The sequence below is a fragment of the Aythya fuligula genome, chromosome 10, assembly GCF_009819795.1.
Source record: "Aythya fuligula isolate bAytFul2 chromosome 10, bAytFul2.pri, whole genome shotgun sequence".
NCBI classification, from domain to species: domain Eukaryota; kingdom Metazoa; phylum Chordata; class Aves; order Anseriformes; family Anatidae; genus Aythya; species Aythya fuligula.
In genome coordinates this window covers 21,416,970-21,618,988 of record NC_045568.1, presented here as the reverse complement: position 1 = coordinate 21,618,988, position 202,019 = coordinate 21,416,970, and the positions used below count along the sequence as shown (strand labels likewise).

General features: G+C 50.3%; 2 protein-coding genes across 4 annotated transcripts; both read left to right on the top strand.

Moving 5' to 3' along the window:
- The first annotated feature begins 16,156 nt into the window (after positions 1-16,156).
- On the top strand, positions 16,157-113,523 carry SRGAP3 (SLIT-ROBO Rho GTPase activating protein 3). 3 transcript variants are annotated; one of them, XM_032193930.1, is made up of 22 exons: positions 16,157-16,241; positions 58,536-58,728; positions 62,876-63,038; positions 70,645-70,707; positions 77,227-77,412; positions 78,173-78,301; positions 87,168-87,389; positions 87,883-87,984; positions 88,218-88,415; positions 89,392-89,476; positions 90,898-90,925; positions 95,997-96,027; positions 96,711-96,771; positions 97,196-97,273; positions 98,405-98,539; positions 101,855-101,960; positions 102,218-102,445; positions 103,119-103,198; positions 106,125-106,305; positions 106,670-106,819; positions 107,196-107,523; positions 109,636-113,523. In XM_032193930.1, exons 1-22 carry the CDS (start codon positions 16,175-16,177, stop codon positions 110,050-110,052), a joined length of 3,231 nt encoding a protein of 1,076 aa, XP_032049821.1. In that variant the 5' UTR covers positions 16,157-16,174; the 3' UTR covers positions 110,053-113,523. The 3 variants fall into 3 exon arrangements, with proteins under 3 accessions (XP_032049821.1, XP_032049820.1, XP_032049822.1); XM_032193929.1 differs by lacking the exon at positions 95,997-96,027 and adding an exon at positions 94,436-94,538; XM_032193931.1 differs by lacking the exons at positions 95,997-96,027; positions 107,196-107,523 and adding an exon at positions 94,436-94,538 and having other exon boundaries at positions 109,636-109,719.
- A 17,909-nt stretch (positions 113,524-131,432) lies between these two features.
- Positions 131,433-174,967, top strand: RAD18 (RAD18 E3 ubiquitin protein ligase). Its single transcript, XM_032194483.1, has 13 exons — positions 131,433-131,486; positions 131,616-131,697; positions 133,121-133,182; positions 134,616-134,686; positions 142,060-142,415; positions 144,606-144,705; positions 145,449-145,633; positions 147,563-147,639; positions 148,395-148,455; positions 154,094-154,225; positions 157,515-157,674; positions 166,056-166,118; positions 174,071-174,967. The coding sequence occupies exons 1-13, from the start codon at positions 131,433-131,435 to the stop codon at positions 174,171-174,173; spliced, it is 1,506 nt and encodes a 501-aa protein (XP_032050374.1). The 3' UTR covers positions 174,174-174,967.
- Positions 174,968-202,019: the final 27,052 nt, after the last annotated feature.

Genomic DNA, 202,019 nt, shown 5'->3' with positions numbered 1-202,019 from the left:
TTCAGAAGAGTCTCTTCAGCAGAATTGGAAAATCTGTTTTTTAATAAAGCGTGGTTTAGGTCTGCATATGGCGGATTGCGGATTTCTTTTTTATTAGTAGATTTCCACATGGGAAAACTCTGGGTTTCTAATTCTTTGGGTTTGATTTTCTTTTTTTGAAGGTGACCTGTTAGACAGCTGGATGGGTTCTTTGAGTTTGTACCTAAGTAAGGCAACGAGGGGGACAAACCTTTAAAAAATGTTGAAGCTTTCAAAAATCTTGTTTGACTGTAGATCGTGAAGCAAGCAAACAAATGTAAAACCAAACCAAAGAGCCTTAAACCACTCAGCCAACTACTTGTCAGCAGTTCTGCTGCTGCTTTCTGGCCATTTTTATACCCCCATGCCCCTATTTTGCATCAGAGTTTTTTTCAAACAGTTCCTGAAGTGCTTTGGTGAACAGTTTTGATTTCCAGAGTAAAACTCAGGCGAATGGCTGCTCCGTTGGCTCCAGGACAGCGTGTGTAGGAGGCACTGCGTTGTGACCAGATGCACTGTCGCGAGCCCAGCCCTAGCAAAGTGTTGGATGGAGGCAGCTGTGAGCCCCCGCGATGGCCCTCCTGGTGCCTGGACGTGTCGTCAGCCATGTTCTTCATCAGCAGGAGAGAAAGGCGTTGTGCTTAGCGGTGTGTGACCTCGGCAATCCCCAGCTGAAGCACAAAGCGGTGCTAGCCTGAAACCTGGAGCTCAGCAGGGCAAACTGGCAGCTCAGTGGTTACTGCACAGGGAGAGTTGGTCGCGAGGTGTTGCAGCACTGTGAGTGCGCCCTGTGCTCTGCTCAGCAGAGAGGTGTGAAGCGAAGCTAGTAGGTGATAAGCCAAGACAAGTAGTTAACGACTTATGGTGAGAAATTGGTGTCTCTGCAGGTATTTTGGTGTTTTGGTACCCAGAGGACCGTCCTGTCTTTCCTTCCCCCTGGTGGCCTTTGCTAAAAAAAAAACACGTAAGTGATGACTGGCAGCTTCCGCAGGGGAAGCATCCGTGGTTGCGGAGCTGTGTGCTCAGGAAGGTCAGATGGGTGATAAGCTGATAACAGGAGGAGAAGCTCACACAGCTGATGGCAGGAGATGTACCGACAATGTCAGGCTGGTGCAACTGTGCAGCTGCGTACACTGCTGCCCCAGGTAACTCGTCCGTGAGGTGGGTTGTGTGCAAGCTGCTGGCAGAGCCTCGTCCAGCAGGAGATGTAACGTGCACAGAACTTGTCACCACTAACAGCTCAATGACAGCAGTGAAGGAGATCCAAAGATCTCACTTCATTTGGACCATAGTGACAAAAAATAACTGCTTGGGCTGGTTTGGTTAATTGGGTAGGGCATAAGTAAATTTAGAGAGGGCGCTGAATTTCCAATAATGAATTGCAAAGGTGTGTCTGTGCCTGCCTTGCCTGGAGAAACTGCCTGTATTGCATCGATTTCAGAGCTGGAGGATTAACTCAGCGTGAAGCAGTACCGCCTGTCCTGCAGCAGCAGGGATGTGTTGCATAAACCCCATGCAGTACGTGGGTTTGGAGGAGTTAGGATTCTCTGAGCAAAGAACTACATTTCCTTTCACATCACCACCATCACCACGCAGCTGCAAAGCCTGTGCCTCCTCAGGGGCACCTGAGGTGGAGCTGGTCTTTGGGAGGAGAAGAGCGCGGGTCGGGCTCCCTGGAGCAGCCCATTTTTGTAAGGAAACACTGAGCGCTGGGCTCCCTACATTCAAAACCATCACGGACAGGCGGGAGGATAGGAAGGTCTGATGTCCATGGTGAATCAGCCTAAGCAAGCCGCATTAAAGAAAACCTTTAAAGTGAGACAGCTGGTCTTTTCAGGGCCTGGGTTTTGGTTCAGACCATCTCAACTTTCACTTCGGACTGAGAAGCATCACCATTACCGAACCCTTTGCATCACAGCGAAGTCCCATCTCATCTGGCATTTTTCTTTCCAGATGCTTTGGTCATTCAACCAAGAGAAAACCTCTCTGCAGTAACGAGCAGCCCACACTTCTCTCATGTCTCTTGCTCAAGGATTTCCTGGGCTTTATGTCACAGCAGCAGCACGTGGTGGGTCCACGCAGTGACCTGGGGCTGCTCTGTTTCGTGGCATCCGGGCTCACCTGTCGTCGAGTCCCACCAGTCTTTGGGGGTGGAGCTGTTGGGGATGTCAGGGTCCAGCCTGGGGGCTCTACAGGCAGAGCCTGGAGTGCCTGGTGGAGAAAAGAAGCGTCCTTGGTGCTGGGCATGCCGCGCCTGCCTTCCACAGCAAGGGAACCTGCATCTCTCACTCGTTTGAGGTAGTTACTGGGCACTTGGTGAATTAAACCTCGGGGCCAACTGAGGTGATTACCTGAAACGTCCTTGAATGGAAACAAACATTTCAACCCATATAGTAATGATTCTGTGGCAGAGTGGCTGGAAAGAAACCATAGCAACGATGTCACTTAGATAGTGAGAAAGGAAAACACAAACACATTAGAAGTACTGACTTGAGTCAGGATCAGGACTCTCAAACAGCACTGTTGTCTTTCTGGAAATTACCGGGTAATTACAAGACTTTTTCTGTATGTAGAAAAGGCACGGTCATCAGCACGGCTGCGGCTGGCACCACGCTGTGTGGCTGTTACCTGCAGTCAGTACAAATTTCGGCGTTGTTTATTCCCTCCAGCTCAGTGCTGCGTGAGACCCCTTCTGTTCCCGACAGGCCACAGATGCGCTGTTTTCCAGCTGACTCGCTGCCGGAGGGCAGAGGAGAGGACCCTGGAGCTGGGACTTGCCCAGTTTCCTTGCTGGAATCACTTCTCATCTTCCCATTTGTATTCTTTCTGCTGAATCAAGCCGCAGCCTCTTTATGAGGTTTTCATCACTGGCATGGTCCCCACCCCCAAAGGGTTTTAGCTAGTTTGATTCTCATGGTAGTTGGAGTGCTCCTAGAAAGTTATGCCAGCCTCCTACACACAGACGTCTTGGTGCTCATGCTTCTACCAGGAATGGCTAGGGGTGCAGTGGTGCTTTTGGTTTTGTTTTGTTTTTTCCACTTACGTGCAGAACTGCTCACCTAGAGAGGAGACCTTGGGACCTATGCATTAGTTAACCCAGGTACGGTGATGAAAGGCCTCGTTGTTATGGCAGCATGAAGGCTCCGTAAAAAGGCCTTGCACATGGTTTTCTGACCTCTGGATCGTTTGTCTTTTTTCTCTGATTGTTGCTGTTGGAGGTATCCTGAACAACTGTCTTAGGGTTAGAGAACCGAATCCTGTCCTTACCTCCCTGTCACCGCTTCTCTCCCGGCACTGGCTGTTAACGCACATCTCTGGGGGCTGTCGGTGGCTGTGATTGCCCAGTGACCGAGTGCCTTTAGGAACAAGCTGGCTCTCTCATTTGTCGTTCCCGTTCCTGCTGCAGTAGTGCCAAACTGGTCAGGCATCTGCCTTTGGGTTTAAGCATACACACTGAGAAGTGAAATCCACTGTTTGCTCTTCCCAAAGCTTATGAGCTGTACAGAAAGTGTTTTGGTGAATAATGTGCGTGGGGGTGTTGGGCTCTTCCCTTCTGACACCTCTTGAAGAAAGCACAGCTTTCAGAGGACCGGGTGATGGTTTTACCACTTCCTCTTCAAATGCTGCTCGTGTGGCACGTTCTTCAGTACCGTTTGTAATCCCTCTCCTGCTGATCTTCACTGCTGCACAGAAAGCTCCCGCGGATTTAACACAGAAGTCAGGTTTGGGGTTGCGTTTCAGGATTTTTGTAGGCAACCTTGTAACCTACAAGCACCTGCTAACTAACCCGCAGTCAGGCTTACTTCAAGATACCTTTGTGAACGGGTGATTCTTACACGGACATACGGGAATAAAACAAGGCAGGGGTGGAGGAGGTAGTTCACGATTCCAGATTCTTTGTGGTGTGTTAACTTCAGCCCGCGCTGGTGGCGGTGCCTGAATGCAGTGCCAGGCAGCCCGTGGTGTACGCTGCCGGGCAGCCGGACGGGCCTAAAGGGCTGGAGACCTGCGTGCTGTGTCGGCAGCTGGTGCGGGGAAAAGGAGAGGTGGCGGAGCTCAGGGGCACGTGCGGCTCCAGCCCGGGGTACAGCTTCGGGGCTGGGAGCCCACGTGGACAGGCAGAAAGTCAAGATGTGTCAGAATGCCTGCTGAGCTGGAGGAGTGGCATGCACAGCCGTGGTTCTCGTGGTAGGACACCCTGTGACAGCGCCTTTGAGTAAACAGGGTCACTCATCTCCCACCTTTCGCAGCCCAAGGCAGGTTTGTGCAATGCTCAGCCCGTCTGCTGCTGAAGCTGCCTTCCCTAGAAGTGACGGCTCCCTGCCTGCGCTGAGGCAGCACGGGAGTCCCTCTGCATAAATTACCACAAAGCAAACCCTCAGTCCTGCGGGCAGAGGGGATGGCCACATCACTGCAGCGCGTTGCTGTGCCGCTCTCAGGACTTGCCTGTGTCTGTAGGATGTCTCTCGTTAGCGCTCCCCTCCTGCGGTGCCCCAGCTCATGGGGCTGCGTCCCAGCTTGGCCAATCCTGCCTGCGGCCGAGGGCTCTCATTTTGGTCAGCACCGCCAACCCAGCGGGCTGTGTCTGTGGGCCTCAATTAACGTGGCGTGATCAGGGACACCACGCGAGGGCTGCAGCATGAGACCACTGCCGTGGACTGGGGATCATTGGAAGGCAGCTGTGATAACGGAATCTGAAATGGAGACGTGCTCGCCCCAGTTAATGCTGTACCCGTTGCCCCTGGCCGTGCTGAGGAGCGCACCATCACAGGGTCTGCACCTTCCTGAAGCTGAAATCTCTGGAGATTTTTCATGAGGCAACCTTTTAAGGCCAAACATTGCCAGTTGGTCTGATTGTAGCGCTAGTGGGAGGAGAGGGGAATACACAGCTCGTGGAAACCTTTTGTTTTGAGGTGTTTCCCCCAGCTGCACCTGCTCCTGTCCTCCAGTAACAGAAATTCTGCCCGACCCACGTGCTCAGAGCCCCGTCTTCGTGCCAGCCTGCCCTCCCCAGGCGTGCCGGCCGAGTGATGGCACAGCCAGACTGCTGAGCCGGCTGGAGGAGGTTGGTGTGCAGGAGGGGGGTGAGAAGGTTTGGGGAAAAAAGCCGTTCCCTGGGCATAGCAGCAGAGGTCTTTTCACTGGTATAAATGGTTGGTGCCGGCGGTGGGTCAGCTGGAGATTCTTAAAAAAATGGGGAAGTGGTGCAAGGCAAAGACTGTTCCCCACGCTGCAAGCACCCCATGGCACATGTCGCTGGGTTTTCTGTTCGCACGCGGTGTTTGAGCAGTTCCAGCAGGGTACCGGTGCTACAGGGACACACAGCCTCTGTGTGAGACCACGAATGCCGATGAGCATCTTCATAGCTTGCACCTGTGTCTTACTAATACCTTTCATGTGAATCTTTGTTTTCTTAACAGCTCATTTATTAGCAAGTAAATTGCAGCTTGCATATTAAAAGACGTGCCAAATGTCACCTGGGGGCCAGAACAGACTCTAATAGACTTATAAAGTCTCTCTCTCTCTCTTCTTTCCTTCAGAAAAACAAAATCTTACAAAGTCTTACTAAGCCTTTTATTTATTCTCTAGGATGGACTCTTACGAGGTCCATAACACATGATAATATCAAACAATTCCTATGAACTTACCCGCTGTTAAACTCTCCGTGACCCTGCTCTGGCAGGACAGAGCGAGAAGCTGAGACGTCCTTGGCTTGGTGTAAGCACTGCTCTGCAACAATTAAAACATCGGGGTGGTATCAGCACTCTTCCCATCCTAAGCCAAAACACAGCACCCTACCAGCTGCTAGGAGGAAAATGAACTCTGTCCTAGCCAAAACCAGGACACGCCGGCTGATGGAGTCTCCAGCTCAGCCCCGCACTGCTTCTGTGTGCACGCTGCACTTTCTGCCGTTTGCTCCGAAGAGCAGTTCTGAGCTCCTGGCACACAGCGAGCTGCGGGCAGTGCATGTGCCCCATGTTTCTGTGCTGCGCTGACTTCCCTCGTCTCGGGAAAGACATGAGCCCAGACAGCATGTATGCTGGCTGCTGCACCTCTGTGCTGAATCATTTTTAAAAGATCTCAGAGCCATGGAAGCACCATGATGTTGGCTGCAAGGGGCCTCGTCCCAAACCTACAGCCACCCTGACAGGCTCAGCACCACTGCGCTGCCTGAATTCTTTACACGTCCCTGAGCTTTTCTAAGGCCAGAAACACCCCCCCTGCATGTTCTGCTCTGCATGTTGTGACGAACTCTCTTTTTAAAGAGGTGTCAGCATCGTTACTTACAAGTGCTTACGATTCTAGAGCTGTGTGTTTTCAGGAGGGCACTGGAGAGGCTTTCTGCGTTAGGTGCCGTTGGACTCGGTGAAAGTCACGGTGGGGAAGCTGGACTTGCCCCGAGCCCAGTTACTTGGCACTAAATGGTGACGGTATTTCAAGGTGAGGCTGGGAACGCTGTGCATTTCCACAGGAGCGGAGTCTAGGAGGAACCTCACAGGAGGGCACGCAGGCGTCTGTATTTCTGGTGACCTGGGTCTCCTTTTAGACCTGGGTGCTTTGTGACCCGCCGCTGTTTTGGACACAAAGTGATGGTGGAGGGAGCGAGGAGCAAAAACTCGTTCCCCATGTAGAAAACGTAACTCAGAAGCCCTGTGTGGTTGGTGCGGAGTTTGGGGAACCTTTAAAGCCCATTTGCAGTCGAGTGGCTGCAGCGTCCTGCGTGCTGCTCTATGGCCTGGCCCAAGTCTGCTGGTTATGAAACCAGTGACACTGCTGATTTTCTCAGGAAATAGCGCTCCCTCTGTTCTGGCCCGGGTCTGTGCTCATACAGCATATTCTCTATTAGGCTGCAGCAGGCTCTGATGCTGGTGTCAGCTCAATTTCCTCCTCTTAAGTGCATGCCAAGGACTAGCTGCCAAAGGCTGGCAAGGAAACAGCTCAGAAGAACCTAGACCAGGAATGAAAGAGGACATGGGAAGGATGCCAAGGCTTAAAGAAATAAGATAATGCAGCCATCGGGATGGTGACTGGGGAAGAAGTGCATCTCCCAGCACCGTTTCCCTTAGCCTTGCAGAAGAGAAAGGAACTGTTAATGCTAGGCACAACTTTTTCTGCAAGTATTCGATGGTTCCTTGACTATTTCTGGGCTATCTGCACATCTGTGTGGGGGAAAACAAACAACAACACCAAAACCACTAAAATCCCAGACGAAACCTCTGTGAAAACACCCAGTTCCACGGGTACATCAAGTGAACAAAGACCAGACTCAGGGTTGGTGATGCCGTGTGATGGCTGCAGGAGGGCAGTGGGGCTGCTCACGGGGTGGCGAGGACGCGCTAAGCACCTGCAGAGCTGGGGTCCGTGCTGCCTGCAGACAGCTTGCTCAGAGAGCAAAAGCACCAGTGCTGTGGAGCAGTTGCCCCACAGCGCGGGGCTGTGTCCTTGCTGACAGGAGGTGTGATTTTGCAGAGCTGCTGAGCCCTGCGGTGCTGCGACATCCCGGAGCAGAAGGCACCGCTCGCTCCTGAGCTCCCTGCAGTTGGCCAGGGTTGCTCCATATTTCCCAGCAGTGGAATTAATTTAAACATCCACCTGCTGCCTGTGAAGTTGAAAGCTACAACACGTAAGCTACGTTTCTGCTTCGCCTTCGGAGGCGGCTAGCTCCAGCTTTTGGCCCTGGGTGTCGGGGAGGTCAGTGCCGTGCTGTGGCCGTGCTGCCGGGGAGCCCCTGCAGACGGAGGTTCCCGAGGTGCTGCCCCTCTGCGCCTGCTGCTTCGGGCAGGGCTCGGCCACGGGCACGGGGGAGAGGTGGGAAGGTGCCACAGGCTGCCCTCACCCCTCAGCCCCCAGCGGGGATTTGCCTGTGGGCATCACCTTTCTTCTGGCAGGGAACAGGCGGTGGTGCCCTGGGGCCGGTGGTGCCCTGGGGCCGCTGCTCCTGCACCCGGCTGATCACCAGGGCAGGTCTGACTCGGCTTTTCATTCCCCAGGGACTGCTGCTCTGAGCATTGTGTTGCTTGCCTTGGAGGCTGGTCTTTTTCCTTGAGATGGATAACTACAGATACTCAAAATGCATGCTCATTTTTCCCTAGTACTGTTAAGCCAGAAGCTTTTCTCACGCTGTACATGTTTTATTGTCTTATGACAAAATATCTTTTGTCCTCCTTCTCTTTTCCTCCTCGAGGCATTGTATCAAAATAGGTTTAAGCATCTATGAATCTATATGGATTTAAATAATAGCAAATGGATACGCCACAGTCACTATAAAACAGATTTTTCTTAGTGATTAGGCGGATGGTAGGGAGGAAATATATCACAATAATTGGCACGTGGGAAGTGAGTGCCAAATTGGTGCCAACACAAGTTTGTGCAGCTTTTTCTCTGGAAAGCAGTCCTGGCTATACTTAGCACATGCTGGGACTTTCCTGATCTGGGCTAGGACGACAGCCTCGTATGAGCCTCATCGAATGGCACCACCGAGGACCGACCCCTTCTGCGCCCCGGGGCTGCAGCGTGCGCCGCTCCTGGGGGCGATGCCGCTTGCTGCAGGTGACTGCGGGGACAGGCCTGGGCTGAGAAACAGGAGCTCAGTTTCTCTGCCCACCTTCGCGTTTCACAGAACTGCAAAAGAAGCACAGTCGGTCGACACATGATGAGTTTAAAAAAAGGGAGAAAAGAAACCAAACATCAGGGTGTAACTGAGCAACAGCGGGGCTGCTATTTCTGACGGGAGGCTTTGAGCCGTCCTGACCCAGTCCCACGCACTTGCAGCATCCCCAGCAAACGCAGCGTGTCCTCTCTGCAGAGTTCAGCTCCCCAGCCAGAATAACCTGCTCAAATAAAATTGGTTTTGGGCTATAGCTAAAAGTCCTCTCCGTGTCTCAGGGCTGTGAGAGCTTCCTCAGCCTATCGATGGACTATCTGTCGGGTGACACTTGCCTTCACGCTGGAGCCCACCACACCGGGCCTGCCCCTAGCTGCAGTGGGGCAGGATGCCGGGGTTAACCGGGCTGTGTTGGAATCAGGGCACCCCGGGGAGACCTGGGCTTTGCGGTCCTGCCGCAGTGCCCTCAGCAGAGGCTGTGACCGAGTGGTGCGGGAACACCAGCAGCGCCTGCCGTAGTTTCTCCGTGTGGGGCGAGGGCCTGGCTTTTCTTCAGCCAAACCCAGTGCTTTGGGTTGTGAGAGCTTACTAGCTTCTCGAGGGCCCTCCCAGAAATGTGTCTGAAGCTGCCCCAAGGCCAGCTGGAGTCAGCGGGAGGTGATCTATGGACTTCCATGGCTTTGGATCCAGCCTCCAGCGATGCCCTGAAGCACGTTGTCTCTGCAGGACTGCCCTGCTGCCGCCAGTGAAGGCGCCGAGGCACGGCATGGTGCTGGCTGCGCGTCCAGCTGCTGCCCGAGCCTTTGCCCAGACGCTCTCCGTGTTTTCCAATCCAGTTTAGCGGCTGCTGGCTGAGGAACAGGAGCTGGAGGAGAATCAGAGGGGTTCTCCAGGGCTCACACAGATCTGCTTTGGGGATGATCAATCCGCAGCTGCCGTTGATCAAGCGATGTAATTACCACCACCCAGCCTCCGTTGCTCACCGTGTTTCCTTTGTGCTTCTCCACTGGTTCTGGGGGAGTTCCACCTCTCCCGCAGCTTGTTCCCGCTGCCTTCCCTCGTCAGAGCAGCAGCTTCAGCTCTAGGTAACAGGGAAGGGAGCCCGTGTTTGGGCAGCGCTGAGGAGGGATGGGATCACCACCAAGGGCTGCACCGGCCCTTGCCCAGCCCTCGCTCAGATGCCCCAGAGCAGCCCGCGGAGCCGGCCCAGCCCCGGGTGGCTCGGTGCTGCCTGGCGGGGCTGCGCCACCCCCGAGCAGCCACGTCCCTCGCCACGGGGCAGAGCGTGCCTGCAAGCCCCCCGGGCACCCCAAGGGTTCCAGGTTCCACTAACCTCGAGATTTCTGCAAACACCCCACAAAGGCACCTCCGGCACCGCACTGCCTGCCACGAGCACGAGAAGTGAGCACAGGCGGACACGGGCACCCCCATGGTGTGCTGCCCGGTGCCACAGGGAGCGCACCGGGAGCTGGGGCAGAGCCTCGTGGCACTGCTGGTGGCAGCACGTGCGTGTGTCCCGGCCCGGAGTGGTGCTCATCGGCGTGACGACACGGGCATTGCCCATTGTGAGCTCTTTCTTTGCTGCACTTTTCTTTCTCATGTTTTCCTCTTTGTGAAGGCTTTTCATTGTCCTAAGCAGCACAGCAAATTTTAACAGGAAGAGAGTCTCCTCTGCCAGGTGAAATTGAGCTTGGACGGATAAGCGAGATCCTCTGTGATCAACCTTTCTCCGAGAAGAGATTAAAAAAAAAAAAAAAAAAGAAAGAAAAGGGCAAAAGCCCTGACCGTTTTCCTTCCCCTCCTTTCGCACATTTGGAGCGCTGTGTGGCTGAGCCATGAAAGGGAGGAAGGGCTTCCTCCTCAGGCGTGTTGTACTGAGAAGGGGTGCTTCAAAAAAAACCCAAAGCTTTCCACTCTCATTTCAGGAAATGACACTGTCGTGCTGGAATTTACAATGAAGCTGTGAATGTAGCTGGAGCCCTGGGCTTCGCCGGGAGAAGGCCCCTTTGGCTGGCTGTATTCAGCTCTAATGAGAGCGCCGAATTCTCCCTGAAAGCCGTGCTTTCCATTTGGCCCCTTGCTCCATCAATTGCTGTCACCCTGAACAGAAGGCCCTGCGTGCCGCTTCCCCTCACCGTGCGCCTCGCGGCGCCGCGCTCCGCAGAGGACAGCCCGGCCTCCTGGGGCGCAGCTCTGGGCTCACAATAGCGCTTTGTTGGCCGAAACACTGACCCCGCAGTTTCCCAGGCTTTCCCTTTCTCCGCTCCCGCTGGAAGCCCCCGGCGATGCGGAGCAGCGTGGCCGGGCGCCGAACAAAGGGGTGAAGGCTCGGGGAGCCCCGAGCACCGGGGCCTGGCTGTGGGTGCCCGCGGGGCTGCTGTGGGGCCGTGGGGCCGCTGCCGGCCAGGCCTCCAGCCACGGCCATCCCCGCAGCGCTGCCCAGGGCGGCTGGCAAAGCTGGAGCGAGGGGTGACGGGGTGGTTAGAAAAAAAGACAATTGTGGGGCAGCCCCTGCTTCTGTGCACTGCTGGCAGTGCTGCCAAGCACAGTACTGCGCTGTGCTCCCAGCGGGTTCGGGTGCAGGGAGCAGGAGCGTGGCACCGCGCGGCCCCACCAGCTGCAGGGGGCTGCTCCCGCTGGAGGGGCTGCGGGGGGCACAGGGCTGCGGGAGGCTGTGTTGTACGCTACGGATCCCAAGGCGCTTCAAAATACAATAGTAAGTTTGCATTCCAGATGGAAAGATAGAGGTGATGTGGGACTAAATGAATTGCAGTCAATAAACAGCAGTGACCCAGCTGGCAGAAAGCAAGTCCGTGCCCCACAGCCGCTGACATGTGAGAGCATCTCTTTGGCTGCAGCAGCCGGCCTCTGAGGCAAACCATTTTGAAAGGTCTGCTGGCAGGATGAGCCCAGGAACTGCTGCCGTCTGCCTTCCATGCCTTGCTTTCATGAGCTACCATGCTGGCTGCATCAGCCAGAAAGAAAGTGGTAGGAAAAGCTGTTTCTTATTTATAGGATGCATAGTCACAGGCAGTCCTAATCTGCAAGGTGCAGAGCCAGTGGTGATGTAAATGGATCAAGGAATAGCTGCATCTTGCGTGTGCTGAAAACGGGCTCAGTGCTACAAAAGAAAATTGCTATCATACAACCTGCAGAAAGCAGCTGGAAACACGGCTCTTTGTATGATAGGCTTAATGTCTGCGGGATCTGGCCTTGTATCTGTAGTCATTGATACTGCTAAATGTGATTGATTGTTCATAAACAGTAATTCAGGGATGATAAAAAGACATTGTTAAAAGAGCAGCAAGCTCCTCCTCTCCTGCAAGTTCTTTTTTTGGTCTGTTGCTACAGCAACTCTGTACTAAGAACAAAGATGACAGCAAGATATTAAATTTTGCAGCAACTCAATTGACTCTTGATTTGCCTTCTTTTTTGCCTTCAGTAACTGAATCCTACTCCACTAATTGTGTTAGATTGCAGATAGAAATCATGCCTTCCTGTGGCAAGAATTCCTCTGTTGCCTTTTCTTCCTTCCCCTTAGAAACCAATTAAACTGAATTAACTTATTTAAATCCAGTGGGTGATTATAAATGCTCGATTTCTCGGATTTGTTTCTTTTACATGTGGCCATCACGTATTTTAAGCCACAACTCATATTCTTTACCCAAACCTCCAAAGCCTTACTGTTTGTACGGAGAGACAAGCAGCTCCTGGCACGCCTGTTTTTGTCAAAGCGCAGCTCACGCCAGTGGCACAGATCACAGCCGTATACTCAGAATCGCTGTAACGGAGCTCATCTGACTTTGTGAATGTTAAAATCGCCTTTAAAGGAATAGCGCGTTTTTGTTCCAGTCCCCTACCCCCCAGTCTCAGTTTCTTTTAGGGCAGACCCTGAGAAGGTCGTTCCCTGTGTGTTCCTGGGTTTGCTCCTGCCCGTGTGAAATCACCAAATCGTGGTACGAGGCAGTCTGCAGGGGAACTGCCGTCTGCAGAGCCCCAGCCCTCGGCTGTCCAAGGCCAAGCACCTTAAATGTAACAGATTTACTTAACTATTAATTAGGTAAATTATTAATAACCATATAGCTCTGGCATCCTCAGATTCGTCGTGCTGTGCAGAGCAGTGACTGGTGCAGGCAGAGGTCTGTGCCACTGGAACAGGTGGGGTTAGCACGAGAATAGATCTAAGGAAGCAGAGCAGCAGAATGAACCAGAAACAAGGTTCCTCTGTCTTTTCCTTGAAAGTTGGTGTGCAAAAGCACTTAGTTGTAGGGTTAAATAGTACAGGGAAAGGACTCCGACCTGTCCTATGTGCAGGACCTAAATAGCCTCGCGGATTTCAAGTGCACACCTTGGATATTAATTTGCAAATGACTGCTGGACAGACGATGCCCTTCCTAGAGAGGCTGAGGCAAGCAACGCTCTCATCTTTCACTGGGCCGCCTCTGAGCATGCCGCCAGGGAGGGGTGCTGGGCTTGTTCCCACGCGAGGGGAGCAGATCTTCGGGCACCTCTCGCTGCCGCCTGCCCCCTCTGCACTCCGTGCGCCTGCTCCCTGAGGAATAACCTCTGCCTCGCCAGCAGAATCTGCAGAGCGCAGCAGAGAAACGAGGTGCAGCTTTGACCGCACGGTCTCTGTAATCTCCCTGAGGAAATGCGAGGTAACAGATCTTCTGCAGGAAACTGTTAGCAAGAGACCTTTCACAACGGCTTAAGCAACATGCAAGGCAACTTTGGCCTTGTAGAGTTACGCCAAATTCTGTGTAATGACTCAAATACCTTTTACAGGAGAATTGTAGCTACTGGGAAGAATTGCTCTTGGCAAGTTGTTTATCATAACACCTCACGCTTTTAGTCACAAATAAATATTCTCCATTTCTTAGTGGTTTGAATTACTGAGCAGTGCAATGCGAAATTCTACTGTTACTACAAAGGCTTAAAAATGGTAACAGTGAAAAGCACAGCTACACAGAAGGGCTCATTTTGGAGCTCTGGTTTGCTTCCCTGGATATTAATGTTTTTGAAGATGCTACACTCATGTATTTGAAGATATCCTACTTCTGATGGAACTGTTGGAAGCCCAAAGGAAAAAAACAAACCAAAACAAAAACAAAAACAAGCTTCTGGGATGCTTTACTTGAAGAATATACTGGCTCCCAACTTACATCCTCCTACACAAGCTGTTTGGAAGGCACAGAAGCCCTGCGTAGGGTCCCTAGTATAAACAGGCTTGTTACCAACAGATGTTAGTGAAGGTAAAACGCAAATCATCTGGAGAAGAGATGGTGCTAGCTGCTTGCAATGCTCTGCTGCAAGAAGTTTTGCTTGGTGCTGTCCACAGAAGGGTTCCCAGTGCTGTGTAGGCTCGCGGCTGTCGCAGGGCACAGAACTCCAGCACAGGCCGGCCTCTGACGGGACCACCAGCCCTGTTAGAGTGGCTTGTGCCGAGCATTGTGCTCAGGACAGCTCGTGGGTCTGTGCTGGAACAGCTGTAAGAAAGGCCATGGATGGAAATGGCAGCAATTGGCTTCTGGTTCCTGTTTTGTTTTGTTCCCCCCTCATCTGAGCATCTCAAATGGCTGCAGAATGTCTAACGCCTTGCAGCCTCCCGGAGTTTTCAGGTGGAGAACCTAAGGCCTGTAGAAATCGGGATTTTCTGCCTTTTTTTTCTTTTGTACGCAGTTATTTTGGGTGCAAAGGCAGGATACATCCATACAGCTACGTCAGTGCCAAGCTGTGATGGCACTTTACTACACAGATAAAAAAGGGCACGGAGGGAGGACTGGTTCTCTTGTTAACACGACAAGATAACAGAACTTTGCTGGCAGAAAACAGTACATAAGATTCTCAAAACCAAAGGTGATGTCGTGTGGTGCAAACAGCTTCCATGCTGCCTGCCTCCAACTGGTTTATTTTTACACCGGGAAATTTATACGGAATTTTTTCCAGTGCTATTGCCCTGCAGATATACGCGGAGCAGAGAACCACCAGGGCTGGGTTCTGGTTCCCTACTCGACATTTTGCAGATTTTGTTCCACGGAGGATCCCACTGACACCGTGAGGGCAGCCTGGGCTGCTCTCAAGCGTAGGAGCCCAAGGACGAGCCCCAGCTCCTAACCTGGCAGAGCTGTGGCTGCTGAGCCGGGGCCCACGGCAGCCTTCCAGACGGGTCGCGAAGGGTCCTGCAGCACATGGGACGTGGGGGCCGGTCCCTGCCCAAGCTGCCCCACACCGCGGACGAGGCCGTGGCAGCGCATTCTGCCTCCCGGACACCTCAGGGGGCAGGGAGAGCAAGGAAGCCGTGGGGCCACGCGGCGCGGCCGCCACGCTCTGGGGCAGAGAGCTGGCGGCAAGGAGCAGCTGATAGTGTGTGCACAGCACCGGGAGGGCTTCACAGCCACGGTTCTGTCTGTGGCAGCGCAGGCCTGGCGTGCCCTGCCCGATCAGCCTCCTCACGGCCAGGCAGGGCCGCGTCCCGGGGACAGCCATCGCCTGCGGGCTGAGGCCGCCGTGCACGCGGGGAGCGCCTCGCCAAACACTCGCAGTCCGGAGCTGGAAACAAAGAGTGCCAGGAGCTTCTGCCTCAAGAATTTTCCTTAAATTAGGAATTGCTTTAAGCGAACATTACCTCTGCTTCCTGAGCACACACAAGGCTACTGCCCTGGAAATAATCTGCATTAGCCGTACTGGAGTGGCCACGTTGCCATAGTTACCGTTGGTTTCTCTGTACCTCCAGCCTGAAGTATTTACTGTGATTAAAGCCCATCCCATTCTTCCTCTAAAAATTGTGCTGAAAGTGTCACAAAGTGAATTATAATCTAACCCTTCCTTTCAGAAAGCCGTTGTAAGGATTCCAGGAACAGTCTCAGGCTGGTGTGTGGCAGAGATCACTGACCTCCGGCTGGACTCTCTCTCTTCAGACATTGCTGCTGCTTTATTTTTAGTGATATCTGAATGACAGAAAATCCTGACTAACCTCATTTCAGCTTTGCTTTTTTTCCTTGCACCTTTGCGTTGCAGATTACTTAGACGAAAGATGTTTAAGGTCCTCGATAGGGCCATAAGCTCGGACTAACCTGGCAGGAAAATCAGAGCCTGCCCGGTGGCATAGCTGGGTAGTAGGGAACGTTGCTGCTCACTCGCCTAGTAAGTGTGAGTGCTGCAGGGAAGAGCAACTGGCACAGGGATGGGCATTTAGAAACGGCCCAGCCTTCTCTTTTGCTGCGGGGTTGTTTTTTGGAGCGGGGAGAGGCAGCACACGGGGCCGGCCCTGCCCCGGCAGCGGCGGCGCCCCCCGCACAGCCCCCGGGGGCGGGGCCGCAGGTGTGGGAGGGGCGGGGCCAAGCGCTCTGCCCCGCCCCCTTCGGTTCCCCTCTCCGCCCTGCCGCTGAGGGCGGGGCCGGCAGGCGGAGGAGGGGCGTGTCCGCGCCCCGCCCCAGCCCCGCCCCCTCCCTCGCCCCGCCCCCTCGCCCCGCCCCTCTCCGGGCCGGCGGCGCCGCTGCGGGCAGCGGGCAGGGGCCGGGGCCGGGGCCGGGGCCGTGCGGGGGCCGCAAGATGTCCTCGCAGGGCAGGTTCAAGAAGGACAAGGAGATCATCGCCGACTACGAGGCGCAAGTCAAGGGTGAGCGGCGCCGCCACGGCCGGCTTTGTGTGCGGGGCGGGCACCGGGAACGGGAACGGCACCGGGAACGGGGCTGGGGCTGGGGGCTGGGGGCTCGGGGCTGCAGCGGGCGGCGCGCTCCCGGCCGGGCAGGGGCCGGACCCGTCCCGCCCGGTCCCGTCCCGTCCCCGGCAGGTGCCCGTGGGGGTGGCGGGGCCGCGGCTCGGTGCTCCCGGTGCTCCCGGTGCATCCCCGGCCCGCCCCGCCCCGCCCTGCTCGGGGGGATGGCGGCACCGGGGCCGCACCGCGAGGCCCCCGCGCCCCGAGCCGGGCCCCGAGCCCACCCGCGGAGCGGAGCGGAGCAGCGCGGGGCTCCCCGGGGGCTGCGGGGCTCCATCAGCAGCCAGCCCGCAGCTGCTGCCGCCGGGCAGCCCCGGAGCCCACGGCGAGCCCCGCGCTGCAGCCGGTGTGTGGCCCGGCCCAGCCCAGCCCGGCCCAGCCCCGCTGCCCGCTCGCAGCCCCCCGCTGCCCCGTGCCCCGCGGCTCCCCGCGCTGCGAGGAGGGGGCTCCCTTCGGGCCGGTCGCTCCACAAAGGCACTGCTGTGTGAAGCCTCTGCTTGAGACCGAATTAATGCCAATTAGGACGTGGCTTTTCTGAAAATCGGCCTGTGTGTGTGTGTAAGCTCAGCCCCGGTTTCTCTGGAGCTCACTGAGCATGCTGGGTCTGGAGCTGTGTTCGGCGATGCCTTGTCTGGTCTCCACACACCCCGCTCTGGGGCCGCAGCTGCGTAAATCCTGCAGCGCCGTGCCAGATGGAAGGGGTCTGGGGAAGGGGCTGGCTCTTGGTTTTGTGCCATTGTTTACTTCCTTGCGTTTCAGGCTTTTGTAGTTGGCTTTGAGGAATGATGTAACAGTCACAACACGCGCTGCTCGGTGCCAATTACCTTTCTGCTTGTGTATAATTTGGGCAAATTGATGTTATTGCACCCTGCAGTTAAGCAGATGAAATATTCCTGTAGGCTGCGGTGCCGCTCCGTGCTGTGGGAGGGGAGGGGAGGGGAGGGGAGGGGAGGGGAGGGAGGGAGGGAGGGAGGTCGCCGTCACCCCCCGCACAGCCCCGCCGGGCCCGGGGTGCTCCCCGCTGCAGCGGGACGGGGCCTGGTCTGCTCTGCGAAGTCGCTGCAGACACCGCTGATGGTTTTTGTCTCGGCGTTTATAGCTGGAATACTCATTTGCCGTGATCGTTCTTGGCCTGACATCTGTCGTGGCCTCCTGGTTTCCATATGGCAGATCACTGATGCTGTAAGCGTGGCTTATTGCACCGCGGCCATCGCATTTTGGGCCGCGTCTCTGGGCAGCCGTAACGCAGGCAGTTTGCTGGAGGGATCGTAATCGTTGTGTCGATGCTGTCTGTGACTGACTGCATCTCCAGAAACATCCACGGCTCAGGGCACCCGCTCTGCGTTTCCATCTGGGTAGCTCTGCCGGAGGCTGCGCTTCCTCCTCGAGGAGGCAGGCAGAGCTGGGCAGAAACGCAGAGCAGGGCACCTCTGTCGGGCTGCTGCAGGGCCCGAGGAGCGGGGTTCCCTGCGGGGCCGCGTGCCGTGAGCGTGGCACTGCTGCCGGCGGTGTCGGCGGGGCTGGCGCAGGGCTGCTGGGCCTCCAGCCTCACGGTGCCCCGGGTCGCTGCCCTTCTCCTGGCTCGGCCTGGGGATTCCCCGTGGGTCGCCCCGCTGTCCCGGCTGCCCTGTTTGGTTGCCCGGGGGTTTAGTCCCTTACAGTCCCTGTTCTGCTCTTACCCAAGCCCGTAGTGCCCTGGTGAAGAGTCGTGGACACCCAAATCTCCTGAGATCGTCTAAAAAGGAAAAGAAATGGGGGAGGGGGAGGAGTGAGAGTGAAGGAGGCCAGCGGAAACAAGATGTTGGCACAGAACAACTGACAGATGAAGATGATAAAAGCTGAGCACTTGAGGAAGTGGTGTCTTGTGATGGGGGTCGGGGCTGGGATCCCAGCACGGCGCTGCTCCCCATGGCGCGGCCGGGCGAAAGGCAGGGGGAAAGCTGGAAAACCCCAGCCATGAACTACGGGGAGCGTGTCTGCGTGGGTGCAGGTGAAAGCAGCTCACGGTGCTGCAGCCTTTAAAAGGTGTCAGAGAGAGAAACGGCTGCGTCCTGGCCAGCACGCCCTGCAGGGCACGCTGCAAGGTGTCACCAGTGTGCGGGGGCCTCGCGGGGCTGTAACCGCCCAGCAGTGCCTGAAGCGCCTAAAAACTGGGCTCTGCAGATAAAGACCTGACAGGCAACTGGGCATAACATGGCAAAAAATGTAGATGTTTAATGTAAATATATATATATATTGCTTAGACTGATTTTTCGGGAAGTTCTGCTGAAAGCTTTCCTGCTCGGGCTGTTGAAGAGCAGAGCAAAGGCCCCGGGCGGGCAGAGCACATCGATAAGAGCGTGGAGCTGAGCCCTGCCCCGACCTCCTGCGCTCCGGGGCGCTGTGGGGCCGGCGAAAATCGATGAGTCCACAGTTTGTGTGGGGAGCGCGATTGGCGTAAGTGGAATTTAACTGGTGAATAATCGTCGTGCGCAGGGGTGATTTATCAGCCATGATGACTCTGTATCTGCTTTCCCTCTCTGGAGAATCCTATCTGCTTTCCTCACGGCGGGAAGGAGTCATCCCGAAAGTGCTTAGGGCAGATAAGGGCGCGGGGTGTGTGTGCGTGCGCCTACACGTGCACAGGGGTCGGCCCGGTGGGGATCGCTGGGGGCTGATAGCGCGGGCACGGCTGCGCGTGGCATGGGGCGAGGCACGGCGCCCGAGCCTTTGGGCTGCTGCCTCCTTGTTTTGGGAGTGGAAATACCCAATCCGTGCTGCCCGTGGGCTGCTGCAGGCTGCCCGTCCCGTTGGCTCTCTGCAGCGGGTGCCATCTGTCCGTGCGTGGGGACCTTACTCCGCTCCCTGCCGCCAGGCACGGCCCCGCGGTGCGCTCCCTCCTGCCCCTTGGGTCCCTGCTGCTGCTGCTCGGCGTCCTGCTGCAGCTCTCAGATGAGAGGGCTGGCAGCAGGTGCTTGTGTGACGAGACAAGACAGAAGGTACTTGTATTGAGGGTACCTTTTAGGAGGGAGGTTTTCTTATTTGTCTGTCTTGGATTCGTGGACAGGAATGGTTGCATTAAAAATAAATGCTAATAAAGCTGTGGCCACATATTTACAGCCACCACCTTGAAGCTGCTTGTGGAGTATTGAGTACAGGAGATCCTCAGACGCGTGCTTTCAGACATATAATTTTAATTGGTCTATCTGGGCAGAGTGATAAACAAATGTCGTTTCTTCCTCATTACTGTCAAATGCATGATTTGTTGCTTTAAATACAGCAAAATGAACCAGTCTTAATTACGTAGATGGAACCAGCTATGGTAGAGCATAATAAATCTTGCAGAAAATGGAGCATCCTGTTGAATGTCTCTTAAATTTCATACTGCCTCCTGAAGATATTTTTTTTAACCCCAGCAGAATTCAGGTCATTGTGTGATCTGTTGGGTTATGTGGGCAGGAAGGCCGCTGTGATTCAGTAGCATCTCGTTCTGTGCGTCGGGCAGGTGCAGAGCATCCATGGTGATCCTCAAGGCTGCAGGCTTCAAATGCTGCGTCTGGCTGCAAAGTGGTGAAGAGAGTTTCTCGTACGTTAAGGACTCTCAGTTGTTTGAGTTGGGAATAGATCTAGTGTCTTGATGGATTTAGCATGCAAAAATATCAAAAAGGTTTACAGACCTGGGGCCAAAGAGAACCAAAGTGTTGTTTTTTTTTTTTTTTTTTCCCTATTTTCACAGGAGAACTGCAGGTTAGGTTAATTTATCATTGCTCGTTAGCTTCATTGTATTTTTCTATTGCAGCAGCCGCATCCTTTCTTTTTTGTCTCTTCTCATTTCCTGCCTAATGGCCTCTTTCCATCTTGCTCAGAGAATTTTGGGAAAACTTCCATACCAGGCTGTTTTCTGGGATTATGGCTTGCTTAGGTGGAAAGCTTGGCTGCGCTTGGAGGAGGCATCGAGGCTTGAAACTCGACAGCCCAGATAACACGGCAGCTCTGTGCAAAGAGGGGTGAGTTCCGCCCTCTGGACTGTCCCGTACATAACTGCTGGACATTCGTGGAGCCTCGCTTGTGGAGCCACCTGCAACAGACAGGAACGAGATCCGATTCCCTACAGCCAGCCCCTGGGCTTTAGAATACCCCTCAGCGGTGCTCCTCGTTCAGCTGGCTGCGGTGCAGGTTTGCCCCTTGTTACCGGCCATTTACCTTCGTGTTTCCTCGCTGGGGTCTGGTGGGGTGGTGCTGCCAGATGGATTTTACACGGGACCCCCACCCGCCGGGGCTGGGAAGGCCACGTCTGGAGGAGAGCAGAGGCGATCACCTGTGCAATTCGTAATAAAGATTAATTGGTGGTCTCTAAAGGAAACAAATGGGATCCATCGGAGATGTTTCCTGCCATGCTAATGTCCAGCGTGCATCGGCAGAGGCTGGGGCGGTGCAGCTGAAGGCAGGCTCCTGCCGGAGGCTGCAGCTGGCAGCGCTGTGCCTCTGCCTTGCCCAGAGGCAGGGGGCTTGGGCCTCTTCTGTGCTTAGAGGGGAGAGAGAGCCAGCGGCTCGCAGGGCCTGGTTAGGTGTGTGTGTGTGTGTGTGTGTGGATGTGGATGCCTCGTATCTGTGTGCCTGTCTGCATGAGGCCTGGTGCTGCCAGCTCAGAGCGGGGACAGTACTGGGTTAATTGGTTTTAAAGGAAAAGATTGGCATCACTAACGTGTATTTTCCTTATAGCACAGAGCTCTTCAGCACTAGCAGCTTTTGAAGCTCTTTCAGCAAATGCTGCAGAGTGCCCCTGGCAGGGTGAACCAGGGAAGCCCTGCTCTTGTGTTGAAGATGGAGGAGCTGGGGAAGGGGCAGGCCGTGGGTCCAGGGCCTGAGCTGTGCTGCGGGGCTGCGCTTCCTCTGCCCGCACCTCGTCACTCCTGCCAGGTTATCAGCCAGGTTACGTGTGCTGGGCTTCTCCTCGCCACGTCCTGAGCTGGAGGGGGAAGCTGAAGCACTAAAGCTCTGTGGTGTGGTCTGACCCCTCGCAGCAGGGCAGGAGTGGTGTTAGCAGCGGGACTGCTGGGGGCCTCCGAGGGGCTCTGGGGGCAGGTGGGGCTGTGGGGTGAGGCGGGGCGCTGCCCCCACAGCCCTGCAGGCTGCACTCCCTTCAGCCTCCTTGTCACTGACTTTCTTCTGAAGCATGGGAAAAGTGAAATCCAGCCGTGCTTGGGACCATGCTGTGGTGAAGAGAGCTCCCTTGGGCTTTATCCTGTTAGGAGGCCCGCTTCATGTCCTTGAGCCCCTGCCTCGGGCTCAGGGCCTCGTGGGGAGCCGGGGTGGGCGCACACACGCCTGGAGCACCCTCAGCAGCTCCTGTGGGGTGAGCGTGTCCTTGGGAAGGCGTCTGCGCTGTGAGCCTCTGCCCCGGCGCTGCCTCTGCTCAGAGCCGTGCTCCAGCAGAAAGCGAGGGTGTTCCGAGCTTGTCAACCCAGTCACTTTTTGTTTTAGCTGCTGATGGGTGTCTGGGTGTAGTGGGTGTCACTTATCAGCCTGCCCTTCTTGTGGTGGTAATGGAAACCTTGCTGCCCTGCCTCGTGGCCTGCAGCTAGTCCTGCTTGCAGGCGAGGAGTTTTACGGGCTGTAACTGCAGCACCGAGTGTGCTCTGGGCACTGACAGCACCTGTAAGCCTCTGCAGGGGCTGTGTTTGAATTCCTGTGTGCATGGGTTCAGCCTCTGTTGAGAGCAGGGTTTACTCCCGTTCTGCTGGCCCATTGAAAGTGGGGAAAAAAAACAACCCTTTGAGCTCTTACATTTTTGTTGCCTGGCTTTGGCCTTGTGTCAGTAGCTGTTCTGCAGCCCACCACCCGCAGCAGCATCACTCGCTCTCTGAAATGCATGCGCCGACCTCAGGGGCATTCGTGGTCCTGACGCGGTCAGCGGCCGCACTGGGGGGCAGCGGGGTGGGCACTGCTCTCCTCCAGCACATGCAGTGTCATCTCCCCTCCTCACAACCTGGATGGCAATTTGATCCTGAACGTTCATTTAATCCCAGAAGGCTTTTGCTGTGCTGCCAGCAAAGCTTCCTCTTTAACAAAGATGAGTGTTTCTTACTAACAAGCATTGTGCTGCTTGCCCCACCTCTGTGTATTTTATTGGTATGTATCATAGCAGCAAGGGAGGACATAGAAACGAATAAACAGCACGAGCCCACGCAATGACAGTGGTAATAATAGTTTATGCCTATCATTGATGACCTCCTTCGGGTTTCCAGGCTTCTCCCAGTGCGCCTGCTTTGTGCCTGCAGTTGCTGGATGCACTTTAAGCCGTTCACATCTCCAAGAGCTCGTAAGCTGTTCTCTGGAAAACTGGCCCGAGCTGACTTATTTTGATGTCCCTTTTCTCACCTCTGGAAGGCAGCTGCAGGGGTTTGGGAGAGGCAGCTCTGAGCAGCATGTTGCAACATGGTTTTAGGAGAGGAAGCGGAGCATCGAAGTCAAATTGCTGGGGCAATCACAGGGTGGTAGCACTACTCCCCAGTCTGGGATGGAGTTGGTGTGATTGGAGGAGTGTGCTTCTGGGTGCCACAGTGCTGTGAGGTTGTGTGTGATGGTGAGCGCTCAGCACCTTGGGTTTAGAGTTCGTGTGAAGAATGGCACCAACAGCACAGCATCCCTCACGTGCCTGGCCAGGGAATATACAGCCTCGTTATTTATCCCAGCATTGTCGTTACTCAGTGAGCAGGCAGCTGTTAGGATCCCGTCCATGGCAGGGAGGGAGTTTTAAATCACCCTCTTTGTTTTAAATCATGCACTTTCTGTTAAATCATCCTCTTTATTTTAAGTCTTAGCCTTTGTTTTAAAAACAAAGGTACGTAAAGAGGTGTAGTGTTATAGTTCCAGTGTGGAAATTGATGCTTCTGTGGCCGTGCTTTCTGGAGGGCTGGTCCCCAGCTTTAGCTCCGTGGGCGCCGCCTCGTTGGAGGGGAGCAGCAGCCGCAGGGCAGCTTCGCCTGTGCGTGCAGGCGCTGGTGCTGGCGGGTTTGTTGGGACGTGGCTGTGCAGTGGTGTCTGTCTGTCCTGACATGACTTCCACAGTTCGGGAGCCCCTGCTATGGGAGAGGTGAGGAGGCTCAGGGATCTGGGTGCTGGGAGAAGGGTATGGCTGTGGGACTCTTTTGCTTATGCATCTTGTGCTGCGGTGCTGGCTCAAACCAACATGCCACCCGAAATGGTGGTCGCTAGCGACAGAAGAGTTCCTGTGAACTTTACTGATGGCCTCCGAGTGCTGAAGCCGTGCTGACGTGCAGGGGAGGCGCTCCCTGACAACACCAGCGCTGCAGGCTGCTGGTCCGGGCGCCGGAAAGTTTAGGAAAATTGCACAGCCTCTGAGTCCAACAGCCCCAGGGAAGAATTTGCATTAGCGTCTGTTACTCTTCTTTCCTTTGGAGCTAAGGAATTGCTTTGAAGAGGGAGCGAAGAAAAAAAGGTTTTACTCTTTTACCTAGGCCTCTGGGAGGATCTGCCGTGTGTGCAGGGATTGCAGTCGCTGTGCACCTTGCTGCTTGAAGAGGCTCAGTAACACACTGCTCCGTCTCGTAGGCAGTCCGACTCTGCAGGGGTTCTAACAGAAAGTGTTGGAGCTTCTGTGCACTCCCCATCGCCACAGCTCCTTGTGTCCTCGTTGGACAGGCACAGAGGAGAGGGGGTTGCTCCTTAGCAGAATCTTGTTGATTTTTAGGTATGTTCCAGTGCCCCAGCCTCTGAGCATCGGGGCCTGTGTACAAAACAAATGTCAAAGAGGGGATGTGGCTGCCTGGATGGCCACAAACACTGCTACTCCTGGGACCACTCAGGGCTGCAGCTCCTTAGGATTTTATCTGGGAAGCTCTTGGTTTGGTCATAATCTAGACAGCAAAGCTGGCGGGAGTGGTGAGGTGAGAGTCAGTGTTGTTTTACTGTCTGGTAAGACTAAACGCTCGAAAAGAAAGCGGGACACAAAGCCATGTACATGCACTGGAGTCCCCGCTTTCTGCTTTTCTTTCTTCAAGGACATTTAGCTCTGGTGCTATCATTTAATCACTGACGTTCGAGAACAACTTGTAACAGGGTGAGAACCGAGGGTGAAGCTGGTGGTGCTGCGGGTTCACGCCGGGGCTGCAGCGTGGACGCGCGGTGGCTGTGGAGCGGGGTCGGGTGGGGACCCCTGCTCTGCCCTGGCCCCGGGTGCTCAGACCGCTTGGCCTCAGGGGTGGAGGACACGCTGATAGCTGGGGACACATCAGGCCCCCCAGGAAAGCATTACTGCAGGCAGCTGTTTCTGCCCCTGTGCCCTTGGGAGGCTGTGCTATCTCCTCCGGGACACAGCGTGCCCGAGGTGACAGCGTACGGGTGGGCACGTCCCGCTCTTGTGTAGGGCTGTCTGGGAGGGACTCGGCTGCTGCTGAGCACAGCTCCTGCCGGAGGGCTTGGGACGAGGCCCCCCGAAGGGCTGAGATGCCTCCGTCAGTGCTGGCACGTGCTGCTCCGTGCCCTTGGTGCTGTGCCAGCATCCTTGCCGGCAGGAGGAGGCAGGCCGTGTACACTGCGAGGCTCAGAAACAGTGGCAGTGAATCCGTCTCCTTGCTGCTTGTACCACGGCCACTGAAATGTCGGCCCCGGCCTCCACAAAGCAAGAGGGGAGGCTGGCAGGGGTCCCCTGGGTGCTCCTCCTGCTGTGGTGGAAAGCCTCGCTGGCTGCCACGGGGAGCAGTGCTCCAGGGGCAGCGTGCAGGAGTGCTGATCTCTCGCTGGGAGACTGTTGGTGTTGCTGCTCAGCAGGGTTAAAATCTGCCGAGTGTAGGCTGGAGCATTGTGATGTGGTTTTGCACCGCGGCCCAATGATTGTTTCTTTTTGGAGACGGGCACATTTTTAAAGGGCTGAGTACTTTTGCAGTCGATATTATGTACAGTTAAGCATGCTGAAGTCAGCACAATCAAACATCATGCTTCAGGGCTGAATGTGATTGCTGGAGAGATCAGGAAACAATTTCTGCTCCCGTGTAGAGCATTACACAACTGGCTGGGTACGTTATAGCTTCCCCTGCAGCATCAGAGTGCTGCTCCGAGAGAGGCTGCTGGATCAAGTAACACTGGCGTCTCTGTAAATACCCATGGAATTGTTTCCAAATACGTGAGAGCACCAAAGGCTTGGTTCCCCTGCTTTGAGAGGCAGGGGCAGTGCTGCGTTCAGCAGCTCCAGGCGGCAGCGCGGGGCGGCAGGAGCGGGAGCCGGCTCCTTGAGCCTTGTGTCCGAGGGACGGAGGCTGCTCGGGTGCCAGCGGGTTGCTTCCATCGGACGTGTCCTCTGTGGTGCCCCAGCGGCCAGGTGCTGTGTGTGCTGTGTGATCTGCCTTCAGCCTGCTGCTCGGCTGCCGGTGAGGTCCCACAGCCCCGGGCTGCTGGTGGTGGTAGGGCTCCCAGCTGCCCTCCCCGCCGAGCCGAGCGCTCCCCAGCCACTGCTTCCTGCTGCGGGGCCAGGGGCAGGGACGGGTCCTCAGCTCCGCCACCAAGGGGACCTGTCCCCAGCCGCGTGCTCCGGCTTTGCTGCAGCCTGGGCTTAGACCCGGCACGGGTGGGGAGACGTGAGTCCTGTGGGTGTTGTGCCGACACCCCGGTAACTCGGGACAGCCAGCCTCGCTCTGCTGGAAACTAGAGCGCTTCACACCTCAGGGCAGCCGGAGGGCGTTTTGTGGCTGGGGCTGTCTGTGTGCATCCGCCAGAGACACGGCGAAGGGGGTGCTCGCGTTGGCTCTCTGCAGCACGTGGCTGCCGAGTGTGCTGTGCAGGTGGCAGCACCTCCCGTGTGCCCAGGGAGGCTGGGGCTGTTGTCAACCCAGTCTCACGTCTCTGTTTGGGAACTCTGAAATGGCCGTAGCAGAGTTAAATAACTCTATATAAGAGAAACTCTGCAAGGCCAACCTTTTACTGTGCTGCATTTTCCTTAAACCACTCTTTATTTTACTTTGCACTGAATACAGCCCATGTTTTGTAGGGACTTTATATTGCCCGTTCGTTTTACTACTAGAGTGAATGGAACTTCTACTGCTGGAATAAATGGAACTGGGAATTACAACGGAGATTCTGCGTGTATTTTGGGGTAGCTGAGGATAAACCCGAGGAGGTATGGTAAAAACTGAAGAAAAATAGAATAGCAGCGTTGAAGCCTTTTTAACTTAGAGCACACCAAGTGAATTGGGAATCACGGTCTCAGCAGCAGGTTCTTACAAAGCCTTTTCGTTTCTTTTAACACTCTTTACATGATGGCATTCCAAGTGATTCATGTTTTAAAAGCAGTTTTTCCTGTGCAGCGCTTCTCTGCTCTTGACCTACTCTTGCTAAAATCTCTAAAGAGACAATAAGCAAACATGCTGTAAGTGAGAATGTCATATTTATAAACCCCTGGAAGTGAAACCATAACAAAGAAAGTATTTACGCAGCCATTGTTCTTGTGGGCTGGCAGCTCGAGGTACTCTGCTTCATCTGGTCAGATCAAAACTAAGGGCGAGGAGAAGAAAAACACCCGCACCTTGATTGCTGCTCCTATCACACGACAAGTTCCCGTCCATCTCGGGCTGTGCTGTTGATGTGGTTCCCTGCATTGCTGCAGGAAGGGGCACACAGATGTGTCACTGCCTCGTAGGCACTTCTGGATGCAGCGAGCTGACTCTGTGGCAGGCGGGAGAGGACCGTATGCAGACGGCTTGCCTCTCCCGAGGGCTGGGGGCAGGAGACAGTTTTTCAGGTCACAAAAACAGAGAAGAACTTCTTTAGGAATAAACTTTCATTGGGAATTAAAAAAAAAATGTTCAGGAGGCCTTCTGGGGGATTACTCCACACAAACTCATAGATAGGAGTGCTTGGCTGCTGTTCTGGAGCACCCGGAGAACGAGGTTAGCGATGCTGGCTCTTAGGAAGAGAGGTTTCCTGAAGGGGGTAGGTCGTGCTTTGAGGCTTTAAGGCGTTGTATTGACGATGAGGCACGCCAGCAGCACTGGTTCCTTGGGTTAAACGTGGTGAAATAGGGCTGTTTTCTCAGCCACAGCGAGCTCTTGTGGAGGTTGTCCAGTTGCTCTGACCACTGGTTTGTGCAACGCAGCGGAGATGAGCTCCGTCCGAGGGCAGCTGCCGGTCGTGGCAGTAGCCATGGGATTCCCTCGGGTCCTGCCGTGGGGTCAGAGCACCGAGGGGTGGCCCAGCTGGTTCCCGGAGCACTGAGCATGGCCAGCATGCCAGGGCCTTATCTGCAGGCTGGTCACGGCACCGGTGGGAGTGGTTGCTGCAGCGTCCTTCTGCATGGTGTAGTTTGTAATGACAATTAAAAAAAACCACAGAAGGCATTTATGGCCCCCAACCTAACCCCTAAGCCTGCAGAAACTCCTGATAGTAATATGCCTTTGAAAGAAAGAAAAATCTCCAGTGAACACTTCCTCAGCTTTTTTGGGGCTTCACCAGCCTGCATGTGTCCAGAACTCTCTGGAAGGAGCTCAGCTCCTCGCCCCCAGCCCCATCCTTGTGTTTAAGCCTGCCCCCAGGTCACTCGGTACCTGCCCCTTGGCAGGCTCTGCATGCCCAACGTCTTTGCTGTGGCCCCGTGGCGACTTGGGTGGGCGTGAGGCATCTGGGAGGGGGCAGAGGCCGTGCTCCACTCCGTGGGCACTCTGATGGCACGGCTGGCTCTTCCCAGCTCTTCCCTCCTGGATGGCTCTGTCTGGGCTGCCCTGGTGTGGAACCACGCGTGTGCCATCGGTGCTGCTCCCAGTGCCCTCCTCGGCTCTTGGCCTTGCCATAAAACCCGTTCAGACGCTGGCTGGGGGAGCTCTGCGCTCTTTAATTGTTGTTTGTCGTCGTGGGAATTGCTTGTTCTAAAACCAATTACAACCTGACAAAACTGATCTGTCTTATTTACAAATACATCCATCTGGTCGCGGGCTGCCTGCTAGCGCTGCCAGGACAGCGCGGGGTAACAGCGGGCTGCCGAGCTGCTGGAGGGGGCGCTGCCACCGCCCCGAGCCGCACCGGGGCCTGTGTGCGTGGGGGTTGTGGGGTAGGGGGAGTTAATTTCTAAACTGATAATAAATTCCGTGTGAAATGAATGTGGAGAGAACCTAGAGTGCTGGAGCTCATCGTCAGCTGGCGTGTGTGATATGGCCGGGGCTGCTGATGCTGAAGGCAGCTCCCAGCTCCTCTGGGTGCCGGTACCGGGTGCGGGGCCCCTGTGCAGAGCTGCGGGCCCCGGGGCAGCGTGTGCTGAGGGCTGGCCGGGCTTTGCTCCGTGCTGAGGGCCGCGAGCTGCTGCTGGAGCCAGGCTGCCTGCGTGGGACACGCTCCGTTTGGGCCTTGTTTTCCAGAAACCTGCTCAGTGATCGACGCAGGGCACCAGTCCTGCCTGCAGCCTCCTGACGGGCTTTGAGCAGAGCATGGGCAAGGGAAGCAGGCAGAAGTGTGAGGAGTGAGACTCCTGTGTCTGTGTGTGTGTCTGTGTGTCTGTCTGTCTGTGTGTCTCCGTGTTCCTGGAAATCAATTTTGCAAAGGCTCAAAAAAAGGAAAGAAACGGATGACTGGTGTCAGGAAGTTGGAACTTAAAAACCATCACCACTGGTAGCCAGCGCAGTTTCCGGCTATTTCATTTTTTCCATGGATGTTCAGTTACAGCTGCAGAGAGAGGCGAGGCGCTGCGAACCCCCCCGGGTCTCACCTCCGGCCAGCCCCCAGCTGGGCACGGCGAAGCTCAGAGGCGTTCCCTGAGCCGCTGCCCCTTGGTCGCTGTGCGCTGCCCACGGAGGGCAGGAAGCAGGCTGATGGATGCAAACATGTGTGGCAGGAGGGGAAGAGGGAAGAGTTGCCCCCTAAATTAAGTAATTACAATTAGCACAACGAGGTTGGAGGTTAGTTATTGTGAACAATGTAGGCCTGACAACCTCGGGCCTATTTTAGTTTGTGATGCATCTGGGGACGAACTTCAGCGCTGGTACTTACACGCCCGTTTCTGCCGAGTGGTGAATCAGTGCGAGCTGCAATCCTCAGCCCTAAATCTGCCTGTGGGAGCCCGTCTCCAGAGCTGGGTTTTTCTCCATCACCATGGCAACCCAGTGAGCTCTGCAGCAGCCGCTCCTCGCACCGCAGGGCCCTGGCGGTGGCCTGAGGCAGGGTGCTTTGGGGAAATGGGGTGCTCCAGGGAGATGGGGTGCTCTGGGGAGATGGGGTGCTCTGGGTGCCCACCTGGCACCGTCAGCCCTGGGGTGCGTCACTGCCCGGGGCCAGTGCTTGGGGTGGCACTTTGCTGCTCACCCCTTGGCAGGGGTACAGGGTGCAGCCCCCGGCCTCTCTTGGCTCCTTTGGAAATTTACGTTGGATAAGGACGTACTGCTGGGTGCAGCTAAAAGCAGGGGGATGCAGAGGAGGACACAGGGTACCATTGGGGAAGGGGAGCTTGCCAGCAGCTCTCACAAGGCCAGCTCTCAGCTCCATCAGGGCTCAGCTCTTGTGGCTGAATAGTACTGTGTTTCTGTTCCTTCTCTTCATGTGGAGCTGCGCACCCAAGGTGGCCGTGCCCCACGGGGTGGGTGACACCCCCGGCTGGTCACGATGCTTGTGGCTGCCCTGCTGTGTCTCTGCAGCGGGCGTTAGCCCCGGCTGAGTCGCTGCAGCCCTGCAGCCGAGTGCGTCTGCTTCAGCTCCTCCAAGCAGGCCAGAAGCGTGGAGGTACTCGGAATGAGAGGTTCTACACTTCAGCATTGGGGGTTAAATTTATTCACTAGTGTTAAATCTACATGGAAAACCATTTTCTTTGAAACATAATTATATCTCTGTATAATACAGCTGTTCTTCATCCAGTAGTTACTAAAATATCCTAGCTGGAGGCACCGTTTTGGACACTAACTTATGTGTAAAGGGATCTCGTGACATTTTTTGGAGGGAGCGAAAATAATCTATTAATGTTTACAGTAAAACTGTTACGGTAAAATCCAGATATTAAGAAAAAAGTGACTTTGCTTATAATTATTAATACATTCTATGGCTAAATTTGCTTATGACTTGGCTGGACAGTTTCCCTACCCTGTTTATATTCAGCTTGTGTTTGAGTCACAAGACTCGAGTCAAAGGCTTCTGAAGCTAAGGGGAGATTTTTGACTGGATTCAAGGGTTTGGAATCAATCCCTAAGAAGTTGGACACACAACATTTATACGTCTGTTATTGCAGGGAAACACTGATGCAGGACCATCCACCTCTTCACTACCGTGACAGCACTGTTATTCATAACTTACATTTTAAAAACTTTTGAGAAAAGTCTCAATCTCCGTTGTGATCTCGAAATGCCTTGAGCGGCGCTGGGCCAGCCCGGCAGCCCGCAGGGCTCTCAGCTGTTTTCTTCCCCGCACTTTGCCTCCCCCAGGTTCTGTCCCTACCCTGCCGCCTCCCCCGGCTGCAGCATATTCGGCTTAATGAGCTCCCCGAAGGCCATTATGCGCTGTTTTGCCCAAAAAGGGAAGGAGCACAAGGCCATCAAAATGATAAAGACCTTGAGGCCGCTCCGGCTGTTGTGTGGCATTACCATGTGAATGGGCGCCCGCTGCTCCCCGTGTGTGGGGCTGGCTGGGGGCTTCTCCCCACCCGGCCCCCCATCCCAGCCGCTCTGTGCCCAGCGGGTAACAGGCCAGACCAGGCAGCCTGGCTCCATGCGTTTCCCTGAGTGCTCATGAAAAGCAGTTGGCAGGCCCTCACAGAGCAGTGCTCCCTGCGCCTTACTTCTGCCCTGCCCTTCCAACGAGCACAACTTTCCTCTTGGAAGGAGGCCGTGAGCACTGGAGCTGTGTTTTTAGCACACTTTACTTTTACCAGCTAGGTAGGCCATGGATCCAAGCCAAGCATGTTTTATTCCTCCTGTAATTCAGATTGATGTGTGCTGAACAGAACAGACATCCTCTGGGAGAAGAGAAACACAGCGCACGCACACAAAAGCAGATAGCTACATGGGTTGAAATGTTGTTCCTCTGATATTCAAAGAATTAAAAGGCGGTATAAATCTCCTTTTATGCTCGTTACTGTTCTGTGACCGAGGGGGGGGAAATATGAATTGTTTTTGCTGGACCAGATGAGTTGGTTTCGCTGTGATGGATGACGGGTGATGCCTTCACAACTCATCATTCATGGAGGTGCACAAATGGCAAGGCGGGAGTGCCTTGGTTCATCAGCATGTGCATTTATCATCTAGTTTAAAGCAGCATCATTAGTTGCATTGGCTGTTGTGCGCTGTGTGCTCTGTTGACTTGGTAAGAAGTGAAACGTGGCCTGGCCTCCGTGCTGGAAACTACACGGTAATGAAACACGAGCAGCTTTTGGAGTGAGCCTGCGCTTGGAGACAAAGGGCAGCACGGGGAAGCACTGTGCCCCAAGGCGAAAACCCCTTCAGAGAGACCATTAAGCTGTTATTAGAGTCCCGTTATATCCTAGGTGAAGCGAGCAAATAGTTATGGTGATCCTCTACCTGAAATGTCCGACTGACACGTTGAAGGCTTCATGTTCCCGAGCAGGGGCAGTGATAGACCAGCCGGTGCTGCCGGCTGGTGGGGAGGAACAACCCCAGGCACCAGCACAGGCCAAAGACCTGCTGGAAGACAGCCCCTGAGAGAAGGACCCTGGGGCTGTGGCGGACGGGAGGTTGACCAGGAGCCAGCAGGTGATGGCAAAGCAGGCCGGCAGCACCCTGGGCTGCGTTAGGGAGGGCTCGTCGGGCAGGCTGAGGGAGGTGGTCGCGGTCCCTTCCCTCTGCTCAGCACGGTTTTAGATGGTGATTGAACAGCAGGGTGGCTGCCAGGAGGGGTTGTCAGGTCCCCATCCTCGGGGACTGGGCCGGAGGGTCTGCAGGGATCCTCTGGTGCTCCTGGCTGAGACCAGAACTCGTCGGTGTGCAGGTAGGCAGGAGGACACGGGGCTGAACGGCTGCTTGGCTCCCCTGCCGCCTGTTTTCTGCGGATGTGGGGCACGTTTCCCCCGGGGCCCACAGGCTCCCTGGCCGGCGCTGTGCCTCCCCACGCTGAGCTGCGGCCACGATCAGCTGCTGGGCGCTGCCTGGCACTGCTGCAGCCCTTCCCTCTGCGGTGTGCAGCCTCTGGGCAGCCCGCTCCAGCGTCGGATCGTCGTTTGGAAACAGAAAACCACCAAGCTTTGTGGTGGAGGAACTGTGGCACGCTGCTGGCTGCCATCCCCCTGCGCCCCTTCGCCTTGTCCCCCAGCACACGCTGCAGCGGGGGGCTGTCGGCAGCCTCGGGCCTGCCTCGCCGTGCTGGGGGAGATAGATAGGGCAGGATGATGTTGCTAAATACTCGTGAAGTACTGTAATGCAGCTTGGAGGACTCGTGCTTGAAAAAAAGTCATGTGCCAAGAGTACCTTTGAACAAAATAAAAACAGAAGCGTTAAATCTGAGTGAGTGTGCTCCAGAATTGGTTCAGGATGCAGGGAGGATGAGAGGTGGGTCTCCCAGTGTAGCAGGAAACTCTTTATGCCCGCCGCTGATGATCAGTTGTTCTTTCCTTAAGAAAATAACTACAGATTACAAATGTAAACAATGCGGAAATTGGTTTCCTGCTTGCTTATTTAAAGCGTGATTGAAATGGTCAGTTCCAATCAGCCCGCTCAGACCCAGACGGGAACGTGGCCGCTCGCAGCCTTGTGGCTGAGGGCGTGTTGGTAGGAGATGGTTTTGGGATTGGGCCTTGGTAGGTTGGTGCCTGTTCCAGGCAGCTGCTGGGAGCTGAGGCTTAGAGAGCGGGGTAGGCCTGGCTCTTAGCTGTTAGGTGTGGGGGAACCGTGTGGGGAACGGGGGTGGTTTTATGTGCTTAGGAACAGACAGAAAGAACAACAGCAGGGAGCATGATCCGAGGGTGCTTCAGCCTCTAATAGACTTAGTGAATAGTGTCTGATGAAAATTCACAAACTTGAGTCTCTTTCTCCATCCTGCTTCCTGACAAGCTGACTTCCTGAACTGTATTTATAATCCTCTTTGGAAGGAGATGTGCCAAGGCAGTGCAAATGTGAAGGTTGTGTGTGGCTTTGTTTTTTTCTTTTTTTCCAAAGACAGAGGCAAAAGTCCTTTCAGATTCATTATACCTTTATATGCTAAACTTTTTAACAAGTGCACTAATAAAATGGTGACGGGCTGGGTTCCATCTGCGTTTAAAATACTTCACAGAATTCACTCGTGTCTTTCCTATCGTGATGCCAGGACACGTGTCACGACTTTGGGGAGGCAGCAGCTGCAGTCTGGAGGGAGTGCCAAGCAAGAGTCCCACATCTGTGCGTTGAATGAGATCTTCACTGGTGGAGGTCCCTACCCTTGCTAAGAAGGCACTGAAGCATCTCTTCTTCTTCTTTTGTGTCATTAAATCCAACCAGTGTACTGCAGCTCCCTCTAAAATAAAATCTGACAGAGGTTGCAGACGTTCAGCTCTCGGTTGTGGCCGTGTTGTGCCGGGGCAGTGTGTGCGGGGCTTGGCCTGCGGCTCGAGCTCCTTCAGGCAGCTCCCGTGGACACTGCGCTCCGTGGGCTGGACAAGGGAAGCTCCCCAGAGACCTTCTCCCCCAGCTGCTGCAGGGCCTCTGGCTTCGTGCAGCTTCAGGCTGGCTCTTAGGAAAGGCAGGCCTGGGCCAGGAATCGCAGCCTGCAGCAGCAGGAGCTTGTCTCGCTGCTGTGCTGCTTGTGCTCCGAAGTGGTAACCCCGTGTCAGACTGCAGGGACTGGAGAATGCAACCCACACACGCCTTGTGCTGCCGCTGCTGGCGCCTGGTCACACCGGCCGCGTGCTGAGCAGCAGCCGGGGACACCGGGGGCTCGGAGAGGTGCTGACAGGTGTCTGCACCACTGCAACCTTCCCTCTTCTTCCTCTGCTTGGGAATAGCCTCTTCTTCTTGGGGATGTCTGCTTCATTTTCTCGGTAATACCTTCTTCCTCTTTTTTTGGTAATACGATGTATTTTTAACAATACGTATTCCTACAGCGTTTTGCTAAGAGAAAGCAGTATTTCGCTGGCCACTGTAAGACTGTGCTTCAGACAAGGAAGTGAGGACTGTGCTTCTGCCATCCTCTGCCGCATGGAGGAATTCTTCACACTTGCAGTAAGGACACAGCTGTCCTCCGTGTTTCTTTGCCAGTGCTCAGTAGATGCTCTTTTAGCAGAGAGGGTGTCATGAGGAGGAACTGTTAGTGGCAGTAAAACTTAGCATTTTGTCCTATTTTGCATTTATTAGCATGCACTAATTATTCATAGAGATAATTACCCTTTACCAGTTCACATTAATTTAGAGCGCTTCTGAAAAGCAATCAAGAGGAGCGGGGAATGATAATACATCAAAGTGAATAAGAATATGGCACAAAGGAAATATGGTGCATTTTAATGTAGGAGACCACGTCAAGTCACTGTCAGCCTTTTCCTTCAAACTGTAATTATTTGAGCTCAGTTTGATGGTCGGTGCTAAAGGCCACCAGTTAAAGGCATTCCCTGTTCCTGAAGTCCATCATGCTCTTCATCTCACGTGTCTCTTCAACAGGGAAAAATGTTATCTTACGGGGCCACGGTATGGGGTGGGACAAAGATGTGATGGGTCGTTCTGCCATTCAGACGCTGCTTGCCTGGCCCCGAGCAGGTAGGTTGGATTTCTGAGTTGCTTTTGTTGTCAGGAGCATCTGAAACTTGTCAGTAACTCCGAAGAAATCCCCATTTGGGAGCAGCTGTGGGTGCACTGGGTGCCCGCCTGCCCTGCCCTGCTGGGATGGCAGCCCGGCTTGTCCCACATAACGCAGCGGTGCGGGGTGGCTGTGGGACCGGGCAGTGCCTGCTGCTGCGGTTCATTAGCAGGCGGCAGCACGTCCCACCTGCATTATTGGTCTCTGAATAAGGAAGCAGCATCGGGTATTGGTTCACTGCCTCATCTCTGTGCTGTCAATGCAAATAAGGGTGCTGTCTGGAGCGCCGTGCGGTATCCGGAGATGTGCTGATCGTTCCACCAGAGGCTGGTGCTAAGGGAAAATCACAGTTATTGTGCGATTACAGTCGTCTGTTTATTCCCAGCCTTGATGGCAGGATGTAATCATAAAATTAGGAATTTGTGTGAGGAACGCTCAGGGCATGTTTTCATCTAGGTACAAAATCTTACATTAAAAAACCAAATATCTGTACACAGCATAAGGACACGAGGGACCTTGGGTGACCTTCACGTAAAGGCTTTCTCTTCAGCTCCTGCAGTGGTCTCCTCAGTCTTCCAGACTTCACCTTCCCAGCTCTGCACCGCAGCAGCCTGCAGGCCGGGGGCTCGCTGGCCACGCCGAGCTGCTCGGGGCTGCTCCGGGAGCGGACAGGAGGGGCTGCGGGGCCGGGGGCTGCGGGGCCGGGGGCTGCGGGGCTCTGCGCCGTGTGTGCCAGACGGAGACACCACGGCGGGCAGAGCGCTGCGGCGGAGGGAGGAGGGCACGCTCCTGCGCTGGGAGCTGGGGGGACGGAGAGCAGATGGTGCAGGGGCGGGGAGGAAGCGTCCCCAGCTCGTGTGCTAAAATAACTCACTGCGATGACGAGCCTGTGCTGCGTCCTGATCCCACCAGCACCCAGCCTGCTCCGTGTCCCAGTCCCACCAGCACCCAGCCCGCTCTGTGTCCCAGTCCCACTGGCACCACGCTGCCCGGGTCCAGCTCCCCGCTGCCGGAGAGGTGTCTGTACAGCAGCCGTGTGGGCCCGGGGCTTAGCCCTTAGGGCAGGCCAAGCTGTGGGGGGAAGAGATGGCACCACACAAATCTCAGTGACGCAGATTTGGGTTAGTCGATGCGTGGAAGAGCAGGAATTACACACAGAGCAAAGCAAGGAGGTGCTGGCCCAGCGAGGAGCTGGAGGATGCCTGTTCCTTGAGAGTTGGTCAGGGGTGGGGGCGATCAGGCTCTCAAGGGCAGGGGGGCACAGTGCTATGGAGCGAGCAGATGTGCCTGCTGTGAGAAGCGGGGTGAAGCCCGCTGTGATGCTGCTCGCTGGAGTAAAAGGTGGTGAAGTGATGTGCACAGAGAACTCGGGCTCCGGGAAGGAGAAGGGAGATGAGGTGGAGCCTGCCGGTGAGCTGGAGAGGGGTGCTCACAAAGGAGCTCTTGCACCGAATTGTGCAGTTTTAGGATGGGTAATGTTGTGGCTGATCCTTCAAAACAACAACCAGCTAGCGCAGGAAAGATAACGTGTTTGGAACTGGAAGTCTAATCTGAATAAATAAAAAGGAATTTGGAGTCTTTTAATTATTCCTGACAAATAGATGAGGTAAGTGGGATAGATGTCAGAGAGGCCTGTGCTGGATTCCAGCAAACGCTGTTTGCTCAGCTTGACCCGTGTGCTGGAGCAGCAGTGCTTGCAACAGAAGAGCTGGGCGTTGGGAAACCGAGGAGAAGGCAGGGGGGAGCGGGGTGCCAAACGGGGTGCTGGGGAGGGAGCTGGGAGGGCTGACCCGTGGGCTCAGCGGGGCAGAGCCAAGGACCGGGTCTGGTACTGACCCTTTGCATTGCACTGCACTAAGTGCCCTGGGGCTGCCCGTGCGAGCAAAGGTTGCGGGATGGAGCATTGCCATCGCTGGCCTCTGCTGCAGGGCTGCTGTGAGAAACACATCTCAGAGCTCGCCTCTGCTCCCCGGGCACGTGGCCAGCGCGGTGCCCTGCGGCCAGCACAGCAGTGATGGGAAACGTGCACATGGAAAGGGAGCAGAAGCCGTGAAAAATATAAAATAAAAAAAGTCCTGAAGCTGGGGAGAGGACTGGGAGATCCCTGAAAGCAATCTTCAAAGTAAAGCACGGAGCAAAACGAGGAAGTACAGCGAGCCTTAGATAAATGGGAATATTTTGACTAATCCTCAAGGCTTGGAATTTGTGCTCGCACCAAGAAGGAGCGGGGGAGAAAGGAAGAGAGCTGTCTGCTCTCCTGAAACAACTCATCAGGGAAGCTGGAGGCTGGGGATAAGGCATGGTACTGCTGTGATGTGTTTTGCAGCTGTCTCGGAGGTTGGAGCGCTGCCTTTGGGGACAGCTCAGATTTCCTGCCGTAGCTGGCTGGGGAGGCACATGAATGCCGAAATGTGGGCTTGTTTTCTGAAAGCGTTGCCTGGTCTTAAAAACAGTAACGCGTAGGGTCCCAGCAGCTACAGACGCTCTGATACTTGCCAGGATTGTGGCAGCAGTGGTTTAAGGCTAAGTGGTCTGCCGGGGAGATCGCTCTGGGGAGGGCAGTGGCGTGGTGAGCGCGGCTGATGCGTGCCTGGAGAGCGTGGTGCTCCCTTGTGTGCCCGGTGCTGGAATTTCTAAGAACTTGTCCAGGGGAAGCACTTGCCTTTTTGTTACCCCTGAGTAACTTCAGGGCTTTTCTTTGTGGTGAAAGCATCTGCATCGCTTATTCTTTCTTTGTTGAGCTTTCACTGGCCTATGTAAACGCTGACGGCAGGGCTGCCTTGTCTCGGAGCCCGGGCAGGCAGGCAGGGCACGCAGCCCAGGTGTGCCCACACCTCCTGGCCATGGCACTGCCCTGCTGAGTGCCTGAGTTCAGCGTGTGTTGGTCACCTCAGCCACGTGTACAGCCACCCTTGTGCCGCCTGCGCACGCGCCGTGTGCTCATAAGGAAGGCGTTCGGGCGGTTACCTCTGCAGTCGCTCTCGTTGAAGGAGCAGCGTGCAGGTGTGGCCACGTGTGTGTTGTGTGAGGCAGGTAACTTGGCGATGAGGGGCTTCCCGACTTCACGCGTGGGTTTCTCCTGGCCTGATGTGGTGGTAGGTTTCTGTTCGATGGGAGGATGTGGCGTTTAATGGCTGGAAACCAGCTCGGTCCTCCTGCAGGGAGGTAAATGGAGGAATTGGTGGTGTTCCTGTGTTTGGAAGCGGAGATGGCTGGCAGGGATTTTGGAGCAGTGTGCCTTCGTGCTAAGTGGTGGGTGTGCGTTGAGGTTGTCACAGTCGCAGCTGACAATTCAGGAAGATAAAGGGAAAACTGTGTTTTGATCTGCTTTTGCTATGGAAGAGTTATCTGGCGATACAGTCATGAGATGCGCTGCGTGAGGGGTTTGTTTGCAGCGAGGTTTGTGTCCATAACCACGCCTGCTGCTCGGTGTGGCCGTCTGCAGCTGCAACCTGCAGCACGAGGCTCAGCCCCGCGGCACGCTGCTCGCTTTCCCTGCGGGGCCGTGCCACCGCCGAGCCTCCCCGTGCTGCCCCAGCCTGCTCTCGGCGATGCGGGTTCCTGCACGTCCTTCTAGTTTTCACTTCCAGCACTGCTCTACCCTCCATAAAACCCGTGGCTTTGCAGAGAGCGGTGCCCGCGTGCCCCTGCAGCCTGCCAGCGTGTCGCAGGGACCAGGGGCGCTGCTTGGGGCGCGGGACGGGGCAGCAGCAGAGCTGTGGGTGCTCAGAGCCCCCCAACACCAGCTGACACAAGCCAGGGGTGTTGTGTGCCGCATGCAGGGCGCAGCCAATTTGGCATCAGCGTGGGGTTCCTCCCCGTGCTCCCTGACCTCGCTGGGTGCTCGAGGTTCCTGTGGACGCGGGGCCGCACCGCGCTGCGAGGTGTCCGTGCGGGGCTGGCCCCGGTGTGCGGCAGGAGCCGTGCCCGCGTGCTGCGCCTTGCTGGAGCTCCAGGTGGGCGGGCAGTTCATCAGTCCTCCTGCAGCATCTATGCAGATTGCAGTCTGAGCTTATTTTAGAAGAGCAGAAATCAGGAGCAATTAGCAATCTGCTTCGGGAGGAATTTATAAAAAGCAGACAGCAGCTACACCGCACACAGCGTGCGGGGCTCCTCGCTGACTGCCAGGCCCCGTGGCCTGTGGGGCTGCACGAGCCGAGGCCGAATGGCATCTGTGTGCCGGTGGCTCTGCTGACAGCCCGCAGCTCACACAAAGCAGCTGCAAATAACTAACACGGGAGCTCCTGGGCTTGCTTTTTCTCTCGTGTGTTTTAGCTGCAAGGTGCAGTTTCGCAGCCTGAGGTACAAGGAGGGAGCTCTGGCAGCAGTGCTGTCAGCTGTGTGCGGCCCGGGGTTCAAACAAGGCTGCAGGAAGCTGAAGGGCAGGGACTGCTGCGGGCTGTGCTGCGGGGCTGGCCCCGCGCTGCCCGGCACGGCTCGGGTGGGTGCCAGCTCCCGGGGGGGGTCAGGCAGTGGGAGTTCGGGCTGGCACTGGGCAGGGTGTTTGAACGAAGGTCAGATCTGCTTCCAGGTGGTTAGTGTGCAAAGAAACAAACTGAAATCTTTATTTGCTTCACCCTGCTAGGATGGCACATTCTTTTTTTTTTCCTCTTTAAAGGCAATGTTATTTGATTTGTACCTCAGTCAGCCCAAAAGCCCCGTATTTTTTGCTTTGCATGAAGGGATGTGAATTCAGAGAACCTGAGAATTCTGCACATCTGAGTGTGAGCGGAAAAGAAGGAAGGTATTTGCTGTTTTTCTGCAGTGCTTCAGCAGGAGGAATGCTTACATCCAAACCTTGTCTTCCTTGCAAGTGCGATGAAAGGACAGCATGGCAGGAGAGCCCTCCAGAGACAGCACTGCAGACCTTCTGGCTATGTGCATACCAAGTGGATGCAGTAAAATATTTGCAGGATTATTTTCTAGGGGTGGCAGACACCTGCAGAGCCAGCTGACCTTAGCCAGAGCTGTAGCTGCTGGGAGCACGCCCTGGTCCATGGTCCTTCAGGGAAAGCCATGTGTTTGGTGCACATCGCCTGCATTTGCCTGCAGCCTCTCGTCAGCTGCCCTATTACCTTTGGAGCTTTAGTGCCCTTTGGTATTTTAGTGCCCTTTGGTATTTTCTGGGTGGGAATTTAATGCTTTCCTTTCGCTGCTGGCCCAGGGAGGGGTCCACGGGAGCGTGCCCATGCCCTGCAGTAGCTCGGGGGTCTCTGCATGGTGAGGCGGTGCCAGGAGAGGGAAATGGGTGAAGGGTGAGCACAGAAGAACCAGTGTGGTCTGGGGACAAAAGTACAGTGTGCACCCGTGCCATCCCGCTGGCAAAGACAAGCACAGCACGAGGCTGACCTGGCGCTGGGGCCAGCAGGAGCTGAGCTGGGCTGGGTGTGGAGGCGCCTGCCCTGCTGCAGTCGGTGCCGGCCCCTCCTCTGCTTGCTCTCGAGGATGCATTGTCTGGGAGGAGGAAGAGCTCGGTACCGACAGGATATTTCTGTGTTTTCATTCGTATTGTTTATCCATCTCCAGCTGGTTCTGTGCCCACTAATAAATAAAGCCTGGGATGCTGGGGAAGATGGTGAGAGGAGGCAACATGCTTTATGCTGATCTTCCTGGGGGAAGGAAGTAACGGGATCGCTCCGTGCCACAGGAGCTGATGGCTCGTACAGAAACGAAGCGCTGAGGGCGATTCTCCCTCTGCTTTGTGGGCGGCAGCTGCACAAGCCAGTGATCCCAGTGCAGGGCATGTTGTTAGCCTCCAGCTGAGCTGTCTGCAGCCTGAAATGCACTCAAGGTCTGTGGTGGATGATGAACTCGTCATGGAACGGTGCAGTGTGTGTTTGGGATCCTGTCTGGCATGGAAAGCCCTTTAGAGAGGCTCTGCACCTCGTGGTTTCTCCGTGCACACTCTTTGCCTTCTGGATGTCCGCGCAGTCCTGCAGTACCGCAGTGTGTCCGATACCTCAGGGAGTTTTTCTCAGCTGTTCCATTCAGCTGAAGCTGACCGTGCAGGTGCTAGGGAAGGGCTGTGCCGGCTCCCTCCTCTCACAGAAAGGCACCAAGGATGGAATTCCTCCTTATCTTCATGCTTCCTTCCTGCAGTTTCCAAGCTGGCTGGGCCTGCGGACAGTGTTCTTTTATTGGCCATGGCATGGTTTTCTCTTACTTCTTCCAACGTGAGGTTTTTTCCTGGAAAGGAGGAGGAGTGCAGAGCAGTGTCAGCCTCGGCCTGACGTCTGGCTGAGGCAGCAGGAGGAGGAGGAGGAGGAGGAGGAGGAGGAGGAGGAGGAGGAGGAGGCACCGTAGGTTCCCCAGATGACTGCATATGGTCGCGTGTGCCGCAGGGAGGTCGAGGGGCAGATCCCAGCAGGCAGTGTGCGATGTGGGTTCTGCTGGAGTCACACGGTGGGGATAATTCACCAGGAGGACATGGAGCATTTCTAGGTGGTTAGGACATGCTCCAAGTGAGGTACCCTCAGCCCCTGGCGGTGCACAGGACGTTTCGGAGCAGGGGCACGGTCATCTGCAGGGGTCACTCCGTGCCGCCTGGCTTCCCCTCCGTGGAGTCGGTGCTCAGCAGTTGCACTGCCTGGCCATTTGCTTTAATGCTCTTCCTGAAAGATGTGCCCATTTCTTGCATTTCCAGCGCGTGTGCCTTACAAGCCTTCCTGCTCAGCGCTTCGCTCGGAGGTTTCCCGGGGAGGATGCTCTGATCCCCTTGCCCATGCAGGGCGCACAGGCAGCGGCTCTGCTCGATGGCCCGGCCGTCCCCACCTTGGCAGCTTCCCCTCGGCAGCTTCCCCGCGCCCCCAGCCTTGGGCAGTGCCGTTGTCAGACACGCCAAGTTCTTCGTGCTCCCGAACTGGAGACTGCTGTTCTGCACTTTGTTTTTACTTGTCATTTTCTGCAGCCTTCCCAGGCTGTGAGCCGTTTGGCCTTGGCGCAAAGCACGAGCGCGTTTGCACGGCAGAATGGCACAGCTGGGGGCAGGAACGGCGAAGAGTGAGGAAACAATTTATTCCTGATCTGTAAAATTGGCCTAGCAATCCCTTCCTCCTCCTCAGAGGCTGGGTGAGGTTTGCAGTGCTGCAGTTTGCAGGTTGCTTTGAGATGCTAGACGAAAAGTTCTGCAAGGAATGATTGCACCTTACTCATGTACAGACACAGAGCAGCAAGGCACCTGCCTGCACGAGGCTCCTTGCGGTGGGTTTGTGGCCGCCCAGACCCCTCGGCTGCCGCGGGGTGACCCGCACAGAGCTGGGGCTGTGCTGGGGGTGCTCTGCCGAGGGCTGGCAGTGCCCTGCCCGCAGGTACCCGCGGTGGCTGCAGCAGCCTCTGCCCCTGCAGCTGTGCAGCTTTCCCTGCCTGGAGTAAGGGGCTCGAGGTGCTGGAATGAACCACTTAATGATCTTCTTCATTCCCTTTCGGTGGCTCGGTGCGATTCACATTCTTGTACAGCTCCCTTTCTTTCTCCAAGTTTAAATAGACTCTCTTTTGCATTTTAATAGCCCAAAACAGAGAGTTCTGGTGACGTCAGCGGGGGCATTCAGCGCCTGAAAGGCTTCCTCCATCCGAGCTGGCAGGGACAATGCCCCTGGGCTGAATGCGCTGGTTTCTCAGCCGGGAAGGGGCCTCAGAGCTGCTGCACCCCCGAGCCCTGCGCAGAACGCCCTTCTCCCCAGGGAAAGGCACGCCATCTGCTTTCGTGGCACTTCCTTTTGTTCTTCTTAAATCTTGAACAAACACAACAACCGGGCTCTTTGGCTCCTTCTTTCTAACGCTTTAACAGGTTCTTATGGATGTCTTGCTTCTTTCTTGTGTTCCTACCAAGCAAAGGCAGCGGTGCAGCAGCCAGCTGCCGGCCGTTCGGCTTTCCACCTCCCCTTCACGCTCCTGTTCCTGCATCCCTCACCCGGGAAAGCGCCTGACTTCGTAACCTGGCCTGCCTCCTGTCCAGCAAACCGAGCTGCTCGTGTCCTCTGAAAGCTGACGGGTCTGGTTTTGGCTCTGTTTCTTTTGTCAGACTTGCAGAGCGGCACAGCAACCTGCGTGCTGAAAAGCTGTGGGTAGCTGCTGGATGCCCCTAGCCCAGCACAGAGCTGGGATTGTTCTTTGTGAAGGGCTTTGCAAATCTCTTCTGAACGTTTCAGCCGGACCTGCTCTGACTCCTTCTCTGCCCCTTTGTAAACTCCACCAGTTTTTCCAAGGTGGTCAGAGAAACGTTTTCCTGTAGCTTAGGCCAGATCCGAATCAAGCATTCGTGCTGCTGGATGTCTCCTCCTGGCTGTGTTTAGTGAGGGATTGGCCTAACCCAGTCTGGGCAGTGTTTGCCTCGCCTCCTCTGTTGTGTTTATTTCGTTTTGTGTGTGCAGATGTGCGTTCTGTTCAGGTGCTGTGTAGTCACTACATCAGCACGCTTACAGCTGGCTGCGGGGCGCTGCGGGACGGGGCCTCTGAGGAGAGGCAGGGGATGCTCAGGAGGGTCCACGGGATGGGGGCTCGGAGCTGGCTGCTTCCCCAGGGCTGGTGTCTGTGGGCTGGTGGCAGTTCGGCTCGTTGGAAACCAAGACAAGCCAAACCAGGAGCCACGTCTCGCATTGCTAAGTGCTTCCTTGGGCTCGTTCCATCCCCAGTCCCATAAATCGCAGCCCCCAGTACCTCAGTGCAATCAGTGCGGGGCAGCGTAGCCCAGACAACAAAGTGCACGGGGAGTAAATGAGATTTACGTCCCCTGTGTCGCTCACGGTCAGACAAAAGTGGAGGCAGATGCAGGCAGTTCAGCCTGTGGGGAACTTGGCTGTAGGTCACAGAGGTACTGGGGCTGCCCACGGTGTGCCCTGCAGCTGCTCAGCGCAGTGCCCCTCGCTGCCAGGGGATGCTGTTCTCCTTCACAGCTCTTGTGCTGTGTCCTCACTGCTGTCCCTAGGAGAAGAAGGAAAGGAAAGGTGGAGGCAATGGGTGGTTACGGGGATGGTTAAATAAAGGAAGGACGTGTCCAAGCCACGCAGGGGAGGTGAGGGGGTGCTTGGAACGGGGCAGTCTTGTGGCTGGCAGCAGCAGGGCACTTGCTCACCGTGCTGGTGTGTCGAGGTGTGACCCAGCTGTGGCAGCCTGTCCCCTGGCAGTGGGGCTTGGTCTTTGCTGTCCGTGCTCACCTGAACTCTGCTGGCCGTGTAACAGCAGACCCGTTTCCTAAACACTGCTTATCTCTGCGTTCAGGGAGATGGTATGTTCTTGCTCCTGCTTGCTTTAAAAAATAATTAAAAAACATAATCTGCAAGTCCTGTTCTTTGCCGAGCTGCCACATTCATCTCCTGGGCTTGGTGTCAGGGTCTGAGGTCCTTGTGCTCATTTTTACATTTCACATTTATGTGAGCTGTGGCTGTGCTCTGAGAGGTACCAGACTAATCCTCCTGCTGGCTGGTCTCCTTACAAAGCAGGAGAAAACTTGAAAGTATGTGCTTTGGCTGCCTAGATTTAGCCCCCAGAGCTTGTCTGGTGTCGGCAGCAGCTCGTGGTAAACCACAGCTTGGAAGTGAGGGTCAGCCGCAGCTCCAGCATCCCCCCCGGGGCCGTGGGTGACGACCTGCCGAAGGGGCTCTGCGTGTGCACATTTCTCTTCCTGCAGAGAGGAAGGGAGAAGATCCGATTCAGGTTAATTTTTCAGTTTTCTGTGGCATGCAGTGAAATAAACCAGAGCCTACTCCGAATGGGGGCAGCCTCAGGAGTTACCCAGGCTGGGTCTGAGGAGGCCGGCCCCGTGCCAATAGCGGGGTAAGGGTGATGCTCTGGTGAAGAATCGCAGCGCACACAGCTTCTCCTCTGCTGCAGATGTTTCTGGCCGCAGCCTCCCCAGCCCTGGGTCCCCTCCCACCACGATCCAGGGCTGTCGCGGTGCCTCCCGGCCATCCCGCGGCGTGAGCAGCCCGCGTGTCCTGGCGGTTCCCGGAGCTGCTGTGTGAGCGCTGGCTTTGACTCCTCGCTGGGTTCCTCTGTGCTTTTGTCTGGTCCCATTTAAACGGTTGCATTGGCACTACTGTATGTCCCGTATAGCTCAGGGGCTGCTGTAAGAAGTAGCTGTATTCTAAGATCTGTTTAAACATCCTCTTGCTGTAGTCCTTTTGGACCACCTTCAGCAATCCTGGGCTATTCCTGGAGTAATGCTGCTGCTGCCCAAAGCCTCGGCCCCTGCCAGCGGCCCCGGGGCTTGCAGTGCCCAGGTTGTGCGGGGAATGGCAGCAGGACATTGATCCCACTGGGCACAGAGGTGTTACGGGGTGTACAGAGGTGTTATGCACCGAGGTGGCACCTTTCTCTGCAAGAGTAAAGATTCATGGCTTTAAATGGATATTGCTGGCTTCATGCACTGCCGCGGGCGTTGTGTGTCTTGAACCCAGAGCACCTCTGGCACCCCTCCTCCTCTGGAGGAGGGGGCCTGGCCGCTGGCTGCTCCCTGCTGTGTCCCCCTTCGCCCTTCCCCACCATGTTCCCAACGTGCTGCCGGCTGTGCTCCCTGCGGGGCGTTGTGAGCCCTGTCCTGACCGACCCATTCAGTGCCTGTGCTTCAGCTCCGTTCTGCCCTGCGTGCTCCGCAGGGGTCGGACGTCTGCGCTTCTGGCTGCCCCCAGCTGGACGTGCACACCCGCGAGGACACGCACAGCTGCACACGCACGACTCCTCTGCTGCTGGCTGCATGACCGCCCGCTGTGGTTGGAGGTGTGCTGCGTGTGCAGGAGGCTGCTGCAAGATCCTGGGTCAGTTCTGACTGACAAGGCAATTATTGTGAAGAGAGAAGGAAAATTACTCTCCAGAAAGAATTACTGACTACAGGAGGGAGGCTGTCATACGGCTGGCTTTTCTGGACAGCTCACAGTTTAGGCCAAGGCTTGTTGGAGACTGAAATCAAAGAAAACTTCTCTATGGTGAAGGTGAACTCGATATTGTCCAGACTGAAAACTGGACCTCTGAGAGCTGGCGGCAGCTGGGCCGTGAAGCTGCTCTGCCCCGGTTTGTAGGTGGGACTGAGCTCGCCGGGATGGCGCTCTGAGGAGTGACTCCCTGCTGGGGGAGGACAGCAAAAGCCTCTCCTGAGGGACTAATGAAAACTGCAGGATGCCGCCGATGTCTCTCAAAACAGCTCTGATCCCTGAGTGCTTCTGGTGGGAAGTTTGGAGCCAGGTTTGTGGAGCTGGCTCCTCTTGGCATCAGGCCCTCCTGCCTCATCTTCCGATGGAAATGTCTGCAGTTACCTTGACACAGCATGGGTGTTTCTTCAGTTATTGGAAGAAAAGGTATAAAATGACTGAATTCTGCTTTATGTTTTTCCTCTCTTCTCTAATAATGCTGAACATCTTGCCAAGTTCTTTAGAAAACAGTGCAGTCATCAGCGCATTGAATTCATTAGGGGCTGGCATTTAGGCGCTCAGTATGTGAGAGCTGCTGACGCCCCACGAAAAAATCTGCAGTCCGTTCACTTGAGGACCAGTTTTGCTTATGGATTTATCTGGGTGTTTTTTTGTCTATGCTTGAATTCATTTGGAAATTTGAAATTCTGTTTCTGTTTTTAAATCAAACATAATTGCAACACACCATCACATTTGTTATCAGACAGTCCTGATCCGTGGAAAGTTTTGGTCCTGAGGCTATTAATATTAATACTGTTTTTTTTCCCAGTTGCTGTCCAAGGAAAGCAGGCTTTCCAAGCAGGGAGAAGTTGCGTGCATTCGGGAGCGCTGCATGCTGATGGAAGAAAACGGGCTGCTTTGCTTCACCCAAAGCTTGTCCTGCATTTCTGCTGCACGGTGCCTTTCCAGCGCGAGCAAGTCTGCTTGCAGCTGATGGTGTGCGAGGAAAGCAAGCAGTCGGTGGCTTCTGCAGGTGCAGCCTGCAGCAGCCCCTGCCAAACGCCACCTCCCCGCCGGCCGAGCAAGCGCTGCCGCGTACGTGGCTCGCAAGCAGAGCGGGCTGTGAGCAGCAGCCTGCGAGATCCGCGGCTGTGGTCCTTCTCCGTGGGAGAGGTTTGACTGGTTCAAGTGCTTGACCAGCTTAATGACTTCAAGCCTCCATTGTCACCACCTCAGCTTTGATCCGTGTTCCCGGGAGCTGTCTGGGAGCTGCCCGGCTCTGCCTTTGTTCTGCACATGGGCCGGGCGGTGCTGCACCGAGCCTCTCCCCGGCTGCGGAGGGGCTGAACGCCACCAGCCTGTGCCAGCATTGGTGGTGTTGGTAGGGGCACAGAGCCCTCCCCGCTGGGGAGGGGAGGCTGCTGGAGTCCTGTTGTACCTGAGGATTTCTTCCCTCCTGCTACGTGGGAGCGGTGTGCTGGGGCATCTCCTGGGGCTCCAACAAGGCCGCTCGGTGGGTAAAGGCCTGTCAGAACAGTGCGACCCTGGGTGTGCTGTGACTGTCCCAGCACCCTGTTTTGAGCAAAACCGTGTTTTTTTAGGACTGTTCCTACATCCCCTGTGATAGTGTTCTGGACACGTTCTGCTGTCAGTTGTCTCCTGTTAGTGCTTTAATTCATAAAATTGTGATGGTATTTAGGTCCTGACAGGGGCTTTATGGAAGGGGAAATGTAGAGCTTCAACTCTCACTTCAGCTCTGCCTTGTCAGAGACACCTGGAGTGACGAGGACTTGCCCAGCCCTGACCCCAAACTCCCCTTTTAAAAAAATTATTTTACAAAGCTTTCTTCAAGCCAGCAGTTTTTGTGTGCTCTGGTAAGAGTGCTTTGGTTTGAGGCTGCCAGTGGCTGCAGACCAAATGTGATGCTTTTTGCACGTACAAAGCAGGAAAAGGATGATTTTATTTTTTTTTCCTTCAGGATCCTCTCTTGCTGGCAGCCTTTGCAGCAAGCTCAGCCAAACCTCTCCTTCCTGAAGCAATGCCATAAATCGGGGCTGGCATTTGTCTTTCTAACACTACCGTTGCAGAACACAGACACTGCAACGCATCTGCTGCGTGCGGGGGAGTGTTCGTTAGGAGGCTGACTAACGAGGTGCATCTCTGAAGCAGGAAGGACACAGTTGTACTGGGGCACTGGTGTTAGTTGCAAGAAGGTGTTACAGGCAAGGCGGTGTTAAATATGCTTCTGAGCAGGAGGCCAGGAACAGCCCTGCGGCTCACTGCCATTCCCTTGTCACTTGAGCTTGTATGTAAAAAAATAGATTTCTCTTTGTTCATCATTTGTTGTGCGTATTTCCTTTCTGACCTATAAAGAAGGCTAGTAGACGTGCTAGTGCAAACTGCTCTGAAATTCTTTGAAGGAAGAAACAATGATGAGAAAGAGATGTTTTTCGTAAGATAAGGCGAACGTGAAGTTTCTTTTAACCAGAAAGAAACGAACGCAGTTTCCTGGAAGCTGCGTCTGCCAAAGCAGCGTGATGCCGCTTTGTCTGTAGGAACAGTGACAATCACAGGTGGCTTTTACAAAATAAATCACTTTTTGCCCCAGATCTGTTCCCACCAACTTTTCTTTGGCGTAGAGCACTCCTGTCTGGCGTCCTGCATGCCTGCAGATGGCCTTGGCTCGCGTGCAGTTAGGCGCAGAGCCCGTGGCCTGGAGGGGAGTGGGAAGTGAGGTGGCTGCAGGCAACTGCTCTGGAGCTTCCTCGGCTCCGGCTATTTCTCTGGATCGCTGTGCTGATCGCAGCTCTGGTCTCTCAGGATGCCTGGTCTAGTTTCTGCAGGCTGGAGAGGAGGGGATAGGAAGAGAAGGCTGCCATGGCTGGCAGGGCTTTCTCTGCATGTGGCATTCCCTGTTACGGTGCCGCTGCCCGCGGGCTGGAAGGTTGCTCAGGCAGACCTTGGGCTTGTGTTGCTTTGCAGAAGGCTGCTGCTTGCTGCCCCAGTGCAGAGGCATCGGCGTCTCGGTCGGGGAAGGCACAATCGTCTCCCTGCACCCTTCTGACCAGTGGTTGCGTGTGGGTGCGCAGGACCTGTCTGTACTGGGATGGAGGAGCAAACACATCTCATGAAAATAAGACTCCAAAGAGCAGGCTGTGCTACGCACGCATGTACACTGATGTCTGTGTGCATCTGTCAGCAGGGCTGCTGCTCCAGGAAGTGTGGCCGGTGGGAAAGAGCTGAGCTGGTTTATTTATCCGCTGGGTTTTCTGCGGAGGCGTTAGCTTTGCAGGGGAGTCTCATTAGAAACAAACCCAGCAGGTAACTGCGGAGAGCAGGGAGGAAGATGGCCCATGGGCAGCAGCTGGAGGGCCACAGTCGTGTTTCTTCTGCTGGGAAGCCGTGGCCCAGGGCACTCCTCGTGGTGCTCCTCGTGGCTGCGGCCTGGGCTGGGGACACGCTGCTCCCGGCCTCCCCGCGCCCTGCGGGGCCTGCAGGGCAGGGAGTTTCTTCTGAGGAGGAAACTACTCAATTTAAGATCTAGTTTCACACGTTTTCACTTCCTTTTTCAGCAGTTACAAGCCAGGAGGTTACCTCAGAGCCCAGCACATGGTGCCCTAAGAGCCCACGTGGGCAAGAAGGCCCAGCCCGGCGGTGTGGTGTGGTGTGGTGTGGTGTGATGGAGCCCCCCGGCCTGTCTCCTGCCGCACCCGCCTAAACTGGGGGTTAAAAAAATGCATGAAAAAAGTTGAATGAAAGAAAGCCAATGCTATAGGATCAGGGTTTGGACTTGAGCAGTGTTTTTCTTCCCTATTTTTTAATGATTTTCTAAAATCTGAAACTTCCAGCTTTGGATTAAAGGCTTGTCTCTGTGTTGCTAAGAGCCAAATACCTTGTCTGCTTCTGGACAGGATTGCCAATAGCAGCACGTGTGAGGAGGGAGGCATGGTTACTCGCTGTGAGCCATTTGCTCTGCTCCTTCCCCAGGTCTCTCAAGCACCCCTGCCACCAGGGGTGCTCCGCGGGCAGTGCTTTGCTCCAGGTGCTCCCATCTGCGTAGCTCCAGTGGCCCCACTGGCATTTTAATTCTGAACCAGGCCCAGCGCTGTGTTGGATGGTGTACATGTATGCAAGGGCTCTGCCGAGGGGAACGGTGCATATGGTTGAAAAACAGGATGGCAAAGTGCTAGAAAATACATAAGAGGCAGTTCTGCTGGAAGAGGGTTGGGTGTTTAGTGAAAGAAAAACGTGCTCAGTCTGGAGGAGAAAATAAAAGAAGCTTGGAGTCAAGTAGCCCATGCAGTGTATTCCATATTTGTAGAAGAACTGGATTCTCCTTTGAGTCCAACTTGCCATATTATATTTGCAATAAACTATTGGGTCTAATCCCAGTTGTGAGGAAAATAATGGGTTTTGTTGCCAAGCATATTTTCTCACTTGTCACGAATCAGTGGGGTGAAACATATGTTACAGGAACAGCTCTCCTAGACTGTCCATTTTGGAGATCAGCTGAAGACATTGTTCTCCTGGACAGAGAGTTCAGCATCTTCTCAGGCACTAGGTTTCCTTCAAAATCACCTGTGTTCTTTGTGTGTATTGTTCAGGGCAGTAAATACCGCAGCTCTTGGAGATCTCTGAGCCTTAGAGGCGATTCTATTTTATGGTGTTTAAAAATAATATTGTAGGTATCTTCTTTTTTTTTTTTAATGCATTTCTGAGTTTTTTTGCAAGCAACCTGTCTCAGCTCTGGGCTGCAAAGGTGCGGTGCAGGCCAGAGGAGGCCCAGTGCCACTGCTGCTCCGCTCCGCGGCCAGGCCCAGGCCTGCTCCTGTCACCCCATGGGCGCTGAGCCCCTCAGCTTGGTCCCACTGTGCAGAGGCAGCCGGGGCAGGAGGAGGTTCCTGGCAGCCTTCATCGCGCCCCGTTGCCAGAGAAACCCCGCTTTTGTCCGCGGCATCCGAGCAGCTGCCCGACGCCGAGCCTGGCGCTGGTGGGGCCCTGCGGCGGGGGCCTGCCGACAATGGGACCTCCTGGGGAAGGAGCGTGCTCGGCCTGGCGAGACCAACCCTGCCAGGAGGCCCCGCGGGGCGAGGACAGAGTCACACAACTGTAGGGCTTGGAAGGGCCCTCCAGAGATCCTCGGGTCCAACCCCTGAAGGATGGGCAGGTTGCGTCGGCTGCAGCACCGCTGCGTGGCGGGGACCGTGCTGCTGGCCCCAGGCTTCCCTCCTGGCTTGTGCTGCCCTGCTGTGACTCTCAGTTTCAGTTCAGGCTACCGACCCTCACGAGCTTTAACTTTCAGGCTTCTTCCACTGTAATTTTTTTACCTGCTTTTCCCTGTGTACGATTGGTTTTGCTTCATAAGCCTGTCCAAAACTTGCGATATGATGCTCATTTGTGGACTTTGTAACAGGTCTGTTTTATTTCAGATAAATTCTGAGTTACTACCTTACTCAAATTAGAAACTTTCCTCATTAGAAACTTTGCTTAGTAGATAAACAGTGAGAAATGCCTTCTTATGGCATTTCTGAGCCAGCGAGTGGTCTCCAGAACAGACAGGACTATTCAGGTATGATAACTCCTGCCGAACATAAAGCAGTTCTGGAAGGTGAGGTGACCTGCCAGCACATGCCGGTAGCAGTTCACGTCTGGGGGGATTATTGCTTTTTTTTTTTTGGTTCACTTTTCTGCAGATGAAAGTTGCTCAGCCGCTGTGGAGGAGGGAGTGGTGTTTCTCTGCTTGGTGAGTCCATCACCAAGGTTGCCTTGATTGGAATTTCCCTTGTTCTGCCCTTTGCAAATGCCCTAAGCCTTACTCAGGGGTGTTTCCTTCTGTGTTTCTTATTATCTCATCTCCCCATGAGACCAATTTTTTTTTTTAACCCTGGATTCCTAAAGAAGCCAAGCACAGGCTGTTGCTCTGCGTTCATGTGCGACACCTGCCAGTAGCTTTGGTGGCCAGAACCAGGGTTCTCGTGTCTGTCTTATGTATGGGATATTCATGAGAAAATACGGCTGGGGAGGAAAAAAATATCTCAACTTCCTCCACAAAATAGCAGCAGGAAAATCTCCCCCAGGAGCTCACTCCTTACTAGACACCAGAGAGCTTGTATGGGTCAGAACAACCTTGAGTGCCCCGGCCAGGGACAGCTCCAGCGGGCACCCTCTGGTGGGGCTGGTCCTGCTGCAGTGCCCGTGCTGCTCTCTTTGGGCAGCAGGCTCTGTCGGGATCTGCCTGAATTTGTCACACTGGGGCAAATACACAGATTGATATAAAGGTTGGCAGGTTGTGAGCTTCGTGTTACAGGTATGACGACAGAAAGTGCTGCTATTCGTTATCAGGTTGTTTGCCCTCAGATGCGATGAGGAAAGGTGCAATTACCAACAGTGATTCTGCTGTTTAGCTTGCAGTTGTTTCACTCAGACTTACTTTGATTTTTTGTTCAAGATTTTACTGTTTATGAAGAAAGTAATTGTTAGAGTAGATGTACATGGCAAAGTAGGGTGCCAATCAGCTTACAACCATAGCATCATTTAGGTTGGAAAAGACCCATAACATCATCAGGTCCACCCTGGATTTTGTGGGTGTGTGTTTGTTTCCATTGTGGTTGATGCCAGTCAAGGAGCCTGGCCTTTATCAGCATTTGAGGTAAGAAGTATTGGAGCCAGGGGTTACTGGAAGAGGGAGAGACTTGCAGTATAACTTCTGGAGAATGTGGTTGTCTCATTTACTGCATTTGCTAGGATGAAATCCTAGCTCCATTGAAGTTGGTGGGAGTTTTGCCACAGTTTCATCCATGGCCAGGATTTCAACATCGTGTTTGTGAGTTTCTGAAACTCAGAGTTTCTCTTGCCCAGGAGAATATGTGAAATATATGAGGACACAGTAAGGGAATAATAAAAACAGACACCACTGGTAAAAGTTGCATTAAACTAGCAGCATTCATCTGGGGGTTTCATTGTTAGATTAAAAAAAAAAAAAAAAAAAAAAAGAAGGAAAATAACGTTCAGTAAACTGAGGGCGGACCCGGTGGAAGTAGCAACACGTTAATAATGACCTGGAACTGAGCGTACTGTATTCATCTTGACCTCTCCACACAAGCATGTTACTTCTCATTTGAATGCTCAAATTGGCCACAGTTAGCCCCAAAGAATTTTGTTCTTTGTAAAGCACTGCATCAGCTGTGTTGTCAGAGGTATGTTATTTGAACGCGTGTAATCACACTGTCTCTGTGCATCCTGCCAATATTGTCCTCACTGGGGAAGGGATGAGATGAGCAGCCTAGGATAGGAAAAAATGAGATTTAATCTGATCTACTGGCCAGCATGTCAGCATCAACCCAAGCAGCACTGTTCCAGAGCCTTGAAAAACCTAGAGAAAGTGCCTGTTTTCATTGGCACACCTGTGGATACCAGTTTCCAGCCCGAATGCAGCGCTCCCTGAAGATGGGAGGGTTGGTCTTGCTGTGGTGTAGTCACACTGGCTCCAGGATTTCTGAAGGTCCGTGTCTGAAGTCAAACACCAGTACCTCAGGTTCAGTTGGTTGCATTGCTGGTGCGAGCTGCCCTCACCCCGGGCTGCTGCAGTAAGAGTGGGGCTCAGCCGTTGTCGTGCTGCCAGCCCCGTGTGCTGTAGCCAGAGAGAGCACTTTGGAGAAGGTCTGTGTCAAGAAAACGATGACAAAAACACTTTTCCGTGGAGATCTTTCTCCCACTTTGTGCAACCGACCTCTCTGTTGACACTGGTTGAGCTCTGCCGCTGCGCGCGGGCATCGCGGCGGCTGCTGCCTGATAGATGTCTGAGCAGCTGCAAATCCTCGTGTGGCAGCGTGGGAGCAGCGCCTGGTGTTACAAAGGCCGCATCAGAAAGGATTGCTTCCTCTCTGTAGCTCTTTGCTGTTGTCTGTATTAGCCCAGTGTTTTGTTGCGAGTCATGCACAAGATTTCAGCCGGGTTCAGTTTTGTAACTGGGTTGTAACAATCGCAATGTCAAAATACAGCTCCCCTGAGCCCCCGGCCTCCTTCCACCGGCATGTAGGGCCGCCGAGGAGCTGCCGCCCAGACATCCAGCACCGCTGGCCACGAGCAGCTCCATGTCCCCAGCACGGTGTCATCAGCTGCCATCCTCAGCGCAGCGACGTCGCGTCACACGCCTCCGGCTGCCTGGCCCAGGACACTACAGTTTTTTGATTTCTCACCTGACTTTCTTCATGGCCAGTCTGCTCATCTCATGCTAGTACTGATTTAAATCATTGCTTTCTTGGGGCTGTTTCCACTTTGGGGCTGTTTCCACTCCCCTTCCTATATTTGTACCCAACAACTGCATACCCACTCAGCTCTCAGTTTTCTGAAAGGTTTTGAATAACTCCAAGTTTCTGGGTTGTGGATTTTTTTTTTTGATTGCAATTTTTACTGTTGCCATTCATTTATAAACCCGCCGTAGCTTAGATGTCTGAGGTTTTTCTCGTAATAAGATTTTCTGGTAATCTTGGATTGACCGTGGGATCTGTCATCCAGGCTCTGCAAGGGCCGTAGGCTCCTGCCTGGGGAGATTCGAAAGTCTTGGAGGCTGAGGTTTTGCCCGGCTAATATTGGGTGTGAAGACACCAGAGCTCTGTGCTGCCTGGTGGGGTGTCCCATCCTGTCCTGCCCTGTCCCGTCCCGTCCCGCTGGCTGCCCTGCCAGCCTGTCCTCGGGGAGGGCTGCGGGGCTGCCCTGCGTCCCCCCTGACAACCCCGTCCCTGCTGGCATCTCCCCTGGCCGGATGCATGGCCTGGCAGTAACGAGCAGTCAGTGGGTGCGGGGTGGGGTAATTAATTTGAAAATAGTTAACAAAGCCAGCTCCCCAGGACTTCTGAGTGCAGCTGTTCCGTGTCTCGGCTGGATTAGCAGTCCTGCTGTTTGTCCAGAGCGTTGTTGCTGTGCCTTCGTTTGCCAAGGAATTTTGTTTTCTCCGATATCCCTGCCATTGTATTTCAGAAGAGCTGAGGAAATAATTTGTCTTGCTTTTGCTGCCTCTGATTCTGCATTTTAAGTGGCAGGACTGCTCACGCTGCAAACTGCTTTCTTACAAACAGAGCCAAACAAACTGGGGGGAAGAAGCAGCAAACGTGGAGAGCCGGTCGTTCGGCGGAGTTCAGGGAACTCGGGGGGCTTTCTAGCGCACTTGTTGGGAGAACAGCTCATTTTGGCCTTCTTACTTGGCCCTGTTTGTGGTTTCATATATTGTGTATGGAACTGTGGGATTATTTCGCACAAACGGGTGTGGAAATGTGACCAGCCACATGACTTTCTTCATGCTTTGCTTTCTGCTTTTTGGCAAATGCTTTTAGCTCGTCCTAAAGCAAACGTTCCTGCAAATTTCATGTTCAAAGACACAAACTGTGAGGCAGCTATACTCCTGGTGGACTTGTGGTGTTTGTGTTTACGTCCTAATGGTGATGGATAAAAGCCAGAGCTGGAGAGTTTTTCTAGTGAGGTTTGCTTGTCATGGCAAGGAGCCTTTTTTCGTCCTAGCAATGAAAGCCATAAGCGTGGGGTTTAAAAATAAATAAATAAGAATATCAGTTTGGAACCAAGACGGAGTCCAGGCTGGGCTTGGGCTATGTCATTGAGACATGTTTAGCACCGTTTAGACGGCCAGGCAGGGCACGGGCAGGAGGGGTGCTGTCATGGCGAGCCACGGGGTGGAGGGGACGGTCCCTGAGTGATGGTGAGCACCCGGTGGGCTGCCAGCACCTCGGCTCCTGCTTGTGGCCTTCGCTGTGCCTCCAGAGAGTGTGAGCTGTCCTGTGCCCAGCTGCCTGTGCTTTGGGCTCGTCTCACTCAGGTCTCTCCTGAGAAGCATTTCTCCGTGAGGCGAGTCGGCCGAGTCGAGCCGTGGCAGTGTGAGGCCTGCACGCTGGGCTGGCGCCCATCATGGCACCCGGGGCGCTGGTTGTGCCCTCCTCCTGTCCTCCTGCCTGAGGGAGGCCGCAGGGCACCGGGTGCTGTCGGTGGGGCTGGGCCCCGGCTCCACCTCGAGGCAGGACATACAGGTGTCCTCCGAGTGCGCCGTGTTCCCTAGGCAGCAGGCAGGAAAGGTGGAAAAAGGCTTTTCTGCCGGCCTGGATTGTTCATTATTTTCTGAAAAGGCTACTTAAGAGCAAGTGCGTTTTAATTGAAACGAGGGTGCCTCTTGCATGCAGCAGAGCAGTAACTATGGGAGCGGGGAGCAGCGAGGAAGGCTCTGTCAGGTGCTGCGCTCGTGAGTGACTGACTCACGGAGCCCTCTGGAGCTCAGAAGAACGTCGTTTTCTGTGTTATTGCTGCTGCCTGCTGCATTAATGATGCCAGTAACCCTTAATTTTGTTTTCAATTGCAACCCTTTTCCATTAAAAATGCGCCACGAGTCCTAAGGGTGAGTGGCCGTCTCCACCTGCCTGTGTGGCGGCTCGGCGCCCAGTGGCTGCGGGGTCGCGGCTAATGGGCTCTGGGTCTGCAGGGGCCGCTCGTTGCCGCGGTGTCCTCAGGTGCTGCTGGCCCCAGTGAACTTGTGCAGGGGAGCTTGGAAATGTCACAGCAGTGCCTCACAGGCAAAAATTCTGCTGAAGACAGTCAAAATGTGCCTCTCCTGGTGCCCGGCTGACCAAGAGCACCCTTGCTGCAGCCTCGCTGAGGTGCTGCTTGTCGCTGGTGGCTGAGCTGCCTTGAGTGACCACTGCCAGAGATGAGGAGACATTGTGTCAGACACGAAGATCAAATGGGCAGCAGAAGCTCAGATCTGGGAAAAAAACAGGGAGATTTTGGAAACTGAAAAGATTGGAGAAGCATTATTGATATTCTTTGTATTTCTGTGCATTGCCACAATTGTTAAGAGCTGTTCTAGAAACCACCTCAGGCTGTAATCCTCTATGACGAGGGAACTAGAGACCAAATTTGTGTTTAAAAAAAAAAATCTATATCAAACTTGCTCAGCAGAGCAGAGAGCTGTAAAGCAAGTCCTGTGTTGGCACCAGCAGGAGTGGGAATGTAAAATCCATATGGGATGTAATGAAATTTTCACTGACCTTGTGTGGGAAGGAAACTCTTGTCAGCAGGGGAATGTGAAGGTTTTAAAAATGTTTTGTTACGAAACCGGTACCTTTGTATCCTGGAGGAACGTAGCAGAGATGTTTAGGAGGCTTAATCCACAGGCAGCTCCCCTTTCTCCCCGAGCTCCGGTGAATGCCACCGCTCGCTGCCCAGGGCTTGGCGGCGCGGAGCAGCGCCGTGCAACCATCGTGCTGCCCCAGGGGAGCCGTCTCCGAGGAGCTCTGCGGATGACAGCGCCAGCTGGCCATCTCGCATCCCGTCCCTGCTCGGCTGCAAAGCTGGGGGATGCAGGAAGCCACGGCTGCGTAGGTGGCCGTGAGGTGTCACCGCTCAGAGCAGGCTTTCTGATGACAGCAGAGCTGCAGTGCTGCGTACACGAGACCTTTCTGAAAAGCCTGGGCTGTTTTTCAGCAGCAATTGCAGTCCCAGCTACCAAGGACGGGACCAGCCTTCAGGCGTGACGCCTGACTTCTGCAACGTGGAAGCTTCTCCAGGCGCTGTGGTCCATGTCTGTAGCAAAACCAGGGTTACTATTGCCCCGTGGTGTTAAAGCATCCTTGCCCCATGTAGCAGAAGCAGCGGTGAAGCGCTCCGGGTGCCCCTGTGCGGCTCCTGCAGAGGAACCCTGCAGCACCACAAGCTGCGTGTGGGCCAGGCCGTGGGGCAAATCCCAAAGAGGTCGGCGTGTCCTCAGTGCTGGCTCTGTGCAGGAGCCCAGGGGGATCCCACGGCAGGTGACTGATTAAATTTGGAGTTACCTTTTTGTTTTCAGCACACTCATTATTTCCAAGGAGCTTTTGCTTTTAGGTGACCTTCATGCAGCCTGCAGCCTCCGGTCCCGTTCCTGCCCTTGCTAAACGACCCAGTAATGAGGTTGCTGCGGGTGCCCTTGTTCCTGCAGCTCTCTGAGCTCACCTGCCAGGCTCGGAGGGGCTCGCTGTTTGGTATGTGAAGGGGTGTTAAAGAAGAACACATCCTCACCACAGCAGTTTTAACCTCCTCCATGTGGGATCCTTGCGAATTTAAAGAGCTCGGAATTGTCCATAAATGGTTTATGATTTCAGTCAGTGCTCTGCGTGACTGTTACGTAAAACCTTGCCAGTTCAGCAGCCAGCACGGAGCAATGACTGCTGATGTGCCACTGCAGCCACCAGCTCTGCAGGGCAGGGGGTGAGGAGTGCCTCTATAGCAGCGGCTTTCTGCAGTTCCTTGTCAGTTCCTCTGCAGGTGTTCAGGTGACAGGAGAGCAAACAGCGAGTTGGTTTGTAAGTGAAGAATTCAGAATTTCAGGTGGTAATAGACAAATTGAAGCATCGTTGTCTAGTTTCAAGTAGGCGGTTGAACAGCTCTGAGGGTCTGTGTCCTTATGCAGCTGTTTATGTTGACAAAGAACAAGGTTTTAATATGAGGCTGGTGAATGAAATTCTTCAGCTCTCACTTGGAAAAAAAATCTGTTGACTTTAATAAGCCTTGGATTAAATCTCAGGCGCGTGCGGGAGCCTGCTCTAGCAATGCCTGTGAGATTTCCTCTATGACAAGACAGACAACCCTCCTGTGAGTGTTTGTTGCTTACGCTGTGTTTTCTTTTCCTCTTGTGTGCATTCAGAGATCCGCACTCAGCTGGTGGAGCAGTTCAAATGCCTGGAGCAGCAGTCGGAGTCGCGCCTGCAGCTGCTGCAGGACCTGCAGGAGTTCTTCCGCAGGAAGGCTGAGATAGAGCTGGAGTACTCCCGGAGCCTGGAGAAGCTGGCTGAGCGGTTCTCCTCCAAGATACGCAGCTCCAGAGAGCACCAGTTCAAGTAAGCAGCATTTGCAGGAGCAGGGGGGTGCAAAACCAAGGGTCAGAAACTGGTTCAAGCTCTAGGTCTGAGAGCTTTTCAGGACTTCTGCTGCAGCAATACTGAGCTGTGCTGCTGGAGTTGGGCTTCCTAGGTACTTCTTTGAGCAGTAGAATAAAAAATATGGATTGGGGGCTTGGAAGGAGTCATGGCCCTTGTATTTTTTTTTAAAGGCTTGAATTTGGTCACTGATTTGACTGTGTGAATAATGGTAGGCCCATTTCATAAACCCTGGTTTCTGTGCGCAGCCCAATCTTTCAGTGTCAGAACGCTTCCCATTGCTCATAGATCTGCTTACAGGCTCAGACTTGGAAGCAGCTTCTGGAAATCTAATTTATTACAGTTTTTTTGAAAATGAAATATGTATGCTTTCCATGTAAATATTTTAAAACAAAGCTTTGAAATGGGACGTATGAGTTGGATCTGGAATAGTGTGAAACTCAAACTGATGATGAAAATTACAAAATCCCTGAATGTGTGAACGTGTGCAAGTTTTCAAAAGCAGTCTCTTCAGTGTAACCACACTTTCAAGCTTGCCTAAAACGAGAGATCCAAAAAAAGGAAGCTTGAGGCAGGATCTGAGCCCGGAGGTGAGCGGGTTTTGCAGCCGGGATCTGGAATCAGTGCTGCTGGTGGCCGGGACTCCCAGGCTCCTGGCCACGCCGCGGTCCTCTCGGAGGAGCTGCTCCCTGGTCTCCTGCACCCCGCGGGCGTGCTCCCCATGGCCTGTTGGGGACGGCAGGCTGGGGTCTGCAGGACAAGGCTCTGTGAGCACATGTGTAATTCAGCAGCCGCCGAGCTCATCATCGGAGCTGCTGGCCGCGTTCCTCACAAGGACCAGAGAGAGAGAGCCAGGACCAGCCCTCCCTGGCTCCTCTTGGGGCACAGGGCTCCTGCTGGCAGCGTGAGCGGTGCCCCCGTGCCCTGGCCGTTGGGGTCTGGGTGCTGGCACCACGCAGCAGCACTGCAGCACGGAGGCTGATGCTCCCTGTGGCTGGTTCCCCTGCAGCGCTTTGAAACTCCCGGCCTTTGTCTCCCCACTGGCAGCTGCATCCGTAAAATATTCTTTCAACAGGGAGCGTGTCCTTTGCTGGAGATGAAGCTGGTGTAATTGGCCAACAACTACAGCCACTTTCCTAGAAAACAGGTCTTTGCCTGCCGGATGCACTTAGCTTGCTAGCCCCTGGCACTTTGTGATCTCTCTGACCTCCTGTGATTATTTTTCCCCATTTCAGCCGCAGCAGCAGCAATTTCTGCTGTTTCATTACTAAATCCTATTTATTCCATATTACTAAATCCCATTTAATCTGTTTACTCGGTCTCTCCAGTGAGCAAGGATTTGCTGTTGTCTTATGCATAAGGCTGCTCAACACGAGCTGCCGTTCGGGTTCTCTCTGTCCTTTCTGCAGCTGGCTGCTGCTTGCCAGCTGTGCGCTGCTGTCTCGTACGTCAGGGATAATGATCCTGGGGAAGGAGCTGTTGGGTTTGGGCTCACAAAGTTGTTCTTGGAAAGATGGGCACCTGCGAAGGCCGCCTGTGTGTGTGCCTCCTGCCAGCTGAGAGCCGCATCAGGGCACTTCTGAGAGAGCTGGGGGCGTTGCTTATCTTATGTAAGATGCCAGGAAGGCGCTCTGTACTGTACAGTGTCCGCAGGTGACTGATTCTCTGCTTCTGTAAAACACCCAGGCCCCAGGGCCCCGTGCTTTGCAGGGTATTGGCAGCGTTCATAGGGTCAGCTGGATTTGTGCACGCTTCTGCCCAGTCCTCGGATGCCTCGCTCCATCTCAAGAGAGGGACACCAACGTTTTCTGTCCAAACCTCTTTGTCCCTGCCTGTTGGTAGGTTCATGTGCAGCGTGTTCAGCGCAGAGGAAGGCGCTCACTGGTCTCGGAGCCCAGCCCCAGCACAGCACAGCCCACAGCAGCACGGCGGTGTGACCAGAGGAAGCGGTGTAGGTGAAGTGCTGGCAATGGATCGTTTCAGCTGCCTTGTTCAGAGGGTCTCAGCGTGTGGCTGTCACACAGGGGTGTTCTGCTTTGCTTGTATCATTTTTGAAAATTTTGATTTGCTTTAATACTAAATACAATGCGTGGGAAAACAGCGCAGGCTGGTTTTCGTGTTGTTGAAACGGAATGTGTCAAGATTACTCGCTCTCATTATGTGTGAAATACTCACAGAAATTTCCCTCAGAGGAGAGTTTTTCTGACCCCCTCTGGCTTCCAGGCGGGTCGGGGGCTCGGATGCCCCTCGGCTGCTGTCCCGGCAGAGCCAGGCGTGGACGTGCTCGCTCTCGTGGTGCTCTGGCTCCGGGGCACTTCTGGGTTTCCCAACCCGCCATGTGCTGCAGTTCACGGGAGCCTTTGTTGTCTGCAGCGTGGGCTGGATTAACGCGGCGGTAAATATTCAGCATACATGAATATTTTCATGTTGTGCACAGACACTTCGTGTTAACATTGGATTTAAAACGTTTTCTCCAGCACTGTTTAGCGGACTAAATGCGATGCAACAGATTGCGTGGCAAATGGGCTCTGTTCTGAAAGGAAAGTGACAGCTGTATTAATAGCACGAAGCGGAAAGAAGCAGCAAAACTCCCCTCTCTGGCAGAGCCTCGAAGGGATTGCTGCCTCCCTGACCTCACTGCTTCATCATAGGGAAGAGGCAGGTTTCCCATCTCATCCAGACCAGTGGATGGCGAGGAAGGGCGCGCTCCTGAATTACCAACTGGCTCTGCCGGGCTGTGGTTGCCTTCCAAGAGCCCTCCCTCTCCTAGTGGCCACCAAGTGGCCATGTCTTCCCCCTGCGCAGGGCTCCAGGGCTGCCAGCCATGCAGGGCAGCTCCACGGGCTGGCAGAGGGCACGTCCCAGGCCATTTCTTCTGGAGCCCTACCAAAACTGGGGGCAGTTCCAGCTACACCCGCCTCAGCAGCTGAGTTACAAGGTGGGGGCATTGCTACAGCTCAGAGCTGACCTGGGCAGACGCAGCAGTGATGGGGAGACGTGAGGGTGAGCAGGAATTGCCCTTCAGCAAGGGCCAGCGTGAGTCACTGGCGCTGGGGCAGGGGAGGGCTGGCTGGAGCCAGTTACTCTGCAAGTCGTTATGCCAGGGTAATTAATTCACCTGTGTCTGGTGCCATATCAGCATTGTGCTTGGGACAAGTCCAGTGCTCAAAATAAAACCTGTCAAAGCACTGCAGATAAGCAGGTGGCTGTCGTCTTACTTGTCTGGGATTCCAAAGGTTGGGGAAATCGTGGAACCGCTCTAAGACTTTGCTTTCTCCCTAACAAGTAGGGCAAGATCTGGCCCCCTGGTTTAGTGGCAGAGAGCGGGGCTGCAGCCCTGCGGGGTGGGTGCTGGCAGAGAGCTGGTGCCTGCGAGGCGCTGGGCTGAGTTCTGTGGCTGGCAGCAGCGCCCTGCAGCCTGTGCCGCGGGGAGCCGAGGGGCTGGCAGGCAGCACGCGGGGCTCAGGTGGGGACACGGGGCTGCGCCTTGCCGGTGTCACCTCCGCTTTGCCGCGTGGTTTCTTTCTCTGCAGGGATGAACATGAGACTCGTGGTGCTGTTTTCTCATGAAAACTGCTTCCCTGCAACGTTTGTATCTGGGGGATGGAGCTCACAGAAGAACAAAATGTCCTGGGACATGCAGTAGGGTCGGTGGCCGGCAGCGCGGTGAGGGACAGCACACAGCAGTGTGGTGGTGTTGGAGGGGGATCAGCTCTGATCTGACCAAATCTGAATGAACACAATGAGATGAGAGTTACCACCTTTCCCCCCGGTACATATTTAGATGGTGGCTGTTACAATAATCCCCTGATACCACCAAAATACCGAGCAGTGAGCTCAGTGATCCGAGCTAGCGGTGTCTAAAGCAGAAGGGCTGGAGGAGCTGGCATTGTGGCTGCTGCAGGGTCAGGTGCTTGGCCGTGTGCTGCAGTGTTTCTGTGTGAGGAGACGAGAGCAGCTCATGCTTTTCTCTGGGGGCATGGTGAATTCTGGCAGCTCTGTGCTGTTGAAGGAGGCAATGTTAATATGCTAACAGCATTCATTTGAAAATCGTGTGCCTTCTTGACTTGTTCCCTTGACATTTTTGCTTCTTTCCAAATTTCCCTAGGAAAGATCAGCACCTGCTTTCCCCTGTGAACTGCTGGTACCTGGTTCTGACACAGACCCGCCGAGAGAGCAGAGATCATGCCACCCTGAATGACATCTTCATGAACAATGTCATCGTCCGGCTGTCGCAGATCAGTGAGGATGTCATCAGGCTCTTTAAAAAGGTAACCACCGCTGTGTTTGAGAGCTCTGCACAGGCAGAATATGTCCTTATGACTTAGTGTGTTTTGTTTTTGTTTTTGTTTTTGTTTTTTAAAGAAGTCTTTTGTGGACTTCTACACAAGTTGGAAACTTTTTTTGAAGATGGAAAACGAATTTACTTACTGGGCATTTGAATTTTTGAGACTGCTTTTTGCCCTATTTTTGGCACGGGAGTGTTTAACATTATAAAACACTTGGAGACGCCCTAGAGAAAAGCCAGACTTGAAATCAGTTGGAGAATAGCTGGTTTTTGATCGTGGTCCAGCAAGGCAGAGGGGACAGAGTCCACAGAGATGGAGTCAAAGTTGCACCCAAAGCTGCAGCCAGCAGTGCTGGTGTCTGGGCACAGCCTGTCCCCTCTGCCCAACAACGGTGTAAATGGGTGTAAGAAAGCCAGCGTTGCTGAAAAGCAGAGAAGGGTAACGAGACTTTTTAAGAAGTGTCAGTCACCTCTGGTTTTCTCACTGAGAGAGGAGCTTGAACTCTGTAATGTGACAGTGTAAAGCCATAGGACGGCAGGCCAAGTAAAATTCTCAGAGGCAACTTGCTGAAGAGATGGAGCAGGGCGAGCCCTGCGGGATGGCTGACTGCACAGGAGAGGAGCTCTGAACTCAGTGGTTATCTTGAAATTTTAGCCCAGCTGGGCACTAAATTTAATGGGATATTTTTTGTGGCTAGCTTCTTCTAGTTTATGGATCTAACCTAGAAATGAAACTGCAGGGGCAGGCTTGGACTTCCTGTTGTGATCTGGGATGTCATCCCTTTTCCTGTCCTGGTTAGTTCTATGTTGGTCTCCATCTCCCTCCCATTTGCACTTTACTCTGAACCCAGTTTTGAGATGTATATCAAGACTATCCTTCCACTTCATTAGACTGTGGTAGTATTTATTGTTTTAATCTGTAGGACAAATCCAGTCATCACTTAAACAAGGGCGTAAAATGAAGTATTTTGACTGTGGTAAGTCAATCCTCTCCCATGTGACGATGAAAGTATTTCATCCATTCAGCAGGATTATTTCTTTGGTTTTCCTCAGTCCTCTCCATTCTTCCTCTTTTTGGATTTTAACTTTTAAGACACAACACTTACATTGCATGAAGTTGTTGCTCCTTTTTCATCCCTCCCCCATCCTCTGCCAAGTGAGGTGAAGTAGCACCGACTTCATCTGCAGCCTGCACAAGCCAGCCCCTGTTTTAATCAAAGGGAGGCTTTGCAGTTGGGTTGTGGGGATCTGTGATTTCACTGGCATTTGTCCCTTCAGGCTTGAATTGTAGCAGGACTCACATGTCCCCAGGAATAATGATCAGCTAAATCACTGAAAAGGCCTATTTTGTGTCATCGTTTGCCCTTGATGTGGGTAGGAAGGTTGACGTTTTTGGGGATACTCAGGTTATTTTTTTAACCTATTGCACACTGTGCCCAAAGTGGCATCGGGCAGCACTTTGCAGCAGTGCTTGGTGAGAAACGTGTGTGGAAATCAGAGCATCCTGATAAAAGGTTGCTTTAGATACGCAGTCCAGCCTTGCAGCTGGTGTTAGACTGCTCAGAGCAGGCGTCTTTCAGTATTTTACCCACTCTGGCTTTGAGTATAATGGCCAAAGCTCCTCAAGCACTCCTCCTGGGGAGACCGTGCCGCACAGGGCTGGCAGGCAAATAAACCAACACCAGAAGGGTTAAAGGCATCCGCATCGTGGTTCAGCTGTTTGGTTTGGTCGCAGATTGCTTTTTGATGGTAAATTAGGGTAACATTTTTTTTCCAGAGATGTCACTCTGAATTCCTCCCATCTAGAATTTATTAATGGGCTGTGACATGCTGCGGGAACGTGGAGGGACGGGCAGGTTTTGTGCATTGTGCTTCCATTATGTCAATGTAAACAACGGCAGCAAAGCAGCAGCTCCGTACTCTCTGGGCTTTGAGGACGGGCATAATTGAGAAGCAATCGATCATCGCAGCGGTAATTTGCCAACAAAGGTGCTGAGCGCTGCGATGCTTCTCCCCGTGACTTCCCCCGCTCTGCTCAGTGCTGGTGTGGGCCGTTCGTTACTAAATGGGGGCTCTGTGTTTTGTGCAGCTCCACTCAAGTGTTGTGCCCTCCCCGTGACCTGCAGCGTTTGCTCCCTTCCCTTCCCCTCGTCCTGGCGTTCGCCATTCATCGGCTGGACGCGCGTTTTGTGGTGAGAGCCAGAAAGCCTTCTGGAGTGACCCAAATCCAGGAGAGGAAGAAGTATGAGGTGCTGGGGTTGGGTTTGCAGCGTGTGAGCGGGGGCTGGCGCAGCCAGGTGTCTGCAGGGCTGAGCTCACTTCAGCTCAGGTCACTGCTGGCTGTGCTGGCTGCCGCTGGCCTTGCAGAAGGTATAAGGTGATTATCAAACGCCAGAGGAGAAGGTGGTGGCTTACAGCGCTCGGATCACTGGTACATCACTGGGACATCACTGGTACATCACTGGGACATCACTGGTACATCACTGGGACATCACTGGGACATCACTGGGACATCACTGGTAAATCCGCTCTTGCAGGCTGTGGCTGTGGCTGGCCAGCCGTGCAGGTCGTGTGGCTGCAGGGCCACCCCCGAGTTGCAGCAGTAGTGGCTTTGCCCAGAAGGGAAGCTGCGTTCCCTCCAACGCTGAGAGGAGCTCGCTGCCCTGGTGCTGGATGAACCGAGGGCTGTGGGTTTCTTCTGCGGAGGTTCAGCTCGGGCTGGTGGTGCTGGCAGCAGGGAGTCTGCCCGCTGCGTCCCTGCCATGCTCTCCACTTCCTTCTTGGCTTAGTGAGGGACAACTTGGTTAGCTTTGAAAGTGAGAAGGAAGCCTTGTAGGGAAAAATGCAACCCCTCCTCTCATTGTTCGTTTCTTTTTAATATCACAGAGTGTTGTGAAATAGAGGGAAAAAAAAGAAGACTACAGCCCCTGGGGGATCAAGTTAGACTGCAAGCTGGAGAAGTCTGCGGAGGACTCAGCAAGGGCTGGTTTTTCAGGACAGTGATCAGCTTTAGGGTTTTGATGAGGTTTGGTGGGGTGGAACATGAGGGTTTGTCTGCAGCCAGAGTTTGAAAGTGCTCCTCCCTGAGCATTTTTATACAGAGTCAAAGAGAAATTATAAAACCAGATGTCATGCTGGTAAATCAGGGTTCATCGCTGAAATCAGTGGACCCACTTTGTCCATGGGCACTACAGACAGTATATATCCCGTGTTGTGGCTTTAAAGCATAGATGTGTTTAAGTTGTTAGTAAGGTGGTCCTGATATGTAGAAATAGCTTTTATTATTATTATTTTAATTTTATTTAGGTTTGGCTCATCCTTCGAGCTCACGTCATGCAGCTGAACCCCTGCAAACTGAAGCGTAGCGAGTGGCAGCTCACTTGGGCAAACGTCCTTGGAGCTTCCAGTCCGAGCTGCGCTGCTGGGGCAGGAGGGGATGATTAAGGCAAATATTAGCATAGCAATAGGCAGGCGATAAATGGAGGTGCCAAGGCACAGAACTGCAGAGATCCGACTGAGCTCCTCGCTGGGCTGCATCGTGTCCCCTCGAGGCCTTGCAGCACTCCTCCTGGCGAGCCCTGGGCACGGGATGTGCTGCGGGGCCGGGCAGGCGTCCCCCCCTCTGCCTCCCCCTGCGGCTGCTGCTTCCCGGCACAGGACAGAACTCACACTGCAGACAGCATTGCTCTGTCCGAAATAACTGTGCCGCGGTTTCCCCAGCGAGAGGTTTAATTACGTGCCGTGACAGTGGATTTAATTATGTCCCGTACTGCCGTGCCCTGGATGGGGATTTAATGAAGAAGCGGTGTCTGTCTGGAAGGGAGAGCTTTTCTTCTTCTTTAACCAAGTGTTCTTTGTTGTCCGTGCTCATGGTGCTTCTTCCTGTCCCCGTGTCTGCAGCAGCAGGGATTTTAACAGACCTGCTAACTGAAGGAGTTGCTGTTCCGCTAAGCAGCCGTGTTTTTAGTGGGAATGGCAGGCATGAAGCAAACAGCTAGGTTGGAGTTTGGGCTTGGTGAATGGTGCCAGGGGGTTTGAGTGTGCTGCAGGACGTTCTGGCTTTGTCTCATGCATATACAAACGCAATCTGCCTGTTACAAAGAGGGCGGGCAGCAAGCTAGGAGGAGAGGTGAGGCTGTCAGCTTCTAGCTGCCAGAGGTCGGGACGAGGCTGGGTGCTGCTCTGCTGGGAGGCTTCTGGCAGTGCTGCAGATCCCTGTGGTCCCCATCGGTGCCTTCAGAGGCTGGTTTGCAGTGTCTGTAAGCAAACAGACCCTTGAATGTAGTGCATGTACACACCTGTGGTCCCTCAGTGGCAACGTGACTCATGTGAACGCCAACTGAGCCAGTTTTGTTGCTCTATTTAAGAGTCCAAAATTAGGTTTGAAAATTACAGCTTCGTGGACGTCCCCCGGTCGCACAGGAAAGCTGGGGCAGAGGCAGAAGCTGCAGCTGCCTCTGGGCCCTGGCTCTGCCCACAGGCCTGTCCTCCGGCTTGGGGAAGGGCTTGGTTCAGGCCCTGGGGGCTTAGGTTTGTGCAGGGGGGTCAGCGGAAGGGTTAGATGTGACTGCTCTGATCCCTTACAGCCGTGGGGTCTTTGGGGTCCGAGAGCCCGCTCTCTACAGCCCCTGACTGAACAAGCCCCGTCCTGGAGGTGCCCCCTGCCCGGGGTGCTGCACGCCTCCTGCAGCGCTGCTGCTTGTGAGCCACCAGAGAGATCCTGGAGACGAGGCGGTGAATGCTGGCTCTGGTGGCAGGGGAGAGGGGCTGGGGTTTCCTAGCAGATGAGGTTTCCAGATGGCTGGGGGTACTTAGCACCTCCTGCTAATTGGCATCTTCTTGGCACCTCACGGGAGTGTGAATGGGAGCAGCATGCATCGGTCCTCTGACTCTTCCAAGTGCTCTGACACTAATTCACAGATAAACTATAATTACTGCATAATTCACCGAATGCAGAGCGCTTTTAATCCTTAGCTGCCTCACTTCCCTCTCTGCATTAAATGCTAACTTTTAATAGTCTAGGATTAAACTTGTACTGTGTGTGGGTTGGCCAGGCCTCTGGGCCATCACCCACCCAACAAGCCAGGCAGACCATGCACAAAGATGTTTGAGCTTAGCTGAGAGAAATCTGAAAGGAACTATTTTTTCTAACTTTGTTTGGTGTTTTGGTGGGGATCTATACTTAGTTTAAACACATCTTCCAGTTCCAATTAGCGTTTCCTAGCCAAGCAAGTTCCACGGAGAGATGTGGGGTATAATTAGGAGGGAGGGCAGGAAGGCAGTGCATGCACATCTGCAGCAGCATCCTGAGTGCTGAGGAGGAGCTGGCCTGACCCGCAGCCAAGCTTTAGCGAGACGGGGGCACCGGGGGCTGCTCCGTCCTGCAGGGAGCGAGGGGGAAGCACAGGGAGGCGAAGGGATTTCCACAGAGAAGGGGGCGGGGGGAGGAGGATGCCAACCTCGCAGTCAGCTTTATCCTGAGCCTGCTGAACTTTGGCTGTCGCAGTTGGGAAATTGGAAACTCCATTATATAACCGTGGCATGGGCATTTCGTAACCGTGTCCTGCCTGAGACAGCCTTTGGGCTGCTCTGGTCAGAGCAGTGAAAATGAGCTACTGAGGACAAATAGAAGAGGGAGGTTAGGTCATGGCTGAGGTGAAAGGAAAAGGAAATATTCAGGCTGGGAAACCCTGATAATCTTCACTCTGAAATACCAGAGGTGGTGGGAAATTGCAAGTCCAGCAGCAGGTGTCCTTAATAAACCTATCACAGCAAGCTGGATTGGCAGGTGGTGCTGGGTGGCTGGAGACTGAACTGAAGTGATTAGCGTGCCCACGGGTGTTTATGGTATGATTTATTATACAGGAGAGTCCGTCCAGTGCTAACGCAGCCAGCTCTGCCAGGAGAATGCAGCAGCCACGTAACCACGCTCAGGAGCGCAGCTTTTGTTGGGAAGTCGGCAAAGGCAGGCGGGAACACACTCCTCTGGCAGGAGACAAGGCTCTGCTTCTGTGCATGCTGCCAGTCTGCGTGAAACAGGTCACCAGAAGGGAGGAGAGGGCACGTGCTAGAGCCACACGGGGGCTGATTGTGGACTGGAGATAAATTTTGCCAATGGAAGGGAAAACCAAGATTGCTGGTAATTCCTGCTTCATCCCTGTGTGCTGGCAGGAGAAATAAATGACACCGTGTGTGAGGTTCTGCACTGGGCTCGGAAGCCCAGGCTGGGCGATGCGTGGACAAACACGGACCAGAAGTGAAAATGCAGCAATTCAAATAGCACGAGGGCTTGCTGTGCTGCGTGTATTCCTGATGGTAATTCTGCGTTTTATTTTGTAAAGGGTTTGTAGGAAATTAAAGGAAATCAAAATGCTGGTTTATTTCTAAACTTCACTGTCACAGGCAGATTGGAAGAGGAGGCCATCTGTATTTTGGTTTTAATGTTTAGAAATGGAAAAAACAGCCCAGATGTGGGTTGGCAGCCCTATTGATGCTGTCTTTTCAGCTTCTGGAGCAGGAAGGATATTAGACAGGATTTGTGAAGTGTCGTAAATAAGGCCCCTGGGGCATTTCTCATGCTGCAGGGCTGTTTCATTAAAAAAAAAAATGTCTGTAATTAAAATGTGCATAGTTTAGTTAACTCCAGTGCAGGGCAAGGAGCAGACAAGTCGTGTGTCTGGCAGGGGAGCCAGGAGAGGGCAGGTCTCGGAGGGGCAGGAGGCATTTAAGGCAGGCATTACCAGAGCCCAGCTGTGCTGCCAAGGTCCACCCACTGCATTGTAAACTGAAAGAAGGAAAGAAAAACCCTACAGGCATGAAAGCAATGTGAAAAATGCAGCTAGATAGTGGCGGCATAAATATGTTGCTGTGTTTTTGTTCTCTGTGGGATGGGTGTGAACGCATTTGCTGGGGATTACCAGGATTCTCTTGGACGCAGGAGCTGGCGGGGCTTGGAACAAACCCTGCTCGCTGCACAGGGATCGGCTTCGCCCTCGGTTTGTGAAAGTTGGGGGAAAACAATTCTCTGCTTCCTGCCGGCCAGCCTGGCAGCGTTCACGGGCTGTCTGCCTGCTGCTGGTGCCATGAGGTGCCCCGAGGTGCTATGAGGTGCCCTGAGGTGCCCCGAGGTGCCGCGGTGCCGCACCAGCGCCCTGCCAGTGCTCCGAGCCTCCCGCACGCCTCTGCCCAGCTTGTCAGGAGAAGTCTGTGACCTTGCTGCCTCCCCGCCTGAGCCGCACGTTTGTGTGGTTCCCGTTCCCCCTCTGTGTGCCTTCTGCCTGCCTCCGCAGTTTGTTCTGGTGCCCCTCACGTGAAGTCCTCTGGGCCGCGGGGTGCTGGGGCCGTGGGCTCGTCGCAGAGCGCCCGACCTGCGTGGGGCCAGGGAGCTCCTCAGCGGGGTGAGGGCCCGTGGGGTCGGGCTGGCACAGCGGGGTGGTGCTTGGGAACTGTGCTGGGGGATCGGGATGGAGAGAGGTGCACGGAATGGTTGGCAGTCCTGGAGTCTTACTGCCTGCTCCAAAAGTGTTTTCCTTCCCCAAATGCATGTTGTGAGCATAAGAGTCTCAACCTTTGCTCTTTTTGTCTTCCAGAGCAAGGAAATCGGCTTACAGATGCATGAAGAGCTCTTGAAAGTCACCAACGAGCTTTACACGGTAAGTGATGAACTCATCCTGCTCACGGCTAACCTGTGCAGCGAGGGGGGCCCAGGAGACTGGTTTGTGAGAACAAAATGTCTGTTAAGCATTAGTTACCTTAGGAGTCTCTCTCACCCTCATGCCATCACGCAGTACAACACGCTTGCCAGAAACATTTCGCTCTTGGCTGGTTTTGATGGAAGCAGGGAAAAAAATTCCCAGCTGTCCTGCAGGAAAGAGCTTCCATGTCTTCATCAGGCAGTGGATCCTGCCATCTAACTGTGCCACCTGAGCACAAACAGAGATGTCTTGGGCATGATCCAGGACGATCCCTGGTGTCTGCAGTGTTCTCACCTGCCCTGCCTTCTTCACAGAGTTGCCCCTTTCAGTTTTCGCTTGCTTGGTGCTTTCTGCCAGGTGCTAATGGCTCGTGAGTTGTGCTCTGGGTTGTCAGTGCTAATTTGTGGCTGAAACTTGACCTGCTCATGAGTCTGGTAGCCTGTGGGTGCTGGCTGAACACACCCTCTGCTGCTGAATTCACAGAACTCCTTACTAGCATGTGCTCCCCCTCATCCCCCTGCTCTGAGCGCTTTGGTGGCAACGCAGTCTGTGCCTCCAGGTGAAACCCTGCTGTTACAGGACATCGCTCTTCAAGTAGGTTTTCGTAGTAAAAATCTTTGTGTTGCTTCTGTCTCTTGCGCCGTAGGATTTTGTTTTATTTTATTTGTGCTTTAAGTTTAATGAAGCAATGTAACATCTGTCTTATACAGGAAAGTTAAGATGATACATGGCTTCCTTCAGCTGTAACTGTTACTGGTACAGAAATGACACTGTAGTAGGGTTACTCCTAAACAATGATTTTATTCCATTTTTTGAAAAATAGGCCTAAACAACAGACCATGAGTGACATTACTTGATATTTCTGCCACAAATCTTCCTCTTAATAGTTTTTTTCTGCACTGGTTGTGGGAGAACTCGGCTCTTGTGAGTCCCGCAGTGGGGGTGGACAGCCAGGTTGGATTAAAAAGCTTGCAAGAGGGTTGGGTGGTTGGTTGGTGGATGTCACAAGGTGTGTTAGTGCTAGTGACTAATCCAGATTAATTGCAGCAGCATGACAGGTGCAAAACAAACAACGAATAACAGGGGTTGGGCTGACCTTGGTGCACGTGGACCGGTGTACTCAGAACCCTCATGTGGGACAGGAGCATGACTGGAAGCACACAGTGCAGTCAGTCTGAGGATCAGCAGTGAGCTGGGGGCTCAGCTGCAGGAAAAGGGAACTGCAAGGAAAAGCAGAAAGTGTAATTTTGGTCCTCTTGGGTCTGTGGCAAAACTCATCTTCAGGGGAACTGAATTTTCGCTCCATTTACTGCTTTGCTCCCGCGTGCAGAGCAGAATGCGTTTGAATGGGTGGAAGAGCTTTGTGCTTCTTTTGAGCTGACCTTGCTGCTAAGATAACGGGGTAATTATGTCACAGAAACACAGAATGGCTGAGGTTGGAAGGGACCTCTGAGGATCATCTGGTCCAAGCCCCCTGCCAAGCAGGATCACCTGGAGCACGTTGTGCAGGGTGGCAGCCAGGCGGGTTTTGGACATCTCCAGAGAAGGAGACTGCACAGCCCCTCTGGGCAGCCTGTCCCAGTGCCCCAGCACCCTCCCACTAATGAAGAGCCCTCTCATAGTCTGGGTGCAGTACTCCAGGTGGGGCCTCCTGAGTGCAGAGCAGAGGGGGACAGTCACCTGCTGAATGGCAGCACAGCCCTCTGGTGTCTGCCATCCTGCTGGGAAAGAGTGTGGGGAGAGACAAGTGAAAACTCACAGTGAGATGTGAACAAAAGCAGGCCTTATCAGGCAACCAAGACCATCTTAAATCTCTGCAGTACAGACCAGCTCTCCTCCGGTCCATGGTTTTTTGTCCCGGAGATAGCTGGTGGAAGAGGCCTGACTGCATGCCTGGCTTGCAGGTTGGCCCACTGTGGTTGTGTCGTTTTGGGACGTCTTTGGGGCTGGACTGCTGCTGGCAGGTCCCTCACAGCATGTTGTGTTCCCAGGAGCTGCACGTTCAGTAACTGTGACTCCTGACAAAACCAGGTGCAGAATAAGGACAACTGGCTCACAGGTGCAAAGCTCATTCTTGCCAAATGTCATCCATCTGTTGGCCACACCAGGAAACCATTTCCATGTATCTCGCCTGTGGCCGAACCATGTATCCGTAGTTTGTGCCCTGGACAGGCTGCTTTCTTGGGCTTTGAGAGGGGAGCTCTGTGCAGAGTGTAGAAATAATATAATTTTTTATAGGCTTCTGAGGCATTCAGTTTCAAACTTAAACCAAAATAACTCAATTCATTTTAGTTCAGCCTCGTTGCTGTTTTGATGCAAGTCACCCTGCAGACTCTCTCTGCAGCAAGACATAAACCCCCCAAACCACCCCGATTTTAATTAAATAGGAGGTAGATGACTGTCATTCTGAAATAGGAGTACCTGTGAGCAGTTTTGTACAGAAATAAGCTCTGAATTAAAGCCGGTTTCATTAATTTGATTCTTTTTTATAGACTCCTGCAGATAGGTTGTCAGGTTAGAGTCTGCATGGTCTGATGTTGTATGCTGCTCACGGGCCGCTTTCCCTATTGTAAGCATTTGTCTTTGAAGAATTCAGGCCAAAATTAGGGCAAGGAAAAAGAATGGCCCCACAGCAACGTTCTAGTGGTGTTTCCTGTAAGCGCTGTGTAATGCTGTGCGCTCTGATGTATGGCAGTGCCGACGTGCCCTTTGATGTGTGGGGCTAGCCACAGTGCAGGCAGGCTCTGGCTGAAGGCGGCACGCTCAGGTTGGTGTCTGTGGTACGGACCGGGGTGATCCTGTGTCAGGAGGAGATACGGAAGGGGATTAATAAGTGTGAAATGAATTGTATTGCCGTGCCGCCCTGCTGAGCAGGTATTTTCTGCAAGGGTCGTGCTACAGAACTCACTGACCGGCTCACACAGCAGAAATACAGTGGTGCACCACAGAAACCCACTGAAAAGGCCTCGTTTTTCTTTCTTAGAAGAGTGGTTTGGCTGCATTGCGGGCAGGGAGGATGGCAGTGGGTGCCTGTCGGTCTGACGGATGCGCCCCTCTCGTAGAACAAAGAGGGGCCGGGCCCGGGGCTGTGCTCACCTCCGCCCTCTGGGGCCCCTTGACCTCAGCAGGGCCCGAGCCTGTGCTCAGCAGGGGTCAGGCAGCCTCCGTCTGAGCGCAGTTGTGGGTCAGGACCTAATGATGAGCTGTGTGGGAGGATGAAGCAGCCCCAGCTGCGGGCAGCACGCAGCGCCGTGTATGGCTGGTGTTTTGGCGGTGGCCTTTATTCAGAACTTGTTATTAATATTGGAAAACAACTTGTGTTGTTAAATAACTAATGAACATTGGAACACATTTTTCTCCTTCCACTGCAGCTAATTAACTTATTTGCAGAGCAGATCCCGGGGACGCAGCTGTGGCAGTTTTGCTTTATGAGACAATAGCACAGGACAGGGGCAGCGCCACTTTGTTCCAGGCGCTGGGAAGGCATCGGGGAATTGCGGATCAAAGGGCTGATTGCTGCAGTGTGGGCAGACCTCATTCAGAATCAGGGCAGATATTAAAACAATCAGAAATAGCCCCTGCATTTCCAAGCACAAGCTGCGCCACATGGCAGCAGAGGAGGAGCGTGGCTGGCAGCGAGCTGTTCCAGGAGTCGTTTCAGCCGTGTGAGCGCCGAGCTGTGAGGACAGCGGGTTAGCTGCCGGCCCTGTTCAGTCCTTCGCACCTTGTTACAGAGACCTTCAGGGAAGCTGTACCTGTGGCTCCCGTGGTGCTCCTTCAGGGGCAGGCGGGAGGAAGGAGAACCCTTTGGAGCTCCTCTGGCCATCACAAAGAGCCGGTCCCGTTGGGGCAGCCGGGGGTGGGCTGTGACAGCGCAAAGGTCGGGGCTGCGGGGGCCTGGGGTGAGCGCAGGCAGCTGGAGGAGTAATTCAGCTTTTCTTGTTAGGGAACTGGGTCGTAACCTTGAGATTTCACAGAAATTGTGCAAATTGGTCCATCACCCAACCGCTGGGCTTTGCTGTTGTGTCGCCTTCTGGGTGCTGAAGGAACCTTCCTCGTTACTGCCAGGCTGTGCTGGAGTGCAGGGCTTCTCTATTTCCTCTATTTCACTTTCCTCCGAGATTTTCACCAAAAGGCGGTGGCAGACGATAAGGAGGTCTCAGGGAAGCCCCTCGGTCCTTCTCCTTAGGAAGAACTCAGAAAGTGCCTGTTTGATGCGTGCTGTGATGTTCACTGCCAAAACTGCAGCTTGAAATCTGTGGCTCACGTTTACAGGATTTTGACACTGACCATCTCAGAAATCAGGCACAAGCCTTTGCTTGCTATCCCTCGCAGTTGCCTACAGGAGCTGGCTCGTTTGTGCAGTCCGTGGTGCAGCATGTGGAGCTCATTCGGAGCTGACGTCGGTGCTTGGTGGGAGAGGCGATCCGATGCTTCAGGCTGAACGCACCGCAGCTCACGCTGCCAGCCGCAGCCGAGGAGAACTCTGTTTTCCTCACCCAGGGTTGCGTGAAGTTGCTCTGCAGTTGTGGGATCGTGCTCCTTTTTAACTCGGGGGTCTCTGACCCTTCAAGGCTGCTCTGGCACTCGTGGTGTTGCCGCACGGTGCTGGGCTCGGTGCTGGGCCGCGCTTCTGGAGCCCAGGGAAATGTTTGCCTTGCAGTACTGACACTCAGCCGACATCTGAGGGGAGCGTTTGCTGGGCGAGGAGGGCGTCCTTTATGTCCAGCTCTGCCTTTGGCCAGCCAGCACGGGGTGTGATGTGACCACGCCGTGCCTTCGCTCCCCTCCAGCCGCTGTGCCCCCTGCCCGCGGGACAGGCACGGCCGCTTTCCTTGCGGTGTAACAGCACCTCTTCTGCAAGGGATCGGCGCTGTCCTGCTCCAGTCAGAGAAGGAGAAACGTTGAGGTGGAAAAGCTCATCAGAGGGCATGGTGCAAGGATGCTGCGTGCAGCTCTGGGGGCACAGGCAGCATCCCGGCCCCCCCGTTGGCAGCCACCGTGGGGCTTCCTGCAGCGCTTGGTTGCCTTCAGCGCTAAATCTGGGTCCTGCTGGCATCGTGGTGATCGGTAACGACAGAATGAAGGATACAGTTCTGTGGTAGTTTGAATAATTTGATGTTGTTAGAGCCTGTGTGTAATGGTGCAGAAAGGGGAAGGAATCAGGATGTTTGCCTGTGGGGTTACAATCTGTCCTCAAACCTCGTGGCAAGAGAAGTTATTTTGGTTCCAGTCCCATTTGCAGCCATCTTCCTTAAGCAGTTCTAGCAAACCCAGTTGGAGGCTTTAATTATTTTTGCATTGCTAGCTGCTTGTTTGCAGGGGTAACGTCAGTGCCCTGGGACACCGTCCGTGTCGGGGGGGTGTCTGACTGGCATTGGCTGTCCCTTGGAGAGGGGCTTTGGATCGTTCCCTAAACCTCTCAGCGGGGTGCCATCGGTTGGTAACTGCCTGGTGGTTTTGCTCCCCGCTGATGCCCTCCTCAGCATGGTGACTAACGTGTGGGGTGAAATGTTCACAAACCTCGTTGATCTGAAGTTGTGTTTAATCTTGGGCCATTTCAGGGGAATTCTGTGAGATGAAGCCAAGTGATGCTGTGGGGAGAGGGACTGGGTGCCTGCAGTGGCTCAAACCCTATCACAGTGCCATTGCTGGGTCGGACCTGCTGGCAACGGCCCCCACCCTGCTGTGCGGGCCAGCAGGGCTGTGCTAAGACCTTTATGTGCCCGATCCTGTTCTCTGCAGCAGTGCTGTACGTACCTGGCAGAGCCCTCACGGCGGCTGTGCCGCAGCTCCCCTGCGCTGGGCAGGAGGCAGAGCCGTGCCGTGCCCCAGCGAGGAAACACCAGTAACAGCTGGGGTTGTGGAAGGGCAGGGGGCTGCTGCCGTGGGCTGCCCTGCACCTCTGCTTCGTCCAGCCCTGGCATCCACACCTGTACCAGCCCCAGTCCCATGGCTGCCAGCGCCCAGGCACTCAGAATGAGACCGATCTTCAGCGAGAAGTCGGGCATCTCGGGCCTTGTCAGGGCAATGTGAACTAAGGCATCCGGATCCTGAAGGGAGATGATACAAGGGGACAATGTGACTACAGGCATAAAGGGAGAAGAGCAGATGCATTCCTCTTGCCAGCTCTAAAATGATCACTGCAGAGCACTGGAGGTGATTTCTCATTTCCCCACAGGAAGGTGAGCAGTGCTCGCTGAGTGCAGGCGTGTGCTGGAGTCCTGTTTTAGGCTGTTCCTGCAGCAGGGACTGAGCGGGGTGTGGTGGTTCTTACACCTGCTACAGAATAGCGATGAGGTGGCTCTGTGATAGTTTTCTCCTCACCTTGTTGTTCCTTAATGCCAAAGTGGCCTCGGACAGCCCTGGCAGAGCAGAGGCAGTGCTCCACGCTGCCCGTGGCTGTTGTCCTCACCTGCTGCATTGATGCATCTCCTGGTGCTGGAGGAGCTGACTCACAAAGTCTCGTTTCCTCAGGTGATGAAGACCTACCACATGTACCATGCAGAAAGCATCAGTGCTGAGAGCAAGCTGAAGGAGGCCGAGAAGCAGGAGGAAAAGCAGTTCAACAAGTCAGGGGACATCAGCGTGAATCTGCTGCGGCACGAGGACAGGCCGCAGCGGCGGAGCTCCGTCAAGAAGATTGAGAAGATGAAGGAGAAGGTGGGTGAGCAGGAGCCAGGCATGGGCTGTCTGCAGGGCTCCCTCTGCAGTGGGGGGAGTTTGGCTCCGGCCCGTTTCATTGCACAGAACAGCACTGCAGCTTCAGCAAATCCTCCTGGAGGTTGGAATCTCCAAAACTGTTTAATTCCTGTGTTAATTTCTGAGAAGGAGCAAAGCTTCCTCAGCTGGGAAGCATTCTCATGCGTGCTGACCCAGCACTGGGATTTTGTCCCCCAGCAAGCCTCCGTGAAGGGTTAATCTGTGCTAAACCTTCAGACTAGTGATCTTTCTGAACAAATGCCCCAGATCCAAGCACATCTGCTATTGTACAGAGTCTCGAATTCTGGGCCCTGTTCTAAATTCTGTAGCTTGGGCCTCTGGGCTGGATTCCACTTTGATACAGCTGCATAAATCTGGATTTAGTCCAGATGCATGTCAGCATATCTGGGAGGAAAATTTGGCCCTCTAATTTTGATTGATGCCAAAACCTCCATGACCGTACAGATAAGGCAGAACAGCTGTGCTTCGGGTGCACGGGGTATGGCTGAGCAGAATGCCCTTACTGTGCATTGGCTGGTTGTGTCCGTGCTCAGATGTGCTCTCCTCCAGCCTGGAAAGGGTGTCTGTTATCACACTGATATCAAATGTTATTAATTAACATGTCACACCCAGGCTCTGGGATGCTGTGGGGCCCTGCAGGAAGAGAAGCTGTGTAAGGAGCATCCTATTTATGCTCTAACGCTCCGTTTTGCTTTTTCAGAGACAAGCCAAATATTCTGAAAACAAGCTGAAGTGTACAAAAGCCAGGAATGACTACCTGCTGAACCTGGCAGCCACCAACGCAGCTGTCAGTAAATACTACATCCACGATGTCTCCGACCTCATCGATGTAAGTGCTTCCTCCCTCTGTGCGCATCCTACTCTTTTTTTCTCCTGACAAGTGCAGAGCTAAGTCTTAGGCACGGTTTGGTTCTTAAATGCACTCGCACTTAAACGCGCTTTCACTCGTACATGATGGTGATGAAGGGGGATTTGTTGAGGCTTTAAAATATGCTTAATTGAGGCCTGATAACGTGCTGTAAACTTGGATTTTTTCCCCTGTTTTTTTCCCTTGCAGTTACACGCATGCATTTGACTTCCCCCTCAGCTGACATAGGCATATATGGGTAGAACTGGAGCTGCCATTATATGGGTCAGCCTTCTCTGAATTTTGTGGTGGCCACATGATCACACAACAAAGTAATTGATTTTTATTTGTGCTCCGTAGAACCTTCTGTCATCAGTGTCTGGAAAAAAAAAAAGATGGAGTTTTTTTGTTATAACTGCATGGTATGAGCCAGCATACACGGCAACACCTTTGTGAGAGCATAAGCAAGGAGTCCAGGTTTGGATCCAACTCTGTGGTTCAGGCACCTATAACATACAGTTACAAACTAGAAACTGCTTGGATGTTTTCTTCATCTTTCATGTCGTATCACAAGCATGTTGCGGTCTGGTTGTCAGTGTATATTGTATTGGTTCTTGCTTTGGGACCGTGCAGAAACAGTGCTTTCCTTCACGTTAAAGTGACAGCTTCTTATCTCTGGCTCTCACTGGGTAGGATTTCCTGCAGCTGCAGCTTTTCCAAGTCCAGAGCCTTGGGAGTAGAATTTGCCATGGGGCAGGTGATCCTGAGGTTTCCACCTAGCACATTGATTAGTCTGCATTTCCAACAGATGGTCTCATGGAATTGCATACATTTTCAGTTTTGTTGTTGAAAACAGAAGAAAAAATCTTCCTGTTACACATATCTGCAGTTTTTACCAGTTTGAATAGGTGCTCAGCCCTCTTCAGCTGTGGTGGCAGCCAGGTGTGCTGGCAGTTAAGCAGGGGTGGAAGTGCTTCCTTAGCTAGGGGCAGCGCTTGCTGAGTTGAATCCAAAGTGTTCCCTGCACAACGTAGCCTCAAGGCAGCGACTCCTGGAAGCAAGTTTTGTAGTGATGGCAGGAATTGAACCTGTGTGTTTATCAGTGACTCCTACAAGCTGCCTTTAAATGATTCAAGAGCAGGCTTTTCCATCTCCTCCTTTGATAGGTGTCTTCATGGTGGTGTAGATTGCACTACGCAGTTTCTTCCTTCTGAAGTTGCTTCAGTGAGCACATAAATTACTAATCTATAAGTACCGGGTTCGCCTTCTGGCTTCATCATTACCTAAATGTATAATTTAAAAATGTGCTGGAGTGTTTATTTTTTTTCCTAACCAACTGACGTTTATTTATTCTTTCAATCATTAATTAAAATAAGTCTGAAGCAAAACCCCTGAGGAATATCAAGATTTTAAGATTTTAAATAGATTTAACAAAATCTATTCTTAGTATGTCCTTATTCTCTTTATTTAAGATGTGTTCAGCCATCTTATAAAATACACTGAACAACTCAGTCATGGAAGCAGTTGAACAGCGAGGTGTGATAACACCTTGATTTATTCATGGGGTTTCCGTTTCTTGTTGTGTATTTTCTCTCCTTCCCCACACACCCCCTTCCCTCCTTCATTTTCTTCTTTTTTTTTAATTTTGTTTTTGTGTAGTTTTTGTAACTTAGATTTCCTGGAGAATTGAAGAGTTCCAGTCTAGTTCTGGCTGTTTATATTACTCCTCCCAAATTTATTCCCTTGTGCTGACACTTCCACTGGAGCCTGCACATGGCTTTTGTTCCGTGCTCCAGGGGTCCCTTCAGGGACTCAGAGGCAGCAGAGCGGCGCTGGCAGGGCTGAGCCCTGGTGCTGGGCTCGCCTGATGGGAGGAGTGAGGCTGGAGCAGGCGAGTGCTGGTGCTGGTGCTGCAGAGGAGGAACACTGTTTTGTTTCAGCTTGCAGTCTGGCTGGCCGTGCTTTAATGGGACCCTGGCCGGGTGGGTGCGTTGCGGTTGTGCTCATTCTCCCAGCTCCTCCACGCTGTCTCGCCGAGAGGGATGATTAACGATGTAAGGGGCTGTTGTTCGGGGACACAGGGGGGTGAGGGGCTCTCGCACACCCTTCACATCAAGCACAAATTGCCATGTGCAGTTTTTTGATTTGTACGCAAATCTGAACCGTCAGAACGCTGGAGCAGCTAATTTAGCAGCGTTTTCCCCAAATCCCAGATGGCTTGGTGTCATCTATTAGGCACAGCCTTGACATTTCTTCTGCCCTCAACATCACCGCAGAATAGTGACTTTTATAACAAAGCCTTTCTGCTAATCTCCTGCTCTGGTGAAAAACGAGGTCCCAGCTGCTCCGGGAGAGCAGAGAGTCCTCCCAGGGCTTCGCTTTTAATGAGAAATGTAAAACTCGATCAGAGGAACCGTGAAGTGGCACAGGGCGTGTCTGTCTCCTTCTGTCTCCAGTGGCCTTTTTGTTTCCCCCTTTAGAAAGGAGAAAAGGAATACGGAGACAGCTCAAATGAGACTTGCACTCAAAGTGCACTGCTCGCCTCTTCCCTTGGCAGAAGTGTGTTTATATCCAAACACCCGGTTCGTCCCTCATTTCTGCCATTAACTGTGTGACCGAGGTAATCTCTGTGGTCGCGTGTGTAAAGCGGAGATAAAGCTGTTACCATCTCTCTGGAGCTCCGTGTGAAATAGCTGTAAAATATTTCGAAGTATTCGCACAAAAGATAACGCTGGGTTTAGGAGGTACAACGAGAGGATCGGTGTGAGTACGAGCTGACCACCACACTGGTTCGGGCTCTGTTAAATCTCTGTGAGACGCAGCGTGCCTCCCTGTGCGCTGGGGTGTTTGCCGTAGCTGAGGCAAACAAGCAAGTAAAGGAAAGGAATTCTTAGGAATTTAATATTACTGCCAAATCTTTTGGACACTAGGAAGGTTAGTTGATGGCATTGTCATCTCAGGTGCTCTTTAGCCCAGAGAGGAAACAGAAATGTCAGAATTGTTACGCCAGGAATCTGCAGTGAGCGTCACTTACATCACAGCAAAGCAGGGGCCAGAAAAAGGAACAGAAAATATCTGTGTGCTGAAAAGAGAGAGTCGAGGGAAATGAAGGGGACTGTGTGTCTCCAGCTACTGTTGGGGGCTGCAGGGTAGGGTTATGCTGCTGTCCCCGTGTGAGTGACGGGGTGGGAGGCAGCAGGGCTGGCGGTGGGGCACCTGGCTCCTGCTGGGGAGAAGGGGTGCTCGGGGTGCTGAGGCCAGGTGCCATTTCGTTAGGATCTAATTCTAGGCATCTCTTGCAGCTCTCCTTCTTGTCATTTCCATCACCAGCTAACTGCTGGGGCGCCTGTGCCTGCAGCCCAGCAGCCCAGCTGTGCAGTGCTCCCCTGCCTGGGGGCCGCACGCGCCTCCGCTGGCTCCAACAGCAGGAACCGGCGTGTACGGGTGGCAGGGCTCTTCTGCGGGGTGCTTGAAGCTGTATTTCCAGCATGAAGAGCCTTCCAGTTGCACAGAGGTACAGAAGTGCTGCCTGCACTGTCCTTCGAGCAGAAACAAAACGTGTTTTTAGGAAGCGCCCTCGCTAAGCGTCGTGGCAGCGAGCTGTGCCCGGGGAGGCAGTGGTGCCAGGCGGCCGCACAGCGCCAGGGCCGTGCTCCGGGAGGCTGTGGTGAGTGGCAGTGACACTCGGTGACACACGTGGGCATCCCAGGGCACGTGCCGGGGCTGCAGGGCTCGCTGGGGTGCCTGATTTCCCGTGGCGCCGTGAGTCAGTTGAGAACAAAAATCTCAGCTGTTGTGGTTGCAGAGGTGACCTGGGAGCTTTAAGGCACGCCTGGCCTCACAGACAGCCCCGGGCAGCATTGCTGGGGCGTGGGTTGCCCAGCCAGGGCGGGGGGTGTCAGTGGAAGCAGGTGAGGAAATCGGAAATAACTGGTTCGTTAAGGGCTTTACGTGTTGTGAGAGAATAAATGGGTAGGGATGTGTGATCCCTTTCAAAACAGGGCTTGTGTGGATGAAGAGGAGGGGAAGAGGTGTGCTTGCTGGATTTTCTTTCAGGAGTTTGACGTCTTTTGTTCGTACACTAGTACCCTGCTTTAGTAAACTTACAGTCTAATTCTGTACGCAGGGTATTAATAATAGCTACCAGAGCTACCCGTTTGGTGGGGAAACCGTAAATCACGGCACTCTGATAACAATGGGTTTTTTCTAAGCTGTTCTTAGAGCACTGCATTAGACTAGCAGAATCCAGCCAACACAGATCTCCTACGTTTTGTCTGTCCTGGCTTTAATAGTATGGCAAATCTGCATTTTGTGCAGACCTTTGCACCTAGCAACAACTTCTTCCTCATGCGGACACTGTGGACGTTGAAATTGGCTTGCTAAATTAATTAAGCCCTTGTGCTGATTGTTTGATGGCTTAGAAGTATCGCGCAGGCTGTAAATTTTACTGCCTGGAGGCAGTGAGCAAGGTTCGCTGGACCTTGTAGTTTATACAAAAAAGCAACAACATTCCTGTGGAAGAAAGAATTCCCTCCCCATGCTTTTTGCTGCTGCTTTTCCCAGTAGCTCGAAAGAATAGCCTCGAGGTTTTAATGTCCTTTAAAAGATTAATTTGCCAATGAGTTCATCTTGGAAAAAGAAACGAAACAACACACGCACAAAAGCCCTAAGAAAATGCACACAGAAGAGGGGTTGCTATAGAGAGATTAAGGAGCAAAATAAAATGTGGGTTAAAGATCCTTCAGAAAGAAACCCACTCCAGGGAGCAGAGAGTTAATTAACTATAGCTCGGTTCTGAAAAGGCCTACATAACGTCGGGCTCGGTAATATTTGCAGTTAAGGAACCTTTGATTAGAAGTAATCAAATCTCACGCTTCAGGGTGTGAGTTGATGACTGTGTCGGGAAGGATCCCGCGCTCCCCCTGCCCCCACCCCTACACGTACACCCTTCAGATTTGGCTGAGGATGAATGGGATGTGCAGGGGGTTCATGTCTCCGTGGCCGCCTCAGGCAAAGCGCTGAGCTCGATGCACCACGACCGCTCCTTTGGCAGATTTACAGTAACTGCTGCTGATGGCAGGCCCGGCCACGGCTTGCGCTGGGGCCACGCTCACCCGGCTCAGGACGTGGCCATGGGCTGTGGCAGAACGGCACGGGGGGTTTCTGTGCAGCCATTCATCATCACGGGCTGAGCAGGGTGCCTGCGTAATGCAGGTGGTCTCAGCGCAGTGGCTGCAGAGCTGTGGCTGTTTTTCTCTGCGTTTTTGATGCCTGGCCAGGAGCCGCTCCCCACGGAGGTGGCCGAGGACAGCAGCAGCGCTGGGTGCTCCCGGAGGGCGCTCCTAGGGCCTGGGGATGCTTTCAGGTGTGGTACCCGGTGTTATCAAGGCCAAGGGCAAATGTTACCCTGGTAAAACATGGTTTCATGCTCTGCAACAGGCAGGTTAAATATCTTTAACCGTGAGGAGGAGATGGATGAGCTGGTCACTTAGAAAGCATTTCATTTTTTCTACCACTTTGGCCTGATACCAACACCCTCACGTTTTGCCTGCCAGCAGGGATTTAGTGTCCCGCTAGCTCGAGGCCCACGTTCAGTGCCCTGCTTCTCACCAGCTCTCCTCCTGCCCTTGGGCACACCTCCCCATTTCCCTGCCCCTCAGAGGCACCGTGTGCTGTGTGCTGCAGCGGCCGTGCTGTGCCTCGCCTCGGGGCCGCGCTGGCTTTGGCCGTGTTCGGGGCACTCTGACCAGAGCCAGCCTGCTTAACCTCCTGGGTCTCACTTGGTTCTTGGTTGAACACTGTAATATTTCCAGCCCTTGCAGGGGTGTTACGAGACTTAACGAATTAATATATGAAGGGCTTTGAGCTCTCTAGATGAAAGGCACTGCAGAAGCACTAAGGATTATTATTTGTGCTTCTAATTTATTTTCCATCAAAGGGGATGAGAGGGGTGAGAAGATGCCGTTTGTTCTGGAGCTGGGAGCAGGAGTTTGAAGTCTGTCTTTTTTTTTCTTCCCTGCCCTTTGTGTGTTTCCCTGAGAGTTGTGTGAAAGTCCGTGCTCTGCCTTTCCCTCTCTGGGCACCAGCGTGTGGAGCACCAGGCTCAGCGCTAACCGCCAGACTGCAAGGGCTGCTCCGTGCGAGTGAGCTGGCTGCCCTGCCTGTCCTCTGCAGCCGAGTGCTGGCAGTGCCGATAGCTGCCAGCTTCAGCATGAGCCCTGCATTCAAAGTAAAGGAAAGATTTCACATTGCCTTTCTTTTTTTTTTTTTCCACAAGCATCTGACATTACCTTGAGCTCTGTCTCCTCAGATCCTGCGGCATTCAGTGATTTTCCTCTGTAGCAGCTCACTTTCGGAGGCCCTGGAAGCTCCCACCCCGTGCCAGTGGCAGGTATTTTCTCCTGGCATTTGTTCCCAGGCGAGCAGCAATCATTTTCCAGGGAGCAGAACGACCGGGGCAGGTTTGGAGGGGCGCTGAGAAACCTGTGCAGCCCCGTTTGGGGGGCAGGCCTGCAGTCACCTGGCCCTGCTGTTTCCTCTGCCGGGTCCTGGCCCCGTGCCCTGCTGGGGACAGCTGCCCTGGGGCTCCTCGGGGCAGGGCTGAGCTGGGCAGGCTGCATCGCCTCGGCTCTGTCCCTTTCTGTGCGCTGCCCCAGGGCAGTCAAGCAGGAGTTTGTGCTAAAACTGCCCTGTGGGAGACACTCCCGGGGCTATGGCTAGGTTTTGCCCTGGGTTCACCCCACTTCCCCAGGAGCTAGCTTTCTGTGTAGCTTGCTGGCCTATGGAGGCAGAGCTGTACCAGTCCTTAACCACCCACATTTTCAACTGATCAAATGAGGAGTTAAGCAGGCAGGGTAACTAGTGGGTTGTGAGCATTCGATCATTCCTGCAGGAACCCCGTTGCTCCATACGCGGTTTCAGCTGCTTTAGAAGACTGGATGAGGACAGGCAGACCGTGTTCGTGCATCTGCAAGCAGTTGTTGTCCTGTTTTGCTGTTACTGCTTGTTTTAGCACAGGCTGAACCAAGTACAACTCTGTGACATGATCCGAGCTGAGGGTTGTCTCCTCAGATGGGCAGAAAGAGCGAGATGACTTCTTCGGCTGGAGCTGCTTGTGGCACCGGCCGAGTTTTCATATTTCACTTCAAGTTTATCAGTGCTGATGTGCTGATGCAGAGTCACTTTTTGTGCCTTTCTGCCGTGGTTCAAAGTAATTCCTGTGGACACTGCAGAGCTGGAAAAGGTGTCCCTGACATGGCAGCCCCGAACAGGGAGCCCTGTACCACGAGGCACAGCCCGGTGGAGTTTGGGGAGATGGCTTCATACTGCCAGAGGCAAAAGGGAACCTGGTAAATGATCCGGGTTCTGGGTGTGTTTGATTATAGCTCAGACAATGAGGATTTTCCTCTTATTCTTTAATTTGTGTGGCAGCACAGCTTCACAGCTTCTCTGACAGAGCTTGTCCTGTGGCAGCTCTCGTGCCCTTGGCCGGCAGCGTTAGCGCGGGCTGCTCGCCACGGGAGGTGTTTGTGGTGGGGTGCCCATCTCAGCAGGTTTTCCCCTCTGTTCCTCCTGCCTGTGTCCCGCATCCCTCCTGCCCTGGGATGCATCTCTGCAGCTCACAGCTGGGGGCGTGCGGCACGGGGCTCTGCTGCGCCGGGAGGCAGGAACAAGCGTCCTGGGGACATCTGGTTACGAAACTCCTGGCGATGGATAAAGCCGTAACTGTCCAGCTTGGTCCTCTCCCAGGAGCTTCAGCCCTCTCCTGTCCCAGGAATAGCTGTGCTGCATTTCTGGAAGGCAGCCCTGTGGTTCTCTGCAGTCTCCCTGCAGCCCCTCTCGCAGGGCTCAGCCTGCTGCGCTGCTCTCCTCCTACTCCCAGCCCTCCTGCCTGTCTCGCCGTGCCCCTCCTTTCCCTGCAGAGCTGCTGCTGGCATCCAAATCCTGGGTGCTTCTCCGGGCCTGCCTGTGCCCCCGCTGCAGTGCCGTGGGCAGGGGCTGGTGGTCGCACCCAGCGGCGCGGGGGCTCGCTGTGCCACGGCTCCCACCCGGCTCCCTTGGGGACTGGCAGGGGGGGTTGTGCTGAGCTGTGATTATGCATTCGTAGCAGCAAACCCCCGTGCTGGTGCTATACTTAGCATGCCAAACTCAATTATATTGAGAAGAGAGTTTAAAAACAGGCTTTTGCTGCCAAAATACTGTACATGAGGCAATTAGCTCAGAGTTTTATCATTTTCTCCGAGGTGAACGTGAGAACGATCAGTTATGCACAAGAAACTGCTCCATGGTGAGCGAGGCAGGCAGCTCCCTAGCCGGGCTGGAAGGGCTTGCACATGCTGCAGGGCATTTCTCAGCGCCACCCTGCCTGAGCACCGTCTGTCCGTGAGAACCTGGGGAATGGTTTCTTTGCACAAAAAATACCTGCAGGGCTGCTCCCCGGGCGAGAAGGAATGCCCTGGGACAGTCCGTGGTGTGGGTCCTCCAGCCCTTTTTCTGGGGACCTCTGCAGGGTGCAGGAGAACTGTGCTTTTCCCTGATTTTTAACTCTGTCCTGCCTGAGCACCACCCGCATCCTTCTCTGCAGAACCAAGGCCACCAAACCCCAGTGCTGTGGTGAAGGTCCCACAAGGTTGCACCATCCGGCTGGTTGTGCCCCTGGTGCCTGTTCTCCTGCAGTCTTCTCCTGGCCCTTTCATGTAGTATTGCAGTATGCTATTAAACGTATCCCCGTACAACAGGGCTGGCGTTTCCCTGGGCCGTACGCTGCTTTCTGTGTGTTTAATGTGTGCCTGACCCTCCAGAACAGGGATGGCAGTGCTTGTGTGATACCTGTGCTTGTGTTTCTCAGTGCTGTGACCTGGGGTTCCACGCCAGCCTCGCTCGGACGTTCAGGACTTACCTGTCTGCAGAGTACAACCTGGAAACCTCCCGCCACGAGGGCCTGGACATCATCGAGAACGCCGTGGACAACCTGGATGCGCGCAGTGACAAGCACACCATCATGGACATGTGCAACCAGGTCTTCTGCCCTCCGCTCAAGTTCGAGTTCCAGCCCCACATGGGGGACGAGGTACTGTGCCTGCTGCCCGGGGCTGTGGGGCTGCCTCGCAGCCTGGCCTGGGCTGGGTCTCTCTTGTTCTCTGCCATCGCCATTACATTACTCCTTCCCTTTCTGTTCTGTCTTCACATGCTGCTATTCATGTTTCCTTTCTTAATGAGACATTTAGCTCATTAGGGCTCCTCCTTTCAGCGTGCCTCTTGCTCCTTGCCTTTCCCAATTAGAATGCCTGTGGCTTGATCCTCAGCTGAACTGCCCAACAGATTTGTAAAGCGGGGCTTTGATTTACCTGCTGTAATTGGGAGACTTCAGAGCACAGCTTTAAAATGCTGGGTAAGAATGCCTTGTGCTGGCCCAGGTCCAGGGCACTGCTGCGTAGAAACTGGGCCACGCTGCCCTGGGGGATGTGAGGAGCTGCGAGAATCGTGTAGGTGTTCAATGCGTGTGTCTGCTCAGTGCGTGACCCACTGAATCCTCTCCTGTCTCTGGCATGGCTCTGCCCCAGGTGTGTCAGGTCAGCGCCCAGCAGCCTGTGCAGACCGAGCTGCTGATGCGGTACCACCAGCTGCAGTCGCGACTGGCCACCCTCAAGATAGAGAACGAAGAGGTAAGGACTGCTCTGGGTCTGGTGGGCGGCCTCACAGGCAGCATTGCTCAGCTCACGATGCAGGGGGGTTCCTGGATTGGGTTTGGGATCCGTCGGTGGCGGTGCTGAGGGCTCCCCTTGCAGCTCATGCATGAGTGAGCCCAGGATGAGCTGCTTGTTGGCCAGTTGTTTTGGCTCAGGATGTGGTGTTTTCCAGTCTGCTTCAAGAACATGCTGTCTTCTGTGTCTGATAGGTACGAAAAACTCTGGACGCCACAATGCAGACTTTGCAGGACATGCTGACAGTGGAAGATTTTGATGTTTCAGATGCCTTCCAGCACAGTCGCTCCACTGAGTCGGTCAAATCAGCTGCTTCAGAGACCTACATGAGTAAAATAAACATCGCCAAGAGGAGAGCCAACCAACAGGAAACTGAGATGTTCTATTTTACAGTGAGTCTCATCTCATGTGATACAGGACACAAAGCATTAATTGCTAGGGCTGAGTCCCATTTTAAATGCTCATTAGTGAAGAGCAAGAACCAATTCAGTCTCTTCAAGTATTTGTCTTCTGTCTGATTTGGGATTGGAATGCATTTCACAGTGGCAGGGCAATGCACAGGGAATGACAATTCAATGTCTGCCTTGGTTTTGAAGGAGCAACCGGAGCAACCAGTTGTGACCAAAAGCTTACAGAAGCCAGCAGGAGTGGCTCAGAACTGGGCAGCAGGCTTGTGATAAATATGTACACATAGGAAAGCTGCTAATTTCTCTAGCAGTGTTATTATTCCGATTTATGAGGGGAGTGGGATCATTGCAGTTTAGAGTTGTGCTTGTTTTTGATAAATTTTGCAAGAATTTGCAATTTTTCCCATGTTTTTGTCTTTCATTTTCTACATCTGTTTCCGTTACTCCTCCATGAAATTATTGCCCTGGGGTGTTACTGGGCGTACAGCAGGCTCACAGTGGCCCACGAAGCAGCGCTGCACGGTTTGTGTCGCCCAGCTCACACTGCCTGACTGCCTGGGCAGGGCTGGGCTGCACTGGGTGTGCTCGCTGCTGCATTGCTTGCATGCACAAAGGCAAAGCCCCTGTCAGTGCAGGGAAAACCTCTTTGATTTTCCAGCCTGTTCTCAGAAGCCTGACAAAAGAAAGCTTGCTTTGAACTCTTTTCTTTGGAGCTCCTCGCGTTCCCAGGCAGGAGGTGCAGCACCAAGGAGACTGGGCTAATAAGATCATCAGGGCTGGGGCTTGGGCAGTGAGAAGTGATTAGAGCGTGCTCCATCCTGCGGTGCATCTGACGCCTCGTTTGTTAGAGCCTGACAGATCCGAGGCCCTGTCAGTAGCCCCAGGCAAAAGTGTACATCAATTGCAGATGATTTTTGCTGGGAGACTTAACCCACCTTGTTTGTTTTGTTCTTAATTCCAGAAATTTAAGGAGTATTTGAACGGCAGTAATCTTATCACGAAGCTCCAGGCTAAACACGACTTGCTGAAGCAGACTCTTGGGGAAGGTGAGTTGCAGAGTTAGGTTCAGAGGGAGATGTCCCACCACGAGCAGTGATTTTAAATCAGGTTTCATCTGCCCATCTGACCTGCCCTCTGTGTTCCCTGGGTGACTGATGGCCTCCATGTTCGGCTGCTACTCTAAGTTTAACTAGTGACATGCAAAATAGTTATTTCCATGGAATATTACTCTTTTTCTAAGTTTCTTTGGTAGTGTGCAGGGGAAGCAGCCCTGTGTAGAAGATACAGGGCTAAGACTCCTATGGATCGGTGCAAGAAGTGATCGTCTCTTTGAGATTAACTTGGTCACCGTCCTGCCCTCCCACACAAAACAACTCCTGCTCTTCTTAGGAGGAAGAGTGTGGTGTCAGTTGCTTTAATACTCCAGGAGCTGTGCAAAAGCAGCTGTGGAACGTTTTCACATGGAAACTTTCTGAATTTCTTCCAGGCCATGGGATTGTCGTGCTACGTAGACATTCAGCAAATGCTTAGCCCAGAAATGCAGAATGCTGTGTTTCAGCATGAGCTGATTCTCCTTAGGAAAAAATCTGGGTTTGCAAAACACTTGTGTGGAATTCTTTGCTTTTTCAGCGAGGAATTGGCTGCAAGCTTGCTTTCTGCAGGTGCCAAGGGAGAACAGGAAGGAGGCATGTGAAGCCAAATGCTTGCTTTTATGTGCCTTAGAAAAAGGAAGAATAAATCAGCTTTCTTGGCCTTGGGAGAAATAAACAGCATGTGAAACGAGTTTAGTTTTTTCAGTGGATTGACAAATACTTTAAAAAATGAACAGATCTTATCACTGGTAATATGCTGCCATTTATATGAAATCCAAGCACTAAAAATACACGAAGGGAATGAGAATATTGACAGCCAGAAGAGCGCCTGCCTGATTATGATTAGATGGGCTGTTATCTCATAGGAAAAGCCAAGGAGCAGAATTACTCCGCTGTATTCAGCTGCTATTAGTGGTCCTCCACGAGGCAGTTGGCTAATCTCAGCAGCCTCCCCGGGGGCTTCAGCCCTTATCAGACTCCCCCTTTCCTGTTCGAATTTGGCCAATCCCCAGCTAGTGTAAATGAGCACTTAGTGCAGAGGACCTGTGGTGCATCTGGTTATTTTTTTTTTTAAGATGAGCTTCATATTGCAAATAAACCTTTAATGTCAGTGGGAATAGAAGATGCTTCCCCCCCCTTGTGACTGAGCCTTGGACTTGTAACGTGCCTCTTAGAGGGAAGGGTTCGCATGGCAACCAGCTCGGCACCTCCTGCAACCTGCAGGGCTTTCAGGCTCACTCGGCTTTGCCACAAACAATTAACTCAGGGCTTACAGAACCAGAAGCAGGGGCGGGAATGCTTGTGCATCTCTGTTTGAACAGCCATTTTCTGGTGACTAATGTGCAGACTTGATGGAAACTTATGTTTTTTTGTAGGTGAAAGAGCAGAATGCGGAACAACCAGGTGAGAAGTTTCTTCTATTTGATCTGCTTTTGGGAAGGACCTTTGGCTCGTGCTGGCAGGAGGAGGGTGGTTGCCTTGGCTGCTGACACAGCTTGGTGGGGCTAAGAGTCAGCTATCTTCCAGCTGCCCTGTGCTGGCAGGCTGGAGGGCAGGCAAACCCAGGCTCTCCTGATCACTGACCTGCTTCTCGGCTGCATTGCCTGAAGTGGAGTAATTAGGGTGATGACGACCAGGCCCCTGTTTTTGCTGCAGTGTAATTTCTAGCTGTCTGGCTTGGAAGTGCCTGGAAGCGCTCTGTCAGCACGGTGCTCTGCAGTGTCTTGTAGGCACAGCTGAGGCTGTGTTGTGTTCAGACAGAGCAACACAAGTGTGCCCACCTGCTCCCTGCCATCCCTGTTCTCTTAAGGACTTTGATACGTCTCCTGAAAACCTCTCCCAGCTCCGGCTTCTTTACCCAGGAGCACAGAGGGTGTTTTTATTCTTAGACTTTCATCCAGTTACAGCAGGAGATATTGCTAGGGGTGGATGTAACAGGCAGGAGGCTTTGATCTGTGTCCAGTCCATAAAGCATCTCCACAGAGCTCTAGTGGCTCGCTCTGAGTGTGCTGGTTTCCTAACAGTAAGACATGGGCCAGCAAAGCCTGCAAAAATCTCCCCAGAACATTTCGGGCCTCTTTTTACGTCATCTTTTTACAATCCTATTTCAGCGTTTAATTAAATCTGCAATACCAAGAGAAAAAACAAACAAACAAACAAACAAAAAAAAACAGACATTCCACGTGAGAAATGCTGAAGCAGATGGTGATGGCTTGGTCACCGCGCTGCCTTTCCAGGCAGGAAGGAGGCTGCCTGGGCAGAGGGCAGAGGCCAGCGGGTGCCCCGGCCTGCTGCCTCCTGGCTGGAGCTGGGCTGTGCTGCTGCTGCCAGGCTGAGAGCGGCGTCAGAGCCGGGGCTGGTGGGGCTCCAGCACAAGGTGGGGAGGTGCCACTGGCACAGAGCCTGCCATGGGCAAGAGAGTGGGGACAGGCTGAGAAACCCAGGCGGCCTCATGTCTCGCTGCAGCAGGATGCTCCGAGGAGCTGCTCTTGTGCGTGCTGGGAGAGCTCCTGTGGCACTGCTGGGTGCCCTGGGCGGGCTGGCTCCGTGCAGCCCCGTGCTCACAGGCCCCTTGGATCAGCAGTTAGGGCAGCTGCTCCCCCCCTGCTGTCGCTGCCTCCCCAGAGGGTCCCAGGGCTCTCACGTCTTCAGCGCCGCAGTGTCTGCCTGTGCTTGGCTGCTGAGCTGAGCTCGGGGCCTCTGGATGCAGCAGGCAGGGTTGTCTGCAGAGCTGGCAGATGAAAGCACGCCGAACCAGCTGGGTAAAATCTCACAGAACTGGCTCGAGTACTTTCTCAGGAGTGGGTGCCTGTGGCCTGGTGCTGTGTGTTGCAGGCCAGAACAATCAGAGGAATGAATAACAGCCTCCTACATGAGGGATGATGGCACGACTCCCTGCTGCTTCTGTTTGCTTTTGTTTCAGTATTTGCTTTTACTTCACAAAGGAAAATAAACACGAGACAATCTCCTCCTTGTGCAGCAGCACTGCAGGCTGGGTCACAACAGCCCGAGGAGCTGCCTGGCTCCAGGGCATCACCCAGCGAGAGGAGATCACAGCGCAGCAAGCTCTGGGTGCCTTTAGCTCGCACACATGGCTGCTCAGCTGAGAGTCATGCGGGCGCTCCACTGGGCAGTCCTCGTGTCTGCTCCTCAGTTACCAGGAGTTGTAAAGTTGGAGGAATGGTTATAAGCTATAGGAGTGCACAGTCAAATCCTTTATTTTAATTAAGGATTGCAAATTGTATGTGTCCATTCAGCTCTGCAAGAACTTTTGCATGAAGGCTCCTAGCACCCATTTTCATCTGCAGTCATCATCTGTCCTCTGCAGATGCTCGTGTAGCCCGGGGGCAGAGGACAGATCAGAAATCGCTTGGAGAATTTCTGCTATTTTTCTCCCTCTTCTAGATCTGTGTACTTGAGTCTTAATGTCCTTCGTTGTCAGAAGAAGAAATCAAAATGTAATTGTAATTAATGGAAGCAGCCCTCCAGACCCCTGATCTCAGCACTAAAGCATTACGGATGCCCACGGCTGTGTTCCCAGAAGCAGGAGGTGTCCCCAGCTCTTGCTGGCATCAGGAGGGTCCCCGGGATCTGTTCCCTCAGACCGAGCCCCGTAGCCCCTAGCTGCTGGGGGTGGGACACGCCGCTTCCCATGTGGGTGCCTGCCGTTGTTCCTGCACAAGTGTGGGTGGGTTTGCTCTTGGGTGTTGTCTGGGCTCGCAGTTTTGCTTGTGTCCTGGATCCCTGGCAACTTCATGCCAGGGGGACTAAAGACCACTCACATTCCTGGGAATGTCTCCCAGACAAGTTAGTTACAGAGGTTTTCCCACTGACCTCTTTCGGACAATCTATGAGCAGAACGGGGTCCGTTTAGGAATAAGTGGGATTGTCCCAGGGTTTTCCAAGGCCCGACTGGTTTGTGTGGGATACATCGAGGAAGCAGCTGAGCGCTGTAACTGCTCGTTGTGCTTTTTAAGGCTGACAGAGTGCTGACATGGTAGAAATAGAAGGCAGGTGTTAAAAATCCTGCTGAGCACCAACGCCTTCATCTTACTTCTCAAATGTTGTGCCATGCACTAGCTCAAACAGGAGCAGCGGTTGTGGTAGCCGGCACAGCGAGGGAGAGCTGTGCCTGCGGGCTGGGGGTGCCGAGGGCAGTGCCGCCGGCTGCCTCGAGCAGCCCCGTTATCCTCTGGCCTGAGTGAAGCCAGTTCTGCGTGAAGAAAATTCCTGACCCCCCGTCATTCGTTCAGGCTGAGGCTGCTGGCATGCTTACTGCTTTGTCACTGGAGACGAGGAGCCTTCAGCACACCCGTAGGACAGGGCAGCAGGGTGCTGTGTGACTGCAGCGGGGCGCAGCGCCCGTCCGACAGGCAAACACCGGGAGATTGGAGGGATGGAAAGTAACAGGCAGGTCGGCTTGTTGCTGCTAAATGTTTATTTTATTGAGATTAATTCGAATGCATTCTCGAATGCAGTCTTGACCTTGACTTGAACGTACGCACAGCTTGCACTGAACAGCTCTGACTTTGCTCCGGGCTGACTCCGCGTTAGCTCCGCTGAACGCTCAGGCGCCTTCCAACCGCATCCGAGCTCAGCTTGGCCTTCGGGAGCTGGAAAGCAAGGTCACCTGGCAGGGGGTCCAACGTTAGTTAGCGCCAGGGTTGCCTGCCCCGGGCCGTGGCAGGGTTTCGGGGTGAGCAAAGGGCTCGTCCCCAGGGTGACACCGAGCTCCTCGGGCTGTCAGCCGAAGGGGGAGCGGCCGCAGAGTGCCTGGAGCCCGTGCCGAGCCCTCGCAGTGGGGATTTTCTGTTTGGTTTATTTTTTATTCTCAGTCATAACCATTGAGATCTCACCCGTTCATTGCATTTATGTTGGTGTTTTGTTGATTTCTTTTGTTCCATTTTCTCCCAGGCCCCCATGTCTTCCCCCTAAGCCACAGAAAATGAGGAGACCTAGGCCTCTCTCAGTCTATAATCATAAACTCTTTAACGGCAATATGGAAACGTTCATTAAGGTACTCGCTGGCTGACAGTAAGAGTTTATGAACGCTGTGAATGTAATGGTGGCTTTCCTGTCCTCTCTGCTGACTGCTTCCTTCCTCGGACGGGGGCTCCCCGCTCCGCCTGCACCCACTCGGCGCGGCCAGCGTGCGCTTTGCCCCCCTGACGATTCCTCCCCGCCCGCGGCTCCTCACCCGGCCTGTCCCGGGACACCCACACCGGGACGGGGAGGCTGGGGGTCCCCCGGGGGTGGCAGAGGTCTGACCCGGGGCGGTGGGCAGAGCTGCAGCCTCTGCCCTGAGCCCCCTCGGCACTGCCAGCAGCGGGAGAAGCTCAGACAGCGAGAGGAACCCGGCCGGCCCTCAAGGAACAGAGGGTGGTGTGGAAGGGTGCAGAAAAATGCTTTCTGACAGTCCTGTAGAGCTGAGGCTGGGAAACCACTGATGGTTAAACACGTTTTTCAGGTGGATTTCCCAGGGATGTGCCCGTTACTTGCTGGGTTCCAGCCCCATGTGGTCAGGGAGGTGTAAGGTTGTCTTCCAGTGCTGGAGCAGAACGGCTGTCGGGTGGTTCCCTCCAAGCCATCGCTGATACTGTACAGCCCTGGTAAACCTTGACCAGCACATTTTCTGTATCTAAGTGGGGATGAATTCAGCTGATCACAGCATGGTCCCAGTGAAAGGGGCTTTTGGCCCTGCTTGTCCCAGGAAATTACCCCAAAGGAGAGGTTTGGGGAGCAGGATGAAGAGATTCGGCCCAAAGGATGCATCCAGTTGCCTACCCACTGGTCCTCTCGCACTTTGCTATCTGGCTACAGGAGGGATTTCTGCAGGAAGCAGTGCCAGTCCAGGTGTGCAGTTTCAGGCCTGCTGTGAAGGAATTTTTAACGGCAATACTGTAGGAAGCAGCAGTAGGAAAACGTTGGATTAGGTAAACTCGTAGGCATTGCCTGGCTCTGGTTTATTCTTCCAGTGCAACCATAAGCCTAAAAGCAGTATTTGTAAGCAGTGCCCTGTCACGAGTAGCACACAGGCCAGGAATCCCTTTAACACTTGCAGTGTTTCCATGTTTGAACCGATTTTTCAAAGAGCACACTCAGAGCCCTGCTCAGTGTCAGCAGTTAGCTGCAGTGCAGGGGGCCCTGTGCCAGCTCCGGGAGCAGCGAGGGGCACGGCCCCAGGGCCCGGCACGGGGCTGGGCGGCTGCTGGAGCCCCCGTGCTGGGTGCTGGTTGTGGTGCAGGCAGGGAGGAAATCCGAGGGGCCGCTGGTGGCCGGGCTGGGTGCAGTGCGGTGCCCACGGGGCTGGGGAGGGAGGGAGGGCGGGCGGCCCGACGGCTGGGGTTGGACTTTGCTAAGCTGCCATTGCATTTGAGCGTTCATGGCCTCCGGAACAGATACTTACCTCTAACTGAACTCATCCTTGCTTAATCTTTTCTTTTCTTCCCGCTCTGCTGCTTTTTTGTGTTCTCAGAGGAAGGAGGAATGCGCGAACAAGAAATCAGGTATTTACTGGAGGCCCGTCTGTGAGACGGAGCAAATTAAGCAGAGAGATGCAACTGTACTCTACTGGAAAAAACAGCCAAACAAAGCCCCTAAGGAAAACAAACATCCACTTAGGAAGGCAGGCACAGCTCACGTTCCCCTTGGCTCCTTCCGTGCGGGAAGCAGCTTTGAAAGAAAAGCCAGAACCCACTGTAGGTTCAGGCGCAGGCAGTTCATTTCACACACTGTGGTGTGTTTGTTTTGTTGTTTTTTTTTTCAGCATCTGCTGACAATAGCTCTTTCTTCAGGTAGAAATACTGCTGTAAGCTCTGTTACTGGAAGCTTATTTCATCAGACAGGTGCAGCGCAAGTTTTATTTTGACTCAGCATTACACGCTTGGAATGGAATAGCTGTGATCCAGTTGCATCAGTCCCCTATCTCAACCAGATAGTGAGCAAGTCTTTGTCATACACGTTAGTGAAAGCTTTTTTTTTTTTGTCAATAATTGAGCGCACCCAGTGTATTGAGCAGTTAGATGGCTTGATGTTTGTAACGCCTCCTTCTCTTGCCTCTTTCTCTTACTAAATTCAATGGCACTGATTTTTCAAATCTCTGTTTTTGCGATCTTTAATGCTTTTTCGGTGCAATGTTATTAATCCACCAGTAAATTTTTTAATTTTTACTTTTTTCTCTTTCCTGAAGGATTCAGGACAAGCTATTCCACTCGTAGTAGAAAGCTGCATTCGTTACATCAACTTGTATGGTAAGTTAATGCAGGAGCATCAACAGAGAAATGTCCCGCGCAGGTAATTAGGTACTGGAGTTAGCAGTGAAATGCAGAATAGATGCCCTCAGCCCCTGCTACATGGGCTCAGATTATAATTACAATGGTATTAACTGTGATGTAACGTTGCACGACTGACAAATATTTAGGTCTTGTTAGTACTTATTCAGGTTAAATTGTTTGCTTAGGCCCCAGGCCAATGGGAGCTCTTTGGGCATTTTGATACAGGTGGCCTTGGTTGGAGAGCATGAGCAGAACTGCCTCTCGGTAGCCTGCTCGGTCCCCTTCTTGCTCTCGGAGCCCTTTTCTCTGAGAGCATCGACTTCTAGTTTCTGCTGTTGTTTTCCAGAAGGTGCTGCATGGCAGTTAGGTAAAGCTTGTCACACTAATTGTTCTTTTCCAGGCCTTCAACAGCAGGGTATTTTTAGAGTTCCTGGCTCCCAGGTCGAAGTCAACGACATCAAGAATTCCTTTGAAAGAGGTGCGTTGGCAGGGTGTGTGGTGCAGCTGGGATGGCCGGGTCTGACCCCCCTGCCTGTGCTCTGGGGGGCAGACAGTGCCCTGGGGGTGTCGGTGTGCTGGCCTGGAGCACTGCGTGTTGTGTAAATCCCGTGCTAAAGGCCTTCCTGTGAAGAGAAGCTAGGAGGTTTTCTCTTCTTCTAGATACCCTAGCAATGTATCCCCAGCAATAGCAAAGAGTCACGTAGGGGCAGAACATCAGAAACAGGGAGGTGCAGAAATCCTTTCCCCAGCCTTTACATAACAGCACGGCAGCCTCAGATGAGAGCCATAACGTAGTTTGTTGGGGATCTGTTTTCAAGGAACTTTCATCAGTTCCAAGGACAGCAAGGGTATCAGAGAAGGTGGGAACATTATTTCTGTGAGTGTATGTTTAGTGGTCCGACAATATTCATGTGGTATAATGGCATGCAGTGCTCTAGCTGGTGGAGTACAGTCATCACGTGGGGGTTGCGCGGGTTTTGCCTCCTCCCTGCAGTGGTTTGGCACAGAAGGAGCAGCAATGCCACGTGTGTCTGGTGGCAGTGTGGGTTACAGAGCTCCTGATCGTTCTGTTGGGAAAACAGCATCAGAGGTGTCAGGCTGGCAAGTTGGAGCAGAGTGATCCTGCTGTCACTGAGGACAGCTGAGGCTGTGAGATGGGTGTCGGAGAGAGGAGGGCAGCGGCCTCTGTGGCGCTGAGCTTCGAGCAGCTTGGGAAGGGTCAGAGTGAAGGTGGCCAGGCCAGTGAAGAAGGTAGTGGTGGGATTGCCAAAGACTGGAGGATTTGCACATCCAGTTAGAGGAATCAGTTTCCAAATCCCGTAGCTTTTGAAAGCTGTTTCTAGATTTAAGTTGATAAAGCGCTATCCAGAACTCTTCGGTCTGTTCCAGAGGCACGCTAGGCAAGCCTGTCTGCTCGGGCTCACCTGCCGTAACTGAGATCTGTTCAGCTCTCCGAGCTGTTGTCTTAAATGCGAAAATGCACTGGGATGGAAATGGTGAAATAGAACTGATTTTGTTTTTCTACTGAATTAGGAAAAACCCTTGCTGCGTTAGTCCAACTTGACGGTAAAGCTGGAAGCAAAAACTGTTTTTATTTATAACTGGGCAGGTGAAGATCCCCTTGCTGATGATCAAAACGAACGTGACATTAACTCAGTGGCTGGAGTCTTGAAGCTGTATTTCCGAGGACTGGAAAACCCCCTCTTTCCTAAGGAAAGGTTTCAAGATTTGATATCTACTATAAGTAAGTATATGTGATGTGACTTCTTGAAGAATAGGTGGGACAAGGAAAGCTAGAAACAGGGGGCAAATACAGCAGTGTTTTGCAGCATATGCTGTGAGGAGGGCTGTAGGGCTCCAATGGAAGTTGTGAGGAAAAAGCACTAAGGATGTGCACGAGCAGCAGTGAAGGTGAGCGAGAGGTAACCATCTGGCTGTGGCTCCTCTGAGGTCTTCCTAGCACCATGAAGATCACCCAAGAGTCACCCTCAGCCTTAGGCCAGTGGGCTGTACACGCGTTTGCTGGTCTCTTGCTTGAACATAGCGGGCAGCTTCCTGCACAGGTCCCTCTGCATGTCCAACACGTTCCTGTGCTCCCAGCCCGTGCCATGCAGCTGTGTTTGCTGGGATCCAGCTGGGCTCTGCTGCTGTAGCTCAGGGTCCTCTGCTAAACACACAAGAGGTGAAATAGCCATTGGCTACTCAAAAAGCTTCTCTGTGGTGTGAGGTCTGCACAATTGGTTTCAGCCTCCCTCAGTCAGCTGTTCTCAGAGTATTTGCTGTTTGGTTTTCCTGTCCCAAGGAAAAACAGACACTGCTTTGGGATGTGAACAGAGGTGGAAGTTGAGCTTTTTACTGTGAAATGTCTGGGGTTGATTTCAGGGGAGAGCCTGGTTTCTTCTTGTTCTGTCCTGAATTCTGCTCCCAGCACCACTCATTTCTCTGCAACTGAAGAAACAAACATCCCAGCTGGGCTTTATTTCTCTCAGAACCTTGTAGTGGTGACATTTATTTATTGGCAAGTCATGGAAATTGCTCCCCTAGGGCAAAGGAAGAAGGCAGAATGAATTCGATGCTTCAGAGATGATGGAAGAGGGTGTTGTGCACTTTGGCTGCAGGATGACTTTATGTTACCAGAGATGTGCTGGGGGTGCCTGGGGGCTCGAGTGCCGTTCTGGGGGTAGCTTGAGGGGGGAGGTGGCTGGTGAACACGTGCCGAGTCCTTCGTTTGGCTTTCAGTGCTCCCTCCCCCTTTTAATGTCACCGTGCTGAATTGCTGGAGACTGAGCAACGTCAAAAAAGACAGATGATATCTGGAGGGGAATGACGCAAGGATGAGCTTGTTCCGGGAGGAGAAGAATGTGCTTTTATTTTTCAGGAACAGTTGTTTTATATAGTAGCTTTAGGAAATTTGCTGTTGCCTTTCACTTTTGATGTGTAAAACAGTGCTGCACACCTGCAAAGCCAGGGAAGCTCGCTCTGTGCTAGCCGCGTGCCCCAGACAAGGAGTTTCAGTCTGGCTGGCGAGGGGGCTCCGGCTGCACACCCGAGGGACTCTGCAGCAGGGAGTGGAGCCTGAGGGGGTGCAGTCTGCAGCGGGAGAGGACGGGCCCCCTTTGGTGCCAGGAGGTGTGCCCGGCCCTCAGCGATGTGGCTATCTGTGCTCACAGATAGGCTTGTGCTTTGGGGCCATCCTCCACCACTCAACGTCTGAACAATTTGCTAAGCTCTTGGAAGCTTTTCATTGCAAACATAATCAGTTCACTTTCTGGGTAGTATTTTCTCCTACCATTCTCTTTATTTATTTATTTATTTTTCTTTTTTAAAATTTGTTTTAACAAAGCACTTCCTTTTCTTATGTTTCTTTTCTTTTCCTGCTGCTGTTGCTACCTTTAGATTAAGGATGGTTTTAAAATGCTTTAAGGTGCCACGTTCCCACTGATAACCTGAACTCGACTGCTTCTGATTCTCTGTCACCCCAATCCACTTAGTGTAGTAGCTGCTAAGTGAAAGGCCGTCCGTGCTGTAAGAGATTCTGTTTCGTTTGGTTCCTGGGGGAAGGTTAAACTCAGCTGAGAGGTTTTATGGGACGGGGAAGCCGGCATTGCTGATGACAAATGAAAGGCTGTTTTTTTTCCTTTCACTGGATGGGGGACTGAGAGTTTACATGGAGACATTCCTCAAATGCACATGAGAAATGGATGGGCAGAAAAGGCACTTGGTTTGCAAAGGTTCACGCAGGGGTGTGCCTGTGTTGTAAAGTGATTGATGGTTGCTCCATTAATTCCTCTGAATTACAGCCAGTCGAAGCATTTTGCTAAGTGAAAAAAGGCAAGTGCTTCAAGACAAGTTGTTCCTCTGGGTTTCAGAACAGATACCTATCGCTGTAGTTTTTATCCAGTGTTTGTTTATTTGATTTTTTTTAAACAAATGTATTCTTAAGTAAAACCAAACTGAAGAAATAGCGAGCCCAGTAAGCATTTACAGGGGATAAATGCATTCTTCAAAAGGAAAAGATTTCCAGCGTGGAATTTTATAAAGATTTTTGAGCTGAAGCCAGATTTTGTTCAGAATTTTCAAAGAAGCGGCAGCCCAGCTACGTGTTGTCAGGGAATTTTATTCTGATGAGCAAGTGTCAGAGTTTGAAGCAGCACAGTGCAGCAAGCAGCTCTCCGCTGGTGTGGTTTGTTCCACGCATCCGAGGCTGGTCTCAGGAAAGCTTTGGTGCCCTGCCTGCTTTGAGTCAAATAGAAGCTGAAGGATTAAGTATCTAGGCAGCATATTGAGCAGATACGGGCTTCAAAAAAAAAAAGTAGCCCTGGGGGCTGTGTGGTGCCAGCAGCTGCAGCAGCAGCGCCGAGCCCCCTGTGCTGGGACGTGGGGCCGGGCCCTGGGGCTGGGCGTGTGCTGGGCTGCTCCCTGCGAGGCTGGGGGTGTGCAGAGGGCTCTGAGCGAGGGGTCTGGCACTGAAAGCAAGGCAGCGTAACATCAGCCTCCTTCCAGCAGAAGGAAGTTGTTTTCCTTCAGCAGCTGTGGGCTTTGTGCGCTGCTGTGGAGGGGAGAGGAGAATCTCCAAGTGCCAGCTCGGATTAAATTTCTATTAAAGCCAGTGGGAGACTTAAGCAGAAGAGCTGAGGAGGACCTGGTGGGTAAACCCACGAAGGAGTAAAGTTAATAAAAACCTCATTTTAAAATCTGGACTAGAACACCAAACAGGGCACAATTTTCCAGTGCCATATTTGACTGAAGCTTTTGAGAAATGGGGTAGTTGTTGAGGAATTAACTAAATGTATAAGCAGGCGTTTTAAAAATGTAGCCGTGGACATGTCTTTATTTGCTGTGTAAGCTAAACCTTGACTATACGTATGAATTCATCTGTGGAAGATAGGTATGCCTCCTTCTCTACTTGCTGTTAGTGCCAAACCCATGGATCAAACTGGGAAAAGCACTATTGTTATCCTTGGATAGTAGGCTACAAGATCTGGAACAAGTCCCTCTGCTGCTGTGTTGTCTGGTCCTAGGAAGGTTTCAAGATGTGCTTTCTATCTGTGTGTTCCAGAAACTGAGAATCCCACCGAGAGAGTGCATCAGATTCAGCAGATCATCATCACTCTGCCCCGGGCTGTCATCGTTGTCATGAGATACCTTTTTGCTTTCCTCAATCAGTGAGTCTCTTTCTTTTTACGCTCTTTCACTAAGTTGTTCGTGTCTGCCTTTTTTCGGGCTTCCCCTCCTTTGTTGCATGAGTCATTTTGGAGCATTGTATTTTGCTTCTTCCTCAGCCTTGCCCGACTGTGGCAGTGCGTTCAGGGAGGACGTGCAACTCAGTGATGATTTTTGGGCAATGGGGAGTTTGGTGGGAGATTTTTCTGAGCTGCCAGGGAAGGTGGGCACTGCACTTCCCTAACACTTGTTTTTGCAGCTTGTCACAGTACAGCGATGAGAACATGATGGATCCCTACAACCTGGCCATCTGCTTCGGGCCCACTCTGATGCACATTCCAGACGGGCAGGATCCGGTGTCCTGCCAGGCCCATGTCAATGAGGTCATCAAAACCATCATCATCAACCACGAGGGCATCTTCCCCAGCCACAGGGAGCTGGAAGGACCTGTCTACGAGAAGTGCATGACTGGAGGGGAGGAGTACTGGTAAGGAGCGGGGGCAGAACTTCATGCATTGCAGAACTTAGCAAAGCCATCTCCCCTCCTTGGTGGTGTCTTGCCATGTAAATTAAGAGTGAAGCTGTGCCAAAATGCAGGGCTTTGCCTTGATTCCCTGTAGACAGAGAATTAACTCCAGCTCACATGAGTATAGGAGAAGGGTTCTGGGGGTCCCTGAGAGGATGGACTATGAAGAGGGCTTGAGGAAGCTCAGACTTGATATTCAGGACATCTGAGCCCAGGCTGATCACAGCACTGGGATGAATTTTTCTCTCTGCAGAAGCAGCATGCCTTTTTACATCTACTTCTGTTAAACATCACAAATTAGGTGTGCAAGAGTTGAGTATAAAATGCTAAAAATCATTGTGAATGAGTGAGTGGAAAACTTGACTTCTTATTTACACTGATTTGTTCTGCCAAATATGAGTAAGATGCACAAGCAACAGAACATGAGGTTCTGGGCCTGAAGGTTGTGGTGCAAGTGTCTGCTGTTCTCAAAGCAAGTCCAGAGATCTGCTGTGATTTAAAATGAGTATCTCAGTCCTACAAAAATGAAAAGCAGAACTCCTTGGGGCCAGATTTTCCCTCAACTTAATTTTGCTAATTGTATTGAGAACAGAATCTCGTTCTTTCCTTTAAAGCACCGTGTATTTTATTTCAGTGACAGCCCCCACAGCGAGCCAGGCACAATTGATGAAGTTGACCATGACAATGGCACGGAGCCACACACCAGTGATGACGGTAAGCACAGGCAGCAGCAGCAGAGAGCTGGGTCCGTGTTGGAAGAGCTATGCATGCAGGGAAGCACCGTGCCCTAAATGGCATTAAACTGGACTGGCGTCCCCCAGTGTTAGTGGGGGATGATGCCTGTGGGCTTGGTTATGCACACCAACATTACTTACAGGTTTTTGTCACAGGATGTGCGTGGACCTTCCCTGCAGTCTGACTCTGTGGGAGGATACAGGGGCTGGCTTTGTGCAGCTGTTCTGTGAGATGCCATTAATACCATGTATGATTTTTTTCTTTTCCTTGTCGTCTTTCCTTACATGCTGTGTGCTGGTAAGGACTGGCCATGTGAAATGGCTCAGAAGAGCCGGGGAGAGCCAGGAGTGTTACCTGTGCCTGGGGACCAACTCTGCTTGCTCTAGGCCCTGGGATGCTTTGTGGGAACAGACCTTCAGCTCAGCAGCCCCGCGTAGAGTCTGTTCAAGAGAGGGAGTCTGCTGACTTTGTCAGGCCGTGGATCATACCCTTTCACACAGCCATCTTCCTGGCACAAACAGAAAGAACCTGTACTCAGATTGCTGTACCCTGGTTTTGTTCCCAGTCAGTTCTGTTTCCTTTGGTATCCGTGTGCTCATGTTTGCTCGTGTCAGACCTGTGGAGCTGGCTCTGGAGGGCAGAGCAGGACGTGCTGTGAGCTGGTTGCTCCCAGCTGTGCTCCTTTGCGGCTGGGTGTACCGGTGTCCCACAGCACTCTGGAGAAGGCTCCTGCCCAGCTTCCTGTAAGCTGGTGCCTGCCCGCACGTCTGTGTAAACGAGCCACTTCATAGCTCTCGGTAAGCTTGGAAGCTCACGTGGATCACAAAGGTGAGCATGGAAATGGAGCGCTGGCAGTGTCGGACAAGAAGTGCGTTCGTCACAAAACGCGGTGCCCGAAGCAGAGGAAAGCGAGGGGCTGCCTGGGCCCTGGGGGCACCTGCAGCTCCGGCACAGGGTGGGGGCAGCTGAGCTGGTGCTGCGGAGGGACAGCAAACGTGCAGCCACATGGTAGTGTTTTCATTGTGGGGCCTTGCTGCTTGGAAGGGAGCCGTGGAGCTGGACACCTCGCTGTGTGCCTCTCCTGGTGCCTGCTGTCCCCTCACCCCCTGCCCTTGACAAAACTCTGGCGCTGTCCTGAGGCTCACCAGGGTGGAAGGAGGGCTGGCTGGCTAACACGGGGTCAGACAGCTCAAGGCACAAAAAAAAAAAAAAAGGCCCTCCACGCTTTTGCATGCTAGGAACAAACGGGAGCCGTGAGGATGAGAAGATGAAGGGGGGGGAGCAAGCTGCTGTTTAGCCAATTTTATGCCTGGGTGGTCACATTAATAGCTCTGATTGGAGTTTCTGGGTGATTAACTGTAGTGCAAGTGTGGAGAAGAGGAGCTTTATTTTGTGAATTTCCATATTCCTCCTTCTCCTCACCTCGTGCACCCTCCCTGCTGTGAAACTCAATATCTTATCAGGGCCCTGAAAGCAGGAGGGCCCTGAAACACCACGTGTCCTCGAGAGAGCATTCCGCACTGGTGCTGCGGTGGCGGTCCCGAGCACTGTGGGGTTTGCATTGGTGCAGACTCGTATTTTAAGCTGAGGAAAACCTGTCTGCTGAAGCAACCTGTCTGATCTCAGACGGAGAAGAGGGTATGGTTCAGACCCAGTGCTTCCCACGTCCTTTTCCGATGGCTCCCCCTCTGCAGACCTTGTGGCTGAGCGGAGCAGAGGGGTGCATCCTGACACTGAGCCCATGGCTCAGCAATGAGGCAGATGTAACAGATCAATCTTCCCTATTTTTAATGAGAGCATGGCAAATCTAAGGCAACTTGGGCTAATTTGCTCTGTCTAGCAGGTGTCACAGCCTCATTAAGTCCCCATGAGGGTTAAAAACAATCGGGTACCTCAGACAATGAAGTTAGGCTATCTCTCCTAGCTGTTAGAGCTGGCTGGGTGGTGGAGCCTCCTTTTTTACTTCAGCCTTGGATGGGAAGTGAGCATAGATCTCTCCCTTCCCATCCAGAGAGAAATGCTTTCTGCCTCGCAGTCAGTCACTGCAGCTGTTTCTCTAGGGCTCAGTGCTCCCAGCTGGAAACAGATCTGTAGAAGAGCTGTGCCCCTCCGTGGGCAGCTAAATACAAACCAGGCACGTGCTGGGGTGCGCCAGCAGCTCCCGCTGTGACGCCCTGGGCCAGGGGCTCAGAGCTCCTCACGTGCTCACCGAGCTCCTAAAGAGAAGTCCTGCCTCGGCCCTCTTGAAATTTAGGCCCTGAGCTCCCAGTTTGTAAATCCTGCAAATTTGTAAAATTTTGGCATTTGGTAGAGCTTAAATCGGAAAAAAGTGCGAGGTAGAGAGCTGGGAAGGGTCTGCAGATGTGAATGAGTTTGTGGTGCTGAGCAGCTGCCTGGCCAGAGCTGGTGTCATCGTTTCTGTGGGGATCCCCAAAAGGGGATTCGTTATTCATCAATAATTCAGGCCAAACTGTCTCCAGGATAAGGGAGGGAATTGAAGAGAAGGTAAGTGGGGCTTTGATTGCTGTATCTGACACGGCTTGACAAGTTCCCAATCTGGAAGATAATGGGATTCTGTAACCAAAGAAATTACTTTGTTGGAAGAAAATATGAATGCAGTCGAGGATGCCATATGCACACAGAGAAATTTCAGCTGCTCCCCATCTGGTCTGCAGCTTTTTGTGGCTGCTGGAAGTCTGTGAGTTTGAGAGAAATTCTAAGGCTGGAAGAACAAAAGGAATTGATCAGTCTAAAAATAAGGTGGTTTGTACTCCACATAGGGTGTTTTTGGAAAGCTGGGGCAGCAGGATTAGAGCTGCTCAGGTGAGGTGGCTGTTTCCAGGATTTATTGTGCCCTCGTGATGGTTGTACTGAACTTTCCTGCTTGTGCTTCTCTCCTTTGCAGAAGTGGAGCAGATTGAAGCCATAGCAAAGTTTGACTACATCGGGCGATCTCCACGAGAGCTGTCCTTTAAGAAGGGGGCCTCACTCCTCCTGTACCATCGGGCCTCAGAAGACTGGTGGGAAGGGAGGCACAACGGTGTGGACGGTCTCATACCCCACCAGTACATCGTGGTGCAAGACATGTGAGTAAAGGCAGTATGTAGACTCAGGATGTCAAAATCTCCTACCTACCCAAGGTCCGTCTTTAGCTACCTAAGCAGGTGGCCAGATTTTCCCAGGTTTAATGACTTCAGTGAGAAATCTGTATCTGTTCTCGTATTGGCTGTAGATTGTTTGTAGTTCAAGCTGGTAAAGACAAAGAGTAAATACTGCACTTGGTGTGCCTAGACCCCGTCTGTCACTGACTGCTCAAAGCTGCTCGATGCAGATGTAATATTGGTCTTAGCCTGTGCACGTACCTGGCGTTGTTCACCACTTGCTCTGCCTCTAGGCAGGTTTCAGGATCCTTTGCACACACCAGCCTGAGGGGGTTCTCCTTTTCCCCAGGGACGATGCTTTCTCCGACAGCCTGAGCCAGAAGGCAGACAGCGAGGCGAGCAGCGGGCCTCTGCTGGATGACAAAGCCTCCTCAAAGAACGACATCCAGTCGCCGACAGATCATATCGTGGACTACGGCTTTGGCGGAGTCATGGGCCGGTAGGGAAACTCTCTTTCTCCTGAGAACACAGAGAGGTGGTCATGGTCACGTGCAGGGACAAGTCAGTGTGTGGTGCAGGGCCAGACAAGGGAAAGCTCCACTGTGTTCTGTGGAATAATGTGAGCATGGAAGGGGTTTTCGTGTGGATTGCTAATGTAGATCTTAACAACTAAAAAGGTACAATGCTGTCGATGCTGTCTCTTTCTTGGCACTGGCTAAAATGTCTGTCTCACCTCTTGCTTTAGTCTTCTGGAGCTGAAGGGCTTGAGTTCGGTTTGATCTGCCTTTTCAGAGCTGAGAGATTGTCTTGCAGCATGCAACCAGATGCTTCTGTCTGACGGACGGTGACCTAGTCTTGTGATGAATTCTTTGCAGAGTGAGATTGAGGTCTGACGGCGCAGCTATCCCTCGCCGTCGAAGCGGGGGGGACACCCACAGCCCGCCCCGAGGGATGGGTCCTGGCATAGACACTCCTCCTCGAGCAGCTGCCTGCCCTAGCAGCCCCCACAAAATACCTCTAAACAGAGGCAGGATTGAGAGCCCCGAAAAGCGCAGAATGGCGACATTCGGCAGTGCAGGGAGCATCAATTTCCCAGACAGGAAGGCCTTGTCTGATGGCCACCCGCTGAGATCGACCTGTGGATCGACTAGACACAGTAGTCTCGGAGATCAGAAATCTCTAGAAGCAGAAGCGCTTGCTGAGGTAAGAGGGTTGTGAAGTGGCTCTCGGTGCCCAGGGACCAAGAGGTAAAACAAAACTCACTGGGTGAACGCTGCAGAGCCCCTCTCATCGCAGAGCACTTCAGAGTGGTGCTGCTGTTGCAGCTGTGGTGGTTTAAAGACAAAAACGAGCAGCCAACAGCCTTCCTGCTTTTCCAGCTGTACTGGTGTGTCCAGTAAGAGATACTGCCTCTTCCCACGAACCTTGTTGCTTCGAGACGATAGACAGCAATGTTCGATCCACCGCTGGCAGCCCCTGGCTCCCCCAGGGAGGGAAGTGCATTATCTCCTTCAGGCACTTCACAAAGGGGAAAAACAGATCTGTCAAATCAGAATTTGGTAGGCGCTCAGTGCATGGAGGAAAACGTTTCAGGTTCATTACTGGCTGTTGGGAGCCAGGACCTCAGTAGGGTTCCCCCAGCTGTTCATCACCATCATTCGCCATCAGTTCCCCGGTGCTTGTTCCATGCATGTTACCTCGGCATAGCCTGCAGGCCTCCTCTGCTCACTGCTCGCTGGGGCCCTCAGCCAGGCCACACTAAACCTATTAACATCTGGGAGCGTGGTCCCTGCACGGAGCAGAGCGCAGGACTCTGCAGTGTCTCAGTGTGGGGGGCGTGGGCACAGTCCCTGGTTCCAGCATCTCCCAGGCCTTGGCTTCGTGCCGCGCTCAGCCAGGGGTGACGGCGGTGGGACAGCCGGTGACGGCCACGTGGAGAAGGGCAGCTGCTGGGGACACCACTGCCCAGCACACGGAAGGAGCTCGTGTGGGGTTTGGCAGGTTGTTGTGTGTAGAATCAGCTGTTTTCAGTGGGATAATTAATGATGATTGCAGAAAGAAAGAACTTTCACTGTCCTGTCTGCTTTTCCACCAGTCATGCTCCTTGTTCGCTTGCTCTGCAGCACGCTGCCCAGCTTCTCTGTTCATCAACAGCTTACACTTGGTGCAAACAAAGTCACAAAGTTCTGGTTGTAGCCTAGTGCACATCCCAAGCGGGGGTTCGGGCGGGGGCACCACGGCAGGGCTGGGGCAGGGTACCTGTGAGCACCGGTCCCTGGGGCTCGGCGGACGGCAGCGGCCTCCTGCCCTGCAGCGGTGCCCCTGCTGCTGACTGCCCAGGGCCCGTTTCCAGCTGCGGGGCAGCGGGTGCCTCCGGAGGAACGGGCGAATGCCCCGTTTTGTTCACTTCTTGGTTTTGTTTGGTTTTGTTTTAGAGCTGTGGGAAGCATTCCCACTCAGCTGATGTAAATAAATATTTACCTTGAAGTCTGTAGGACCGCTGAGCTTGGTAGTCCTAGGGCTTGGCTCTGGGAGTTTATTTCCACTCATTTTCTGCACAGTTTAATATAATTAATTGGAGCTAACTTGATAATTAATTTCCTTCTACTGAACATTACCTGAGGCTTACCAAGAATGCTGTATCCATTAGAAACATGAAGGGCTTGTCTACACAAGGACAGTGAGCAGAGTTGACTTGGGGTTACTTTTTAAATGATCGATTCAGTTGACTTCAATCACTTTGCAGATGGGCTCTGACTTAAAGTGGCCTTAATTCGGCTGAGGCTGAAATAGGTGAAGGCAAATTAGGGCCTCTTTATTTCTGAACGAAAAGATCAGCACTACAGTTGTAGGCACTTTACCCAATTTGCTTTAAATTGACATTTTTCATTTTTCATTGTAATTTTTCATTTTTCATTGAACTGGGCTCCCTTTGTGGCGGATCTCTTTGGGCAGACCCAGGGATGCTGCGCCCCAGGAGCACGGCCCCGGTGGTTTGGGAGGTGCCCCTCGGGGGGGGCTGTTTCCTGCAGGGCCCAGTGGGCAGGGTGTGGGGGCTGGTGCCACAGCAGCACTCACAGCACACAGGGTTTGCTCCTCCTGGAGCTGGTGACCAAACTCCCATCGACTTCAGTCAGTGGGAGCCTTTGTGCTGCCAGTTTGGGCTCCGAATCTTCTTCACAAGCTCCTGCTCTGCCCAGAGGCCTGAGAGACCCCATCCTCGGTCAGCCCCCCCAGCCACGCAGACACTAGGATGGGGGCATCTCTGCGGGGTGGGCCGCGGTGCTGACCTCCCTTTCTCGGTGGTGCTTGCAGGACATCGAGAAGACCATGAGCACGGCGCTGAACGAGCTGCGGGAGCTGGAGCGGCAGAACACGGCCAAGCAGGCTCCCGACGTGGTGCTGGACACGCTGGAGCCCATGAAGAACCCCCCGCTGGGCGCCACCAACTCGGAGCCCGCCAGCCCCCTCCACACCATCCTGATCCGAGACCCCGATGCGGCCATGCGGCGCAGCAGCAGCTCCACCACCGAGATGATGACCACCTTCAAGCCAGCCCTGTCCGCCCGGCTGGCCGGGGCGCAGCTGCGGCCCCCGCCCATGCGGCCGGTGCGCCCGGTGGTGCAGCACCGCTCCAGCAGCAGCAGCAGCTCGGGGGTGGGCAGCCCCGCCGTCACCCCCACCGAGAAGCTCTTCCCCAGCAGCTCTGCGGATAAATCGGGCACCATGTAGGCGGGCAGCGGGGGCGGCGCCTCCGCCCGGCCTCGCGCGGCCACCCCGCAGCTCGGACCGGGCTCACGAGCAAACCCCGCGGGGGCAGCGAGCGCCTCGCCTCGCCCGGCTGGTGGCACGTGCTACAGACGTGTGTGTGCGTGTGTGTGAGTGTGCACGAGTGTGTGCGCACCCCCACCATGTGGAGACACCTCCCACGCTTGCAGCCCTGCGGCAGGAGACGGCGGGTCTCCGTGTTGTCACTGGAGAATACACATCCTATGTAGAAGTATATATTACAAAAGTGTACAGAACTGGGTGACTTTTTATAAAAAAGTAGATTTACCTCAGAAACTGGCTCTGAAACGTCCTCGCTAGAAATGCTGGGTTGTGTTTTGTTTTTTTTTCTCTCTCCCCCCTCCCTCCTCCCAAGCTATTTGCGTGTGCGTGCGTGGAAATACATCGCAACTGTGTGTCGAGCAATACAAGGCCAATCCTGGGGTTACATCCTGCACCTCTCGGCATTTAAAAAAAAAAGGAAGATACAATGGGTTAATGGGTTTTATTCACTACTTGGCCTATGGAGAAGAGTTGAAAATGCAGAAGTGCCAGCAGTGTCCGTCAGGCCGGCGGGATGTCGTCTCCAGCCGAGTCCTGAGACTCCTTCGTGCGCAGCTGAGGGCCCGGCCAGCAGCACCGGGCGCTCCCCAGGCTCTGCAGGGCGAGGAGCAGCGCTGGGGGGCGAGCGGGGGCCTCTGAACTCCAATGTTCTTGAAGACTTCAAAATGAACAAGGACTGGTGACAAAGCTGTGGTAAAGCATAAATAGAGTAACTTATACAGGTCTGAGACGCTTCATTTCACTCTCCCCATACACTTTTTTTTTGTTTTGTTTTTTAACTCACGAATATCTCAACAAATGGGACTAAACAGGCAAGGAGGCTTTGGTACAGTAACGTTCCTTTATTTAAAGTTGCACAGCAGTACATGAGGGTCTTGATTCAGATTGCGTCTTCTTGCATGAAAAGCATGAGCCATATTTGACCATATCAGATGCGTAACCGATCTGATGGGGCGATATTTTGCACTTTCTGTACTGTACTATATAATACAACAGTTTGAGTTTATGCAAAATAATTTACATTTTGTTTTTCCTCTAAACATTTAACCCAGAGAAAAAAAAATATGCAGAAAGAGCTGGGGATTGCATGGTATTTCGTCTGATAACCAAGTCTCTCTGTAATGCTGAAATCAAGACACTCTGTGCTTCTCCTGCAGTTTTCTTTCTTCTTGTACAGATTTCCACGCAACGACCCGTGCTTTAATTTGGTCCCTTCCACGTGATCACACACAACCCCAGCGTGAAACCGGCCATCGTGAGTCTCAGCTGCACAGAAATCTGCGCTAACAGCTCCTTCACGTCCACGCCCTCCTCCCAGTATCCGGCTCCTGTCTGTCCCTCCGCAAGCCCTCCTGCCTCACCCAGCGGCCATCTGCCCCCGTCCACCGCTTTTTTTCTCCCGTCAACCTCCTCTCCTCTCTCTCCGAGCCCGCGGGTGATGCTGGGCTGTGCTCTCAGCCACGGCCGCCCTGGGCGCGGGCAGGAGGCTGCTGCTGTCCGTGTGCGGTGCACGAGCATGTGTCCCTGCCACGCCTGCCTCTCCGGCCCCTCGCCTGGTCGGGTCCCTTTCTGTATCGCTGTACTCGCTTCAATGCTGGAAAGTAACTGTTAAAATGTAAGCTGTACAAAATATAGGGTAAGATTAGATGAAAGCCAATGCCACTCACCAAATCTTTGCACTTAGTAGATAGATCAATGTAAAAAGTAATGTTAAAGAAATAAAAAACCAGAAACCTAACCTTTCGGTGTACAGTGTGGGGGAAAAAGTACTGTATGTAGTGGTTCTGTCATTGTTCCTCAGTATAATGCTATAAGGGGAAATGGTGTTTACGTACTTGTCTATTAACATAGTTGACATTTGTAATTACCACAATTAGTTCATATTGATGTTTATTTTTCTTCATAGTTTTTCCCCCCCTTTCCTAAACTTAGACTAACCCCGAGGTCAACGCCTCTGTCATTATGGGCAGCAGATGTTCACACAGTCTGTTCTAGCAATGAACCAGCAAATGGGCTCTTAGGGGAGGGAAGAAACCCACTTGGCACGAGAGTTGTGTATTCGTTGCCAGTAACTTCTTTCTTTTTTTTTTTTTCTTTTTTCCATTTAGTTCTTGGAGAACATTCACTTTGCCAGTCGTCTGTTTTTTTATATACTTTCAAAGATGACTTGATAGCAAAACCATGTTTATTGTTTGTTTTTTTCTTCCCTTCTTTTAAGGATACGGTACAAATTCCAGTGTTTTTCTATTAAATTATTGCCTTTTGTTTTCCTTTGTTTTGTTTTGTTGTGGGTTTTTAATACAATTGTTTTCTTATCTTTAAGTGCCTTTTTGAGCACCAGAACAAATGCTTGGAATTAATGTACTTGGAGCTGTACACATCATGATTTCCTTTGTACAGTTATGTTGTGCTGTGGGTGATTGCTTTTAAAATCCTTTTAAATTTTTTTTAAAGAAAAGAAAAACCAAGACATTTTGTTGAAGAATAAACTACCCCTTTTTAATACGGTATTCCAATTGTAGTTTTAACTACTGTAAATTTAAGGGGAAAAAAAATGTATTTTTCTGTAACTTGGCACAAAATTTAAACACATTGTAGGAGTATCATAACTGGAACCCACTCACGTTTTATGAGTGACTTTATCCTGATCCTTGATACCTCTTTAAAGGCTCAAAGACTGTAGGCTTTAAGAGTTCCTAGAGCTGTTCACTCAAGCTGTGAAAATTTGCAGCCTGGCAGCGGTTAGGGGACGCCGGGCAAGCCCCGAGGAGGAAGAGGAGGGCAGCTCACGGGGTCGTTTCTCTGCTGTGCAGAGCCGGTGCCACCCTCCTGGGGGTCCCCGGGGTCCCCCGGGACTGCGGCTGCCCCCGCCGAGCTGCTCCCGAGGCAGCTCCGCGCTCGGCCCCGGTGCCGCTGCAGGGCCGTCGTGCCCCGGCCCCTCTCCTCTCTGCCTGGCTTCGGCGAGCAGCGCACACCTCGGTCCCGGGCGGTGACGGCAGCGCGTGTTCCTTCCTTGGGCTGAGGTACACCCGACAGCTCCCTTCTGTAACTCCTGGGCTGTTACTGAACGAGCAGTGTTGTGGTTTTCATGGCGCGGCACTAGGTGTCCCGAGTCTGATCTGCTGCTGAGTGGCTGGGTTGCGTAGTCTGAGGGGTTTTTTGGTTGTGCCAGGAAACCTTAGGACCCTGCTGGTTGGCTGCCCTCCCTACCGGTCGTCGTCCTCCCCGTGGGTGTTGTCTCTGTAACGTATGGTGAGATGCCGTTCAGCTAGAGTGTCTGATGGGGTCCTCTGTCCTGTATGCTGATGATGCCATGTAGATGGAGCCACTGGTCGGATGTGGACTCATCCTGTTGAATAAAACTGCTTAACTTTTCTCAAAAACACCCGTTGTGGTTTCAGAGTGTTCACCGCCTCGCTGCCGTCCCGGGAAGCCGCGTGTGGCTGGCGCCGTGTCCCCGTCCCTCCGTGGCGTGTCCCCGCCTGGTACCTGTGGCTCTGCCGAGCTCTGCGTCTCCTCCCCGGCCCCGTGCTCGGAGCTGGGCCTTGGGGCTGGGCAGGGGCCCCGTGGCCACCCGGCTGCTTCCCCTGCCCGTCCTGCAGGCAGGCCCGCTGGGGGTGACAGTGATGTACCTGGCGGTGGGGCGCTTGTTTAGATGAACCACTGAGAGCGCAGATGGACACTTGCCTTTCAGCTCTGGACATATGGTGAAAATACACGGGGAAGGAGATGTAGGCCAATTAAAAAAAAAAAACAAAACACTGCAAACTCCACGTGGGTGTAAATTCACACATTCCCATGGATGTGGGAGGACCTCTGCTGATTTTCAGCAGTATAGATGTACCCCGCATTCCTGAGCTCTCATTTCTTTATTTAAAATGCATTTTGGAAAAAAAAATAATAAAAAAATGGGCACACTCCCAGTTACTTGACCCAATCTTTGCCTTGACATTCCCTGCAGGAATTGGGGTGCGAGAAGGGGAGGCCCCGGGGATGCCGTGAGGCCAAGCTCAGCCCTGGGTGCTCACCTCCAGCCCCCGCTCCCCCCGGCACTGCCACGCGCCCCCGAGACCTGGAGCTGGTGCGGGCTGGCTCGAAACCTGCCACGCTCGTGTGGCTGGGATGGGAAAGGAAAGAAATGGAGAAAGATCAATGAAATAAACCTGTTAATTAAAAGGCGCTGAACCGATGGCAGTTTAGGCTGAAGACCATGGTGCAGCAGAACGTGTCCTGCTCAAGCCTGAGCCCCGAGCAGCCTCTGGGCGCTGGGCGCAGACGCCGACATCCCCCTGAGTTCGGGGGCTGCTCTGGCAGCACACGGGGCGCAGGGAGCCCCCCCCCCGCTGCCCCTGCCCCTGCGAGCAGCTTTGTGCACGGGGCAGCCGCGCAGCACAACCCTGCAGCACCCTCAGCATCAGCCGTGCCTCCCCCTGCTCGCCCCGATGTATTTTGGGGGGATTGTGACTGCACTGCCTGGCGCTGCTCCTACTTTTCCCCAAACCCTTCACTCCGTAAGCCCCTCTAAGCAGTTTAGCGCATTAGCGCTCGCTCGTGTAGGAGTATGAGATTAGTATTGCTCTTGAAATGGAGAGAATTGCTTTGGCAGCGAAGCACTGGAGGAGTGGGGCTTGTTTTCCTTCCGAAAGCCGATTGCGTGCGCAGTAATTATCCCCGGAGGGGCACAGGGGGACAGCAGGACTTGCTCCCGAGTCCTGCAGCCGCTGGAGCGGGGTGGGCACCCGGGGCGCTGTGAGGGGCCGCGGGCGGTGGGCCTCTGGCCGTGGGGCTGCTGCCCCCAGCACGGACACAGCCGAGGCCCTGCGCTGCCCGTCCCACGGCTCCGGGCCCCAAATCCCCGGGGGTTGAGCTCGGGCACCGCCGCTGCCGGCCCCGCGCCCAGCAGGTGGCAGCGCGGCCTCGGGCTGGAGATTAAATTAGCCCCGGTCAAGATTTATTGAAGATCGGTGGCTGAGGTCAGGGGAAGTACGGGGACGTGGCTGGCGGCCCCCTCCCTTCCCCGGGATGCTCCCCCCGAGAGAAGCAGAGGGGCCGTGGCAGCGGGCGCGGGCTGGGCGCTGTGGTGGTGCTGGCAGTGCCCGTGCGTGGAGCCAGCACAGATCCAGATCCTGCTCCTGCTCCCAAAACACAGCCTCCAGCAGGCCCCGGGGCAGGGCCGTCTCCTGGGCTGGCCTTCTGAAACACCTGAAATCCATCAGCACTCCTGGGCAGAGAGCTGCTGCTGCTCTTGAAGGGAAGTTGTTAAGGGAGGGCTGGGGAGGGGTGAGCATGGGCTTGGTGTAAGTGCTGTGGGCTGTTGGGCTCTGCAGTGGGACGTGAAGCTAAAGCAGGGGAGTGAAAGCAGAAGAAAGGACGGCTCTGTGCAGCGCGTTGGGTGGTGGGAGCAGCTGCCCAAGCAGCAGGATGTAACGCCAGGCCAGGCAGCACCCTGCGTGTTTTTGCTCTCTCCTCCAGAGCGTGGTGCAAGCCCACAGCCTTCCATCCTGAGCAAGGGCAGCTCCTGTCCTGTCTGGAAAAGGGCCATGTGCAAGTGTGGGTGTGTGGGGAAAGGAGCTGAGCCTCCTGGAGGGGCTCTGTGGGGCTGTGCTCAACGTGGGGGGCAGGAGCCTGGTGCCCCAAACTGCAGCATCGCCGTGTCCCCAGCCAGCAGTGCCTGCATGGGCTGTGCTGTGACTGCCTGGCTTCCTGACCGTGCTGAGCAGGAGAGAGCAGACCCTGGAGCAGAGCTGTTCCTGCAGGTATGCTGTTGGTGAGCTTTTTTGCCTTCTTCTTTTCTCCCCCAGCAGTTCACAAAGCAGAAAGGGTGCTGGAGGCACAGGGAAGGGCGTTTGTATGGGTGGGAGGCGATCACCTGCAAACCAGGGCATGGCTTTCAGATGGCATTTCAAGACCTGAAGTTGGTTGAATCACTGGGGACCATTAAGGAAGAAATCATGGTATTTTTGGGAACAAATCCTTCAGTCTGTCTCTTGACTGAAGCTGGTGACACTTTTATCTGAGAGAGGCAAGGCTTCAGATAAATGTTTCAAAGCACTTCACAAATGAATTAAAACTGGTTTTGAAAGATGGGCGTTTTTATCTGCGTCATGTTGCAGACCCATTCCGTGGCTCCCATTATTGCAATGTGTATAATCACAAGAGATTACTCTGGGCCCAAAGAGCCTACGGGCACCAAAGCAGAGGGAGGCAGCTTGTCCAGGGCCATGCGCGGTGACTCAGGCCTGCAGGCGTTAGTATGATCAAGACTTGCAAGCCGAAAGTGATGGGGCAGAAACGGAGCTGTGAAGGAAGGGTGAGCTGCAGCAGCCAGGGTCAGGAAAGCTCTGGGGGCAGGAGCTGCAGAGGAGGAAGCGTCTTCTGGTTCTGTATGCACGTTGTGTGCAGGAGGATGAATGGGGTCTGCGTGGATGGGGCGGTGCCGTGGCTGCCGGGGTGCAAGGCAGCAAACGTCCACAGTGGCTGTGCTGCCAGGGCTGCTGCTCCCTGTGGGACATCCCGGTGACATCCCTGTCACATCCCCGTGGCACGGACACGGCTGCTGCTCGCAGGGGGGGAGCCTCAGCAGCACCACACCTCCCTTCGCTGCTACACCACGAGACCGCGCTGAAGCACTGGAACGAAACCTTGGCCTCCTCCAGTGATCTTTTGGATAATTAATTGCCGAGAAATGCTCTGAGGGTAATTTGGCTTTTATTTAGGTGGATCCAATCATTCAATATTTAGGTGGAGCCAATGATCATTCGCTGCATGTGCTTTAAAGATGCACCTAAGGGCAGCCTGTCAGTGGTAATGCTCATAGATAATGAATGAAAAGATGACACAGAAGTGAAATGGAGAAGAAATGTTGGCGGAAATTAGAGTGATTAATGCTTTGAACCTGGACTCAGAGTGCAGCAAGTGCTTTCAGTCTTGCTGACTGAATTAAATAAGCCAAATTAGTAATATTTTTAATTTTTCTTCCTCCTGTTTAAAGACATCGAACTGCTTTTAGCAAATGAGGTAAAGAGTTTCCATCTACGTTTAGAGCAAAAACGGAGCAATGTGCTGTGCCACGTCCAGAGCCTGCAGTGAGCTCGTGGCACAGGGCCACGCACCCCATCCTGCCCCCCACGTGGCCTTGCTGGTGACGCAGCCGTGAGCCCGGGTGGCCCCAGGACAGCTCTGTGGGTGCTGCTGGGGGGGGCTGCTGCACGCAGGGCAGCGCGGTGCCGGGGGCGTTCACGCTCAGTGGCTGTGCAGCCCCTGCGGGGCGGTGGGACGTGGTGGGGTGTGCTGTGTCCTGCCCACACCGCCCGGCTTTGCTGCCAGGTGGCTTGCTGTGTGTCGGCAGGGATCTGTGTCACTTGAACCCCCTTTACTTGTGGTGGGGACTTGCCTGTTTCTCCCTGATCCTTCCACATGCAGCATGCTTTGTTTGCAGCGCTGCGGCCCCCAGCAGTCCTCGGCATCGCGGGGTGGAGGCTGAGGCTGTCCTCTGTGCCATGCGGCCTGGGGACATTCCCCGGGGTCCCACGTTCACCCCACTGCGGAGAGGGGAAAGGAGCTGACAGATGAGATTGACTCTTGAAACTGGCAGTGTGCTCTTCAGATAGCAAACTGCCCTGGGTTTGCCTGGAGACAGCTACTCGGTGTGGGGAAAACCTGGCACCAGCTCGCGCCGCTGTGGTTTGTGCTGGGTTTCAGCGCGTTCTTTTTGGAGTTTTAATTGCTTTATTTTTCTTCAAACGTCTCCCTCCCGCTCTGGTGCGTGACCAGAACGGCATCTCCCCAGGCTGCCTCCTTTCCCTCTGCCCTCCAGCCTGCCTGGCCGCTGGGTCGGAGCTTCCCTGCTCCATCAGGGAACTCATCTGCTCCTCAGCTGGGCTCTGCAGGGTGCACCCCGCTGCAAGGGAGAAGTAAGAGTTTTCCCCACTTTGGTTAAAATGAGAAAAGAGGGGAAAAAAAAAAAAAAGAAAAAATATTGTTAACACACCCCTACAGGCTCACTCTCTGTGGAGACATTGGAAACCAGTTTTTAGCAGGCTTTAGGGATTGCAGCGTTATCCATCTTCTGTAAATACTGCAGAGCTGTGGAGTTGGGAGCGTGTTTATGATTGCGGCTAGGGCTGAAAGACTCGTCAGCGCTGATGGCACGCGGAATCGCTTCACTGGGTACCCAGCTGGAAGACAGCAGCTGTCCAAGCTTTCTGCTCTGAGTTTTTACTGGGAGCGAAGCACAGGATATGGGATTTGCAGAAGTATTTAAACACACATCGAGGTAAGGGTAGCTGTTGGAGGTAAAACAGCATTGCTGCCTGCCATAAAGACACCTCCTCCCTCCCCAGAAATCTGAGCCCCATGCTCGGAGTGCTTAAGCTATGGAGTGGCCACTGAAGCCATGGAGTTTGTGTCCTAGAATTGAAGCACCAGCACTGGAGTAAAACTTATTCCAGACCTTTAAATAATGCAGGTGGTCAGCATCCAAAGGCCAGGCGCCCATGTGACTGCTAATTCTGACCCGGGCACCCACCTGGCTGCTAAATTTGTGGGGACACCAGGCCTTGGGAGCAGCAGGGTACGAGGGAAGCCGCAGCGGGAGCGGAGCTAACAGGATCAGCAGCGCTGCGTTTGCTCTGTGGCTTACAGGCACTGGGGCTTGCAAACAGCGCTCAGCTTTTGGGGCAGCAGCAGGCTGTCAGGAGGGGAGAGGCTCTGTCTTGGGGTTTCTCTGAGCGTTTTGCACTGGGGTGTGAGCTGGCTTGGGATGAGACCTGACGAGGTGTGAGCTGTCTCGAGGCCACGCACGCCGAGATGTGGCACAGCTGTGACGGAGCAGAGCCCCACGCCAGCCGTTTCCTCCACAGTCCCAAGGCTCCGTGGCAACTGAAATAACCCAGGGCAGGCGTCACTCGGGGAGCCTCCAGGGTGAGACGTAGTCTTTTTTTTTTTAGGTAAAATTTTATTTATTTATTTATTTTTAAAGCCTTACATAAGTCAAAACATCTGCTAGTGCATGACTAATGCACCCCCTCCTCCCGCAGCGCGGTGACACAAGTTCACAGGAATTACATAAATGGCTGTTTCCTGTAAGAAGTTATAGGTTGTTCGTAGGTCTTTTGGGGACAAATCTCACATTCAACAGTCCATTAGCTTGCTTTGTTTACAAATAGCGCTGAACTGACCTGATTAATGCACTCTGCTGCCCAGCCTGCACTTCTGCGAGGAGGTGACAGGAACGAAGGCAAGCCCTGCTGCTGCCTGAGGTGGGCTGGCAGGGCTGCGAGGCTGCTTTCCTTCACACCAACATCAGCCTACCCGGGACAACACACGTTTCCCAGAGCACGGCCTGTGGGCAAGCAGCGGGCAGGGCTGTGCTGTGTGGGCATGGTAGTGTTGTGCCGGGGTGCGGGCACCCCGCTGAGCTGCGAGGGGCTGTTCCCCATGGGGGAGATGCTGGGTCTGGTGTTACCGGGTCCAGCAGGGCTTTCCCTGCCGTAGTGGCTGCTTCTGGGCCCTGAGGTGCTCGTGGCCCTGCTGTGGCTGTGCTCTGAGTGCTCTGAGCGGGGTGCCGGGGCAGCGGGCCTTCGCCGGCCGCCTCAGGGGCGTGGGGTGGCCGTGGGGAGATGATGTAGCTGTGGATTGCGTTGGTTTAGTTCAGGGATGTGTACTGGCAAGCACCCAGAAAGCTCCGCTACAGCTCATTTGCCTTCTGGAAAGTGCAAGGAAGTAATTTAAAGAACTGCCAGCTAAACGGCCATGAGACGTGACTTCATTCAGGCTGGTGGAGGGGCAGGAGGTGGATGAGGATGAGGGGGTGCCGGGCTCTTTGGTGCTTGTGCCCCTCCTGCCCAAGCGCTGCCACTGCCCTCCTGGGTGCCGTGGGGTGGAGGGGACTGACTGCTGTGCTGGTTGTGAACGTGCATCTCTCTGTTTTTCCTCCTTGTTTCCCAGAGCAGATGCCACAATTCTGGTCGTTCTGGGCCAGACCTTTGTTTAGATGAGTGCAGTTCACGTGCCGATGGCAGAAGGGTCGCAAAGCATGGGCTTTAACTGCTGAGCGTTGTGTCCTCCTGCAGGGCTCAGCTCACCGAGCTGTGGGTCTGGCTGTCCCAACCCCCTGGCGACTTCAGTATGGGGCAGGCCCACAGGCTGCCCATGGCCCCGACACGTTCTCGACAGGACATGCAGCTCTGGAGCCGAGCTGCGGGCCCTCGTGGCTTTGTTGGCCAGATGGAGGGAGAAAACCAGAACCAGATGTTGCAGAGAATCCTGGCTGTTGTCAGCTTTGCTCTCCCCCCATGAGGAGCAGCCCAGCCGGGCCTGCGGTGCGTGAGGGAGCTGCAGCTCCGCAATGGGCTGGCCCCGGCCGCGTCAGACGCCTGCTGGTGTAGCTGTGCGTGGTGAGGGAAGCCGGGGGCTTTGCAGGATCTCCTCCTTGGATGTCTGTTTTAGGGAGCAGATGACTTTGAGAAAGCATGAGTGGAGGCAAATTTCTGCATAAATGTCGTGGAATTACACCTACTGTCTTTGAATATCGATCCCTGGGGATACTGGTCCTCAGAACAAGGCAGCACTTCGGTAGTTTAATGTAAAGCTTTTCCTATGCAATGTGGTTTCATAAAAAAGCTTGGATCTTGGAGGCTTGAGGACTGCTATTGCTCCATGAAGTTAAGACGGATCTGCTTGGAGTTTAGCTTTGCGGCACACCAGTGGTTTGGCCAAGTGGTGTTCTCTGTACAGAGGGAGACTGGAGTCATAGCAAGAGTGCAGCATTTGGAGAGAGTTACCAAAGCTGTAGCAAAACTGGAGGTGGAAATTTACACCTTGAGAATCCAGGGTTAATGCCCTAAAAAGCCTTTCTCCTTTGGAAGTAGATAGGTCCTTAGATCTTACATGCAACCTTCAGTTTCCTTTATAATGTATTTCTGGTCTACAGATTTCTGTGTTGTTTTTTTTTTTGTCCCCATTATATCTTGAGTTATTTTCCAAGTTGCTTCCTCATCAGACTTTTAAATTGTTTTTACTATATTAGCTGACAAATATAGGCAAACTTGAAGGTTTGACTTTTTTAGAATTCTAGGTCTTGTAATTTTTTAGTGAAAGCTGTAGAGTAATTCCCAAATTGTCTGGATAAAAACTAAATATAATTTTATGGGAGTGACATTTTCAGGGGGATTAGAAGATTGAAGATAATTGAGAAAATGTTTTCAAATTGCAACATTCAGTCTCTGCACAAAGCAGTATCAGATTTAGAGTCTGCTTCTTGGAGCTTTGATTACCTCAAATAGCATTTTTCTTTAGGAAGGAAAAAAAAAAGCTTCCAGTGAGGCCTTTGTGGACGCCAGCAGGGGGATGGCAGTGGGCGAGGGCGGCGATTCGGGGCTGGGGCAGCAGCGAGGGCCCCTTGGTGGAAGCTGGAAATCCTCAGCTGATGACGGGCAGCGTGGCTCTCAGCACCCTCCTGCACCAAGGAAGGGCCGTGGGATGTAAGCTGCCGCCCGCAGAGATCTGCACAGTGCTAAATCCACCCTGTGCAAGGACTCCATCTTCTCCCATTTCCTCAGTGTTAACTTAATCTAGACTTTTCTTCATTTTCCTTTAGTGCTTACCTCCTGTCATCTCTTTTATCCTCTTAGATGTTTGCCAGAGAACTGTGCTTTACTCAAAACGAAATAGTAGGAGTAGAAAAACCAGAATCACTCCCGTTGCTGTTCTCTTTCAGCGCAGGGCAGTAGGCAATATTGTTTGCTAGGCTCCAGTAGTTTGGCTTTTAGTCTGTTTTGCAGTTATTCACCTGCATTTCTCAGTTCCTGACTGCTGTCAGTGAGCTGATGCATGGGAAGAGAAGCTTCAATGGTGAGGCTGATTAATGACAACAAATTATGCAATCTAGAAAATGTGTCAGCCACTGAGTGCAGGATGTCTGGTGGGTGGAAAATCTCATTACTGATCCAAGGAGAATGGCCAGACACCATTTCATTCAAAATAAAAATGTGCAAATTAGCCACAGTGAAAGGCCAAGCTGTCTGAAACACGAGCTGTTTATATTTTATTGCAGATATGAAAGCCGAACCCATTTGATTATAAAAGATGTCACATCCTGGGGACTGGTCCTGGATGATGGCCTTACTTTTCCAATGGGAGATTCCTGCTTGTGGCTGCGAGATCTGACCGTAGGGTGCACCAGGCTGAGCATTCTCCAGGTGCAAGCAGCCCTCCTCCGCCAGGCTGCCTCGGCTGGACCCCTGGGGGCCCAGCAGCAGCACGAGGAGCTCTGCGGCAGAAGGCAATGCAGAAATTTTCCCAGATGTTGGTCATAATTCTCCTCCAAAGCTGGAGCGGATGGACTGGTTGAAGCCACCCATCTTGTCCTTGTTTCTGTGGACTCTGGCACTGGCAGTGACCCTGGTATAATTTAGAGCTGGCATTTAGGGTACTCACTGAAGAAGTATTTAGAAAAAAAAAAAAGTGGGTTTTCTGGGCTTGGTTCTTTTTAGCATGCCATGAATTCACTCAGAAACAGTTTTTATTAGCCCCAAATTAGTTGTAAGATCATCTCAATGACCCAGACAGCATTGGTTGGGGAAAAGAGGGGAGGGGGGAAGGGGAAATAAATGATCCGTGCATGTGATGCCTGCTTGTGCAGGGTTTGAGAGGCTTTGTGCAGGTGCTGGCAGTGGTGCTTGGCTCCCAGCCCTGCCGAGGGGCTTCTCCTCTCCTCCTGCTGCGCTCCCCGTGCCTGGGGCACCCCCGCTCTTTGTGCCTGAACTCCTTCTGAAAATTCTCCAAATAGATATTTTCCCCCATAATTGCACATTTAATTCCCATTGAATCGGCACCTGGAAGCAGTCCTGGACTCGTAGATCTACCATGTGCAGGAAGTTTTCTGTGCAGGCTGAGTGACTGACATTTATTTATCATCCCCAAGGCAGCTCGCTTGTTCACTGCAAGTACCACAAAGTGGCCTGAGCTGTTTTTTCTCCAGGTGCTCTGGTTATAAATTGCTCTTTTTCCCCCTGTTCAGTTTCACTGCTGATATATAAATCTGGGCAGAGAAAGGCTAAGTTGACTGGGAGCCAAAACTGCCTGCTCATAGTTCTCATGTTCTAGCTATTTTACAACCCCTTTATTTGATGAGCAGCAGTTAACCCAGTAAAATGCAGAGATAAATGCATTGTAGATGACATATACAGCTGCATTAGGAGCAGCAAGAGCCTTTGCTGAGGCACAGTAAGCAAAGCTGGGATTCAGGGAAACATATCTTCAGTAGCTGCTGGAGACTCATCAGCATCTTGGCGAGACGATGCTGGAAGCGCTGGGGACCGCTGGTGTTTGCTAACTAGCGGGCTTGCCGGGGACAAATCCCTGCTGCTGGCAGCGTGGGCTGTCAGGAGGGGCACGAGAGATTCATGTCCTCGGGGAACTCCAGGCATAATGAGCTGTGCTCTTCGTGGGGAAAATTGTGTTCCTAATTAAAGTCAGAGAGTGCTGCAGGGGGTAAGAGCCTGGTGAAAAGATAGTCACTGTCTTGCACTTCGTAGTAATCAATGGTGGGAAAATAATCAAACGTGATGGAGCAGCAGCAGGTTGGGGATCGATGACTTATTCATATGGGAAGTGGCCTCACGGCCACCTCCTTCCTGCTGCGGGGCAGGGGAGGGCAAAGGTGTCTGGGCTGCTTGTTCTGCAGCAGCCCCTGCTTGAGGCCGTGCGTGGCTGCTGTTCCTTTACTGGTCTTGTAAACACTGAAATTGCCTTGAATGAATTTCACGACTTCTGCTCCATCTCTTTCCAGGTGTGTGAATGAAGTTGGGGAAGGTCCTTTAGTACGCAGAAGCGTTGCTCAGACACGGTCAACACCCAACTGCAAAAGTTTTGGACTGCCCAAGAAGGCGAGATTTTGGAAGTGGAACAGGAAATAAAGGTCTCCCCTTCTGGTACGTTAATCCGATACAGCATTTGGGACATTTTCTTCCTCTGGAACTCCGTATTTAGGCTACCATGAGACTGAGGTAGGTGAGCTCTGCTCTGCCACGAGCTCTGCTGCAGTTTCAAGGCAGCGTGGGTGCAGAAGCACGATCTTCAGCAAAAGGAGAAAGTCCCAGGGATGAGCATTTCAGTGGCTAATCAACAGATGCATGGGACCAGAGGCAAGGAATAATTTGTATCCAAACTGTGCTCGTGCCAAGTCCTTCAGCTGAAAAAGGCTAAATCTATGCAGGAAAGCTGAAATGTCAACTGAGAAACGCTTCAATTAACATACAGATGTTTTTATCTTCATATTTTATTTATTTATTTTGCCCATTTTTCCTCTGCATGAGCATGCAAAATGTTTTTTCCTATTTGGTGGCTACTGTCTGTTACCTTAATCGCAGCTCTTGCTGGGGTTGAATACAGAGCACTGAGCGTTATGTGCACACAGAGACATGTAACAGTTCCTGGGAAATCACCGAAAGAAATTTAGTACTGGAAAGTTAAGTAAGCTCATGCTGAGAAACGAAAGGTCTTAGCTCTGCCTTTCCTAGTGTTTGGATGCTAACTGTGAGGTCTTTCTGCTAGTACTGTTTCTCAAAAGCATGCAGTAATCCTTGCTTTTCTATAAGTAGCTAAATTATTTTTGTTCAGTTCTTTTTTTTGGGGGGGAAAAAAAAAAGAAATTGCACCTAGGCTGGGAACTAAGCAGCTAAAATTATGCTCTCAAAAAGCTGGTAAAGCAATGAGCTGCTGGAGATGATCAACTGAAGATGAAAAAAGGTCCTACCAAGGGGTCTAGCTCTGTACGCAGCTTATCAGGTCCATGGTGGTTGTACTGCAGTAACTTGGAGCTGGTGAGATTCCTTGTGATTTTCATAACCTTCATTGGATCAGAGTCAGTGTCTAAGGGGAGGTAACTGTGTGTGCTCAGACAACGGCTCGCTAACGTCAATGAGCATCTGCTGCGGCAGAAGACCAAAATCAGCAAGGGCTCACTGCTGGCTGGTCTGTTATTTGAATTCCCACCCGTCCCTGCAGTCAGAGCTGTGACGGGTTAGTGTGCTGCCGGCTCTGTCCCCGAGCTGTCTGTTCCACACTCACTGGCATTTCACGCTGCCCTTTGGCCAGACCCATCTAGGTCAGCGTTGGTTTATTACCAAATGCCCAGAGTGACTTTACTCACTGTGTCTATCTCATAACAGTTCAAGAGAAACTTTAAATATTATTTCTGGCTGCTCCAGACGCTAACTCTAACAGCTTTGAGATGGAAGTTTCCACGCAGTTCTTCAGAGCTGTGACATTTTTTCCACTGATTTACATTGGCCCAATCCCACTGAAGGAGACGAACAGTTACATAAAGGAAGAAAGGATTTCATTTATGCTTTCGAGGCATTTCTGTGTGAAATGACCAGATATTCTTGGACCTGTGGCGTGGATAAATAGCAGTGAAATGGAGCTGAATGCAGCTCAGCGTGGTGCTACCTGCCAGTGTAACCTCTGCCGAGGGGGAGAAGGGATCTTTTGACACGTGGGCAGTGAATGCTGCGACTAATGAGAGGCGCTCCCCTGATGTCTTTGGGCTTGAAATGCACTGACCAAAACTCTCTGCACTGCTCCACCCGCGCTGGTGCAATCTGCTTGCCAAGGAAGTGGTGGTGGGAATTATCGTTAAACTGGAGGCTTTTAGTGAATGGCAGGAAGAAAAAAATAGCACCTCTGAATCAGACTGGACTGTCTTTGAATCACCAAGTGCTTTATAAATGCTCATAAAATATAGCAAACAAACATTTTGAGGCTGACTAAGCATCCCCTTCTTAACGCCACTTTGATACTCTACCCACTGTGAAATCAAAATCACGCCTGGCCAAGGTGGAGCTGTGCCGGACCTCTCCCTCGGGGAGCAGTGAGTGCACCCGAGCGGGGAGCACAGCCCCTGCCTCTGGCCCCGTCTGCGTCCCCTGCCATGTGTCTGTGCTGCCAGCCGTGCGGCTTTCACCCCTGCAACATGTGCTGCTGCCCACAGGTCAAGGGCGGCACGGAAACGCAGAGAAGAGGAAAGGGGCTGGAGTGCACAGGTGTCGTGCGGTGTCAGTTCGAAATGTCGCCCATCGATCTGTAAACTGCCACAAAAGATGAATTGCAGTTTAAATTGGATTTTGTAAAAGCAGCCATAAAACATCTTGCTTTGCGATGCCATCTCCTCTATAAGGTGCCTCATTGTGCAAAACGGCCCCGACGCTGTGTGCTTCGGACCAGGCTGTGTATGGCTGCCCACCGGGGATTCTTCTGGTTGCTCGCGGTACTCCACCTGCCCAGGTCAGAGTGCTCCACGAAGTGACGGGGAGGCAGAATATCCCCTGTCAGCATCACACCTCTAACCTCCAGCGGTCCTGCTTGCTTCCTGCTGTGAGGCAAAGGTTGCTGCAGCCAAGGCCGGTGTAGGGCAGCAGCATTCCCTGACAGGTACTGCAAGGAAGCAAATAATTAGCATTCACAAAGTCTAACTTTCCATTCTGCCCCATTAATTGAAAGCTTAATTACACCATTTAGACAACGTGGGATCAATCACAGGAATGGGCTGCAGCGGTAGCTTAGCCAGCAGAACAGCCCCTTCTCTGTCTCTGCCACACCAGAAGCTTGTTTGGTCAATATTCCCTTCGCCAAGCTTGCAATATGGGAATAATCAAGCTATTTAATCAGTGGTTAAAGGCTGTAAACATTTCATGAACAGGCTTGTAATTTTTGGTCTAATATATTATCTCATTACAAGCCTTCTATTCATTTCAGAAGGAATTTAATCTATCGCTTGCTTAAACGAAGGAGGTCCACTGTTGAGAAATGACCGCGTTAAAAGGGAAAAAGGAGTGCCAGCAGTGAATGAAGTCATTGGCAGATCGGGAGCCCTGCGGTGTCCTGCCAGAACACATCCCTGCCTCCCATGGGCGTGCGGCCAGGGCAGGTCCACGTGGAGCTGCCCGCGCTTCATCCGCGGGTGTGCACCCGGGAGCAGCTTTTTGGCTGTCGCCTCTCCCCGGCTGCACCCCCAGCAGTCAGCTGTAGCTGCAGGCTGTGCTCTGCAGGCAGGAGATGCCTTTCCAGCTCGTCTGGCAGCCGGTATCGCTGCTGGGAAGGTCGTCCCTGGGGCAGTGTCCCGAGTTTCCCCGTGTGCTGCGGGGATGCTGCAGGCAGGGTGGCGGTTTCCAGCCCGCACCGCTGCCTCTGTGGGTGCAGCACAAGCAGCGAGGGGGCACACCGCCACGGCTGGGATGTGCTCGTCCTGTGGCACTGTGCAAAGTCCCTGCTCTCCTAGGAGTGACCCGTGTGGGGCTTTCTGCAGAGCTCGAGGCCCTTCTAAGCGTAGTGCATTTCATGCCCTTTGCTGCTAGTGCTGTTAACTGGAAATGGTGCCCAGCCTCTTTCGCGTGGAGTCCTTCCCTGATGAGCTTCTACCTCCACAAAATTCATTCTCCTGCTTTCTCACCAGCCTTGAACCTGGCCGGTGGTGCCTCCAGCCAGTATTCTTCCCTGGGTGAAAAGCACTACAGGAGCTCATTTGCTGTGTGCTGAGGACAAAGCTTCTCAAGTTCATGGTAAGATAATCAACCTTGGGTTTTGCTATTTATGTATTTACTTTTTTTTTTTTTTGGCTTTGCTTTCTTTACATTAAAAAGATTGAGCAGGGTCTCTTACAACAATGTAAGCACATTTCGTTCCATGCTGTTCTTCATCACATGCTGTTCTCAGCTAAAACACCAGTAATTAAATGGCAGAGCTGCTGGACAGCGAGTCCTTACGGTGCTGGCAGGCCAGGCGGTGCCGCAGCGCCCACGCTGCCCAACATCACTCGTGTTCCTGCCATCGATCTGCTGGGGGGCTGATGCTGAGCGCTGCTTGGCTTCGCTGGGTGACTGACCAAGGCTGCTCCAGGTACTGAAAAAGTCTCACCTCCCTTGCAATGAAGATTCCTTGAAGCAGAAATGTTAAAATTTCCTCAGCCTCCTGTCTCTGGAAAGGATATGATAGAAAACAATTTTGCATAATCTTGTTTGACTAATGCTGTTATTTTGAATGAACCATTTCACACTGCGCCTTGAAGGAAGAAGGCAACAAAGGAGAAAATTTCCCACTTCTGGTAGCTCATTCTGTCTCAAAAAAGAGAAATTTGGCAAAAGTACTAGACATTTGCTAGGAATTAGATATTGACAGCGAGTATAGGAATGTCCCAGATTTCCTGCCTATAAAAACAGAAAATGCTGTCTCTGTTTAAGGAATATTAAGAAGATATACACATCGTATCAACGTAGTCCTTCAAATATTTATGTCCCGGTCTTACAGATGTTAACACGTTGTGGTCTTGAGCAGATCCTGTGGAGGTCACAGAAAGGTGTTTGTACTCCTCCAAGAACCGTGGATGGAGAGCCCAGCATCTCCGCTTTTGCGGGAGTTAAGTTCTTAAAGCATCACAGGCCAGGCCCTAAATTTTTATGTCCTAACACTGAGCACCCTATTGTGGTATTTAAAAGCATAGATAAAGATTTAGCTTTGTAAAATGATATCACATTTCCAGGATGAACTTTTTAGTAAAGTAATTTATGTGTCTCACTTACATTCTTTTCTTCAGCTTCATGCCCGAGAATTCTGTCTGCATTTTTTATAGTCAATAGAAGTTCTTAACTAATGGTCTGGGTGATAGTGACAATTAGTGGAAGATTAAGGCAGCCAAACTGAGTACACTCCAGAGAGACTTTGGATCCCAGCTTTACACACTTCTTTCCATATGAAACTTTAAACATCAGACTGTTAAGAGGCACTGGTACTGCGCTTCCAAAAGGGGGTGTCTGAAACAGAAGTGCAGCTCTCACAACTGGAGTTACTCTGCTAATTCCCTCTGATTCTGACATTGTAGAGTGAGTAGGTAGGTGCTGTTTTTTTTTGCTTAAAATGCTTGCACATAGCTTGGATAAAGCAGGGGAAAATGAGGCCGTATTAGAAGGGCTGATTTAGAAGGAAATAGATTGCAGACTCCTGAAAAAAATGTGCTTAGTGTTATGGGTTACTAATGTAATAAATGTCACAGGGAGGTTACATTCTACTTGAAGCATAAAAGTAGGGTAGAAATGCCTTGTTGGACATTGAACTCTACCTCCAGTAGTGCTTCTGAACTATGGCATTTGTATTTAAATCTGTGTTCAAACCTTTGTGACTTGCTACATGACAAAGGTTGTTTGTACTGATTAAATACATGGATTTGTATCTCCTAATCTCAATTGCTTACAAGAGTTTGTGAGTAGAAACAGGACAAATATAAATTACTGATGTGTTCAGATGGTATTGTATTGTTTTTTATCTAAAAGTTTTTATCACAAAAAGATGACGTTTGTTCACATGCTAGCTATCACCTAAGTCACTTTGGAGACTAAAAATTAAGGTCACACCATGGTGCTAAGCCTTCCCATACACCCGTGACTAACGGGTCTGTTGCAGGCTGTGTCTCTGCTGTGTTTCCGTGGGCTCTTGATAGATGCTATGCATTCAGTGTAGTCCGGGAAATCGGAGGAGTGCTGGGTCTGAGCGACATTTCTGGGCCAGACCTTGTCTTGGCTAACTTGCATTGTCTGATGAGGTGTTCACCTTATCTGCAGTGGAGGATGATAGATTTGAAATGCTGTTATTTTGCTTGGCGTGGCGCATATTTAATTGAGACTGTTATTGAAAGAATTGCTCTGTCGAGGACATCGTATAGTGCTCTCTCAAGAGTTCGTACTTCATGGTGGGATTTTTTTGTTCTAAAATTCTCAACATCAGTCTGGTTGAAATCAATAAATTCCTGCCAACTCTGACAAAAGTGCAGAGTTGGGACAGTGTTTAATGTTTTTGAACAATCACACTCAGGCTCTTCTCTGTAGTTGGGAATGACGTGATGAGAAACTTTCCACTACTTTAAATGTTAAGGAATCTCTGAGAGTATTTAAAAACATTCAGCTGCAAATGTTCCATGGTTTGGGTGGTTTCTTGGAGTACAGCATGTTCTTCTTCAGATTTTCATCCAACCTAGATGCTTGTGTCCCAGACTTGTCTCCATGGTTCATTTGTGTCTATCATAAAGCACGCAAAGTGAGTGACACACGCATACGAGAGGCAGATCTTTGTGGAGTGTTTCATTTTAGGAGTGATCTGCTAAAGGCAGCTGAACACAAGCTGTTTGTCCATCACAAGACACAGAAAATCAACAGCTCTGCAGGCAGCCTTGATGCAGGAACACGATTTGGGAACAAGCACTTTGAAAATACTTAAGTTGTGTGTATCCAGCTGGGGTCTATGTAAAACTCCAGTATTTTCTTTGTCTCAACAGTATGTATCAACCTAAGTAGCTTTTGGACATTTGCTTAATGTCAGGCTCCTCCACCTCTTCCTAAGTTTTCTGTACGTTTCTGCCTGCTAACTGACAGAAAAGCAGCCTGGCACGTACTGGTATTTTAGTTCAAGTGAACATTGCAAGGAGTTGGGGGGAGGGTCTGTGTTCTCTGTTTTGGTCTTGTGAGTCCAATAATTTCTTGTAACTTGGTAGTTCAGCAACATTAAGCGTTTTTTAATTCCGCTCACCGCAGTGCCAATAAAGCAGCGGGAGGTTTCCTGTGGAGGACCATTACTGTCGTCATCACGTAGGCGTCCTCGGCTCCCTTCTGCTGCCAGCATCCCGCGTGCTCAGGCCGGCTCTCAGAGATCCCAATCGCACCCAGACAGCGCGGTTTGCTTTGCAGTTTTATCCTACGTGACTTGGGCAACGTGCTAGGTTCTCACAAACTCCTGCACAGTTATTTCACCTTCAGGAAGCACATCAGGAGTGCTCAGAGGCGATCACTGCGACCTGCCATTTTTTGTTTTTTTCACCCATGACATTTATTATGATTAGGCTGTGTTTTGTGGTGCCCTCTGTGTGTAGACAGACCCTGCCCGTGCCTCGCAGCGCGGTGCTGTGGCGATGCCCACACGCAGCCTGAATCGGGGCAGGGTCACAGCGCCCCGCTCGGGGGGACCCCGGGGCTCTCTCAGCCCCCCACACCCCCGTGTCAGGCCGTGTGTCGGGGAGCGCCGTCCAAGCGCCCCTTGGCCGTTCTTTGTCCAGACACCGCCGACCCAAACCCGAGGCGTTTGAAGCGGCCGCCCCGCGGGGCCCCTCCCGCGGCGGGCCCGGCCTCCAGCTCCCGGCCTCCAACTCCCGGCAGCCGCCGGCAGCGGAAGCGCGGCCCCGCGGCAGCGCGGGGGATTCGGACTGGGGCCGGGGCAGGGCCGGGCCGGGCCGTGCCGCCATGGAGCTGCCGCTGCCCGAGGCGCCGTGGCCGGCGAGCCTCACCCCGCTGAAGGTGCGTGAGGCGGCGGCGGGGCAGGGCGGGCGGGATGGCGGCGGGCGGGAGGCCTCGGCAGGGCCCGGCCCGGGGCCGGCGGTGCCGTTGGTTGGCGGCGAGCCCTGAGCCCCGCGTCTCGTTTTGCAGGCGGTGGACGAGCTGCTGCGCTGCGGGATCTGCTTCGACTACTTCAGCATCGCCATGATCATCCCGCAGTGCTCGCACAACTGTGAGTACGGCACGGCTGTAAGGATGCAGCCCAGCAGCTGGCGGGAGCGGCCTCGTCCCCTCCTTGTCACCGCGCTGCTGCCTCCTGCCCCGTTACGCACAGAGCAGGGTGGCAGTGACGGGCACAAATCCTGGCGTCTGACTGCCCTGAAGCCTGGCTTGGTGCTCAGCTGGCAGCTTCGGTCAAACAGGGCCGGCTAGGCACATGGATATGATGGGTGGTGTGGCCTTCATCTCTCCCAGCAGATCCAGGACTGGAGGATGATCCTGTGGGCCTTACGGGCTGGCAAAATGCTCTTGTGCCTTATCCAGATGACAAAAAGCTGTTGAAAAATATCCTCATCAAAATTTCTCTCCTTTAGCATGAAACAGACCGGCCGTCATACAGCTGTTTGTTATTTATGGGTGTGCAGTGCAGATGTTACTGATCCCATATGTCCTTTACAAAACGTGCAGCTCGCCTGCTTGCGGTGTGGCCAGCAAGGATGTTTCCCTTGTGGTATTGCAGAGGGGCAATTTGGGACAAAAGCTGTGAAGAAGCCACCAACTTCTCTACATTGGTTATTGCTGCAGCCGCCTTCTGACAATACAAACACTTCTTGTCTGCATTGATGCACTTAAATGCCACCTTTTCCTAAAGTCCCTCATATAAATATCTTTAATAAGATCATAAGGGCAGAGCAAACACAGAGCCATATGGCAGAGAGCATGAAGTGTTACGTGATAAAATTTCCCGTGCTGCTCTGCCTGCCTCAGGCTGATATCTGCTGGAACATGCTAGTAAAGTGGTGTGCTGCAAGTCAGCTTAGGGAAAGGCACACTGCCTTTTCTCTCATTAAAATAAATACTTATAATTGATTTGTTTGGAAACAGCAGCACTCCCCCTTCCTGATGTCAAGGAGAACAAGGTGGTCAGGCAGCAAAATTTACTTTAGCTTGACAAAGCTCTAGCTGTTGAAAATGGGCTATTTGTGGTGGGGAGCACTGGAAATGCTCTACAGCAACTGGTGTTACACCCTGCCTGTGACGCGGCTTGGTTCAAAGGCCTGTAATTCAAAAGAAAGATGGAAGTGCTCCCTCATTAGTCCTTTGGGGGAGCAGTGCAACGTGCTGCTGGGGACTGGCGAATGCGCCTCGTTTCCCCTTAGCAGTGGCACCAGGCTGAGGTTGTCTTGTCCTGCTTTAATGAAACAAAAATGCACTTCTGCTCTTGCCAGTGGGACTGAGATTACATGTTGAAAGATGCTTGCATAAAGATCGCCATCTAGCAAACCTGTCCATATTTTATTCTATGGAAAATGATGTATTTTCAGTATTGCTGTGTTGTGGAATATTCTTGCATATACTGAATAAAAAGGAAAATATAATAGCAAGCATGTGTTGAAAGGAGGCCTGTTTAAAAATGATGTTTTTTCTTTTTCTAGATTGTTCCCTTTGTATACGCAAGTTTTTGTCCTACAAAACTCAGTGTCCAACATGCTGTGTGGTAAGTGTTTTTTTCCTTTTTTGTTGTTGTTTCTTTTTTGACCAATCTTGGGATCTTTTCCCTTTGGACCATGCTAAATAATTAATTGTGGTCATATATTACCACCTTTCCTTTCAGTGAGCAGCTATTTAGGCAAATTGTGGTGCTCTTGTACCTGAAACTCTTCTATTTCAGAGATACATTTACGTCAGCATAGGCAGAAATACATGTAGCATCAAAACTCCAGTTTTGGCTCAGAACTGAGTATAAAATCTGTCACGAAACGTTTAGTATTGCCTCCTGATTTGTTAAAATAAGCCAGCATTTAAAATGTGAGCGCTGAAATTTAAGCACTTGCATTTTCCATGTTTGGGTGTCCTCACTTCCAGTTCCAAGGCACCCTTAGAAGTGCCCACAGAGCACCTAGTGACGGAACGCACTGACTGGACGGTGTGGCTTTTTGGGGAGGAGAGAGCTATGTTTCACAGCCAGGAGAGGAGGCGTTTTCTATGAAAATTAGGTTAAATGTGAGAAGTGCTAGTGACAGGTTTGGCCTGCTCTGCAGGTAGGTTATTATTACCATCTGACTTGAAGGCCTTTTCTGATTAAGAAGCACAGAATACAATTTATTCTAGGCCTTAATCTAGCTTTTCATCTTAAGCCAACTGGGTTTTATTGAATTCCTAAAAATGATAGGCTGCCTGAAAACAATGAATGGTGCTTCAAGAGTATTGGCAAAATAGAAGTAATTTTCTTTTTTGTTGCTAAAGCATGAAAAGACTAGACTTTTCAAGATTGGAACAGATCTATCTGTAACATTGTCAGTTCTTAAAACAAGTGCAGACTGATGTATTTTTCTGAGAGTACATTTTACCAATGCCTTCTTAAAAATCACAGGGATTGATGTGAGCAAGACTCATAAAATTTTTTTATGACAAAAGAATAGATAAAACCAGAGAGATAAAAATCAGAAATCATTTTAAAAGAATGAATCAAATGCGTAATGCCTCTCATAATTCATATTTTTATTCCATTTTCACTACCGAGATTAGCGTTTTCCTTCATCTGGTTTCATTCCTTGTTGCTGAAGGTTCCTTTCACATTCATGGGATCCCTGTTGTGTTTTCCAAAGTGGTTAGAACTGCACTACGATAAAGCATTGATGGACACTGGGCACACTGGATTTTGTTCTTTTAGCTTCATGCTTTATTTTTGTGTATTGGTGATCATGTTCCAGACTTACAGTGCTCTGGCAGTTATTTTAGAAGTTTTTCAGAAAAAACGTTTATGCTTTATGCATCTTTATTCACATAGCAATTTTGGTGGTTGAAGCATTGATTCACAAAACAAATTATTGGTCACTTGAACACTTTGTGGGTATTGCTGTTTTTACTGTATTTGATTGTTCCTTTTTCCCCCTTTTCTTTCTTTCTTCTTCTTTTTTTTCTTAATAGGCAGTCTCAGAATCTGACCTGAAAAATAACCGGACGTTAGACGAACTAGTAAAGAGCTTTAATTCTGCAAGGTATTGTGTAATTTTATGAATGCTTTTTCTGGTTTGGCAGTTTGAAGGGCAGATGTGACTGAATTTGTTTGTATTAATTCAGATTTTGTGCAATATTCAGTGTCTGCATTTGTGCTAGAAACTGAAATTGTGTTAGCAAAGAAAAGAAAAGATTCTAACATCTATATTCTAATAATAAAGGATTTGGTGAAGATGGCTTATTTTCCAAGACTTGAATGCTACAAGACTGTGTTAACTGTATGAGACACAAAAGATCTGACCATACAATGTGTTTTGAAAACACGTTAATTGTATAAATTGTATAGTGAAAAATCAAGTGAAGTGGTATAAAGATATTATCTTAAGATTTGTTGTCAGATTTTTTTTTTTGGTAGATCATCTTTACAATTCAGATTTAAGGCAGGTGACTGTATTTGGCAACTTTATTTATTTTAAGTGTCATCCAAAATGATGTAAAGATCTGTGTGATCATCTTTGTGACATACTAACTAATGAAATCCATTCATCCTGATAACCAGCTGTATGCTTAAATTTTATTTTTGGCTTCCTTAGTTCCTTTGCTTAAGGCCAATGCCTCCTGAAATCTCTGGGAACTTTTTGTGGTGTTCTTTATTTTCTTTTTTAATTAGAGTTGTAGCATTTGCCAGTAAGACCCTTAAGATACATGCCTGAAAGTACTTGGTAGAAGAGTTGCAGCCTTGCAGTGATGGTTCAGATACTTGTAGTGACCTGCCACTTGCCAGTGGAGGTTTCCTGCCTCTCGTCACCAAGGCAGGAGTCCATGTGGATGAGCAGAGTGAGGAGAAGTGTGAGGAGTGAGCAAAAAAAATCCAGTGTTGGAGAAATGTCAGATGAATGGTTGCACGTCTGGAAAATTCCTGCAGTTTTTCAGCTGAAGGTTACGGTCCTCTCGGGTGATGTGTGGAGTCTGTGTAAGCACATTTCACTTCTGTTTCAGGTTAGTTGCTTTGTTAGTTACAGTCTCTCCTGGCTTGTAGGAAGACAAGCAGATGCTGGGAGTTATCTTCTGTGGTGAAAATAACGGTAATAAAGATTTGCTTGGAAGAGGCTTCCTAAATGTGCATAGGAAATTCTGAACAGAATGATTTTGTCCAGTGATAGTGGTCAGCTTGCGAGGGAATTCTCTTGGTGAAGTCATTGGATAAGAAAAATGTACATGTTGAGGGACAACACGTGGGAATCTTCCTGGATTAGAGAAGTAATGGAATATTGTACTTTCACCTACATTTCTGTTCATTTAATTTACCTTTGATCTCCTCATCCCTTCAGAAGACATTGACAACAAAATAAGCCTGACTTGGTAAATGCTTTCTGCAGTAGACATGACATTTCTTGTATGATCTTTGTTTTCTTTTGGTTAGGAGCAGCTCTGTGATTTGCTAAGCATTTTGTAGGTATTCCCATGGATATAGGAGACAAATACGCTATCATCTTTTTCTCTGAAATGAACCTGGAGCTTGAAATCAGAGGGATTCTTGGCTTCAGAAGTGATATGAAGCATAATTCATGCTATGGCTTTGTTTCTTAAGAGAGTTGCTATGTGATGAAGAACTAATCTTCTGTATGGCCACTATTAGATTTAATAGATTTTATTTGGAGAATTGAAATTCTGCAGTTCCAGTATTTTAGCTGTAGTGTTTCCTACTGATAAATGGATTACTGTTATTTGGTAACATCTAATTTTGCAGGGAACTAGTAGTGCTGACTTGGATCCATTATGATAATGAATCTTAAACATTACATTTTTTTGACTGCTTTAATGGATCAGTATAAATCTTACCAGAGTAGTTTAATACCCGTTCCTTCTGTGACTTGGAGTTCAATCAATTTCTCAACATAATATCTGATCAATAAACCTAAAACTGTGACGTTCCGTTCCTTATTGGAGTGGGAGGTGAGAGAGCTGAGGCTGGGCTCTTCTGGGTCTCGCTAAGAAAGGCCTAATGGCAAATGGCTAACTAAGGTAACTGCTTTAGCAAGACAGAAGAAGAGGAATATAGGCAGTGGATAAATCTTACATCGCTTCAGATGCTGGATGCTCTGTGTTTTTTCTTCTCTCAGCCTGATGCTGCATTTACTCAGCGAGTGGTCCTGAGCTAGGAGAATGCTCGACCGGACAGTGTTAAGTGATGAGTGTTGTTAAATCACAGGGGCGTTGCTGGTTTCTGCCCTAGAGATGTTGGTAGAAGATGAGCCTTCTGTCTCCCACCCTCTTCTTCCCCACCTTCTTCTTTGTTTCTCTTCAGCCCTCCCCAAAACAAATCCAGACTCCAGGGTCTGATTTTTGAAGCGTGCGAAGCTCTCCAAGTCCATCCTGCCTTGACTTTGAGCCTCAGGTAAATTAGCGTTTATGAAAATCAGGCTTTAAATCTTTTCAGCATTTCAGAAAACGCAAATGCATTTCTGAAGTCAAGCCTGTAGGGAAAGAAAATGTTAATGTTGCTAGTACTTAGCAAAGTAAAAGCTGTGCTCCAAGGTCAGCGCGTGTGTGGGAATGGTAATCATTCTAAATAGACCTGAATGCTGATCCCATTTGTACTTATGCTCAACATTTAGCTTGTGCACGAGTGTTTGCAGAATGAGAGCCCTCACGGTAATTTGTGCTCAGTGAGAGTTGTCTTTGGAGTCCTTCCTGTGCAAGCCCGTGCAAGCTCTGATACTTCCAAGCGGCAGGGAGGGTGTCCGTGGCGTTCCTGGTGGCCCACTGGTGTTGTGTTCGGTGCGAGGTGGAGGAGCTGTTCCAAGCTGGCTTTAATCGGTCAGAACCTCCCGTGTTGTGTTCAGGAACATGTGGAGATACTGAGCAATGAATGTGTTAAGGGAGTGCATCGCTCTGACCAGTATAACCCGTAGGGTGTTCTAGTGGGTGCAGAGCAACCTTCGCTTGGTTTTCTCTCTGCTTGTGCTGTGGTTTGTGGGCAGAATCTGTCTTTGGTCAGGGTGCTGCTACTGCTGCAATCTTCCTTTAGGAACAGTGCTTTTATGTGCTGCATTGAGACCAGTCGCTTCCAAAACAGTAAGTGTAAAGGCAGGGGGTTGTTTTAAAATTAATTCCATTGTCCTTTAATAACGAGACTATTCTGATAGAAATTGTCAGTTTCTGTATCACATAATTAGAAAATTTAGAAATTAGAATTATGCTTGCATGAGTAGAAAGCTAGTCATTGCTGGAAGAACAAGCTGTGCTTTTTTCCTACATAGGGAAGAAAAATATGTTTTCACTTTCAAAGTTATAACTTATTTTTTTTATTAGGGTTACTTGCAGCTAGTGAGTGAGAGGAATGAACACATCCACTCTGAATGCGCTTAGAGAGCAGGTACTGTCGGTTCTGAAACACTGATGGATGTCCAGGAGTAATGCAGAAGGAATTTCAAGGGGAGGACAGCCCTAGTGCTACTAAAGGACAATTTCTATGTGAGTTTTTCCTAGGCAGATTTGCAACCCTATCTCTTCCTCTGAATTTATTTGTCTCGAAGCATTGGATGCCCATCTACTTTCTCTGCTTTATAGCTTCTTTGGCAAGGGAGGAGTAAACTGCCCATAAAATGGGAACTGGGATCTTGATGGAAGAGGACGCTGAAAAATTCTGTGTGGGTCTTGCAGACTTGCAGAATAAAATTGTCACTCTCTGCCAGGCATGCTTTAGCATGCATGCTAAAATGGGTATCCTTTTCCAGTTATGCCTAAGTAACAGGAATTCCCTGCTCTAACCCACACCGTCCGTTAAGGAGGATGGATGACAGAGAGGGATTTGTGTTGTGGTTACAGCAGTGAATAGGACACGCTAACAGCTCGGTTCATATTTCAGTCTTCAGAAGGTACTCATGCTCTTAAACCGAGGCTTGTCAGTTGTGACACATTTACTGATTCTTTGCCAGTACAGTAAAATTGTATCTGCTAAAACCTTCCCGAGCTGATAGCCTGTGTTAAATTCGTAAGAGCATATAGTAGATAATGAGGTAGAAGTAATCAGTAAAAACTGCATGCAGAATGCGAAGCGTTCTAAAAATTGTGTTGTGTTGTCCTGACATTTGCCAACCCAGTCAGTTTCTGGGTGAGCTGCCTGATGTGGAGATGGCAGACAGTGGGCTTTGCTGGTAATCTCACGCATTCTCCCGAGTCTCCTGTCCTTTCCTCTGTCATGACAAATGAATCTCCAAACGTGATTGTGCTCGCCAACTTTATGTGAACAGCACCTGTCAGAATTCATGTGAATAACAAGAAATTTGAGCAGTTCTGCCTTGGTGCTGAGGAAGGGGAGCGGAGGCTGGCAGGGTAAGGCCAGGCAGCCACCTGGGTGCTGGGTGTGCAGAGCCACTAGGTGTCATCCCACGCCGAGGGACAGCCTCACAGCCAGCCTGCCTGTGGCTTTTCCCTACCATTTTGAATTTAAGGCTGGCATGGTCTGTATTTTCCCACCAGAAGAGGCATAGAGACTTACTGTGTTTTGGCAAATGAGTTATCGCACTCTTTGTGTTCTTTCCATTGATGCTGTACCAAAATCGGATCCCTTCGGAAGATTTCTTTAGGTCTTTATCCTTCACATCAAGGAATAATTCCGTAAGATTATTCATACAGCAGTGGTGTAATTAAAGCAACCTTTATTATCGACTTATTGCTAGGATAGGTTTTGTGTTTTTTGTGTTGTTTTTCTGTTTCCTCTCTCTCTGTTTTATACCAGGCCACGTTGCATTGAGAGGGCTGCTGCAGACACTGACGTTTGCTTAGGAGATTTCTCAGTTCTGGCTGCCTCCATGCAAGCATTAACTCGCTGCACACGAAGCAAGGTGGTCTTTTACCTGGGTAGCCCATCCTGCAGCTTCCGAGCCGCTCTCCCCAAGTGCTCTTGCTCAGCTGGCTCCCGAGCTGCCTGTGAAGCTGATCCTATGACAACAGTAGCTAGACCACTCTGTACTTGTGTCAGCTGGGGAATTAACCTCCCTAAAAGCTTCCAGTCCATATCTAGGCATGGGCAGACAGAACAACATAGTTGTGCTGCCACGCTTAATTGGGCTTGTTTGTACTGCAGAGAGTCAGCGTCTTGGGATGGCTGCGAATTGCTGCTGACAAACGTGGTCATTACATGCAGTAATCCAGGAAACTTCAACTCCAAGTCAGGCTTCTGAGTCCAGCTTGAATGTAACCACTGCAGAACGTTGTGTGCTGAGCTGATTCTGTTCAGTTATCAAAAACCTATCTTAAACTGGTAGAATTATAGGGACACGCTGTGACTTTGCACCTGCTCACAACATTCATATATGCAGAAAACTATTAATTAGGTATTTTCAGACATGATAAATCTTTACCTTAAAAGACTTAACAGTTTTCTAAATAGTTACCTGAGGCTCAAACATCTTCAGCTGTAAAATCTGAAAGCACAGCTGTACTTCAGACTTAGTATGGCTTCTGTGCCATCGTGAAAGTGCAGCGAGAAACAGTGTAATGGCAGTGTGCATTCTGTAGGTGCATCACTCACAGTCTCTTACTTTTTTCTTTTTTTTTCTTTTTTCTTCCAGAAAATGAATAGTAAGTAGAATTAGGTCAACTCTTATTTATTCTTTTTGAGTCAAAAACTTTGCAGGCTGAGAATGTAGACTTGTGTGTCTTAGGGGCAATCCCTTCTGTTCTGCAAACATTATGGGAACAGTGTGTTCTCACTGGGCTGCAACGCACGGTTCAAGCTCCTTTCTCTTCAGCTCATTGCACTGGGTAAGCGTGGGGATGTCCTGAAACAGCTGATACCTGGTCAGGTGTCTCATGCCATATGTGTGGTGGAACAGGAAGGTGATATAGATATATACGGGGAAGTCATATGGTTTGGGGGCTTAGGGAGGGCGCAGAAATGAAGCTCAACTCCCACAGCTGTTCCTTTCCAGAGGCTTTGACACCTCAGATGGAGTGAATTGTCAAAATCAAGGCGGTAAGGTCATGGCATTTCATTAGAGAGCAAGTACTATTGCCTCTTTTTTTTTTTTATTGTAGGACTTCTGATGGTGCAGTGGGCTGGGGCTTGGCGGGTGGTGGTGGTGAGAATGGCAGCAAGGCAGGAGGGAAGCTAGTAATGACCTGGGCAGCTGTGCTTGTGCTCAGCTTTGTGCTGTCTGTGCTTCGAGGCCTTGGCAGGTGCCTTGTGTGCAGGTTGCTGAGGGGGGATTGAGCAGGAAATTAGAGGGGATTAGGTTAACGATCGCACATGTGCTTTTGCTGGCTCTCTTTGGGTGGATGACATGGACTTCTTTGTGACCCTCGGGATGTGGAGGACTTGTCAAAGTGTCGGTGGGTAAGCAGTGTATGTGGTTCGCATACTGTTGCTGTGGGTAGGGAAAGCCTTCCCTTCACCTGTGGTGATTCAGGAGTGAAAGTGAGCCCTGAGGTATGTGTGCAGTCTAGACGGCTGCAGCGCTATGCAGCCTGCGTGCCAAGAATGCGGGCTCTGGCTTCACTTGGCTTGGATTGATCCGTGTAAAATGCGTGGCAAAATAAACACAACTCTGCAAAAAAACCCGGGGGAAGTAGGAGTAAAAATGCCTTTGAGACCTTTTTCAGTTGTTTGAGTAGGACAACAGACTTTGTAATTCTTTGCATTAGCCCAAAGCTAGGAGCGCTGACGAGACAGGCAGAACAAGCCTTCTCCTCCCGTGTTCCTACTGATAAAACTCGAGTGTATTTATTTGAAAAGAATCTTCTGTTTAACTGGCATCTTTACGTTTGCTAGCCCTGAGGAAGGCAGCGAGTGAGGTGGAGGAAAGCCACACATCCAGGAGCAGTCGGCGTGATGCTGGAGATGGAAGCGGGCTGTCTCGGTTCTCCCTGTACTGAGAAAAGAGTGGAGACTTTGTGCCCTTTGGCTGTTCAGCACTGGAGTGTGTAACAAGGTCTAGCTGAGGTTACCTGACACTCAGCCTCAAGGGCTGACAGCTGTGTGGTCAGTGGGATCCTGTTGGGCTGGGAGCTCTGCTCCTAGAGAGCATGGGAACACTCCCTGGTAGGCCCCGTGGTTTCAGGAGCCACGGTTAGCTGTGATCTTCAGGAAGGGGGGAAAACTTTGTTCTTTGTTGCAGTCCGTGTGATGTGTTGACACTCGTTTTGTTACGTTTGCAAAACGTTATTTATTTTGTTTGAAAGTAGGGAAAATATTTTTTTATATCCTGCTAAGCGTGGCAGTGCTGAACTGTGGGGCTCCTGGTTTGCGTGGGCGAGATGAGTCCCAAGTGCTGCATGTTAGCAACTGGACAGTGGGGAAGGAATGGAGGAAAACTCCAGCTGTTTTCCTTCTGTTTTCTTCTCAAAGGAGAAGCTAGCAATGCTGTTAGATGTAGCTAACTGCACGTTGTCTTTTGGATACTTCTAGGCAACAGCTGGTCCAGTTGGTCTTGGATACTCCACTGATTTCATCTCCATTGGCCTGTAGCAGGCGTTCAACTGGCAAAAGCCACGCTAGGACTCCTGCGTCTTGGCCAGTTTTAAAAGAAGAGGTGCCAGTGATTGACAGTTTCTTGAGAAAGGAAGATGTTTGCACCCTGACAAAGACAGATGGTCTGGCAGAAACAGATCGGAAGGTTTGCAAAACTGAGAAACAGCATAACCTCTGTAACAGCTCTGCAGAGGCTGGTGGCAAAGACAACGAAGTGGGATCACAAGAGAGTCCTGAATGCACCAAAAACCGTGAGAAACCTTCTACGTCAGTGGTAAAAGTAGTCAACAAAGGTGAGGGGATTAATTTTTTTTTGTTCTGCTCACTTCCCCAAGTCTGTAGCTGCAGCTGGCTGCGTGCATTAAAGTAGCATCAGTCTATGGCATGCATCTCGTTTCTGCGTTGTCCTGATCTGCACTTAAAGCACGGGCGTGCTCAGATGCTTCCTGCTTTGCTGGACTGGTTCGTTCAGATTACTGCTACACGCATATTCTTGATGAGGGAGTTTGGGCTGATGTCAAGTAATTAAATTGAGTTTGACTCTTATAGATTCCTTTGTATTGTGTAACAACTCTTTTAAAAACAAACAGAAAAGTTGCACAATAGATTTATTGAGTAAAAAGTGAAGTCATTTTCTCTTTTTCTTCAATTTGATGAGCAGGCAGACAACGTTGATAGTTGTTGTTCTCTTATATCCTCTGCAACCATAAGCAAGGTATTTTACAATTTGTTTGTTACTTGAGGGGTACACCCCCAATCAAAATGATCCTGGTTTCAGTTCTGTTAATGTTCCTATCCATACATTTTTCAGATGAAAGTAATCCACTTTATTCTCCTGTAATTGTAGATTAATTTTTTGAAGCATGGAAATGTCCATTTATACTAATCAACTGCAGAGAAATGACAGTATCTTCTTAATTTTGACATCACAGCAGGCATCTTATTTAATTAAAAGTCTAATAAGATCATAGAATATCCTGTGTTGGAAGGGACCAGCTTGGAGTTGGTTGGAGTAAAATTTTGAGACTCAATAGTTCATGTTTATATGTTCTTCTGTTTAACAATTTATTTGACTGAAGTTTGGGAGTTCATATGTATTCACTAGCTGGGTAGAATGTAATACTGCCAGAAGAGTGGCCATATGAAAATGGTATCAGCCTGGCCAGAAGGTATGTTTTCTGGTTTTATTAATCAGATTTGCTCACATTAGGAATTTCAAACTAATACGAAATTTTGGCTCTCATTTATTCATGAGCAACTGAAATTTTCACTTGCTGACCATTTTATGACCTTATTAAATGCTCAGGTATGCATTACATTGAAATTCCTTCAACAAATGCAAAGTAGTTGGTCACAGAATATAAATGAGTGATTCAAAATGAGGCAGTGCTGAAGTTCTTGTAGTAACTATTAATTGTTGTGTTAAGAATTGAAGTGTAAAATTCCGATACAATACTTACGAGTAGTCTATTATTTTGTTAACCGTGCCAGTTAATTGTTGTAAGTCAGGGACTGTAAAGCAGAGTTACCAGATAGCTCTGAATTCACACATTTCAGTGTTTATACTAGGTTGTGTTTTGCTTCTTTTTAAAAATCCAGATTGATTGTCTTCATACTACTACAGACAATAATGGTTAGAGAATCTGTCTCAGGGTGTTCGTTTAAAGTTACCCTTTCGTTTTTTTTTAAAGAATGTACAGAATGCAATTGCAAAAGACAAATACTTCAAGTCTGTGTTTTGACTGTCATTACAGGTGGCCTTCACAAGTACTTCTTGCAAATATGATGCAAGAAGAATTCGGACATGGGTGGGGTCAGTTACAGGGCAGTTGTGAGTGAGTGAAAGTCACAAAATTGAGTTATAGGCACTTCACAAAGAAAGGGGAGTGGACTATGAAGCGTGGTCGGATCGCAGAATTCCTGTGAGGTTAACTAACTCATGTGTTGATGTGAGCTCTGAGACCCACGGATTTGAAATATGGAAACACAATGTTAATATGAACAAATTTTGGCTATACTGCTCTATCAAAATACAACAACCTCTTAAATATAGGAGTGAAATACTGCAAAAATGAAAGGGATTATCACAGAACTAAGCCTATGTTTATATTGGCAGTGCTAGGTTAATGATTGGACTTGATCTCAGTGGTCTTTTCCAACCTAAACGATTCTATGATTCTGTATTAGTCCTTAGGGTTCCTTGTAGCATGCATGTTCTAGATTTTTACTACAGTTTTAATTCTCTTTGATTGCAGGGAGAAAGATGAGATGCATTCTGATATTACACAGAAAGGGGAATAACTTCTTGAGAGTGAAAATGAGTGCTAGAAGTGAAGGTTCTGGACAAATGTGCCAAAACTTTTTTCAGAAACCTGGAATTCTGTGCTTGTATTTTATTACGTCAACAGTTAGTTTTTCTTATGAAAATACCTGATTTTTGTTGTAATATACATGCTAGTAAAACCATTCTCCCTTGCTTTCAGTGGAGTGTCCTGTTTGTGGGGTTGCTATTCCAGATGAAAATATAAACAAACATCTAGATAGCTGCTTGACCAGAGAAGAGAAGAAGGACCGCCTTAGAAGGTAAGAAACACCTCAGAACTTTTTGTGTGCATATGGCTATTGTTCTGCACTGAAATAAGAAACATTAGTTCATGGGTTGTAATAATATAGTGGATTGTGCTTGTTTCTTGATTACCTGTAGCATATGCCAATGTAAAATCACTCTATTGCTCATCTGAGAGTTGTGTCTTTATTGAGGCCATTTTCATAGAAAGCTGAAAAAATCTCATAATCAACTTTGGGGTTGCAGTTTTAATGCTTTTAAAACTTCCCCAACTAATTTGTGTAGGACATGACAAGTATTTGTCTGGAAAGTCTTTGTGTTTCAGCAGTCTGAATGCAGCACACATCCTTCGGAAACCAGACTGAACATCAGCTTCATCCTAATGAAGATGAGCAATACTGAGTTTGCTGATGTGATTTGAAGCCCTTGCTGTCAATATTAAAAATGGAGCTGCAGTACTTGTTACTTGGGAAGTGGCGTTTGCACAGTTCCCTAAAGGAAATCAGACGAGACCTCTTGCTTTTTGTATGTTTGAAATGTTCTTTGTGCTAGATGAAAAAGTGCTCTGTCTTCCTAGAGCTATTGCTGTTGCATTAGTCAGATGTTGTGTGATGTGCCGTACGTCGCTCATGGCTGAAATCATTCCTTCAGCTATTCCTTACCCAAAGTGGGTGAAATGCCCTGTAAAAATGCAAGTCAGTATTTGTGTTCTTACTAGAAGTATTAATTAAAAAATGTTTGTTTCCTCTTCCTTTTGCAGTTCTACTCAGAAAAGGAAACCTATGCCTAAAGTTGTTTACAACTTGCTCTCTGATCGTGAGTTGAAGAAGAAACTAAAGGAACACGGACTGTCTGCCCATGGGACCCGGCAACAGCTCATTAAAAGACACCAGGAATTTGTGCACATGTATAATGCTCAGTGTGATTCTCTAAATCCCAAATCTGGTAAGTTAGAAATTCTAGGAATGTTTTTATCATCACAAACTTTTTGTATGCGTTTCTCTTTCTTTTAGCTCACAGGGTAGGAATAGGCTGGTTTAAATATTTGGAATGATTATAAGATCCTGATTTTTGAAATCATGAATTAACTTGCCAGCTCTGGGCTTGGCATGTAGGAGCAAGCGTATGAGAAAAGCAACCTTGCAATCAACACTATTTGATTTTTCATTTTGCTCCTCTAAACATTTTAAGAGCTTGAATAAGAACTAAAGAAAGGGCAAGTCTGTAAGTGACTTAGGTGCCAAGCACCACCACTTGGTTTGCACCATGACAATAAATATTGGTGTGTCTAAAAATTGTTTTCCAGGACTTTGGGAAATCTCTGTGATGAGAACCAGCGCATATAGTTAAGATTGCATTTGATTTCAGCAAGTTTTGGTTTTATATTTAATTTTAGCAAGACTTAGCAGGGATAGGGTCTTAGCAAGTTTATGCCTGCAAGAACAGCACTTGTATCAAATTTCAATGTCAGCGATTTGTGCTGGTCTGGCAGTGCAGCTCAGTCCCCTCAGAGCCCCTTCCCGAGTGCCCCCAGAGGCAGGAGAAGACGAGTGGCTGCAGTAGGTGCTGGAGGTAGGCAGCCCCTGGCAGGCAGGCTGGCAGGAATCGAGCAGCCCTGACGCCAGTGAGGAATGGAACAGACTGCTTGGTGCTGCTGCTGCGGTGCTGGGCTCGGGGTGAAGGAAGGGAGGCACGACCCGGCTCGTGCTGCTGCTCCTGTGCAGCCGGCAGCCACGGGAGGTGGGCGCTGCCCTGGCTGGAGCCTCCTGCCTCTGCTGGAGATCAGCTCTGCCGCACGCCTGGCTCTGGCAGCCTCGTGATGTGCTGGGTGTTGCCCTTCTTGGAGTGATTCTTCACTTGATGCTCACGATGAAGCAGCAGGGAGCCCCTGTCTGTGTAGCTCATCCAAGCTAGCTAAATGAAGTTACACGGTGTGTTGCACTCTGCTTCAGCTAGGATCCGCTAACTAAGGCAAAGCTCTCATTGAGATCTGCCTCCATACCTATCTATGAAGGGTGAATTATTAAACTAGCACTTAGGATGCAGACATGCATTTTTGATGGTAGCAGTGAACCTAAGGTCACTGTAAAATACAAAGCATAGATGCCAAATTCCTGGATTTTGCTTAAACCAGTTTTGAACAGGTTTTACTCCTTCGCAGCATAATCAGCTTCTTGTTCTCTGGCAGCTTTACTCTCTAGTGGAAGTGTTTGTTTTAATAAGCTGTGTAGCTACCTAGTAGCTCTGTGAAAATGATTAAGTGTAGAAATGTTTGTAAAAGTAAACGTCAAAATAAACCATGCAGACAGTGTTGTGTAATGTTTATATTCTTTTGAGGTGTCTGACCTAATGGTTTGGGTAGGCTGTAATTCATACTTAGTCTATGGGCTTTGAGTATAAGCCTGCAGACAGATTTTTGTTGCCTTGGAAGGTACTCCTTGGAGACAAAAATAAGATAAGCAGTATATTTCATCATTTTCTGCTTAAGGACAGATTATAAAATGGAAGCTTTTTATAAAGATGTGCCTGTATGCCACAGATAGTGTACAGTGTGGTAGAGAAAGATTCAAATATGATTTGAAAAGACTACACTTTGCTGTGACTTTGGTACGGAGGAAACGTGAGCACGAGGGCCGAGGAGCTGCAGGAGGCAGCTGCCAGAAGCGCTGCCCGGCGCTCGGCACTGGCAAATGTCCCGAGTGCTGGTGTGAAACCTGTCGGCTTGTATGTGCTTGGGATCTGAGCCCGAGTTTCACTGTTGGAAAGCTAAGGCGGGTTTGTCTCCGTGATTTAAGTTAACAGTAGTTTCATTTAGTGCTGGGAGCGCTTTAACAGCTCCTGTTTTAACGATCTGTTTCTTGTGTTTTCAAACAGTTGCAGAGATTGCTAAAGAGCTGGAAAAGAATGAGAAGATTCGGGTTCAGCTTGAAGTTAATAAAACTGGTGAAAGTGTAAGCTAATTATCCTCGTTCCCAAGTGTGGGGTGGAAAGGAGAAATCATAGTGTGGGCACTGAGCACGTTTGCCTGTCATGTTACTGTGGCAGCTCCCAGGTTCCCCGACTGCGTGTTGGACTTTGCATGTACCATCTTCTAATCACGACTTTCTCATATCGGTCTTTTGTCACGGGCAGTTCTTAGTGTACTGCTGATGTCCCTATGGCCAAACCACTTAAGTAAGACCTTTTTTTTTTTTTTTTTGATTACAATGAAGATTCTTGAGAAATGTTCCTCTTGGTCATATTGGAAGATTTTGACCCTCCATGGTAGTGCGGGGAATATTTTGCTTCCTAGAATTCTCTAGGATTTATCTAACAAATTCCTTGTTTCCATATTAGCAATAGTGCCTGTTCTTTTCCCATGACATATGATACTTTTGTGACTTTTGGTGCACATTTATTGCACAGTGTTAGGAAGTACTTTTTGGCCCACACACGCTGGATGTTACGTGGGGCAGTTTGGCTTCGTCTTGTTGTCTTTGTGAAAGCAAAGCAAGACAGCATGTATACGTACTTTAAATATATAGTACTTTATATATTTATATATTTGTGTATTACTTTATATTACATCACTGCAGATGAGGTAGTAAGAACTAGTGGGCGGGGGAATGAATGGCTGAGCCTTCGTCCACTTAAGTCTGTAGTTTTAAAGTTTGCAGCTTTAGCAGCTTTTTCTCTTTGTAAATAAACATTCATGTGCTTTCCGTAGAGCTTGACCTTTACAAAGGATCAGACAGAGGAAGAAATAGACAAGATCCACTCTGGATATCGTAAGTAATATGCAAGTTTCACTTCATTTTCCTCATTAAGTCATCTTTTTTTTTTCCCTCTGTGCTAAAACACACACATGGACACACACCTGTTTATTCCCCACGCCCCTCAGTTTAATAGATGAAAGCTGAAAGTTCTCTTATTTGGGCTGAAATTTCCTCTTTGAAACAGTCTCTGTTAAGAGAGAGAGCTCACTGTCAGGAGGGGGTAAAATTGAGGGGGAAGCCTCCTTGAGACACCTCCATTTATGCCCTTTCTGCTTACCTTCTGGTCCTCCTCCGTGTTCGCTGGATATAAAGAGCAGCAGAGTTTTCCTGTCAGCCTCCCTGGATGCACAATGCACAGTTGTGTGGTTTCTCTGGGAACCCGTGGGCAGTGTAAGGAGCAGAACTCTGGAAGGACTCCCTGAGACCCAAGCAGTGCCGGGCATGTGGGCGGCAGAGTCCTGTTGCTGCCCAGGCTGCTGAGGAGTTCTGTTCCAGTTTCCTGCTCGGTGTAGGAGTCTGTGTGATTCTTAAAACCCGGGTTTTGAAATACAGAAAAGCAGTTGTGACTGCAGGGAAAGCTGATTATGCTTTGCTTGAGAGATTTCACCCTTGTTTGTGCTGGGCTTTGTGTTTTGCCTCTCTGTGGAACCATCTAACTGACTAACCATCTTTATTTGTGGTTATTTCAGAAGCAAAGATTCTTGTGAGATTTAGGTTGCAAGACTTGCATCCTGTTTTGGTAATTCATTGCTGAAATTGCTCATGTAAACTGATTTTTACAGGTGATTTGTGCGTTTGTACATCAGGGTTTAAATAGCATTAATTCATTCGTAGCTCCCTAATGTTGTTATATTATTTGCAGTTTCTTTCCTGCTGTTACCCACTCATTTCACTTCACCTGCACTGTGCTTGTACTCTCAAACATGGTGGTTAACCAAGGAACACTCAAACAATATTCAGTGAACGTTAAGCTTCTCATCTTTTGGCCATGGAGGAGCAAAGCACTGAGAGGACAACTTGTTCTGATTATACTTAAGGGTGTATTTAAATCTGCAATATGGTCACATTTCCTGTGTTTCCTTGTGTTGCTTCAGGCATATAAATTATTCCACAATGCAGCTAGATTTAGTCTTGTTGATTTTAGTTGGTTTTCTGCAAAGGCTAAATAAGGACCTAAATCTTTAGCAAACTTTTCCCTTGCTTTTTGCTGCTCTTCCTGAGAATATTTTCTTTCTAACTGTACAAACTGTTTGTGGTTTTGAATATGAAACATTCTCCGCTAATTCCAAGTAACTGGTTAATAATTACTTTCTTGCTGTGCAGAAGTCTCTAGCACTGTAATGCAAAAAAAAACAAACCCCAAACAAAAACCCCAACCCAGCCAGTAACAAAAAACAGACAACTCCCCCTTCCTACCACAACAAACAAACAAAAAACCCCTACAAATCGATTAATTCCTCACCTAGGTATTTTTCCCTGTGAACCTTTGATAGCTCTCTAAAGACCAAACCCAAAGTTCAGTGACTTGGTTGACCCCCAGAGCAGAGCAAATGCCATGCAACTGACCATGCCCTGCTCATTCGGGTCATATTGAACATGGTTTGGAAATTTATCACGATTAAGTGAATGAATTAGCCTCAGGAAGCTGAATTGAAAATCTAAAATCTAAAATTATAAATTCATAGGAAGATGTGTTTTAAAAGTGGTAAAGCATGATGAACAAAGATGTAAATTTTAATTAATGTCAGCAAATTATTTCAAGTAAAAGCAATAGAGAAAATGTTAGCTTGAAAAAGAAGTTAAAATTAGAGGACGGTTAGAGGTTAAGAGACCCTTCATCAAATGCTTTTTTTGGTGTAGCCTTTTTGTTTTTCCTGAATTTCAAAAAGCTTTATTAGGCAATAAAGGGTGGTTTTTCCCCTTTTAATTTGCAACATGTATATCCTAAACCCCTAATTCACAGCTGAATTGCTGAATTAATTTAACTCTGACATGAGTTCTGTGGAAAACAAAACAAAACAAAAAAACTGCATCCTTTATTTGTGTGCATTTCCATATTTCCATACAAAACACGCAATGGAGTGGAGCTATGGAACAGCCTTGCTGTAAAGCAAGGTAAGGCAGCTGGGATAAAACCCATTTTTTTCCTACCTTCATTACAATTTTCCAGGCTATTGTCAAATTGCAAATAACCCTGTGTTGTGTGTGTGTTTTTTTCTTTTTTTCTTTTTTTTTCTTCTTCTTTTCCAATATATGAAGTGTTTTTGAAAGACCAATTAATATTTTGGCTTGATGAACCTGTGGTTGTTTTATATGCTAGATGGAAACTGCTTGAGCAACCGCCACGGTACGTGCCTGCAAGGTACAACTAACTGCAGTGTCCTGTGCAGCAGCTTCCTTCTGCTCCTTGGGAATTCAGCAGTAGGCAGTGGGATGTTTTCCCTTCAACCCACTGTCAACCTCATTCTGCATTTTTTCATGGGCAGGCCTTTATATCAAGGTGTTGTTTTTGTTTTTTTTTAATATATATATGTACACACACACAAAAAACAGATATATTTGTTCAGAAAAATTATTCTGCTGCTCTTCCAGTGTATAAGTCATAATTTGCAGTGCGATTCGGATGCTTACTGACCTATGTCTTGTGTTTTAAATATTTTTAATTACACCTGCGGTGGTTTGTTACTGAAGTACCTGTAGTTTTACAAAATGTGCGCGGCGTGTAGCTGCAGCACAGCTGCGATTTATGTTGTATTTAACAGTGCCTCGTATTGCCAGGATATTTCTTTTTTAACTTGAAAATCCTTGTAGTTACAGCACAGAACAAAGCGACAAAAAATAGTAATACTGGAAAAACTGAAGCACCAAAGGAATTACGTAATAAGTGTCCAGGGCTTCAGCTACGAGCACCCAGGACAAGAACTTTTTATTACAAGGAGCTGTTGACCTTATGTGGTGTCTTCAGCTATGCAGAAAGGGAGTAAGTTTGAAACAGTACGTGGGAAAATCATTTAATTTTTTTCTTGTGTGGGGCAGAACTTGATATCATTCTGCTGTAGTGCTTTTCCCCTCCCGTGGGTGCAGCAGGGGACGCTGCAGGTCAGACTCAGCGCTGAGCGGGCGATGTCCTGTCCTTGAGGAGCTGCCCTGCCCCGTCCCTGTCCCTGTCCCCATCCCATCGCTGCCAGGAAGATGTGCCTGGCTGCAGGAGGCTGCAGGGCCCGCAGGGGAGCCAGACCCTGCCAAAAGGTCAAGGTGTGCTCCGTCCTCGAGCTGCTTGACGTTGCCCCTTGCAGAGGACAGCAGAACAGCAGTCTCCTGGCGGGCTGTGCGTGCACTGCGAGCCCTCTGCTGGGGTGCTGGGGGGAGCAGGGTGGTTTCTCCTCACCCCCAGAATCCTCAATTCCCATTCAGCGAGGAACTGGGAAGTGTTCCCTAGCGAGGCTGGGATTTTATAGTCAAAGCAGCTTTGACATCTCCGTGGCTGGTGGCCTGGCCAGACTTTGGAGAGGCAGCAGGGAGCGTGCAGCAGGGGCTGTGCGCTGCTCGCCTTCTCCTGCCTTGGAAGCAGCAGCTCTGCCACGAGGACGTTCACGATGTCCATCAGCCCCTTGTGCCTTTGCACAGGAAACATTTGCAGTGCTTTCTCTGTAGGCTAAAGGCTTTAGCCGAATTAATCTGTTTTTCTCAAAAGGACAGATCTGTTTCTGGGAGTGACTTTTTGTTGAAAGTCCTTCCAAATAAATTGATACTTGCTGTCTTCACTGTAATACATCGATATAAAACCGTGTATGGGCTGATAGACTTTCGTGCTATGCTAGCCGTGGGTAGCTGCAGACAGATATGCTGTTAGAGGAGAAGTTGGTGTATTCTGTCAGATAAACGATGTGTTCTCCTCGTGCCCGGTGAGCATGAGGTAATCACATCGTCTGTCTGAGGAGACCGCGTATTTTCCCAGCCTCTGAGTAATCTAGATAGGAAACAACACTGCTCGGAGCAAATAGCAGAGGATTACTTAAAACATGCTGAATGACCAAAAGGGCAAAGAACATGCCAAAGAGCAATTAGCTGTGATTAGAGGATCTCAATCAAAAAAAAACACACCATAATAACCATGATACAAAGTCTTCAGAAATTGCTTTACTGCAGAAGCAGGGGAAAAATCCAAAGCTACGATAAGCAGCTGACAGAGTAGCTGTGAGATTGCACTCGTTCTCTGTAGTAGGGAGGACAAACTCTACTATAAGGTGATAAAATACGAGGTGTGACAGCCGGGCTAGCAGCATGGGGGTAGAATCTTTCACTTGCTTTTGTTACGTGATTGGGAAAAGTGCACTTCTGGGAGCATGGGGCTTCGCTTGGTCAGCAGGGTCGGTCACATACCGAACGGTCTCAAAAAGCAAAGAACTGGGATTTTGGATTTCATAAATTACAACTGGAAGGTAAATCAGCTTAGAATAAGAAATTTCAAAATTCCTACCTGGGCTTCCCTGCACGTTGGGGTTGGGCAGCGTGTTGCTTTCTGCTCACAGCTCGAAGGAATCCCTGTAATTACCCTCTGTAACGCTGCAGCGTGCGGCTCCAACCACAGTTCTGTTTGGGCCCGTTGCTTTTGAGAAGTGCTCTGTTGGAGAGTCCTGGCATACCTGTGATTTCCAGGGCCCTAAAAGAGAAATGTGATTAGGTTAAACTGGGAGATTTGTAGAAAGAATGGTCAAACAGGCTCAGAGTTGCGGTTAACTGAGGACACCCCTGTCAAGCAGCAAGGCCAGTCTGCCAGATCTGTGGGTACTGTGGGGAAGAAGACGGCACCAAAATGTTGCTGTGTGGTTGGCATTTGTGTATTTAGTGCACAGCAAGCGCTGGAAATCATTTGCCCTTCATTGCTCCTAGCAGTGACCTGGCATCGCAGTACCGAGCAGTTCCCCCAGCTGGTGCCAGCTCGGGGCACCTCGCTCACCGTCTGCCCCCGCCGACTGGAAGAGCTGGGGAGGGAGCAGCCAGTCCCCGTGGCCACGTCCCGCATCCAGGCTGCACCCAGGGACACACGGAGCGCTGCCCATTTTGGAATAGATGCTTGTTGTCTCTTGGCAAAATGTTCTGAAATGGCAAGCATCAGTTACACAGGCCTCCGAGCATCCAAAGCTGATGGGCTGTTGCCCGTTTGGATTTGGTGAGTGACACAGAAGTGAAAAATCTGCTCTTAATTGCAAATGAATGCTCTGAGCAGCACAGACCCTTGTTCTGATTCAGGAGAGAGAGATCATGTGTGGATACAGTCCTGGTGCCCAAAAGGAGTTGAGTTCTTCATTGATATTAGAAGTTACTACAATGGTAACTGAAATACTTAATTTCAGGGAAAACAAACAAACAAAAACAGATACTAAGAAACAAACACAGTTCTACTGTGCAACAAAATAAGTTTTCATCTGTGCAAGTGTTCTGGACTACTGGGTAACCAAAAGCGTAAGCACTGATTTGGATTGGTAGTAGAATATGAAACTTTTTTGATGAAAGAAAAATGTTTTTAATTCAGTATTTTGTGTTTATTTCTGTTCACAGCCTTTTCACTTCTTACGGTGTATGCTTCGGAAGTTCTGTGGCAATGACCAGTCAGCTCGTTGCATAGTAATGCACTATTGTCTTTCAGGAAAAAAGCACAGAAATGAATTTCAATTTTTAGTGGATCAAGTAAATAATCGGTGGAAGAAAAGTAAGAGGAAAACGGAGAGTGCTGAAATCAAAGAAGAACCAGTTGTTAAAGAATTGGCAGCAGGCACAGGTTAGTAATGTTTTATGTAATCACGTAATCCTTCTCCACCACGTGCCCCTTGACCCATACTAATCAGTGGGTTTCCTGGAGAAATGTTCTTTCCTCCCATTGTTCTTCTCCCCAGTCCTTAAGGGAAACAGACAAACAAACAAACATAAAAATCAAACAGACCTTAAAAAGATTGACTGCCATTGAGTCGAATGTGATACTTAAACACAACCCATAATAAATTAGAATTGGATTTTAATGTGATGGTGCACGTGTGTGTTGTATTTTAGACGCATAATTTAAGTAGCAGTAAATGAGGTCTGGTTCTGATGCAAATCCACCAAAGTTGCTGATAGTGGGCATGTGGCAATTGGTACCTTTGGACTGAGGGTGCTCATGGACATTGCCTGCCCTCCTGCTTCATTACTGTGACAAGGAGCCAGTAACTGGGAACTGGGAAGGTGTTTGTGTGGACTGGGACAAGTGGGTTTTGTCTTCAGCCTGAAGGAGTAAAATACTTCAGCATCTTTTAGAATGTTTGAAGAGTACGTTGCTTCTCTCTCTTTTTTTTTTTTTTTTTTTAAACTTGCTTCATTTTGTATTTATTCTCACTGTATCCTTTAATACAGTGAGAAGTGGGGATGCACAGCTGCAGTTACTCAGCTCTGCAGATGTGCTTTATGAGTTCGGAGCAGCATCCAGCGCATTTGTAATCTTCACTACCAACAGCACCGAAGAAATACCCCTGTGTGCTTTTATCTTGTTCCCTATAGGCTTTTTCAATCTCATTTGTTTTATGGTAGTGGGTGCTGCGGCAGTGTGCATTTATCTTAGAATGTGATTTAGAGCATTCCTCAGCCTCGTATTTGCGGAACTGTGCTGTGCTTCAAAGAGAATCCATTGGCCAGAGCTGGATGTGTTCTGCCTGTGTCCTTGGGAAAATGCAGCAGCTCGGTCTGCACTGGCCCTCACAAATCCCTGCCCTTCCTGAGTTGAACTGAATTAGTCTTTGGTATGTGTCTGTTTCCTGTGCTGTCACCTCTAGCAGAGCACTCAAGAATAAAAATAAATGAAAATACTAATAAAGTAGTATGAATTTTATCCTTATCATTTCATGCAGACCTTGATGCAACGCATAATCCTTTCCATATGAAGGGTAAAAGTTAAGGAATGTCAAGTTTATCTCATTTGACATAATTTACAGTGATGTCCCTCATCTGTAGCAGAGACAGAAGCAATGTGTGGTTAGATAATGGGATCACAGACCGAAATATTAATTTGTAGCTGTGGGTCTGTGGAGAGGTTGGCTACTCTGAGTTTCTTGCAGCTTCCATGCAGCCTTTTTCTTTGTGCTCTGAAGTGTAAACTTTGAGAAGCTAAGGTAAAGGCACACAGCTTTTGCAAAGGAGTGCTCAGGTAGAAAATAACTAGATCAGTCCTATCACCCTGCAGCGTGTTGGCTGAAGTAGACAACAGCACCTCAGATAGTGCTGACAAATCTGCAAGATGTTTGTTATGCTTCCTGTGCACTGAGCTTTCAACAAGCTTTGAAATTACAGTTCCTAGGTCTATGCCAAATGTTTGCATGTGATTGACTCTTTGTAAACCACTTAAAAAAAACAAACAAAAAAATATTTAGGGGTGAAAGAACAAATGCCTACAACCCATTTCCTCCATCATCTTCGTTAACAGCAAATTCCTTTTTATTAAATTGGAAATGATAATAGTGGAAGAAAGAAAACCAGCAGTGAGTTACTGGCTTGCAATTTGAAAGCATTACTACTGAGAACAGCTTCGTATGCATTCCTTCCCCGCTGTATTTCCTGTTCTCACGGAAGTACATGGTAGAATTGTACAGAATTAAAATGTATTTTTATATTTTTTTGTTCTAAACCTTTCTATCTCCCGTTGCTCTTCACTGTAGTATTGGTGGATGTAGCTTAAACCTTTCGCAAACTCTTGCTCTATTCCGATGATGTTTTAATCATCCCTTCCTGATTTACCTGATTTTGATTTGCATCTTTGAACTTAAATAGTTGATTTCCAGCCTGTATTTTGTAACTATTAAACATGCAGGTTTTGCATTGCCTAAAGGAGGTACTGTAAGAATTTGATAAACATTTTTGGTACATTTTGGGTTGCATTACTGCCCAGGGTCTTTGCTATTTTTCACACGTTAATGCCAGTACTGTTACATCAGTTAGACAGCGGGCTTGCTGTTCTGACAATCTGCTGGTTTTCTACAGGCAGAAATTTGCCTGCTAATCAATACTCAGCATAAGGGAAAGGACAAACCCTAGCTGAATTCAAAGCTTGTTTAGCTTTTCCATATGGTAATTACAGCTCTGTGTGGCCTCTTCTGTCAAAAACAGTTTCTGCAGAGGTAAAAAGGTTGAAGTGGTTTGAGCAGCAGTGTAAGTTAGTTCCCAGAAGTCTTCTGCCCCCTCTCCTGGACTGCCTCAATAAGGATTATCAACGAGCTGAGTCTCAGTGTGGTTTTAATGCTCCTCGCAACTGTCTACTTAAATAACTCATTTGAAAATATTTGTGGGTAGGGCATAAGAGCAGCTTATCTTTTTGTATTGTGCTTTCTGGTCCATATTTATTCTCTATGTGGAGAGGTAGAAGGCATCTTTTGAGAGAACTCTTGTTCATCTTCTAATAGATAAAAACATTTGATACAAAAAAAATGAGAATGTTTTTACAGTTTGTTAGCTGTGTTGTCTAGAAATGCTTTTTCTTGTAAAGATAAATGGGAATGACAATTATATAGATTAACATTTAATCTTTCGTAGATGCATAAAGAAATAAATCATGTTTCTTTTGTTGAAAACAAGCTTAGTAACTTGGTCTGTAAAACTTCCAAGCTATCAAGCTGTCTTGTGCAATGGCTGAAGTGAACTGGTAGCAAGACCCAGAGAAAGGAGCTGTCTCATTAAGTGTCTGCTAATTTCTGAAACAGTTTCATCTTATGAAATGTGACAAATATCCTTACCCTTTAATTCTCTCTTTGTCTGCCTGTGAAACTCATAGCAATGGAATGTCTCTGTTGCAGTCTCTGGTTCTTAGAGGTTGCTTTTTGTTGTTGCTTTTTTGTTGCTGCTGGTGATGTGTTTTTTTTACTGTGGCAGGAAAAGAAATTAAAACCTTTGAAACAGAGTTTGGGGAAGTAAATAAGTGGGAATGAGGCATTGGTTTTCTAATATTTTTAAAACATTTGTTTTTCTTAAAATCTATCTCTAGACTGAAAAAAAATAATAATATTTTGCTTTGTCGTACTTTCCAATCTCTACTTTTTTTTTCTTGGTAGAAGAAGATCTTAAAGAGCATAACTCAACTGCCATCCTTGGAGAAGCCCAGATACTCAAAGCAGAAACTCCTGATGGCAAAAGCAGCGACCCCCATTCTGCAGAGGAAGGCCAGAGACCAGTCTCTCTTGCATTCTCACAGTCATCTGGATCAACAAGCAGGTTAGTGAGGAAGAGTTCATTCCTGCTGGTTTGTACTCAATTAATTCAAATATGGAAAAACTTTGTTATTGATGTTGGGCCCTGTATATTTATATTCTTCATCAGAGGGGTTCCTCAGCTGTGGTTACTGATTTACTCTTCTCTGTCTGCTCAGTTGCTTGAGGGATGCAGCTGAAACAGGAAACTATTTAGTGAATTCTGCATGTAACAGCCTGATAGAGGGCTGATAGTGCAAATGTTCCTTTTGGTACAGAAACAGCCAGCAAAATGTCTGTTGGATCAGGAGAATGTTTGGTGTTTCTTTTTTACTGCATCATCTTCCCTTCTGTTTAAGGATTTATTTGGAGAAGACCAAAAATTGATATAACTGAAGTCTTAATAGCTCTTTGAGCTGAACAGTGCTGTGAGAAATAGAATTGAAATGACCCACTACTGGGAGTCACTGGAAGAACATCACTGATCTTGAAGTCCTAGCATCCATTCACTTTCTTCATGTGTTTAATTTTGCTTACTGAAGTTTGCTTTATTCAAACAGGAAATGAAGGATCAAGAAATGCTTTATAAGCAATGTAAGGTTTTGTGGTTTTGGTAGCTCAGTGCTGATTTTATAGAAAAGACACTCAGCTGTTACTGCTGATAAGGTGTATGTAGGTTTTGAAGATAGACTTCATATCTGTTGAAGATATTTACTTCATAATTTGCTATCTAATACTTTACCAGTTGTCAGTGATGATTGTGATCAGTGCTTAAACAACCATTTGCAATACCTGGTGCTGTGATCCCAGTTTCTGGAGGAAAAGGGAAGAAATCACAGAAAAGAAATCTAGGATAACTGTTCTTTTGGTATGTGTCTAAAAGCAAGAGAGCTGTCGCCATTCCCTATGAAAGTGATCTCACTATCATACTGATAACAGAAGGGAGAGGAGGAGGCACCCTTTTCAGGTCTGCATTATTAGGAGGAGAAAGGTTGCTTATGTTTGGAAGTGGGAGATATTGAGAGGAAGTAGCTGAGGGTGAGGTAGCAGATTGACAGCTGAGCTAGGAGTAACATTTTCTCAATTTCCCATATATTACACCCATAGCATGCGCCTCTGCCTCCTTGTTCTGCAAATATGAAGAAGAATACAGTGGGTTGCTTCATCAGTGTTTATTCAAATAACAGTTTAGTTGTTGAAAGATTTAAAAGAAGCATTTTTTTAATTCATTTTGATTCACAAAGTGCTTTTAAAAGTCAGCAAGGGGACTAACGTTGCCTTTCAGCAAGGTAAATGTTAAAGAAAATGTGAATGAAAGCCTAGGAAGATACTGGGGGGAAAAAAACAAACAACTTGGTGATTACACCAGCTGTGTGTGAAGCAGCATGCTGGGCACTGGGCCCTTCACTTAGGGGGCAGAAGCTGGCCGTGATGCTTCGTTCCAGTGGCTGGTTTTACACGCTGAAACCTCAACTTCCCAATTTGCAGCTTGGGCTGTGGCTGTTCTGCTGCTGCCAGATGCCTCTGGGGGGGCGTGATGTGGCCGGAGCCTCACGTTTGGTCTGTGTGGTGGTGGTGGCCGGGAACCCAGGCAGAAGCTCTCCTGCAGGGCTCGTGCAAGGCCAGCTCCTGCAGGTTTGCACTGGATGTCACATTTGACAGGTGAACAGATGATAGATGGAGCTGCCTCATCTGCACTGTGCTGCTGGTACAGCTGCCCCAGAGTGCTGATTGTTGTTTCGGTTCCATAAAATAGCCGCCCTTAGCTTGTTTTTCATCCAAAATCTGAGTGAGATGTTCCTGTCCTTCACTGCTTTACTCAATTTATTTTTTTGAATGCAAGCCAACCTTTTGGCATGAAGGACCTTGGAAAATCTGGAATTTTAATCTGACAGAGTGAGAGAGTTTTTCTTTTATTAGCTCATCCAAGGAGTCATTAAATCTGTTTCACTGCCAGTTTGGTGTATGAAGGACATCCTGAATGACCTTCCCTGCGGCCTTTGACATTACGGTTAAGTTCTTGTTCTTCACCTTTCTCTGTTGGCAGACGTATTTTTATTATCCTAAAGTCTGGATGAAAGAGTGTCTAAGAGACTGTAGGAAAGCTTGCTAAAGGATATTAGCATGTAGCAGCTACTAATGGTTTGAACATACTTTCATGAAACAAGTTGGCAGACTTCCTTGGAAAGTGCATTTGTTTGCGTTATGTCTGGCTCGGGACAAGGTTGTTTATTCCTTCTTTTTATGTATTCACTCTTTCCAAGTGAAGTATTTCCATAGATTTCTTGAACCAAACACAGGATCTCACAGTTGTAAAGACTGGTGGGGATGCATCACAGATATTTGGACCTTCTTTAAAAAACTAAACCAAACAAAAACCAAACCAACCAACCAACCAAACAAAACAAACCCAAAAACATGCTTAATAGCTCCCTGTGGCTTTCTCTTAAATTCAGCTCCTGTGGAACAGGACCAGAATTACCAGAGTCTGCACAGAATTGTTTTTTCACAATCTCTGTGGGATTTTTTCTTTGCTTTCCTACTTTGTACGTATCCCCTAGTTTGTATGAGTGGTGCATTTTTATTTATTTTTATTTCAATTTAGGGCAGTTTGCTTAACCTTAAAAGCTAGCTACTGCACCGCTCAAGAAGTTCACCAAAGAAGTTCAGAAGTTTTCAGAAGTTTTTTTCCTATTATATTCTGTATTTTTGTCACTCTCTGGCTGCCATGGGGTTAATGCTTTAAGTTTAATGAAAATAAATGGAGCACAGATTTAAAAAAAAAAAAAAAAAAAGAAAAAAAAATGAATGGTTTAGATTTGGGGGGTGTTCAGTACCATTGTGCTATTGTACCAAGAAATGGTTTTCTGAGGCTTACATTTTATTTCTGATAATAAGAGGATATCCTTTGACAAGGGTGAACTTTTTTCACATTGAAATGTCAAAACTTGAAATATATTTGGAAGTCCAAATCTGTGTGCTGCACTTTTATGGAGAGAGCACTTCTAAACGGAGGGCTGATACTATGATGGATTAAAAGAAAATTAGGATTTTGGGTGGTGTATAGAACGAAACAGAACAGCCTTAAATCAGAGAGCTGACAGGCTTGTTTTATGAGACATGCTGCAAGTAAATTAATGATTCTTGTATTCAGTTGTTTATAAGAACTCCTGCCTCTTTTCAATCTGATATAAATATTTGAATTTCTGCATTGTACAGCTAAGGGAGTAGTTGGTCAATATTACAAATGAATGCGTTTTATAGTAATCGCTACCATGCAGGTATTATCCAGAAGTCGTTCCTTTGACTGAGGGAATGGAAACTTTGCATCTGCTGGAAAAAAGGGACAGGCTACAGCAGCGATCCGGACAGGTTTGGTCTTGGCATAAATGGATGGTCACCGCAAATTAGCAAAATGCTCATAACAAATAAGCAGCAAAACAAAACCTTGACCTCTAGAAGATTTTTTTTAACAGCTATGAAGTTGTATATAAAGCTTTCACGGAACTTCAGTGCTCCATATAAATAGTCCCACTGCGTTCTTTTACTTTCCGGGACTGAAGCCAAGTTTTATGCAACTGTTTAAACAACAGGAGAATTGAAGAGAGGCTAGGTAGGACAATGATAAGCCAGTTAATGAGCCGTATAGAGGAAACGTTCTATTAAAAGGATTTTATAAAATTGGGATAATACTCAGTCATTAAAAATATTACTTCTCTTTAAAACTTTGGTGTTAGAAGAAAATGTCAGTTCCTGATGACTGGAGTGGAGGACTTGCAGCAGCTGACAATTCGTCTTGGTGGCCTCGTCCGAACGGTATCAACATCATACGGTGAAACACGGGGATTTGATTCCGAAGCCCAGGCTGAGCGGTGCTGTGTCTGTAGCTTGTATAAATCTCTCTGCCTTTGGGATACACAGAGCCGCTGCAGCTTCTGCCAGGCGAGATTCTTGCCCAAGCAAGGGGCCTCATTTGCAGTAAGTGTGGCTTTCTGGCACTGAGCTGAGAAGCTGCCCATCAGGATCTAAGACCTGCATTTAGCTGGTCGCTTACTCCTGGCTTTAGGCGCTTTGCAGAGCGTGAGCTTCAGCTCAGCAGCTGGAGCAGACGTACCGAGGGAGCTGTGCTTCAGCTGCCGGCAGTCGGGAGGTCCCTGCATGGCAGCACCCTCTGGAAACCTCTCGGTAGGCACCGGCTTGGCGGGGTGCTGACAGGGCAGGACAGCTGAAAAAGCTCTGTGGGTTCCTGCCCTGGCAGCTGACTCAGCCTGGCTTTAAAGAAGGCATCGTCCTGAGCCCTGGGCTGCCCATCCCTGGCACGTGAAGGCAGTACATGAAATCTGTTTTCATCGGGGGAAGAGCTGTCTTTCTCAGTTCTTGGTACAATTTTGACTTAATAAATCTTGTGCTGCTTTGGCTCAGAGAAGATGAACAGAACAATGTTAGATGGGAGCAGTTCATCTTTGATTTTTTTTGGCCTCAAATACGAGGCCATTGTGGAAGGATGATGATACTTCTCTGCTATGTTGTTAATTCATACCTTTCTTCCAAAAACTGTGAGCTATAACATATGGGCAGAGAACAGCGAGGCCTGGCAGAGTCCCGGAGAAGTCATTTCAAACAGCAAGAGCCGATGGCCTCGGGGGAAAGTCACGGCATGCGGCGTGTGTCCAGGGACATCAGGCTGTAGTCACAAGTCTGTGGCCAGACTGGTAAGAGTGATCCAGCAGATCTCTTCCCTTTCTGATGACAAAGCCTCAAAGACATGCTCTCGAGCTGCGGAGGAGGCTGTTGACAGCCAAGATAGCCTGGAAAAAGTCAAGGAAAACACTGGCACAGCGGAACCCATGGAAGGTTTTGTATAGGTGAGGACCCTCTGTGGGGAAGGAGTCCTGGGAAGGTCCAAGGCTGGCAAACCTCCAAAGACAGGGAGATGAAGCAGAGCTCGGTGGTGCCTGCAGTGTGTGATCTGAAGAGGAGGTACAGGCAAGCCAGGGAAGAGCGTGGTAAGCAGCTGCCCCGGGATGTTACACAAGACTCACGGCCCCTCCAGCAGCAAGCTAATGCTGCTTATTGCAGGCAGCCTAAACTCTTGGAAGGGGAGGTGGAAGCAGGATAGAAAGGTTGAGAAAAACTTTTCCTCGCTGCTTGTGGCTGGATATTCACCTTCAAATGACATTGGTAAATGAAAGATCCTGCAGTTCATGCTAGCATAAAAAAAAAGAAAAGGCAAAAAAAAAAAAAAAAAAAAAAGCACCGTGCACGTGCCAGAGCTAAGTACATAATGCACAGCAAGATGGACTGATTAAAGGACACTGGCTGTTCACCATGCAGCCAAGAAGGAACTTAATCTGCCATAAAATAAACAATTCAAAGAGACATTTGCTCCTTTCATTTTTAGAACGAGACATGTTATTCACACTTACGTCAGCTTTCTTCTCCCTATTTTAAGGTGGTGTGCTTATATTAAATTTTTTTAAAAGGGGGGTAGGGAGAAGAGTAAAATCCAAATGATGGTCTAGAAAGGAATAGTTTGCTTGTGGCTGTGTATAAGTGCCCAGAAGAAACTAACCTGGGGCTGGGGAAATGCTTGTGATTGGAGTCATGATCTGCACTTTTTTTCCAACCTGTAGACATGAATGAGTCTCAGAAATGAAACCTCTTCCCACCCTGTCACCATGGTTGTCAGCCTTTTAGATCTTGAGCAGTTATGTTTCTGAACGCTAATGGTTTTGCTGTGTAAATTTAATATCGATGGTCAATATTCTTTTGGGGTAAATATTCAGTATTTCAATAAATAGGTCAAAAATGGCTTTTGATTTTTTTCAAGTGTACTGCATATTTAAGAATTTTTTAATTAGCAAACCAGTTCTGTCTGCATGGGGGAAAAAAGGTGTATAATAACTTCAACTCAAAATCAAGAGATTGCTTGGGCTTTTTTAAAGAAATTGCTGTTTAGCAGACTAGATACAGAGAATTATTTCAGCGAGTGACTGCCTTGAACGTGGAATTGTTTGAAGAAATCCGGAAACAAAGGACATTTTAGCCATAGCTGAGAGGTTCATAGCCCTGCAGCTTGGTTTTGTACAGCGATGTGCGTGTATCCTCAGTCTGTCAGCACAAGAACAGTAAGAGTTGGTTCACTGGGATGCTCCGATGGCTCTTGCATCGATCGCCCGTTTTTATATACACGCACATTCTGAGGTGGCAGGTAATTCCAGTACATTTTGTGCTCAGTTTTCAAATAGTTTGGTAGGCATGAACTGTGAAATACAAACGCAAATTATGAGCTTGCATTATTGTTCTGAGTGGTAGCCAAATCTTTTCACTTTTATTGTTTTGCTGTGACAAACATAGTGATAAATGATAAGAAGAGTATATTTTTCAAGGCAAGAAAGTACATGATGTTCAGGCATCAAACCTGTTCTTTTTCTATTTTAGGGGACTAAACACACAAAAATATCCCTCTACCTCTATTTTTAATGTAACCGGAGCTTGAAGACAGGATTCAGAAGTGTAACTCATTCCTTGGGCAGCCAGTTTGTGTACCAAAAATGAGTTTTTGACAGAATTAAATTTTTAAGAGTAAAAAAACCCACTAGATTTCAAAACTTTTTCCACCCACCATTGTTTTTACAATGTGCTTTACCATGATCTTCCTTTGAGTGTCTCAAATTAGATTTAGGGATGAAATAAGAACTGCTGTGTCCCAGGGCTCCCTGGCCTTCTCCCCAAGCACTTGTACATGGGGCTGGGATTTGGGCTGCACTTGCTCCTCTTCAGGTATTGTAAGCGGTGGGATTGTTTCATCTCTGCATTAATTTTGATTGGTCCCTATATATACAGTTACTGCTTTTAATTTTAGGTGGCTTTATTTCCCAATTGAAACTGCTCTGTTGAGTAACGCTCGTAATTAGATAGATTTATTCAGCAGTTCATAAAAGTTCCTAGGGAACCACAGACAAGTTTCTAAAATTGCACACACAACTTTAAAATCCATTTTGTTTCAAAATAACGTTCTCCATATGGCACCAGAGCTTTGTGTATATTTTCGGATTTTTTTTTTCCTTTTTATCTTTATGACTAAATGTCTATGTATTAAGGGTGTCTGCTAGGCTCCGCCGGTGGTGTTTTTCCCCCATGCAGCCCCATCAGTGCTCAGCAGTTATTGCCGCAGTAACTGCTCATGGCTCATCTGGCAGATCTGGCTTCGGAGGGGGAATGGGCAGCAGGAGGAGACACATGGGTAGTGGAGGAAGAAAACCCTGCCAGCATGTAGGAGTTGCACACCATTTATCCGTTTCCTGAAAGAAAGCCGCAGGAGCACAGGGATGGTGTGTGGAGATTGAGGATTTGGGGCTGGTTTTCTTACTGTGTTTTAAACAAACGCAAACACTGTTATCTGTGTATAGAGTTATTGCACTGGGGCTGTATTTTCACAATATTTGTCTGCTGGCTTCTAGCAAATAGGATTTTTTTTTTTGAAACTTTTAAAGCAAACCCAAGAGAACTGGTGTCCAGTTGCTGTCCAGTTTCATGGTTTACACTAAAATCTCCCATTTGTGTAACATAGTTTGTCATGTAATTTCTGATACAAAGTCTAGACTGTCTGAGTTGCCATGCACCTTCTTGAAAGATTTCCAGAAAACCTTTTCCAACTTGTTGGTTGATTTCCCCAATCCTGTGATTTGACAAATATTTGGAAACTTCACAGCAGTTTGTAGCATGTAACCTGAGCACACAGTAAAAGGTATTTATAAATAAACAACCAGAATATTTTGTTCACTTAATTCAGATTTTATTGAAATACTACACTTCCTAGTGTTTTTTTTTTATTTTAATATTAAGCATGTGATGTCTGACTTCACTGAACTCATACTTGCAGTTAATTAAATATGTACAGATCTGTGCATCTGTGTGTGTTTGTGTGCATACACACACACACAAAGGTAAGAAACGATATCATGCACCATCATTGCCTGGTGCATGGATGGAAGCAACCGTGTCACGTAGTCCTCTGAGGAAATGTGTTAGCCCAGCTCCTTCGGGAGCTGACGTAAAGCCGTAGTTTCTCTAATTGGAGCAGGAAGTAAGCCAGCTACTCTTTATGATTCCAGATGGTTGTTTAGACTCTCTTCCAGTGAGTGTTGTATAACTCCTCACTACTGGAAAAGCTCTAAAAATGCATTTAAATTTTATATAGGCCTAAGTGTTTATAGCAACAAATTAACCGTAAAGACTTAACGCATTTATATGCATGATCTTACACAAGCAGTCTGAGATGACGCTTTTGTCTCTTTCTTGGTACTGCGACAGTTTGAATTCCTACAGAATGAATAGTTTTGTCTGGAGACCTTTGGTGTAGGTGCTGCTAGAATAATTCACTTGTTTTATGTTTCCTTTCAGCTCCAGTTCAGATATTTTGAGAGATCTGGAAGAGGCTGAGATTTATTCAGTGTCATCTGACAGGTGAGTAGAAATAGATGGGTGGAAAAGTCCGTAAGGCTGATTTCCAGCCTCTTCCAGTTTGTGGAATCCTATGTTTTCAACAGAAGAGGCAAATGCCACTAAAAAGTCAGGTTCATGGAGAATCTCCACAGTTATGTAGTTTGTACAGAGGATTTGAATTGCAGGAAAGTAATGTATGGATGTTCCAGGTCCCTAGCTGAAAATCATTGTTCTAAGGTGTATTTGAGTATGAGTATGTCCTTTTTTTTAAAAAAAAAAAAAAAAAATGATTTTTGTAGAAAACTGAAAGAACCCAATCTTTTATTATATTTAAAACTATATTGTTGTCAGTCTTACCTACATCTCTTTGTCAGTTGAATATCCTAGAATTGTAAGATGTATTTTGATTTACTTCTGTTTGAAGAGAGAAGAACATGTTCTTGTTTTAAAATCTTAATATCTTATTTCTCAAAAACAAAAATCCCCTTCTGTTAGTGGTAATATGTAAAATTTGGGTCTAGCTGTACAAAGAAATACTGAGAAACTGCCAAAGATTCCTGAAGTGACCCAACGAAATATATGAAGGCGAAGAGGAAGTATATGGATAGATGGGTGGTGGGGTGAGTGAAGGGATAATGAATTTTGTAGTAGTGTAGTGTTAGATCAACTGCGAAGTTTGGTAGTTTTTGTACAAAGGACCAGGAATGAAGACTGATGCAGGCTGCAGAAGTAGTACTGTTTACCCTTGCAGTTGAAGTTGGCTTGAACTGGAATCTCTCTCTGAATATCACATCCACTTCGGTACTTGATCTTAGGAGAGCAATGAGAACTGTATCACATTTAATTCTTAGTCTGCTTTTTAAAGAGTATTTATAACACAAATTTCTCTATCCACTATGTACATATGTGGTCAGTAGATCATGACATCTCTAAAAATTCATGGTTAATGACATAAGTAATATTTGAAACTCAAAACGTGTGTTTAGACATCTGATGGATATTAAGGAGCATTAATGGAAGCACTGACAAAGCCTTGATTACAGCAGTGCCAGAGGTGAATGCTGAAGTGCATCAGTGGGAAAGCAGAAAGTAATCGTTAAGGCTTTCATGCAGAGACAGGCAGCGCTTTGGGAAAGTGAGTGGTGTTTGCTGGAAGGACACTTACAAGCTTACTGCATTTTGTAGTACCTGCAAGTAGCTCACTGAAGATGGGCAGTGGAGTATAAAATACTCGGCTGTGTGTATTGTAGGTGCTAGGCGTAGTTCCCCTGGTGATGGTCACCTTGGTGGTGTCGCCATTTGTCAAGATGACAACTGGCAAAACTGTTTTCTGCAATACTGCATAATGTGCCACTGCTTAAGAGTTTGGCATTTGTTGCTCCTTGCATGGTTTAGAAAAACGGTTCGTAGTGGATGAAGAAATGGGAATATCAAATATGGAAACTGTTCCTTAATGGGGTGTTTCTACTCGGCAGAGTTGGATGTTAACATCAGTTACGATATGCACCCACAGCAAAAATCATTTGTCACTTTGATAATTTTCTTCACCCCAAAAACTTCCCAATCACTTGTTGTTTTCATTTAATTGAGTCATAATGAAGTTTGGCCAAGCTGGTAAGTGCAGACCAATGTTAAGTAAAGCAGATCTACAAATTTCATTAAAGCTGTTGTTTTTTTCTCTTCACTGCAGAATGGGATCTTGCGGGCAGCAGAGTGGTACAGTAGGCGCATGGTCAAATGAGAGCTTTGCTCTGGCAAGCTTAATATGTGAAGGCATAGGCCAGCATACCAAAGAACATTCAGATGGTTTATTTCATAAGCAGCACAGATTTTTATTCTTTTGAAGTTGAGTTGTGCCAGAAAAATAATCTCTCTTTATTTTTGTAAGAGTAAATAATTGGATATTTGCAAAACAAACGATACGGAAATTTCAGCTTCTGGCATTGTATTTTAATGTACTTTTGAACGTAAGATAATTAACATTCTGCTTTGGAAAAATGTAGGCACCAAAGCTAGAAATGGGCTGAAATTAAAACAGTAAACCTAGCCTTTCACTAAATGAGATTTCTGCTGCATTCTCTGTTCTAAATAAATTGTTCTTGCAATGGCAGCTGTACTTTGCAAACAAACAAAACAAACAAACAAACACACACAAAAATCACGCAACCACAAAAACCCACAATCCTTCTAATTCCCCCCCAAACAAACAACTGAACCCCCCAAAAAATCAAGAAGGTGTTCTTTGTAAAGTGGCAGGATCGGTAGTCTGAGCGTTGTTTGCCTTGGCTGTGTGTTACGTTCTCGTGGAGCCTTCCAGCCACTTGGCCTGCTGGCTTCGAGTTGCATTGCTGTCCTGCACCTGGAGAACAGTAACATTTGCAAAGGATGAAGATTATTGGAACTAAGATTTTTTTTTTCATGCAGAATAAAAGCCAGTGGCTAAGGGCCAACTTGAATTTCTGTATGGGAATGCCTTTTCATTAACCATTTGAAATCTCTTGCTGAGCTTGACAGGTATAGTGCGTTTGGTCTAGGTCTGTTCTCGGCTTAGGTTCATGTGCAAATTGTGTGCTGAGGAGAATACTTTCAAATAGTCCCGTATTCACAGACTTTGCAGCCTGTAATACCTGTAAATCCCAAATGACATTTGATATTAGGGGATGACCGCTGAAAATCAGAAAATGTAACTGTGTGCAGCCCCAGAGAATCTCACTTTGCAGGTAAGCACCACGTTGATGACAGGCCTGGCTGTGGAGCTTGCTGAGGCTTCTGTCATGGTAAGACCAAGGAGAGGAACCTATCAATATTTAAAATGCAAATCCTTATCATTGCTCTTAGTTTAGCATACAAAAGGACAAGCTAATATTGCTCCACAGCGTGATGTTAGAAGCAGGATTGCTTTGTTAACTGAAACAGAGGGAATTGTTTTCCTTATGTAGATGATTTGGTTTTGTCACTACTCTTAAAAATAGTATCTAGTCATGGCATGTTTGGATCTCGGTTGATGTCTGCAGCTTCAGTTTCTGAAAGAAACCTCATCTGCAAAAGTTGGTTGGACTGTAACCGTGTCTCTAGCTGTAGTGCATCTTCTCAGGTGGCGAGATGTGTTCAGACAGGGGAAGTTCTGATCCTCTGGGTGTTGTGCGTTTTTCAGTGGATACAGTGATTTCCTGAGCATCTTAATTTACTTGATAGATCTAATAAAGAAGCAATAAGCATTCAATATTCTGCACTTAAAATAAATTGTGTATTTTATGAAGCTCTTAATGAAAATTGAGACATTACATAAATTCCCTAGAGACTTCTTTGATTTCCACTAATTGTCTTATTTTGACACAAAGAGATTAGAAGGTAATACTCAAAAAATAAACCCAAGTATTATTGTATGATGTACTTGCTATGTAGTTGTGGAAGTGCACAGATGGAGCAGATTAGGGATATTTTAGTGGCGATTTGGAGCATATTTTTAGCAAAACTTCATCCCATTCCTGAAACTTATTTACGCACAATTTCAGTGTTCTGAGCTTTCAAAACTTTTTTTTCCCCTTGCTTTTCTCATTCTCTGTTCTGAAAGAAATCCACTTGCTGTGAAATAGTGCTGTAGGGACTACATATGTTCACATCACTCTATCTGATGAAATTGAGGCAGTGTTTCAGGTTCCAGTAACCTCTTGGTGACCACTTAATGAAAGTCTTACAGTTCCATGATGTGCATGTCAAGTAAGTAGAGCATGACTGCTGGCTGAACTGCAGGTTTCGGTTGGCTCTGTGGGCAGGACCAAACCTGAATGCCTAAAAACTGAAAGGTTTTGTAGTGACTTTACCATTCACAGCTCACCTATAGCTGTTCGTGAGAGCTTTTAATGAAATTCCAGAGGTGAAGCCTAGTGGGTATATTTCCTATATGACCGTGTTGCCTGGAGAAATACAAGTAAACAAATACATAAAAGGACAACCAGTCATTACTTGTTCTTTGTGCTTTGTTACAATGAAAGATCCCTGTCTACCTCAGAAATGTGCCACGGTGTTCTGAGAAACAAATTTACTTCATCCCTAAGGTAAGGATGGCAGCTTCTTCTTTTTTTTTTTTTCTTCTCTTCCCTCTCAAGTGTGGGATGCTAGAAGTGTCAGAGTTGGGGATAAATGACTGTGTAGTATCTTGTCAGGGTAGTTTTGTCCCTGACCAAGCCAACAACATTATTACAAAATGAACCAAAAAACACAGGCAGGGATCTGACTTTCCAAAGGATTAAAATCTGCACATTTCTGCAGAAGGCCAAGCACATTTGTTTTGTCTTTTTAATATTGGTGGCGCTGTGCCATGGGACAAGCAGATCAAAGCCTCAGAGTACAAAAATGTTCTTATCCTAATGAAAATGAATGTAAACCAAAGCTGGATCTATTTTAAAACCCCTTAAGAAACCAGTCTTTTGTCCTTGTACAAGGAGATGTGCTTGGTACCTGCCTCCCGCTCCCCCAGCTGCACGGATGTACCTGAGCTGGTGCCTGTTTCTCCCACGACCCACAGCTTTTACTGCTCTGTGCTGCTGGTGACAATGGTTTTGCAGAATTCTTGGTAGACAAGTGGCTTCAAGTTCAAGCTTAGAAACAGTGGAAGGTTTTAATCCTTCAGATACAAATTAAGTTCCTGATCCTAAGCAAGCATCTTTGTTCAGGTAAGTGTTAATAGCTGAGGCACAGGGAATTGAATCACATGTGACGTACTCCTGGAGACAGCTGTGTAGCTGAATACCCTGTTGGCTTCAGTGTTTTGCTGGCATCTAGGATTATACAAATGCTGAAGACTTTGCAGGTTCATGGCATGGTAAGCATTTCATTTCCATGTAAGTTAATTCCTCATCTGGTTAAATGCTATTTTTTTTTTTCTGATGTTTGCATTCAATCTCAAATTCAAAGAAAAGTAGAAAATACAAGATTTTCTTATAAAACAAGATCTGGATTTAAGTGACGTCTGTAAGGTCATCTGTAAAGTGGTTGAAGTACTTCTAAACATAGGCATGAGCACTGCTGTAAAAAAAAAAAGTATGTAAACGAAAATAAAAATCAGTTGTCTTCTTGTGTGTGTGTGTGTGTGTGTGCCAGGCACAACTGGGCCCTTGTGAGGGCTGTGTTGTGTAGTGTTGTGGAAGGCAGCAGGGAACAGCTTGGCTTGTTGTAGGGCTGCGCTCTCAAGTGCACACACAATCAGTGAAGAAAATGGAAAACAATACCGAGGGGCTCAGAGGGTAATAGTGAAGAGCAAATTAGATGAGCAATCCTATTAGAAAATAAAATTGCTTGGCTGTCTGTGCTGCCATGTTGCTTGTCAGGAATGCTCCATAACAGAGCAGGGAGGGAATTAGCTAATCAGCTCGTTTGTGATCTGGAATACTGCGTTTATTTCTGGCCAGGCAGCGAGAGATCTTGGGAAACTGCTGGGCTCTGCAGAAGGAGCAGCAAACACAGGAACTGGTGGAGGTTAGAAGCAAGTATAAAAATCTGTAATCTGGGAAAAAAATCTTGCTAGATAACTAAAAAGAACTGAAGTTGTTTAAAAAAAAATCATAGCATTTACATTTAGTCCTGCTCCTAAATGTTCTTTTGCTGTATTGATCATATATTTATATTTTAAATAAGGTATTGAATGTCAGGAATTATTTAGCAGTTTTCTGTCAAACTCTAGAGAGGGTGTTTCAAGCTAGACCTCAACAATTCGTTAGTAAATCAACGATACAGTTCTTTCCAAACTTCTCCAATGTGACAATGGTATCTGATAAGATGATCTCAAATTAAAAAAAAAAAAAAAAAGATAAGAACCTTTCCTTTTTTCACTGCCCTGTACGTGTGCATTATCTCTGCTCATATATAGCCAAAAAATGTCTTTGGGCAACTGCAGCAACTACTTCCAGGGAGGGGAGCATTGTTTAATACGCTTTTAGCTTTGTTTAATGCAATTAGGTTTTGGAAGGAAGTTCCTGAGGCTGTTCCGTGGGGCTGGTGTCCCCGGAGCAGGTGCTGTGCCGGGGCAGGAGCTAGCTGCTCGCTGCCAGATGCGGTGGGTACCAAAAGCGTGGCTGCAGTGCTCCAGCTGGCTACGGCTGTCCTAGCAAAGTGCCCCAGGATGGGAAAAGCAAACGTGCTTACTGGGTGGTGCACTGACAGCTTGCCTGCCTCAGTGCAGCTCTGCGCCCCTCATCCATTAGTGGCCAAAGCTGTGTGCTCTGCAGGGTGGCTGGCGTGTCACTGCCATGGGGTTGCTCTCCCTGCAGTGCTTCTGCGGTGTCATTCATCAGGGGCTCGGCAGTGAGCTCAGCCACACAGCTTAATGCTCCTTCGCTCTGTCCTGCGTCTGCAGGGTTGGGCGGAGAGGCCAGTGCTCCCTCACCTAGTGCTGCCGACACGGCCCGCGTGCCACACACCAGTTGGTGTGAGCCATACAGAGAGCACCGGCTCCCTTGGGTTGGTTGAACATAGCTAAATCAGAGCTTTGTTTAAAGGAAAAAAAAAAAAATGTTGGCACTCCTAAAACATCCGTGCATCACTTTATGAATACTTCCATCAGCCTGTGTGCTTTCGGTTGGCATGGGGCTGCTGCTGGCAGTGCACTGCTGTAATGAGATGTTTCAGAGGGCTCGGTCCTTGCATTTGCATTGAATTTAATTAATGGAAAACTCTGAACTATGGCAGAGAAAAAACTCATTATGTATGGCACATACATAATGAGTTTTTGCTGATACCTGATTTCACCAAGTTTTAAAACCTCAGCTGCTTCTGGGTTAAAATGAGTGATCCTTTCCTCTGAATGGGTGCAGGGGATCAAAACTGGGGAATGGAGGGGAAAGCTGAGAGGGGAGCGCTGTCGGCTTCTGTCCTGATGCATTACAGAAATCATCTGTAAGGTTTGCAGTCTCGAGGACTGGCTGGGGCTGCGCAGGGTGATACGTGTGTGTAATCCCTGCCTCCTGAGCTGTGGGTCTGCCTGCACTCCTGGCTGCACCTCGGTGCCAGGATGCCAACTGATCTTCCTGGAGGTGGGTATTGATCTCCGAGACAAGAGCTCTGTTCCCATCTCGATGCTGAACTGAGCTGTGAAATGCAAGTTGTTCCTGCTCCGCTGTGCTAGCATGTGTCTGGCTGCAGTCAGCAGGGACACAGACTTTGGCGTTTGACAGTTTCCATTGTTATTTCCAGTTGTGAATGTACTCATCCTAGCAAATGGTTTAAAAAATAAATAAGATTGTGTTTACAAGGAATGTTTAATTAGTAATAGCTATTGATGGACGAGAGGTATCTTTCATGTCAACACCACACGGAGTTTCAAGCTCTGAGGCTGGCTGATGGAAATTTGCTGCTTAATTTAAATATGGCTAGTTTTTATTGTTTAAATTAACTCTGTGACTAAAAAGAAAACACTTCTTTGAGTTTCCAGTGGAAAATTCTTTGTCCATAATGAGAAGAACCTCTGGCGAGGGGAGCCTGTTTAAAGATGGGAGTCCTTCAGGCTTTCCTTGTTGGGGAGCCATCGCCATCCCACTCGTCCTTTCCCTCGGTGGCTGTGTTTCAGGTAGATCTTACTGATACAACAACCTCATGGCTTCACCAGAGGCTCTTCTCTTTTATGGATAAAGCACTTGCAACGTTGCTGCTGCTCTGTCCTGCTCCAGTGCGGGCTGGTGATGGAGGAGAGGTGAGGAGTGCTCTGTGCATCCTGTCCTGCTGCTGGCGGGTCACGTCACTGCACCCAGTGCCCGTGGACATGGGGCAAAACAGTGCCAGGAGAGTGTTCAGGGGACTGGAGAGTGCGTGGGTGCTGTCATCCTCGAACAGAGTGGTATTTGTGTTCATCACACGCAGTAACAGCCCCGGGTTGTGTGTGCCTACGTGCTGCTTGCAGTGCTTTAACACAGCCTTCAGTACCTGCCATGCTTAGAGCATCTCAACACCAAAACCTTTATTTTTTTTTTTTCTTTCAGCAGCCGTCTTCTGGATTTGAGAGTTAACAAAAGGAAGTCGTGTCAGCCCAGACTGCCAGGAAAAGATCAGCTGCTTCCCAAGAGTAAGCGGAAGAAGAGCTAGTGTTGCAGGGCTGCGGAGCTCAACAGTGCAGAAGAATTAAGACTGAGAAATAAACCTTATTTTTTTCCTGTTTCCAGTGTATCTAGGTACTTAATAGTAAGCACTGAGTTTTTGCATAACTGCCATTCAAACTGCCTTAAAATAACCAGACGAGCGCGCTGACATTTTTTGTTAGCAGCACTGTGTGCAATTTAACTTCAGCCCTGGGATAACGTCCTGGGCTCCTGCTACAGACGCTCGGTGAGCTCTCCGCAGCCAGAGGAGAGGATCTGTGCTTGGCTCTGTTCCTGCTCGCGTTGAGCAGCGGCTTGCTCTGCCCTGCTGCAGGTACCTGCGGGGCAGCGCCTCGCTCGGGGTCGCCATGTGCTGGTGCTGCTGTGTTCCAGCGTGGACAGGAGGGACACGCGGGGGGACAGTCCCCAGCTCTGCCCCAGAGTGGGTACTTTGAGGCTCTGGCTGCACATGACTGTATGAAAATCCTTGCTCTCTTAAAATAAGAGGGCATGTCGGAGGAGTAATAGATTTTTTTTGATTTGGTATAATTTGATTTTTGTAAGTGGAATAAACTGGTAACTCAAACCATTTCTGTTCTACAGGAATACGCAGGTTTTGAATATGCCCTTGTAAATATGTTCATTCGTAAATGCCATTATTTCAGTTCAGTGTCCTTATATTTGATACCTGTCAATTTCTTCCAAGTATTCTAGCTTTAGAATAAATATTAGCCTTAAAAGGTGTTACTTTTCTTAGAAGATGATAGAGCTTTGTAATGAAATAAAGCAATACGAATTAAAGTCAACCTGAACAGCAGAGCAGGTTCTTGACGACTTTGCATGGTTTGTATTCTGCTTACAAGCTGTAGTTTTAAAAATGGTGTTACTGAACTCTAAAGCTTTGGTGGTAGCCTTTCATCATGAGCTTTGTAGAGAAAGCACTAAATCTGTGTAAGATTGAGGTTCGTGTCTTTGGACTTCAGACTATGGCTGCAATTGGGACTATGCATTTTGCTTTCAGAAATATTCTTCCCCAGGCTGTGAAGCAGGCATATTGTTGTTTATACCTTCTGTGTTCTTTGATGCTGTAATTCACTGTCATACACAAAATAGCCTCAGAAAGCTCAGTAATACTAGAACATAAAACATGAGATTGGCTTTAAGGAGGGATGTGAATACACCCCTAACACGGTGTACAGAGCTGTGCTTTTTGGCCTTATGTTTGCTCAGTGCACACCAGCTGTGGCTGTGTGCAGCTCTGAATCTGAGGCGATGTAAGTGCGGTGCAGTTTGGGACGAGTCACAAAAACCTCCTGTGTGTTAACACAGGTGCAGGAGCAGGCGTTTGGGATACTGAATCTCCTTCTTGGTTTTAAATCCCAATCACACATTCAGACAGCGTGGGCTGTAAGGCTGAGAGCCCTTAATGATGCTTATTCATTATGGGATGGCCATCTTGCTGAGGTCAGCCTGAAAATTGTAGTCTTGCTGCTGTGTGCAGCACGAGGTCCTTAGCTCTGCTGAATCAGCAGGGAAAATGAAGGTCCTGCAGTCCTTAGCTGAGGGGAGCTTTCCTTTTCAATAACTGTACTTGTATCAATAGCAGATACTTCATGTTTTGCTTTGAAACCACATGCCACTTGTAGAGTTAAATCTGAAGTTTAATGGCAATAAATACTGATGTGAGATGAAAACGTATTTCCATGTCCAGTAAGGATAAATACTCTAATTCATTAAGTGCTAGAAAGTACTTAGAAAATCGATACAGAAAGCGGATAAGCCATGTAAGTACACGCAGTTGCCTTTTCATTGCTGATAGGGAGCACTGTGAGGCCTTGGGAGCTTTCCCCTGGGGTGGCCAGGGGCTGGCAAGAGATGGCCCAACTGGTTGTAACTGGGACAGAAAAAGGTGAGAAACTGGATAGGCCAGGAGCGAGCTGTGTCAACCCAATGGAAAGAAATTTGAAAGGAAAAGGGAACTGCCGTCCCAGGTTGTGTTAAAAACTATGGAATGATGCACAAACTGCCCCGTACAGGTGAGGCATGTTGCTGCTGGTCACAGTGTCCCCCACGTGGTGTGAGGTCCTGGTCCCCGGCCCTTCACTTCTGCCGTCGGGGCCAAGCAGGCAGCATTTGGGTCTCAGCCAGCTGCTGCGAGTCCCGGCTGCAAGGCGGTGAGCTGGGGATCTGCTCCTTCTGCTGATCTCCTAATTTCCCTAAGCAAAGTACAAACATACACAAGAATGGCAGAGCTGCAAGCGGTGCCCTCCTTTAGGGGAGAAGGTCCAAGTGAGCGGGTTCTGATCTCGGGGGGATTTTTCCCCCCTCGTTACTGCTCTGTCCGCTCCCTCAGAGGCAGAGCTGGGTTGGCACCCTGGGCTACCCTCAAACAGGGCTGCTGCTGCCGCAGCCCTCCAGCTCTGGGCACTTGGTCCCGTTGGTTAAATCATCGCAGCGATACGTTTAGGTGAATTCAGACAACTTCTCATCCCAGCTGCCAGTTGGTGGGAAGTGTTTACTCTTCCCCTTAATCCCCCGCCATCAGACATACTTTATGGAAAGCGTAATTTTGGAAGATTGCATTGTTTGCTAAGCTCAGCCCGGTTTGGGGCGCAGCGGGACGAGCTGCTGCTGAGTACATCGTGTTCCAAGCAGAAGCTCTCGGGAGCTCCCTCGCCCGTCCATCGCAGACGCCTCTGACTCACGTGAACCCCGCGAGGTCTCAGCCGACAGCTCACAATGCTTGGAGCTGGCATTTCTTCCTAGCAGCGTGGCTGGGCTCCTCCAACAGAAAACTCCCCCTTGGATGGGTGCTGCACCTCGGTGCCAAAGGCTGGGGTGGGCAAGGTCCTGAGGTCCCTGCAGGTGGGGGCTCGGCTGCAGCTCCGCACCGCGCCGGGGCTTCGGGGCTGCTCACTGCACGTGCTTCAAGGGATCCCACCCCAAATCTCTTTTTTAGGGTGTCTCCATGTGCAGGATGTGGGCTTGAGTCATCATGGAAAATCTCCGTGTCCTTCACGGTGCCCCAGTTCGATCACTGATCGTTTGAAAGCTGCAGCTCCCAACAGTTAGTAGCGTGTCAGCTGCAAAGCTGCTAATGGGAAAACTGCACAAAATTGTGTGAAGGCAGATACATGGAGAAAGCTAGGCTGCAAGGCAAAGCATTGTCAGGAAGGTTTTAAGAAGGGAAATCAAATTTTCAGACCATAGGAAGAAAGAGGTAGTTCAGGCAAGTTTGCTGTTGCATAACTACCAGGGCCTCTGCCTCCAGCGCGGCGCGCTCGGTTCGCTGTAAGCACAATAAAGCTGTCATTTCTACCCGAGTAACGCTATGTGTGTGCACATATGAGCACGATACCCAAAAAGGCCCCGAGGAGCCTTCTCTTTGGAGCTGGAGTGTGAGATTAAATGAGCTCCTAACTGACAATTGTTTTCCTAATTTTACCTTATGATTTCTATTTGCTGCCAACCGTGTTTGCGTGCATGCTGGCTTTGGATGAACATCTGTGCAAAGCTCGTTTGCTCCATAATTGTAAATCATTTGTGCAGCTCTTCATTAAACCAGATGCAGAATTTGAGGCTTTTGCCTGGGTTTTTGGGTTGAACTGGAATTTTGTGTTCGCACACACAGATACGGCTGTGATGAGCTGAGCTCCTGACAGTGTCGGGTGCCTTACTCAGGAGGCCTTCGTTTCTGCAGGCAGCAAAAGAGAACTTTGAGATGCAAGTTAATAAAATATTGTGGGGTTCAATACTTACTCTCTTTTGGTGATACAAGGTTAAATATATATCCTCAATAAACAAAATGTGCTTGTTTAAACTAGTAATTTAACAAGGAATTTAGAAATTGGAGTGGCTGGAAGCCTTTTTGCATCGTCCTTCCTGCAGGAGAGTCCTGCAGTAGGAAACCCTGTGTGCCCGTGTGCGTGCAGGGCTGGGGCAGGAGGCCCATCACAGCGCCGGGCTGTGCCCACCGGCTGTGTGAAGAGGCTGGGAAGAGGCTGCGTGAGCCAGAAGGAAATGCACGAGGCGGTGCGTATTTTCCTAGGGATATATTTAAGCTTGAAGATGGAAACAAGCTTCAGAAACCTGCTGGGAGAAGCTGCGGTGCCTTAACGTTTAGTGTTGGAAGGGTCCGGCGTGAAAGTCACAGGGAAGAGACTCGATAGCTCCAAAAGTCCCCACTGAGCGCGTGCTCAGCGATTGCTTTTTCCTTGGGAGTGCTGGTTTCTGCTGGAGGGAGAGGAGCCTCCCTGACAGGCTTCTGAAGGGGAGCCGCTGTCAGCAAATGAGCCATTTGCAAACGTGTTTTAAATCATCGGTTTGATATTTTCTGCAGGCAGCTGGAGACCACTTCTGCAGTGCCAATAGTCAGACTGTGCATCTTCAAGCAAACTGGTAGCATTGCCATTTTCACCAACTCTTGAGTGCTGCTTCCTTTTTGCATCTGCTCTGCCCTGCCGTTTGTTTGAAGGATGAAGGTTTAACAGCCCCTACCCCGAGCCTTCATTACTGTGCTGTGTTAAAAGCCAAAAGGGAGGGAAGGAATCACAGGACTGGGACACGTAATTGTTTTCTTCTCTCTAGCTGTTGTTGATCCGCTGCTCACGGATCTTCTCTGGATGTGTTCTGCCAATTTCTCCGTAGCAAGTCCCCTCTGAAGCCTCAGCCTTATGCAACGCCGGCTCGGCATCCCCTGGGAGCCGCGCTGCACGCACGGCGTGCTGCCTGTCCCTGCTTGGCTGCAGGCTCGGGGCCAGGGGCAGCTCCAGCACCGTCCTGCGCCCTGGTGCCGCTCCGTGCGCTGGGCAGCCCCGCATGGCCCCTCGGCAGGGTGCGACCTTCATCAGCCCTGCTCCTGAAACGTGCCCCCACAGGATCTGTGTGAAGATATTTACCTTCTTACGTAGTCGAGTGTTGGGAAGGTCAGCTTTGGATGGAAAGCAAATGAGTCCTGCCAGCGTCCCTGAGGCCTTCTCCTACCGGCAGGTGCTGGGCAAGGCACGGAACTTCTCCGTGCCACAGCTCACGCAGCCGTGAGCCGGTTTAAGCCCGCCTGTGTGTTGGAGCTGAGGTGTCAAGCTTCACACGATGGCAGCTTGGAGGGTCTGTGAGAGCAGAGTATTTGAGAACATTTGGCAAACACCCCTGCAGCCAGGGAACCGTGCGTGGTGGAAGAGCTCTTGGAAGCGGAGCCCCAGCGGGGTGGGAGCTGGGTGCAGCGGGGGCGCGGGGCCTGCAGGGCCCTGGGGAGCACCGTGCAAGGGAGGGATGGAGGCAGCCCTGGTGTGCCGTGGGCAGCCGCAGGGCAGCACAGGGCCCCAGGGAGGTGCCAGGGACCCCTGCCTCCCCCCGTCCCCCACAGCGCTTCGTGTGATGGGGCCGTGCCCCGAAGGGCTGTGCTGCACGCTGCCGGGTTCAGATCCCCGTCCTCCTGCTCTGCCGAGACACGCCCGTGCCAGACAGATTTGGCGTGACCCAAGTGTAATGACAGGATGTGCTATTCCTGTTCCTTTTGGAGTTCTTCGGGACAAAAAGCCAACTTTCCCACAGATTTGTGCGGAAAGCATTCGAACGGCTTCCAATATGTCTGGTGGGTCAAACTGTGCAGAAACAAACTGCCGGTGTAATTCAGTGTAATACAACTGGGAGCAATTCACCCTGGTGGTTTTATTTCTTTAGCTCATTTTTTGTTGTTGAAAGCATCATTATGCAAAGGCGTTAGTTTTGCTCTTGCCTTGTTTCTGAACCGGCAGCAGATGCTGTGATTGAGCTAACCAGCAAAGAATTCTCTCGCCTTATTCAGCTGAGAGCAGGCACCGCGATGATTCATGTGCTACGGGAGCTGTTATTCCTCTCTCCAAGTTAAATAGATATTTGTTATTTTGCTGATCTTTGGACCAAAGGAGGTGCTACGAAAGATGGTAATTCGTTAATTTATAAAGGAATTTTGATCTTAATAGCAGAATCATCTGCTGCTGCAAACCGTGCTGGTGCTGCAGAGGGAGGCGGTTTGGGCCAACCCGAAGTGCCAGCTTGGGTTACACAACTCCCCACCAGGTACTTGTACCTATGGCTCATCTTTAGCGATGGCAAAGCTGAAACGTTTCCCACGTGCGTTGCTTTATCCCGGCTGAGCAGCTGGCTCTGTGGAGAGAGGCAGCTGTGGCGTGAGAGCACGTAAAGGGAGGAGCCTCTCGAGTGGTCAGAGGGGAACTGGGAAATGGGAGAAGTTTTGGGTAGGAAATAGCCAGCTGAGCTGTCCGTGACCTGCAGGCTGATGTCCCACGCTTGTCTGACAGATGCTGAGCTCTTAGGTGACTCTGTGTTAGGCTCTCATTACCAAATATAAAGAAGAGATTTTTTCAGAATTTATTAAAATCATTTGGTTAGAGAACACACCTGTGACTTGGCACTGAGCAGTATTTTAAGGCTGTTAAGCCAGATCTCAACAGCACAAATGACTGAACACTCCAATTTTGCTTCTCATTTTAAAGCAAGATTTCCAGTTAATGCTTTCAGCCTTTATCACAAGGCCATAAGCAGCTGGCCATTAGTGATTGTTGGTTAGCAAAGGTTTAAATCAGCAGAATAGTCTTCTGCTGATGCATAGGCGTTGCTTTCCTTGATCCTCTTTTCTCCATGCCATGCACCCGAGTGCCGTGCTGCTGAAGCTGGGGGTGGTTGCAAGCGCCCCCGGCCGGTCCCGCTGCTGTCAAGTGCTACCGAGGCTCAGTTGTTAAACAGCTTGCTAAGATGTGCGAGTGTGTGTGTGTGTGCTTTTATGGAGAATGTGAGCGATGGGAGGAATAAATACAGCCGAAGGGAGGTCAGTACAAGTCAGGGTTATCTGGTGTAAAGGTGCACTTTGTGCCTCTGCTTTGAGTCTGCAGCCCAAAGGCACTGGAACAAGGGCATCGCGTGGCCTCTGTGAGCTTCTCCTCGCCAGGTAAGATCCACACGGGTGCAAGAAGAGGCAGGTGGCCGTGGCCATCTGCCTGCAGGGAGCTGTGTCGCTGCCTGCCCCTTGTACCTGTGGGCCGGGTGGTGGCACAAAGCTGGGTGCCTGCCCGGAGAGCCACAGCACCCCGTGGTGTCTCCAGGGGCTGGTGGGTGCTTCGCAAGCCATTTCACAGCCCAGACATGTTAGGAATAGAATATTTTGTTTTGCTTTGTTTCTGGGGGTTTCAATTGCTGGCGTGAGCTGCGTAGGAAGCCCTTCTTTATAGTGTGACGGAGAGCACTGCAGCAATAAAATAACTTCCTTAAAAATAACATTTCCCCCGCACGGCAGCAGAACTGTGCGGCCACCCCCTCCGCAGCTGCTGGCATCCCTAGCTGAGTGCTAAATCTTTACAAAAGCCTTTTAAAATCTTTTTCAAATAATTGCCTTATTAAATACTCATACCTCCTGATTACAGCCGAGCAAATAATTCACAATGACTATTTTCTGGAGGGAGCTTTAACCACGCTTTCTCTCACAGAACTTCCACTACCACCTCACAAGTAACTAGCAGTTATTTATTGCTCATGTTGGCTCACTGGATTTTTAAATGCTATATTAGCTTTTGCTCCGACAACCAGTCCTTAGACAGGTCCTTGAAACCAATTCATTGCGATATTGAGATCTGAGCTCTGAGAGAGGCACTTCTGCCTGGAAGTACTGTCCACAGCGACATCACTGTTTGCCTTCTGCAAGCACTTGTTTGCTCTCCATTACCGGCACCTGCTCTTATCCCTCCTCTGCTCTCCAGAAACAAGAGTGCAAGACCCTGATTTGATCTCAGCTGATGGCGTTTCAGTGGAGCCCGAAATGTAGAAGGGCTGCTGGAGGGAACCACCTGCAGGATTTCCCATCCCTGCTGCTTCGGGTGTGCGTTGGTAAGGGGCGAGCAGGAAGAGCCAGAGATGCCTCCACTGCGGCTGTGAGATAGCATCTGCTCTGCAGGAGGCACAGCACACGAAAAACCACGTCCTAGCACTTTCAAGGGTCTGTGTTTTAGAGGGCCGGTGGGGCCCTGTGACTAACGGTGATAATTGCTGCTTTTAAATGCCCGGCGACCTCCAAGTCACTGAATAGCTGCAGCAGGTTTCGCTGTCAGGGCAGGGCCATTTACAGCACAAATTACTGAAAATTACAGGAAAAAAAACCCACGTCCAATTCTCAGTAGCTGGACATCGATCAGTGGATGCCCCAGCGGGCTGTTTGCACCACAAACGACTGAAGCCCCCCGCAGCTGCCGGGGCTCTCAGCAGCACTCGGCCATGCACCACACCGGGCCGTGGGGTGGGCGAGCACCGGGGGGGGGCTCGGTGCCAGACCCCAGCCAAAGCAGGGAGGGGAGCAGCAGGGCTGCTTGTGAGGAGCTGGGATTCCTACACCTGCTGCTCACAGAACTGCTGCTCTCACCAGCGCCTGAGCAACAGGATCACCATACCCAGCAGGGATTTTGGAGTATTTTGGGGTGACTTTTATTCTGTTTAGTACTGCTGGAAAAATGATTGACTGCTTTTCTTTTTTTTTTTTTTCTTTTTTTTTTTTGGTGCCATTCATACCGACAGCTGAGAGACGGGTATTTATTTCAGTGAAGCTCTTAATGACTGGAAAGGAAATGACTTGCAAGTAATTATAAATAGCTGCAAAGCTGAATGCATGCACAGATTCACTTGCTGCTGAGACACAGCAGTTTTTCTCATGAAATTCTGCCTTGCTCCTCAGACAGATTCCTGAAGACACCTCGCTGGCCGGGCAGTGCGGTGCCCAGGCACGGTGTCAGCTCGGGGCGCGACGGCCCCAGAGGCTCAGGCGGCCTTGCAGGGCCCACGGGGGACCTGTGAGCACAGCCACGGCTGCCTTTATGCAAGCAGCTTGGGCCTGGCCGTGTTTTGGCTTCAAGGGAAACCCAAGGGCAAGGCTGATGTTGGCTGGAGCAGCGTTGGGGCCTGGGTGTTTGTGGGGACGGCTGCCACAAAGGAAATAATTTATTAGTAAAAGCGCTCATAAACCAGCCCCATTTACAAAGCAACAGGCTTTGTTTTCAGCCGAGGAGCAGCAGCGTAGCAATGACTCATTGATGCTTGGTGGTAGAAGCGAGCCATCGAGAGCTCATAAAATCATCACCAAGAGGTTTAGTGGTGTCATGGTGCTGGGTGCCGCAGTGCTGGGTGCCGTGGTGCTGGGTGCCCTGGTGCTGGGTGCCATGCTGCAGCTTCCCAGTGTGTCCCAGAGCCACCAGCCCCATGGCCTGGCTGCTGCCCGTGTGGCCCATGGGTGGGCTGCTCCTGGGGACTGGTACAGACCCCACTGCCCAGCAGGAAACACTGCAGAAATGAGGAGAAGTGAGGAGCCTTTTTTGTTTGCACTGCCTCAGTTTCTCTGTAGGAAACTGGAGCTCCCAAGGAGTGACTGACCCTGCAAATTGAACTAAATCAAACCCATCTTCCTTTGGCGTAGCATTTTGGGTGGCTGCTGCAGAGCAGCAAGAGCTGCACCCTGAGACCTCTGGAGGCTCGGCTGAGCCCGTCCTGTCCTCACTGCTCTCCAGGGAAGAGAGCAGGAAGCAAGGCGTGAGCGGCCAGTCTTTCTGGGAAGTCGTGGTTCCTGTTACCAAACCCCAGCCCTGTGTAGCCTGGGATAATCCAAGGCATCTGTGCAGGCGAATGCGAGAAGCCCGTCCCTCCCCCTGCAGTCTAAGCCCGCTCCTCCATAACCTGTACTTTCTGTTTTGGGATGGTAAACAGAGGACATGCATGAGAACTGAGATTTTTTTTTTTTCCAAAATATTTTTTTAGAAAATCTAATTTATAGAAACTTAAACAAGGCTGTCTGAATAGCTTTCACAGACTTACATGAGGCTTTAGCATGACGGTGAAATTACAAAAATATTTTTGAATGTGTTCATAGAGCCAGCCTAGCTTTGGGGTAATATTTGGGTCTATGAAATAAAAACAGATAACAAGAAATAGTCTCCTTTTTGGAAAGGATAATATCAAATTGTATTTAGCTTAATATTTAAATTAACTAACGTTCATAAACATCAAGATTCCTTGCTTTTAATTCATAGGCTCATAAAATAAATACTTAAGCAAAGGAATTCTGGATGAGAAACTTGGAATGTGGGAACTGTCTTTTCCTGAATTTGTGCAATCTGAGCACTCAGCATATGAAGGTACAAAGTACATTTGATTATTAAGATTACTTTGTATGCCATGATGTACAGCATTGCTCCCTTAAACTCACCCCAGCAGCTGTGTGTATGGAAGGGAGATGTCTTGCCAATGCTGCTGTTTCTCTTTCATTGCTAAATGTGTGCAGGCGCTGGGGAACATTCTTTTGTTTCAGGGGTTACTAAAACCCATTTTATTAACTCAAGAATATGACTTGGTGAGTGAATAAATGCACCCACAAACTAGGCTGAAAGTACCCAGAAACCTGGTTTCCAAGAGAGATACTGAAGTTATTTTGAAGACCAGATAACTTGCGAAGTTGTCTGAATGTCCAAAATTGTGGCATCTTCAAAATTTGTGTATATATATATATGTATGTATGTATATTTTAACAACATTTTGCATTTGATTCAGTGTTTTTCCTTCCACCATACAGCTTCTTTTCCTTTAGCTTTGCCAAAACAGCTTGCTAGCTGTTTTTTAAGGGCAATGTTGATATCCTACTTGTAGGGTAAGGCCCAGAGAGGAACAAACTCGCTGAGCAGCCATCCGTTTTGGTAGGGCGATTAGCAGGATGGTGCTTGGCTCCTCCTGAGAAATCTGGAGCATTTTCCCATAATCTCCCAGTTTGGAATGGTGGCTGTTGTGATGAGCATGGGAAGCGTGGATGCCAGCAGTGATTGGTACTGTTGTTATCAGGAGATGGTCTGAAGTGCTCCCACTGAGCTCTGGCCATGTCCCACCTCGTGTGAGCACAAGGCACTGCTGGCACCCTGGGTGCCACGTCCCAGCCCCAGCTGGCGGTGCCGCTGCGTGGACACACCGCGGTGTGCACACAGACCAGGTTGGCAGCAGGCAGATACCCTGGCTGGAATTTGGCACACATGGCTGGGTTCATGGCTGTAAGAAGGGCCGTGGGAACCACAGAGATAGCCACAGCAGGTCAGGACCTTCCTCTGCTCCTTCTGAAAGAACAAGCAACTGAGAAAATTAAAGGCAGCCTCAGGGAGCGCGATGTAAGCAGCTGCTCTCTTTATTGCAAGGACAAGTGTCTTATGTGACACATGAGAGCAAATGTAGGAGTGAAACGAATGAAGGGAAGCAAAATGAAACAGATGAAAACCCAACTAAATGGAGAAGTGTGCAATGAAAAGGAACTGAAATGGGTGAAAAGAGGAGCGCGATGGCTATGAGGAGCAGAAGAGGACCAAGAAGAGCAGAGACCCTGTAAGCAGACTTGAACCAGGCTGTAAGTACCCATAGAGGTGAGCAAGGCAGACTCCAGGGGCTGACTACCCAAATTATTATTGTGGTTTCAGTAATTTTTACATGTATCTGTTTGATGTGGTGTCAGTGCAGTGCGGGAGGTATGGGATTAGGAAGTATTTGGGATATTTTGTAGTATGGGTGCACATCTGCGCAGATACATTTCATACAGGTTACATCCCAATTGGGGCACGCTTCTTAATTCTTTGTTTTATGGAAGCATTTAAGAGAACAGCTTCTAGTTGGATGCAGTCAGTCATGTGAACCCAGCACGGAAATAAAGCTCCAGAAAACGTGTTTGATAGCAACTAGAAGGCATGGAGTCGGGTGGTGTCTCTGTACATTGCAGGACATTAACTTGTTCCTCTGCTACCAGAGGAGGGAAATGCACAGGCTTAACCTTCCTTTCAAATGTACTCTGCTATGGTTGGGCCTAATGGAAACTCCAGAAAATTTGGTTTTCAGCCATGCTCCTCATCCTGAGCTACACTGCGGATAGAATAATAAGCAGCATTTAATCTGAGCACGTAGAGCAGAGATTCACCAGGCCTGCGGTTTGCTGTTCTGGGCAGATCCTGGTATTTTGGCTCTAAGGGGACAAAACGGAGGACTACCGTGGGAATTGGCCATAAAACTGGTGGAGTATTTGTGATCTCAGACCCCAGATATTGCACCTTGAGGACTCCAGTCACGGGGCTTGGGCAGCACGAGCTCTGCAGGAGCTGCTCGGAGGGCGACGGTTTCACCTTGCTCTTTGCCCATGGCCAGGCCACGGTGCTGCTGCCAAAGCCCTGGCCAGCAGCACTGCCCCACGCCATGCGGTGGGTGCAGGCACAGCTTCACCCCGAGCTGGCACCAGGGGTGGAGCAGACTGCAGAAAATGGGGTCCCTGCCTGGCCGGCAGCAGCAGAGGACTCGCCTCGGTTCCCTGCCCGGTGCCTGCGGCCTGGGCCTGGTGGCTGTGTACAGGCCCCGCAGCCCGGCAGGGCCCGGCACCTCGGCGCCCCGCTGTCCTCTCGGGGTTGCCTCCGCTCTCCCGGTGCTTCTCATCAGGTTCCGCAGCTCTTATCCTGGGTATTTACGGGCTGCCCTTCTGCCTGGGTTGCAGCTAGGGACGCTTCCTTCCAGTGCTAAAATAAATGTCTCAGCTTGTAAATAGGAGAGTCCTCTGTGGGTTGTTTTTCCATCGCTAGATAACCCAGAGCCTGACAGAGAGAATTGCCTGGGCGAGGGGCGAATCTTCCCATGCAGACACACCAGAGACTCGTTAAGTGTGCAGTGACTTCCAGCTCTTTTTTCACGCCCCCCCCCAGGGAAATGCTGAATGGCAACGATGTGGTGACCTTTAAATCTCTCCGCGAGCCTAGCATTAAGACAAAGATGTGAACTCAGGCTTCAGCACTCAGGGTTAAGAAGAAAACAAGTTCAGCCTTGCAATTAGTGGTGTGTGTCTGTCTGTTGTCCACCAGCTTTCTGTCCCATAAACAGAAAGTGTCAGTTACTCTGGGAGGTGTTGGGACACTTACGGTCTCTCACCATTAGTTATGTTCTTTCCTTGCAGTTTGTATGTGGGTGCCTGGTAGTTGCTGTCTTTGGAATGATTTTTTGGTCTTTTTGGCAGCTGAAGTAACTCAGAGGCTCAGCAGGATGCCAGGAAGATGAGCTCAGGAAGCACGGTCACTGGCAATGCCACTTCCCTGTGTGAAGCTGAAGGGATAAAGCCCAGATACATCTCAAAGGCGCAGGGAATTCTGCATCTCCAGCAGCGTTGGATCCTGGCTTATAAATGCTGATGATTTATCTGAAGCACAGCTTCTGAGCGGTGCTACTCTAAATAAACACAGAAGTCCCACTGCAGCATGTTTGATAGGAGCACAGAGCTACCCAAAGCAAAACCATTCTGCATTCCAGGAACGTTTCCCAGAAGAACAAATTATTTCTCTGTGGTGTAGGTATGTCGGGTAGGTGACTCATATATTGCCTCTGCTTTGAACAAAACTGTGGGTTTATATCCAACTAATAAATTCCACTATCTCCAGTCTGTAAACTGCTGCATCAAAACACCCATGCACCAGAATTGTAACATTTCCATTGGTTTGGTTTTTGCAGACTGGGACAGGAGCCATTTAATCTTCTTCTCTGCAGGCCTGTATGTCCAGCCCCTGCAGCCTCGAGAGGGATGTGATCCCCACAGCCTTATCTTTTTGTTCATAAAATTAGTGTTTTGCGACTACTTGAATCATCATTTTCACCCTCACCATGGCAATAACAATCCTGCTTGCTGCCGGATCACAGACTGTGCTTTTGTCCCTCTCTAACCTCCTCCTTCTCTTTGTGCTCAGGATGCCCTTTTGCCTCCAGTGGTGTCTGCAGCTGGCTGCTCTGTCCCCCTGGGGCTTGGGCCAGCAGCTGCCCTGGTGCCCTGCAGCTCATGCGTCTGGCTTGGGCGTTTCGGTGGGCACAGGACCCAGAGATGCTGGAAGGCTCTGGTGGGGCTTTGGGCTCTGCGGTCCCTGCTCATGGTGACAGGCGCTGCCACCAGGATGGGTGCAGCGGTGTCCCAGGAGGAGGCGCGAGAAGAGAACACAGCTGGCAGTTGATGGAGGAGGGAAAAGCGGGCAGTCGAAAAGGCAAGTGGTGAGCTCCAGGCACCATCCCCACACACCCCAATGTTACTTTGGTTTCCTTGGGGTGGGGAAACCTTGAGCACACGGTGAGAAACCTGTGCTTGTTGGGAAAAGGCTGTCCCCGTAACCTGCCCCAGTACTACTAGGGCATACGCATGTGTGAAAACCGCAGTCATTATCAAAATGTTGAATTTCCCATGAAACTTTTCATGGCACGTTTAATGGGCTGTGTGGAGCCCGTGGGACCCCTGAAAGCTTGATGGATGCTGGTGACTCAGGTCCCCAGAAGCGTCTTGTCCGAGCTTGAACAAAGTCTCATATAAACCTTGCAAAAGGGTTTTATAAAGGACAAACTTCACTTCTACTGCCCAAAGATATAATTAGGAGCACAAAGAGGAATTTTTCAATTACGTGAGTCAGATTCTCCCTCTTGAATGTCTGCTCAATTAAAGAACTCGGTGACGAATAACATGTACATGCTGTGGAAATGGCAGCTTTTATAGCATCCTGAGCCATTCAGCAAGAGAAATGATCTCCCTTGCCGTTTTCAAACCATGTTGCTGTTGTTTTATGGCCTTTTTGTAGCAGCAAGTTTGGGCTTAGACTTCCATTTGCAAATTTTCATTTTGCTTTTTTGTGTTAGGGTTACCTCAGGTCTGGACAGTGTTCTGCACAGGCATCTAATTGGTACTCTCAGGGTTACGTGTACGCAGAGTGACATGCCATGAAATCTTGTACTCCCCCTTGTTATTTTCCATCTTAAAAGACTTGATCCTGTTATTTTCTCATTTTTTTGCTGTTTGGGACCCTGTTGGTCCACAGCCACAGAGCCCCTGCTGCCGCCCTGCCTGAGTGGAGCCTTCCCAGGCAGGGGCTGTGGGATGCTCCAAGCCTGCCGTGCTCTGAGGCAGCTTGCCCAGGGAACACCAGGGTCCCGAAGAGACCGGAGGCAGTGGGTGAAGGAGGGAGGAAGCACAAGTCCTCGTGAGGTTGGCAGAAGTGGGGAGAAAGATCGCGATTTCAGGTGCATGCAGGTAATGTTTTATCGCCATGTGGTAAAAGATAGTAAAGCAATAGTGAAGGCAGTGCCAGCTGAATGCGGAAAATAAGGAGCCATTTTAATTCTGTAAAGCCCTCAGATGCTTCTTGTGGAGCTAAAAGACAAACGCTGTGCTGGCGGACGGGCTGCGGGGGCACAGCCTTCCTGGGGGCCGTGAGCACACCGAGCCGTCACAGGGCAGGGGGCACTGTGTATGTGAAAATAAGGCCAAAGCATTTTGAAGTTTCTGGGGTTTTTGTTTGTTTGGTTTTGAGTAAACTCATGTAATTCCATTAAGGCAGAATTGAATTGCCCTGACTTCTGCCAGCAGAGATCTGGCTGATTGTGTTCCCTGGTGAAATGAGGGAAAATGAAACTAATCTGACCATTAGGAATAATTACTCAAAAAGAAAAATGACCGGGGTGATAATTACTGCAGAATGGATGGGGTTTGTGCACAGGCATCCTGTACCTTTTGAACTTCTAAGGCACTGTGCTCCAGACCCAGCAAAACCCGAGACTATTTTCAAGTGTCGTGGTGGAATAAAACAGCCCTTTTCCCCTTTTTGTTCCCAAGCCCAGTGAGCAGGGTGCTGACAGCAGTCCCACCGCCTGCTCCGTGCCCGGGGCCGGACGGGGCTGTGCTCTCCCCATCCCGCCTCCACGGCACCGTGTCAGCGGCTCTGTGCACGTTGTCCCCACTTTGTGCTTTTGTTCTTTGTTACTAACCCAGTGGGCTGGTTCCACTGGTGTGCTTGGGTGGGTATAATGCCTAACATATCACATCATGCACAGAAGAACCTGGCACTCGTTCAGGCCCTGCAGGAAGAGGGGCCAGGTTCTCACCGTGCTCAGTGACGTGTCCCCTGCATGGCCTTCGGGATGCGGCTCCTGGCCATGGGAAGGGGTCCCTGCATGCTTCCTCGGCACGCCAGACTCTAGTTAAAATAACACACTCAGATTCTGGACTGAAAGTGCTGCATTCATTCAGGATGGTCATTATTGATAACCGGCGTTGGTTCATCGGCCTGGCGTTCTGCATGTCTGCCAACCGCATTCCCAGCAAACCAGCGTGTGATTAAAATGTTCTTTGTCTTTCTGAAGGTCACAGTTCCTGTCCTGTCCCAAACAAGCCCTGCCCTTCTGGGTGCATGGATTTGTAAGTAGCTGAACAATGAACTCTGGACCAGCCTTGGGAAGTCTCCTCTTGACCCGGTTCCTCCTATTGCAGTTGGGAGGAGCGGTACCAGGAGTGCACAGTGTGAGAACTCCTCAGCAGGGCTGTGACGTTGATCAGGGCTGGGGTTTGGGGCCTTCTGGCTGGCGGTGAGAAGCCGAAGGCTCCCAGTTGAGTTCATGCAGTTGAGTGAGATCCCGTGGGCATTCCTTGCATGTGCCCTTAGTGCCCGTGTCAGGCACTTAGCTGAGAGGATGATGCACATGGGATGCATTGCAGGGCAAGGCCATGTGCCTGGACTCATTTGGGGTTTGGTGGCCTGTTGGGGAGCCTGAGCATTCAGAAGACATCCCTCCGGCCAGAACCCCCCAAGGACATTCACCCACCTCTGCAGAGCACCGCTGCTGCCTCCCATGCACAGCCCCGTGCCAGCCCTGCAGTGGAGCAAGGTTCTCTGCGTTGGGCCGTCAGCAGCCGCAGGAGTTGCTGCTGTCCCATGGAAGCAGTTTTCTGTCCCATGGAAGCAGTTTTCTCTGCACGAAGTTCTCCCATACTGCCAGGGCTACCTCATGAAACCTGGGCCTGCAGGCTTCAGGTTCTGGCACATTTGTGAACCTGCATTGTGCTGAGATGTTACCAATTCCTAGCCATGCATCAGCTGGTAAACTCTTAAACCTTTTGCCTTGGGGAACAAAAACTTTGCACAGGGTTTTCTCCAGGTGGTGGCAGACAAGCCAGGTTGCTGCTGCTTGGTGGACCTTGGAAGACATCGGTATGCAGGGATGAGGAAGTCATCAATCCCACAACATCTTTGATCAGTGAACTGGTGTGGCTGCAGATAATTACAGTTTCATTGAAAACAAGCTAAAGAGCCCTGCTACCACAATAATTGGAGTGTTAAGATAATGAAGCAATTACTCGGTGTAATAGAATAGAGACAGAACAGCTATGGCACATTAAATACAGACATAAATCAAACTCTTTTGCTGACGGTCTATTGAGGTTCATTTGTTACATCACTTATTGTTGAAGTCACCATTTATAGTGTAAAATAGTTATCTTTGCTGAAGGAAGAGGGTTTGTGCAATGAATATGTATGCTTTATCTATAACATACCTGTTGTAAGCGTGTTCACTGACATGCTTAGAGACCTCTGCATTTCAGAAACAGCTTTGGGATCTCTCCAGGCTGCATGTGGGTCCCAGGCTCTGCAGTCGTTACTCAGCCCAGCTGCTGGGTGCCTTTTGGAACAGAGGTGTACCTGTTCCACACGTTGCCCTGTGCTCAGCCCTGGCTGGCGATGGAGAGACGCTGCAAGGGACCGTGGGCAGCCGCCGAGGGGTCGGTGCCTGCTGGAGGTGTGTGGCACGTGGCACGGGGACAGGCACGTTGCAGAGACCCGCTGAGCTGTGTGACAAGCGAGCAGGACATGTGGAGATAAGTGGAAAATTGGCGTGCGTCCTGAAGCAGGCTTTTTTCCTCCCCTTTAGGAGTTGTGAGTCAGCACCAAAGGCAGGTGGTTTTGTTTGCACATGCGAAAAACCTGACTGTGGTGTTTGCAAATGTGAAGCAGCGCTGGGGGTGCAGGTGGAGGCTGCAGGGAGCAGATAGCCCTGAAATCACGGAGGCTTGGGGAAAACGTGGCTCTGTTGTGTGATGTCTCTTGTTCCAGCCTGGGAGGAGCAGGGTGCCACTGTGGGGGAACATGGCTTGTGTGGCTGGCGTGGCTGTGGTGCCATCCCTAGCCACAGGCACAGTCCTCGTGGCTGGCGTCTGCTGGCCCCTGCGGCCAGGAACCGCTCCTAGCTGCCTGCTGCTGTTCTCTCACCAGCCCTAATTTCACAGGAATTGGATAACGTAAGGGAAAAACCAACAAGCCTGAAGGAGACACCGTGTGCTCAGCATGCTGCTCCCCTGGGCAGCTGCAGACCCCCAGAGCCATGTCCAGGGCATCTGGGGGACAAGGAGGGACTTGCAAACCACGGGGTGTGGGACAGGAGTCACAGCAAAGAGGAGCAAAGGCAACTGCTAGAAGTTGTTGTGCTCAGCAAAACCGGCATGCGGGCTGGAGCCTGAGCAGCACCGCCTGAGCTGCGCCTTTGGCTTGCACTTAGCCCGAAGGGGGTGGTAAAGGCAGAGCAAACACAATCATGCTTCTGAAGTGAGTAATCATCAGATAGATAGGTTAATTCTTTCTCTTCTCTCTGGCGTCTTTCCACGGTGTTGGTTTTTCACAGCGTCGCTCATGTTTTATGGCCACCCTGACACCTCCCTGGTGCTGGTGGCTGCAGCGTCCCCGCGCTGCTGCAGACCCTCCCCAGGCCTCCCTGCAGCTGCTGGGGGCAAAAGCCAAAGCCAAGGAATCACAGACACAACAAAATGTGCCCCTTTCTCTGGGCTGTAACTGGGAGCCATGCAAAAAGTCAGAACTTCACAGGAACGAAGCAGAAGTTGTGCCTGACAGGGCACAGGGGCCTGCTCGTTCCCACTGAATGTCACTCTCTGAAATGCAGTTCCCACATGGTTATTAAACAGCATTAGAGGGTGAAGGCTAATTAGTTTGTTTGTGCTGCAGATGATGGGGAGTTCCTATCAGACAGTTTTTCTGCAGGCAGGGGGTTTTTGGAGACACGAGGAATGTCCCCAGCGAGCACACCCATTGCTGTTCTGTCAGGCGCCTCCGAGTGCCAGGGCCCGGGGAAATGCAGATGCCGCAGCCGATCCACTTCAGTGCTTAACGGAGGTTATTCCAATATTGCTTTTGGCCTCCAGCGGTGTCAGAGATTTGGAGGCAAAAATAAGGAATTTGCTTCTGTTTCACCACGGCTGGCTCTTTTTTCCAGAGCGGACCATATGCTCGCAATGCAGCGGATGTGCCGAAATCGCGTTGCCTTCCAAAGGGTCTGAGTTTGAGACAGAACCGCCCTGACAGGCAGATTTTTCCTGTCTTTGTTTTGATGTTCTATGTCAGAAATAATATAATAGCAGCTGCGCTTTGTAGATGCTTTGGAGTCTGAACAAGATGACAAATTGTGTAATTTTCTGAAAATTGGTATAGGATCAGGTGATTTGAAAATTTTCCATCTCAACTTTTATCACTGGAAAAACTCCCTTTTCCAGTTAATGAAAACTTTTACAGTAAGTATTTGCTTTCATCAGCTAATGCTGACTTTTTTTTTTTTTTTTTTTAAAATGACTTTTCAGCTCTAATGTCTGGTTGAATTTTTTACATTTTGGTGGTTCTCATTTTTTAAGATGAAGAGGTAATATTCTCTCTGGCAGAAGCGTATTTACTCGCCAATGTTGTAATGGGCCTTTCAAGGAAGCAAATCACCCCTCCAGTTTGTCGCACTGCAATTTAGGTCAAAGCAAGGCACCTTCCTGCTCCGGGCTGGCAGAGCTGCGGCTTCGGGCTCTGAGCACAGCCCCAGCTCCTGCTGTGGGTTCCCTCTCGGGCAGACCGAGGAAGGAGGGTGCAGCGTGACCCCTGGGGTTACGTGTGGCTCCGTAGGGTGCTTTAGCTCCTTTCCCTCAGTTTCTCTAGTGCATCGCTCTCTCTGGCTGCATTTTCATAATTACAACCTGAGGCAGCAAATATGTTTCTCAAACATTTGGTTGAACTCATTACAGTTTGGAAAATGCTGCTGCTGCTTCTTTTAGATTGCTTTTATTTTCATTTTTCTGTTTAAAAACCTCTCCGTCAGGGTTGGTGAGTGTGCTCTTGCAGTCTTGTCTGGAGGGGTTGCAGTCTCTGGCCGCAGACAGATTTTTCCCCAGGTGTTAAATCAGCAAGGCAAAGCTCTGGGCTGGCCCTGCTGCCCCCGCCTAGGGCAGCCTGGAGCACGGTGCCGGCAGCTGCCGTGCTTCTGAGCCCCTGGGCTGAGGGCTGGAGGGGCAGCACATGAGCTACCATCCTCCAGAAGACAGTGATTAGTAGCAGGTGATACTGTGCTTTCTTCACCAGTAGGTCATGCACCCAGTCCTGCAATAACTCATAATCATTCAAGAGGAAAGCTCCCTCCCTGCAGCCCGCGGTGTGCTCTGCCCTGCGATGGGTGCAGGTGCTTGCTTTGTTCCTGCTCTCCCCTCCTGGGCTGTGTCCTCTGGCAGGGTGGGCAGCACATTAGTCATGCAGCAGAGGCTTTGTGCTCAGAGCAATATCATGTGTAGGAAGCTGGTTGAGCTAAAAGGGAAATTTTAGATGCTGGCAGCAAAGGCAACGTCCCCGCACAGCGCCTGGAATTCAGCGCGTCTCTGGCAGATGAAACTCGCCTCCGCTGGCTGCTGCCTGCCTCACCGGGGGGCACCCAGTGCTGCACCTGCAGCTCTTCCGTGGTCAGGGTGCAACATTAATCCTAATCATGCAATCTGCCCTGAAATTCAGAGAGGCTTCTAATCACATTTAGCTTAACCTTTTAAAACTGGCACCTGATTTCTGGCTGTGGCCTCACCTGGTCTGCAGTATTTGATTCATGGCTAGAAAATGGAGTAATGGGGCAGGTGAAGCTGTACGTGCAGGAAGGCAGAGCAAAAACTTTCCATCCCTAAGCAGGGAGGGGAACTGGAGAAAAAGGCAGTAGCTGAGCAGTTTGGAGGCTCTGCATTCGGGATTTAACCACCCGTGGTCTTTGTGTGTCTGGTTCATCTCATTGTTATGGGATGCTTGCCTTTGGCTGTATGTATTGGACAGTTAATTTCATGCATACGAAGTAGCTTGATGGAATCTCAATTAAACATCTTTGTAAGTCCTTTTGCACTAAAAATGACAGCCAAAAAACCCTCTTTTTTGACTCTTCACCAGCCTTGGAGCAGACAGGTCATGGGCACATCTCTCCTGGGCAGTGGAGGCAGAGATGCTGTGAGGATGTTGGCAGCAAAGAGTGCATGGGTCCTGGCTCCCCAAAACTGACTGTGATCCTAGTGGGTCCTGGTGGACAGGTACAGACAACATCATGCCAGGGCCAGCATGAGGAAGGGAGGGAATTCAGCTGTGCTGTGCTAGGGGCTGGTAGGACCCAAGGGTGCACAGGACCCTTACAAGATGCGGCTCTGCTGTTCAGGGCCGGCTGATGCGCCAGCCCCCACTCCTTCCATCACCCGGGTGGGTCTGAAAATATCCTGGTCACATTGTGGGCTCAACGAGCGAGTTGTATCTGCATGTGGTTAGCAGGAACCTTGTTTTTAGGTTGACATCTGAGTCACGTCTCTTTTTATAGCCCGATGGTTGTGTTACTGTGATTGCAACTTCCAACCCAAACCCAGCGCCTGCTTGGGTTAACAATCCTCGTCATGCGGAGCAGAAGGGAACATATTTTGTTCGTTTCCCAGAAAAGCGAGCGTCTCCTGGGGACGCTCTGCGCACTGGTTTGCTGTCCCCACCGGGGGCCCCGAGCAGCCCTTGCAGCCACCGGCCCCGTGCCTGCTGGCAGCCCCGTGCTGCCAGTGGGGCTTGGCTGGGCAGGGGCTGGCGCCGTGCCGCTGGTTGTGCTGCTGCAGGTGAGCGAGGCAAGGCAGCAAGGACGGCGTGCAGCACTGCCGTGTCTTCTAGCATGCTAGCCCCAGCCCTTCTGAAGTTTGGGAGGATCTGACTGGGGCTTCCATTGGGTCTTAGCAGCCCTGCCACCCCCATGGGCAGCTCTGTGATGATACTCGTGGTCCATGGCTGCTGGTGAAGTCACGCAGAGAGCGGTAGTAACGTACCTGTGCCGTGAAAAGAACTCAAAGGTTTCCATCAGACGAGCTGGGGACTGTCATGCAGCTCTCCCCCGGGTTTTCCTGTTGCCATTCAAGCTCCCGGTTCCCTGTGGTTCGTGGTTTATTGGCCGTGCCTCCTCGCTCGTGCTCTGGAAAGCCTTTGGCAGGAAACTGCAATGCGTTGTGCTGCAGTTTGCACTTAAGTGACAATTAATTAGCCTTGATTATGGGTGACAAATCACAGCTTGGTTTTCTGATTGCTCATTAATTCCTACTTGTGTTTGCTTAGTTTTCATTCATGCCTACTGAGAAACCTTTGGCTGCTGGTTCCTTTGGGGAGGAAGGGGCCAGATTCAGCTGAGGACAACCCTACCGCTGTTGCTGGTGAAAGGGGCCCGATGTAAAGGCCTGATATGTCGAGAGGCATAAGGAATAGTCAGTATAAAAACATATTTTACTTCATTTCCTTTCAGTTTGCATAGCTGAAAGTTGCCGTACATATACAAGGACCTCTGTTTAGGGTTTTTTAGGAAAATTCTGCCATCTTGCACTCCATCGTGTTGACTTTTAAAGTAATGGCCATGCCGATAATACCCAACTTCAGGAATTACACAAAGAAAAACCCACGTGCAAAACAGAGCGAGGACATCGTGATTACACAGCTTCCCCTGCTACAGGGACCACTGTGGTCGGACCCCCCAAAGGATGCTGTGCTGGGGGTGCTGGCCCTCAGGCTGGTGGCAGGGGCTGTCCATCAGCATCTGCAGCTCGTTGGAGGTCTCACCATGTAAAGAGTGAGCTCAGAGCCAGCACGAGCACTGACCGAGTGCTCCCCTGGGGCTGCTCTGTGCGTGGTGGCAGGAGGCGATGGGCTTTCCCTGGACACCCACTGCACGGAGCCTGGCAGAGCTTACCGCAGGCAGGACAGCGGGGACAGACAGGCAGGCAGCATCTGCCCTGGAAAACGTTTTCGTCTTTCACACAATAATAAGCTTTATTACCAAACTGAATGGCACAGCAAAGCCCTCCTTGATAGGAGAACAGATATTCTGGAATTTGAATGCCTTGTCCAGGTTAAAAGGGATTTAAAGTAAATCAGCACCACTGGCCTTTGGGCAAGCTCAAAGCCAGCCATTTTCTGCTCAAAAGCAAGTCAGTAATCCTGTGGTTTTCCCACTGGTACACGCCTCTGCCCTGCAGCTCGCCGAGCAGAGGAGCTGTCAGCAGCACTCAGCAGGAGAGGACCAGAATTCAGAGATCCCAACAAATTGGTGAATTGGCTCCAAATCAGCCACCTGGAATTAAATAAAGAGGAAGGCAATTTACTAACTTCAGGGAGGAGAATGTAAACACATTACTGCAAATGGGGGATAATTGGTGATGCAGAAAAGTTCATATAAATGTAGCTGGGCTTCATTTTCAGAGCGGAGCCTGCTGCCCTGTGTAATTACCTGACCCCAGTGCTGCCTTCCTAGAGCTGGGGCTGTGTGGCAGTGTGTGAGTGTGAGTGATGGGTGTGTATAAACACACACAGGTACACCCGTGTGGACATTTCTAGATGCTTGTGTGCACACCCACATCTGCATATGTATGCTGAGTTTTCTTGAGGACTGCAGTTCTTATCAATCTGCAGAGACTTTGTTAAGTAGCGATGAGCAGCAAGGTTTATTCAGTTTCCTGTATATATGTATGTGTCTGTGTGTGTGTGCAGGTATATTAATTACATAACTTACATAGGAATATATATTAAGTATGCATATATATATATTTCATTTTTGTTGTGATTCCTCTAGCTTTGCCACAACAAGGCAAGACATGCTCAAATACGTGAGCACCTCATTTTTACGGACAAAAGCATTCTCCTGTAGCTGCTCGTGTGCAGGAACTCAGGCCTGCAGTACGGGGCCAACGCTTGCACATCAGGTATTTGGTGTTACAGCAATGATTCATACCGATGTGTAGGGAAATATTTAGCTAATATATCCAAAGTGCAGGGAGCTGATGCTCAGGAATATGTTTTGTGCTTTCATTTTGCAGGTCCCATAAAACTTGTTGTTGCTACATTTTTTAATTTATTTTATTATTATTATTTTTTGATTGCTGTTCATCAGCACCTGACATGCTTTGTCCTTTTCCTCTGCTTTATATTGTTTCTGAATTTTGGGCCATGTTTTTCAGATTTCATTTTTTGTTCAGTAATTTGGGATAAGAGAGGACTTGATTTGGTACCGAAATTATTGTCTGAAGCATGTTTATTCTGCACACATGAAAACTAAATCTTCTTGTGGTGATATAAGTACATCCTCACTGTGACAACAGCTCAGATGGCAAATAGCAAACTGGAAAAATAAAAGAAAACCAGTTGCTCCAGCCAGTTCAGGGCAACTGAAATAAGTAGCATGAAGTTATACAGAAACGTAGTAAAAGAAATAGCCTTTCTGGATCATGGGCCAGTCTGCCTCATAGGGCCAGAGAGACCCAGAACCTCCTCTAGTTTGAGTAGCTTTAAGCTTGCTGATTTGAATGGAGCACTGATGCTTATCTCGGTGGGGATTTGGGCCCTAGGGCAGGAGCTGGCACCCTTCTGCATTTTTGGCATCAAGTGAAAAACGAGGAGTGCATCTTCAGGGGCTCTGCTGGCAATTCTTACTTGCAGTGCTGCGTTATTAACAGTAATGGTTATTGGTTTAATTGGCAGTGGTACTGGTGTACTGCCAGCAACACTCAGGCTCTCTTTCAAGACGTCTACCAAAGCTGAGCGAGCATTACTTGGGCGTCTGCACTGCCATAAGCTGCAGGCCACAGGAGCAAAGGCTGACAGCCTTCAAAAAGGAGAGGAGAGGCTTTCTTTGAAGGAAATGGTTTGGCTCCCATGAACCTTACAATGACTTGATGGAAAAGGATGTTAGCACTGAGTTCTCGGAGTGGTTAAGACTCAGTGTTCCTAGATAAACAAAAGGAAGGGAAAAGAAGAAACGCTCTTGATACACTGCATGAACTCATACAAATTCTCTTTTTCTACTGAGAATGCTTTCTAAAGCTTGAGACTGCAACTTTTGTCTGTGTGCAAGCCAGCTTTTCTGGCCTTTTTTTTTTTTTTTTTCCTCCAAGCAATGCTTTGATGATATAGTTTCCAAAACAAAATAACAACTATCAGAACAGCTCTTATGCAGAGCCCTAACAACAGCCAGTTTGTGCGTTAGTGGAGCAGGAATGCTTGAAATGACAGCGGGCTTCAACTGTATTTTTCCATGAGTTTATTTACTATTATCAATCTGGGACTATTATTTTTTTTTTTTCTTCTTCAGCTAATGAAAAGCAATACCATGTCCTAGAGCATGCTTTAGGCAGTCAGATGATGTCACTGGTGGTATGACACAGTATGTCAAGCTGTCAGCATTTCACTTGCATATTCAAATGTATAGCGCTGTGCAATGTTGCTGTTAATTACTGAACTCATTAATATAATGGATTTTGAAAAAGTTTTCTGGACCAAATAATTTTGTGCATCACTTGTATTTCCATGTTTCATCTCCAAAGACTTGTTAACCTAGGAGTTCTGGTACATTTTACAATATTTATTCTCAGTATGTATTCCTCTGAAAATCGGTGTAGGAAGTGGAGAGCTGCATAGGAATTTTAAATCACACTTAAAGATTTATTCATGTACACATCTATGAAAGACAGGAAAACGCTCTTCTTTTCTCTGTCCTTAGAATATTTCCCAACCTTATCTAAAGACTGTGACATTCAGCAGCTTTTCTTTTTTTTTTTTTTTTATTGAAGCCATGATCTGCCTTTTCCAGAGAGGTGTGTGCGTGGGACTGCACATCTCTGTATTTTTAGGGAATTTACCGAAGTTGGCCTTCTTGCAGACTGAGTGCAGGGGGCAAGGGCAAGGACTGGGAAGAAATTCTAGGATAAAGATAATTTCCCATGCAAGAGCAGCCAGATAACATATCCCAACTTTCTAGCTTGCACTGCCTGCTGTGGGCTGCATCCATACATGAGTTCATGAGTAACTCCATCTGCAAACCGGTGGCCTGGACTTGAAGTTTTGCCAGACCTCTTGTGTCATGGGGACTGTAAAGTTGGGATTCAAGATAGCTATTGGAAAAACATCTATTTCAGATGCAGCAGTAAACCAAATTGAAATTAAATTTAGCTTTGTGTAGCTTTTGCGCTTTTGCTTATTCCAAAGCATGTATTTTTAAAATAAAAATGTTTCCAGCTCTGGGGCATCATAGAAATTTCTAATCTGGAAGGAGCTGGGGGTGACTCAGAAAACCCTTTGATTCTCTCAAGATTCTTTGCCTCAGAATCGTGTTTGTTTGTTTTTTACTTGCTGGGAGGCTGAAGTTGCCGGGAGCTTTGCCTGGATAGGGGCTGGGGAGCCGCGAGGGGCCGTGAGCATCTCCTGCTCTGTACCCGTTGGGGTGTGTGGTCCGTACTGGTGCTGCTGTCCTGGGCTGCGCCGGCAGACCCTGTCGGCAAATCACCTATATGTGCTGGTTTATGCCTCGTACAGACATCTTTATTGGCTCAAATTAGCATTTATAGGCACAATAAAATGAACAGTTATGGCAGCTGGCAGTTGCAGACTGAGTTTATTTGGACTGGACTGAATGGTTTTGAGAACTGGTTGGAGATTTTCCTTTAATGGGAACTGGGAAAAAAAAAAAAAAAAAAAAAAAAAGACGATGAGGGAAAAATCAAAAGAAAAAGGAAAAAAAGCCTGTGATTTTCTGCCTGTTGCATCTTTTGTTCCCTGTGCCCCAAGTGCGGCTGCTGCTGAGGGGCACCCTGGAAGCCGTTGCTGCTGAACCCCCTGGATGTGGAAAGCACAGCCCCAGCCGGGCTGGAAGGGACAGGGACAGGGACAGTTCCAGGGTCAGGATGAGCACCCAACACCTGCACAGGGCTTGCAGGGAGGGCTCAAAATCGGGCAGTTTCCCTGCGAGGTGCAGCTGGCTGGGCTTCTCCGTGAGCATGAGCTGGTGTCTGGGTAGCTGCTGAAAAGCTCATTTGTTGGCCATGTGAAGGAGCAATTTCCCCTGAAAGCCTTGTCTTCTCCCTTGCACCCACAGTGAGAGCTGGGACTCTTAGAAGCTAATGGCCAGGAGGAGAGCTGTGCATGGGGAACACGACAGAGCCTGTCCCAGCCGCAGCGTGCCCAGGCTCCAGCATCTCGGGCAGCATCTCCGTGCACAGCTGTGCCGGCAGCCTCCCCAGCCAGGACAGACCCGACTGAATTCTGGCAGGCAGCGTTTGCACCTTCCCTGTGCTGCCTGGCTCAGGGCTGCCGGGTGCCCCATGGTGCTCCCAGTGCCCCCCAGTGCCCCCCGTGCTGTGCCAGGAGCAGCCCCGTGGCGGCCCGGAGCTGGCAGCCTGCAGAGGAGCAGGAACCTGCTTTATGGCTACTGAATTCATCCTCAGCCGAAGAGATTTCATTTCATTTCTGCCCTTTGGTAAATCTTTTCAGTTGAGTAAAACAAACATGTAAGCTGCCAAATTGTAACAGCCAGAAAACAGGGTAATAGATGAGAAAATACACGGGAGAGTCAGACGTTGTATAACTGGCGAGGTGGGTGCCAAAACCCAGTGAATGATTTCTGTCTCTGAGCTGCCCAGGAGAGGAGAAAAACTTTTTTCACGGACGGAGATGCTGTCAGCCCTGGTTTCCTCGGCCAGGGAGCGGGAGCACTTTGGCTCCTCGGCAGCTGGCAAACCACTTGAAGACAAAGCTCTGTGTGAAGCTCGTCCAGCCACAGCGCCGAGCAAAGCGGCTGCTGGGGAGCTGGGGGTGCGTCGGGACAGGAGAGGGCAGCCACGGGTGGTGTGTGGTGTGCTGTGCGCCCTGAGGCAGGCAGCAGCACCTGCACT

What these genes read in the sequence shown, in the direction of transcription:
- SRGAP3 (XM_032193929.1), top strand. Translation starts at nt 16,175, where the DNA reads ATGTCCTCGCAGGGCAGGTTCAAGAAGGACAAGGAGATCATCGCCGAC. An exon ending in TCAAGATAGAGAACGAAGAG is followed by an intron (nt 87,985 to 88,217) that starts GTAAGGACTGCT and finishes TGTGTCTGATAG; the next exon opens with GTACGAAAAACTCTGGACGC. An exon ending in ACTGGAGGGGAGGAGTACTG is followed by an intron (nt 102,446 to 103,118) that starts GTAAGGAGCGGG and finishes ATTTTATTTCAG; the next exon opens with TGACAGCCCCCACAGCGAGC.
- RAD18 (XM_032194483.1), top strand. Translation starts at nt 131,433, where the DNA reads ATGGAGCTGCCGCTGCCCGAGGCGCCGTGGCCGGCGAGCCTCACCCCG. An exon ending in CGAGCCTCACCCCGCTGAAG is followed by an intron (nt 131,487 to 131,615) that starts GTGCGTGAGGCG and finishes CTCGTTTTGCAG; the next exon opens with GCGGTGGACGAGCTGCTGCG. An exon ending in AAGAGCTTTAATTCTGCAAG is followed by an intron (nt 134,687 to 142,059) that starts GTATTGTGTAAT and finishes GGATACTTCTAG; the next exon opens with GCAACAGCTGGTCCAGTTGG.